Here is a 287,075-nt window from a genome sequence, read left to right as displayed (position 1 = left end):
GAACAAGGGAGAAGCCCTTTGGAAGCACACAATGGTGGAGAGCACTGAGAGGTGGATGATACCTTCTGTGCGTGTGGCCCCAGCCAGGCCCTCAGTGACATGGTTTAGTGGTGGTCATGGCAGTCCTATGGTTAATGGTTGGACTTAAATCTTAAATGATCTTAAAGGCCTTTTCCAACCTCGTTGATTCTATGATTCCATGGGGTGGCTGCCAGTTGCATGGGCACTATTGTAGATCAAGGGAAGCACCAGCCCCTCCACCACACTGAGGCCTTCCTATGGAGAGGGCTCTGCCATGGGAAACCCCATCTCACCCGACACAGGCACCAGCCCTCACAGCAGCAGGATCCAAGAGGTGCACAGCACTGCAGCCCAAGCCCTGACCCTCAGGGATCTCCAGGAACCCTCCCCAAACCAAGATGTGCTTGACCCGAGATGCTTACATTAACATAGAATTATAGAATGGTTTGGAAGGGACACTGAAGCTCATCCAGTCCCAACCCCTGCCATGGGTAGGGACACCTTCCACTAGAGCAGGTTGCTCCAAACCCTGTCCAACCTGGCCTTGAACACTGCCAGGGATGGGGCATCCTGAGGGGCATTTTCCTTGTGCATCACAAAATGCTCTAAGAAACAACTTGCTGAGGTTGTGTCTCTTTTCCCATAAGATGAATCTTTAATGAAGGGCTCCTTTCCCCCAAATGTTAAGCCTCGAAGTTCACTGTGACTTCTGAGAAGACAAAAGATGCCAGAATGTATTAGAAATATAAATTATTTGGGTTGTTTTCTCGACTTGAGTACCCTTCAGTTGTTTCACTCTTTTCTTGGTCATCACACTTCTTCCCAATAGGGACAAGTTCAACTTCAGATTCAGAAAAGCAGCCCCACCAAGCAGAACAATGAAGAACCTTCTGCTTACTCCTTTTACCAAATAACAAAGCAGAACACAAGAGGACTAGTTTTCAAGTTCAAGCCTGATTTTGTCACTTGCTTTTCTCTTACAGTTAAATCATACTTATCAGCTTGACTAAAGATGGTTTTCACCAGGATTCTTTTACAAATTTAATCAAGTTGTCAAGAGAAATACTCTTATACCCACCACATGAAATTAATGTATCAGGAACTTACCCTCTGTCTTTCATGTGTGTGTGACATTTATGTGATCAACTACTAAATATGTCTTGTGCTTGGTAAAATTTCACACAGAAAAGCCTTCAGAAGGCAATTTGTGGTTGTCTTTAAGTCCTTGCTGTGGCTGGCTCTGCCCAGGAGCTTAGCAGGAGCCTTGGTTGGATGGAATCAGCCAGGCAGACCTCAGAAATTCTGCTGGAATTCTTGTTGCTATTAGAAATATGCACCAGCAGTTGGTGATTCAGGTTCAGAACCGATTCAGAAAGGAAAAGCAATAAATCCTCATGCAAGCATCTAGCTCTCTCAAGCATATCCTGGAGCAGTAATTTTGGGAGAGGAGGAATACAGAATGGAATGCAGAGCGTCTAGCCAAAATTTGATTTGAAATAACTCTTTTCAATGAATCCAAAGACTTGTCCAAAACAAAAAGCCTGTGCTTTTTCCCAAAGGCATTGGTGTGGCTTGGCTTTCCACTTCCATGACCTTGCACAGGAGACAAGAAAACATGGGCAGCACACGGTGCAATCAGTACATAAACTCTTGGCTAACCCCTTGAAGCAAGCAGGAGTTTCATCACTAAGCAGTATTTTACCCTGCATTGCAAGTCACCATAACATTTCTTTGTGCTTTAAAAACTCTGCAGCCTCATGAAATCTAACAGAAACTGCCGACTTTGAGGAAAACTGCAAGTAATGTAGGAAGGCTGCAATGGTAAACACGTGCTTAAGTGTTTGCTGAAATGGGTTTTCATTTAGTATTACCCTGGAGTTAAAAGACGGTGTGAAACAGCATTACACTTCAAATTTAGAAGTGTGAAACCTCTGAACTATCAAACCCTCCAAGAAGCACTTGACAGCATGAACCTCTGACAGGAAGCTCTGGGGCAGACACAGACAGAGGTGCATAGTAATAACCTGCTGTCCACAATAAGCTCTGAAGATGACACCCTGGCTGCAGCAGAGACCAACAAGCCAGGATCTCAACCTCTGTGTTTCAGAACTCACAGGCCAGGTCACAGGCCGGTGTCAGCGATTGCAGTGGCATCGGCTGCAGCTGAGCAGCTCAGTGTGGATCAGAGCTGTTGGATCCTACACATCTATCCTGTCTTAGTCGCTCCAACTTGAGTTTAAGATACCATAGAATGCTAGAATAGTTTGGGTTGGAAGGGACCTCAAAGCTCATCCAGTTCCAACCCCTGCCACAGGCAGGGACACCTTCCACTAGAGCAGCTTGCTCCAAGACCCTGTGTCCAACCTGGCCTTGAACACTGCCAGGGATGGGGCAGCCACAGCTTCTCTGGGCACCCTGTGCCAGCGCCTCAGCACCCTCACAGGGAAGAGCTTCTGCCTAAGAGCTCATCTCAGTCTCCCCTCTGGCAGGTTAAAGCCATTCCCCTTGGCCTGTCCCTACAGGCCCTTGTCCAAAGCCCCTCTCCAGCTTTCCTGCAGCCCCTTTAGGCACTGGAGCTGCTCTAAGGTCTCCCCTTCAGGAGCTTTCTCTTCTCCAGGCTGACCCAGCCCAGCTCTCTCAGCCTGGCTCCAGAGCAGAGCTGCTGCAGCCCTCGCAGCATCTCCATGGCCTCCTCTGGCATCACTCCAACAGCTCCACGTCCCTCTTGTGCTGTTGCCCCAGGGCTGGATCAGAACTGCAGGGGAGGTCTCCCCAGAGTGAAGCAGAGTGACCTCATGCTGCTCATGCTCTGGGGTGCAGCCCAGCACACAGAGGGGTTCTGGGCTCAAGCACACTCATCAGTCAAAAATATCCAGTAATAATAAAATCCATAACCTAGAGTTTGATTTCATTCACTATAAAGCTGTAAAATGAACACATTTTCTGTGCTATTTCAGGTTCACAGGATCATTACGGAAGAACAGAAGTCTGATTTGCTGTAAGAAGGAAACCTTATTCAACATGTAGAAACTGAATTGTTTATAGCATTTATTACACACCCCTGATGTATTCATAAAAGCATAAACACAAATTGTTCCTAAACAAAATACCCCTTTCAGTTTTCATAAAACCTGATTTTCTCATCATAAGTCTATATGGATTTCCATGTTACTTTCACATTCTTCTCCATGAGATATGAATGTGAGTTACTATATCCTCAGGAAAAATATGCTTCTGCTGATAAACCATTGATTCTTGTCTTGTATTTGTGTTCTGCAGTAGTTTGGATGGGCAAGTCAAAACCCTGGCTGGTCCTCTGCGACCTTTGCATTCTCCTTTAAATTCCATGCATTTGCAAGAGATGATGGAAGAGCTGATAGTGTCTGCTGTTTATCAGCCACGATAATAAAAGTGGATACATTTTTGATTGTAAAAATTGGCTTGTAATGGATTTTTTTTACCAGCTGCTATTTTCAACACACTCAGCAGTGCTCCAAATCTGGAGATTTAAAAAGGTCTGTGTCCAGAAAACACTTTGCATGCTGAAAACTAGCTCAGTTTTAGCTGAGAAACCTTTCTGAGGTAGAAGAAAAACAGCTTCTCTCCTCTTTACACTGTCAACCCACAAAACATGAAATCTATTCTCCTCCCATTTCCTGTCAGCCCTGGAAAGGGGTCAGCCATCACCTCAGCAGCCCCTATGAATGCCCCTGTGCACACTGGCCACTGCAGCCATAGCCAGACTGGTGTTGCCCAACTGCAGTTCACGCTCTACTGAAGGCTCTGGTTCAAAACATAGGGGATGCAGAAAATGCCATTGCTAGAAATAGAACAGGGAAAATCATGTCATGATGCTGGAAAATCAAGCACTCAACAGTCAAGCAGAGACATAGTTAGGTTGCCTGTATAACTTTACTTGTACATTACTACTTACGTGATCACTACTTGGTTTCTCCATGCCACCCAAAGTCCAGCTTGTCCAGTGCCCATGTTACGAGATAGCTCATCAGGATTTTACTCCAGGTCTATCAACTGGTGGCATTAAAGGCTCTAGTTAAATAGGATTATTTGTTTCTTTGTGGTTTTCTAGGAGTTGCTCTGGGTTCACAGCCCCAGTTCCTCACTTAAACCTTGAGCACTGCAGTCACAGAGAGCTGGGAAGTTTCTCTGGATACCAAGAGCTGGGAACCAACAGTCTAGTTCGGCTTCACTGGGGACCTACAACTGCCTCCTCTGGTTTTACACCCATGAAGCAGGCTAACATCATGCTGTCTCTTCACCCAGCAATGATGTACTCTTGGAAACACCTTTATTTTTCCCTCTCAGCTCTTTCCAGTCGTCTGCATGTGAAGAGGTGGAGCATTAGTTCTTAGAGAGCTGACTGCCCCTGTGTGCTGCTCTGCATTTTTGATGGCTGAATCAAATTAAAAGACAGCTAAAAACAGCTGGCCCTCACCAGCAACATTTGCCCAAATAAACATTAGCTGCAGTTGTCTGAGGACTGTCATGTAACTCAAACACTGCTGAAGACAAAGGATCCAGACAGTCATTCATGCCTCCAGTGCAGTGCGTTAAAATTGTGGTCTACACCCTGGAGAAGTTTGATAACCTGTTATGGAAACACTGAACGTCTTTGGTTCTGGAGAAATAGCCCACTGGGCTCAGCACACATCAGAGGAAGGCGAGACCACCACTGCCTCCTGTGCAGTCAAACAGATTCCTGCCTCCTTGAAGGATCAGCTGCTTCCACACAAGAAAAGCAAAAGCACAGCTTCAAAGAAAGATTCCCCAAACCAAAGTCATATTTCACAGCTGGCTTTTCCTTCCCTAATCCTCCATCCCAGTGTATTTTTGGCCGTAAAAAGAGCTAGAATTGTCTCAATACATTTCTTACCGATACCCGCGTGCCAGCTCAAGCCCTCCTTCCCCCAAGGCCTGTGGGCTGCCATGCCCAATGCCCCTCACCTTCCCCACACCAGAAACACAGAGCAGGGGTTTCCTCTCCAGAGCCCCCAACCAGCACAGCCACCCCATGTGCACATAGAGGACAACCCATTGTGCACATCTCCTTTGGAAAAAGGGAAACACTGAGGAAAGTGCTTAACCTATGGGTGCGTCAAACATGGGCGCTAGAGCCTGTGAGCGGACTCCAAGCTGAAGCTGACTGGTGTTTGTGTTCCTCTGCTGAAACATAACTCACCCATGTTAGTCCCACCAGCTGCTTTCCATCTTCCAAACAGAAGGATCACTCTGTGCTATAAACTTCAGCTTTCTGAACACAAGCATCATCTGTTAAGCCAAAAGCTTTAGAGAGAATCCCTGAACACTAGGCTGGGAGTCCAAGCAGCACAGGCCATATCTTTCCCATGTCAGCAGGCACCTAATGTATTTTTAGTGCTGTCAGAAACAAACCACTCCTTGATATTCCAGAGAAGGAGAGGGAGAAAAAGTCATCTAGCAGTGGTGGTGAAGCTAGTATTTTACAAGATCCTTCCGAGAAGTCTCCAGCCTCCTGGGGGAGCTTGTCAACATCTCCCACATTAAATGAAAGTCACTTTAACATCCACAGGGGTTTTAAAGAAAGCTGGAACATATCAAAGCTGCTGGGATGGCGAGCTTCAGAACGTGCACAATACATCAACACTTACACACACTAAATCCTCACCAGCCTCCAGGGAGCTAACAGCCCCCCTCACCCTCCCCTCCCTGGAGTAAGCTCTTTCCTAACGTAGGTCTCAAATGAACTGCTAATCTTCTCTCCAAACTTGGCAGCTGTCCTGCGTGCACCCAAAACCCCCTGTGCTTAAATCCTTCTGTCGTTCTTGTAGATCATTTTTCCTTTAATATTAAGAAGTGTTTCCTCCAACCCTACACAAAGACGTCACTGTTAGCACACATAAGAGCAGCACCATGTTGCTTGGTTCACTGGATTTCAGAGGCTTCTTGGTGGGCAGTGATGTCCAGGGATACTGCACCCATGGCATGCCGGGAAGCGCTGCCCAGACAGGCTCTCCCCATGGCAGTCAGCAGCCAGACATGGTTTGGTGGCCCCAGTCATGCCCACACCATCCCTCAGAGCAGGGTGGCATGTATGCTGATGTCCACTACCATGATTTGTAACTCTCATGGTTTATAGTTTTCATATATATATATATATCTCATATATATATATATACATATATGTATACTCCCAGGAGAAATCTTATGCTCAACAAGCTCCTATAGCCAGCAGGAGCTTCCAAACCAGTCCCTCCCAGCACATCTGGTGGTTTCCTGTGCTCAGATCAGCTTAAATCTCTGACATGGGTTTTCGCTGCTCGGAAGGACTGCAGGAAACTTTCCCCTTCACCAGGCAGACTCTGGCCTGTAGTGTTGAAGTCACGGTGCCAACAGCTATTTGTCACTTTTGCTCCAGCCGATGGTTTTCCAGGGTTGCTGTTCAGCCTTGCCACAAGAATTCACATCAAACACCCGCAAGACAGCTGTGGTCTTACGCTGTCAAGGTCCTTACAATGGTTGCCAAAAAGGTAGTTTGGGATAGAGTCAGAAATAGTTCCAAACTCCAGCTGAGGACAAGGTAATAGTTTTCCATGCAGTTCTAAATGTTTTAAATGAAAAACATTTTCTAAGAGCACCAAAATGCCGATGCTTCATCCTTCCTAGGAGCAGTCACTTGTCCATTAGCTGTTCTTGACCATAGCTTTTGTTTACTGCTTGAAACTGGCGAAAGAGTTTCCCCAGGACACTAATTTGCTCCAGCATGAACAGCAGCATTCCCTACTCTTTCACCTGCACTGTGATGTGCCACCCAAGGAGCTGGTACAAGGATGATGGAAGTCTGATAACACCTGATAGCTCTGCAGAGACCCAGTGCCTGAGTTGAGCTGCTGAGTCTTTGCTCAACGCGAGGGGCCATTGACAACACTTTGGAAAGGGAAAGCAGGGAAGTAACTTTGGCAACATAACTTGTACGCTTGGATTGCTGATGCACATGAGTTCTGCCAGAGCTGTTGGTCAGAGGGTGCTGCTGCTGCAGTGCTGTGATGGGTACCCATCCTTCATGGTATTTGTCTATTGAGGCTGTTTTCATGCTGCTCTGTGTTCTTCATCACCCCCTGCATTAGCAGTGAGGGGAACAAGATCTTTTTCCTCTCTGCTACAGCATGAAGTGATTTTGAATTATTCATTCTCCAAGTCTTCCTCTTAAAATGTCTAGAGATGAAGATGAGTGACAACAACTGCCCCAGGATGCAATGCTGGAACACTCTGACTGATCACCCTGTGCAGTTTCACCCATCTGTTACCTCTGCCATTCCTTAAGCACAACTTGCAAGTGCCCATCACTCACGTAGATCATGCCACGCAGTTGTGTTCAGAGTGGCTGTGTCCCTGTGCCTCACTGCACAGGCACTGAAATGCTCCAGTGAAGAGAGGAAGGGCCTCTCATGTAACTGCATCCAGGAGAAGGGCTTTAGGCTGAGCCTGATGATGCACAACTAAACTGTCCCTGTGGTCACCTAGTGCAGAACCGTGTCCCACAGTGAGCGCAGCTCCAGAACAAGACTTCTTTTACTAAAAGGAGCCCCATTTTCCAACCTGAGCATTCATACTCTGCTTCCAGCCATCTGTACTCCCTGCAGCCATCCACATTGTTCCTTCATCCTTGGTACACCCACTTCCCAGCTGCTTCAGGAGGCTGGAGAAATGCATCAAGGCCTTGGAGTGCTATACACTGGTCCCTCAGGGGGTATTTCTGATATCTGAGCTTATGAAACCTGCCAATTTCCTGGCTTTCAGCAACCTGTTCTAGTGGAAGGTGTCCCTGCCTATGGCAGGGGATTGGAACTGGATGAGCTCTAAGGCCCCTTCCAACCCAAACCATTCGATGATTCTGTGATTTCAGCTGCAAACAAACCACGTTGTAAAGCTGCTTCACCTGCCTGTCAGACCTACAAATCAAGGCTGTGCACAGGGGAGACAGATTTACTACTGACAAACCTCCACCCACCCTGCTCAGCCCAGCAGCTCTTACCAGGGGCTGGAAATTAATAGGATTTTTAATTGCAGCTGCATTTTTAACTCCTCATGCCCAAATGGAAGAGCATGCACATGCTTCACAGAGGAGGATCTGCTTTCTTGGGGTGAGGCAGGCTGGATGGGAATTATCAGCGGCAGGAAAGGGGACTTATACCTTGCCCCTCATCCAGCAGTGTGGGCAGCAAGCTCTGGTCAGAGGGGTGAGTCCACCAAAACCTGAGCTCACTAGGCTCACCCAGTGGGTGCTGTGAGACACCAGTGCCCATCCTGCTGCTGGGGTCTCTCACACAGCACCCTCCATGGGCACCCACTGCCCAAAACCTTCTCCTGGCCCTTTTTGGGTTGAATCTACCACACCAGTTCCACACATCCAGGTGCATATACCTCATCCAAGACTGTGCTGGTTTTGACTGGGATGGAGTTATTTTCCTTCCCAGTAGCTGGTGCAGTGCTGTGTTTTGGCTTCAGTCTAAGCACAATGCTGGTAACACACTGATGGTTTAGTTGTTGCTCAGTAGCACTTACCCCAGTCAAGGATGTTCCAGTCTCATGCTCTGCCAGTGAGGAAGGACACAAGAAGCTGGGAAGCAGAGACAGGACACCTCACCCAAACTAGTCAAAGAGGTATTCCACACCACAGCACGTCATGCCCAGTATAGAAACTGGGGGCAATTGCTGCTTGGGTCAGGCTGGGTATCCGTCAGCAGGTGGTGAGCGGTTGTATTGCGCATCACTTGTGTTTGTTGTTTGTTTCCCTTTCCCCTTTTAGTTTTGTATTCTTTCCCCTTGTTATTTCCTTTATTATCATTAGTAGTAGTAGTTTTATGTTATATTTTAGTTATTAAATTGTTCTTATCTCAACGCATGGGGTTTACATTGTTTCGATTCTCCCCATCCTGCCTTAGGGGATACAAGGTGTGAGCAAGCAGCTTTGTGGTGCTTAGTTACAACAACAAAGATCCAGTCTAAAACTTCCCTTGGCTTTAGATAATACCGATCAAACCCACTTATTAGAGGAGCCCAGAGAAGAAACCACCTCTTCCTCACACACCTACCAGCACCTATGGGAAGGCATCTGCTGCCCTTAAGCTTACCCAGCACTAACAGCTTTCTAGTTTGGGTTTATCACCAAAGATAGACATAGAATCGCATAGAATCATAGAACGATTTGGGCTGGAAGGAACGCAGGAAAGTCTCCCCCATCTTTCTTATAGACCTCTTTTAAGAGCCGAAAGGCTGCAGGAAGGTCCCTAAAGAGTGTTCAGTGTTCTCCGGGCTGAAGCATGTTTCCTCCTTGCATCTCTCTGTCGAAGATGAAGACCCATCCCGGGGACAGTGCCTGCGCTCTGAGCCGCACCGCTCCTCCCCGGCGGGGCTGGGTAGAGCAGCGTCGGATCTGGCTCGCTCGGACCTCTCCTCTCCGGCAGCTGGGGCTCTGAGGTAGCTCTGAAGGGGCTGAAGCTGCCCTGAGGGAGCTCCTGTGGGGCTGAGGAGGGCTCTGAAGGCACCGGGAGCGGCTCCGAGGGGCTGAGGTAACGCTGAGGTAACGCTGAGGCGGCTCCGCGCGCCCGCCCCGTTCCCGCCCTCCATCCGGCCCCGCCCTCACGTGCCTCCACACCTGCGCCTCCACCGCGGCCCCCCCGCCACCACAACAAACCCCGCCCCTCCTCCTTCCAGCCAATGAGCGTGAGGAGCCGCTGACCAGCTGCCAATAGGAGCGCGGGGCCCACCCCGCCCTCTCCCCCCCCCCTCTCCCTCCAGCCACCACCCCCTATTTGAGGCGCGTTGCGCGGCCGCGCGCCCGCAGAGGCGGCGGAGGAGGGCGCGGAGCGGGGCCGGGCAGGGGGGGGTCAGCGCTCAGCCGCGGTGCCGGGGTACGGACGGGTTCCCCAGCGCAGCCCCGCAGGGCCCTCGGGGGAGCGGGAGCTCCCGTGCGGCCGTACCCACATGGAGGCTTTCCCCGGCGGCAAGCTGGAGCAGCACCGGCACCTCCCGGCCGTGGAGTGCCTGCCGGGCGCCCGCTACGGCGGCCGGAGCCACAGCGCCTGCGGGAACGTGTTCAACTCCTGGAACGATTACCTGGGGCTGGCCACGCTCATCACGAAAGCCGTGCGTCCCGGTAAGGGCTTCGGCGCCGAGCCGCCCTCGGTGGTGGTGGCGGCTGCTGTGCCGCCGGCGGAGGAGGAGGAAGAAGAAGAGGAAGAGGAGGAAGAAGCGGCGGGGCCGTACTTCGAGGGCGCGCTGGACTTGCACGACCTGGACCTGTGCGGGCATCATCACCACCACCACCACCATCATCACCACCACAGCGAGGGGCTGCTGGAGGAGCGCTTCGCCGACTTCAGCCCGTTCCCCGGTCGCGGCGGTCCCGCCGCTGTGGTGTTGGACTGCTCGGGGGAGCTGCCGGTCCGGGAGGGCTCCGGCCACGCGTGGGGCGGTGTAGTGGTAGCGGGGCGGCTGCCGGCGCACCCGCGGGCCGCCTCTCGCCTGCTCAAGCCCGAGCTGCAGGTCTGCGTCTTCTGCCGGAACAACAAGGAGGCCGTGGCTCTCTACACCACCCATATCCTCAAGGGACCCGACGGCCGCGTCCTGTGCCCGGTGCTGCGCCGCTACACCTGCCCCCTCTGCGGCGCCAGCGGCGACAATGCCCACACCATCAAGTACTGTCCCCTCTCCAAAATGCAGGCGGCCCGGCAGCTCAAACACGCCCGGACCGCGCTGGGCAAGAAGGGCCGTTAGGTGCCGGGACCCCGACGGCCGCCTCCCGCTCCTGCCCATTGGGGTTTTGGTCTTTGGAGTCTTCCCCCCCACACACACACACACCACCTCACACGTCGGTGTATTGAAGGCCGGGCCGGGGTCGGTGCGCGCTGGTCGGTGCGGAGCCCGGCGCGGGGCCGCGGGGATCGCGCAGCGTAGACGCACTGTGTTTGGTTATTGTAAGAAAAAAAATATATATATATGTGATTTTTACGGAAACGGAGTTACGGGGGGATCCAAGGGAGAAGGGAGCCCCCGTCCCGAACTGCTCTGTGCCGTCGGGGGTCCGTTCCGTGCCGCGCCGTTGGGACGGGAGGAGAGGGAAGGAGGGAGAGCTGTCGCGATGCCTGCTAATAGCCGGGTGTGTAGTGGGGTACAACACCCTTCGGGTCTGGAAGCGAGCAACCGAGCGGTTCCCTTTGCCGATCTTAAACACCGGGAAGCCAATCGTCATCAAACCTGCGCTCGCTAATGAAACACCCCGTTTCCTTCCCGAAATGGGCACAGACCCCCTGGCACGGTGGGAGAGCAGCGCCGAGCCCCGCAGCACCCCTTAAGCCGTCACACTCGTGAATCCCTGTGTCTGGTGTGCGGCTTGAGGGGAGGAAGCATCGAAGTGGTGTTTGGAAGTGTAATGACTGTGGGCTGAGGGGCAGTCTGAGTCCTCTCTGCCGAAGGAAGGGCATTAAGCATGGCAGGGACTGAGCTTTGACGCAGCTTGTTTGTGGAGGAGAGCAGGGAGGCGATGGGAAGCCTTTGGAGAGGAGACCCAGGTGAAGCAGAAGGCTGTGCCTGTAGGAGAGCTGGGGAAAGGGAGGTTGCATGTTTTCAGAGCTGAGAGAATGTGGCGTTAACTCATTGCAAGGTGCAAAGGATCTACCTGTGTGGTAAACAGATATCCTTACTGCTACATAGACTATACAAAACATGAGATGGAAGCTGGAGACCTGGACCCCGGGTGGTGGCAGCTCCTTGGTAACAAGTACCAGACAGGGCTGCATTGCTTCTGACCCTTGAGAGATCAGAAATTGCTTTTATTGTGAGCCAGAGGCAGGACAGGGAGCAGCAGCAGGCTTGTGGTTTGCTTAGGAGCCCTCCAAAGCTGGAAGGCTGGTGCCTGAGTGCCCAGCACAAAGTGGGTTATGCTGTAGTTGGCTTTAGCAGTGGGGCATGGAGGAGTGCTGGGGCTAGGGGGGCTGCCCTGCTGAAAACAGAGAGGTGAAGAGAGCATTGTGCAGGGTCTGCAGGGGCATAACCAAGAGGGTGAGAAGGGAGACAGGTCCTGGCAGAGGGAGCTGGGAGAATGAGGGGTGACGTGGACTCCTTTAGATAAGCTGCTCAGTGGGGTGGGAGATGGGGCAGGGGCCCACAGTTCATTATTCACCAGTGTTGTTGAATCACAGTGGATGAGAGGGAGAAACTAGTTTTGTGTGGAAATGTTCTCTTCATCAAATGGCTCCAAAGATGGTGTCAGGTCTAATTAACGAATGCAAGGCGGTTGCATTAAATGACACTTCCCAGCTGACCCTCCTCCTGTGAAATAGCTTTGTGTTGTCTCTTGCTCTATGGTCACACACCACTGGCTCTTCTGTTAGATGCATTTGTGTTTGTGCTGCTTGGTCCTCCTAGGTTTAATCTGTACCACCAGCTGTTAGAATCAAGCTCAAGAGTGATGCTATGGCAAGAGTTTTCCTGTGTAGTTTTGTTACCTTCTTGTGGGAAGTCTGAAGATCAGTATATACATTTTAATGCCATTAACTGTTACTGGACACAAAAGCAAGAAAGATGTGAGACAATCTGTGTCGGGTGTTTTCTGAGGGGTGATTCTGGCAGGGCTGGATCCGAGGTGCTCCTCGCGGTGTGTGTGATGTAGCCAGCCCTCCTCTGCTCTGTACTTTAACTGTGTAGTAACACCTGGAAGTTCATTGAGATACCAGAAGATCCCCTGCTTTGGACGGCTCTGACCTCTTGCAGCGCCTGTTTCCTCCCTCTGCCTGTATCAAACTGTTGTATTGATGGCCTTTGCTGATGCCTGTTCTCTCCTCCTACCTCTGTACTCACAGCCTTGCTGTGGGATGGCTGAGCTGCCCATCGCAGTGGCTGCATAGCATTGGGCATCTGATCAAAGGCTTAACAGGTAAGGTGGCAACTTGAAAAGACCAGTTGGGGTTCCAGGGAAAGCTCAAACTATTCTAGAAAGGAAATGACAACATGCAGATCTGGCAAAAGGCAGCCTGAGAACAGGGCTCTTGAGGTCCTTTATGTGATCATTCATCAGGGTATTTTGCCCTTTAAAGTTTCCTAAGTCATCTTGTAAAGACCAAGCCTTTAAGGGTGTTTTGGGTTGTTTTAAGAGTAAGCAGCTGTGATTTCCTGTGCACCAGCACACTCCTTGTGGCACCAAGTGAGCAGAAACATGCTTGTTCTTGGTCACTCTGCAAAGCTTATTACAATAGATGGTGCTTACCATGTTACTTTCATTTCTTTAATACTGGAAACCATTCACGTTAGTAATTTAAGTCCTAGGAGTAGCAAATAGATTAATGTGAAAGCAGCCTGGGTTGGAGCTGTTTATGCTCCACTAAAGAGGTCTAAGAAAACCAGATGTTGTTTTTATTTATTCTATGTGTATCTGCAAATCAAAGTATTATGGCCACTGGTTTACATCAAATACTTTATCTTCAGAGAATCCCTGTGTTAGAGGGAAATGCTACTAAGCATGTAAGGGATGGGGTTTTCCACAGTGATATTCTGATAAAAGGAGTGAACAGACTGTTGGACAGCCTATAGTCACCCTCAGCTGACCCTAGTCTTGGCAACAAGCAAGCTACTTCTAATGAAAAACTAATTTCAGCTGCATAAATAACTCTTATCAGCTGAAGTCAGGTAAGTCTGGAGCCATCTGGAGTGGAAATGCTGTTTGGACAGGGTTTGCTCATCATCTCCTGACCAGAGGCCCTGTGCTTGCTGCTTTGCCATGGGACTAAACCACAGTGGTTCTGAAGTGTCTTTTTTCTATGGATGCGCCAGTTTGACCCACCGAATATACAGGTTAATATTTACTTGAGGTAGTTTGAGACCCATCACATGGGGAGCAAGAGGATTCCTTCTGATGTGCCTGTTGCTGGAACAAAACAGAATTGATGCACTAAATACATAGAAAAAGCTGTTGGAAGGCAGTAGATCTTCCTCCTGCCCAAGAGTGAAACGACTAAGGAAGCTTAAATGGCAGGAGGGGTGATGTTGCTTAGCTCATGGAATCTCCATCCTACCATAATTAAATGCATTAACAATTCTTTTTAAGAGGAGGACAAGACAAAGCGCAGGACATTTCAGTTCTAGCTGGTCCTGCTGTGGTCAAATAGGAAGAATCAGGGGGTGTTGTTATGCCATTTGCGTGCCTGTTTCCTGCAGCCCTGTGGTGAAACACCCAGGTGGGCACCAGTCTCTGAATCACGGCTAAATTGGGAATTGTGTGTTTCACTGACCAAAACCCTTCACTTTGTAGCCTTACACCACTGAACAGCACCATTTAGTTATGGAAGGGAAACTTACTGTCATGTAGCAGCTCCTGTCAATGGCAGCAGCCCATGGATATTAAAACAACGATGAATCACTTCTACAACAAAGCAAGACTTAGAGAATTCCTGTTTGAGAAGGCCTCCTGCTGTCCCCTGCCCACCTGCACTGCAGCTGCACAGTGTGCTCCTGATCCCTCCAAGGTCTGGGTGATGGAGTCCCAAGATGCAGTTGTGGCTGTGCCCGGGCTGGAGCGGAACCACTTCATTTGTTGCCCTGCAGTTCTCAATATTGTGGGGGGTTTTAATTTATTTCTTTTAGAACAAAGGAATTCTGGAAATCACAGAATCCCAGACTGGTTTGTGTTGGAAGGGACCTTAAAGTTCATCCAGTTCCAACCCCTGCCACAGGCAGGGACACCTCCCACTAGAGCAGCTTGCTCCAAGCCCCTGTGTCCAACCTGGCCTTGAACACTGCCAGGGATGGGGCAGCCACAGCTTCTCTGGGCACCCTGTGCCAGCGCCTCAGCACCCTCACAGGGAAGAGCTTCTGCCCAAGAGCTCATCTCAGTCTCCCCTCTGGCAGGTTAAAGCCATTCCCCTTGGCCTGTCCCTACAGGCCCTTGTCCCAAGCCCCTCTCCAGGTTTCCTGCAGCCCCTTTAGGCACTGGAGCTGCTCTCAGGTCTCCCCTTCAGGAGCCTTCTCTTCTCCAGGCTGACCCAGCCCAGCTCTCTCAGCCTGGCTCCAGAGCAGAGCTGCTCCAGCCCTCGCAGCATCTCCATGGCCTCCTCTGGCCTCGGTACAGCTCCACATCCCTCTTGTGCTGTTGCCCCAGAGCTGAATCAGGATGCAGGGGGAGTCTCCCCAGAGCACAGCAGAGGGGTGCTGCCCAGTGTATGGTGGGGGGGGTCTGGGCTCAAGTGCACACTGAAGTGGGGTCATGGGGAGCTCTTCCTCTCCCAACATCCCCAAGTCCTTTTCCTTAGGGTTGTTCCATCCAGTCTCCCCCAGCCTGTGTTTTTCCTTGGGATTGCCTTAACCCAGATGCAGGACCCTGCACTTGGCCTTGCTGAACTCCAAAGGTTCACACAGGCCACTTCTGGGTGGCATTATTAAAATGCCTGTGTCACATAATCAAAGCTCCTACAGGATGCATCAAAATACCTGTGCCATACTTCGGATGAGTCCCCAGCCCAGCCCACCACCAGAGGCCCAGCCTCTAGGTAGCTCCTGGAGCAGGAAAGACACTGAACTGTTCATACCTGGTCACCTGCATTGCTCTGCTCTTGGAGACCTGTTTTAATGAAGCAGTATTTGCTTTCTTTTAGCCAGTAGCAGCCTGAAGTTCTGCCTTCTGCATAGAGCCTGCGGTGCTTGTATTCTTGTAAGGTTCACTGAACATGAATCAATCACAACAATCATTTGACTTCAACATTTTCAGGTAACCAAACTATGCTCATGTGTAATTGTAGCAGTAGATGGGGGTTTTAGCTGTTGGGTTTGATCCCTGTGGTTAGTGTTCTGTCTGAAATGATCAAGCAAAAGAATAAGCACACTGAGCATGTCTGTGAAGGTCACACCTGGCAGGTCTTTCCTCAAGCTGCCCATCTCTTGAGTGTTCTACATCATCCTGGCACCGTTATCACAAGTGACAGAAGTTAAGAACAGAGATTTGGGAACAGAACTTTAGCTGGTGCAATGATCACTAATGTTCATTCCCATGTCCAAATGGGTAAGATTAGATCTGTAACTGGAGGTATTATCACTCTTTACATCCCTATGGTGACTGGAGAAAGGGAAATGTGCCCATGCTCAAAAGTGGTCAAAAGGACATCTGAGAAGCTACAGGCCAGATGAGATTGTTTCAGTTCCCTGGGACAATCATGAAGGAAACTGTCAGAGCATGGTTTTGGAGAGGGCAACTGGGAACAGTCAGCATGGAGTTACAGAGGGCAAACCATGACTGATTCACCTGCCTTCAACAAAACAGCTCTGTGGACAAGGGAAGGAGCAGTGGACATTCATCACCTCAACTCTAGCAAGGCCTTCAACACTCACACAATATTCTTGCATCCAAGCTAAGCTGTTACAGCTTAGGCAGCAAGGTGGGCAGGACAAATGGTTGGGTGTTGAGGGTCAGGGTCAATGGCTGGACTGCTCCTGGAATGGGGTGTCCTGACACCTGAACCAGTATCTTCTCAAGGACGTGGAGGCAGCATCACAGGTTTGTGGATGACACCCAAAGCTGCAGGACCAGTCAGGACCCTTGGGGCAGAGAGGGGCAGGAACCTGATGAGATTCCACAAGGAGAAGGGGCAGAGTCCTGCACTGTCAAGGAAGTAGGTCTGGCTATGCTAGACTGGGGTAAGGGGCTGGAGCAGCTGCCTGGGAGGAAATGCTGAGGGAAGAGGTTTGGTCAGCTTGGGGAAGGGAAGGCCTGGGGGAGTCCCAACAGCAGCCAACCAGGAAGCTACCAGGAAAATTCAAGACTTCACACAGCAGTGCCTAGGCAGGAGGGTGAGATACCAGGTAAAAGCTGAAGGGAGGGTTAAGCTTTTTAAATAATGCAAAAATGATGAGGGATGGAACACATCTCCTGTGGAGCCAGGCAGAGAGAGCTGGGTTGGTTCAGCCTGGAGAAGAGAAGGCTCCTGAAGGGGAGACCTTAGAGCAGCTCCAGTGCCTAAAGGGGCTGCAGGAAACCTGGAGAGGGTCTTTGGACAAGGGCCTGTAGGAACAGGCCAAGGGGAATGGCTTTAACCTGCCAGAGGGGAGACTGAGATGAGCTCTTAGGCAGAAGCTCTTCCCTGTGAAGGTGCTGAGGCGCTGGCACAGGGTGCCCAGAGAAGCTGTGGCTGCCCCATCCCTGGCAGTGTTCAAGGCCAGGTTGGACACAGGGGCTTGGAGCAAGCTGCTCTAGTGGAAGGTGTCCCTGCCTGTGGCAGGGGTTGGAACTGGGTGAGCTTTAAGGTCCCTTCCAACTCAAACCATTCTGGGATTCTGTTTTTTCAGCCTAGGAGCAGCCACACACTGGAAAACATTGCCTGGACAGGCTGTGCCCTCTGCAGCCCTGAAGGTCTTCAAGACCACAGTAGAAAAAACAGTGTTCTGAGTAACAATCATATCACAGCCAGAGGGGATGTAAGCTTCTGGGTCCCCTTTAGCAGGCATGATTCTGTGATCCCTTACACAGAATATAAGGACAGCAAAAGGCTGCTGAACAGCAGCAGCACGAAGTGCTCCAAAGCCCATAGGTATTTTCTGTTACTGGATAGCTGCTGCTCTCTAGTTCCATCCCTTATAGGAACTCTGTGGTAAGCAAAACCCACAGGTTTTTTTTTTGCTTAGAAACCACCACTCTTCTGAAGGAATTCTGTGACTCAACAAGCAATGCTGTAACAGGCTCTAAAGGCACAAACATCTGAGCAAGTTCTCCCTGAGAAACCTACTGGTCCTGGCTAACTCGGAGGAGAGCAATGATAGGACACAAAAAGCATTACAACTTCTGTTCACACCCATTAGAATTAAAGCAGGTTTCTCAGGAATGAATAAACTATCTCAGGTATTCCAGTGTTCTCCATCTAGTGCAGAAATAGGTACATGGACAGGAAAGAGTTTTGCCGTAACGTACCTTGCAGGAAGTTGCTAAGAAGTCAAGACGCTGCAGCAGCTAATTCCTTAAGTTGTTTATTTATCACTGAAGAAACACACAGCAGCAAGGTCTGTGTTGGCCTCAGTATAACCAGATAATTACTCGTTGTTACTGCACCCAAAGTTGAAGTCAACACAGCCATTACTACAGATCACTTTTTTGTTTTGGAAAGGGAAAGAATTGACCCTGAAGACAAAGAATTGGGGGAAAATTCAACAATTTCTCCAAAAACCACACATTTTAAATAGGACAATATTTATAAATCCTTGAAAGGCAATGAATTATCCAGGAATGGAAAAAGCAGTTGTGATGTTGGCAACATAAAATACACAGCCATATGCTTACCGAAACACTGAGTTTGTAAAAGCTGGAAGTTGGGTGGTTGTCCTGTTGCAGCAGAACATAGTACTGGAACAGTAACTGCAGAGTGCCCTTGCAGGCTCGTGGATTCAAGTGAATCTACAGAAGACATCCCAGTGCAGCTGATGCTCATGTTTATCCTATTTAAGTCAAATTTGAACAACTTATTGAATTTACATAGCAATGAAACATGTTTCGAACCGCCTGCCCTCAAAGATACCCACGTAAAAGAGGGCTTTTATATTGTTTTTTCTATCTTTTGGCTAATTATGGAGCTTCATTTAGCTCTGCTTTTTCCACTGTGTGGACAGAGGTGATTTTAATGCATGTTCTGTGGTGCTAATACCCCGTTCCAAATTAAGAAGCACTAAAAACTGAAAAGGTCATCCTGTTTTGGTGTGAGATGGAAGCACTACTCAGGACAATTGGGCTTGCTTCTTTTTATTTTAGCAACCAGTGACCCATGAAAGAAGCATCGTTTGGAATTTCAAATCCTGGCATTCAATTCCCAACCTTCTGCTGTGAGTTTTGTGCACGACCAATCTATATGAGTAAGTAATTCAAGCTCATGCTTTCATGTTACCTCAAAACATTTGTTAAAGAATTCCAATTCAGAATGTTTATAAGCACAAATATAATCTGTGGATTCCATCAAATCAAAGCTAAAACATTGGTTAAACTCTGCTGATCTCCACTTAGCGTCGTACAGTGGTCCACCCTTCTTCATCTGTCTCATTTTTAGTACGGCGAACGGGCTCACGTTCCTTCTCTGTTTTCCAGGAACCTTTCTCCTTCTCCCCATCTCTTTCTCGATCCTTTGCTGCTGCTGGGGGAGCAGAAGCTGGAGAAGCAGCAGAAGCAGGGGCTGAGCGCCGAACCGTCTCACGCTCTTCTCCGCGTTCTTCTCTCCTATCGTCAGCGCGTCGCCAGGAGCTTGCTACAGAGAGAGACAATAAAACCACCTCTGTCATGCTCCACCAGCAGAGTTAAAACAAATATGCCCACCACCAACAGTCTGATTTACTGATTCTCACTCCTGCCAAGAGGTAATGTGATGACAACAGCCAAATGCAGTTTAATTTGATAGTGAAGTAATGGACAGGAATTACTCGAGCCTCTTTCCAGGTTTGGTATTGTTGTGGGGAAGCCAAGCATCATCTTTAAAACACATAAGAATGTTCTATTGATGTACATGGGTTTATGATGTAAAAATATATTCTTGTATTATTATTAGAATTAAAAGCACAAAGCATTGAGATGCAATTGAGAAGCAAAGAGATGAGGAGCTGATTGAAGTCCCCATAATCCAGGAGGAAATGGTTGGTGACCTCCTGCTCCCACTTAGACATACATAAGTCTACGAAGCCATGACTGAACCCCGAAATGGAAAAATCCTAACTTAAACACTCATGGAAAATGTTCACTGCCTCAAAACACAGCAAATTACTCTTCAGCCTCCTGAAACCAGAGGTTTACACAGCACTGAACTACACAACCCTGCTGGTAACAGCATTCCCCATCCTTTACTGTACGAGGAACTGTTAATGTCCACTAGAAGGGAGTTAAGAACTCTGCCCCAGCTAGGTGTGAACAAAGCTGTGTCCAACACCAACCAGGCAGTCAAACACAAAAACCTCTTGATACATTAAAAATATAGATAAAAGTAATGTTCACATTGAGAACCCTCAACCCTGGGGTCCTGTTCTACCCCCCAACAACACCCACACTTGAGGCACACAACAAATGAACATGAGAATGCCAGAACTGGGAGGTGTGGTATTTCAGGCTAAATGTATTGCTGTTCCTGTGCTTTTAGAACACAGCAAAGGATTAATAAACGTACATAATTAAAACAGGTTAATGGATGTAATTATAATAGGTTATTCAAACTCAGTAGCATTAATAGTGTGAAAGCCATAGGGCCTTGTCTGGAAGTGTTTCCCCTCACATTTGAATAGTTTTAAGGAATGCACCAGAAATTTCTGGGAGTTCTGTCCTGATAATTTCAGTACGAGAAATTCATTCACCCTGAACATGAAAAGTGCTATGAAAACAGCACACTTCAAAAGTTATCCTGCCCCTGCAGATGTGAAATGCTACTGGGCTAGAAAAGAGTGCAGCTAAAAAAGTTAAGATTCAAGGAAGAATTCTCAATGACACTAAAGCTTCTATCACTTCACTTATGCAAAGGGTGTTTAAGTGCCTGAAAATATAATTTATTCCCACTTTATCATACCCTTTCACTGTCAGAGTAACACTAAGGCGTTGTGATCATAGAAACACAGAATGGTTTGTGTTGGAAGGGGCCTTAAAGCTCATCCAGTCCCAACCCCCTGTCATGGGCAGGGATACCTTCCACTAGAGCAGCTTGCTCCAAGCCCGTGTCCAACCTGGCCTTCAACACTGCCAGGGATGAGGCAGCCACAGCTTCTCTGGGCACCCTGTGCCAGTGCCTCAGCACCCTCACAGGGAAGAGCTTCTGCCTAAGAGCTCATCTCGGTCTCCCCTCTGGCAGGTTAAAGCCATTCCCCTTGGCCTGTCACTGCAATAAACATACGTTCTTCACGGTCAGATCTGGGGGGTGGTCCTCTCCTGAGGGGTGTATCTCTGTCATCAGTACGTCGATCTCTGATGTCACGACCACCTCTGTCCCAGTCTTCACGACGACTTGAATCTCTCCAGCTAGAAGTTTCCTCAGCTGGTCCTCTTCTCCAGCCAGCATCATCCCTATTGCCATTCAAAACATGAAATAAGACTAAATGTTAAGATTTTACCTTTGCTATGGAAAGCAGCAATGCTAAATCACAGCACAGTTGTTTTCAGGCCCAGCGGGCCTCTTTTTAACGTAGTGACATACTTCCAAAACCTCTTCCGTTTTTCTGAGGCCTAACATGAAATTCTCTTGATAAGAGGTTAAAAATAAATTACAAGCAGTAAAGCATTGTGGAATCTTGTCTGTAAACTGCTAACATTGTCTTAAAAGTAACAAAAAAGGCTCTAAAATCATAGAATCATACTATCACAGACTGATTTGGGTTGGAAGGCACCTTAAAGTTCATCCAATTCCAATCCCCCGCCATGGGCAGGGGCACCTTCCACTAGAGCAGGTTGCTCTAAGCCCCGTCCAGCCTGGCCTCTATCCAGTTACTGCCTTCAAGTGCTTAATTTCATACAACCCAACACTGTTCCTTTCACTCAGTCAGGTCACATTATCAACAGGGCACTGCTGTTTAAACAGAAACACTGTGGGAGCATTAAGCAGGGACTCCAACCTGGGACGCCTGAAACGATCCTCTCGATCGAAATCCCTCTCTCTGTCGAACTCCCGGTCCTTCTCGTTTTCATCACGATCTTTGTCTCGATCCCATTCACGGTCTCCCGTAGGTCTGGAGTCCCGGGGAGGCCCCCAGCTATCCTCACGAGCCTTTTCCCGTTCTCTCCATCCCCCTGTAAATAAGAAACAGTGAAAGGAATCTGTGCCTGACCTCTGATCTTCCTGCAGACAAAGAACCCTTTAGTTCCCTCAGTGAAACTGGTTCTTCAGGTTTTCATCTCTGAGGATCCAACTCAAGATGCCTGTGCAAAGGTGCCACACGCAAAACACTGTAGAATAATAGAAGGATACTACTATGTACCTTATCCATCAGTTCTGCCTGAAACACTGCAGCAGAGCTGGTTACACCCTGCAGCTTTCAGGCAGAAAGCACAAACCTCTCAAGGGTCTTGGGCAAAACAAGTGCAGGAAGGGTTTTACTTCAGTATGAGAAGCAGTAAAGGGACTAGAGCTTAGACAGCAGATTCTTTGTGAAAACCTACAAGGGAGGAGATTTTAGACAAGAAGACTTTTTAAGACCTTATTGTTCTTTAAAGCACTACTTTAAAATAAGACTCTCATTTACCATCTGCTTACACAGTGCATCCTGCAGTATCATGCAGGTATTTATGACTGGGAGTTCCTTATTGTGCTTTTTCTTTGAAGAGCAGAAAGGAGAAAACTATTGGAGTGTGGATTTTGAGATTTATGGTAACTTTCCTACAGGTCTGGATTACAGAATTAGTGTCTATGAAGTTGATGTGGTGCCTGTGAATACATAAATCTGAATAAAAATAACCAGATAAAAATAATGTTTAATATTTAAACATCAACAGCTCTAAAAAGAATCAGAAACAGTTGTTCTACTCACTGTCAACATGATTTAAGACTAGAAATAAACTAGACAAGAATACGGTAATTCAGATTGGAGTGGACAACCTCCTGACATGTTCCTTACCAGCTCCTGCTCAAAGCAGGATCTTCAACAAAGGTAGACATCAAAGCAAAAAAGAACTACGGTAACACCAGTAATATCTTTGTACACATAAAAAAGGCCTCTCAAAACCAGACCCACTTCAATGATGTATCAAAATCCTCCTCAGGAGGAAGTTAATTTCAGACACAGAGGAGAAAGGGTAAGAGACTGAGGCGTGCTGAGAGTGTTTCTCTCCCAGCAAGAGCATTTAACTTGTGTACTTTGGTTTTGCACGCAGCATTACTCCGTGACCTTTAGGTATCTTCCAAGCAAGCAATAGACACTGCACTTCTTTTATCTTTAATTCAACCAAATCAAAAAGGCTGCATTATACTAAGTAACAGAGTGCCCACATTAGCCAAATTAATCCAAATGTTTTCAGAGCTGATTCTCCCACCTCTGGCACCAAGCACACTACATCCATTACCTACTGGGTTAAGACACTCTTTAGAGGGCAGATTATTCTATCATTGTATTTTACCTGGTTTCCCAAATGGCCTCCAAGGACCTGGCCTTGAATCATCACCACCACGCCATGGGCCCCTGTCATCATCTCGTCTGGAGAGCCTGTCGTCATCTGTGCTCCGCCAAGGCCCCCTGTCGTCATCACGCCTTGACATCCTGTCGTCATCCATCCCGCGCCTGGGGCCTCTGTCATCATCCATCCCACGCCTGGGACCTCTGTCATCATCCATCCCGCGCCTGGGACCCCTGTCATCATCTGCAGCACGCCAGCTGCCCCGGTCATCATCCAACCCTCGTCTGGGTGGTCTGTCATCATCTAAAGCACGTCTGGGCGGCCTGTCATCATCTAAAGCACGTCTGGGTGGCCTGTCGTCATCCATTCCACGCCTAGGTCCTCTGTCGTCATCTGCTGCACGCCAACTGCCTCTGTCATCGTCCAAGCCGCGCCGGGGTGGCCTGTCATCATCCAAAGCACGTCTGGGCGGCCTGTCATCATCCAAAGCACGTCTAGGTGGCCTGTCGTCATCCATTCCACGCCTGGGACCTCTGTCGTCATCTGCAGCCCGCCAACTGCCTCTATCATCATCCAAACCTCGCCTGGGCGGCCTGTCCTCATCCAATCCACGTCTGGGTGGCCTGTCCTCCTCCCCTTCACGCCTGGGGGGTCTGTCCTCCTCCCCTTCACGTCTAGGTGGCCTGTCCTCTGCTGAATCCACAGAAGGACGTTCCTTTTCTTCTGCAGCACCACGTCGGGGTAGATCGTCACCACGTCGGGGTAGATCGTCACCACGTCGGGGTAGATCGTCACCACGTCGGAAAGATCTTTCATCATCTCTTGCTTCCCCTCGACGCCAATCTCTACAAAACCATAGGGAATGAGCACAGAAGCCGACATCCAGGAAAGCTTTACATATTAGACAGTATCAAACCCCTCAAGGCCATTTCTGAATGCATCCACTTAGCGTGCAGTTGCAAACACGTATGCAGAGCATGCAGTGTTCAAATGCACTTTCTAACTGCCTTCATTGCTATGGGAAAACAGTAGGTCACCATCCCTACAGCCTCAGCAAAAGCTGAGCAGTTTACCATTTCCTTCAAAACTACAGTTTGAAGGGGGTAACTACAGTCCCTGTTGGTTACCTGCTGCAACACAAGAGAGAAGAGGTCTGGCTTCTATACTAAGCCTAATTTGACAAACTTGAGCTAAGTCGAACCAGTATTAAAAACCCCACACCAAGTAAATATCCCCCTTCCTCATTCACATGCCAACCCTTTAGTCCAATCCCTGTTTTCATATGTTTTGGCACAGTCCCAGCCCAACAGATTGGCAATACTTTCACTGACCAGCACCCACAACTAGACAGAGCTGCACAATGTAGTAAACTCATGACTCAACCCACTGCTACTGCTTGACAGCGAGCGGGGTGCACGAGGCCCTGGCAGTGCTTGCACAGAACCTCCTTACCAGGGATGTATGTGGGATGTGAAGAACTGGTAGCGTTCCCTAGGCTATTGAGTCATCAGTTCATCTTGGAAATACATTTGGATGTGCAACACTGGAAAGATCTGACACTGCTGAACACTTAGAGCCTTCCACTCTTCTCTTTGCTGGATGCACCATTTACTTCAATGTCCACAGGATTTTACACCCAGATTTAGACCATAAGCCTTGGCTTCGTCACCAGATTAATTTCTTTATTTCAGGAAATTACCCTATCTAAGCTAGTTCCTGAGCAATAAACAGGGACCAGTACATCACAGAGATGTACTGGTACCTGCTCCCTGGCAAGAGAAGCTGCACTGGGGCTGAATCTCATGGCTTCAAGAAGTAAAATCAAAACCAAAACAACCAACCACCACCCACTCCCCGGTTAAGAAATCCACTATGCCACTAAAATACAAACAAAAGCACAGCAAGGACTTGCTACAAAACAACAGATGTAGGACTGCAAGAGGTGAGAACAAAGAGGCAACAGTCTGTGACAACTCTGCAGCTCAAGAAAATCAAGGAATTGGGAGCAGTGTTATTTCCTAGCTTTGGATGAATACAATTACCATTGAGCTGTGAGATAAAAACAAGACATGGAGATTGTTAGCTTCAATTTAGACTCAAATTGGATCATCTTCTCCTTTCAAAAACCTGATTATTTTGACATAAAAGACATGTAGAGAAATGGTTATAAAGTTCATAAATTGAGCAAGCATTTCGTTCATTCATACTCTGGTATTGTTTCAGGGGTTGGGGATTTTTAAACCCATTTTTGAGCTTGCAAGTGAAATTATAGCTCTGTTGGTTTTATCTATTTTCTCATTTGACAACTTTAGTGTTCAGATTTCAGCTTTTGTCCTTCTTTCCCTCTTAGAAATCCCAACTCCCACTGTAAAAGTTTACTGACATTAAATCAAACAGCATCTGATAGATGAGTAAGAACAGAGGAAGCACGAATACTAAGAACATTACTGAACAGCAGTGACTGCTAGCAAAGCAATCCAGCTGCTACCTCCATTTTGCAATAACCTCTCAAAACCCTACACACAGACCTACAAGAGCTGAAAGCCTGCAGGTGGCTTTACCAAATAAAGCACAAACTTGGTGACCAAATCCACACTGTAGTGACAGGTTTGTAACTGTTTTGCTTGTCTTAACCCAGGCACAAACAGCACAGTCATAAATTAGGGGTCAACTCCCCTTTTCTGTACATTCTGGCTTTTAGTATTTTTTGACCATAAGCACACACACATTTGTTGATCCCCTGGGATAACAGCCTGGGGTGGTAACAATTCTAATGAGCTGTGCTAAGTAGGAAAGCCTGCAGCACTGCCCTGCCTCTTCTAGTGAACACCAGGTCTGTATTAGTTGCCATTTCATGGTCTCCCTGAGCAAGCACCCAGTTCTTGGCAGTATTTTATGGATTTTCTGTGATCTAAAGAACAAGAGGTTACTTTTTCTTTTAAATAAACTGGCTTTTAATTAAACTCCTCCACAGCACTTCTACGTTAACCTGTTTCTCCAGGTTTTTTCTGTATCAGAATTGACTTTCTTCTATTCCTTATATTCCTTATGTCTGGGCCTCATCACTTTGTTATTTCCTAAGTTCAGTAAAAATAAAATAGTTAAGAAACACTGCTGGAGTTGAAATTCCATAGAGCTATTAATTTTGACGGCTATTGGCATTTCCTTCTAGTATTCCTCAGTATATTCCTTTTAGTAGAAGACGGAAAGTTTTGTTGAACATGCTACGTAACAGTGCAAAACATGCCTAATTTTAACCCTTTGGCAGTCACTCAGCTTAATTTCTATAAAAGCTGGATGAGAAATCATAGAATCCCAGACTGGTTTGGGTTGGAAGGGACCTTAAAGCTCATCCAGTTCCAACCCCTGCCACAGGCAGGGACACCTTCCACTAGAGCAGCTTGCTCCAAGCCCCTGTGTCCAACCTGGCCTTGAACACTGCCAGGGATGGGGCAGCCACAGCTTCTCTGGGCACCCTGTGCCAGTGCCTCAGCACCCTCACAGGGAAGAGCTTCTGCCTAAGAGCTCATCTCAATCTCCCTCTGGCAGGTTAAAGCCATCCCCGTTGTCCTGTTCCTTTAACACTTCAGGGATGGGGCAGTCATGGCTTCCAAAATGACTAAGACAACACTTATTCAGAAAAACTCTATGCTGCAGTGATTCAGAAATAATATGGGTCACATGTATCACTGTGCGTGTGGTGGGGGGGAAGATCACATTGAAGCATATAATTACATGCATTAAACACTTCTGCAATATGTTAATAGCTCAAGGCTTCACCCAGGAGTTTCATTTTTAATGCTGCAACTCACAAGAAAGTGGATCACTATTAAGAAAGGCAACACAGCTGTTAAGGAAAGACAAAAAAGCCTATTTTGCTTATCTAGAGATGGTACTCTTCCAATGTCAGAAGAAATTACTAGAGAAAGTAAATGAATTTGCTTCACTGGAGTCAGAGGAAGTGTAATGGATGTAAATTGCTGCTCTGGAAATCAGGGTTGGACATTTGTAAAAATCTGTCTACCTGGAAGGCTATTAAGCAACAAAACATATTGCCAACTGGACCAAACAGTGGTACCCCCATCAGTACAGGTGAACATACCCAGAACTCCTAAAATATGTACACGTGAACAAGCATCTTTTTGGGGGTTTTGTGTGGGTTTGTGTGAAGGGTTTTGCTGTGTTGTTGGTTTTTAAAAGGACAAAGTACCTTCGGAATATTCTTCCTTCAGAAATCCTTCCTCGTCTTTGCAATAGTCTTTCAGAACTTTGTTTTCACCTGTGGCACAAATTTTCTGCTCTGTGACTCACTCCAGGATTTGAACAGTTTTAAGACTCTGAATTTTGACTTTCCTGTTCTTACATATTCAGTTTTCTAAATGGAAAATCTCAAACTGCTTCATCATCCAGGATCTCTGCACCTGCTTGTCAACCTTCCCCATCTGACAACTGTACAACTGATAGTGGTGTTTCAGCAGGACAGAAATTAACCAGGAATGTTATCTGAATGAATTCCAAGATAAATCCTCCCTCTCATTTTGAGATCCTTACAAAGGATTTGTTTCAGTAAAGGCAACTTTCAGAGATGTAAGGCATGAGGTATTATTCAGTTAGTGCAGCTTTAGCAGTGACACCATCAAGGCAGCCTACGCATTCTGAGCCCACTACTGGGGCTCAGTAACTCAGGGATTACCTTTCCACTGGTGCTCGTCGCCATTCCGATTCTGCCTCACCACCTCTTCTCCAGGAGCTCTCAGACTCCCGATCACCCCAGCGAGATTCCTGCAAGTCAAAAGAAATCAGGAACATTCTCTCTCAATACTTCAAAATGAAGATTTTCAACATGTAATTTACTCCTTTCAGAGCACACTTTGGCTTTAAAAACTCACCTGTCACACTGTAGATAATACTGAACTATCAGGAGTTTGAGTAACTTATGTTACGTTACATACTTAAGTATGGTCTTAACTAACTTTAGTGTTTCTGGCATGGTTCAACAAACAGTATGCTTCCCTTTGTGCCACACTTTTACTAGTAGGGTACCATATGCGAATACACTAAAAAGTGTATGAACAAATGCATGAACAATAAATAACTACAGTGAGCCATAGCTACCACCTATGAACACAAAAAGAGGTTCTAACAGTTTCACTTTCCCTGCTGCTTAATGACGGTACAAATGAATGCAAAGCATTATTTGCTTTTGTGCTTTCTAATCAGATCAGAAAATGTAACTGAATAAACTGAAAGCTCTGTGTAGCTAGTTTGTTCAGAGCACCCCAATGCACAGAACTGCTAAGGGATTTGTGTTTTGTACAAGTTGTTTAGCTGAAGGGCAGAGCAATAATGAATATTGTCTTTTTTTTAATACAGGTGAACTCTCTCTATTTCTGGACAAAGACAAACCATTTAACTACTTCTAGCACATTCCCTAATTCCACCACAAGAAGCAAATTAGATAAACCATACAAAATACATGATTTCACATCACCACACAACCTCATTATAACAGGATATTCTGGTTTTAAAACTGCTCTTTGAAAGCGTTTTTGTCAGAGCTTCAATATGGGGAAATACAGAGGTTGCACAAGATCTTGCATATGCACTACTCCATGATTGCCTACTTAAATGCTTTTGAACTAACCCCAACAAACCAGAGTGAGCAAAGAAAGAATCCCAAAACTGCAAATGGCATTTTTCAAGTGGCACAGTTATCTCTCTCTCTCTCAGAAGCTGAGCCAGCTTCTCCCTATGATCCAGTGCCCATGGCTGGGAGTACCTCTGATGTGAAAAACACCAGTGGTGTTTGGAGCATGAAAACAATTTATACAGGCTCTGATCACTTATCTTCACAGGGTCACTCAATGGAGTATTCATTAAACAAAGATTATGGCTATGGTGGATGAAATGTAAAGCTAGTTCTCTTATTGAGAAGTTCTGAGGAAATGGGAGTGTAGGTTTGTGGTACTCAGTTACATTCTTTTAAATCATTAAGCATTTATTTTAGCTTTTGTTTCCTGTTGGATTAGGATAACCATTTCCCCCATGCTTATATTTGTGGGAATGTTGCACACACCTCTTGGTTTTAATTATTGAGTGTTTCTTATCAAACTATGCTTTTATGTTTAGTCTGGGATTTTCCTTCAGTATTTACTCTAATTCCTGACTTTGGCAAGAGTCACTACAGCTTTCCACAGAGTCAATATAGCTTTCATTCTTTCATGTTAATGAAATAGGTGGGTTTATTCAATATTCTTTTTAGTCTTTATTAATTTAAACAGCTTGGAGGTCTTAGCAGTTTCTTTATGTTATTACTCAACCTCAGATTCCAAATGCTGACAGTGAGCTGAAACTAAGTGACCATTGCCTGACTTATTAAGTTAACAACTTAGGCTACAACTTCAAAACCAGAATTAACCAACAAGTAAGTTTTCAATCCTACCATCTTCTTCCACGTCATCTACAAAAGAAGGAGCAGACAAGAAGATGAGCATCCTGCAGGTATCACTCACCTTTCTTGAGAATGGGTCATCCAGCCCTCTCCTCTCTTCTTCTCGACGACGCTCCCTCTCTTCTATTTCCATTTCTCTCTGACGTTTTTTCTTCTCCAGTTCTTCCAGTTTCTTAACCCGTTCCTGGTATTCCCGCTGCTCCTGCTCACGTTTCTCACGCTCGATGCGTTCCTTTTCCTCACGCTCTGCAGAGTTGGAAACATAAATACACTGTATTACCTTTTCTAAAGCCTTTCAACTGGCTACCAGACAAAGCAATTCATAAAGAAAGGTGGGAGTTGCTTACAGTGCTTAAGTTCTTGATCCAACACCAAAGTTCCCTTTCTGTTCTATTTCAGATGTGCACAAACAAGTAGCCAGAACTCAAACTAAATGACTAAATTCAAAGACTTAGCATCCCTTAACTTATGTCCTTCTTTATTCTCTGGAAGAACGGGAGGGCAGGAAGCATTTGTTAGCTTTCATTTTCTCTTCCTCCTATACAGCTTTATCTTCATCTCTATGTGCACAGGTAAGCATTCAGAGGGTGCATTAAGTAAAATAAGGTAAAGTATCTAATAGCAGTGAAGAGTTTTCACCACTGACTGAAAGTCAAAAGATTTCCTCCAATATCATGACACAGGGAAACCAGGAGTTACCTACATACACATCTGGAACGGGTGAAGGATGCAAAGGACAAATTGATCACGTTTTCAATGATACCTTTGAGCAGCTGTTCTTCCCGTAATCGTTGCTCTTCCTCCTCCTTCTCTCTGTAGTAAGTAATGCGCCTCTCCTCTTTGCGCTGCTTCTTGCGCTCCTCCAGGCGGTTACGCCTCTCTTCTGCTAATCGTTCCTGGAACTGCTTGAGCTTATCCTGAAACACACATGGAAACACCAGAACATTTAAGAGCTAGACACTTACACAGATTGCTAAATAAAGCTGAAAAGCAAACCAACTGCAGCATATTAACTTTGCTGTGCTGAAGAAAAACACCTGCTTGCCCTTGCAACCTGTTCTGCAGTTGATTTCATACAAGGGAATGTACTCCTATGTGGAAGACAATCACCATGCACAATTCTAGTCCTTCACCTGCTTTTTCAGGAAAGGAATTACCTGAATAATTTATCTACACCTAAAGCTATGTAGAAATTACTTATACTGTTGCAAAGAATCATATGCAGCTATCGAACTTAATACCTTGCTTGATGGGTCTTTTTTAAACAGTTCTTGCTGCAACATGGCCAAATAATCAAAGCTATAAAACCTAGTAGTATTTCTTGGCTTCAATATTATTGTGCATATTATCTTATCCAAGCATGTTCCCTCACTTTAGGGGAATATTTTATTACAATACCATAGCTCCTGTACCTCATAAACTGTTCGTCGTGATGCTTTGAGCCTGGCTTCAAATAAATCTCTATCCTCCAGCATCCTTGAGAGTCTGTTCTTGTGCTCAAGAGCTTTCTCACGCTCCAACTGCAAAGTGGTGATCTAAAAACAGAAAACACACAAAGTATTACACAGTAAAATCTTGCTATATATTTGTATTCCATCTACCTCAGCCACTAGGAATAATCTTTTCCTCTTTCAGATCTAAGGCAGAAGACATTGCTGCCCACTAGCACAATGAAACTGTGAAGCTAACACTTCACTCGTTACGTCAACTTCTTCCCTTGGATTGAGCTGCAGGAAGAAAGAAGTGCAAATCCCAGTACTTTTCATTCACCACTAATGGACTTTATCATCTAACAGAAACCATCTTACCCTTTCTTCTTCTTGTTGCTCCCACAGCTCCATATCATGCACTCTCTGCTCCTCGTATGCAGTCTTTATTAAAGGAATTTCTTCTAAGCGCTTGGCTCTTTCAAAGTAGTCAATCTGAATAAAGATAACACACCTTTAGCATGTCTCAATGCAAAGACCAGATCTTGGCAGACTCAATCTCCAGCACACCCCAAAGAAAAGCCCAATATCTGGAGACTTCTGCAATATGTACTGTTGTTACAGAATAACAACCATACTGTACCACGTCAAAGGTCTACCTAACCAAGAACCTGCCTCTCCTGCTGGCACCTAAATGCACTCCTAAGCAAGGATGCAAGAACAGAGGCAGGCACATATACAATATTCTCTCAGCATCATTTTCCAGCTCCCAGCATTGCCTGTGTTGAGGTTTTTTTGTATTTAGTAGTCATTGGTGGATTTCTCCTCTTGTTCTTTTGAACTCATAGAAGGTTTTCATATGCAACAATGTACTTTGGAAAGAACTCCTGTGTGTCCATGGCTCACAGCATGAAGAACCACTTTCTACCTACAAGTAATTCTGAATATGGCTCCTACTAGCTTCCTGGTTCACTATCCCTTGCAGTCAGTGTAAAAACAACTGCTCCTCATCATCAGCTGTTACAACAGGTACACTCTTAGAGACTGGTACCACATCCTCCCTCTAGAAATCTTTCAGACATAGGGGTAGTATTTTACACAGATATTTCTTGCACAGCAGCCAATCTGCATCACTGGTAATCCCTCCACTCAAACTCCCAGTTCAACTGCATCCTGTCTTGAGGTACAGACCAGAGATGCAGAAGAACCAAGTTCTCTTTCCTGAGTAAGAACGTTAAGCTTGGAACCTATTATTCAATACATAAAGCTAAAGATCTTGGCTAATTTTTTATGCTTTCCCTACATGAGATATTTTACATCTATTAAACAGAACATCATTCAAAGACTCTCTTTTATGCCACAGCTGCTTTGCTGAAATTTTCTTGGGTGAACAACTCTGTAAAAAGCTTTCTGGAGAATCCAACTTAGTTCCACCAATCAGATACCCTTACGCAGCTGCTTTGTTCACTTCAGAGAACTCCAAGAGGAACCCTGGCTTAGAATGCTTTTATGCTTTTATTGAAGCTGTGCTGACCTTTCTGGATATATCCTATTTACCCAGGTGACTAATTCTATTGTTTAACATATTTTCTGCTACTTTGCCCCGTGTGAGCATCAGATTTATAGCTTGCAGCAAAAAGATCCTCACTGGAACCTTTTTGACACTTTCTAGTTATCAAGCCAGTTTTAAGTGACCTGAATAACCAACTGTATCATGTAACCTCTGCTGCATTCTTGAATACAGCTGGAAGTCCTGGGCAAGTTTCACCTTCAACATGCTCCTCATGCTTTTATAGCCACCAAAGTTTCAGGCAGGTCTTCTTCTGCCATCTAGAAGAACTCTAGCAGTGGCATTTCCTCTGTTTTAGTGAGGAATACAACAAATCAATTCAGTTTCTCTGTAATGGCCTCAATTTCTTTCAGTATTTTCCAATTACAGGTCTCCCAACCAAGACTCAGTTCATAAAGACCTCGAGTGTCCTTTTTCAAATCAGCTCCATTCATTAGAACACACTCATGCACCGATACCAGAAACCCAATTGGTTTATAACATGTTAACTATTTTAGTGTGGAAAAGTAACATTTTCAACAACAATATTATATCTGTTTATCTGTATCTCCACACAGGAGTTCATAAACACTAACTAAAGCATTGCATAGCCATGGGTTTGTACCCTTCACACTTTGTACCTTTTTCTCCTGATTCTTCAGCCGTTCCTGAAGTTCCTTCTTTTCTTTCTCCAGCTGTTCAACTTGTTTAGCCATAATGAAGTCAGGATCCAGTTCTTCAAGATCCTACAACCAAGTAAAGTTATCAATACAAAATAAAGCAAACAGTTTTTGCTGTTACAAATGCAGTTGGCTGGTTTATTTATTTCAGCTTCTCTGCAGTTCTCCCCTTTTAAAGTAACTAGCTTCAGACACATTCTCAGTTTCCCTTCTGGAAGAGTATTTTATATTTTAAAAACTCTACAGCATTTGCATCTTTATTTCTAATTGAGACACAGTCCAGTTACTACAAAACTGGATCTGCAGGCCTAGTTTGTACTTCAGATACCATTCAACCAAACAAACATAAAAGCCCAAACATAGCTGGATTTAATTCCTCCAGGAGAAAAAAGGTCCTATCCAAACTCAGAATTAAGGTTTACTTAGAATCAACTAGGTTGGAAAAGAGTTTTAAGATCATCAAGTCCAACCATTAAGTGTCAAACTGTCTCATTTTTAAGAGACTGTTTCTAAGAGCAGTTACAGTTTAAAACTACATAAATGACATTCCAACAGCCTGGCAATATAACACCGAAAGCATAAAAACATAAAACATCAATAGTAAGCTTTCTACCTCAATGTCAATATCTTTAAATGCTTTGGCTCCCAGTTCTGTCTTCTTAATCTGCTCCAAGCGCTCCCGAACAGTCTTCTTTTTGATCTGCTCATGCTCCTGCAGGATACGCTCCTTCTCCCTCTCCTTCGCCTCCTGGCGCAGTCTTTCTTCTTCAGCCTTCCGGACTTTCTGTAACTCTGCCTCACGTTGTTCCAGCTCTTCCTTTTCACGCTGTATATTTAAGCTTTCCAGGCGCTCTTTTCTTTCCTCTATAGTCTGGCGACGTGCAAGTATACGCTGATGCTCTTTCCTTGAGTTCTTTAAGAAGGCAGTGACTGCCAGCTGATGCTGTTCCTCCTTCTCTTGCTGAATTGAAATTAAGAACAAGACAATGATGTATGGAGTATCTCTTTAAGATGCACAAAGCACAGCAAGTGCTTCTCAAAACACCCTCAGAGTTAGTTTTATTCTCCAAATGCGCCAACTGCATGGAAATAAAGCTGCAATGGCCAATCTAATCATAGAATCATAGAATGGTTTGGGTTGGAGAGGACTTTAAGATCATCTAGTTCCAACCCCTGCATGGGCAGGGACTCCTCACACTGAACCATGTCACCCAGGGCTCTGTCCAGCCTGGCCTTGAACACTGCCAGAGACGGAGCATTTACCACTTCTCTGGACACCCTGTGACAGCATCTCACCACCCTCACAGTAAAGAACTTCTTCCTTATATCTAACCTGAAAATAATCACTCATCCAAGTGGCACACAAGGTAGTATCAACTGACAAGAAAGTTGTCTGTAAATGACAATATTCTGTAACACATCTGAGCTACGAGTTTCACTCTTTCTTCTGTCCAAAAGTAGTAATATTTTTACTAATATTTAAGAGTCTAACTGAACAAGGGGTGGGAAGCTCAATCAATTTTGTCTTTGCATGTGTCAGCAAGTCAAGCTCCACATAAACTGTATTACACCAAAGCTCCCTTGTTTTTAAAGGTTTTTTTCTTTCCAAACATGCTAACATAAAGAGAAAAATATACTGACACAAAGCACTATCTGTGAGATGATAAACAGATGAGTCAACAATTTAGATATAAACCCATTCCAATTAAGTTATAAAAAGCACTACACTTCTAGACACGAGGCTGTTCTTTAAGCAGCCTTCTCACCACCTCCCCATTCTCCTCCAGAGAACCTATACAGAGAGAACCTATGTAGAGATTCAGGCTGGAGAGGTATAACTGTGCCAGCTCATGGAGCTGCCCATTTTAATCAGCCCAGCAAGCAGCAAAGCACTGCAGCCTGAGCAGCTCACTGAACTCCCTCAGTCATGCTGCTCCTGAAATGTGACCTACCGCTAGGGTATTTTTAGTACTCTGTCACTTCTAGGGCATTCAACAAAAACACTGATATATTTGTACTTCAGTGCAGATCTGAAAGCATTTAAAGATAAACAGAGGTGCCAGAAACTAAAGAATTAGAAGCTTTAGATGAATGCAATGGATTTGTGAATCATAACAGATCTGACAGATATTTTAAGTTTTTAAGCACCTGAAAAATGTGAGGTTTTGACCTGAGTAACAAGGAAAAAAGTTATCAACTTGCTCTGTAGCTTCTCTAACCACACAGACTGATGTTAACCTTGATAACTGTACTCTCGTTTTACAACTGTAATTCCCAGCACTTTAGTTTTATTCAGCTAATTGTACTCATATGAAGTATAAGACCATTTGTCATTTCTACCTATGAATGTACAGCTGAAGCACGTTTCTTCTTTCACACCAACAATCTCATAGCAATCACTAATAAAATCTTTTTAGGTGAAAACTTACATGGAAGTATTTTTATCTTAAACACTATAAAAGTTTTTATCAGGTGTATACAGGTGTCATGATATAGTCCTACTTGTGTGCTTGTATCTTAACAATATTAGTGTTTCAACCCCTATAAAGAATCTAACATGGACATCTTGCTATCAGCCTTTCTTCCAGATGGAAAAAGTGTACGTTTTCCATGAAATCTTTTATAAACATAAAGCAAAAGAAGGAATTACCACCGCTCTTTAAAGAGAAGTGAAGGTTGAACTTGCCACAACCAAAGCATGCTGGAAATCTGAGACTCATTTTACACCTACAGCGCTCTGGAGAACCTGAAATGTGAGCTCATCCCTGAGTCCGACCTTGAAGCCACCAGCCCCAGTGAGGAGGACAGGCAGTGACAAGGACACAGATCAGGTCTTGCGCTGTGGGATCTTTTGTTCATGTTTTTAGATTCCACCATGAAATTACATTCCAGGCTCTTCACAACAGCAGTTTCTCCAGGAAGAATAAAGCAAGCAGGCTCTTGGATTTTCAAAACTGCATTAAACAAATCCTACCTCTGTAGGGCCATCTATGGGTAAGTTATTATTTGGTATATCCTAAACCTGATACATTCAACACTGGCAATTTAAATTCAAGACTCTTGTGTACATTTTAAACGAACACTAACTAATTGGGTGCATTTAAGAATGACTTCTTCTTCACAAGCACAAATAGCTGAAAAAAAAAATGACATTAAAAGGTACACCTAATCTGAGATAACACATTCATTACAATATAAGCTTAGGTATAAAGTTAAGTTACTAGCTTACGTTTCTACTTTTATTTCCACAAGTATAGAAATGCAGCCCAACATTACTGTCCAATTAGATCAGAGATTGTTACCAGAATGCTCCAAAACACAGAGCAACACACTTCTGAAAATAATCCATCTACAAAATGTACAAGGATTTGAGTAAATACCAAAATGTACCTACTCAGAGCCTTGCAATGTCACGTTAAATTAATCATTAGATAGCTCACTGCTCCTCCTGTCAAGGAAAGGCAAACTAGTGACTCCTTCAATTATGATCTCACAACTTCAAAAGAAGCTTGTCTTGCTAAACCAGAAAATTTAGGTCTATTAGACCAGATGACTATATAACAGATGCAGAAGGATACTTGGTCATAAATACATTCATGTTACACTACATTTGTATACATTAACACCTCCAGGATCAATTGTTCTGAAGGGAGGGGACAGCCATATCAATACTGATCACCACTGCACTGAGAACAGATTACAGGAAGCAGCACTTGGTCAGACAAGCAAAAGGCTCCATAAGGGTAACAGACAAACATCACCCAACCCACATGGGGGAAATGTCAGAACCTGTCACCACTTCAAGAAGACTTAAAGTGACTTACCAGTAAGTGAGGAGGCTTAATGACTGCAAGAGCTTTAGCCAGAGCTGAGGACATAGCAGTCAACTGATTCCTGATCTGCTCAGAAGGCATGCTTTGTAGTTGAGGGCCTAGCGGAGCATCTTCTCTGGTGCTGTAATTCAGGTCTGAGCCAAAACTCAGTGTCCGGGTGGTATGATCAAGGCGAACCTTTGGGGGAAAAAATAGGAAGGACTGTATTAAACCATTTCTCTGTTGCTCTGCCTGTGACCAGTATGAGTTAACAGATGCTCAAAGCAGAAATAACTCTGAATAAAAGTTTGTTTGAGTTCCATGGTTTGTATAAAAAACCCATACAAACAAAAAACATCACTGGAAGAGGCTGAACTTTTAATGGTTCTATGAAATGAGAGCACTGCATGACAAATTCTTGCCTCTTACTCCATATTAGTAATACACCAAACAAGAATCCTGATTTCAACACAGACAACATCAACACATCTAAAATATAAGCCAAAATTGTGTGTTAACCAAAATGAATTAAATAAGCTTTATCTAAAAACCTAAATGGATAAATACTAAGAAACCTTAACTAAAAACTACTTGTATCTCATCACCAGCTTAAACATTTCCTTACAGGCTGTCACTCTTTCAATACACACAACTTTACCAACAAGGTAATCTTCAACAGCAGCTGAAACATCTCAGACATCAGTGCACACTTCAGACACTGGTGGTTTCCTTCAGTCACTTGGTTAGATAAAAAACCACATTAGCAACTGCTCAACTCTTCAGTCTTGCACAATTAATGCAGCATAGCCAGAAATTTGCATCCCTATTTGTTAGACTTGCTTCAGGATATGCTGTATTCAATGACTGGGGCTCACAGGGCAAGTTTCAGCAAATTTCATTTCAACTTTTTACTTCTACTGGACTTTACATTAATGGTTGTTGACCTAAATCAAAAACAGACATCAAAATGTAAATAATCATCAGTTCTTCATATACTGTCACATTTTACTCTAGTTTATCTCCAGCTATCAGAACCAATTGTCTTGGGTTCAATGTCAACCAGAGAGCTTTCATCCAGTGTAACACACATGAATCCATACATGATTCATATACATGAATCACGGAAGAACTTACTTGTAAGTCACAATGTCTGGCTGCATCAACAATATTGCGTTCCAGCTGGAAAGCATCAACAAAAGGAACCAGGGTTGCCAGGCGAGAAAATTCAATGCTTTGATAAATCTGGGCCACCTGAATGTGAACACAAGTATTAGGTGTTTTCCTTCAGTAAAAAACAGATCAGAAATAAGAGTTGTTGTATAAGCTATACAGCTTACTAAATTGCCAAGAAATTACTGTATACATAGTAATACAACTGCAAATATTCTTTCAGGGTTTTGTATCTGTGCTGTAGTCAAACTTAAGCTAAGATTCAAAGCCATTCTGAATGGCTTCTTTGTATGAAGGAGACTGGCAGCAGTAGCTACATACAGCTATGCTGCTAATTAGCCTTCAACTAGTTCTTTAGCACACCAGAAATAACACTGCTCATCACTTGTAATGAACGCAGGTCAATGAAATGTGCATTTATACAACATCTAGACACAAAAACCCTACTGAAATATCCCACCCAGAGCTGAAATATCCCACCCAGAGCTTACTCCAAAAAACAGTTTGAAAAAATTATGGATTACCTTAAAGAAGACCTCAGAGATCCATAATGAAGAAAATCTAGGCAAGAGATTCCAGCACTGTATGCAACCACTACTAAGTACAGCTACTACAGCTGTACCTGAATGATGTACAAACCCAAAGACACAGGTCATATACCCCAAAAAGGTATTTCAAAATCACAAAGGGTTTCTATTTGATGGAAAATTTTTACTTCAGCATGGAAGTTTCCAACTTGATGTTCTTCCAAGGCATTTTCTAACTTCTATGTACTTGAAAACATACATTTTCTTTACTCATACCTGCTGCAGAAGGCGGAGGATGGTATTGTTTTGCAGGTGAGGCACATAGAGCTGCAGTTCAGGTTCCTTCTCAGCTTGGTCCTTCACCCAGTTCAGAACCTACCAAAATTCTGAAAAGTTACTCTATCTGCATCAACCACAAACTTCACCATTAAGGTTTAAGAAGCATGGTTCTTAAATACTTCAGTTTTACAGCTCATGAAAAAATAGCACCTCTGTCCAGCTACTACACTGTTTTCTGAAGTGCATCTTTCAATCAGAACACTTTATAATGGATTCCTGACATATTTTGTATGAAGGTGACTGACAGTAGTGGCAACATTTACCACGCTGCTAATTTACCTTCAAGTTCTTTTTAGCACCTCAAGTCTCTTTGTTCCCACTATCAAAGAAAAAGAATGTGATGTGCTTCAGCAATTGCAGAATTTACATTAACCCCATCAACATCACATTATTCTACCTCCCAATAATCTACATTTTAAAGTAAGAACAGTCACTGGTGTATTTTTCCACTTCCCATCAACCCTCATCCACAAATCAGTATTAGTCAAGAGCAATTACTATATACACAGAGCTATAAAACTTACCTTGCTGACACGGCTGCATAACTTGAGTGGGTGGAAATCTACTTCAAGCCAGTTGTAAAGTTCTTTCACTTCTGGAACAACATACTGCACCACGTTGAACCTTACCTACAGACAACAACAACAAAAAAATCCAAAGATCTCAATAAATACAATTTTAACAAATACATTATACTTTAAGAATTTTAAATTTAAGAAGTTAAATAGACACCACATGTACCTTTTAATACAGAAGTCTACTTATTTTTTATTACAGCATTCTTAATGGCAGTGGCAATAACTCTATACTACACCACTTAACTATAGCTAAAAATGGAAAAGTAGACAAAAACCATATAAGCAAGACAGATATTTAGACCAGAGTACTACCCTCAACTTCGCTGTTTCTAAGACACAGCCCTACTACACAGATACAGACTCACATCCAAACCAAACCCACACAGTTCATGAGGAAACTTCTGAAGCTTTAAATTTTGGTTTTAAGGCAAACTGGAGAAACACAAGAAGAATTAATGTAAACTGTAAAATGAACCTTAAATCTAAGTTACAGGTGTGCATGCAAACGACTGCAAGAAATTCACCATCCTCTGAAGATACCTAATTGTGACTGAATGCCTGATTTGTTTATAAAGGTTGGAAGGAAGAGAAATACAGCTTCCCTTCACGTTAAACACAAGATTTCATAATCACTTAAGCCCTTACAGTTTGCTATTTAATATCTGACCTGTGCTTATCCAAGATACATTTAAAACTTGGTTCAGTTAATCACACACCTTAGATTAGGGAAAAACACCCAAAGTTCTAGCTCACAGCCCTTTCAGAACCCTCAGACTTTCAAGGCAACATTTGTTGCTTAGGTGACATAAGGGATGATACTGAATCCGACTCCTTAGTGTACACAAGCATTGTGTTATTGCTGCCATTTCCAAACAGTCCTTCTTGTGAATCTGAAATGCTAGCACTATGCCCTAAGTCATACAGTTAACCATAGAGCTGTTTTAACTCAAACTGCTGTCCCGTAACTAAGCAGTGTTCTAAAAGGAAAAGAGGAACCAATGGTTCAATGCTGCTCATCTCCACTACCTACCATATCATTTATGAGACTACCACGTGTAGGTGGGGCCTGAAGACCCAAGAGGGTTGCCAGACGTCGCTGTTTCTCCATGATGATCCCGTCCATATCCAGAAGACGGGCAATGTCCGTTCTCTCAGGAGTGATAGGAATGGACAGAGTGGCCAAAAGGACTCGAGTAGACATCCTGTCGACAAAGTACAACCACAAATGATGAGCTGCAAGAGAACACTAATTCCTTTTCACAGATGTGCCCATTCAAGAGAAGGAATGAGTAGAAGTCATGATGCACTGTGTAAAAATACCAGCAGTAACAGAGAAGACACTAGCTGTGTGATAAGAGTACAGAATACAATCTTCTTCAGCAACCAGGGGAAAGATTTTGATAACACCCTTTCATTACTTACATATGTGCATATATACACAGAAATTATAAAGAAACTTAAGCCACCATTGCAAATATACCAAAATACTACATAATTAAATCTTTAGAAAGCAGCAACTTTATAAAATTATTTCAGCTGCAAATCTGTACCAGTCATATTAATTGCATCAATTTTTACAATTTACTATGCAAGTCAGATGCACATTTTCATCTCAGAGTTGGAAGGGACCTTAAAGCTCATTCACTTCCAACCCCTTGCCACAGGCAGGGACACCTTCCACTAGAGCAGCTTGGTTCAAGCCCTGTCCAGCCTGGCCTTGAACACTGCTAGGGATGGGGCAGCCACAGATTCTCTGGGCACCCTGTGCCAGCGCCTCAGCACCCTCACAGCTCTGTTAAATGTCCTTCTTGCTTCAGGATTCTTTAAAGGCAATTAGTACTGGCCACCCAATATATGTCATCACCTTCTTCTGGGGTGCAATTTAGTTTATCTTTGAACTTATGTGGTTAAAAACAGAAAGTAAGATCACACGAACTCTCTTTCCCCACCTCTGCATCTCCTCTTGTGTGAGATTCTTTCGCATTTCCCTTGATAAGTGGTAAAGTCGGTGAAGTGTGGATGCATGGAAAAGAGCATTTCCTGATTTCCAGAAGACAGTTGAAACTTTGTGATAGTAATTTGCCATCAGTTGTGGTTTGGGTGGTTTCTTAGACAGTGCAAACAGCCCATGAATATCCTCCACTGCTTTGAAAGCTTCCTAAGTAAAAAAACAAACAACAAATACATACTTTAAGGAAGTTGTTTGCAACACCCAAAAATGGGGAAAATACACATTTTACTGGTTTTATGGTTTTTCATAAAAATCACTTTTGTGATAAAACATGGGTATAGTTTCCCTAAGAATACAGATATACTTGGAAATGCCTCATATGTAATTACTTGCATACCTCATCTGGAAACAAGACAAGAGAGAACATTCCTCAAATTCACAAACCCCCCCCCAAAAAAGGCAACCTTTGGCTTTTTAAGGAACTTCTCATTAGAAAGGTTGGTAAAGCAAAGCACCTTGGAATAATTTGCTTTGATAATGCTCTCCCTGGCTGGACAGTAACATAAGGCTGCAGCAATGCTGGGGCCCCAGCCCAGTAGCAGACACTAATGTGTACCAATCACCTCCCAGTGATGTAGGCTGTAAGAATGCAGAATGGCAAAAGGTGAAGGTGCCATCACCAACTTCTCACTTTCACAACTCAAAGTAACTTCAGCTACTTTACCATTTACTACTACCAGCAGAAGCTTGGTTTGAAATGCTGTGCAGGAACACAGAATCACGGAATGGTTTGGGTTGGAAAGGACCTTAAGATCACCTAGTTCCAACCTCCTGCCATGGCCATGGATGCCTCACACTAGATAGACTCTGTTGCCCAATGCTCTGTCCAGCCTGGCCTTGAACACTGCCAGGGATGGAGCATTTTTACCACCTTTCTCAGCAACCTGTTCCAGGGCCTCACCACCCTCACAATAAAGAACTTCTTCCTTATATCTAACCTGAACTTCCCCTGTTTCAGTTTGAACCCATCACCCCTTGTCCTGTCACTACAGTCCCTGATAAAGAGTTTCTATCCAGCATCCTTGTAGGCCTCTTTCAGACACTGGAAGGCTGCTATAAGGTACCCATGCAGCTTCTCTCCTCCAGCCCCAACCTTCTCAGACTGTCTTCACACAGGAGGTGCTCCAGCCCCCTGATTATCCTCATGGCCTCCTCTGGACTTGCTCCAACAGCTCCATGTCCTCCTTATGTTGAGACTCCAGAACTGCCCACAGTACTCCAAGTACATCAGACTATGTATTCAATATGCATGCAGTACCACATTCTAGATACTAAAACTTTAGTCTTTAGCTTTTATTCTGTCTTTACCTTGGAGTATATACCATGAAACATGATCTGCGTGGAACAGATTCTGGAAAGGGTGTAGTCTAGAGCATGATTACAGGAGCCCTGCTGCATACCTGCCACAGCTCCATGCTGATAGCACTGTCAAGCTGCACCAGCCTGGTCTCCAGGTGCATGGACTGGCTGTCAGGGTTGTTGAGGTTGATTGCTGTGCTTTGGTTGTGATGACGCTGGATCTGCCCCAGGTGCATCCGCAGGTTATCGCAGAGTTTACGGAACTCAGCTTTGCGTGTGTACTGCAGGCAGAACTTGAAAGCTGCAAAACGAACAAGATAAAGTAAGCATGCTCAGTAATCATAGAATGGTTAGGGTTAGAAAAGACCTTAAGTGGTAACTCTGTGGTAGTTGTGAATGGGATTCAAGTAGGTAAAGCAGCACATTTGAACAATCTTCATTTACAACTCAAAAACGTACAAAAGAAGATGCAATCTGTCACACATGAGTTAGTGACAATGCAGAGCACTTCCATTTTGACCTGAAAAAATTAAGATGCTTCCACATAATTAACCTGACAGAGTAAAGGGAATACTTTGAGTTTCTTTAAAATGTTCTGTTTTAAGCAGGGATCCCAGCTTTTGTTTTGAGCTAAGTGCAAATGAAATTCTGTAAATGGCATGAATTCAGTTTTGGGCTTTGTAAAATATAGGGAAAATAATTCTCAAATCATTTAAAGATGCTGAAGGTAAATGAAGCTTTCAAATGACTGGAAATGACACAGGAAAACCAAAACTGTCTTTGTTCCTGTAACTCCTCTCAAAAATCTGTTTTCACTTTGCCATTCTCCCTCTGAATATTCTAAGGTATCGCTACCAGAAACAGGCACAGAAAGAAGTCTTAACACTGCAGCACAAAGACTTCAATACATTAAATTACCCAGAACTCATCTCACAGTCATCCTTCCTAATGTACTTGCAAAATATGGATCCAGAGTTAAAAATCTAAGACTCTTCTTCAAAGATACAGAGCCGCAAGTTATACATACAAAAGAAAACATTTTTCTGCTCATCTCTCACTCTTAAGAAGAGACAAACATGTAAGTATCCATTCTTCTAAGGTCACTTTTTACAGAAAGCCAGATAAAAATCACACAAGGCTCTGTCCTATTACCTTCTGCATAGGATTTTCCTAAGTTACACCTGTGTCAAAATTAAAAGTGCATCATGATTTTACACAAAAGTACCCTTTTGTGTGCACTCCTTTTGGAAGGTACCTGCCACAGAACACATTAATGGAAGACACATCTGCCATTCTGGATAAAGTGAAAACATGACTAATTTTGATCAGTAAGTTAGAAAAAATAAAGACACAGCACCAGTAATTCCCATATTCTCAGTATGTCCTGGAAAAAAAAAACAACTTTCCTCACAATTTCTGTTACAAGAGCGTCCAGAAACCTGAATGATTTTAGGAACCTATCTAATTTTAAGAGTAATATGTGTGTACTTACACAGACCTGAGAGGTTAACCTATTTCCAATATCCAGATAGAAATAACCATTCATTTTCTACCTTTACAGAATGAAATACAGAAGTTCTTGACCTCATTATACTTTACGTTTCCATCTCGTGACTTACCTTGCTGCGCAATATCATGGTAAAGGCGTTCCACTCGAGAATTATTTCGGAGAAGATCCAAACATTGTCTGTATGATTCCCACAGAAATTTAACCCAGGGTGTCAAAAGCAGGCGGTCAGTACGATCCTGAGTGTCTTCTCCACTCACAGCACTCAAAAGAACACTACAGTTGGGGCAAGGAGATAAAGGGGGTGGAAAAACCCAAAGAAAAGTAAGTGGTTTATTCTCCACAATCCTCACCAATTTTTCTTATCAAGATCCAAGGTGAGACTGCACAAATGCGAACAGCTAGTTCTGCTGCACAGTCTATTTTCCAATTGGTCCCTCAGACTTCTCCCTTTTCCTTTAAAGCATGTAGATAATTTTTCTTGCTGATAAGTTTTAAACTTTGGCACCTGCATGTATGACTGCCATGTACAAGCTCCAGAGAGGTAAGAGACATCAGGAGCTTTTGCATCCCTCACTCTAAAGCTGAAGGAAACTAACTCCAGGATTTTCACTGCATGTCTGTTAGATTCAAGTATCACTTGAAGTGTTTGTCTACTCAGACGCCTTCCCACTTGCTGAAGCTTCCTTTCTGTCACCAGCAATGCTGCCAGAGAGAGTTCATTTCTTATTGACATATGACATAGAAACATTGTGTGCCTTACAACCTGCAGACATCAAAACGTAGAGTATCTACATTAAAGCATCAAATCCTTTAAAAATTCTGACATGAAAAAGATGCTTAAAGATGCCAGAAGATGTGATAACCTTGCATTTAGTGGCCACAGCTGTATTCCCTCATTCACAGAAATACAAGATTGGAAAGGATTCCTGAGACACTGAGACAAATTCCATGTCCCACATGATCCCTTTCTGCTAACCAGACCACCCAGCATGACAAGTTTAAAATGAATCATCTTCCGTTCATTCGTAAAATCCTTTTTGAACTATGCTTCTAATACAAACTCTCAACTCCTGTAACTCTCTTCTACCACACTGCTTCTAGTTCTAATTTACTTCCTTGAGCCCTAGCACTACATACAATATGAAAGATGATATTTCACCAGTGCCTTCTCCAACAGATCAAGCAGTGAATCCAGCAAAAAAGTACAAGTGTAGAACACAGGACCTAAAAACCACTACAGAAACTGTGGTTGTTCAGATAAAGAAGTGTAACTGGAAAGACACATTTTCTAGTCCTCAGTTATATAAAAGAGAGCAAGGAAAAGAGAGGTCAGTCAATCTTCAATGTCTATCGGTAGGATTCCTCTGTAACAAAGACTGCCCAGGCACTTGAAATAACATTACTGGCATTGCCATCCTGAAGCAACTGCTGAAGGCTGAAGAAAAGGTTGCAACATGTTCCTTTCTTTGCAGCCATTGAGTTCCCAACTCCTACCAGAGCCACATGAAAATCCACAGCCTTCTACTCCATGCCTTTCTGCATACTACTTGACTAATATAACTCTGTTCCTCATAGTCGCCTACACAAGACTAAATGTCCTCCACTTTGACAATTTCTTCCAATTTGCCATCATCACCAGATACAACTTTGGCTTTTTCAGTTTCTGTGCCAAGATTTTAATTGAAAGAATTCCCCCTAACTTCACTCTTGATTCCCATCTTCTGTCATCATTACATGTCACCAGTTTCATACTGGGCAATGTTTCAGTCCCCTTACAGTAAAACTGCAAACATCCCTTCTGGTATGGTACCAATAGATTTTTCCCAGGTTGGATTTCTGATCTCTGGCATTTCTTGACTCTAAAACATTAAATTACCAACTAAAATTCTAACACAATCAGATGTCACCTACCCTTTGGCAAGCCTGTGCTGAATGTGATCTGATTTTTAACTGCATGTACTACTTCCTTCCTTCCAAACTCATCCTAAAGACCTGAATGTTATCACAATCTAGATAAGAACACATCACCAACTGTTCAGACCACTACTCAGTTCTACATATGGATGATGAGAAAATAGGCTGTCTGCTCAGATGGGTGTCTGCAGAGCTTTAGTACCCAAAGTATCTGATGGTATTTTTAAAACTCCAGGATAGAAATGATGCTGTTACCCAACATGAGGAGAAAGCTGACTTTTTCACTCACCTCAGGTTTTTAGAGCATGGAAAGTACCCTACCTCTTTATTCCAGAATCAATAACCTTACAAAAATCAGTAGCAAAGTACTGCTTTCATCTTCAGAGCACACCTAGGTAGCTAATCTCAACCTTTCTCCTTAGAATTTTACCACGATTTTCCCTGGATTTCTCCAATTATGGCTGAAGATCCCTTTGCTATTTTTTCTGCAAGCTTTAATTTGGGTTGACTTAAGGAAATTTTAATTTATTCCCTACACTTTCTAATTTCTCTTAAAGGATATGGGCAGATGGCATCTTCCAAACACATTTGGAGTGCTTTAAAACATTTCTTCATCCCCACCTTGTTACCCGCTTCCACAGATGTAACCACATACACACCTCCACTACTGGAGTTAATGCGAGCATTTCCTAAATCAACGGATTCATCTGAAGACACAAACATGCAATTGGAACTAAACTCGCTTTGCCTGAAGCAGATTATGAAGTTCTCCCACACAACATTCTGACAATAGTCTAATGTCTTCTCGCAGAGCTGGAGACTAGTTTTATCCTATCGTGGCACCACATGCCAATGAAGGTCCATCCACAGCCTAAAGCAGATATATTCACTGATCCTTTTATCCTTACCTTCTATGTTCTCATTGTCCACCCAATTAATTAGAACCCTGAATTTACTTTTTATGCCCTTTCTTCCATTACCAGTTACCCAAACCAGTATAAAGAAACATTCCCTTTTGTTTGCACATACTCTAGGTGATCAGAAAGACCAGAGGTTACTACATAGAGGAATTAAATTGGTCTAATATAATTAATAGCATTTATACCTTAAATTGGTAATGAGCAGCTTTCAGTAACAAACTCTCCAATACCACTACAGACGGGAGACATGAGCAGACCTCAGAAAGCCATACCTGACTCCCAGAACTGCTCCTACTGTATTTACGTTTTCTGTTCTTTACTCCTTAATTTCTTTACTTTTCTTTATTCAGACGCAGGATTTTGTTCAATGCAAAATTCCTCGCTTTCCTACCTTTAGAACCTCTGGAACACCACTTGTATTGCATTTCAAATCCACCATCTTTTTATCTCTGAACTGCCAACACCTTTCATGAAAATAAGGATGCTTTCCTTTGAATTGCTACATTTTGAAGACAGGCCGCCTACCTTTCTGGAGTCTGAATGTTATCTAAGTCTTCTATGTCCAGTACCATCTGCTGGGATTCTTCCTTAGCTGCTTCTGTTTTTTCTTCAGCTAATTTTAAATAGGCTCGAACAACATCCTCCAAAGATTTGATGTTCACCTACGTCAAAGGCAGAAAATGGGAAGATGTTTTCACCCACAACAGGCAGCAAGTTTTAAAACGTAAATGCTGCAAACCCAGGAACATCTGTAAGGCAGATTAGCTCTAACTCAAAACCAGTCAGTTACTTTTAGTTCCTATCAGCTGACATATACCACACTTGCTATAAATACAATCATAAATAAATAGAAGCCATACCTGCTGGCAAATGTTCTTGTACTGGTAGAGACCTTCTTTTGCCAGGTGGCTCTTGCGGAGATCCACACAGAGCTCCAGGTATTTCAGCATAATCGGCTCGTGGATTTTCTGCCATGTTCGGTGTTTTTTGCTTTTCATAACATCATAGAGAACATCGAGGGCAGGTTGCTTTTTGCCAACCTCAAGGAATTCTGGAAGTAAAAACCAGTTAGTAAAAGATTTGCAAACCAAAAGATGCATGTTATGCTCAACAGTGTAAACTTCAAAGAATTTAATCAACTCTAATCAAAGTTCATTGATGGTTTATTTGCCCGTAACAAAACTGGTGGCAAAGGCAACTACAGTGGCTTTCAATGACATAAATGGCAAGTGAATGCCATTAACATGAAGATTTCAGGACAGCAGAGATGTCTCCATCCATCAAGGTGTGACTGGGCACTTCATACATATTACTAAAGTACACACATCCAGTTTTCAAGCTAGTTACATCAAGAAGGACAAGGAAGACACACCATGAGGCTTGTAGTACAGGACGTACCAATATCATTCAACAAGATGTAAACCATCCAGTGAATGGCTTAAAAAAAAGTCCTGCCCAGGAAGAAAAAAAGGAGGAAAAAGAAGGAAACAAACTTCACTCAGAAATCTTGTTCAATTTTTTTCCTGGTTTTAGAACCATCTCTAGACCGTCAGAGTGGTTTAGAGATTCAGTTTCTAGAGCAGTTTCACTAAAAGCTGTTACAGTCCAATTAAAGAGTCAGACATCTTTTAAAGCCCTGCTGCTGAAAGCAGCGCCCCATTTACTCATTCCCTAAGCAGCTGCTGTTACCACAGCATCTCTCAGCACCACAGCAACTCCCATCTCTGATAATACCACATGCTCTGCTCAGTACAATACAGTAAACCATTCACCAGCAAATACTAAAGCAGCACAGCCAGCTACCAGTATACACACAGGCACCGCACAGAACCTACTCTTAAGAAGTTAAACAAATCAAAGAACACCCAGAATAGGAAGCAAACAGCTTTCAAAGATAAAGAGAAGTTGAGTACAGGTAAAAGCAAATGCATATGCTCTTACAGGCTGAGGAGGGGAGTCAGAACTCCCTGTACTCTGGAAATCACTACATTCCTAAAGAAATTATGGCACCAGGGATTAAAGCAGGGGCCTGCTCAAGATGCTCAGACATCAGGCAGAGCTTCGGACCTTTGGAATCTCAGTACAGAAACCATGCTGCTGCTTTCAAAATACATCTTTTAGCCATCTTTAGCCATAGCTAAAGTTTTCATTTCAGGATCAGAGCAGTATGTATCTGGAGCTGAGTTTATGTAAATAATGAGTTTGCATATGATGAGGAAGTTCCTTTCCAGCAAAAACAAGCATTACATTCAGATCTAATTCAGTTTAAAGTATTCAGCAGCATTGTTTTTTTTACACATCAAGGTAATATTAATAAAGTTATGCTCCATCCCATAATTTACACTGTTATCTCAGTGCTGTTTTGGAGACAATTACTGATCAGCTTCACCATTTTTTACTTCCGAAAACAAACTTGAAAGGCAAGTTTCACCTTGCACCAATGCCAGTGCCAGGCCAGGCTGCTCCAACCACAGCTCTCCATGGGCAGTAACAACTGGACAAAGCAAAAAATGCATTCATATGCTCTGAAACTTCTCATTAACTCTGGGAAAGCAAGGTCTTACAAGTCAGTCACATAATTAAGGCTAATTTAACAGACACTGAAGTAGAAGCACATACAAAGTGAACCTGAAGACTCAAATACACCATGCCTCACAGTAGGAACTTTAAGTTATGGAAACTAAGATTGTAACAGACTAAATGCAAAGCCTTAGTCCTGAATGGTTGTTAGGATTACATTCTGTTATACCACTTAAAACGCTAAAAGGTATTCAAAATACCAACTGAAGCTCCAAGTGGTCAAGAACTAGCTAATACACGCTGACAACTCACCTACTGCTACCCCAAAATACCAAATTAAGCTAAATTTTCTATCTGAGAAAATTTACATTGTTACAGAAGGTGAAGATGTCATTATCCAATATCTCTGAAAGAGAGCAAGCTCAGTATCTGTAATAATACTCCCAAAAAAGTTGCATTACAACCTTGACTACAAAGCAATGCCAAATATTAACACTAAGAATCCCAGACTGGTTTGGGTCGGAAGAGGCCTTAAAGTTCATCCAGTTCCAACCCCCTGCCACAGGCAGGGACACCTTCCACTAGAGCAGGTTGCTCCAAGCCCTGTCCAACCTGGCCTTCAACACTGCCAGGGATGGGGCAGCCACAGCTTCTCTGGGCACCCTGTGCCAGGGCCTCAGCACCCTCACAGGGAAGAGCTTCTGCCCAAGAGCTCATCTCAGTCTCCCCTCTGGCAGGTTAAAGCCATTCCCCTTGGCCTGTCCCTACAGGCCCTTGTCCCAAGCCCCTCTCCAGCTTTCCTGCAGCCCCTTTAGGCACTGGAGCTGCTCTAAGGTCTCCCCTTCAGGAGCCTTCTCTTCTCCAGCCTGACCCAGCCCAGCTCTCTCAGCCTGTCTCCAAAGCAGGACTGCTCCAGCCCTCTAAGGGTTGGCTTTGACCTACATTTACCATTTATAATGAAAACCAGCCTTTCTAATGTACCTTTACTTATTTACAATCATTCAAGCTCTTCTTATTTCCAAACATCTGCTACATATGTTGAGGACACCGAGAACCTGAAGCAGAAATTGCTGCTAAATGCTCACCTAAACCTTACCTATAAAACACAAACACTGGAACTCTGGAAACTCGCCAAATGCTCCAGTTTGACACGTCGGTTTAACATTAAACTGCTTCCTGCAACATAAAATCTGCCTTAGGTACAACTTCTCACACCTTTATTATACCTGGCCATCGTGAGAGTGGGTTTGCAAGGCTTGACACTGCAAAGTGAGAACTGCTAAGGTTTGTCCAGAGAACACTCCTTTCAGTTCCGATCCTTCAGTTCTACTCTACTCCTTCAGTTTGTCAGAACAGAGATGTGAATTTAAAGCTAGTCTCCAATACCAGCAATGCAACAATAAAATGCCATGCTCCAGCAATGTGACTGGCTCACCAAGTACAGCTTACTCTATCCAAGAATTCAGAAGCTTAATAAAGCTCATATACTGTATGTGCATTGTTCCCAGTAAAAGGACTGCTAAAATACAACTCCATCTTTGGAAGCTGACTGAAGCTGATTTTATCTTTGATCTTTTTTGTGGAATGATTTTTACATAAGTTTTAAACTGGAAATCCTAAGAACGTGCAGTAATTCAGTTAAAATTTTCTAGCTAAAATACATAGTACTTCAATTATGTACAGTCCCCAGACTACACAGCCTCTTCAGCTGTCATTTCACGACCCATACACCATCTGTAATTTCTGGATGTGTTCAAGTGTCATCCTGCAACCAGCCCTGTGACAACTGAGGGTCTAAATGGTTTTGCTTTGTGCTTAAAAGAGGATACTATTAAAAAAAAAAAGTGTCAAAGCTTTATAATTATCTTGAGAGAGATGATAAATATATCCAGTCCAGCTTTGTATGTGGCAGTCTGTGAGAGATATCCACAGCGCTGTCCTCTTTGGATTCTATTCCTGGGAAAACTTACGCATCAGCCTGCGCAATGTTTAAGGAGTTTAATCATTTACATTCTCACCAGAGCCACGTGAAGGCTGGCACTCCTAAACACGAAGTCCACAGGATAAAGCAGATCCCGCCTGGGATCTGACCCGGTTTTGAAATGACCCCGGATCTGCCCGAGATGCGGGCCGGACACTTCATGCCAAGCCCCGGGCCAGCAGCGAGCCTCATCCCGGGTCGGAGAGCTCCCGTCGGGACGCAGGCTGAGGCGCCGCGGAGCCCGGGCCGTCCTGCCCTCGGCACACACACCCCGCCGCCGCGACCACCCCTTCACCCAGAGTCTGCCCCCGCGGGCGGCTCAGGGGCCCCGTCGGGGAGAGGGAGGCGGAGCCGGACCCGCTCCCCGAGGCCGCCGGGGCCTCGCCTCCGCCATGCGGTGCGGCCGACGCCGGCAGGCCTCGACCCTTTCCCCACGGCAGGGAAGCGCCGCGCCGCTCGCAGGCGGCCTCTCCCCAGCGCCAGGGAGGCGCCGGGCCTTGGGGCCGGCGGAGGGGCTTAGGGGGCGGGTACGACCCGACCCGACCCGGCCCGGCCGGCGGCAGAGAAGCGGCGCACGCTGCCCGCCGCGGCGTGGGGTGGAAGGGGGAAGCGAACCGGCGGGAGGGTGGTGGAGCGGGGGGTAGCCCGCACTGACCGTTCGCCCGCTTAAGGGCATTCTCGGGCCGCTGGAAGTACACCGGCATGATGGCGGCGGCCTCTCCTCACAGGGGCGGCGGCGGCGGCGGCTCGCTCCGTGCTCCAGCCAGGCAGCCTGCGAGGCCGGAAAGGGAGGGCAACCCCGCGCCCGCGCGCACTGACGCAGGCGGAAGCGGAAACCCCTCCCGGTGCGCGGGTGGGGCTGGGGAGCGCGGGTCGGGAGTGTCCGACACTGGGGGATGGACTCGGAGTGGGTCGGAGCACTGGGGCGCTCTGTGAGCCCTTAGCGCAGAGCCGTACTGCGGCTGGTGCCGCGGTGACATCCCGTGCTGTGGGGTAACTCTGTGTCGATGCAGAAGAAGGTTTTTTTCCTGGGCAGTGTGCGAAAGCGAACCGCGTCCTGGGCTGCAGCAAAAGAATCGTGACCAGCAGCTCACGATTAGAGCAGCTTCCAGTGCGTAAAGGGGCTCCAGGAAAGCTGGAGAGGGGCTTGGGACAAGGGCCTGTAGGGACAGGCCAAGGGGAATGGCTTTAACCTGCCAGAGGGGAGACTGAGATGAGCTCTTAGGCAGAAGCTCTTCCCTGTGAGGGTGCTGAGGCGCTGGCACAGGGTGCCCAGAGAAGCTGTGGCTGCCCCATCCCTGGCAGTGTTGAAGGCCAGGTTGGACACGGGCTTGGAGCAAGCTGCTCTAGTGGAAGGTGTCCCTGCTATAACCGGATGAGCTTTATGTCCCTGCCAACCCAAAGCATTCTAGGATTTTGGCAACTAGTCATCAAGTAGGCTGAGTCTTTGCTCTTCACAACTTGTTGAGCTGGTTCAGAAATTGTACTGTGAGGCAGTTAAGAACTTGCAGAAAGGCCCTTCTGTGTGCACATGGTCACTGTCAGCTGAAGGTTTCATTAGTCTGAAATATTTGGGAAGCTTTGAGAGGAACTCAGCCATTCCTCTTAAGAGCAATAGTAATAGCAATATTAATGAATGTACATGTGATAACTGCTAGTACCAGTGTGTTCAAAGCCACTGATGTGATTATTGGTGTAAGGAGAGAGAATGGAAGGTGTATAAGTGCATGTGAGTTACACACAAATTCCTGTGATGGTGGCAACAAACGCAGTACAACAGCAGCAAGTGACTGGGTGACTAATGGGCTATTTTGGATGAGTAAACACCCGCACAGCACGCCGCGTGAGGCAGGAATGTGCACCTCTGCAGCTGCATCATCGATGCCATGGTGACTGTAGCTGCGACCCTCTGCAGACCTGGCTGTCTGACGCTGGTTCCTTAAATATATCCAAGTATGAGTTTTCAAAAAGCACGAGGGTGGATGGAGAGGATGAATTCGTGATTACTTAACACTGCCTGCTCCTGTCTTTGGAGTTTCTGGTTTGGTACATTTCTTTCTTTATTCTCGTAACTTGGTTTCTTTTTGCGTCCAGTTCACATCAGCCATCTTGCTTGGCCACTAGAAAGCTTCATAACCATTATGCAACACATGTAAAACTTTAATGTTGGTTTGTAATCACAGGACCACGTAATTAAGGTCAGCCAAATGACTTGGGTAATCTGCAGCTAGAGCCACCCAAGCAACAACATATGTGATCGTTATTCCACAGAATCAGGTCAACCAAAAATCAGGTATCTACATCTGGGGTAATGGGCACAAGTTACTCCTGGCACACAACAGGAAAGTTTCTCACAATGGGAATAATCAGCTGTTGGAATAATCTCTCCAGGGAAGTGATGGATTCCCCAGAGTTGGACTCTTAAGATTCAGCTGGACAGGGTACATCCAGTCTAGGCCGTGCTTTGCCCAGAAAGGTTAGACCAGACAATCCTTGAGGACCCTTCCAACCTGGTATTCTATGATTCACAGTTTATTGCTAAAACCCAGATAGTTAAAGCTAAGAACAACAAAGACACGGTCACTGTATGGAAACTTTAGCACCATGAGGGTATCCATGTAACACTGATCCCTTTCCACTCTATTGCATGAGCATCCATTCTAGAGTAAAAAAGCATGGTGGTGAGGGAACCAACTTTGATTTTTCAGGCTCTCTTCACTTGGGAGTTTTTGCATGTCCTTGTGTCCTTTGGTACCTCTTTGGGGCCCAGTGACTGGTACTGCACACAGTGACCTCCATCAGGCTACATATTGATTTATACAATGGTATTTTGAGTACTGTCTGCACTCTGAATTGTCTCTGGCAGCCTGGTTGTTTCTGTTTCAAACCACAGCTGTACAGTCAGGAGAGTCTTCATTAAGCTATTTATAGTGCTAAACAAGTCCTTGTCTTTATAAAGTTAATTTAAAAGTCTGTCTGATGAGTACCAGACACCACCTCCCAGCATCCACTGTCTGCCCATGCCCGTGTCACCGGTGCCTGTCCCAATACCCTGCAGTCTTCTGTGGGGTCACCCAGGCTCTGGCAGGGAACCACAGGTTTGCTGCCCAGTATTTACTGCTGGTTTACAGCAGCATTTGCCATTTGGGTGCTCACTCCAGTTTTGAATCTCTCTGAAGTTCCTGAAGGCTTTCCAGGCTTCAATCAAGATGATTTTCTGTCAGAAGCAGCTTTTATGGTCTGACTGCTCATGTCTCTTTTTACAAGGCAGCTAAGTATATTGAATATGTGTGTTTTAACCTTACGAAAATTGTGTAACACCCTTGAGTGTGTTCCCCATCCAGGTGTGATCCTTGACAGGACTGGCCTATCTCCAGGACTTCACATTTTCTTTAGACACTTCTGATGTTCCTGTCATTATCCCAGGTAATTTGGAAGTTTATTCTTCCTCATCAGTGACTGCTCTGCCTATTAGCATGCTATGGCTTCTGCATGTGGTATTCAGGTTCATCCAAACTTGAAAATAAGATGGGCTAATTCGCAAATAAACTTGATGTGCGGTTACACAGAATAGCCATTGTGCACTGTGAATGTTCCTCACCTCCTTGGGCTGGCTTTCAGAAACAAACCAGCCTTTATGTGCATTACCCCTGTATTTGGGTGGAGACTGGATTGAGAGCAGCGCTGGGGAAAAGGTCTTGCAGGTTGATGAGAAGCGCAGCGTGACCTGGCATTGTGCTGGGCTGCATCAAAAGGAGCGTGAGCAGCAGTCGAGGGAGGGGATCCTGCCCCTCTGCTGCGCTCTGGGGAGACACACCACCACCCCCCCCCCCGCAGCCCTGATCCAGCTCTGGGGCAACAGCACAAGAGGGACGGGGAGCTGTTGGAGCGAGTGCAGAGGAGGCCACGGAGATACTGCGAGGGCTGGAGCAGCTCTGCTCTGGAGCCAGGCTGAGAGAGCTGGGCTGGGGCAGCCTGGAGAAGAGAAGGCTCCTGAAGGGGAGACCTGAGAGCAGCTCCAGTGCCTGAAGGGGCTGCAGGAAAGCTGGAGAGGGGCTTGGGACAAGGGCCTGTAGGGACAGGCCAAGGGGAATGGCTTTAACCTGCCAGAGGGGAGACTGAGATGAGCTCTTAGGCAGAAGCTCTTCCCTGTGAGGGTGCTGAGGCGCTGGCACAGGGTGCCCAGAGAAGCTGTGGCTGCCCCATCCCTGGCAGTGTTCAAGGCCAGGTTGGACACAGGGGCTTGGAGCAAGCTGCTCTAGTGGAAGGTATCCCTGCCCGTGGCAGGGGTTGGCATTGAATGAGCCTTAAGGTCCCTTCCAACCCAAACCCGTCTGGAATTCTGTGGTTCTGTGACTGCAGCCGTTCTTCATGGCTACGTTCACCTTCTGGCCGTGACATCGGGAAGCAACTGCCCTCAGACCCTCTCCTTTCGGATCCCATTCCCCATAGGCAGGGTCTGCACCCTCGCTTAGGGGAGGGCTCAGAAATGGCGGCGGGCGCTGAGGGGACGTGCGGCGGGCGGGGCGGGGCGGGGCCTGCGGAGGGCGGAAGGCGGCGGGGCCGGGGTGGGAAGATGGCAGAGCCGGAGCCGCAGCTGCTGCTGGCCGTGGGGCTGATCGGTGAGGGCCCGCCCGGGCCGGGGACGCGCTGGGGCGTGGGGGGCTGCCGGGAGGGCCGGCCCGGGGCCAGGGGTCGGCGGGGGGGTGCTGGTTAGTGGTGGCCCGCCGAGCAGGGCCTGTCCCGGCCGGGCGCTGTCAGCCTGAGGTTGTGCCAAGGGGTGGGGGCTCGGTCTGCCTGTTACAGAGCTAAACCGTGCACAACTCGGGCAAAGTGCCTTGAATTCACTGCTTCTGGGGTTTCTGTGTGAAATAGGAAATAGGAAAAGGGGGAGAGATCATAAATAAGCTGGTCTGGGTGCTTGCTTGTCAATACCTTGCTCATAGGAATGCCTGTTCACACTGCTGGCGCTTACTTGGCCTCATGAAGCAGGTCAAGAGGGGATGTTTATTAACACTTAAAACTCGTAGCACAAGTGCTGCTCTGCAGTTTAAACCGTAGTGGCAGAACTGGATATCTAGGGTCAGGATAAGGTGGAATTTTAATCGAATTCCAGGAAACAAACCTGATTAACCCATCGATTTACTTCCTTGCTGCTGTTTGGCATTCTCACAGTGAACATCTTTCCACCATAGAAAAAGACACCAATGGAGATGCTTTGTGGGTTTGGTGTTATCCGTCCATAACAGCTGAACTGAGGAGTCTGTTGCTGCGAAAGTGCTGCCTTACAGATGAAAACAAATTGCTTCATACCTTTGTATTTGGGCAGTATAAAAGGTCGTGGTTCTACATCACAACTGTGGAAGTTCAAGATTCTCCAGCCTTGAAAAAGGTAGGACTTGGCCAGCTGTTTTTTCAGTAGAGGGAAGGCTTCTGCAGAGCTTCCTCTGGCAGTTTAAACAGTGTTTCCTGTTGTATGCTATGAGGAAGCGAAGGTATTTGAGGTTTTGTGTGCTCACAAATGCAGCTTTTACCCAGCTAACTAATCCACTTGTTTCAGTTTTCACCCAGTCATATACTGGATGGAATTGCAGAAGGATTGAGATACTCATTACCCAGTATAGAGTCTTTGCATTAAAATGGTAATGCTATTCTATGCTATTGTTTCTAATTACTTCGAGTTTCAAGTTCAGCATTTGGTTTCTTTTTTTTTTTCAGAAAAAAAAAACCACCACCCCCAAAAATCTTCTACAAAAGGTCTTTTATACTGTCCAAAAACCTTGTTTGTACAAGACTTAATGGTTTTTTTATTTAAAAGGTTGAGTTGCATAGGTACTTTCTTTGCCACTGCATTGATAACTGGAAGACTACGGATATGCTTTTATCTTCTCTACTTCCCTGTTACGAAGATCATTAAATTCTGTTTATTCAAGGTTCATAGTTCATGCTGTATTGTTTAGTAGGAGGATAATGTGGTAATTTAGCATGCCCACAGCAGAATGTTGCTTGCCTTTCTTCCATGAACCTTAAAGATGTAAAAAAAATTAGTAACACAATGTGTCCGAGTGCTGTCTCAAACAGTGGGAGATGCTATTTGAGTTAGACACGTGAGGCTGGTCATTCCATGCACACTTTTAGCCTTACATTGTGCCTGCCCACAATCAGTGGATTAAGGAGGTTTAAGAGTATTTCTGTTTGTGGGCCTGCAATCCATGGTTTCTTTTTTCCAGTCTCTTTTTAAACGTATTGATGCTGTCTTCCTCCGTGGCCTCCTTTGGCAACAAATTCAGGAAGTTTCCTACTTGCTGTGGGGAAGAGAAATATCTCTCTTCAAAATAATCTTATGAGATTAAAGAAAAGCAACTTTTGGACAGCAGATTAAGCAAAAGATAGTATGTACTAGAGCTGACTCAGTGGAAATGAGTCACATCAGAAACCCCTTAACCAGGCCTTTTCTGCAGTTAATGACTTGGATCTGCTGCTACTGCTCACTTTTGGGTGTTAGTTGAAACACCCTGACAGAGTACTGTAGGAAGCTCAATAATGTGAAAAAGACTGTTGATATGGGGTCATTATATAAGCTCTGTTTTCCTTCGTGTGTGTTTTACCCAGGTGACTCACTTCTCCATTGTTCTGATGGCCAAAGACTTCAACCCAGAGAAATACGCAGCTTTCACTAGGATACTGTGTAGGTCTGTATAAAGCTGTTGTGAGATACTGCTGTGTGCATGTTGAGGTGTTGCTAAAGCGAAAGATTCAGTTGCATTGTGTTGGGTTTGCATTTGGTCTAACAATCTGCTGGTATCTCAGTCCTATAAACTGTGGATCCCATTCTATAGATCCTTGATCTGAGTTTAACTTGAGTTCATGCAGTAAGCATTGGGTTAAAGTCAGATGCCCAGTAGGCTTTAATGTCTTCTGCAGCCACACACCACCACCCACCTACTAGTTTTCTCTGAGAGCATACTTTTACAAAGTATAAACATTTGGGAAGAGGTCACTGTGTAGTCAGAGGTCACCATGTGTACAGTCAGCAGCTTACATCCATTCATAACATCTTCACTAAAGATATTTCTTGTAGCTCCTCTGACCTCCACTGCATCTGGGGATGCTTTTGCTTTTTCTGTAGGAAAATGAGAACCCTCTGCATCTTGAGGTCTGTGGCTTGTGTCTTCCTTCCTCTTCCTACCAGACTGCTGTCTTCCCTTGTCTCCTCACTTTCCTCCATGTCCCCATTCTCATGATCTTTTTCTCTGCATCTTTCTTTGCTTTTCCTTCAGTTCCCAAGCTAGTTGGGTCCTGGCTTTTGATACTGAGAATGTTCCCTGAGATATTGCAGTTAATTAAATGCAGTTGTAAGGTTATTGTATGTATTTGGTATGCTGTCAGGCTTACCAGTCCTGTTAGGGTAAGGAAGAACTGAGGTTGTTGGTTTTCACTGCTACATGAAATACTTACATTCATTGTGGATCACATTTATGCTAATCTATCAGCTAGTACTTCTTTCCAAATCCAGGATGGAATCCTCTAAACATAACTGAGTTTCAGATGTGACACAGCTTTGTGTTAAAGCTTATAAGGGAAATACATAGTTCAGAGCTTCAGTGCTGCTTCTGAAGTACCTTAACATGTAAAGTAGGTTATGTTGTCTCTCTGCTGTCTGTGAGATAGCTAAAAGCACATGGGGCGTATTGGTGTGTGGTTGTTTTGTGTTGGTTTTATTTTATTTTAAATTGGTATCAAGGACATGTTTATATTTTTCTTTGGTCATTTAACAAAGAGTACAGAAGAATGTCTAATGTTAAAAATGGGTCAAGAGTATAAAACTTACCTGGTGACATGGGCTGCATGTACTAATAGGGGTTACTGTAGTAGTTGCTTTTTCATAAAGGAGGTACCTTGCAAGTCTGCAAAGAATCCTGGACACATGCTTACTCCTTTGTCCTGTTTCTATGTTGGTAAATTGTTGGTCCTTTCATCAAATAGAAGCTTAAATGAAAATACAGGAAAGTTTTTTACCCTAAAACACAGACGTGGTTTTGGGTGCCTGTTGTAAGACTTCTAGCTTAGTATTTAAAATCTCAACAGGTGTGCAGAATAAGAATTCTTGGCAATAACATTGCTATTTGTGATACTGTGGTTTGATTTTTATATTCATATATTTGCTGGTACTGATTGCAATCAGAACACTAGACTCTCTTCTTTTCACACAGAATCTACCTGAAGCACGGAAGTCCAGTTAAGATGATGGAGAGTTACATTGCAGTCCTTACAAAGGGCATCTGCCAAAGTGAAGAAAACGGATCTTTCCTCAGCAAGGATTTTGATGCTCGGAAGGCTTATCTCGCTGGTTCCATCAAAGGTTATTTAATACCCAAAGTCTCTCTTCTGATTTCTTTTGTACTATATAAAATACACTCCAGTTTTCATGTGCATTTCAAGTAAATAGTGTCAACAGTATTATCCATGCTGTTGTCATTAAGCTTCTTCAAAAAAACAAATGATAACATCAGCATGTGTGTCTTCTATAAAATATTTTTCCTTCTTTCCTAGATATAGTATCTCAGTTTGGAATGGAAACAGTTATCTTGTATACAGCACTGATGTTAAAGAAGAGAATTGTAGTGTACCATCCTAGAATAGAAGCTATTCAGGAGTTTACCAGGTACTTTATCAATCCCTACCCACCCTCAAAAGTCCAACATATTTGAACCTTCTTTGAGAGAAATGCCCATATTTTAAGGAGAAAAGCTTTCTTAAACCTGTTTATTGGAATAGTGATACATTCCTCTTAAGCATTTAGTCATGTTTTTGTCAGCTCAGAGAAGTTTAACTGTAGAATGCACCATAAGCTCTGCTTGCACTGATAGTAGAAATCTCTTTAATTCATGTATCTACATGCCAAACGAGACCTAACCAGACTAGTTCTTCCTTATGCATTTAATATTATGAAACTATAATGCATACAAATGTGTCAAGTGTCAACCTAATTTCCCCAGGACTTTGCCCGCTTTAGTGTGGCATCGGCAAGACTGGTCAATTCTTCATTCATATGTACATCTAAATGAGGAGGAAGTGGAAGCCTTAAAAGCCTGCACAGGTAGGAAGAATTTATTCATCAAAAAATAAAACTTAATTCAGTTTCTATTTCTGCAAGTTCTTGCACCAGTGCTCTTTGGGTGGGGAAATACAGTTATTTTGCTGCTAATGCTACTGTTCCAAGTTAAACAGCATCATTTTCTTTAGAAAAGGCAAATGGACTAACCCGGTGTGTTAGAAGATGAGTAGTTAATCTGGTGTTTTGTGTTGGATCTGCATCAGTCTACTCCTCATCACAGGTGCAAAGCAGCTTTGAGACTTTTCTGATGTTGAGATCAGAGGGATTGAATGTCTCACTGCTGAACAGAAGCAGCTCACTTTAGATAAGGTACTTTAGTACCCAACTTCTATGTAGAGCCAGTAACTCAATTTTAGGTTTTTTCCTCTTTTTTTCTTTTTTTTTTTTTTTTCCCAGTTTCTAACTCTTTAAGTTCTATATTTTTATTCTGACTGCTGCCAGTGAATTGTCTGGCTCCTGCTCACAGGTAGACTTGACCATCTCTGTAGGAGTTTGATCTGTGTGACACAATGCTGTGTGTGCATAGTACTTAATTTATAATCCAGGAAGAGGCCTTTGGTGTATGCAAAGATTAGCATGACACATAATGTGACAAGTAAGAGGCTTCTCTACACAGAGTAATGAGCAAGAAGACTACTCTTCTTCAGTATTTCATCTGCATTACCAACAGTGCTTGTTTCAGTTCTCAGAACATCTTCCACAGAGAAAAGCTGCTCTAAGTTTGCTCCCCTGGCATGCTATAAATAAGAAGATCTGCTGTGTTCATTCCTCTGTTCCAGTCTAATACTGACTTAGTGACAAGGAGCTCCAGAATTCAGATTCTTTTAAAGAGGAGCTTCAGTGACATTTTCATTTGCAAATGAATAATTTTAATAGCAGGGTAGGGAGAGAATTTAAAATGTCAAATCAATAACCTTTTTATACTGCAATTAGTGTTAGTTCAAGGCAATTTTAGAGGCTGATTTTTAAGCTTCTGCTGGACATGCTTGTTAAATGATTGATAATGTGAAGAGAGCAACCTCCTGGGTCCAATATGTATCATGTCAGATATTCTCAGAACAGACATTAGGACTGTGGTTTTCTGCCATGTTTTGGTTTTGTTTGTGAAGATCCTAATCTTGCCAAAATTCTGCTCCCTAGGTTACATTGCTGGATTCACAGATTCTGAAGTGAACAGTAGACCAGACCTCTACGATGTGTATGTGAATTTGGCAGATAGTGAGATCACCATTTCCCCCCTAGTCAAAGGTTGGTTGCATTTTATAGTTTGGATTTAGAGACCTTTAATTCCAGAGTTGATAGTAATTGCTCAGCCTCACTGCAGGTCAAGGATTCTTGATCCTTCTTCCATCCAGGTTCTGAAAAGTCAACATGTAAGCTTCTGTCTTTCAATTTTATTGACACCCTGGAAGACTGGTGAAAGACTTGGGTTTAAACTTAAACCGGGGAAGTTCAGGTTAGATACAAGGAAGTTCTTTACTGTGAGGGTGGTGAGGCACTGGAATGGGTTGCTCAGAGAAGTGGTAAATGCTCCATCCCTGGTGGTGTTCAAGGACAGGTTGGAAGGAGTCTTGGGTGACATGGTCTAGGGTGAGGCATCCCTGCTCATGGCAGGGGGTTGGACCTAGATGGCCTTAAGGCTCTTTCCAACCCAGAGCATTCTGTGATTCTATGAAATGTACAGTTGAGATTTCAAAACATCCATGTCAGACAGTTACATGGAGGAGACTTTCAGCTGAATGCAGAGACATCACCTGAGTCTTTAGAATTGCGGTGTATTAAATACTTGGAGATTGGGGATGATGTGAAAGCAAAGCTTGTATGTTGCTTGTCACCTTGCTGGTCCTCATCACTTGCTTAGTGCCACTTTAGGTGTAGACAGGTTGCCTATGCTGGCATGGCTGTTGGTACAACAGATTACTGCCTTTACTGCTAGATTTCAAACATCAATCATGAAGAAGACTCCTTACTTTGGCTTGTTATTCATACACATTTCTAGATCCCACAGGAATGGTGATTTTGTGTGAATGTGTGCTTTGTTATTTTCCTTACCCAGAGGCAATGACAATGGGAAAACTTCACAAAGAAATCGGACAACTAATTGTTCAGTCTGCAGAAGACCCAGAGAAGTCAGACAGCCAAGTCATTAAGGTTAATATTGGAATTTTAAATTAAGTTAAATTCCTGTTATTGCTAAATCTTCGTGGAAGGGGGGGAGAGGAGACAGATTGTCCCTGAGAATTAATATCTCCTGCCCTCTGCCTTTGTACAAATGAGCATTTTTATTCTTCATACAAGTTTTTAAGGATGACTTGTTTTATATTACCTCTTTGGTAACCACATTGCTGAATACACTTCAGATATTGTATTGATTCTAAAAGACGTCAATAAAATTAGTTTCCCAGGTTTATTCTACAAAGCATGTCTTTTGCTCAGTACCTTGTCAATAGCATTGTCAATACCTTTGAAAAAAGTCCTACTGAGATACAGCTTCTCAGCTTTAAAGCCTGATTTTTGTGATGTATCCAATATCTAATAGATCATTAGACATTCACAACTGAGCAGCTTAATCAAAAGAGCTCAGTTAGGCCAGTGAGAGGAGCCTGTGGAGAGGCTGAGCCTGTGGGGAGGCTGTGCTCCTTTTATTCAGCATCACACACAGAGCTGTTGCAAGTTTGCCTTAAAATAAATGGGATCTTTATTTAAAATTCACTCTTTATCAGTATTTTATTTTTAATCTGTATGATTTTTTGGGGTTTTGAGGTTTTTTAATACGTGTATGTTAAAACATTAGAATTCCTAACACCATTGCTTGGTTTTCTATTTTTCAAGGAGATTTCTCTGAAGACAAAAGAAATCCTGGCTACTTTAGCCTCGCTTACTGAAGCTTCTGATGGCAATGAAAAACCAACCCTGAACTCTGAGGCTCTGAAACAAAAGCGATTTCCACCAGCTACAGAAAACTTCCTGTTTCATTTAGCAGCTGCTGAACAAATGCTCAAAATCTGATTTTTGATGCACTTCAGTCTTATGGACCAATTCCAAAATACCGTCTTTGCCATACAGCTAGGTATCCCTGATATTTTATATGGAAAAATTAAAGGTGTAAGAGTGAAGTCATATTTACCATGATAATGCAGAATATTGGAGCTTGACTGGGAACATATGGAGGCATATTTGGGAACATTCCTGATGTCATTGTCTTTCCCAAGTATAACTTTATATATATGGCTCCTGTATTTCATATCAGGACATGAGTGTATATACAAGTGACACGGGCCTCTGTGTGTCCAGGCTGTGCCAGACATGATTATAATGGCTGTTTGTCCTGCAGGTTTCAGATGTCAGACAGCTCTGACTGGTCTTCCTGGGGCCTGGAACACAGGCTGCGGGTGTAAATCTAGTGCAGTTTGGATGTGCTGGTCTCTGCCCAGGGGTACACTGAACGTGCAGTTGGGCTGAGTGTTCATTCTGGGCTTCCAGGTATGTGAGCCTATCAGATTCTGCCTTTGCTCTGGACTGCTGCATACCTGGAAATCCCAAATAAATGGATGAGTTCTCTTCTTTCTACTTGAAAGTGTCAAGATGTAAAAAAAGATGCCTGGGAAAATCTGATCTGATCGCCTTAGTATATAAAGGAAGAGGTATTTTAAAGCTCAGGTGGGAGTTGGGCACCTCTTTTGAACTCTTGCCTTAGAGTTTTCTCCCCTTTCACTCCTTCCCATGCCTCTAATGGAGGGAGAAGAGAACAGGATGTAACATGGGGCTTCCTTAGGGGAGGGGATCACAGACAAGCACAGCTTTACAGCTGAAGTCATGTAAGAAATTGGTGTTCTCAGCTGAGAAGATACCTGGCCACTCATCTCTGATCCTTTTGACAGAAAACCAGATGAGTTAAAGCCTAATGGACTAGTGATGTTCAAATGGTTGGGTACCACAAGTAGAACCTCAGCCTCTTAAACTGCTTGAGCTGTAACACAGGTACTATCTGATGGTGCTCTGTGTAGACTAAATCTAGATGGAAACTTTTGAAGTAATAGTGAAAACTGGAAGATAGTTTAGAAGGAATTAAAATTTGCCTACTTGTTTGGTTGTGTAGCCATAACTCAAGAGGTTTTTATTGTTCTTTCATTGAGCAGCCTGAAACTAACTGTTCTGTAATCTTCTGAGAAGAACTTAGAGTCTTTGTAGGGAAATACTGAGCCAAACAATCCGTATTCCTTCAGAAATGGCCACAACAAATGAGTCGATTCTGCAGTAGCACTTTGGTTTAACAATCCTTTTCCTGGCCTTTGTACAGATAGCATGTGGTTTTACATAGAGATTTTTATACTTAGGATTAAAACTTTAGTAATCAATATTTATATTGTTAAATAGCTGGATGTTTGCTATTCTGAAACTGGTAGAACTCCTCACTAACCATGTGCAGCTGGTTTGAAAACAGGGGTGTCTTTTGCTATGTGTGATACGTGAAGAAAATCTGTTTTGGAATGTGATTAAGGAACGTGGCATCCATATAGAAAATGGTGTTATTGCAGTCAGTAAATGAAGTGCTTCAGAATAACCCCCTATTTTCAGGGGTCTAAAATCCTACGTTAAACACTCCCTCTGCAGTTAAAATCCTGAACACAGAAGCACGTGCCTTTTTCCTTCTGAGAAGAATTCTGTAGTCCTTTGGTTACCTGTATGTGCTCTGCAGCTTTTCTTTCTCCAGTTGCTCATTAATGCTTTTTCTTAATGGTTTCTCTAATATTGCTGCTTCTGGTTTGAGACTTTTACAAGAGTTGGAAGAGCAGAACTGCAAAATGATGCTGAAAATTCCAGTCAGGGCTTATTTGGAAGTCTTTAGCCAAGAAAAAGCAGAGTACACTTTCAGTCTTACCACCACCTTGTAACTGTGGAGAAATTCAGTTTCTTAACGGAAAGCCTTCAGGTGTATCATTAAGGTGGTTTGGCTGTTAAGAGACAACCACAAAAAGCAGAGAAGCTCAGTTACAGACTAAACGTTGAATGCCTGGTTTGCTTTCTGGTTTGGAAACGTTCCAGTTGAAAATCTCTGGTTTATGGTAGATCTGTTGTGTGTGAAACCAATGAAATATGATTTTGCACTTAAGGAACTGGACTCAGAGCATGCTCATGCCTATTAAAAGAACCCTGAATAATCTATCCTTTAATTTATGTAAATTTATTCTTGGATAGCTGTGAGCACTGAGTCACAGGCCTCAGCTCTTAGTTTGGCAATACTGGGGTCAAGCTACAGCTTGATGTTAAGGAGGTTGGAAATGGACTACTACATGTTCAACCAGTTTTGTCATCTGTGTTTTTTTGTTCTGTGTTTTCTTAATGACTTTTGACACTGTTTCCTCTCAGAAAGTTTTAGAATAGGAAAATCTGAAGGGTCAGGAGAGGGAAGGATTTCTACTTATTTCTCACTTCCCTTTCCCCAGGATGTGTCCAACGAGACTGTGTGCAGTTGCTGGTTTTGCAGTCAGATGACACAGATGACATCCTTTCTTCTTCCTCCTTGAAGCAGAGACTGTGTAAAATGAAGTTTTCATTCATACCTTCATGTTCTACTGCCTTTCTGTTCCCGATAAATACAAAATAGTGAATAATGGTTCCTGTCGACCTGCTGTGAGACACGCCTCCAAAAGGGGTGTATAATAGTTGAAAGCCTTGAATTCAAGTGAAAATTGTGGCACTGCTCCTTCCTCAGCTGAGGCAAAAGGTGCTCCCTGAGCACTGCCTCACTCTCTGCCCACATGAACCAGCTCTTGTGCTAGCTGGAGTATAACTTCACTATGCTTGCAGACATTGGAAGGTAGATGGTGAACAAGGCAAAGGCTTGCCATGGGGAGCAGCATAAACAGTCATAGAACTACTGAAAGCTGCTTCTGCTTTCAGCCTCTGCCTGCTGCCAAGAGAGCTAATGAGGATTTGTCACTAGTGTGTTGTGAGGTGATATTTGAAGCAGCTTCATTGCTAGATAAAAATCAAAGCTCTGTGTGGGAACTCCACAGCTGCCTCACATTGCCTTACACCTCTCCCTTGGCAGCAGCTGGACTTAGAGGGATCTTTGGTCAGGTGAGGTCATTCCTTGTAGCTGCCAAATGATGTGAGACTCCAAAGCCTGGGCAACAGCTGCTTCCTGAGCCGTGCTGTGCAGCCTGTAGCATGTTGTTCCCTATCTGATGGGGAAGGAGCTGCAGTGCAGGACTCCCTGCCTGCCTCCCTCCCTCCTTCCTTCCTTCCTCCACCCCTATGGCTCACAGGGAAGAACAGCATGGCTGTGTTAGAGGCTTGGGGCTAACACAGCTCCAGCTGGGGAAATGCTTTGATCTGGTTATTTCCTAACATGGGAGTAGCTGATCTTATTATATTAAAGCTCCATTAAAGAGACATGGAAGCCTCATGTCATATTCCTCAATTTCAAGATGACAAGCTGAGCAGGTAGGGAAGTGTTAGCACACTGTGCTGTTCTGAGGCATGTTTTCCTAGAGGCTGAAATCATCTACTGTAGTTTACCACACCTTAAACTGGTTCCACCACCAGTGCACTGTCACTTAACACAGCTGTGGTGCTAAAAGCAGGAGACAGCCCTGCCTCGGGCATGCATGCTGTTAACCTGTTCCATGTTACAAAGGGAAGGTTTTCCTGTAGGTGCTGACTCTCAAGTCCTTCAAACAGGATGCTCTGCTACTTGTCCCAGTCTTGTTCTCCTCACTGCATTACCAGTAAATCTGGACAAGTCTCTTCCTAGTCTCACAATGGCTCTATTTCAGGACTGAGTGTGTCAGGGCCTTTTTAGCAATGTATTTTCCCTGCCCTGATTTGGGAAGCAGCTGAATCACCCAGGCTGCCAATTTAAGTGGCAGGTGCCTGCCCTCCTCTTCTGGAAAATTCTGGTTAGGGCAATAGAGAGAAGGGGAAAGCAAAGAGAGATTTAATAACCCGGAGGGAGCTGTGTTTAATGTGGCAAGTTTCAACTGGGGTGTTCAGTAAGAAGCCAGCAGTTTGCTAATGGGCAGCTGTAATAACAGCCACTGTTACCAGCCCTGCTCCATCAGCCTTACTCACAGAGCTGTAATGACATCAGTTTGCTTAAAACATCCAAGTCTGGTGCCAGAGAATTTATGGCTTGTCTGGTTGCCAGGACAACTCAACGTTATGGATGTGTTATCTCTCATTTGTTGGCTTTGCTCTAATGTCGAGGTTTGGGTTGTTTTGTTGTTTTCTTTGTTGTTTGTTCCCACGGTGGCTCATGGAACTGGTATTTACTTTAGCTGCTCTTAAATCACGATTAAAAAGGAGTGGGAGAGGTGCAGGTCTTCATTGCACTGCCATTTAATGTCTGCTGAGAGTGGAATGAGACCCCAGCTGAGGTTCTTCTGGTAGGTTATTGGAATAGGACTTATAGACAAATGGGGGTTTGGAGCATTTAACTGTAGGATGTTAATGGTGCCACTGTTACTAAAGATTTGGAAGGAGACAAACACTTCATTGAGAGCAGCAGGTTGAGACTGTAACCCTGTTCCAGCTGACCCTAAGCTATCCAAAGAAAAAGCAGGACAAGCCTCCTCCTTCCTAGTGACCTCCCAGCTCAGGAGAGCAGAGGCTGATGTGATCTTCCCTGCTTGTGTCTCCTTTGGCTGCTGTTGCAGATGTGTGTATCCACGCTGTCCTCCTGGAACAGCTTCACAGCATGCTCCCCTCAGGTTCCAGGTCCTTAGGATGTGCTGCTACTTCCTTGTCCCCTCCCCTCATCTGGCAGTATGTTGTTAGAGGAAGGCTCAGAAAAGGCAGAACTCAAACAAGAAGCTAAACTCAACCCCTACTTCCTGCTTTTGTTCAGTGCCAAAAGCACAGCAGGAACTGTTTTCCTGCAAAAGACCTGCTGTTTTGCCTTACTTTGCTGCAGGCTGTTGTCTTCCTGTAGGGATGGAGTAGATCAGGAAACACTGGTTCTCTCATATTGTAAAAAGAAATGTTAATGCTCCAGCAACAGGAGAGCACTGACCTGTGTGTTGTGCTAAAGGAAGTTAAATTACGGCAGACTTTTTGTAAGTGTAAAATTACTGCTGTGAAAGTGATTATTACGTTACTTGGTGCGTATTTATCCTTGTCACACACAGCTGCAGCAGCACCTCACATCTTAACATCAGTTATCACAGAGCCATGTCTCCTGTGACCTCTGCCTACACTTATCACAACCACAGGCTCTCCTACCACACTTGTCCACGTTATTGCCCCAGGAGGTGGTTTGATCTCGAGTCTGTGGCAGGTCAGCAAAACCACATGAAAGCAGCTGTACTGGGCCAGACAAAGATCTGTTTGGCCAAATATCATATCCCGATGGCCATCAAAACAAGACACAAGAAGAAAGTGACAACACACAAATAAATTATTTGCCCCACTCACCAGCAGTGTGGAACTTAACAACCTTCTTTTGCTGGTCTAGTGTCCATGGATTTAGTATTCCTCAATGGATTCCCTTTGATGGAAATGCCCATTCTCTTACATTCATGTCAGCTTTTAGTATCTGTAATGCCCTTTGATAAGAACTTCGAAGTTCAACTACATGTTGAGCTTTCTGCACTACCCCTAATCCACTGAATCACAGACTGGTTTAACCGACCTTAAAGCTCATCCAGCTCCAACCCCCTGCCACGGGCAGGGACACCTTCCACTAGGGCAGCTTGCTCCGAGCCTCTGTGTCCAACCTGGCCTTGAACACTGCCAGGGATGGGGCAGCCACAGCTTCTCTGGGCACCCTGTGCCAGTGCCTCAGCACCCTCATAGGTATTAGGAAGAAGTTTTTTACTAATCTAAATCTTCCACTCCCAGTGGCTTGCAGCCCCATGTGAAGCTGGATTATCCCCTTTACCAAGCTCATTACTTTTCACTTACCCATTTGGTGTTTCACCTGTTTTTACTCTGGTATAAAAACCTTCTGCAGCTCTTCACAGACAGCCCTGGTTGCCTGGCTAATTCTGATGATCACTGCACTGATCACTAGGATAATCCTTATGCCACATCTCAAAAGGCAGCTTTTCTCTTTAGATAAGCACCATCAACTTGCAAAGGTGGGATCCCTCATTGTCCACAACAAGGTCAGGAGGCCACAGGATTTCCCAGTGGCTTCAGTGTAAAAACAAGTTCTAAATGTCAAGAGGTTCAGGCCTCAAAACTCCTTCAAAGATGTTGAGAAAGACAAGAATCCCTTTGTAACCAAGTTTGACACCTATTTCCTGAAGAGTTCTTATTGAACAAATATTGTACTGCCATCAGGGTTGCTTTCTCTAGTACCACTTTAATGGCTACCTCACTCATGCCTCATCCTTGCAATGAGTGTTCCTAAATACAATGGAACCCACAGAGTAAGTATTCCAAGAACCAGCTCAACTTCACCCAAAGGACTACTGCTGCAACCACCTTTACCAGCTGTGTAAAGCAGCATGTCAATAGCTGCAGCCACATCAGCAGCCACACAACCTTTTGTATTCAATAATCCTTTAATTAAGAAATCAATCACAGGAGGAAGCATCCAGATGCCGTTTGTGACAAATACCGTGTAATGCTGCTTCCTGGTACCAGTTGTGTGTGTATCTCCCTGTGGGCTGGGCCTTGCAGTATCCTTTTGCAACGTCTGCCTCTTCATAGACCACAGCCCTGTACACCAAGTCTTGTATGTATGCCACCATAAATTCATGACACAGGCGCACAGGCCGGATGAATTTGTTCATACATTCAGAATTCACTTCCACCAGAGCACACTTTCCTATATTAAGCCAACCTCTAAATTCCCCTGTTGTAGAAGAACTCTGTTTCTTCTGTAGATGAGAGAATTTCTGGCTCAAGGTCTGCTCGCTTTATCTGCAAGGTACAGAGAAAGGGAATCAACACCATTCCTGGTAAGTATATGATAAACCCTTCATACTGCATTGAACTTTGCACAGATTGTAATAGTGTGTTCAGGAGCAAGACTGGATGGGATTTGGGGTTCCAAGAGGTTTTTGGTTTGGGGCTTTTTTTTCCTTCTAAGGAAGAAATATGCTTCATTTAAAATCAGCGGTACTCCTGAGATCTAAACACAGCATTACTGACATTATCTCCAGTCACTATAGAACCATTTAGGTTGGAAAAGACCTCAAAGATCATCAAGTCCAATTGTAAATATATTTGGGTGATGCGCCCAGGAGAATGAGTGCTGTGTGTTGGGCAACTGGGAAGTTCAAAGGGAACCAACCTCCAAAACTCGGTATATAGCTTCTAAAAAGCCCCCTCATTTCTTTTCAGTTTATCCTTGTCATAAGAGATTAAGAAATCTAAAACAAGATATTACAATGCCAGAAAGTTCAGGCAAATAAAAGAAACCACTGGAAACTGCAAGAGCCAGTCAGTGATTTTCTGAGCATACTCACACAGTGCTGGTAAGGGAGAGGAAATAAATGCAGAAAGGAATCCCAGGCTCCACTCCCACTTGGCCTTCTTCAAAGCACAAGGTTCAAGGGCTACATAGAATCCCAGACTGGTTTGTGTTGGAAGGGACCTTAAAGCTCATCCAGTTCCAACCCCTGCCACAGGCAGGGACACCTTCCACTAGAGCAGCTTGCTCCAAGCCCCTGTGTCCAACCTGGCCTTGAACACTGCCAGGGATGGGGCAGCCACAGCTTCTCTGGGCACCCTGTGCCAGCGCCTCAGCACCCTCACAGGGAAGAGCTTCTGCCTAAGAGCTCATCTCAGTCTCCCCTCGGGCAGGTTAAAGCCATTCCCCTTGGCCTGTCCCTACAGGCCCTTGTCCAAAGCCCCTCTTCAGGTTTCCTGTAGCCCCTTCAGGCACTGGAGCTGCTCTCAGGTCTCCCCTTCAGGAGCCTTCTCTTCTCCAGGCTGAACCAACCCAGCTCTCTCAGCCTGTCCATTTAATGCCTGCCAGGAAAGCTGCCCTTCCCCGAGAACAATTACACTTCACAGTTCAATAAGGCAGGTGAAGAGATGTCTGTCACATGTGAGGTGGTTTACCTCTGACAAGCTCATGCTGACTTTGCATCTACATCCTCCCTTTCTCCAGAAGGACTGAAAACAGTGCTGGAAGAGCCTTGGTTTCAATCTTTAAGACAGCTCTCCTGACCTTGCTTGCTTCAAAGTGCTGTGAAAACCTGATTTATGTTTACACTTTCAATGCAGATTTGTAGCACACAACACAATTTAGACCTAGAAAGCCTTGCAATCCTCTGCCTAGTGCATAGGCCTTCACAAGCAGCCTCTACTGCCCCTTTTTAAATGCACAACCACATTAACCTTATTGTTTGTTTTCTACATGGCCTCAAGACTGCTGGGTATAGTTCTGGAATGCCTGTTTAATGTAACAGTAATCCTAAATCAGTTCCTGTGACAGGACTTACCTCTCCACACGGCGGAAACATACTGAGCGAGACGGGCAGCATCCCTGTTAGTACTGATGTAATCACAAACATTCTCATTAAAGCCAAAGTACGTGGAGTCTTCACCATTTTCGCTCTGCCCAAGACATTGAGAAAGTAAATATGTCAGTTTAGGCTTGAAAAGTAACCTGACAGTGAGACAAAAAGCACTAGCTCTTATTTTAGTGGTTGAAATAGCACTGAAATGAGCAATAACCAAGGCTTAGAAACCCTAAGAATACTTCCTTACTTGATGTCCTGTGCTCTTATTCCTAACTCCTGTTCTTCCCCTTTGTTCTGTATTTAGCTGCAGCATTTGCCAAGTCTAGATTGTCAATACATGATTAAGAAAATAAGCAGCAGGATCAAAGTGACAAAAGAAGAGCTGCATTAGCACTTTAAAGCCTCTCAGTTCTGTGCCTAAGATTTTTCTTGCATTACTCTCTTTCCCCTTAGATTTAGCTCCTCTTGTTAAGTCCTACTTTGCCTTGTGCAAAAATTTATTACTCCACATCTATTCAAAGTTTTATCTTACATCAGTATTTATGTCTTCTGGTAACAGGAGTCCCTTGAGCTAAAGAAGGGGATAAGGAATTGATTTAGGCAATACCAAATGACACAACATTGATGATCCCTACTTGTGTTATGTACAGGATATAGATGATCCCTACCAAAAGCTCAGGGCAGGCTAAGAATTCTCTCACAAAGCATACAATGAATTCTTATAATACACAGTTTCTAAAGGTTGCAAGAGCAGGTTTTACAATACATGAATAAGTGTTTCCAAGCTGGGATCCAGTTTCTGTTGCAAGTTCAAGAGCCATATTTTCTCTGTAGCACTAACAGATCTAAGCTAAGTGCTGTGACCACCCTGTACACCAGACACTAGGATCCAAATCAAGTTAGGGAAGCTAGGTGCTGGAAAACAGCCTGCCAGGAGAGCACAGGCTTGTTTCCTGTAAGGGAGGAGAGAGGAAATCCTTATAGCTTTACACAGCCTCCTGCAAACCCTCACCACATGGATGTGGGCATAACCAGACTCACTTATCTAAATGAATCACAGTAGCTGAACAGAAACATCCCAGATCATCACTTGTACCAAGGCAATACTGCAAAGCCAAGAAAGAGTTGGCAAGTGGTAGCAGCCAGACTGAACACCAGCAGACACCCCAACCAGGCACCCCCAGCCCTTTGGCAGCCCCTCCTACCTTTCCACAAGGTACGTAACCATGGGTGGCAGGAAAAACGTTGTCCCAAACAAGACTGCTCGTGATATCGCTGTTTCTTTAACAGCCTTGAGGGAGAGAGGAGAAGAAATGATGTTAAAGCAGTGTGTGCAGCTTCAAATACTGCATGTTTATCTGAGCACTTCTTTGTCTAATGCGAAGTTTCAAGCAACAGGATAATGGGGAATTAGAACACTTCTTAGAGGAATTCTTTCTTACATGGAAACTAAACTCCTACAAGTGGCAAATAGTCCACTTGTGACTAAGAAATACCTTAAAGGGTAAGTGAAACTACTGATGTCGTATCAAGTTTTCCTATCATGATAGTAATTTTGCTGAGGGTTGCTCTTTTTAAGCTGTGCTGAACTTCTTCCAAATGGCTGTACCTTCTGGGCATCCTAACTAGTTCTCCCTCCAGCTCTCCATAAATCTTTATGCTCAAAGAGCTGCTTCCTCCCCTCTGGACAGCAGCATAGAAAAGGAGGGTCATTGACAGCACATAAAATGTGACTTCTAGTTCCTATGCCAGGCTCTACAGTGGACGCTGATGAGCAGAGCAAGGAGCAGATCCAGGGTAAGCAGCTGGAGCCCAAGGCTAAAATGCACCAGCACACTGTACATCAGGGCACTACCCTGTGGGAGGCACAGCCTTTAAATAACATTCCCACTGGAGAGGTGCATGCAATACATACAATACAGGGCTTTTCTCTGAGGTGTCCCATCAGAAGGTCCAGAAGTCTTGTCTCCTTCCAAGATGACAAGGGAAAGCAGCAATGCCTGTGCTAGGGTCTCTGGGGCTCAACTCTGACAATCAGTATATTGCTCAGGGGAGGCTGCTAGCCCTTGAAGACACAAGGGTTGTAGAACCTTGGTCCAGAAACCTAGCCCAAAGCCTACCCAAAGGCTCAGCACCTGACCTGGGGTTCTTCATGTCAATATATCCAACTCTGTCAGCCCTCAGCACCACATTCAGCTCTCAGCAGGAACCAAAAGGCACATCAGGAGAGGCCTCCACCCTGTCACCTACCTTCTCACCAGCCTTCTGCGACACTCCTACAACCTTGCCATTTCTGTCCATCACTTTAATTCCATTGTCAAATTCTGGGCTTCTCGTCACCACCACAGTAAATGCAGTCATCAAGCCTGCAGAGTTAGAGAGGATTTGGCTTTGAAAGATCCAGAACTACCTCAGTAGCAACATTCATAAGTACATGCATTTCACACTTCCAGTTCAGCAGTTCACAACTGAATAACCTGGCAGCTTAAGAGGCTGCCCCACAAAAAGCTGCTTGGGATCTTAATCTTTGTTTCAGGAGCTTGAGTTAGATTTTAAGGCCCCAATCCTAAAAGGTGCTTTATCATTACAGACTCGGAGCTTTCAATCACTGTCATCCAGTTCAAACCGTGAGTACTTTGTGGATGGATCTGTGTTGTCGAAAGGTTTTGTACTGGTCAGCACAGAAGAAAAGACCCAGAAGAGAACAGACTTTACTTAAAGGCTGCACGCCCGATTTGAAAGGGAGGGTGTCAGGGGAACACTGGCTCTAATATGTTCCATTATGGACTTGTGACAGACACCTGGGCAGAGAAGTGGCAATGCTTCAGCTGGATCTGAGATGAAAATGTTCCAGTCTCCTCCGGACCGAGCTTTACAAGGTGCCTGAAAAAACCCATCCCACCGTCAGTCACCGAAAACACAAACCTTGGCACTTACAAAGGTCGTATCTAATGGGAGTTAGTAATCTAGCTGGTTTCCTCCTTTCTCTTTTCTAGGCCTTGGTCAGCCTGGCAAACTGACCACGCTTGAAACAATAGATTTCTCTTTTTATTACTTTTGGGCAGCGCTGTTCAATAAACGCGTCAGTGTAACAGATGGCACTTTTCAAATGCTGCACTAATATTAGACAATTACCCTCAGGTTTCTCTCTGCATTTAAGGAAGTGGAAGCACACTTTAACACCTACTCCAAGGGAAACAAGTCAGAAAGCTCTAATGCAGATCCTCAGAACGATCTGGGGAGCCATCTCACTTAACTTGGAACAGAGGAGATGACGTGTTTTAATTTTACCAGCTTCCCCCTAGGAAAAGCCAAAAGTGTCTTCAATGACACTAGAAAACCAGTCGATGACATCAAACAGTGAAACTCGTCCTGGTGCAATTTCACCATGTCAGTAGAGAGTTTCAGTGCTACTACCTTGCAAGGTTAGTGATATTCTGTTGTAACAACTCTCTATGCTGTCAGCAGTTTCATAGCCAGCAGCATCTGAGTAAGGAACTATGGAGTGCACACCCAGAGCTATGTTGCACTCTGGTGTCACACATGTGCCACACAATGTCATATCTATCACAGTCCTGGCAGTCCTGATGGTTTCAAGTATGATGTGCAAACCAAAGAAAAATGCATCCCTGGAGAAACAGTTGCATGTCATGCATACACAAAGGCCAGGAGAGTGCTCTGCAGCTTTACAATTGAAAACCAGCAAGAATCAAGAAGTCAGTTCCACTGATCAGTGAGCATCAACTCTCACACAGAAAGGATGGTACCCAGCAAAGGCATTCACAGAAGGAGGCTAGGAAACAGTAAGACCACGCCTCTGCAAGATATCTCTACAGTGAGATGGGGTCAGGAAATGGCCCTCAGACCAGCTGCACGAGGCACAGTTCCTCTTTACTCACCAAGCAGAGGAGCAGGTAGGACTTTTTTGATGATTAGATGTGTTAATGGACTCTTCAGCGTGTAACGATTCATGAAGACGAGAGGAAGAGCCTAATGCATGGGGAGAAAACAGGGACCTTCTATTAAAGGAAATGTGCAGCATTTCAGTGTGTGCAGCAGGTTAGGAAAATAGATCTGTGACTTAGCACGTAGTTATCATCTATAAAAATAAATGCCTTGGTTTAACATCCCAGCAAAATGCAGATGTGCTCTGAAGGTGTTTGTAATCGCTCTTTTAGATAAGAATACAAAATATCATGATGAAAAAAAGCATTAAACATTATTATGTAGAGGACAGCAGCAGTGTGAATAATAAAGACGGAACACAATTACCTCTGACTAATATTCCCTGGGCACCCATCCAGCTGCCTTGCATCCCATACCACTCTCTCCCCCAAACAGGAAACCTGGTTTACTTGTGTATTTGTTACTGATTCCCTGTGGTTTCAGCCCGATTCTATATTCCCATAATACAGGAAAGTTTCCTTTAGGAATAAATAGCCAGTACACCAGCTAGTGCTCACAGTCTCCCTTGGAAAACAAAGGGGAAGAACTCCCACATTCACCCATGGGCATAGCTGCCTCCCCAGACCTCTGTAAGTCCTGAGCACTGCTGGCCAAACTGTTTTACCTGGTGGAAAGTGGCTGCAAGTCCCTCTAACAAAAGCAGGAATACTCATATTCTTCTGCCAGCAGGCTTATAAAAATCACTGTTTAGTGTGGAGAGTGAGAAAATGCATTGTAAGGGCAGATACACTTGCAATGAGTGTCATATGAGGACACCAGAGCTCATTCTGACATAGCAAACTCCAGAAACCAAATACCTATTCCAGCATAGCACAGGGCTAGCTCTGTAGCCCTCAGGAAGGCTAATTTACTTGCATTCCATTCAATGCAGTATTTTCATGCTTATGCTGTCTCTGATATATGAGCTCACTCTATCCAGTACAGATGCCTGCAGATTTAATCACTCGTTTAGGGACAGACAGATCACTTCCACCGTACCGCATAAAAACATCAACTCCAACCCAGTGGGTTACTCTGTGTTTGTAAACCTTGCCTATTTCCTCTCACTACCATTTCCTAAGCTTGCAGAATGAAAAGGACAGAAAAAGAAACATCAGAGGAAGACAAGCAAGGTATTGGCTGGCAGATGATCAGGAAAATTGTTATCCTGAACAGTTCTGGGGCAAGACACCAGAGTAGAGCATCAGAGCACAATGCTGAAGGATGATTTGGCAGTGTGATTATCTCAGTGCCTACTCCTTCTCTGGAGAGCTTATTAGGAAGGCAACCATCAAGCAAATACATACACCAATACACGCTGCATAGGAAACAGCTCCCAGGCTGAGGAAGATCTGCTTTTCTTGAATCGAGTACTCCTAAGGAGGACAGAAGAAACACATTCTGTAAGTCCATTTGTAAACCCCTTGTAAATCACATTCAAAATGGTCTTGTACAACTAAGATGATAGCAGAAATAAAGATCAATATATACTTCAGCCTTTGGGGTTCTATTTCCATTGAAGAGGGTGAATCCCGTGGTGTACATGTGAAACAAGAACTGCAGAAACAACAGATTACAAGAAAAAATGAATTTGGGATTGAGACAGGAAGAAAAGGATAAATGTAGACAGAAAGAGGCAATTACCTGATAAAAAAAGTTGTGCCTTGCTTGGTGCTGAAGAGATGAAGCAATAACCTAAGAGGGAAACCCCACAAGGAAAGTAGGTTTGGTGAGTCTAGGAGGTTTTGGTGAGCAGTAGTTGGCTAGAGCATGAAGACAATGGCTATGTTACTATCTGAGGCAGTGTCAAAGGCTTCAGTCAGTACCAAAAACCATTTGCCTTAACTCCAGGGTAACACACTTTTTTGCTACAGATATGAAATATTCACTTTTTCTATCCAATATAAACCACAGAAACACAGTGATTAAAACACTACATGCAAGAATATTTGAGCAAGATGCTTTCTTACCCCAAATAACAAATACATTTGTACCTGCGAAGCTTAAATAGATGCAAATATAATAACTAAGGTAATAAAAATGTAATTAAGGAAGTGAATGAGAAAGGGTCAGATTGTTTTGACTAGTGGGGATATAAATACTAAATCTTACTGATCTAAGATCAAAGATTTTAGGAGTTACTTCCCAATTCCTTCTCAAATTCAGACTGTGAATAAGAACTTCAGCTTTAATAAAGCCTTTCTTGAAGCCTGACCGACCATGCTCAAAGTGTGGAGCACTCTCAAAGGGCAGAGTCAATCAAGATAAGGCAAATACTGAATAAGAGGAGGGCAGGGAATGTCCAAAGCCTTGAAGAGGACAGCAATTCATTTAATATTAGTGAATGTATTACCTTTATTATTAATACCAACACTGAATCTAACCACATCTATGAAAGAGCATTAAGCTGTAAATACCAAAAAGAAGTACTTCTGTTAATCTTGCTACTGTTCTTAAGGAATTTAACAGCCATTGAGAGTTTCATAATACTTTCTAGCAGTGCCATGTAAATCCATGCTGTAATCTGTGTATGGAATGACATCCCAGTATGTATACTCATAGGCCAAACCCAAACATATCTGAACAACTAAACATGCATATAATTACAGCTACAACTACTCTATGATGATGAAACAAAATGGTGCAAGTTTTGAGCACTGCAATAGGAGTTTATTCCTACATCTGTAACTTCTTGACAACACCATTTCTTCCTTGCAAACGCACAATTTACATAAGAAAAATATCCATATTTTGGGTATGAAACACAAAACACAAGGCTCCGACTCCTTCCTACTGCAGTTCAGTAGGAGGTTAAACAGACCAACATCAGGCCGTGCTCTCAATGCTGAGTGAATTTCAGCTTGCATCAGAAGCAACCTTCATTCAAGAACAACCTCTTTGCATGCTGCTGAAAGAAAGTATCTAACAGGTTTGGACTTCCAATGAGATTCCTTAAGGGCTTGATTTCTAGGTTACTCAGCACTTCCCATAAAACAGATGTTTTAAAAAGCTTGTGCTGAACATACAAGAAGCCTTCTATTCCCTCCCTATAAACCTTGGCTTTGGAAAAATATAAGCCATGCGGTACCACTAGCATCTTTCATGATTACTCACCAATGGAAGAGATACAGGCAGGAAGGCTAAAAAGAAAGAAACCTTTATTTCAGTAAAAATAACTGCTGTGTGTGTCTTGAGTTGAAAATTCCCCTAACTTCCCCCTTCTACTTTCAGCTCTAAGTAAAACACTGCCCACAAAAAAAACACACCATCACCACAGATGTCAATTCTAACCCTTGTCTCTCATTCCACATCCCAGAAATCAGAATACCTGGTCACAGCTTGTAGCCAAAAGGAGCCCTTGTGAGCTCCACTCAACAGTATAACTGAGTGTTGAACAGAAATCAACTCTCTGTTCAAAAAGAGATAGGTGGCAACAAAAGCTGCCACAGCTATGAGTGGTTATACAAGATAATGAGTAAATAGCCTCACTATGGTTATATCTGATTAGGAACCTGTGCTGTCTTGGCCTCACCCAAGCAGACTTTGTCTGTCACCACAGCAAGTAAATTCATACAATAGCCACATCCACCAAAGGAAAACTTAGCTTATGGTAGACTGCTTTATATGGGGAGGGATTTGGGAACTCATTATGCAGTGAGATCAGAGACTGGTCAGACTAATTCCATCTAGATGAGCAGATAAACTACAGGGAAAAAATTCCTCAAGGGGATTGTAGGAATAATAAATCTTCAACAACTATGACAATGCAACTAACAGAAGAGTCTACTTGCTTTTGTATATGGAGAATACCATTGCAGTATCACAGCATCTATTCACTATGAGCTAGTCCCCTGTGATGATTCACTCACATACACAAAGCTTCTCTTAAGGGAACTTACCTGGAGGTCTAAACAAAACAGGAATTATATCATCTGTATCAGGATGCACACTGGACTTAAATAAGAAAAGGAATATTAGACCACTGTTGCCATATGTGAATGAGAAAGAAAAAAAACCCAGTGTAAGTATTTTGTGAACTTACCAGGCTTAGCAGGAAGGCTTGTTTTGTCTAAACAATTTGAAAATGAGGTTAGTAACCAAGCTTTGGAAGAGACTGGGTAAAATCTTCTGTGCACATTTATTATACTCTCCTTTTTTTCCCCAATAACTCACTTTAATATAGTGCTATATATGTATACACCCCTGTAATTACTTTTGTCCCTAACAACATACTCTTCAACACACTCCTTGTTGAATATAACTTACATCCTATGTGCTGTGTGACAGCACCAAAGCACACACTATGGCAGAACAGAAAGTTAGTTTTAAACCAGAAAACAACAGTTTACTTATGGCTAAAAGCCCAAACACTTATGTTAAGACTTTAGCTTTTCTGGAATCACAGAAGTTTCTATTTCTCCTTTCAGGCTTTGACACACAAGGTACAAATGCCACACTGAGTCAAAAGAAAAACTCCTCCTAATGAAGCAAGGGTTCAGCACTACTTCCCAGTAACTGAATAGATTTCCCACCCAAGTACTGCTACTGCTCATTTTGTGAGATGTGCCACTAAACCAACCTGCCCTCTGTATGGTGTTACAACATCTAAGATTTAAATGAGCTTATTAAGCTCTTTGCATATTTATCATCTACCTGTATCACCCCAAGTGAGGACAGACAAGCTTAGAGCAATGATTCCTACAGGGATCCGAGAGCATCTCTTAGCTATATGATATACAACCTAGCATTCTTCAGGATGATAATACTGCGATTTGGCATTAAAGTCAGTAGTAATCCAAAGGAATTCCTGCTAGATTGATAGATTTGAAAAACATCTGTATCAGTGAGTTTTTCTTGTGCTACCACTTGTATCAGAATCTCAGTATTCTGTCTGTTACATTTTATATTAGTATCAACTGCTTCAGCCATGAAGAAAAGATACCTCTATTTCCTATGCACTGCACTCCAAAATACCTGAGCATTCTGTATGGGTTCATTTAGGGTCTTCCCAGTGCTTTGTATGGATAACCTGGTTCTTCTTATTTCGTCCTGTATTTGAGAAAAAACAAAACAAACAGATAAAATAACCTAGATTTCAATATTCTGGAGTGCAACAGATCCGTTACAAGACATTCTAACTACGAACCTAGCGTGTCAAGCTAATAAAGCACCTGTCCCTCACCAGAGTAGTACAAGCAAGAACACACCTAGGCACACAACCAGCTCACAATCAGAGAAACCTTTAGGTTATTCAGACTCCCTTGGTTCCTTTCTGTATCAATCCCTCAACCTGCTACACAAATGCACTGGAAATGGAAGTATATGAAAAACCTCACTGAAATCAAGAGTTAATCATCTTGTACTCAAAGTTACCCATGTGTGCTGGCAAACATAAAGATTTGCTGCCAAAGCAACCATCCAATATCACCACAGGCACTGATGGCTGTTTTAAAACTGAATTCCAAACCAGACTTTTAAAAGCGACCGGAAACAAGTCGCAACATCACAAGATGCTCCTGCATGTTCACAAACGTGTGATCAAGTTTTGGACCATACACTCTTCCTTTAAACTTGGCTTAAGCTTTTGATTATGGAAAACAGGTACACTTCAACTGTAAACTCATGTAGTTATCCACAGTCTACATAAAACTCTGCTCCTCTTGGGAGAATTGATGAGATGGTTTGCCTTTTTCTCAACAGGCACATCTCTATTTGCAAGAGTGTATTTTAATTCCAGGAGGTGGGAACTAATCCCAGATCTCCAAATCCTGAATGTACTATGAAATTTTATTGTTGACATTTACATATATATACATATAATGTACATTTACTAAATTATGTGATTTGTACATGTAAATATATATAGGGCTATGCATTCATACCATATATAACTATAGAGATAGATGAATAGATAGACACAATACACTTAACTCTGCAAGTGACAAGGAAATACCCCATGTGCACACATTTTGACAGTGTTCTACGGCTTTAATTGAGTTTTCCCTTAAATAAGAATAATAAAAAAATCAATCTACATTAAAAGGACATGGAGCTGTTGGAGCAAGTCCAGAGGAGGCCACGAGGATGATCAGGGACTGGAGCACCTCCCGTATGAAGACAGGCTGAGAAAGTTGGGGCTGTTCAGCCTGGAGAAGAGAAGGCTGCGTGGAGACCTCAGAGCAGCCTTCCAGTATCTGAAGGGGGCCTATAGGGATGCTGGGGATGGACTCTTCATTAGGGACTGTAGTGATAGGACAAGGGGTAACGGGTTAAAACTTAAACAGGGGAAGTTTAGATTGGATATAAGGAAGAAGTTCTTTAAGGGTGGTGAGGCACTGGAATGGGTTGCCCAGGGAAGTTGTGAATGCTCCATCCATGGTGGTGTTCAAGGCCAGGTTCAACAGAGCCTTGGGTGAGATGGTTTAGTGTGAAGTGTCCCTGCCCATGGCAGGGGGGTTGGAACTGGATGATCTTAAGGTCCTTTCCAACCCAAACTATTCTATGATTCTATGATTCTATACTGACTAACCAGCCAACTCTCATACAATGTGCTTTTTCCTCTGTCACCCCTGACAAAACTATACAGAAGTGGATGGATAGAAACACACATCTTCCCCACAATTCTCTTGTCAGAACAGTTCCTGAAATTTGGAAGCTACACATTATGGCCACCAATGTATCACACTTTCAAAACTTAGTGTTGAAATTGCAATAATCATTCTCTGGTATAAAAAGGGCCTAGTCAGCACTTGTGCTCCCTCTCAGGGAAGGATTCATTTCAGTACAGCCACTTGGAAGAGAATCAAAGATCTTCATGAGCTTCAGACTAAGCCACACCACGAGGATGGCTGTGTGGATTAGGCAGCAGAGATTTGGGGTGTCTGGGGTGCAGCTCAGCAAACCTGTCCTCTCCAAACCTGTGACAGCTCCACATCACACTCCTCCTGCAAGTGTCTGTATTCAGAAAGAGCATGTCCAGCTGCTTGTTCCACAGCTCTTGTCTTTGGGGGTGTCCTGGTTCTTAATTGGTTCTTAAATCTAATTCAAGTGCTGGCACAGCAGCCATGGTCTAAGCAGGGCTGCTGAAGCGGTGTGTCTAGAAATGCCCTTTGTTTTATTTAATTATACAGAGAAATGCACACAGCTGTAATTCTATTTATTAACATAAAGACACTGACTGGTTTGTGTTGGAAGGGACCTTAAAGTTCATCCAGTTCCAACCCCTGCCACGGGCAGGGACACCTTCCACTAGAGCAGCTTGCTCCAAGCCCCTGTGTCCAACCTGGCCTTGAACACTGCCAGGGATGGGGCAGCCACAGCTTCTCTGGGCACCCTGTGCCAGCGCCTCAGCACCCTCACAGGGAAGAGCTTCTGCCTAAGAGCTCATCTCAGTCTCCCCTCTGGCAGGTTAAAGCCATTCCCCTTGGCCTGTCCCTACATCCCTTGTCCCAAGCCCCTCTCCAGCTTTCCTGCAGCCCCTTTAGGCACTGGAGCTGCTCTCAGGTCTCCCCTTCAGGAGCCTTCTCTTCTCCAGGCACAGGTACAAGTACCACTAACACAGCTTTTACTTTTGCCTTCACAAGCGGAAACCCACATGCATGGATCTGACTTGGGCTACATGCTCACCCAGCTAAATCTACTCATGGAACCTGCAGGACCTGGCACAGACTTGGGTACCGTAAGTTAAAACACAGATTACATCTATTATATCTATATCTATGCATTTCCTATTTCCTCAGAGGCCTTGCAACTACTCACGGAGGACTTGAACAGCAGCAGGGGATCCAACACGTCCGTCCATAGCAGAAGCCTCTGTAAAAAAGACTGTGGGACACACGTTGCGGTCAGACCGGGGCTTGTCCCCGGGCCGGGCCGCCCCGGCTGCCCCCGCCGCCGCCGACCTGCCCCTCCGCCCGCCAGAACCGCAGGTTGGCGTCCATGGAGCCGCGGCACCGGAACGGCGCTGCCGGGGAGCGGTCCGCCTGCCGCACGCTCCGCCCGGGCACGGAGCCGCAGCGCTGCGGTCCTCCCGCCGCGGGTAGACCTGGTGTCCGGGCCGCCTTCCCGCCCTGAGGTGTGAGGCGGATCCCGGCTGGGGCCGTGGCCTTGCAGCCCCGGGGAGCGGGATCGCGGTTGGGAAAGGTCCGATCGGCTTTTCCCCTTCCAGCAGTGTCCGCCTGCGCCAGCCGGGAGGGCAGAGAAACCCCCGCCGCGTTCGCAGTGACCGCGGTAAGAGACAGGCACAGCCAGGTACAAGCGCAGTGTGGCATTGACCTGCGGTTGTAGCTTGTTTCACAGGCGCTAACAGCTGCCCCAACACCGCTAGGATGTAGTTTTGCATTGGTGAGCTGTGCAGGGGTTAACTTCATGTATTCTAGGTCCAGTTCAGGTTTACTGGGAGAAGGGCACAGCTAGCAGTGGGTTTGAACAAAACGGAGCTAAAATACCAGGACTGAAAAGATTGCAAGTACTGAAACACACAGCGTCACTGGGCACCATGTCAGGCGTTTTTATATCCTTGAACTTACATTGCAGTGTTGGTACCTGTTACAAAGCTTACTTTATAACACAAGCTTATGCTTCTGTTTTACCTAAGTCCTTTCCTCTGATCATAAGGGCAAATGGAAAACACAAACCCATTCAGTGTTGTGTTGATTTCATAGAATCCCAGACTGTTTCAGGTTGGAAGTGACCTTAAAGCCCATCCAATTCCAACCCCTGCCACGGGCAGGGACACCTTCCACTAGAGCAGCTTGCTCCAAGCCCCTGTGTCCAACCTGGCCTTGAACACTGCCAGGGATGGGGCAGCCACAGCTTCTCTGGGCACCCTGTGCCAGCGCCTCAGCACCCTCACAGGGAAGAGCTTCTGCATAAGAACTCATCTCAGTCTCCCCTCTGGCAGGTTAAAGCCATTCCCCTTGGCCTGTCCCTACAGGCCCTTGTCCCAAGCCTCTCTCCAGCTTTCCTGCAGCCCCTTTAGGCACTGGAGCTGCTCTCAGGTCTCCCCTTCAGGAGCCTTCTCTTCTCCAAGCTGCCCCAGCCCAGCTCTCTCAGCCTGGCTCCAGAGCAGAGCTGCTCCAGCCCTCGCAGCATCTCCATGGCCTCCTCTGGCCTCACTCCAAAAGCTCCACGTCCCTCTTGTGCTGTTGCCCCAGAGCTGGATCAGGACAGCAGGGGGTTACCCCCTAGAGCACAGCAGAGGGGCAGGATCCCCTCCCTCAACTGCTGCTCATGCTCCTTTTGATGCATCCCTCCAGCAGGACACCTGCTACTCCCTAAGGGTACACACACAAAGGCAGCTGCAGTTGTTTACCACTTGCTGCAAAGGTGCAGAAGATCCAAGCTCTTCAAAACACAAATAGGAATCTAGGAAAAAAGTGAAAGAAAAGCAAAGCAACACACCTGCTGTTTGTCAACAGTAAGATTTATTATTATTTCTAGAGATCTACTGCTTTCAATTTTATTGCTTACAACAGACTCAAGCAAGCAATGCTTTAAATGACAGACTTGTTGTTAAGCTCCAGTAAGTACACTATTGGGGTTCAAGTTTTTACCATCTCCCACGCAGAATCAGAGTTCTTCATGCTTGTTAATCCTCCTCTGTAGCTGCCCTGCATCTTTGACTACATGCAGGAGTAAAATGGCATTTATTTACATTCATTTCAAGTTATAGTGCATTTACACAGTTTTGTTACATTCATCTCTTCCCCTGCAAAATTCATTAAACACATACCACGTACCAGTATTTTATTTTCTGTATTGTCCCCATTGTTTTAAACTCTTGTTACAGAATTTAGCTTTTCCTGTTGTAAAGGAAAACATGGGACACTTACTGGTCCAAAACCAGGTAAAGAAAGAGGGAAAACCCAGTGAAAGACAACTGTACGTTGTGTACTTGTATTCAGGACAAAGACCATGTCACAGAAACCCATGAAACTGAAGCTGCAAAAAGGGAAAAGGGGGAAAGCCTCAGTTTTGACCCTTCTTTTTAAAGCAAGACAAGGAAGCCAGTAACTATTTCAGCATTTAATTTCTTCTTCAACATGAGAAAATGACAACTTTGATTTTATTATTATCAATGATAATCACAGCTGCTTTCCTAATGTCTTCTGTTTATGGTAACCAAGAGTTTTGTCCACATATCTGGGTATTTATTTATGCACTTTCTCAAAATATTCTTTGGAAGCTTCTGGGGTTGGTTTGATCTGTCAAGAAAAGAAAGTTTAGTTATTACACACTATAAATAAGGGAATTTACCAGATTTGACATTTTATCCAAGAAAGTCCATGCAGAGTTAGTAAAGATGTTATTTCCATTTCTGCATTTGAAAGATGGAAGTCCAAATGATGTACAAGCTCCTACTTGCAAGTTTTAAGTATGTAACACATTTTTCTGCCAAATATGAAGCAGGGCATTAAATAAGTAAAAAACCTGAACACAACTGGTGGTAACTCCAAGTCAAATTTAGAGTTTTAAATATAATTTGTGTCTTGTAAAAGAAGAATCGGTGACTTTCTTCACAGAAGTCACACATTTTGTATCATACAAATAGACTGAACTGGGACAACTGATAACAGCCTCAGATTTAGACAACAGGCACAGCCTGAGTCCAGCACCTCACGTTACAGTGGTTCTCAGCCCTTCAGACATGCCAAAATAAACCAGTGGCTATATTTAGACAAGTGGTATTTAGCAGACACTTACTGTAGGGGAGTCTGGAGTCCAGTTTGCTGGGCAAACCTCTCCATGTGTTTCCACAAACTGGAATGCTTTCACCAAGCGGAGAGTCTCTTCCACACTACGGCCAACAGGGAGATCGTTGATACTCAGATGCTTGACAATCCCATTTGGATCAATGATGAAAAGACCTCTGTAATTGAGCAAGGAGTTACGGAATGTGAATCACATTCCAAGACCAAACAAGAAATCAGACTATTTCAGCAGGGTAATCATTCTTATGTGCACATATCAGAGGTAGGAGTAGCAATACCAAGTCTGACTTAGTGTTTGTTAGTGATCAAAAGGCAAGAACCAATCAACTGGGATGGTATGGTGAGATTACATATGAGAAAGTATGCATAAAGACTATTAAATCCAGACAGATGCATAACAGAGGTGGAACTTTTCATTCCACCTATATGTCAAAGTTGATAGCTGACATCCTGACATCCTTCCCATGTCTTTTTGGTATGAGAATCTGAAGGTACTGAGTGAAGAGCTGCTTACACATGAAGTGACTACATTAAATCCTACTGCATATAAACGTTTGTGAAAACCAAAACCCAGTCTTACCATACTAATTAATTTGTCCACAAACAAGTATCAGAAGTTCCTCATCCACAGAGATCAGGAACTGAAGGTCTCCAGAACACTCCCACCCAATTCATTGTTTCTCAGGGACCACTATTTGCTTTTAATAGTACAGCCATGGTGGAATTAAAATAAAATTGGCATTTTCTCCTCTACATAATCATGGGATTGACTGTAGGGGCCTCTGGGACACCTGCTTTAGAACTTACACAGAAGTTAAGGCAATTTCTTCTCCCTTCAGAAGAAACCAAGAACAAGGAAGAAGGGAAAGACCTAAACTGTGAAAACATGTATTAAAATCATAAATGCTCTTCTGTGCTACTCGTGTTTTCCTCAGTGACATGGAGTTCTCCCCCTTGCTCACAGCAGAGCAGCTGCTTTCCCCTACAAGCATTCTGAGAGGCCTGGAACCATCCTCAACTCAATGGCCATAATAGCCATGTGCCCTTTGCCTGGGGTGGGATCCAGCAGAAGTTCTGCTGGAAAAGTAACATTCCTCAGTCCTTGTGGTGGACTGCTTGATCCTCGTGCAGTTTCCCTGCAGGAGGAGACACCATGGCTGATGGTCGTTGAGGCTGGGTAGAGTTATAAGCAGTCACACCTTACCTCAGTGCTATGCCAGGTGCTTCCAGCAGCACACCATAATCCCGGGAGATTTGTTTTGAGAGGTCTGACAGAACTGGAATATTCATTTTGCCCAAACCACCACTCTAGAGAACAGAAGAAGATTTCATTTGGTTGTAAAACACTTCTTAGGATTATCCTTCACCAGTTGCTAGATTCAGTGCTCTTGAGGATATACAACAAAATCCATCCATGACATTAGCTCCATGGAAGGAAACACAAGACGGGGTGGGGTTGTTGGCTGGTTGGTTTTGACTTGTTTTGTTGTTTTTAAGTAGACAGGAATATTTGGTTTCTTTGGAACATGAAAACTTCTTTTGCACTGAGCATTTTGGAACTGCTCATTTCAGTGACTTCCTATGTCAAGTGCACTTTCCAGAAGGATTTCCCTTGTGCCCTACTTAGGAGCTTTGAATACAAACATGTCTACTGCATATTGAAGTGCTCAAAGCTAGACAAGATGAGCATGGCGGTGAGAAGGGAAAACAAATCTGCATCCTATGAACAGAGAAAGCTCAAAGCTTCCAACAGCCACATTAGGGATGTCAGAGTTCTGCTGCTCTCTATTCAGCGCACATACTATTTTTACCCGCCCCAAATCAATTTAAGTACTCTTTGGAGAGTCTACCAAGACTATTTTCAGTTTTGCAACTGGAACTGCAAGAGAGATAAGCTCTGTATCCTTGAAACAAGCCAGGAATTTGTTTGCTTTTCTACTCCTGACATCATCAGTGATTCATTGTGTAACCGCAGTCACTCAGACCCTCATCCTGCAAAGCCTTGTCTGCAACAGAGTTCTCATATACAGAGCTTTGCACACAGGTATCTGCTGAAGAAACCAAGGCCTTGGCTTCTCCGGGTGTCAGTTTCCTGCCTGTGCCATCATGGAATTCTTCTGCTCTTTGCAGGGTGTTTTGCATGGAGCACTGCCTGACTGAACGGCTTTTGCATGAGACAGTGAAGTCAGCCCATGGTCACATTTTAGAGCTTTGAACAAAGCATGCAGCAAATCGAATGCTCTTGCTACCAGATTAAATACAGCAAACTCTCCTCACTCCCCTGGTGAGGCAACAGCAGAGGTGTGCACCTGAAGGCAGCCCAGTCTGCAAGCAGTACGACAGACCACTGTCCACACAGGCAACACCACAGGCACTTCTGCACCTTCCCGTGATACTGATTTTCCACAGCTGACCAAATTTCTGAGATGCTCTGTGTGACCAAAGCCACACATTTTTATGTAAGTCTGAAATAGGCTCCTCTCCAGTAAAAGGCCATCCCTTGTCACCTTCCTTCCCCAAAGAAAGCTGAGGGCCTCAGTACTACAAAGTGGAACCACTTCAGCAAGTGAGAGTTAATAATATAAGGCTAAGAGAGCTGGGCTGGTTCAGCCTGAAGAAGAGAGGACTTCTTAGGGGGAGACCTCACACCAGCTTCCAGCGCGTAAAGGGGCTACAAGAAACCTGGAGAGGGGCTTTGGACAAGGGCCTGTAGGGACAGGCCAAGGGGAATGGCTTTAACCTGTCAGAAGGGAGACTGAGGTGAGCTCTTAGGCAGAAGCTCTTCCCTGTGAGGGTGCTGAGGCGCTGGCACAGGGTGCTCAGAGAAGCTGTGGCTGCCCCATCCCTGGCAGTGTTCAAGGACATGTTGGATGGGGCTTGGAGCAAGCTGCTCTAGTGGAAGGTGTCCCTGCCCATGGCAGGGGGGTTAGAACCAGATAATCTTTAAGATCCATTCCAACCCAAACCACACTAGGATTCCATGACAAGTGCTCCAATAAACTGGTTGTTCTGCTTCCAGTCTGAAGCCACCATTGTTAAGCATTGGTTAATAATGACTAACAGCTCTTTTACTACATTGTACTACATTTACTGCAGACTAACACTGCAGAAAGTTCACTTCCTGCAATGGCACATACAGACCATCAGCTGGAACAAGCAGCTTGGGACAGTGCCATGTATATTATTTTGTCTTCCGAAATAAACATAGAAGGATATGGTGCAACCTACAAAACTATCAAGAGAGCAAACCAGATACCTTCCCTCCCCAAACTATTACGGAAAAGAGCAAGAAAACAAACGTTGAGGATAGAATTATCAAATGTAGAAGTTAACCACATATCACTTTAAGCAGTGTACTGAAATCGGTGTTAGCACAGTATTTTAGTCCACTCTTCTTCTCAGGAGCTCTTGTGAAAAGACAACAAAGCAACAGAGAAAGACCCAAGCGGCTGCTCATTTCATACCTTTCGTGGTGTATTTATCCAGGCCAGATGACAAAAATGGGAATCCACAGACACTGCCACTACTTCGCAGTTCACATCACGAAACTCCTTTGCTTTGTCGCTGAAAGCCACAATTTCTGTGGGGCAGACAAAGGTGCTGGGTGGGAAGAGAGAACAAGCTGTAATGATTCTGCAGTCTTCAGTGTTTTAGTAAAGGACTCTCAGGTCTGTTTCTAGTAGGCACTAATGCAGCAGAGCATTTCCTTCAGCATGGTAATTTTAACCGTGTTTCCTCTTCAGGATTCGTTTCAGTCTCAAAGCCGCAGCCACAGTGCTCCCACACCATTTGTCAGCTCTCGGTTCTAGACAGGCTTTTTGCAGAGATAGAGGAACTGTTTTTTACTAGATACCCTCTAGACAGAGAGGTTTTGGGAACTATAGCAGAAAGCACTGCAGGTTAAATCCTCCTCCATGTGCCCATATACATTAGGATACAACTCAAGTCTTGTGGACATGCTCAACCCCATCTGTTCACCTTTTGCTCTGGAGCTGTCTAGCTGCAGTTCTGCTGGCCCCACTGCTTAAAAATCGTATCAGAGAATCCCAGTGTGGTTTGTGTTGGAAGGGGCCTTAAAGCTCACCCAGTCCCAATCCCCTGCCACGGGCAGGGACACCTTCCACTACAGCACATTGCTCCCAGCCCCTGTGTCCAACCTGGCCTTGAACACTGCCAGGGATGGGGCAGCCACATTATTATGTATTTCTTATTAGGAAATAAACCATTTATTTGGTACATTTCAATGAAGGCAACCCTGGGATGCAGGGCAATGCCCTCACTAAGAGAAGCCACACTTGTAAGGCCATATCTACCTTCCAAAGCAGTCTTGGCAGCGGTAGGATGCTCTACACCCACCCCATCCATTGCTTTAACACACAGTGGCTGTGTGCCCCCACATCTTATCACTCACACTGTAGAAACACGCGTATCTGCCCTGCAAGATTCACCCAACCACCACCAAACCAGCCACTTCACAGCATCGCTACACAGCGCTTCTCATGACCTTCAGCAGGGCAGCAGGCCCGTGTGGAAGGAATAAAACCCGCACTCACAAGTCCAGCGGGTAGAAGAAGAGAACCAGGTATTTCCCTTTGAAATCATCCAGGCTCAGCTCCTTGAACTCTCCGTTAACAACCGCCGTTCCCTTGAAGAACGGGGCGTGCTGTGTAACCGCTGGAGCTAACCGAGACGAGCCTGCGGGCGAGAAAACACCGATGCGGGCCAGGGAAAGGGACCAGGGCCAAGGCCGAGCCGGGGCTCCCCCTCCGGCCGCCGCCGCGGCCCAAGGCGAGCCCCGCGGCGTCCCCGCCGCCCTCCCCGCACTTACCGAGGCTGAAGTGGCGGCGGGCGCAGGGCAGGGGCCGCGCCGTCAGCGTCCTCCCGGCGGCGGGGACCTGCGGGGGGGACAGGGAGGGTCAGAGCCGGCGGGGCTGGGGCGGCCGCGGAGGGGCGGCCGGGCACTCACCGCGGTCCGCAGCAGCCTCCCCAGCGCGGCGGCCATGTTGAGCGAGGCGGCGGCGGGAGGAGCGCGGCCTGAGGGCGCGGGAAGCGGCGGGGCGGGGCGGAGAGGAGAGGAGAGGCCGCGGGGTACGAGAGGAGCCTGCCCGGGGTGAGCCTGTCGGCCGTAGGGACGGTGGGAGCCTGTCCTAGCGCCCAATGCGGGTGAGGTGGGAGCTGCCGTTGGTGGGTGTTGGTACAGACCGGAACGGGGCGAGCAGCGTGGTGCGGACTGTTCAAACGGCGTTGGTAAAGTGATCCCAGACTGGTTTGTGTTGGAAGGGACCTTAAGGCTCATTCAGTGCCAACCCCTGCCACGGGCAGGGACACCTTCCACTAGAGCAGCTTGCTCCAAGCCCCTGTGTCCAACCTGGCCTTGAACACTGCCAGGGATGGGGCAGCCACAGCTTCTCTGGGCACCCTCCCCCTCCCAGGGAAGAGCTTCTGCCTAAGAGCTCATCTCAGTCTCCCCTCTGGCAGGTTAAAGCCATTCCCCTTGGCCTGTCCCTACAGGCCCTTGTCCAAAGCCCCTCTCCAGGTTTCCTGCAGCCCCTTCAGGCACTGGAGCTGCTCTCAGGTCTCCCCTTCAGGAGCCTTCTCTTCTCCAGGCTGCCCCAGCCCAGCTCTCTCAGCCTGGCTCCAGAGCAGAGCTGCTCCAGCCCTCGCAGCATCCCTCTGGACTCCCTCCAACAACTCCCCGTCCCTCTTGTGCTGTTGCTCCAGAGCTGGATCAGGACTGCAGGGGGTTACTCCCCAGAGAGCAGCAGATTGAGGGAATCCCCTCCCTTGACCCAGTACTCACTCTGTAGGGGTGCAGCTGGCTCTGACTTTATTGAACTCGGAGTTTAGGTGTTTAATAGTAATTAAGCAATTGCATTGGGATAGCTGTGTGACTGCTCTGCTCCTCAGCTGTGAGCTGATGCAAACCAAAGTCATTGCCTAATTCCCCACGCAGGTACTCACTGCTGCTAGTCAGCAGTGCTGTGTTAAGCTGAATGCTTATCCGGCTTCCGTCTGCTCCGCAGGTTTGTCCCAGGATTCCTGGCTGAGCGAACCATCCCAACTCAAGCTGAAGGAGATGCTTGAACAGTCAGCCGGGCAGTACGAGGTTTTCTAAAGCTGTTTTTATAGAACACCTGATGGTGGCAGCAACAGAGATCGCTAAGAAGTGCCGGCTGCCTGCCTTGTTGTAGCCACATGCTTTGGAGCAGCACAAGTGCCGTGCACAATCCAGAGTACTGAGAATCACTTTCTGAACATCCATTTTTATTTCCTTAGTTTCTTTCTGTGTGTTTTTTTTTTTCTTTTAAATAGTCAAATAGTGTTGAACCCAATTTCACTTCTGGGTCTGGTATTTTCTGGTGTAATATTCACATTTATGAACGTCCACAGCCTTTTACAAAGGGGAAATCCCACCTTGTGAGCTAGAGAGAAGTCTGGCTCCACTGGCAGGATAAACTCAGCTCCTGGGGCCAAAGCCAAAGGCAGCCAGAATGATGTCAGCTACATCCCAGGCCCTTGGGATGAGCCCAGTGGATGCTGAATCTATATTTTGGAATAAATGTGCTAATATCTTCCTGGCACTGATGCTGCTGGTGTGGTCTGGTCGCCTCTGAGCCTTCAAAAGAGGGAGGTTGTGCACAACCTGCTTGTTAGGTTTGGTCAGTAGCCAGTATTAACCCTCTCCCGTGGCCAGGAGCTGTTTGTGGCAGTGTTGTCCAAAAGCACGCTGAGACTTTTCTAAACATATAACATCATCACCAGTTTCAGTCACTGGTACCTTTCTGTGGCACTCAATTTATTAATCCAGATGTAGCCAATGACAGCTGGAAATGTGGCTCTGATGATCTCAAAACCTGTAGTTCCCAATAGAGCAGCCAGAACGACGTTATCTACTCATACATGCACAAAGATACTGCGTGGCTGGCTGGGCGTGTGATGAAGATGGAGGTGCCCAAAAGGAGATGATGAAAATGGAGTTGTTCTGCATAAGGGTGCAGAGATGAACTGTTCCTATAGCCATAGTGACATGAGGGGGAAGAAAATGTGGACGCTAAAGTATATGGATACTGCAGTATGAAGTCCATCCACATAGTAGTCTAGCTGCTTCCTGCATCCACTAATGCATAGAAACACAGAATAGTTAGGGTTGGAAAGGACGTTAAGATCACCCAGTTCCAACCAATAAAGGGAACAAATTCCCCACCCTGCCATGGGCAGAGTCACCTCACACTAGACCATGTTGCCCAAGGCTCTGTCCAGCCTGGCCTTGAACACTGCCAGGGATGAGGCATTTACGACTTCAGTCATGCCAATTCTGCATTGCTGTTCAGGCAATCCACCCAGGTAATGGTTGCTGTTTCTTTGCTGCTCTCCACAGACACTCTGCAGGTGTCCGTGGCTCAGCTTTGCTGCTCACTGCTCTACTGGCAGCCCTCAGCAATGGCACAAAACCATCCCAAAGCCTCTACTGTGGACATGTCTTTCAACAACCGCTCCTTCTCTGTCCATCTCCAGGGCTGCAGGCCACAGAACAGTTCATCCACACTGTATCTGACATGTTTTCTAACAGAGAAATAGTTTAGTCAGTTCCACTTTCAGGCTTTGAGGGTTTTTTAAGCAAGAATGCCCCTAACTTTTAGGCAACAGACATGCAAATAAGCTGAGTGGCTCAGTCATCCCCTGGCTCAGCAGTGACCTTCCCAGCAGAGTCCCCATCCAGCTGGCACTTCCAAGCAGCCCTGCTTCATAGCACGAGTCTAAACTGAACTTGTCTCTCACACACCTTCAGGTTTCTCTTAACAAAGGGCTAATGAGGAGCAAGGGGTTCATAAGGTTCCTTAACTCAGAACTTGCTGGTTCACTGACCCAGCACTATGATTCTATGACTGTGGTCACATCTGCCTGACTGGCACATCTCCCCATGGAGAGACGTGCTCCCTGGGCAGCAAACAGTGTGTGAGGGTTCCTTTCCCTCAGCTGTGGGAGCTGTATTGTGGCAGCAAGAAAAGGGCTACTGCTCGGATTTCCTGAGGATGGTTGTCTCACCCACAAATGGTTATTCACAACTTGTAAGCTGATGTATTCTGAGCCAATGTCCTTCCCCCCTCCCCGGAAAGTTGTATTTCTTTAAAACTCTTTTGTTTAAACACTTGGCTTGCAGGTGGGGAACTATTGCTCATGCTTTGTTATGAAGGCAGCGTAATTCAACTTCTCAGGCTTCTGGGCAAGAGTATGAAATACTGCCATTTAACGGGGGTGATTTCCCGTTTTCCTATATACTGGGCATCCCTACAATTTGAAGATGGACTTTGTCACTGCCAAAGCTCACCTGGCAAAAGAGTTGTTCCTTTGAAACAGCTCTGGCACAGGCTCGAGCAGCTGCTAAACCCTGTTCTTGCCATCTGAAGTTCAAAATAGATCTATCGAGCAATACCATATGTGCATCCTGTTCCAGATCTTGTTGGTTGTCTGCTTTGCTCTATTCCCACAGGCTTTTGCCTGGCTGGACAGGCCCCAGTTTCATATCTCATCTTGCAGTGAGGGAGCATTGGTTCATACTGGTGCAGCATGAGCTCAGGACTGCATGGACGTGTTTGCATGTGAGGGATTAGAGTATTTAAGCCTGATTCAAAGTGAGACATCTGAAGTTGGTGAAAGGCTCTCCAGGGATTTCAGCAGGCTTCAGGGAGAAGTTTGTATTGTTACACGGTGCAAAGCAGCAGATGAGGCACTTGAATGGATAGCAGGAGATGTAAAATTTATGTTTGGTTAGGATACTTATCTGCCTGCTCTCCCTTTGTGCCTCTTTTCCCTATCTGGGAATAATTATGTATGTCTTTCTGGTGAAAAACTTTGAGATCTGATGATAAAAAGTGCAACATAATCCTCATGTGTTGTTACATGAGAGTTGATTTTAAAGAGCTCTTTCGATCACATCATTAACCCCACCAAATGTTAATGAAAGAGTAGCCTCTTCTCTCTAAACTTGATGGAGGGGGTGAGCAAATCCCAAATCAGATCTGCTCCAGTGGGTCATTGAATGGCAGATTCGGTGCAGAGTATGGGCTGTGTACACCTGTTTGTTTGAAAACTCGAATCTCCTTCTCTTCTAGAAGGTTATTTTATTCCATGTGCTCAAGTGCTGTAACAATCCTTTGTCCTCTGCCTTGAGGAAATGGATAACTGAAAAAAGGTTTGGAAATGGGAAGAAGCAAAGGACATTAACTTTTTTACCTAAACCAAAGCAAATCAACCTGTCCCTGCCCATGGCAGGGGTTGGAAGTAGGCGTCCTTACGGTCTGTTCCAACCCAAAACCATTCTATGATTCTACTTGAGACAACGTGATGCATCTCCCCATGGCTGTTGGTAGATGGCAGCCTCTGTCCTTACACAGAGGCGCTCTGTTAAAGGTTACAGTGTCTGCAAACGCTTTCTCGTCGACCTGCGCACTCCCACCTGCTGATGCCGCATCTCAGAAGGAGCCAAAAGAATTTCCCTGTTTGTAGAATTAAGTTTCAGAAGCAATTCCAAACACAACCCATCTTAGAGCTAATCATGAACAGGCTTCACTGCATTAATGGTGTACTATTTAGGAGATAGCTGGTGTTTAGGGTATGTTTGCCATCGATAAGTGTAGGCAAAAGCCTTTTTGACCTGTGGCTCGCTGGGGGTCTGTGTTATCCTGCCGTTCCCAGCAGGCTGCCCAGGCAGTTCCTCCCTGGTGCAGGATAACGCTGCTGTGCTGCTGCCGTGCTTCTGGCTGAGCTGCAGAGCCCACCCTGCCATGACTCATCCTCCAGCCGCTCACACCGTCACACTGCCGTGCTGCCTCCTCTTCTCATTACACCGATGCGTTTGGGTCTCACACCGTGCTGCTGTCTCATCTACAAACCTCTCTTCTCCCATGAAGGAAAGATGGCTGCCAGCCCTGCTCTGTCCTCATCTTCAGCACCCAAAAAGGGCTTTTTTTCCTAGGCCTTCCCCAATGACTTCAGATGAAGATGTGCTATTTAAAACCAGAGCAACAAAACACATTAAGCACCTTAGAAAGCACCTATTTAACAGAGTTTAACTGGGGTTTGGTAGCCTCTTCTTTTTTTCTCTCCTTCCAAAATGAAAGATTCAGACTTAATTTTCCCTTTTCTCCCAGCAAACATTGAATCAGGATCCAGCAAAACCGACATGTATTCATTCCCTGCCACCCTGTCCATGCTTGAGTATTCCAGCACCAGCCTTTACAACAGCAGAATAAGGTAAGAGTAGAATAAGATAAGCAGTGGAACAGACTCATAGGTCTCTTGTTTCTTTCTCCCTCACTCACAGAGAACCTGAGTACTCCATTAAATCAAGTGTGGACATACTTTAAAGCACAAAGGCTGCGTTGTCACAAGAGAAAAATGGATACAAATAAAGTAATTCTTCCTCATATTTTCTACTTTTGTTGTTTTTGTGAGCCAGGTGTTCCATTTGGCACAGAGATGAAGATACTGACATGAGGTAACATTCCAAATGCTGCCATGGGTTTCATAGAGAGCAGTTGATAGACTTCAAGGCAAGTAGGTCTGTGCAGTGGCACTTGCTCTGGCTACCTGTGGGGCCATGAAAGGGGTCATCCATCTGCATGAAGCAGACCCTGGTCTATATTTAGGCTTAAAAAACTATAGTAGAAGAGAGAGATGTGTTGAGGACTGATTGCCTGATTCTGGTTTTCAGAGCAGGGTGTTGTGCTAATGAACCACATTGACTCAGATTTATTGGAAAGAAGTTTTATTTTGTTAAAGAATCATTAAGAAAACCCACTCCGTTGTTCTCACCAATAAATGTGAGGTCAGAATTGATGCTCTCCATGTAGATGTGTAACTAAAACAAACGCCTTATTGCAGAATCTCAGCAGTCCAGTGGCAGAGCTGAGCTTTCCACCCACTGCGTGCAGCCACATTTAAGTTATGCAACTGATCCTACTCCGCTGTGATGCAAAGTCATCCAGCTTAGTTGAAATAACTGCTCTGGCAGCAACACAACACTGTTCAGTTGCTGCCCCTGTGCAACTGGGTCTTTGGTTGCCAGGACTGTGAAGCGCTTCAGAGCTGCGCTGTTCATGAACATTAGGTAGAACCAAGGGACTTAGAAACGCCACATGGCTCTGTTGTAACTCTTTTGGTAAATCTATTTACCCTTTCAGGAGTTAAATAAATGTTCAGAAAGTGTACAGGACAACACAGTGGGTGGTTGTGTACGTAGAGACACATATTGATATGAGATAAAAGAGGCGCAGTGCAGTTGCTGGGTGCACATGCTGATTTCCAAGTGCTCTGAATCTCCCCAGAGGGGAGAATCCCCTCCCTTGATTGCTGCTCATGCTCTGGCGATGCAGCCCAGCACATGGGGGGGTTCTGGGCTCCCTGAAGCTGGGTCATGGGGAGCTTCTCATTACCCAACACCCTCAAGTCCTACTCCTCCCTTCCAGCCTGAGCAGAATTTGCTCTGTTTACAAGCAAGCATCAGTCCTGGCACGGAAGTGGTCAGACAGCAAGCAGGGCAGACACTCCTTGGGCACCTCATCTCTATGCAAAGGCTCTGGTTTCCAGGAAGCAATTTTTCCCTGAAGAATTAATCAGAGAAACATCTTCCTGTACTTACAGGCACAACTGCTGCTGTTGGGCTTGGTGCTTACAAAGAAAGCAACCACAACATGGCACTGCTCTGAAAGTCCTCTGGAGCGATAGGAGGGAGGATATAGAAGACTGTACATAGCCATGCCACCTACTCTGCACAGTAACATGCTAAGTTCTATCCTCTGACACTGAATGGGTACAAAAGGCATTTGTTACAGCCATTGTGTCCTAATGCCCAAAGTATTATTCACTAAATGCATCTCTCTTTTATTTCCTGAGCTCAGAAAATGTGTTCTGGGCAGCCTGTGAGTTCTGCTGTTCGTTTCTGCCTGGCTGCAGGAAGAAATATGATCAGTACAATAAAAAGAAGAAGAAAAAAAAGGAAAAGCAGTGTCTGTGCCCCACTTACAAGAAGGTGCATGTTTTAATTTGGTTTGCTTCATGTGGTTTTAATCAATGCACGTACAGATGGGGGAAGAGTGTTAGTGAGAGTAATGGGTTGGTTTTATTCCTCTTCCTCTGCTTGACCTGCTGAATCGATCTACCCTGTTGCCAGGAAAGTCAGGATCATGCTGACACCAGCATCTGTCTTATATAGATGGAGAAGAATTTATGTTGTAATTTAGTGCTTAAAATTCACAAACTTTCCACAAGTGGCTGATGTCTCACGCAACTGCTCACCGGGATTAAAGAATACAGTGTGGCAGAAATGATGGGAATCCCTCGGGTATCCTCGGGCATCCTACAGGCACTTTTAAGACCTTCAGGAAAAGGGCATGGGATGAAGCATGTTCATGATGAAGAAGAGGTCGCGGGCTCCTTCTCTCGTGTACGAGCCCCGCAGAGGCGGTGTTGAGCGCGGAGGGGAAGCGAGGGGAGCCCCGGGGGTGCCAGGGCGGCTGCCGCGGGGTGGCGCCCGGTACCAGGACTGCGCGGCGCAGCCAGGTACCGCGCATCCCTGCGCGCATCGCCCCGCGGGCTCTCTCCGTTCTTCCCCACCGCACCGAACGGAGCGGAACTGAACCGGACCGAACGGAACCGAACCGCCCCCCCACCCCCGCCCCAGCTCCTTCCGTCCGTCCGTCCACCCGCGCCCATCCCCTCGCCCTCCCCTAGGGCGGGCGCTCGCCGCCCCTCCGCGGTGCCGTTGCGCGGCCGCGGTGCCTGCTCCAGGTGCGGAGGGTCCGCCCCAAGGACTACAGGTCCCGGCGTGCCCGGCCCCGCGGAGCCGGCGGAGAGGCTGGCGCCTGCGCGGGGCTGCGGGGCCGCTCCGCGGTGCCACACCCCCGGGGGAGGGCAGCAGGAGCGCCCGAGCCCTCAAACCGGCGGGGAGCCGGCGGGGCGGGGGATGGAGTAGCGGGACCGGGTGCTGCGGGAGCACACAGCGCGGGGAGCGGAGCGGCAGGGGCCATGCACCGGGGCATAGCGGGCTAAGGGCTGGCGGCGGGTGGTCGCCCGGAGACTCCGCACCTCGGGAGTGACGTCCTGCTGCAGTGCCGCCGCCTGCCTACGCTGCCCGAGCTCGTCAATGGAGCTGGAAAACATCGTTGCCAACACCGTCTTGTTGAAAGCCAGGGAAGGTGAGAGAGCGGCCGGGGGGGAGTGGGGACCGGAGCATCCCTGTCGTAGTCACCCCTCCGCGGAGCGATGCCCGTGGGAAGAGGGGAGGGGGGGGCGGTAGCGGTGGGGCTGCTGGCTTTCGGGGTGCCATGTGGCTGAGCCGGCGTTTGAACCGGTTCTTTCGTGCTGGAACCCCGGTGGAAAGGAAAATACCGCTTTCTCCAACAGTGTGCGGGGGTTTGGGAAAGGAAGTGAATGAGATTGCAGTGATTATAATATTCACCCATCTCTTCCTTCCCCCCCCCCCAAATCTGGTCCCACAGATTGTGCTATTTCAGCGCCTATTGTTAAAGGTCAGCTGCAGATGCATTCATTCAAAAGGGCTTAGCAAATCTGCAAATAGCTTTCCGCGCCGTGGGGTGAGACCGGCAGGATCGCATCGCTCCAACCTACAGTCATTGCCTTATTCGGCGTTATTAGGTGATATCATGTTGCTGCAAACATGCCTGTTGTGGACGGGGGGGGATGTTTGTTCGCGGTCGGAGGGGATGGGGCTCGTTCCGTGCCCCGGAGAGCCCCGGGGCTCGCTGCATGGGGGCTGCATCCCGACCCGGACCGGCGGCGGGATGCTTCGGGCGATGCCGGTGCCGCTGTGTTCAGAATACAGTGGGGATCTCTTGTCCATCGCCCTTCCCGCCCCCCCGAACCCCCAAATCCGAGCTGCGGTAACCGCCAGCACACAGGGCTCGCCGGACAGTGTGCTTTCTTCTCCGCGCAGTGCGGAGGGAGGCGATGCTCCGGGCGCTGCCGGCGGAGGGGGTCCGAGGCTCTGGGCTCTACCCGTGGAGCTCCCGGGAACATCCCCCGGCGGGAGGAGCAGCGCCGCGCACCAGCAACACGTCCTACGGCTGCGGCATCGCTGCCGAGGTGCGATCCGAGACGGACGGTCCGACAGGCTGAGAGCTGGGCTGGTTCAGCCTGGGAAAGAGAAGGCTCCTTAAGGGGGGACCTTAGAGCAGCTCCAGTGACTGAAGGGGCTGCAGGAAAGCTGGAGAGGGGCTGTAGGGACAGGCAAAGGGGAATGGCTTTAACCTGCCAGGGGGGAGACTGAGATGAGCTCTTAGGCAGAAGCTCTTCCCTGTGAGGGTGCTGAGGCGCTGGCACAGGGTGCCCAGAGAAGCTGTGGCTGCCCCATCCCTGGCAGTGTTCAAGGCCAGGTTGGACACAGGGGCTTGGAGCAAGCTGCTCTAGTGGAAGGTGTCCCTGCCTGTGACAGGGGTTGGAACTGGGTGAGCCTTAAGGTCCCTTCCAACACAAACCAGTCAGTGATTCTGTGATCTGTTGGCTGCAACCTGTTTAAATCTATGCGTCTATTGCCTTGTTCACTGCTTAAAATAAGCTGTTTCCTCAATCTTTATTTAGGCTTCTCTTCCCTGAAAAGAGTTGCTATGCTTTCAAGCGTGGTATAACCTGCAGCCCTTGTTCCCCTGCCCCCTGAAGTGCTGGGCACTGCCTGCCAGTGAGGCTGGGGATCGCTCAGTGGACTTCAGCCTGGGTCCCTCTGAAGCTGTGGAATTACAAGTAAAGCAATGTTAGTTTAGTAAAAGGGATCATTCCAATAGCCCTCCCCTGGCGTGATCCTTTTGCTGGGAAAATAGTTCCAATTGTAAAATACTGTTTATATAACTCCTGGGCTGTTGAACTTGTGAGGCTTGAAAGAGTAAAGTCCTGAGATCCTCCTCAGAAAAGCTCTATAAATAATGAGGGCAAAGGTGTGTGATTCCGTTTGGCAGATTGATGAATTATAACCCCATTCTGATGGAGAACTTGTATTTAAAATGATAGCAGAAAACACAACTTAGGATGGAGTTGTTGCTCCCAGCAATGCAGTACTCACTTGGATTTCAGTAGGCTTTAGGACTACTTTAAAGGACTGGTATTAATTACAGTCATTGTGTGGTGTGTTCCAAGAGCCAATATTTTGCAAGGAATTCTGAATGTGCCACTCAGTTTTATGGTCTTTTCTACCCTCCCCAGCAAGATGGTAACAGTAATGGTGGTTTATTGTGTTAAAGTCTTATTGAAGAAGCTGTTAGCTGTAACCCAAATGGCAGAACTTTATCAGGTTTACTCCAAACTATATTCCAACTTTTAATCATATATGAAGCTCCAGCAACTTGTATTTTTGAGGCTTGGTGCTTATTTATTTCTAAAACTCTTTTGGATGGGGTGCTGAATCTTTTGTAATGAAGGATAAAGGCCAGGCTATGGACCTGACATGGGAGCCATGATTATTCTGCCTGTATCGCTTGTGTTTCCATGTTTTTTAGCTATTGCAAGCTGTTGTGAGTAAAGTGTTCTTAAGATTTGTGGAGAGTAATGTAGGTGGATGTCATTTCATTGCGATTGGAGAAGACAGACAGCATATGGAAGACCAAGACTGAAAGCAAATTAATATATTGAGGCTTATGATATCTAAAAATAAGTTTGTTCCCGGTCCTGCTGACTCCATCAATACGTTTAGCTGGGTGATTGTGTAGCCAAAGCCAAGTACATGCGTGTGTGTTTCCACTTGTGAAGGCAAAAGTAAGAGCTTTATTACTGGTACTTGTACATGTGCCTGAACAAGGCTCCAGGGAGACCTTAGAGCAGCTTCCAGTGCCTAAAGGGGCTACAAGAAACCTGGAGAGGGAATTTGGACAGAGGGTGCCCAGAGAAGCTGTGGATGCCTCATCCCTGGCAGTGTCCAAGGCCAGGTTGGACACAGGGGCTTGGAGCAAGCTGCTCTACTGGAAGGTGTCCCTGCCTGTGGCAGGAGTTGGAACTGGATGAGCTTTAAGGTCCCTTCCAACACAAACCAGTCTGGGATACTTAATGTCAGAAGAAGGAAAATGATGATATGCACTCTGCACGCAATAGTAAAAGCGGGTTTTTTTCCTTGTCCCAATGGCAAGGAGAACACAAACCCTATGTCAGCAGCAAAAGAGAAGTTTCAGGTTGGTTTCAAAGGCAGGTGCAGGTAGGCCTGCAATGCTCAGTCCAGGTCTTCTGTCAGGGGCTCAGAATTAGGGTTGAGTGACCACCACAAACATTTTCTAGCAAATATTGGTTTAAATTTTGCAACCATTTGCTTTGGCCTCGGTAGCATTTTTCCTATGGTCCTTTGTGTGAGTTCATTTGTGAGCGAATTGTACTGAAGCAACCCCTGATGCAAAGTGAGCTTTTTCAGCTGAAGCACCAAGAAGCAAGTTTTATAACTGTTTTATACAAATACTTGCACTTGCATCCTGATGATTGCAACGAGAAGCACACCCAGAATTAACTGATGCCATGTGATACATGAGTAATCTTATTAGAGCAACCAAATGCCGTTCACATACAAAAATGTATTTCACTGAATAGTGTTGAGCAGGGAATAAATTTCAGGCAGTCTTCAACTTTTTGCAGAATGTAACGTTTTTAACACAAAATTACACGTAAGTTACTTGTTATACTCAGGGGTCTGCCAGTCTGAACATGTAGAAATTGGAGTTTTATTGCATTTGAAAGTTCATTCATGATTTATGAGGAATAAGTTTGTGCTGTGTCCTCAGTTATCGTTTCTCATTTCTTGGATGCGAAATCCCATTTCACAACTCGCTAGTCCCTTTTAGGAGTGAATAGAAAATACATCTGGTGTAATTATAGGAACCAAATAGGTATTTGGGACTATCTTGCGTTGCCTGGGGAAAGCAGAGAAGGGAAGACAAGAAAGATAATCATAAGAAAAGCAAAATAATAACAGTATCCGTCATTTTGGGTTTAGTAAGAACCTCAAATTATAAGGTGGTGAAACATTTATCTGGATCTTTTCATTAGCTGCCTTGTTTCTGAGCCTCAGCCATCACGTCTGAACCACAGAATCGGGTAGCCATTAGTGATGGAGATACACCATTCTGTTGGCGGTGAATCCAGGTTGCTGAATGAGTCCCAGTTTGTTTTATGGCTGTTGGACAGAGGACATCATGAGAATCGAGGGGATCAGGAGAGACTGAGGGCTGAGTCTCCCACTGTTTCAAAGGAACTTTAACAGCCCTAAACCAAGGAAGCTTTAAAACACATCCACAGACTCGTGAATCTGCCCCTGCCTGTCAAAAGCAGTAAGATAAAAGAAGTCTTTCAAAGAGGCTGATGATTAAGCCATGATGTTTGTATGAAAACCAGACAATGTGGTCAGATAAGCAATAGTGATTACCTGGATACTCTTCTGCATGATCCCTTCCTTTCCAGCTGTAAGATCAGTCTTCCCTTGTGTTACCTGTGGCTTCTATGTGCAGGAGCTTTCTTAGACAACCTCAAACACATTTCAAAACCCAAAGACAAATTCACTCTGAAACTGCAAAGTCCTTTGTACAAACAGACTGACAATTCCCACCGCTTTAAACCTGTAGTGATAAATAAGTTAGTCATCACAGTTATTAGCTTTAGAACAGCCAGTTTGGAAGAGAAACTATTGTTTTTCTCAGACCCGGGGTTTCTAAAGTACAAAGTTACCATTTAAACCCGGTAAAAAGGAAGAAAAATCATCCTTCAACCACTAAACCACAGCACAAATGCATTTTCCTCCCCTTTTTAGGTAGACTGGAATTCTCAAATAAGCTCATTTATGGCACCTAAGCAGAGCCTTTGATCGGCCCAGCCAAAAGGAGTGCCCTTCTTTTATCTGTCTCAGTGCTTTTTGATGAGCGCACGCTGCTGCCATATAGCATGTGAGAAGTGCCCGTTCATAAGTTGCTGTATTTTTAGCTTGCTTTTGCGGGATGATCACAGGAGAGATTTGTGTGTGTGTGTCTGTCCTTGTTGGCAGAAGACTCGCAATAAATCCTCACCAAGAAGCGTGATTGCTTTCCAAGAACTTGGCTGCAGAGTGATTGGAAAAAAGGCAGTAGAACAATGAAAAGCATATTTTGAAGGAAAGAAGGTGACTACAGTGACAGCCAAAACCCATGGGGAACATGGTTATTGCAACTTGACTTTAGCAACTTCATTAACCAGTGTGTTGAATGCAGGATCTAAGGGCCTGTCCTCTATCCTTGCATATACCCAAGTACTTTGTAGTGAAGACACCTCTCTAAGCAGAGTAAACGTGCATGTAGTGACTCAGTTTAGTTTTCCTTCTGCAGGTCAAGTAAAGCTCTCACTGCTGCAATAGCTTAAAAAACGTTTTAAGAATGGGATCAGCCATTACTCCATACGCAACAGGGTGCTTTTAAGCAGTAGTTTAAAAAAGAGATTCCTTTTCAAGCCTGTAGCCATTTCTTTCTGGGGGAAAAAAAATCCAGAAGATTTGGAATATTTAATTATATTTTAATCAAGGAAATTCAGAAAACAGGATTCTTCAGGCCTTTGTGGAAGGGATGTGTGAGTCTGAATGACTTTGACATCTCCCTTTACAGAAGGAACTTATTTCTGTAGCCATTGCTGGCTTAAAGCAAATGTGTGTGTCTACGTACATGTAGAACTGACTTGAAATCCCCTTCCATGCTATTTTTTTTTGATAGGAGGATTGGTGCAGACTAAGTTAGAGCTGCTGCTGCTATAGCTGTGCCCTTGATGGGCACTCTGTAGTTTGGGGTTCTCCCTGTGGTCAACTGCAACCGTTTGCAGTCATGGGATGGGGCGATGCTGGAGAACCCAAGAGTTCTTCCACTCAAACCTCATTACTGAAGACAGGACCGTGTCTTTTCATGGGTGTTGTTACTGTGGAGCTTGGATGGGGCTTGGAGCAACCTGCTCTAGTGAAAGGTGTCCCTGCCCATGGCAAGGGTTGGAACTGGATGAGCTTTAAGCTCCCTTCCAACCCATACCAGTCTGTGACTCTATGTTCCTATGAACTATGATGTTATGGCCTCATTACTATCTAGTTTATTGAATTTGTAGGCATGTAAAAAAAACATACTTAGTACTGAGCTGTGGCAGTCTCTCAGGTTATTAACATAGAAACCATTACTTAGTAAAACTTCTAGAACAAATATTAACCATACTGGTTTGAATGGAGCTGCTTACATCTGCTCCATTAATCTCATGTGATTGCTTTCCTCAAATGCAAAATGGTAAATCTAGGAAGAGACTCCTGTCTTTGTTATCACTATGAGAGAGGTTTGAATTGGTTGCTGAAATTGTCCTTTCCGAGAAGGTATTTCAGTATTTAAGGCATAGACATCACTTTTAGACGTAATTGACTCTGTAGCTTTTTGTATCAATTAAAAATATTCTAAGGTAATATAGGCAAAAAATTGCCTGAAAGAGGTGGTTTTAGGGATGCTCTACTGAGCATTGCCAGGCCAGCAGCACTTGGACCAAACTAACACGTGTCTTTATATAGCTCCAGAATGAAAGCCTCCATCACAGACTAGCCCTGACATCGACCCTGCCACAAGTGTCCATCCATGCCTTTGTCACCAGGGGGCTGGTGGATGTGTGCGTGTGTGTTGCCCCATTCTGAAAGCAATGAAGAAACAACTGAAGATGAATGCAACAGCCCTGACATTGGTGTTTTGAGGCTCTGGACCTATGTTAGAGCTGTTTGGTGGCTGACCTTGCTTCCATTTTCCTTTATACCTGTGGGCAGTACAATGGGTTATTACTGAACCTGAACACAAAAAGCAACCCTCCACCCCTGTACCATTTTAGTCTTCTTGGAGGGTGAGCTCCCATTTGAGGTATGCTTTGCTAGCTCAGATCTGCTAATGATTTCTCTTTCTCTAACTCAGAAGATGAACATCTGCTTGCTGAGAACTCTGATGCAGTGGAGGGTCTGAAGCACCAGTTGTGTATTCAGACTTACTAATGCAGATGTGCTCTGGTCCTCATAAATCCCAAAGCTGACTGCTAGGATGTAGGCAGGGTCCTTCTGCGTGTGTAGAGCCAGAAGTTGTAGTTTTTATTGCTTGGCTGACCTTACGTATTTAGGCATGTAGCTGATTCTTCTCCTATCCTCTTTTTACGTCAGCATTACTCTGCGAATGACTTCTGGCTTGTATTGATCCAAAGAAAGCTTCTGAACCTCTAATTTATGTGCAAGTATTGATGCTAAAGTCAATGGCATTATTTCCATGGCTAAACCATCCACAAAATCACATCAGGATCCACATCAGTGCATTGGAAAAGTGTAAAAGCAAATTATTTTATCGAAGCAGCTACTGCCTTCATCAAATGGTAGTCAAATCCGATAAATAAAGGTTCTGGATAGGAACTACAACCCTTCCATCCTTTTTTTTTCCTGTTAATGAAGATGGGGGCTAAAGATCTACCTCCTGCTCATCTATGAGATCTTCCCCTGGACCTCTATTCCCTAAATATTCTCTATGCTCCAAGTTTTCTGTGTGGCACTTGGCAAGAAGAGAATCGATTGCTCCTTGTTTTTACAGGCGCGTAATCTAAACAACAACAAGATGATATAATCCTAATATTTCTTTAAGACCACAGGATGTGAAATTAAATGGAAAGGCCAGGAAAATAAAGAACCCTGCAGTTTGATTACACTCAGCTGGATTATCTTTGTAATTATTTTGCTTGGAAGGTTTAAAACTGCATACTGCTCTGGGAGAAAGATCAGGCAGGGAAACCGAAATTCAACTTTCTAAAGGAAATATTGCTAAGATGATGGGTATTTCAATTTTAATGGATATTTTCCTTAATTTTGAGGGGGGGGGGGAATGGATCCATAGAGTTGCCTGTTAAAGGATGGAACAAAGCAGAGGGGAGAGGGAAGATGGGTCAGACTGTGAAGTCTGTACAAGTGGCTCAGCTGCTTCTAGTTCATATAGTGTCTCTTCAGATATAGTTGTCACAAGCATTTAATGGGGGAGGAAGGGCAGGCTAAAAGGGCTAGAAATGCACACAAGTACTTGAGTCTCAGTTCAGACCTGAGAGTGAATAATGCAAATAATATTAATGAAGGAAGGGTGGCTGTGCTCTGGGATGGAAATATTCACTACAATTTGTCTATCCATCATTTCCAGCACCTAAAGGTGTGTTTACTCTGCATGAATAGTCCCTTGGACTTCATGGAGGGGCTTCTTGGAGTTGGGAATGTGGCTGGTTTGTGCTCAGGGATCAGTCAGTCCTCACTGCTGCAGTGCTGTTCCAGTCAGTAAAACTGCACTGATATAACTGAAGTAAACAACTGGCAGCTATGGGGAAAGGCTTACTATGTCATTTTGTCCCTTGCCCTCCATGCACTTCTTAAGGTTTGAAACAGGTTTGGTATAAAAATGACTCTATCTCTTGAAGGGTTTTTGCAGTCCAAGAATTCCTGATTTTTCTGGTTAAGTTTTCCTTGCTCTTCTCTCCTTACTCATCTAATCCCTTTTGTACAGCTTTCAGTCTCCAGGTACTTTTTCTCATCCTCTCTTTAACAGGACAATTCTAGCCCCAGCAGTGGGCTCCTAGGAGGTGTGCCTAGGGATGGAGTTGGCCATGCGGGTGGTCTGAATCTGGTCCTCATTCAGCCCCAACTCAAAAGCAGCTGATATAACTGGTCAAACAGGGAGGAGCCCTGGGGAAGAGGGTACATGAGGGTATTTGAGTAGTTTACATCAGTGTGGTTGCTTATGGAGTTCCCTGTTGTCCTGAGGGTGATGAGGAGGCGGTTAATAAGCCGTAGCAGCAATTTTGTGTGTTGGTGAGTATTCTCTTGGGTCCCATTGGGTGCATGACTTCACCATGAGCTTGGCTTTTCCTGGTAGGCTGAGGTTATGTTACAAGTCCTAGAAGTTACCCTAATCTGGGGACAATACTTCCTTTGCTTAACTGCTCAAAGCACCATTCTCTATCTTGTGTGGGCATGTAGCACGCTGGCTTCTGGGATGCTGTTTACTAGCTCCCAAGGCTGCTGAGCCATTGCCCTTTTCCTAGCGTCAGTCTCGGAGTGAATACATTTGGATGGTTTTGTTTCCTCTCCGTTGCAATGGTCTAAGTTTTTCTAGAGTGAATTTTCCATATTTTATTCTTCCTGCTTTCTAATCTTTCTAGTTTATTTTCCCTGTCATAGAATCATAGAATAGTTTGGGTTGGAAGGGACCCTGTCCCTGTTTCTGACACCACCTCTGAATTTGAGAAGCCTTTGATGTACTGTTTAAAATATATATAATTACACTGGATTAAATGTCAGTTTACTGGCCACATCTAAGGCTTTGTGTGTTTTCTCTCTTGTACTATCCTTGGTTGTTCTTTGGTCAGTGTTTAGTCTGTGTGACAGGGCTCCTATCTAAAATAATTGAAATTGTTCTCCCCCCGTGCATGTGTTATGGGAGACCTTCATGACTCCATAGGGAGGGTTTAATACAATGAAACTCTAGACTCTGCCTGGCTCAGAGTGCTCCTTCAGTTCTATCTGTCCATCCTGTGTGTCCCAGGAAAGGGGTTACCTACCAGGAGAACAGGGAAGCTCTGTGAGTTACAGTTGTGTTTGCTTGGCAGCATCTGCAGAAGGCACTGATAGAGAATCTCTTCCTTTGGAAGAAGTAAAGAAAGAGAAATGCAGCTGGAAGAGGAGATTTAGAAACAAAGGGTTTCAATGATGCCAAACGAAAACAACACCAATGGGTCCTCAGTGGTGCTTCCATCAAAATACTCTCATAGGCAGTGCAAGGGAAATTAAACCTTTAGCAAGCAGATGAGTTGGAAAGAATGGGTGCTAGACTACATCATAGCTTAGCCAAGGCTTCCAAAATATCCGAGAGATATATATATGTGTTTCATACTGGTGCTGTTCAATGCTTGTCATTCAGTTTTGTCTTGGGTTTTTGTTGATTTCATCTTCCCATTGCTTTCCTTCTGCTCCCTCGTAGGTTTGGTTTTATTTCTTACTGGGGACAAAGTTTAGATTAGGAATTCCTTTCAGCCAATGTGCTTTCTTCAGTCTTCTTTAGCTTTGGTTGTTACAGATTCTTCTTTATTCATCTTCCAGTGCGCTGGGTCTCTATGAAGTTGGCTGCCTTTGGTCCAGCAGCAGAGATTCTAGTCATAAGCACAGTAGAAATCAGTAGGGGTGAACTTGCTACTTCCATGGCAAACCTTTCTCTATCAGAAATCCAATGGAACAACCACCTTCTCTGTTGTGAAGCATGGTACAAAAATGCAGTTGCTCACCCTGCAAGTTTTGCAGAGGAAATTTTACTTGGCTAAGATGTATGGAAAATTAAGAGATTCTGAAGACTCAGCCTTAATCTTACTTACTCTTAGGGGAAGAACAGTTGTCCAGTGCAACATTTGGAAGTGGAAATACAGGCGTTTGGATTAATCTATTAATAAACCCTTTTCTGTTTCCCTCCATAGCAATTCCACATCTACATTTGATCTTTGAATCATGATTTTGTGTTTTCTGAGGATGCCAAGTTATAAATCATGTGTTGACTGAGCGTTCCTCATGAAGCACACATCTGGGAAAGTTTGTGCTTTGTTTATTTCACCAGCAGCCAAGTTTTGGGAAGAGCTATCCAGATGACTTGTGTATGATGTAAGCTTCTCGCAAGGTTACAGTACACCTTTCCTGTATGTAGGTGCATTTAGTGTGCATCTCCTCAATGTGAGACGTAGGAGTGGTTTAGGACTCAAAAAAACCCCAAACCACAAACTTTAGCTCTCTGGTTTGGAAAGCTGGCAATAGAACAGGAAAGCATTTGGAATAAAACTCCTCCTTGCCACGTGTCATTGACAGGTGCCCGTAGGAAGCCATAGACGGAACAATCCTTCCCCAAGCCTGTCTTTTCAGCCTCCCACTCTAAGGACTTCCCGAAGAGAAGGTGGCTTTTCCCTATGGTATTTAATAGTGGGATCTATCCTTTATGTGTTTGTTTCATCCATTTTTTTTTGACCACATTTGTAATTTTGGCCTGAGCAGCTTCCTGTGGCCATGAGTTCCATCGTGTAACAAAAGCATGCAAGCTTCCCCACATGTGTACTTCATGAGGGACTCTCAGTTGATGTGTGACTTATGTTTTGGCAACCTCAGAAAGCACTCATTGTGAAGATGTGGAAGTGTCTTGGACAGGAAAAAAAGGAATTGTCCACAGATCAAGCACTTTCTTTTTTCACATGTTGATTCCATTGCTTCTGCCCCAATCTTTATTAGATCATTCCTGATTTTGTAACCTGTTATCACATCCCCTTAGTAGGCTTTTTCCAGGCAGAAAGATCCATGTCTATCACCTCTCTCGCTTTGCATCTTCTAATTCTGTATCCTTTTGAAATGGGTGACCAAAACTACACTGCACATGCCCTGTGTGTGCAATGGGCAGTGGCACGGTGATGCTGACCGCTTTGTACTTTCTTCTTGTCACAATCTTAACTTGATGCTTGCTTTCCCCCCCCAGCATCACAAGTACTCATTACTAAGCCTACTGGCAGCAACCTCAGCAAACTGTCTCCTGAGCTGCAGTGTTTAATTTAGAGCCTGTTGTTTGGTGTATATAGGAAGAGTTCTTTTCCTTCATGTGCAATATCGTGCTGTCTACACAGAATTTAATATCTTTTCCTTTGTCCCTTAACTCTAAAGTGATTCAATATTGCAATATTCAATACTCCTGCAACTCTTCACAGGCTTCTTAGTTACAACTGTCCTGCATGGTGGCAAATGTCATCCTGGTATTTGTCTCTTTTCTGGACCATTAATAGTGTGAAATTTGAATAGTCCTATTGCAGATCTCTGTGCACCCCACTTTTATCCTCGCTCCACTGTCAGTCTTATCCATGATTCCCCATCTTGCCATCTGCTGCGGACTCGCAGCAGGGTCTCCTCTCCCAAAAGGGTTTAGTTCCTTAAGAACTGTTGGAGGTCCTTGCCAAAAAATCACTGCTCAGAAGCGACAAAGCCGCTTGCCCAAGCAGCTGTGACTGCAGCCAACTTGTTCCAGAGGTGGAGAAGGAAAGCAGAAACCTGTGAATGAGAAATGTTGGAATTTGCCAGCTGATGGCAGTATTCGAAGGAGCCATCCCTGTGTCATCTGAGGATTGGGAAAACAACATCAGGGTTGCACCAGGGGTTGAAAGACAAATCCCAGGTGAACACTTGAAATGGGCACAGTTTGAATTTGCTCATCAAATCTCTGACCATGTGAAGCTGTTGTAAGGTCAGCAATCACTTCTAATGTAATAGAGCAGCGTGATGCATGCCAGTAGGCCACTGGCTGCGATATGCATATAAAAATAAACCCAACCCAAACCTTCCACCCTGCTCCCAAACCCTGCCAATCCCGGGGTTAAAAAGAGGAGCTAAAAGTAAGTGGTTTCAGGTAATCATTCTTCAGGACCTGTGCACTAAATACTCGCCTCTGTCCACGCATACATGCACAGGATCAACCTCTCCCCTCAGCCAGCTTAAAGTGAAACCTTTAGCAGGTCCTGGGACGTTTGTTATTCTGGCTCGTGCATCCCTCCAGCTGCAAAATGTTTATTTGGCTGTGAAAAGTCGATGAAGTAACAAACTTTGATGGATTCATCATATTGTTTTCTCTTCCTTTTTTGGGATGCTGTTTGCCTCCCGCTCTCATGGGGAACACATCTCTATCTCTATGTACAATAAATACTGGATGCTGCGAAGGACTGCCAGTGTGTGCAGCGCAGGTATGAGCCGTGCTCTGCTTGGAACCCTTCTGTGGCCTTGCAGATTGCCATGATTTCAAGTTGCCAATAGTTTCTCCTTGCTTATTAGCAGTTTACAGGTAATGCTACCATGACACTGGGATTATTCATGGAGTCAAGTGACGGAAGTAAACTCTGGCTTTGCAAACATAGCTGGGAAAGGAGATGGAGATGGATATATTATTTCTTGAGTGACCTCCCTAAGACCTCCTGATGGTGGTTGGTATAAACAAACTGGTAATTGGAAAGTTAGGATAAACAGAAGGCAGCTTTTTAAACCTTATGGATGTGCTGTGTAAATGACCTAAAGTCATGCTCAAGTCTATATGTTACAAATCCTTTGCGAAGGGATTGTTTGAATGTAGCTTTAAGCAGATGCTTACCAGCTGTGAGAAGGCATGAGGCTTGTTTAGGAGCCCAGGAATGTTTCACAAGGTGAGGACAGAGCATGTTTGTGTTCTGAGTCTCTGGCCTAAGTTCGGAAATACTTAGTGATTTCAGTTTCAGTTGTTAGATACAGTGAGTTGAGAAGGAATTAAAATTGGGACTGAAATACTGGATATTATACTCTGTTAAAAGGCATATTCTGAGCAGGGAAGAACCAAATGTGAGAGGTCTGGCATGTTTCTAGGGCTGGATACTGCATAGGACAGGCAGTGAAGCTTTGATCCCTCCCCTTTGTTAAGCTCTGGGCTCGAGGTTATCACTCAAATGCTGCATCGCATCTGTGAAGAGGGAATGTAGAAGGCTGCAGTGCTGCCCATGTGAATCTGCTAGTGCAGGTGCCAGCTGAAGATGCCATCCTATAAATACTAAAGCAGGTAAATAAATTTCAGATGTGAATAGTCCCATAAGGTGAACCGTTTGTTGACAGAGGCAATTTGAGCAATTGCTCATCAGTGGATGTAAATGCTTCACATCCCTTGTGTAAAGGAAGTCACACTTTATACAAGTAGTTAGAGGGCCTGACACCTAATTCCAGCTGATAATTGTGGGAAGACTCTCTTTAAGGAGGTTTTGCTTGTTTAAAAACATGAGATGTGCAGACACTTCTCTTGGCTAACACAGATCTGCGCTATGACCACGGGATCTTTTGATCCCGGTTGATTGCCAGTCACAATGAATGTATGCTTAAAAAGCCACAAGCAGTGATGTGTTAAATTCTCCAGTATCTCATGGCAGATGAAGCTTCATTTGATCTCAGTAGATGAAGTTCAGCTGGAGGATAAAGCTAATTTCTGGGATTGCATAATCCTGCACGGGAGTGAATTTTGCTTTTTGTTTTCCTCTGGGAAGGGAGAAGAGGGAGAGGAAGAGCTTGACAGGAATCAGTTGTTTTTATTGAAGAGAATGTGAGGAAATGGCATCTTCCGATAAATACAGATTTTATTGGAGCTGAATACTATGACAAATAGTTTAGACTTGGAACTTCAGATTTGGTATGTGAGCAGAGCAACTCTGCTGAGATTTGTGTGCATTGCTAAGATTAATGAAATACACTTTGTAAAGAAGGGCAATGATTCACTGAGTAAAAATAGGCAGCATCTTCAAGAGCTTGTAAACACAGCTATTAATTTTAGGACTAGAATCTTATACTCTTTGTCTTAGTTGGAGAATGATGCCACTGCACTTCATGACACTATTTAGTGGGTACAAATTCAGCTCTTAAATAGGTATTTTAGAAGTGGCCACAGTTGCATCTTTGCATGCTTTGTTCGTGCTTTGCAATATCTTCATGATACTTTTACTGTATAAAATATTAATCTCTTCCATTTGAGCCATCCTCTACACCACAAATCCTGCTTGGCACGTTTGCTGCAGTCAGTAATGGCAATAGCAAAGGAGCCAGAGGTGATGTGCCCCTCCTTGTCTACCTACTTACCTTGGGGTTTTGCTGTCTAGAAAGTGCTCCTTGGTGTGAGTCACCAGAAAGATCTTGTGATTATTTTTGCCTCTTTATTTTTTCATCCCAGTTTTGATTGTGCTTAAGGTTCACCTGGTGCTGCCCTGCACTGAAGGAAAGGGAATGACTTTCCTCTTCTCTGCCGTAACCTCATCTCTTGTAGCTTTTATCCTTTTCAGTATCAGAGAGAAGCTTTCTTTGGCTCGACGCAGCTCTGTGGTGATCTTCCCAACAGCTCCTGTCTTATTCCACTGTCTTGATCTTCTGCATGAAGCATGTATTTGTTTTCTTTCAGATGAAGGAAGCCTCAAAGTTTGGGCAGGAGCCAAAGGCTCAATTCAAGCTCAATTCCATTAACTTTTATTTAATGGAACGCAGCAAAATCACAATTTTATTTCATTTTTTGTTAAGCTGAAAGCACAAAACCCATATTTGGGTGCCATCTCCTTTTGCTTTTGATGAATAAGCCAAAGGCCCAGCTTACTCCTCATGCATGAATATTAGTAATCACTTTGTGTCAATGGGGTGAGCGCAGAGATCCCAAATACAGTTTGCTGTGGTCTGTCTGCATTGGTGACCTTTCCAAAGCTGGAGCAAGCAGGCAGTGTGGCAGAGGCGGTGTAGAGGCTCTCCTGAAAGGATTTCATGGTAATCTAGGAGTTGTGAACAGCATGGAGATGGTCCCAAGTTTTCCATCCTGGGCTGCAGCTGATGATGAGCACTTCGCACAGATGTGAGTTTTGACCCCTCTCAGCTCTGGGCTCGCTATGAAGCCCTGTCTTATTTGCCTTGTATACCTGATGCTCTTTAAAACATTAAATGTACCTTTATGTGTTCCTTAGGGAAGTAGGCAGATACAACCAGAGCTGTAGAACTGTGTGAAGTCTGTAGCTGGTTTTGAGTTTTCTCCTCAACTTCTCAATTTCCTGGGTTTTACCATTCTTGCAGGGTCCTGAACCTCTATTTTTAGACTGAAGACAAGAATCCATAACTCATCCCTGACCTACCAATAGGAAGGATCAGTCTGGTTGACCAGACTTGGTATCTGAATATTTACAGTGTAATCAAATGCCTAAATTTCCATGACAAAATCTGTAACAACTGGCTCAGACCTGATGGTAATTTGTGCTCTGACTCTACCTTGCTTTAAAAGATGAAGCAGTACTTTTTGATGAGCAGCATCCTTTCTGGCTAAAGGTGTTCCACATACCAACCATTACGGTGTAGTGAGAAGTGATGGATGTGAGCTGTGATTGTGAACATGCTGTCATTTATAAATGTTCCTGTCTGTAGCTATCTAAATCTGCCTTATTCTACATCTTTTTCATGAAGATCTATAATACTGTGTATCTTCCAGTATTGCAGAGGCTTATTCCTTTGACAAGCTGTGGTCTAGAAAGTGTTTGGAAATGGTGTTTTCTCTAGTGACTATTTAATCAGAATTGGAACATTAATCGCACTTGCCATGCAGGGGCTATAAGGTGTCCCTGGGTGCTGTGGACTCCTCACTCCTATAGCTCCTTGCATAGAAGCAAGGCAAATACATATAACTTGCTACCCTTCCTCCAGAAGGCAGAGAAAAAGCAGTCTTAGGGGACCCCTTTCTCACTGTTAGGGGTTAGCAAGGACCAGGCTGTGATGTGGAGCTTGTCCTCCTCTGCAGCAGCTGTACAGCCCCTGCCCCTTCCTTCAGCTAGTAACAAAGCTGTAACCCCGTCTTTGGTGGATCTAACTCCTGTTTCTACATCCTGGCTTTGCTTGGAAGGCAGACTGAGCTGCATGGATTGTCCAGTGCCTTGAGTTGCTTGCATGGTTGCAGTCTGCTGTAGCTTTGAGTAAAGCTCCTCGAAAGGATGCTGTAAGTGGGCTTTGGGCAGACTGAAAGATGGGAACTGCTTTCCCTCTGCAGCATCACTGCTATCGTGTGTAAGCTGGGCACAATTCCCTGGCAGCCAAGGAACTGCAGGCTGGGAAGGGGCAAGGTGAGAGGGCTCAGTGCCCTCCTGGGTCCTTTGTGCCGCCCCTGCAGAAACTTTCAAGCCTGGGAGATACAGCGGAGGATCTGCGGCTGTATAAGGGGGACTGGGATCAGTTAGAAGGTGAGCAGTTTTCTAACCATGAGTAAATCCTGCACCTGGAAAGAGGAAAGGACTCAGGAGGCTGAAACCATAGAATCATGAAATGGTTTGGGTTGGAGAGGACCTTAAGTTCATCCAGTTCCAACCCCCTGCCATGGGCAGGGATGCCTCACACTAGACCATGTCACCCAAGACTCTTCAGGGTCAACTGTTTAATCTTTCATGGCCAAAATCTCTTCTGCAGCAGACCTATATTCTGTAAAGCAGCTGAATTTCAGGGTCTAATAAAAGGGGCATTAATGCAGGTGTTCCTGTAACATGGAAAACGTAGAGTATGCAATGATGTCCTCTTCTGCTGTAGAGCTGCATGTGTCTTTTATTTTCTGTGCATAAATCGGCATGTTTTATTTGCTTTGTAGTCATTTGCAGTACACAGATCAGTGTATTACAGCACAGTCTGCAGGAACGTACCCTACTTAGGCAGGAATCATCCCCTATTTAATTGTTCTGACTAATTTGTCAGCCGGGTTCCTCAATTAGCTGTGCTGTGTAAGGAAGTAAAATAATCTGTGTCATCATTAATTATCTTATGGAGGAGTCGTGATTAATGTCCGAGCAGCTCAAGGAACGTTCCTATAACTGACACCCAGGCAAACTTCCCTTTGAAGTCGCTGTAGGCTCTGGCTGATGGAACACTTCAGCACCATGTCCTGATCGTTCTTTCTTCTCAGAATTAGGTAATCTGGGTGATGGTTCTTCTGCTTCTTCCTGACAATGCGATGAACGCTTTCTTTGCTGTAGCATATCATGTTCTATCCGAGACACTGAAAGCAAGCGCACCTCACGTTTTCTTAACTATCCTGATTTGATCACCAAAATTAGTATTTATTTCTTTGTAGGAATGGTTTAATTCAATTCTTGAATGTTTTCAGAAAGCTTTTCAAAGTCCTGGTTTGCCTTCTAAGTTTTGTGCTGCTCTGTGCTTATGTGTGAAGGGAAATATGTGAGCACCTTCAAGTCGACGGTACCATCCTGCAGCTTATAACCTTGTAGTGAACTCGTATACTTTGCATTCAGCAATAGTTAACAGCACGTAGGTATGAAAACCTTATGCAGGCACTCAAGCTTCTCTTGCAAAGTTAGCTGCTAGCGGCTGTGTTGACAGCTCCGCTATTTCACGGGAGTAGCCATTAGTGTTTCCTGTCCTCTTTGTGAACTTCAGAAACGTTCATTGTTTACTCCTGGTGATAGTAGTAGTGTGGATGCAGAACCCTTCAGTGCTGCTCAGTATTGGCAAGCACAGTGAGAGATGATGCAGTCTTTTCTCTGAGCAACATAAAGCTTAACTAAAATCCACGGACCCACGTAGGCAGAGTGCCGGGGGAAGGAGCAGAACATTGCCTGTGATCACACAACGGGTCTGGGACAGAGACAGCAGCAGATCGCAGGTCCCTTGAGACCTGCTGGGTATTGCGTTTGTTAATCTCACTATTTTGCAGCCCATTAAGTTAATTCGTGTTAAGGCTGAGAGAGCTGGGCTGGGTCAGCCTGGGGAAGAGAAGGCTCCTGAAGGGAAGACCTTAGAGCAGCTCCAGTGCCTAAAGGGGCTGCAGGAAACCTGGAGAGGGGCTTTGGACAAGGGCCTGTAGGGACAGGCCAAGGGGAATGGCTTTAACCTGCCAGAGGGGAGACTGAGATGAGCTCTTAGGCAGAAGCTCTTCCCTATGAGGGGTTTGGAACTTGGTGAGCTTTAAGGTCCCTTCCAACCCAAATTGTTTATGACTCTGTCATTTTACCTCACCTCTTGACAATAACCTGCAGAGAAAGTTGTCCTCTCATGCAGTAAACCTCTGCTTGTTCAAATTCTTGCAAATACTTCTGCAACTCTGAAAGCATTTTGCCCTAGTTGCCATGATGGTGTAGGAAAAAAGTGTGCGTTGGTTGTAGAGAGCTGCTCGTTTCCTCCAGGCAATTTACCCAAACAGGTTAACATCTGAGACTTTCCAAAATACAAGTATAAAATACTGTGGAACACAAGAGTTCCTGGCACTGTAGCTACCTATTGAGCTCAGCGGAATTGAGGTGGAACACACTGACCACTCCATGTGAAAGCAATGGGATTCAAATGCTTGGGTTTTGTCATCACTCATTTACATTAAAGAACAAAAGAACTTCTCTTGAAAGCATTGAAGAAGTAGCTGTTGCGTGGGAACCCACAGCTCTTCATGACCCTATTATTATTTATTTCCCTCATCCATACCTGGTGTATATCATTCATCAGTAATAATATGCTCCAAAAGCTACTTCTTCCCATTGAAATAAGATTAAGTATTTGGCTCTGTAGGTAACATAGAGGTAAAATGTTGCCTTAACTGTATGAAGAGTAGCAGAAATGAGTACTGAGACATTGGATCTCAACTGTGTTGCAATACTGTTGCAAGCTGAAATACCACAACAGCCAAAAAAAGTCAGTGTGCACCTTGTTTAAAATAAATGCTTTCAAAGCTAAACTTTGATGTGAATGTGTTCCAGCAACCCAAGCCTCACACTGCAGTAGTAATGTAGGCTTTTGCTGTCAGCTGGTTTAGAATTTCAGCATCCTAAGTTAAGTTCATGCTGCATAAATTGGCTTTTCAGATGCATTTTGAAATTGCAATAGAAATACTTGGAGGCAGAATTAATAAGCTGAAGACTAATAATGCAGAAGTGAATCGGAGTGGTGCCATGGTTTTCCACTTGTGCTGATGTTTCTTCTGGTTGCAGCACATGACCCATTGCTCAAACTGCTTGCACTTGAGTTCAGTGGTGACCCCTCATGTCAGATATGGGGAGTAAAGAAGGAAATGAAGAACAGGTTGGCTTCGTTAACAGCTTGTTCTCTCACAAAGGGTTGTGGGGGGCTATAGACAAAGTCAGGACTCTTCAAGTCCTGAGGAAGAGGTTTTGAACAAGCAACATCACCTCTACCATAGCTGACCAGAGCTGTCATAATGAGTTCTTCACTTCCATCAGGCATTATGGTGTTTTCCAGGGTCCACAGAGCATTAACCACATGGTGCTGGTCGTACTCCTATATGGGCAATATGTTCCTGGCACAGTGTGATACCAACTAAACGTGACAATTGTGGCCAGGCTCTCTCCTGATCCTAGATCTAGGATGATGCTAGATTTTTGCCTCCCCTTGCAGTAGGATGTATGGGACAAAGCAGCTGCAATAAGCTTCCACCTTCCTCTCTCTCCCATGTTATGTCCCAGTCTGTGAGCCTGGACTGTGCTGGCATTTACTGCAGAGAGCTGTGGCTTTTCCTCTGCTCCCTAGCAAAGTGCTGAAGCAAAGCAGAGCAATGGGATCAGTGATGGCCTTTGTGGCATGCAGGAGAGCAGCGGGTGAAGGAAAGTTCAGTGGCGAGTAGGATGCCGCATCCCAGGGGGTTTGAGGAAGGTTCCAGGGTTTCATGTGCTGCAGCGTCTGTTGTGCAGTAAAGTCCCTTTAGGGACAGGTTAGAGCTCTCCAGGGAGGTCAGATTGGCCAGGTTGGGGAAAGAAGTAGAAAGAAGGAAGAGAGAAAGCTTTGGGACCTCTGTTCTCAAATTAGAAAACCCAACACTCTATTTATTCCTGCTGTGGGAAGTTTAATAGTGTCACTGTATTTGGGATTGTGCCTGTGCTCAGAGCAGTGAGGGGGTTTCCCTCTAGCTAAGTACAGCTACAACTTATTACTAGTTATAGCTCATTATCCCATTGGTTTCTGTGTGGCTGTATCAAATAGGAGCATGTATTGGAAAGAGAAGTGGTGATAGTAAGTTTTATTTGCAAGCTGCTCTTTTAAATGGACTGCATGTTTTCAGACAGTTCGGTAATGTCTTTAAAGCTTTAAATCCACACAGGTGCCTCCCTGCAATCTGAACAGATCATGAATGTATGGCTCCCAGCAATAATTACTGCTGGTGAAATATGGAACTAATAAAGGTCTCTACTTAAAGGCAAATTAAAGAACACATCTTAAATAGTAAGAATGTTGTTTGAACCCCCATAAGGGTAACAACATGTATCTGTAGGCTTTGTTAACAAACAATTACGGTGTAAAATTAAACATAGGCTCATAGAAACATATGGAAAATATTTCTTTTTCTGTTTTCTGATTTATGACTTTTTAATCACTTGGGGCCAATGTTCTTTACTGCAAAGGGAAACAACTTGTGTATAGAGAAGGTATTAAAGATACTTGATGTTCATCTATGACTACGATTTGGCTTTCCCCCAACTGTTATGCATGGGGAAACGTTTACGTATGAATGGTTCATCTAGCTTCAAGGTAGAAGATATGTGACTTCAGAGTCTACCTCTGAAAGGTGACTTGCAAGCAAAATTGGCAAGAGTTTCAAGAATTCACCTTAAATTGGCGTTCCGTGAGGCAATCATCCACAAGACAGTCTGCTCTAAGGGCTGGTCTGGGACCTGTTTCCAAAGTACATGAACACCAGCAGGTTTTGCCAGTTGGCAGCCTGGGACCTGGAATATCTGTTACTTCTTAGTGCAAGTACACCATGCTATGATCTGTGCTTTATAAGTGTAGTGTTTGCAAGGCATTTATGAAAACTTCCTTTTGTTTCATCTTGTAAGACTCTGTAATTCAGCTGCTGCCCAGAGTGTTGTTAAGCTTGAGGGTATGAAGTGCTGCAATGGTTTTGTTTGAAAATCACAGTTGTAATGTGTTTTCAGGTGTTCTGAACTCCAAAAGCATTCTCAGGGTACAGAACACTTCTCATTACCAAAGCTGATGCTGAAATAAACTGTGTTTTTGTTTATTTTCTAAAGTAAGCCAGCTCACACTATGGTTTTCTATAAAGTCTTTCAAGTTATGGGCATGTAACACGATTCTAGACTTAGGACAAAATGTTTTGATGCCGAAGAGGCAGCTCTTAAATACTTTACCATCTGTTTAACTGGCATTCTGGCATCCCAACTTCTATTGCTCCATGTCAAGTCAGGGTATTATTTTACTTGGTTTAGGATATGTGTTTGTGCAGGTCATTGCACCTCCTGTTTATGAATGATGCCATAGACGGGGTTTCTCAGCCTAAGTGTGGCTAAGACAAATACCAGTGGAGTCTGATGGAAAATGTACAGCCTTAATAGATGTGCTGTTATGCCCTGTTGAATTTTGTTGTTGTATTTATTTTGCTCCGAAAGAGAAAACAAGTAATTAGCCAAGAAAGCTCACAGCTGCATAGCATACTCCCCTCTCTCCTATATACACAGTCTATTGGTATATACAAAACTGGCACTAATGAAACATAAATAGATCCTTTTCTCCTGTGTGGAAAAGACTTTTAGCATTGAATGGGAATGAATGTCTTTGGAAATCCTAGTGATTTGGGTTCCCACTTTGGATTTTGGGCTCTAAAGCCGTTTGTGGTCCCATACATGGGTGATGTCTCCATGATGGGCTTCTTGGTTTCCTTTTGTGCTTTATATGTTTCTTTAAACCTGTTGGGAGATGGGATCCCATTTCCATAGCCATGTTATTCGCTGCAAAAAGCTGAGCTTGTGCTGAAGATCCTGTTTTTAGGCAGCTGTGATCACAAAACCCTAACCTGAGCCTTCTCAAATCTCAGTCAGAGGCATCTGATCCAGTATTTTGCTTGATGTTATTCTGGAAATCCTGAAGTCATTGTTCTAAGGTGAACTGGTTGCTTCTGGGACATTTCAGGAGATACTTCATTCTTGTGCCTGCAAATGGTGGTTAAAAGGGCCTGCAGTGATAATGCTGGCTGCTTGTGAGGCTGGACCACCGCTAGGCTGAGTGTAGAGGTGCCCAACCCTGTGATGGGAGCATCCAACCAGCCCTTGTGGTAAAAACAGCTGAGTTTTTCTGTTTTCAGCCCAGCGTGGGCTGAAGAAGTGCCGTGGGTCAACTGGCTGCCAAATATGAAGTGAATTTTAACTTCTTTTTAAAAGTTCTCTGTGCTGGGAGCAAAATGACTTTTTTCTGCCCCAAAAACTCCAGGAGGAGCCTTTCTTTGCACAGATGCTCCAACAGACAGCTCCATGTGTCAAACCTCTTTCTCTTCCCATGTATTTCAGGTTACGTCTCTGGTGTGCTCTGCTTCCAGCAAACACCCCTTGTTCTGGAATCAAAGCTTCTTTTCCTCCTGCCGTGGAGCCTCCATCCGTGAATTGTGACTTTCCACACCTAGAACAAAGCCAGGTCCCAGCTTCTTTTGCTGTTACCTCCTCCCCGTTTTAACTTCTCGCCTCGGTTCCTAAAAACAGCATTGCACAAGAGGCTTGGCAGGCTCGGAGCAGTGCCTTTCAGCACCGTGCTATCGCCTGTGCTCTCCTCCACAGCACCTGCGCCCCTTTCCCAAACCAAAATAGCCACCCACTTCCAGACCTGGCTGTACACCAGGTCTCAGCCATTGGCAGCCGCGTCTATTCTGTTCTCTCCTGCTTGTCTGAGAAATGCCATCACGCCCTCAGCCCTGTCTTCACCTATGGTTACTCTCAAGTTTATTGTGTTGAGAAACCAGCAAGCAATGCAATGAAGTCATGGCATTTATCTCTGTGCTTCCATAGCGTTTCTGTTCAGAGATGTTTCGCGTTCCAGGCATAGCGGGATCTGCACCATGGAGCCCTGTACTCTTCAAGACCTCAAGTAAAATTCAAATAGAGTTTCTGTGTTTTGTTTTAAAAGGGGGGAGAGGCCATTTGGCTTCAGATAAGACAGGATGGATTGGCTTACACAGACTGCATGCAATGTGGCAGAACTCTACCCTTCAATACCCTCCCAGTAGGAACAAGCTAATGAATTCCCCATTATTGTTCTTGTAGAGCAGCTCAGAAGAAAACAGTTTTCTCAATTAGAGAAACAAGTTTCCTTCCCAATTCTTCTGTGCTTTATTAACAATTACCTTTCTGTTCAGGCAGTCCCTTGGCATCAGTGGGGAAACCTCCTATTTGAACACCTTGGGGAAGTTCACACAAGTGGTTAGGGCAGTGCTAGCTCAGGCTCAGCCACCTTTTTCCCGTTATCTAGCAGAGCCCCCTCCTTCAGACTTTCTGCACATTGCATGGAATTTCCTCTTCTGTCTGGCTGGATTTTTGGAGAGCCTCAAACACTGGCAGTGGCTCTGCAAAATATTTCTGGGGAGCTTGGTAGAAATTGAGCTGAAATGGTGAATTATAATGAGAGTAAAGAGCATAACCTTGAGTTGTTCCCTGTGAGACTCAGTAGCTGCTGATGTGCTGCCAGCATTGTGGCTCTTGATCAGTACCTGGGGCTGCTGGACCCCCCTAGCTCTATAGAGCTGCTCTCAGTCCCTAAAGGGTTGGGATCTTGAAGCTTAAACAAAACACCCTTGTCTTGGAAAGCCTTCCTTTTGCAGGATGTGCACTAGTGGGCTGAGGCAGGGAGGTGGAGGGCAGCGTATGGGCAATGATATCTTCTCAAGAGGGCTCTTCTTCCTCTAGGCAGGGGTGTCACATACAGGACTCATTAAACTGGCCCCTGAACTGTTTGCGTGTAATGGTGAGTGTTAGATAAACTCTGAAATGCCTAATAGTTCTGTTTTCCAAGCTCACCCTCGCAGTAATGTCCAGTGCTTTAATAACGGTTTCCTTAGAGAATCCAAAATGTTTTATGTGTCACAATGCCAGAAAAATTAACGTGTAGGGAAACAAAACAAACGTAATTCTTACTGGGAAATGTCACTTTTTCTGTCCTTTCCTCCTACCTGCTCCAACCACTTCTTGAACTGTGTGTGTTTGACCATCTGAAATCATCCCCCCTTAAGCTTTTGTGTCTACATCTCCTTTTTGGTGTGGAGAATTTCAGTCCCTTATCATGGCCTTTGGTTCCTTTGCATGCGTGGAAACAACTGCAGCCACGTACTTATCATGAAGTCATGAGCAGCAAGGAAAGCCTCACTGGCCACTGCAGATAGTAGGACCCTATGGGCGATCATGGGTTCGTTAGGCCCCTCATGACTCGGGGAGCCTTATCTTGCTGGGAGCTGGGCCAAGCTGCAGCCAGCTCTTGCTGTATTTCCTCTCTTCCCTGGGCTTGTGTCCCCACTAAAGTTTGGACCTCAAGTGCAGCAGGCAGTCACGTAAGAAAAGACCCATCAGGGAAGCGCTGGGTCAGGGATAAGAGACTGGTGTTGAGATCTTAATAGTGCGTGCTTGGCAAGCTGATAAGGTGCCTGGAGCCTAATCAGGGGCTGGCCAGTCGGCTGTTCTACGGGACAATCGATGTCCCCGGGACACAATGGGAGGGGAATTACGTACTCGCCCGCACACAGAGGGAGGAAGCCTCCACTTGACAAAGTGGATGTTTTTGCATGTAGCTATTTTCTTCTGCCTGTTGGCAAAGAGGCTGCAGTTCTCTTCAACAGTAGTCAGAGGAAGTGGAGTTAAAGAGAAGAATCAAGATGACTAATCACTGAGTAACTGTATTTCCATATTGTCTGACACATGTGCATTGCATACAGAGAAATACACAGTCACCTATGTAACAGTTGCATAGAATTAGTCCAGCACTAATGGCTTGAAGCCACTTGGAATTCCCGGGGCAGACACCAAGAGCTACGATTCATAGCAGTGATTCCTCTCCCTTTGCTGCAGCCGTACTTGTGGCTCTATCCTGGCCTTACTGCAGTAAAGTGTTTTTCACTATTTTATCTCAAGGTCCCCAAGCTCTTTTCCCAGTGCCATCACCTCTTGTTTGCCTTACAGTACAGTCTGACATGGATGTAACCTTCTTCTTTGCTTTGTGCCTTTTGTGACACTTGATTCCTTGTGCAGAGCCCCTCATCTCTTCAAGGCATGTGATCTTTTATTTTCTGCCACTTGATGCATTCACAATTAAAAAAGTGAGGTTTTGCAGGATGCTGCAAAAGGCCCCAAAGCTTTAGGAGCTCTTATAAATGCTTTATAGTAAATACAGCTCAGGAATCTGTTGAGCACACCTGTACTACATCTGGCTCTCCAGTGAAGGCTTAGCTTGTTTGCCTGAACTGGTTTACACTTTAATCTGTTTTTTTTAATGTATATATAAATATATATGCATATATATACACATACATATATATAAAATATATGTAAATATATATATACACACACTTTGGACTGTGTATTATATTAGGCGCATAAGAATTGGAGGCAGTTGCGCCTCAGAAGAAGTTGTCTTGGACCGTACAAGTGATCTCTCTGATCTGGATGTTGTTTCTGTGACAATACCTAGAGCCAGCTGAGTGAGGAAGGTGAAATGCTTTGGCTGCCCCATAATGAAGTATTTGGGAAGGTTTTTATTGTCACATTAGCCAGGGTTCACCGGACAGCTGAAGTCTGATACTCGGCACTGATTCTTGATGGGTTTGACCCAGGCACCCACACATCCTTCCACATGCTTCCGAGTCGTTTGCTAGAGATACAGCCCAGTCCGGTGAGAAGCTGAACTTGAGTGATCTTCTGCAGGCACCTGGACAAAGCAGCTCGAGAAGCAGCTAATCCTGTTCCTAGCTCAGTGTGTTAAGTTATCTGTGAGAGGACAGCCTGCCAGGAATGCCTGGTGATACGTTTGCCCAAAGGAGGGAGGTTCTTGCCAAGATGCTGTGAGTGCTGCTGGAGTTGAGTTTAGAAGGAGAAAAATCCATGAAATGTGAATTCAGAAACGCAAATCCTGATGATTTGTTACAGAAATCAGGAGCTGCTCCCAGATATATCCAAGATACAGAGACTTCTAAAAAATCATTTTTTTTAAGTATCAGGAAATTAAACAGTAAATGCTGCGGTGTCAGCCAAAGTTAACTCTACCTAATACTTTTGGCTTGGCCACCAGAGGTGGTAGCAAGCTGGACTGCAGTTAAATGCTGGTTTTATTTCATTTCACTTTAAACTTAAAGCCCTTTATGCAGGTTAAACATTCTGGGGCTTGTGCTTGACTGTCACCCAGCAGCTTTGGCTGCGTGTGCATAACCCGGTGGTGGGTACGTGTTACAGCTCTCCCTCTGTGCCTGGTCTGGAGCAGTTAGAAGTGTATGAACAGCTTCAGGAGGAGAGCCTGGCTTCACAGCTTGCCCAGGGCTCGAGGGTCGCCCTGCAGTGCCTTTGCTGGCCCAGGGTGGCAGTTGTTTACAGATGTTCATCTAAGTTAAAACCAGGCAGTTTAAGAGCGACCACAATACCTGGCAAGCAGCTGCTGTCTGTTACAGCCTGAAATCAGGGCTGCTTTGCTGCAGGGCATTCATGCAGTCTGCTGTAGGCTCTGCCAGTGACCTCCTTTGAAGCATCCAGTTGCAGGCACCCACCCTGCATCACTGGGGATTCCTGCACCAGGAACTTCCCAACTGGGAATACAGCTCATTCCCTCATGTGTTTCCAATGACTCCGTAGTCAGATGCTTAAATTGGGTGGTGTGAAGCCTCCCTTGAGCTGCTTCAGCCCATTTCTGCCCACCTTCCTTTGGCTTTGGCTGGGTGTGGAGGAGCTCTGCTGTTGGGGCAGGGAGACCTGGCTCCTCTGCTCCCCCCTGTCCCTGGGGAGATAACTCTCCGGTGATAACTCCACAGCATAGATGGGAAGCTTTTCCTTTCTCTCCTGTATTTTTCATCAGTGGATGCCAGCCAGGATTTAGGCTAAGCCTGTAGTGATCACGATGCCCCTGGTGGGCATGGGAGAGGATTTGGCTCTGGGAGTCACTCAGTAGTGGTACTATCTGGGCTGGGGCTGATGCCAGCAGGATCCATCACTGTGGAACTCCTCATGGAGGATCTCAGTCCTGTAGTGCTCGAACTTGACATCTTCAGGTGCTCCTGCTGCAGGCTGGTTGCTATTCTGGTGCTGAGGGTAGCACAGCATTTCAGGATGTGGTTCCATCTGAAAGTCCATCAGTGTGGAGACAAGAGGTGGCTGTGGCTTCTGCATTGTTTACTCTGACTATAAGCAAAGGTGGAAGCTGATCCCTGTGGATGGGATTCGGCTGTGCTCTTCTGTGCCCTGAAGAATGAATGCAGAGGATTATTGCTTTGGATTCCTAAAGCCACGGCTTTCATGTGTGGATATAACATAAAAAAGTCATTTTAGTTCAACAGAAAAATATTTGGACCCAGTAGGCAAGGAGTTGTTTTTTATTATCGGTGCCTTGGGTAACAAATCCGCTCTGATAAATGTGGACAATGTCAAGTCCATTGTTGTTGGCACCCAAAAATACTGGATAAGTTGTCTTGGGCAGTTCTAGTGGATGATGTCCAAAGATGACAGGCTTTTTGCTGCTGATAAGTTCAAAGTAAATGTAGTTTTTTAGGTATATAGGAGAATTGTTGTTTCTTCTGGGTACTGAGTGTTCCTAGTCCAGTTACGCAAGAACAAACAGTGACGAGGTTGGCTTGAAGCCTTCTTCAAGGTTTATTTGGATCACAAAGAGAGTTCCCTACTCTGTAAAAAGAGAAAACTGGGTTGATTTCACACTTAAAGCCATTCACTATGAAGGTCTGTAGCAACACCTGGCAGGGGTCCCACTATCGCAGAATGAAGGCACCAAACTGTGTATCAAAAATACAAGAAGAGCGAAGCAACCGGGACATCTCTGTCAAGGAAATTGATGCCCCATTCATTCAGCCCTACAGTGTGTTTTCCTGAGACATCCTGTGCCTCCTTCAGGGTTTTAAATTGAACCATAACAACTTGTTCCTGTTAAAAAGCTCAGAGCTCATTTGTACTCACCAGGTCAAGCTCTTCATTCTCATGCAGGCAGAGACCCTCCGGTGAATCCGCTTATTGCAGGGGGAGCTTCACAAGTTAAAGCAAGACTTAAAAACTGCACTTCTGCTAATGCATGAAAATGAAATTAAAAGGCAAGTGATGAGGCTTTAAGAAGTCCTTTGGGCTGATTGAAGAGAAGCTTTCAGGCAACTGATATTTTTGTCTATTATAGCTAGGTCTCATCTAGGGAAGTGTTAGTATTACGTATTGAAGGGCACTGGGGAGAGATCCAGTCCTGTTTCATGCCCAAATTCCACCAGTGCCCTGCTGAGCCTGTAGCAAGGCATTTTGTCACCTTTACTTCTGTTTTCCTGTCAATAAAATGACAATGAACCCAGTTTCCCATCCCTGGCAGTGTTCAAGGCCAGGTTGGACACAGGGGCTTGGAGCAAGCTGCTCTAGTGGAAGGTGTCCCTGCCCATGGCAGGGGGTTGGAGCTGGGTGAGCTTTAAGGTCCCTTCCAACCCAAACCATGCTGTGATTCTAGGATCATAAGACATTTTTGAAGTGCTTTAAGGCCTTCATAGGAAAGCTTATGCTTCTACAGAAGAATGAAAGGTTATTTACTTTTCTAAGTCATTGTTGCTGTGATACGTTCTTCAGCTTTGTGTACATCTTTTAGGAGAGCAGTTTCTGCTCATAGCTATTTCTCCTGTTCATGTCCTTGCAGAAAACAGGGCTCTTCTGTGTTTGACAGTCATTCCCTTCACCCTAGCATTGAGTTAGAATTGAACTGCATATAAACATGTGCATGGACTTAGCTCCCTTCCACTCAGTATTGGTTAAGTGGTAGGCAATGAATGGAAGGTGTCTTTGTATAGACATGAGTGGAAACTTCTCAAAGCAAGGGTCCAAAGGTGATGGGATCAGGAGTAGGTTTGAATACAACAATAGCTTGAAGGTTCCGTTTGGCACCTCAATAACAAGATATTAGACATTTTTGCTTCAGCCTTTGAATTTGCTTAACCTAGGGTACAGATACTGCTTCACTGATGTGCTGTGTAAGTGCTGCAGTAGTTGTGGCCAGTGCCGGTATCCACAGCATCATCCTTCATTCCATCGTTGTGAACATTTTCTGTGATTAGCTGGCAGAGGGAGCCCTGGCCAGTCTGAGAGCTTTCTCTTGCTGTTTACTATCCTTATAATAAGATACTTGACCCATACAATAACAGCATTGGTTTGGACCCAATGCTAAAATCTTTGGATTTAAAATGCCCTGAACTTTGGGAAATGGTCAGGCCCAAATTTTGTGGCTTGACTCAAGCTCTGAAGGAAACGAAACCAAACGTGCCGAGGATTAAAACTCCTTTTGAATCAGAAGCTTTGCTTTCTTCTGAATTTCACTTTTTTAATCCCCATTGTTTGCAATGCTTCTTAGGACTTCACAAATGCAAGTCAGCTTTCTCTACAGGTTTTTTTGCCCCCAGATCCTTTTTATATATGTGGATTAGTTTCATAGTCTTCTAATACAGAGGAAGCTGTTTTCCCCTTTGATTTTTGGTTAAGTTTTCACCTGTGTAGTGAGAGGTAGCATCAAGTTGTAGACTTGATGTTTATAGACTTCAAGGGTTTTTTGTGCTGTGCAGATAGATGGATTCTTTTACGTGCTATTCCTGGAGGAAAACACTGATATGGTTTTAATTTTAAATTGATCTGACATCAGAAGCTACACATCTTGGTGTCCATCTAATACTTTCCCTGTGTCCATCTATGATGCTTTCTTGTCAGAGGCTTGTGGGCTACTGAGTCTTTGATGCACAAGGTCCGCTGCATGCCATGTTATAAAGAAACCCCTGGTGTGTGTGTGGTGTTCAGAGTAAGTATTAAATGCTACCAGATATCTGGAGAAGGACGTGAGGGCCCTGGGCTGAACTTTGTGTTGATACTAGTCTGGTACTTGACAGATTACGGCCTAATTTTCCTGATTGTCTGTTTTTGGGATGAGCGGGAGCATTTTTAGCCCCTCTCTGCAGCCACCAACTTCTGCCTTTCTGAGAAGTCAGATCTCAGGCGTTTCTCTTCAGGTTTTTGTTTACCCCTTTTATAAACACAGAGTAAGGGCACCTCCCCAGGAAGTTGATGTTTAAGTCCTTTTGAGGACCGCAGCGACCAGATCTGCACAGGGGGATGCAAGGGATGCGTGAGGCTGGCACAGGCAAAGAAACATGGAGCTGATTTTCCTTTCTCCTGCCTGGGTCTGCTCCTGACTTCCCCTTCTCCCTGCTTGAGAGCATCCCCATCAGCCTGTCTGTCCTCAGCTCAGCGCATGGAGTACCTTGAGTTTGTGTTCCCCCTTTGCCGCCCCTCCTCAGAGCCGCAGCTCCCCGGCTGCCTCTCCGCCGATCCCGCTGGGATGGCAGGAAGCTCTGCAGAGAGTCCTGTGAATGCTCCGTGGTCGGGAGAGACCACAGAGCTGCAGCTGGCGGCTTGTGGGATGGAGCTGACCCACAGCGGGGCCTGGCTCCCTGCCTTTTCCTTGGGGAGGATGGGGAACGGGAGCTTGGGCACAGCAACCCCACTGCTGCTTATTTGCAGCAGCTGAAGATCTGGCCCGGGTAACTGGAGGGAAGACAAAACATTCCTAAGTCTGGAGGGGATCCACAGCTCAGTTCTGGGCTTAGGATCCTCTCTATAGTCTGTACTTCAGTGTCTGTGAGGTTCATATTTGGGTTAACTGTGGAGTTACTGGGAGGCAGCTGGATCAGATCGGAGAGATCGTGGTTAGTGCATCTTGCAACGCTGAACCCAAGTGCTGCAGTTCCTTGACACTATCCCCACTGGAAAAAGCAAAGGTGAAAATAAGGATAAAACAGAGCCTGGTACAGTGCGCTGCTAACATGAGGGTGGTAGACACCCATAGACACACGTTCTAGACATACCTTTACATGGCGTGCCTGGGGAAGAAATGATTTCAGAAGGGTGCTTCCTAATGCATCATCCTGAACAAAACAGCAAAGGCTCAGGCAACCAATCTTCTCCTAAAGATAATACCATGGTATTTTGTGTCATTTTGGGGTGAGTTGGTTTTTGTTCACAAACTCTGTATGTATTGCTGAAGATTAAAAGGCTAAGGTACATGATTTTCCTCTAGAAGTGCCAGCTGCAATAAATCCTTCCTTCTTGCCATTCTTGTAATGGAGGGCTTGGCATTTTAAAGCCCTGAGCTGTTGACTCACCTTGCTTGTAGGAGAGTCCCCTTACTGCCTGCTCAGCTTTTCGGGGACCGGTGCCTCTGCTGCACCCCATTAATGGTCCAGGGATGCTTTACCAGGGATACTTCCTAACCCTTCATATGAAGCTGTGCTCCCATCCGCACAGTCTCCAGCTGATCTCCACTAGCATCGAAGGGAATATCTTGACACTTAAAGCTATTCAGGGACCCTAACTAGCATCTGCCACATGAAACTCTTCTCTCTGATTATCTGCAGCCTTGAAAACCTCCTTTCAGCTGCATGGCCCATATTTTAGGTACAGGCTGTGTCGAACCCTGTGCGTGCACGGTGTGTATGTGTACTCTGTGGTATGTGCTGATTGAGCTCGGTACAGCTGCTCTCTGATACTGCTTTATAGCATTAGGAATGTTTAGTTGTGCGTGATGTCAAGTCCTCGTCATCATGTTTATCCTGTGGCCGCCGTTGCCGGTGGGGTTCAGGCTGTACCTACAGGAGTGCTTTTATGCAGTTCTGTGCTTTAAAAACTGAGTGCACCCCGCTGCTTGTCCCTGTCCTAGGTCAGGGCTCCCTTACCCCAAGCTGCCTCACAGTCCAGGCTCATATCCATTCTCCAGATTGAAACTGTTTGCCCAGATCCTTTTTGTGAGCTACTCGCCTTAGCTTCCATTGCTAGAGAGGGTGAGGGCTTGGTAGCGCTTCCTGAGCTCTGCTCTCATGAGACCCTACCTGCTGTACTGCGTACAGTTCTGGTGTCCTCAACATAAGAAGGAGATGGAGCTGTTGGAGCAACTCCAGAGGAGGGCCATGAGGATGATCAGGGGACTGGAGCACCTCCCGTATGAAGACAGGCTAAGGAAGTTGGGGCTGTTCAGCCTGGAGAAGAGAAGGCTGCATGGAGACCTCATAGCAGCCTTCCAGTATCTGAAGGGGGCTCCAAGGATGCTGGGGAGGGACCCTTCATTAGGGACTGTAGTGACAGGCCAAGGGGAATGGCTTTAACCTGCCAGAGGGGAGACTGAGATGAGCTCTTAGGCAGAAGTTCTTCCCTGTGAGGGTGCTGAGGCGCTGGCACAGGGTGCCCAGAGAAGCTGTGGCTGCCCCATCCCTGGCAGTGTTCAAGGGCAGGCTGGACACAGGGGCTTGGAGCAAGCTGCTCTAGTGGAAGGTGTCCCTGCTCGTGGCAGGGGTTGGAACTGGATGAGCTTTAAGGTCCCTTCCAACCCAAATCATGCTGTGATGCTCACCCTTCCAGCTCTGGAAAATAAGAAGAGTGGGAGGAAGACATTCAAGTTCTGCAGAGTGAGGCTGAACTGACAGCATTAAACACTTATTTGTGCTTTCTTCTGTGTTACCACTGGAAAACAAGAACGCGAGGGTGGAGGAGAGAAAAGCGTTGTTTAGCTCGATGCCTTTGTGCAAGCAACGTGCGTGGCTGCGAGGGACCGGATGCAGTGTGGTTCCCCCTGTGGTTTTAAGCTGTTAGGCACAAACGGCTTGGCCACCACCAGCCCCGCAGTACATAAAGGTCATCTGGCCCAGGGTTCATTCTATTGCTACCAGGCTTCGGTTGAGAGTAAATATGTGAAACGTTATATACCCTGCGGGGGAGAGGGAGGATGAAAACTCTGGTGCCTGCAGATGGAGAGGTGGGGGTTGTGTGTGTTGAGTAATTTAGAACATCTGTAGACTTTTATTACTGTTTTTTTCTGGTTTAGTGTTTTCCATTTCCCTGCCTTGTGGTAGAGCCTGTTTTAAAAGACCTGAAGGCAGTGCTGTATTCGGCAATAGGTTAATTTAACGGCTTGGATGCCTTTCGGTTAGGTCAGCGCTGAGATCCAGCATTCGAAATCAGAATCCAGATTTTGCTTGGGCAATTCCAGTTTACCAAGTCTTTTTGCCTCTTCCCAGCACCCCTGCTCCCCACCGCCCCAAACCAGAGTGGGTATATGCCAGGAGAGACCTGCCATTTCCCGTGGCAGCATTAGTTGGCTAATGTAGTGTTCTCTGTTGCTCTGTGGAGGAGCCACAGGGCAGACACACCTTCTACAGGCTGGTGTATCAGTTCTGCCTTTGAGTTTGGGCAGCCAGAGACCTGCATTTTCACTCTTCGCTGACACTTTCCCCCTCCATCCCCACAAGCAGAGCAGCACTTACAGTGTCCTTTCCATCCAGGAGCATTTTAGGATTTTGGGAAAGCTGTAAATAACATAATCCTCTGCTTGCAGAACTAGATCTTCAGGCTATTTGGGAGCATAGCAGATCCCACTGCTTGGGACAGGGCCAACTGGACCACTTTAATATTCAGCTTTCAATGTATTATTTGGAAGAACTACTGCATATCAGATATTTGAGTGTTTCATTCCTTTGTTGTCATGTTTCAAGAGAGGAGACATTGCTTCTTCCACATCCTCAGTTTAATCAGAAGGCTGAAAATAGGTATTTGGGGATTCCGGTGTTATTTGTCTTTTCCCGATTAGGAAATGAGTCTCGAGTAAGTGACAACAGCATCTCCAATCAGAGGGAGTCAGAGCTTGTGGATGCCAAGGACTCGTCTGCTAATTGTGACTTCTAACTGCACAGTCATGCAGCCATTCCCTGAACCCTACCCTGTTCCACGGGTTGCTTCTGCCTTTTATTATGTCTCTTCCCAGCCAGCTGAAAAGGGCATTTCACTCCCTGTTGTTGAGGACCCATCCTGAGAGGTCCTGAGTGCTTTTTCATCCCAGTAAATTGAGGGAGCATCACTGATGGTCAGCACTGCTCAGCGTTCCCTCCATCAAATACATCGTAGAAGCATCTGTTGGCAGAAGCACTCAGGAGATTGCCCATCATTATCTGTGAGTTCAGCTGCCACAGACTCAGTGCACTGACAGAAAGTCACGTGCGTGGGCCAGGCTGGGATGGCTTTACTGGAAAGGCAGCTGAAAAGTCATTTCCCTGGGAGGCAGGGAATGCTCTGGTTATTCTGCTTCATGCCAGTACCACTTAGAGCCAGACCTTTCAGTCCTGTTAACATACCTCTCACGATGCGTGGCGAGTGCTGCCTTAAGATGCTCAATGTTAAAACTGAAAGTAACAAAACCAACTCAATCAATTATTTGTTGCTCAGAACCTATGCCTCAGCACTGACATAACTTTCCTGTTATGTTATTGCTGAGATGAAATTATTTGTTCTCCCTTCAGTGCTGAAAATCATTGTTTTTAAGAGCAGAATGAACTTTATGGTAAGAAATTCTGCACTAAGGACTGTAACTGACTCTAATTCTAGGGGAAAGTTAGGTTGGCTTCCAGGGAAGAGAGAAGCAATTACGAGTAACTGTGTGCAAAGCCAGATGAGATTGGCTGGATCTTGAGGGAAGTGTATCTTAATCCCTTGATCTGGCCGTCGCCTGGCAGTCACAGCAGGAAAAGAAAGTCACTGGGGGCTTTTTCCGTCTCTGTGCGGTGGGAAATGCACATCCCACTTCAGAGATGGAAAATGGACAAATAGGTCGACTGGGCAACGTGACAATGGCACACACATTCTTCTCCTGAGGACCTGCACAGAGCCAGGATATTCTTGGTTTCCTGTGATAGGAGTACCACAGGCTTTGCCCGGGTCCCCTCTGGATCTCAGACCTGCGTTTACACAAGTGCTGTGTTACTGGGTTATGGAGGGGTTTATTTTGTGTGGTGTTCATCATAGCTGTCACTGTGAGAGACCTAAACAGAGCCCTGCTGTCCTGCTGCTCTGGGAAAACGTGGGGATAAACGGTTTGTGACCAAATATTTTGCAGTCTGAGGCAATAAAAGAAGTACCAGGTAGAGGAGAGGGATAGGATCTGTTCAGGCATCCATATGTCTCTGCATTATGTGTGCATGTGCACGCTTTGTTTGCGTAGCAGAAGAAACAGATGCATGATAAGTATTCTTTTCCCTTTTCACTTATTTATTTCCTAATGTTCTCATCATCCAATGGGATTGTCCCCTCCTCTGTTCAAATCCCAAAGCATTCCTTACCATGTTTGGTTTAGACCCCCTATCCCTCCCTAAACCCTCTGCACTGGGAGGTAGGGAGGGAATTGCATCCCCTCGGTACAGGCTACAGTCATTTCCAGATCATGAAGGGGTTCCACAATATCAAAGCCATGTGTGTCTTGGGGCTACAGAGCTAATTGCCACCTGCTGAAGCTTTGCTTCCTCTTGTAAAGGGTAAGGTTGTGGTAAGGCTGTAAAATAGCAGCTTGAGCAAATGTGTTTGAAGCTTCTGATGTGCACAGTAGTTGCATATAGAAATATTCCTGAGGAAGAGACAGGTTTCCAGAAATGGGAGTAATTTATCTAGGGTCCTTTCCTATATGTATCAGCCTCACAACAGCCTAACCCAGTGGCTCTTTGAGAAAGCTGTGGGTTTATGTAGGGTGTTGGTGTCATCTTCTAGTGGCACTGATGCTTTTACTAATGCATTCATTGGAAGCGATGGGGTGACGTGGCCTTGGGGAGAAGGAATGCTAGAGGAAATGCTAAAAACTCTGTAAATGCAGATGTGTCATGGAGCTACAGACCAGTGAATCATAGAATCCTAAAATGGTTGGTGTTGGAAGGGACCTTAAAGCTCATCCAGTTCCAACCCCCTGCCATGGGCAGGGATGCCTTCCACTAGAGCAGCTTGCTCCAAGTCCTGTCCAGCCTAAGATGAAGAAATGAAATGAGAAGAAGAGTAAAGGCGTAAAAGCATGTTAGCAAACATATGAAGATAACCCCAGGTGGATCCTAGCATGAGGAAGAAAGCATCAACATGAACATTATACTGCTGCTGGGGGAGGACTCTAGGTGATGGGGATTCATTGAAACAGCCCAAAATGTCAGAATGAAACTCCTGGCCTTGGGACCCAGAGAGATTGGGAAAGGGAGAGGATAGCACCAGGAAACAGGGTAGAAACTAACTGTGTGTGTAACAGTTCTCACCATGCTAATATTAGTTCTTTTTCTGGAATAAAAAGTAGATCTGGACTCATGCTGGTTAGGGTCTTGAGATTTCAGTTATTCTAACATGAAAAACTTGGCCTTTTGTATATATGTGAATATGTATATACGTTTATATATATGGTGTGCTTCCTCTTTACTGATAAAACAAGATTTTGAGTGTGGGACCATTCTAGGGCTCTCTGTGCGAAGGCAAACTAATTCTTCCAAAGCTCCTTTTCCCTAAGCAAGATCCAGGTGATATGTCAAAGTTTCCCTGCTTATACTGGTCAGAATAAAACCCAGTGTAGTCATCTGGTAGGTGAGAGCTAGGCAATCTGTTCGTGCTGGCATTCCAGATGGATTAAATATTCCCCACGTAGCAAAGCCCAGCTGAAGGACTAGTTGTCAAAAGGGCAGGCAGCAAATGGGAGGTGAGGGAGCTCTGGCAATGCTGTGGAAGCATGCACAGCCATGGAAAATAGGTGTGTTGTGGAACTGAGATCAGATCCATGCTTGCCGTCTGCGGTGTTGCCCTAAGTCAGACTCTGCCCAACCAAGTCTCCCGCAGCTAAAAAGAGAGCGGCTCAGGCTGGGGGTAAGAAGTGGTTCTCCTTCAGGAGCGCCAGATTTCCACACTGAGGGCGGTGGGGATCTGCTCAGTACCTGGTTAGGTGAAGATGTGTGATTGCAAAGCAAGCTCTCTTTGGACACACATGGATTGGTTGTGTTCTTCTCATCCTTCTCTAAAGGGTCTTGTGTCAACAGCGGGCAAGACTACAGTCGTGGGTGAGAGGGGAGATGTTCTCTCATGCATTTGATCTTGGGGAGGCTATCTTCACCCCCTTAGGTAACAGAATAGGACATACATCACTTGACCATGGTGGTGGGACTCTGGGCAAGCAGGTCAGATAGGAACCAGTCTCCTGTTAAAGCAATTAAAGGGTTCCCATTGACTTCAGTACACAGTCATCTCACACCTTCAAAGCACACCTCCTTGCTACTGAGAGCAGCCTGGTGCTCATCTTCCAGACCATCTGAAGCACCTTAGCAAGGTGTTTGAGCAGACCTGTAACCCTGGGTATTCCCTGTCTTCCATTTCTCCCACTCTTTCAGTTGAGCAGAAAGGCGAAGCTCCTGCTGTAGTCTGTGGGGCAACATCAGTGCAGCTCCTTAAAACTCCCTGGGGTCTTTACTTGCCCAAATTTTGTTCTAGATGGCCATAAAATCTTGATGTTTGATTTTCCGCTTGGTTTATGACTTTTGCTGCATCATGGACTGATGTGGAGGCCTGCGGTGACTTGTCTTCACTTCCTGTGGTGAATGTTAAAAGGAAATAAAAACTCTTGTACTTCAGACTTCAAAATGCCCTTTAATGCAGAAGAAGAACCTCAGGTTCATTTAATGCATTTCATCTCCAAGCAGTGCTTTTAAATGATGACTGCAATAAAAAATACCTCCTAAAAATAAGGTGGAGAGCATTGGATATTTATCAACAACTGAAACCGCAAATGGAAGAGGCAGCTTGTTCGAGGTTCACCTCTGAAAATTACTGAAGCATTTACAGAAAGGTTTTGTCAGGTATCTTGCATATTCATGAGCTGTGATTTCTCCAGTTGCTGTATTTAATTGATAATGCCTCTTTTAATACTGTAATTAAAAACTTTCAGTCTAGGTTATACTTAAACTGTTTGCTCAGGTGCACCGAAACAATTGGTGGTTTGTTTGCCTGTGATTTTAAATACAGCTATTACATGTTAAAACATCAGTCATAAGACAGATTTCCATACCTGACAAAGTTCTTGAAGGACCTCCTAGGAAGTTAGGCTCCTGACAGTACCCTAAGAGAATGCTTAGCTTTCGTTTGCCAGACCAGTGCATGCACTCACAAGACACGATGAAGAATTTGGAGGCACTAAAGGTTAATGGAGCAGGAGGTAGGTGCCTATAAATCCCTTTGAAATGGCAATTCTTTAAAGTTCTTCAAAGCTGTAAGAAACTGTAAATACCTTCTGGAGGGTCAGAGAGCATCCTCTGAAGATGTAGTGAATTTGCAACTTGGACATAGAAAGGTGAAATTAGAACTGAAAGCTGATGCAAGAAGAGTGCAGTTAAATGCATGGTACTCATTGAGCCCGAGGCACAGTGAGCCAAGCCCATAGCTGCACAGCACTGCCCACTCTTCACCTTCTTCACCTTGTGTGGGTTAAGATGGACACAGCACAAGCACAAACCCTGTTGCAAGACCCACAGCATGCTTCTTAACTGGAAAAGAGCAAAACCATTGAGCACAGACTGTGGCTTCTAAGATAAGAAAGGGAAGGATGGAGGAGGAGATGGATGAGGAAGCAAAAGAAGGATGAAAGCAGCAAGGCACCAGTCAAACTGGTTGTAGCAAAGCCCAGAACTGATAGAATCCATTCATTCTTCTTTGGCCTCGAAGCAGTGAAGATTTGTGTCTATGTGCGAGGACAGCAAGAGGGAAGTTTCTTCAGCAATCCATTCTGCAAATGTCCTTGTCTAGTAATCCATGCTCAGAACTGCAGGCTACTGTGATCTTGCTGCGACATGGAAATCCTATTCCATGAGCAGTGTTGAAGCAAATGAGATTCTGATTAGAGGAAATACTGAGAGCTATGAAATCTCCCATGGACACAAATTGTGCAATTTCCTTTCAGAAAAGGTTTCTCCTTTCTCACATTTTACCATTGGTCAGGCTTTCAGCGAAATATTTTTATGAGGCTGAGATATTTAGCTTTCCACCTATGTCAGCTGGTGTTCAGTTATATGGCTTTATAATAACACAGAAATCTAGATGATGAAGCTAAGATGATACATTTTGACCTTATCAAATTGCAGTATTTCCAACCAGTCAAGTTTGAATTGTTTTGATCATTTTTAGTGAAAATGTTGACAAATTGTGTACCTTCTCATGGAGCACTTGGGTTTAATGGAAGCTTCATTTCCCAGTGGGGAAATGTGCCATCGAACAAAATGTCGAGAGCTGCTGGGCTGGAGAGCATGCTAGTGGGCAATGGGAGGGAAGGAAAAAAGAGACACATGTCATTGACACACACGTACACAGTTGATGAAATCAACGTCCATTTATTCGAGTTGTTCTAGCATGTCTTTCAATTGCATATGCCAAGGAGAAAGCTGCGGCATCCAGCTGTGGCGATCAACCAGACAATCGCGCAGCAGTCGTGAGAAGAACATGAGAAGAGGCAGAGAAATTACGTGCATTTGCTTGTCTTGACAGCTGATGTTTTCCTGATAAATGGCTGCCCTCTGTTGTTCTGGTTGCTTTAAAGAATCAACCCACTTCAGGGGGTGGTAGCTTTGCCTGCATTCCTGGCTTTCCATCAGCTGGCACAGCTTGGGGATGGAAACAGGAGGAGGAGGTAGAAGACCATGTAGTAGAGGTAAAGTTGGTTTGGTAATTAAAAGTGTGCTGTAGACAAGGTGCTGGTCTGACAATGGTGTCATCTAGAGCCGTCAGTGCTTAGGGTGACAGTTTGTCATTCAGAATCAGTAGATTCGGGGGCAGAGTGATGGTAGGAAAGAGGCTTTCATGGCTTGATGTTTTGACCATCAAAACAAATAGGCCTGTGAGGCTGCAGGCTGCTAAGACAGACAGAGGAACTATAGAGTTAGATTTCTTCTTTGGAGAGTGGGTTTGTGCCAGTGAGAGAGCAGGACAAGAGAGACTGTGCAGGCAGTTCCAGTTTAAATTCTAAACCATGGGATTTCTTTCATTAGTTGAGCCTAGGAAGGAGGACATAGGGGGAAACATTGGCAGCAGGATATGCAAAAGGTGCCCGTATCAAATATGCAAAATTGCTCCCCCAGGATTTCCCTTTGGTGGGGTCATATTGTTGTTAAATGGCTTGTTAAATAGGATTTAAATGGCTTAGTAAATGGGGTCCCCAGCTGGGTGGCTCTTAGTGGGCAGCCTGTTCCAATTATCCTGGATTTGCCCTTTTCCTGCAGCAGCCCTGACGTGCCTAATGCCAATATTCCAGCAAAATTCACTTTCACAAGAATGTTGTTCTAGCCCAGGATCTGGTCAGGCCTTTATTTCTGTTAATTACAGAGCAGTCATTCTTCTTTCCTAAATGTTGAAGAAAATGTGTTTTATGTGCAAGAAGGGCTGATAAGTGATACACCCACAGGAACATCACATTTTTCCAACATCCACCTCTGTGTTCTTTCTCTGATTTGCCTGCCTCTGTCTTTGTAGAGGATCTGTCTCTTTCCCTTTGTGCTGTTCCCTGCCTTTCAGATGTTTTCCTTCTCTTCAGCCAACCCTACCACTGGCACATCACAACTTATTGTTTCTTAGTGCTTTATCAGTTGGCGAGTGTGAGTTTTCTGTTTATTTCAGTCATTCTGTGTAAATCATCACTAGATGTTTAATGGTAAAACTTTCCTTCCTGTTCTGTTGCGTGAGTGGGCTCATGAAGGGTAGTGATGGTGCTGGCAAGACCAGAGCAGGGCCAAGAGTGGCACGCCAGCAGCACTGCAAGTACTATCTAGCCTGCTTCAATAAGTGATCCTAGTCTTAGAGAATCACAGAACCAGCTAGGCTGGAAAAGACCTTTATGATCATCAAGTCCAGCCTCTACCCTAGGACTGCCAAGGCCACCACTTAACCACGTCCCTAAGAGCCTCATCTATATGGTTTTCGGATGCTTGCAGGGATGGCAACTCCACCACTTCCTTGGGCAGCCTGTTCCAATGCCGGAGCATCCTCTTGGTGCCTTTGGTTCAGGAATGCAACACTGAAATCTCAGCAGGTGTTGAAGGCAGTACCATAGGGAAAATGTTCCCTTTGGGACCTATTCCTGATGCTGTACAGCTAAATGAGGGACCAGCAGCCAAATGATCTCCTTGAAGTACTGAATCTGTCAGCAGAGGTTGAGCTGGTTCAACACAAAGCACCCATTTTCCCTTCAGGCCCAGGGATGCCAAGAGACCTGGGGCATTAGATGCAGTTTGTCACGCTTGAACTTTTCATGTGGCAGTGCTGCTTTGTTCCTTAGGCTTACCAGATCTGCAGAAGTGGTGTTCCTTTTGCAAGAAGACTGTTGAGGAACAGACCAACAGCCACTACTCATGTCTGGTATTCTTTGTATGCCAACAATATCCCTTCAATATCACCTGTAACCTCTGGGGCGGTACCCTCATTGTCCTGCCTAAAGACACAAATCCCTGGGCAGTTTTAGCAGGTTAAGCTGGTCCTTCTTTATTCCATGTGCTCCACTTCTTCGCAATCAGCCTGAAACATCCCACCTGCCGTTTCAGAATGGAAACATTATTGGGCTTTTGAATCCCATATTTAAAACCCACCTATTGACAAATCCATCCCAGCCTGGGAGGTCTGAAGACACATCTTTGCATGGGATGACATGCACTTGACATTTGGTGGCTGTGTGTGCAGGAAGGGCCGTTGCCATGCTGTGCCATATCTGAGATGAGCAGTCCCATCCAACTTGGCACGCCTGGCCAAGGACAGGCCTGGAGCCAGCTCCTGACCAGCACCTTGCTGTTCTCACCCGTGGAGCTCAGCACAGGCTGCCAGAAAAACACTGAGAAGCCTGAAATCCCTTTTTCTGAGGAAGGAAAACAGAGCTCTCCTTCCCAGTCTGTTGTGGCTGTGGCCCATCACATGTCTGTTTGAACTTGCTGCTGTGCAAGTCACTGCTTCTCCATCCTGGTTTATCTGGGCTGAAAAGGGGAACTGTCATAAGTTATTCATTAGATTCTTTGTGTCCCTGCCCATGGCAGGGGGGGTGGAACTGGATGATCGTAAGGTCCTTTCCATCCCTAACTATTCTGTGATTGTATTCTATGATTCTTTGAGCTTGCTGTGGGAAGTCTCCTTTGCATCTGGCTGTAGTAAGCTGCTCTGGCCTGGGTGAGTAGGGTGTGAAGGGAATGTGGAAAACTCCTGAGAGCTTCTGGAAGGGATTGGACACTGCTGCTTAACATAAAGTGTGAACAGAGCCCCAGAGAGCTTTCAGCTTCTCTATTGTCTATGTGTGGTACCGGTGTCTCAGATGGCAACAGGCTGGGGATAAATCCACCCTGACCAGCTGAGGTGGGAACAGTATCAGATGAATAAGATGCATAGTGTCATCCTCACAATCAATAACAAGTAAGACCACAGAAGTTCTTGAAATAGCCCTCCCTTGCATCAGGGCATGATGAAATGCCCCCTTTTGCATCAGGGCATGCAGGTGAGTCTCAACCAGGGATAGATTGTGGCAGCTTGGAAGCTTCCTCGCTACACTGACTAACATCCTGCATATAGGATGCAAAGAGCTCCCTATGGGACACAAGATGCTAATAAGTGATAGACAGAAAATTAACAGGAGTGCAATTGTGCTGCCCTGCAGGGTTTCACATAAACATGCTATGAGAAGTGTACTTGTGTGACTAGGGAAATCTGTCACAGCTGAGGGGCTTTGAATGTACACCTCTGCACTTGTCCTTTAGGCATTGCCCCCCTGAAGCAAGCCCAAAGGATGTGGAAGGGGCACTGCCATCTGGAGTGCAAGCTGTTGGACTGGGAGCAACTGCTAGACCCATCTTTTGCTTTGAGCTCTGCTTTCCAGCAAAGTCACCACCTCAAATATATTACCTCCCTTTGCCTTTTTGACTGTCACACTCACAGATGTGCTGAAGAGGGGTGCTTTGGAGGCCATCCCAGTGGCTGTGTCCTGTCTTCCTGGCAGTGTTTGAAGGGTCATGCTTCTCAAGGTGTCCTGGTCAAGGTTGGTTAAGAGAATGTTTGGAAGTGCCCAATATGTGCATATTTGACTCTTTAGATGGGTGCATCTTGAAATGCTGTAGCTGCACTATGGTTCACTTTACACTTTGATTTATGGCAACAGAAGAAAAGGAGTCTGAATTTAAGCATCTGGGGTTTGAAGGCCTGTGAATTTCATTGATTCACAGAGAGGATTTTCATGATCAGTACCTGCTAGCTCCTGACCAGGCTGGGGTGCCCAGCTCTGCCCTTTGAAACTCTATGTTCCTTGCAGCAGTTGTTCAAACGTGGCCTTCACTCTCCATCTTACGGCAGTGACCAATGTGTCAGGAGAGACGCCGCAGAAGCCCTGTGAAGAACATCCAAGAGTTGCAGTACTTGCCATACAGGGATGAGAGAACTGGAATACAAGAAGTGTAACCTGGTGAATCAAGTCACTTATGGGACTTTTTTAAATCAACAAGAAACCAATTTGACACTGTTCCTCCAGCTATCGCTGTCTGTGTGTTGTGTCCTTGGGAAGCAGGATCTCACCTCTGGCTGAGGCGTTCTTAAAGCCAAAGGAAAATGTGGAGATGGATACATCTGCACAGTGCTGGTCCCATCCTATGGAACAAATTGGAGAAGCCTGAGGGCTGCTCTGCCGAGGTGGAGCACAGGTCTCTGATGTTGAGGTACAAGAAGCGCAAGTGTCAAAGAGCTGATGCTGTGCTGCTCTGAAGGCTCTGTGTAACCCTCCCAAGATCTCCATACATGAGGTAGATTTTTCCACTATGAAGCAAGCCAGCTTTTGGGAAGCTTCTACTTCAGGGTCTGGCCCTGGATTTTTAAATGTTAAAAGCATTCATCTTCTATTTCTATTGCCATTCAATATTATGGGAAAGGATGCTATCGCAGTTAATCCGTGCGGTGTGTGTGGAATTCTTTGGCCTGTGAGGGTTTATGCTGCATTCATGTATTCCATGAATTGGGCACAGGTTTTGCGTCCAACAGCAGGAGCTTTTTTCAAGGGCATCCCAATAAGATGAAAGTGTGGTCGCTGGCAGAAACCACAGTGTCAGGCTCTGGTCCTAAGGATGTTTTGGATGGCTCTGTGTTTTAGTTCTTGATTTCCCCTGGCATCTAGACAGCCAGCAACTTATGTGAAATCCTATGGGGAAGGGCAAAAAAAGGAGAACTGAAGGAAATGCCTGAATTTAATTGATCAGAATATTTGGACATTCATATGTGCCCTTCTTTCAAGAGAAGTAGTAACTAGAGAATAGACAAAATACTATGTAAAGTCATGGTGAAGCTTTAGCATCGCATTTTTCCTTGTTGTTTCAGCCTTCTAAACATATTCCAATATGCTGAAAAGTACAAAGCAGTACTTAATGGTTCAAAAAAATCAGTATGTAAGAGCATTGAACCAAGAGGACTCACTGCTGCAGGGTTTTGATAGGGAATCATGCTTTTGTAGGAAGACTTTGAACAACCTTGGCTCTACCGTGCTTTCTAAAGTTTGTGGGTTTGTGTAGGAAGAGTCAGAAAATGAAGACCTTGTCCTTCAGGATAGGATCTATCACTTGTCTCTTCCCCAGCTTCGTATTGAATGCTTCAGTAGGCATTTTCAAATGCCTTTTTGAAGTATCACAAAGAAACAATGAACAGACGTTGTGATCAAGGGTGAGAAACCTTAACCGGTAACATGCAGCTGGGTATGTGAATCATCTGAAAACCCCATCAGCATTGTCTTATGTGTATCAAAGCTGATCGTTTGCTATATTGTTCCAACATACCTGCCCCGGTCTGTCTGGGCTGGAGGAAAACAGGAAAGGAGGAGGCTCTTGGCTGTAAATGAGTCTCTTGTTCCTTCCTTTGCAACGCCGAAACAGTTATGAATGAGCTTTGACCTTGAAGTAGGCTGAGCTGGTTAAGGGCTTTTATACATTTCTGTCCATTCATATTTGCTTCACAATGCTTACCTTTTGTCTAGGCAGGCTTTTGTTTTGGTTTGGCTTTTGCTTTGTGGAATATGATTCATCCGTAAGCGCATAAACCAGCTCTAACCCCCCCTCCCGTGCTTACAATGACAGCACATGTGAGGTTAGCTCTGCTGGTATGTACCATCAGAAAGTGTGAGAACTCAGAATGAAGCTTCACTTTTTGTCTGTGCCTCCTCACTCAAATTGTAGATGTGCAGTCACCCCTGTTTCTTCAGCTCTGTAGTCTTATAGATACACCCTCCACACAGTCCAGCATCGCTTTGTTCAGGGGTCCTACCTAGACCTTGCGTACAGAAGTTTCTAGTGCAATGTTCCACCAGGTATGAAAAGCACTGCTTGTGCTTGCTGGCATCCTCCGCAGCATTCCCTTCCTTCCACATTTTGCTACAGAAAGCTGGCATTTTACTGCTACACGTGCCTCTTTTCAAACCTGTGTTGTTGCTTGCTTGCATCCAAAACTCACTAGTGATATGCAGCCATTAATACTTTACAGCTACAGCTTATGAAAGTGGCACACGATAAAGTGAAGATCATAGAATCACAGAACAGTTTGTGTTGGAAGAGACCTTAAAACTCATCCAGTTCCAACCCCTGCCACGGGCAGGGGCACCTTCCACTAGAGCAGCTTGCTCCAAGCCCCTGTGTCCAACCTGGCCTTGAACACTGCCAGGGATGGGGCACCCACAGGTTCTCTGAGCACCCTGTGCCAGCACCTCAGCACCCTCAAAAGATAAAACACCCAACCAGTACACTGCAAAGCAGCACAGAAATGTGAAGCAGCACTCTGTGAAAGTACAGGAAAGGTTACACACAGGCTTAAGTTTAGGTAATCCTGGTTAAATGTGCACCATAGGATAATCAGATCTGATCAGTGGTCTGTTGTTGCTGTAATGGTATCTGTAATAAGCAGCTTTTCTCAAGAGGCTGGTGTTCCTGCAGAGTGCTGTATTCTGTGGGTGCATTTCTGTGGGTGCTGGGGTGTGTCTGAACTACACAACTCAAGGTTGCCTCACAATTCTTGCGTCCCAGAGGAACCAGGAGCAGATAACAGTGAGGCTGAGAAACTCCTCTGCAGTGGGAGACACACTGGCAGGTGAAGCTGTTGTCCCTTTGCTGACCCTGGGCACGTCCGCACGTGGAGCGGAGCATGGTGCAGAGATCTCTGAACCTGCAGGTTTACTGCACACGTATAAACAGCAGTGCCACATCAATGTGGCATCGTGCCCAGCTAATTAGTGGGGGCTCTTAACTAATGCAGCTCGGCTCCTGGGCAGCCCTCGCATTGTGCCTGCTCTGCCCGTGCTACACTATGTGTCTAGGTTACTGCCTTGCAAAGAGCTCATCTGCAGCACAGCACTGAGCCCCATAGATAGTCAAGGTTTTTCTCTCTGAAAAGGAATGGATAAAACTGGGTATAACCCCCCCGATTTAACCCACAGGTCTATACTGCTTAAAATCTGCAGCACAAGCAGGATGTAGCTTGTGGAAGAGCTCTTCACAGCTCATAGGTGTGACATGCCATATAGAGAGCTGTCAGCGGCTCCCCTCTGACACAACCCTGTCTGCATCTGCCCAGCTTTTCTCACATAATGGTGGGTTTTGTCTTGCCCAAACAGTCGTGATGGGTTAACAGCAGAGAGCCCTGCATGAGGCAGCTTTCCGATAACCAGGGCTCAGCAGCTGAATTTGTGTAATAATCCCAGCGGCTTTAATCAAGAGAGGAGACTGCGAGAGGCTTGTAAATTCCTACAGCAGAATTCTTCATTCTCATTCACAGAGCAGATCTTGCCTCCAATATGCTTATCTCCCTCCCTCTGTGTGCAGAGCCCTTGACGTCAATGGAAGATACGTGCTTTCGGGGAGTGCAGTAGACTGAGGTCACATTCCAAGCAGGAGAATTATATCCCTGGTGCTGAGGCGAGAAGGCTCTGCAACAAAATGCTTTTGCAACAAAAGCAAAAAGGACTTGAGGCAGTGGCATGCATAGGAAAAGAAGGTAGATTGCTTGCAGGAGAGAAATTTGGAGCTGTATCAGCAGGCTGCAGAAGGATGCAGCTCTCGGTTGCATTTAAAAACATGCTGTTTGGCAGCCATGAATGGAGTGGAGGCTTTTCATTCATTCCTCCTTAGATCTGGAAAGGGACATCTGTCAGCACGGAACCCGAACAGCAGTCAGTGGCTGCAGCCTGCTGTGCTCATAACTCAGGGCATTTAAATCAGAAAGCAAGAGGTCAAATTCAGCCATCGGTGGCCTCAGTGACATTTGTAGGTTGCATTGCGTTTACTGCAGCTTTTATGAGTCAAATGGTTAAATTATCAGAGGTTAAGTGTGACCGATTGTATTTAGCCTGATGGTGGATGTTGCTGTTTTGATTTGGGTTTTTTTGCCACATATTTGAGAGGATAGAGTATATAGGTATAAGACTCCCTGAATAAAATAGTGGATTTATTGTTATCATCAAATTCCATTTATAAAGCTGCTTTTGTTGAGGGAGTGCTTTGCAGAAATTAACATTTTGCCTGTCATAAACTTTGGAATAGCAAATGAAATACTGCTGTTTCCCCTCAAAGAGCTGTTTCTTCCTTCTTCTCCATAAGGGAAGTGAGTACCTAACTCTGCGGGAAACTTATCGCTCTGCAAATGAGGTTCGTAGCTGTACAGAAATATAGCATAGTTCGCTGAGGCCAAAAGCCAAATGAGGTGAGCGAAGCCAAAAGAGGTGTCCCTGGGCGGTCCCCGCGGCGCTATGAGGGAGGATGTTCTTCTGCAGGATGGTTTCCTCCTGGGGCTGGAAGTCAGTCGGCGTGTGGCTCACGCCATGAAGCCTAGAGCGTAAATGGGTAGTTTGTATTGCTTTCATCCTGTCTCGCGTTGCTACCGAGGCTGTTATTATTCACCATTTACCTTCTCAAAATATTGAGCCAATTAGAAAAGCAAATCTCTCTTTTGGTGAATGCCCAAGGGTGAAGCTATAACGATGTGTGTTCTCCGCAAGCCCTAATCGCGGGTCTTGCAGTTGCGCTTGGCGCTGCTGGGCTAAGCAAAACCAAATTCCTTTCTGATATATTTGACAGCTCAGCCAAGCCACACTGAGTGGCTGCTTTTGTCCAGCTTCACAAACCGGGCAGCCGAGGCTGGTCAGCATTGGGATGGGAAAAGCAGAAACAGGGAAGGAAGGGGTGGTGCTTGGAGAACATCACTGCGAGCAGATAGCAAATGAAGGTCTTGGCTTTTGGATAAAGCTCTGTTGCTTGCAAACTGCATTGATTGAAATGGTGGCTGTAATTCCAAGGGTGTGATACAGACAGATGTTTCTGGGGTTGTTTTCCTTGTTAATTGTCAGACAGGTGAGTCAAGGGATTATTAAGAATAACTGAGACAGGACCACGGTGCCATGAGTTAGATTAAATATTAATCTAAGGTCCTTTGGTTGAAATCCTACGTTTATATTGTTGTGTCTTCCATGGTGAATTAAGTGGCATACTCAATAGTTTGCATGAATGAGGGAACATATATTGGAGAAGAGATTTGAAGTACATTTAGATTTGAGTATCAAAAGTCCAAGATGCTGCTGTACTTTGATTTTCCTGCCAGCATTTTTGACCTCCTGCATAATGACAGCACATTGCTAACTTTAGTGGAGCCCTTTATTAAACTCATCTGATGGCTCAGACTGCCTGCAATTAGTATTGTTTCATACATGATAAGTGGTCCTGCTAAGCCTTCTAAAATGAGTATAACAACCTGACTGGTGCCCAATGGGATATCTATCTTGTGTCTGACTAGAAGGAATAAATTATGCTCTTAGACTGATAATTGCTGGTGCCTGGATTTCAGGATTACAGTCCTGTGATGCTGATGATTAGAACTGGTCTCTGTCTCTGAGCACAGCTGCTCCCTGTGATCCACTTCAGTGTCTGCCTCAGCTTTCCCAAATGGATTGCTCTTTGCCAAGGAAGGTAGATGCAGTATCCATTGCAGGCAGCTAGGATCTGATTTAAATTCTATACAAGGGGGTTCTGGAGAACATATCTTTGTCTTGCAGGTGGTTTAAAGATGTATTCTTGGGTGGTTTTGGTGGTTCTGAATATTGGGTGTGTCTCAGAAAAAGCGTATTCAGAAAGAAATAGAATCATAGAATCACAGAATAGTTAGGGTTGGAAAGGACCTTAAGATCATCCAGGTCCAACCCCCCTGCCATGGGCAGGGACACCTCACACTAAACCATGTCACCCAAGGCTCTGTCCAACCTGGCCTTGAACACTGCCAGGGATGGAGCATTCACAACTTCCTTGAGAAAACCATTCCAGTGCCTCACCACGCTTGCAGTAAAGAATTTCTTCCTTATATCCAATCTAAACTTCCCCTGTTTAAGTTCTAACCCATTACCCCTTGTCCTATCACTACAGTCCCTAGTGAAGAGCCCCTCTCCAGCATCCTTATAGGCCCCCTCCAGATGCTAAAAGGCTGCTATGAGGTCTCCATGGAGCCTTCTCTTCTCCAGGCTGAACAGCCCCAATTGAATAGATTCAGAATAATCAGAAGTATAAAGAAAACTGTGAAAATTCATCTAAAATGGAGAAAAAAAAAAAGTATTCTGAACTGAAGAAAGAGTTAACTGGGTATTTTTTTTTCTCCCTTTAAAATAATTTCCCTGTGCTCCTTAACAAGAGTGGTGACAAAGCAACGTAAGAAGTTATGCTCTCCGCTTTGCTGCCTATTTTCTCACCCTCGGTTTAAAAATACCAGCTCTGTAGCACCTTCTGTTTTCTCATGACGTCTATGCACACTTTATGAATAATCCGTAGGGGGACCGCTGCGCTTGCTCTCCCATTGGGATTTTCCCATCGTACCCAGTGTTGACTTAACCCTGCTTCCACAAAAGTCAAGAGTAGAACGCCCATTGATTTCAGCGTGAGCAGATTTTGACTTTTCAGAAATGCTCAGCCATATGTGTTCTCATTTTGGAAGTATCATGTGGTTGCATTTGGCCCATGTCGTGTTTTAGTCACTCAGAAAGAACATGAGGAGTTCCAGCCTGTCCTCACCTGCCCTCGATTGCGAGAGCTGAGGGCCTTAGGGAGGTTTTGGTGGCCAAAAGTTTTGCTGTTGTCCTGTTTTGGGGTTTGGGTTGTTTGTTTTAATTCCCAAATTTCAAGAAAGCGTATTTCTATTCTAGGACAAAGGGAATGCAAACAGTTTGAATTTGATGTGAAAAATAGATCTGAGGGGAAAACGTTTGAACTCAGCCTGTGTGTTTGGTTTGGTAATAAATGATACCAAAATTTGTTTATATCCAGTATTTAATGCAGCGTTTTACAAGGGGCAGAAGTCATTTGCAGTCAAAAGTGAAAGCACTTTAACCTCATTCAAAGCCTTTTTAATTTTCTTTTCAAAATGAAATGTTATCAAGATTGACACGTTTACTTAAGGGAGGTTGGTATTTTCTGAGGGAAAATGTTCCACTGACAATTTTCATCTGATTTTAGGGTTTCTTAGTCTTTAATGTATGTACACCCATCAATATCAAAGGGAGGCTTAGGAATTACTCTCTATTCATGTTATGCGCTAGGAGATGATTGAGGTCAAGATGAAGGGCTCTGACTTGAGATCAGTCAAGAGATTGAGACCTTTAGGTAGGTTGTGTACCTGCAGTCACACTTCATAGCCTGGTGTGATACTGTGAGTTTCAGCAGCTGTGAATTAGGAGCACAGCCCATTAAATATTATGCTCCCAAGAGTAATGGCCCCTGGCAGAGGGGCTGGGCGATCAGACACGTATCTGCTTCAGCCATCTGACCTGAGTCTATCTGTGATCATGAGCCAGAGCCCCTAGTTTCAGAAGGTATTTACAGAGCCTAAGTCTTTGCCTAAAATCATATGAGAAATCTGTGCTAGAAGAAGGACTTAAAACTAATCTTCCCTGGGTCTGAGGTCAATGTCCTTTCTTCTGGATTATCTTTCTTAGGAGCATCCCTATCATCCCATCTGTTTAGTCATCTGCAAGGTAAGCTGAGCATGCTAGGAAAAGCTCTAGCGAGGGGTACAACCAAATTAAGGAGACAAATGCAGTTAATCTGTGCTTTCTCCCACATTCCTTGTGCCGTGTCCTCCTGTCACTGTGTTCTCCGCTACAGTCAATGAGGGATTTGTATCGGACGTGCTGCAGCCTTTAAGCATGTTTCCTGATGTAGATCTGCAGTTAAAGAATGTAATGTAACTGCACATGCCATGAAGGTTTTCCATGATTTTGTGAAAAAAAAGAGTTGCTGTCTTCATGTCACATGCTTGTCCTGGTTTAAACACACTGGTTTGAGCAATGTGAGTTGGAAGGGGAGTCAGCTTGTGACTTTGAAAATGTGCAAATCGACGGAAAGAAACTTGTCGCAGATGTTTTTATGGTATTTTAGCTGAAGTTCCACGAAAAGCGCAAAAAATAACACTCCTTTTGCCTAAAAACAAAGTCCCAAACCAAACAAACCCATAATACAGAAATGCTTGCCAAGAGTCATAAAAGTCTTAAACTGTGATTTAATATCCTGTCTCCCTTTTGTCTTAGTGGAAAAGGTCATATAGATGAAAGACATCTGCTGTTGTATCTCTTGGATTTCAGGGCAAGACTAAAGTTCTATTCCTGGCCTTTTTGGTGTGAGCAAATTGCCATGAATTCCTACTATTCAGTTGTCTTGATGTGTCAGCTCTTGAAGAGGATGAACCAGCCTGTGGCCAGTGATTCCAAATGCCAGGCTGCATCCCTTGTATTTTATTCTTCAGAGGTGGATGCATGCCTGTGTCAGCACTGGGTGAAAGACATCCAAATATGACTGGGTTCACCAGAGTGAGATGGAGGTTCTGGACAAAGCCAAGCCCTGGTGGCAGCTTGTGGTGAAATTTGACCTTGATCAAGTCAACCAATGAAGAAGTTATGCTGTATACCATAAAGAAGGACATCATTCTAGTGAACCAAGTATAGACATGGCAGGAGGGTTGAGTACTGGCACAGTTGTCCACACTGTTTATTGTTAGGATGTTTTTTGGCACAGTTTTGGCTTACACTAGGTTCATATAGAGCTTAAGCACAACTTGGTGCAGGGATTGTTTGATACAAGCCAGGTACTGTGTCCAGAACCTCCATATTTGTGTATCACGGTCAGATAGATGTAGAGGGGTAGCAGTTCAGCTTGCAACAGGTCAGAGACAAAAGGTGGCATCATAGGCTTGTGGATGTTGATAGTCAATAAGGGTTTTGAGGTGAAAAGCTGGAAAACAGAAATAAGCAGTTAATGCTTGATGTGATAGAGATGGTCAGAACTGGGGAAGACAAAGGCAAGAGATAACAGGGTGAAAGTGAAGGAAAACATCCAGTCTGACTTGCCCTAACTCTTCAATGTTCTGTCTTCATGTTTTTATTGACTCTATTTGAAATGCAGTTAGCTCTGGACAACAGTGCATTTATAGGCTTTGAATTTTCCTGGCAACATTGATGGTTTTTCAGTAGCACCAACCCATTTTGAAACGTGGGTCTTCCTCGCAAAGCGGTTGTGTTGATGAGTGGGAAAACTGTGACCCTCTGGAACCACGGGGGATGAAATCCTAGCCCTTGCTGGAAGCAAAGGCAGCATTCCCAGGGTTCAGGATGTCACTGGGAGTGCTTTTGGCTGCTGTACTGTGAGCTGGAAACTCTTTGGGGATGGGATCTGTATTCGTGCATTGCCTTGTACAAAGAACTCTTGAATTTGTTGGCCTCCAGGCGCTGCAGAAAAGCAAATGTTAAACGAGTTGTCCTGTGAGCAGTGGAAGTGATGGAACACTGGTGCCATTGGGTTCCCCAGTGTCTGGTAAAGGGTGAGCATCAGCCTTTTTCTCAGCAGGTCTTTTTGCTCTCTCCAGCTGCTTGCTCTCCTCCCAGCAGTAGGAAGGTGGCGTGTAACCCCCTTGATAAGTGACCAACAGTCTGGAGTTGGTGAAGGGCATCCACACCATACATGCATGTGCATGGCACACAGCAGCACCCCAAGCCTTCACTCTACTAAGCTGAGCTGCTTAAAACCAGCAGTAAATAGGAAACCAAGAATGATTTTCCCTCTAGCGTCTAGCAGTCCTAGTTATCGTGGGTCCTCTGACAATATCAACTGGAAACTTTGCAAGAAGAACAGGTCTGGTTTTATTTTGGGGTTTTCTTCTAATTAAAGCTGTGCATTTCTACTGTCTGTGGTGGTTTCGTTTCCCAGTTGTACGTGTGGAGTGTCTCAACAGGGCTGTCCAAGGCATGCTAATTTCTAAATTCATCTTTTAGCTGGAAAAGCTTTTGCTACATTAGTTTCCTTTGGGTCCGTAAGTAGAGGGCACTGATGAAAAGCCAAGGGATGTGTTGGGTTTATTGTTTTTATTCATATACTTTCAAAGCAACTCAGAGATACTTTACTTGATACCTGAAGCCAAGCAGCAAAGTACAAACTAGTCTGTCATTTACTAACATGGGAAATGTGGAACAAAGAAGATGCGCCTTCTACTGTTCTCCCCTGTCTTGCTTCTCTTCTTCTGGGAGATAAATATTTCTTATATATATGTATATAATCGGGAACATTGCCTTTTAATGCATAAAATACAAATAATTTCTGTTTACTTTTGCTACCACTGTAAGCACTCTTCCACATCTCCTACATTATTCTTTCATGACAAACTTCCATACCCAGAAGCCTTAGAAACCAGTGCTTAGTGCAGAAACAATCTGCACTTAGTTTTGTGCAGAGGGAACTCCTCAGTTAGGATCTTTATCTCTCCCTGTCTCAAGGAGCTCGTTTAAGGGCTTGCTGGTGTGTTTGGCATCCTGATGAACTCAGGTGGAGTTGTAGGTGCTTGACATAGCTGGACCGGAGGCTCTTGTGGGTTAAGAGCTAGTTCTGCTCTTGAGACACTAGTCTGGCTGTAGGGCAGTCATTGCCAGCATTTCAAGACGATTAAATATAGAAAAGCATGGAAAATAACTGAATGCCTACTATGATAAGGGAGAAAGTGTAGCCTTTAGTTTGAATAAAAATTCTGTGCCTTCATGCATGTGAGCTGCTATGTTTACTGGAGACAGAGGGAGGCTGCAGGATGCTGCGAGGGCTGGAGCAGCTCTGCTCTGGAGCCAGGCTGAGAGAGCTGGGCTGGGTCAGCCTGGAGAAGAGAAGGCTCCTGAAGGGGAGACCTTAGAGCAGCTCCAGTGCCTAAAGGGGCTGCAGGAAAGCTGGAGAGGGGCTTTGGACAAGGGCCTGTAGGGACAGGCCAAGGGGAATGGCTTTAACCTGCCAGAGGGGAGACTGAGATGAGCTCTTAGGCAGAAGCTCTTCCCTGTGAGGGTGCTGAGGCGCTGGCACAGGGTGCCCAGAGAAGCTGTGGCTGCCCCATCCCTGGCAGTGTTGAAGGCCAGGTTGGACACAGGGGCTTGGAGCAAGCTGCTCTAGTGGAAGGTGTCCCTGCCTGTGACAGGGGTTGGAACTGGGTGAGCTTTAAGGTCCCTTCCAACACAAACCAGTCTAGGACTTTATGTAAATCTGGTCAGAAGGCAGAAAACACAACCAGGACAATCCTGCTTCCACGTTCTACCCTGACACCCCTGTTCTGGTGGAGAGGCCAAGCGTGGATCCAAGCTGTGCAAGGTGCAGTGCATGTCTGCAGGCAGGAGGAGAGCCCGAGCCGCAGGAGCAAAGGGCAGCCTGAACTTGAGGCTTCCTGCCTCGTGTTGTTTCTCCCTATCTTTCCCATAAGCAGTGTTTTCAGCCGGGGTCCTGTTTTTGTTGTCATTTTAAATGTAATTTGGAATGTTAACTCCAGCCAGCTGAAATTATTTCCTTTTTGCCCCTTATTGAGAAGGTTTATAAATATCGAGTTACACAGGAAGTAAATTCTCTCGTTATCAGATTGTTCTGTAGTCACTTTTCTTTTCCTCAAAAGCATAATGGCAAACTTTATCAGTGCTCAGTCATTTGTTTCCTATTAAACTCGGGTGATTAAGATACTGTTTGGCTCACTGGGAAGAGTCACTGACCTGTTTTGTCTGTAAACATAGCTTTAAATTAGGAGACACCTGAAACTGGTAGGAAGTGAGTATTAATTGGGTTCAAGTTCCATAAGCACAGTTTGCAGTTTCCCAGTGGGATGTGGTAAATAGCTGTCACCAAGACAATATTAATTACATTATCTCCCAGAGAGGTCCCAGGAGGTGCTGGAATAGCATATGTGCCACTTGGGCTTAGATGCTTAGACACAAAGATCAGTGTTTGCTGCTGTGCTGCTTTGCGTGGTGCAGAGCTTCTGCGTCACTGGGGGAGTTGAATGAGATAAGGAGGCTTGGGTTTTCTGAGTAATTGCTTGGGGTTTTGCTCCTGTGACTTTAAAAATGAGAATGCCATCTAAAAAGTAGCTGAATTTCTTTTTTCTGCCCTCAAGCCCTGGAAGCAACAATAATAACACCACAAAATAGGGATTTTTTTTGAAACACCTGGACAGAAAATGTTTCTTGCAGCAGAGCTTGTCTTCCCCTGTAGGTTTGTCCAGCTCCACAGTGACCCTCAGTGCCACACAAGCGGTGTATTGCTTGTGAGTGTATACCTCATATATCAGAATCACGCCCCGTACCACTGACTTCACACGCGGTCGTGTGCCCAGCATCGCTGTGGTGCATTGCCCTGTACTACCAGCCCTGTCACAGGCAGTATGGGCTGTACCCTGACCACTACCCTTTCCCAAGCTGCAGCTTATGGGCTCTTGCTGCAAAAGCCTCTCTATTAATTTTGGTAGGGCATGGGCATCCCTGTAGGGATGGCTGTCTGTCCAGTTGAAGCACTTGCCGACGTGCAGGTCAGACCACTCTCATAGAATCATAGCATCATAGGGTAGTTTTGGTTGGAAGGGACCCTCAAAGCTCATCTAGTGCAGCTCCCCTGCAATGAGCAGGGACACCTTCCACTAGACCAGGTTGCTCAGAACTACATCTAGCTTGGCCTTGAATGTCTCCAGGGATGGCACATCCACCACCTCTGGGCAAGCTGTGCCAATGTTTTACTATCCTCATTATATTTCTTCGTCACATCCAGCCCATATCTCCCTCTCTTAGTCTAAAACCATCACCCCTTGTCCTATTGCAACAGGCCCTGTTAAAAAGTCTCTCCCCATCTGCTCTGCTGCATGTCGGGCAAACTGGAACTGCTGAGCCAAACACCTCTCTTAGTCCTTTAGGACCATGTTAAGTCTTCAGGGGAGGCTGTTTAGCCCTATAGACCCATCAGCCTTCTTCCTTTGGATATTGATGAGTGCAGAAGCAAGCAGCAAGCAAACATACAGCTCAATGACTGCTCGTCACTAACTTCTCTATTGTTAATTGAAGCTCAGCAAGCTGGGTTCTCATGGGGTGTAAGTGTACACGGCCTCAGAGCAGGAATTGACTCTGAGCTGATAATCAGACTTTTCCATCTGGGCAAGAAAAACATGAACCTGGTGGTTTGTTAAGGACATGCTGGCAGACACTTAAAGACAGCAATGCTAAAGGCACCATTATAATTAGCTCAGTCAGAGACTTGAGCACATAGATTTACTTGAAAACCAGTTCCCTGGTCAACACAACCTCTGTGGAAATACACTGCTGAAAGAATGTGTAGACTTTAGTCACTTCATTCAATGCTACTTATCCTTACCGGCAGTGTTACACATTACCACTGTTAACTGAAGGCGTCAGAGTGTTCTATAATGAGGGGAATGACTTAAGATGTAAGAAGTCACTTTATGGATCTCAAAAACTGACTGGTAGGTTGATCTTTTGAAACTCAAAGTGCTTGTCCCTTGTTTACATAGCTTAAATTAAACACCAGAGGGGCTCACGTCTATTCAGATGAATGGGAAAGATGTGCCCTTCAGTCTGTTTCACAACAGCTCAAAGTGAACATAACCACCTTAAAACAAAGGGGAGCTTTCATCCTTGTTCCTACAACTCCACACAAAGAATCTGAATTGAGATGAGATTGAGCAACAAGAAGAAAGTGAGCAGACCTCATTCTGAACTGCGGAAGAAGTCATTTCAATAGAAAAGCGTTAGCCAGCTTCACAAAATGTCACTAACAGGATAAAAGTGGTCCCTTAGTATTTCCCGGTTTCATTACTCCTCCCACAATGACACTTTCCACTCAAATGTGCGTTGCTGAACAGGGTTATACAGGACAATGAGAGAGGAAAAAGCAGAGGGGAAAATGTGGAGAAAAAATTGCTATTTAGAATACATTTTGTATTACTGTTATCTTTTGCTCTCAGTCTTTCTTCAAAGCAGGAAGAAACAAGCTCAGGCTGATTTTTGTGGTGCAATTCGCACTCCTCCAATTTAACTTATTTATTTTGCACTTGCTATATTCAAAGGTCTGATCTATTGAAAATATACTGCTTTCTTCCCAAAACAACCAGGATAACCCATGGCTGTTCGACTGGACCCAGAAGGTTCAGTCCTGGAGTCAGCAGCAGTATGCTACAATGACCCATGCTCCTCCGACTGGCCAGGGCTGGCAACAATCTCAGCTTCAGCCATCAAAACATTCCTTTGTGGCCAGGAGCCCTTCTGCTTTCTCTGAAGTATCTGGTGTCAGTTTTAACAAGAGGGGAAACAGACGTTCGTCACCATTAATCCGTTGGACAATTAAGCTGGTGATCTCTGACCTCCCACCATTATTGGCTTTCAGAGCCAGGGTAAAGACCCTACAGATATCTGTTCTCTGTCATTCCCCGTGAGCTGCCCTAGTATTTTATTTACTCAAAGGCTTAGCTTTTGCCCACCACCAGCCAAATGTATATGCTCTGCAATAAAAATGGTTAATAAGCCGTCCCAGGCAGCAACATTAATCTCGGAGTGAGGATAACAGCAAGCAAATGGAACAGCTGGCTGTCAGGAAAGCATGTGAGGGGGAATTATACATTTAGTTAGATTTATGTACATATTAGAAGTGTCCGTCCCTGGCTGCAGCTGCTTTTGGTGTGTTGGGCTGGCTTGGGCACCCAGCACTGCTCTGAAGCAGAGTCAGGGGCTTCACACTGCGTGGTGTGGGATTGATGCATGGTGATGTCTTCTCGTTAATTGAAGTTGGATGAGGCTTTGAGCAACCTGTTCTAGTGGAAGGTGTCCCTGCCCATGGCAGGGGGTTGGAGCTGGATGAGCTTTAAGGTCCCTTTCGTCCCAAACCATTCTAGGGTCCTATGATTCTTCTGTCGTTTTCCAGGGCACCACAGTACCTAGGTTTTGCTCTCTCCTGGAGTCCAAGTCAATACCTGGTTTTAATTCTGCCCCCAGGGCTGCAGGAAAAGCAAGTGGAAGCGCAGGACTTGGGGAGCAATGAGGAAACAGTTAATCCAGCCCTGGGACTAAGCTGCTGCTTTGTGTTTATTAGGATGGTGCTCACCACTGCCAGCTCTCAGGGTGGGTGGGAGAGGCGAGACAAGAGCGGGCCAGCTGCCTGCATCATCTGACACTTACGCCATGCAACCTTCAAGCCCCGTTTTTCAGTCGTGGCTTTTGAAGCACTTCATTAGCTGATCAGAGGAACCCTCTGCCTTCGCTTTATGACAAGTTTCCTCTTTTTTGTATTCTATCTCCTAATTTTCTCTATTTCTGCTTTTCTTGTTGAGTCCTTCAACTGGTAGCTATAGTAACACCCGTGAATGAGTGACTGTAGTACACTGCTACGACCCACTCCCCCCAGTAAAGCTCTGCTGGGCTTTCAGACACCTGCAATGGCTTGGCACCCTCTCTTATAGGGGTTTTTCCAAACAACAGGATCAGTCTTAGCTTGGGAGCTGGCTCCATCCTGCTAGCTATTTACAGCTGAAACCCACAATATATTGTGGCAGAAGGAATGAGTCACTGGCAGAGCAATCTGTTACATCAGATAATCACAGATTACCTCCATTAACCTGAATCCCTTCTGTAACCTTTTACAATAATGATCCTAAAAGCTGACGCATACACTTGTGTTGCCATCGTGTCTTGGGCTGTCAGTGATTTCTGAGGACAATGTTTTCTGTGATTTCAGGGGTGATGTAGCAGGGTGTAAGAGTGAGATCCGCAGAAAGGAGATGTTGGTACCTTATTGCTGCTGGAGCAAAAGCCAGGCATTGTAGCTAAGCAAGGGTGAAATCTCCCCTAAAACTCACCATGATCATTTGCATCAGCCCTGTTCACCCCTTTCCAGCCTTGCCCTGCCATCCATGTAGTACCTCTGTGCTCCGAAGACAAAGTGTGTGCCAGCACCTTTTCCCCTCTGTCAGATAATCACTGCAGCTGGAAAATGCTCACTGTAGCCAGGCATTTCAGGGTGGTTTTATCCCCTTCTCCACATTTCCTTCATGGAGCTCGTGAAGGCTTGTCATATATCTAGGATTTAATTTATGCTTTATGCATCTATCTGTAGCTGAGAATCTGATGTGTTGCGTGCCCAGGGAGAGCTGTGAAGATGGCAGTATAGCCCATGGAAGTGTTCTCATGAGGTTCCCAGCCTGATTTTCACATTTTTTAGCTTGTTTACATCAACTGGCTGAGAAGCGTTGAGCGAGAAGGGTGAATCCAGCAAGGCGTCATTGGAGGACATTCCTTATAGCTATTGGGCTGTCTCCCTCCACTGTGAGACTAATGGTCTACTAGACCACACAAAAATACAGAAGCAGCACAGGATAAAAACATATTGGGCACCTGATAACACTTCCTCAGTGCCCTCCTACTTGACTGGCCACATCAGCACCTTTGCTGGGCTAGTGTCTCAGGTGGGATTAAACGTAGGAGGTGATCCTCTGGTAATGCAATGATTCAATAGAGTATTTGCATGCCCAGGCAGGACAAAGGGGCTGCAGAGTCATTTTGCATCAGGCTCTGTCTAGCTCAGACCTGTGTGTTTCATCTCTAAACATCTGGGGTCTGCCATTCTGCTTGCTGGAGACTAGGAAAGAGTACTCAGGTGGACTATTTATATGCTTGAGGGACTTCGTCTCCTGCTTCCTTCATGGAGACTCTGCACTGTTCCTTTCTTGCTTTTCTGGTGGCTGTTTTCCTGACCCAGACATAAAACCATCTAAACGGAAAAGCGTGCTGTTGTTTATGTACGGAAAGCAAAACACATCTGGATTTCTGGGTTCTTATCGGAGCATCTCAAAGCTTTACCAAGTCTACCGGTTAGGTGGAATATAATAAATCAGTCAGGCCTGTTAAAACAAACTGTCTCAAATCATTAAGTTTTTCATGGCATTCACTAAAATTCCTTTCCTTAGCCCTGCTGGTAAGTTTATTTAGGTGAGAGCAGAAAAAAACCCAGGAAAGAACATAAGTCTCAGAGCTTGGCTACAGACTGTTGATAAGAACACACTTGAATTCTCACCTCCCATCCAGCTGGATCTGCTCCCCACAGTTCAGAAATACTCCTTACAAAACTCAGATGTCAGGAACACAGAGGCTAAGTTCTTTTTTTAGAGACTGCAGAACTATTTGCAGTAGAAAAAGCCCACACAGCTCTTTGACAGGGACAGACAGAACCCACATCGTTCCCTGCTCCAGCCTGGGTTTTTTGCATGTTCTCCTGCTAGAACTGGCACCAGAGTATTCAGAAGAGCTGAGCCTCATGCAGTTGCTTGTACCAGGGCTGGGTTTCCTTCTGTGTTCCTTCTGCCTGTGTCATGCTTCCCATTGTACTGCTGTGTTGCAAAACATCAGAATTGAACAATGTGGAGCAGCAACTCAACAGAGCCTCCTTAGACTCCTAGTCGTTTTTCTCAGTGTCTAACTAGGACTCACAAGTCCCTTCAAGACAGTTTGACTTTAGGGGCCAGCCCTAAAAACATTTGGGTTGCCTGAGGAGCACCATTGAATCGTCACAGAACCATAGAATACCAGTGGATCATCTCGCGGATGATCTGGTCCAACCTTTCTAGGCAAGGCATGACCTAGACTAGACACCTGTCCTGGGTTCAGCTGTAGCAGTTATTTTTCTCCTTCTTAGTAGTTGGTGCAGTGTTTAAACCATAACCATGTCCCAACACCCTGTTCATCTTAATCTTACAAGTGTCCAACACTTGGGAATCCACCACTTCCCTGTGGAGGTTATTCCAATGACTGATCTCATTGTGAGAAATTCTCCTCTTGTGTCCAGTCAGCATCTTCCAGGAGTAACTTATGCCCATTGTCCCTCATCTTTTCCATATGAGTCCTTGTAAGAAGAGAGTCTCCATCTTCTTTGTAGCCACCCTTTAAATACTGGAACATGGTGATGAGGTCTCCCCTGAGCCTTCCTTTCTCAAGGCTGAACAAGTCCAGCTCTCTCAGCTTTTCTTCATATGAATCCATGAGTGCTACAGATGCTCCTGGGCAATCTACATGGGCAATGGGCAAGACATTGACTGTAGGGGGGGTGATGAGTTGTATTTGCAGGTGTGGAGGCATCGGTTTAGCAGCTTGCATGCATGTTACTAAACCCAGGGTAATAAATATATTGAGCAGGTCGTAAGTTTAACAAGCCGTTGCTTAAAGAGGAGTTCCTTCCTGGAAAGATGTTATCAATCCCTATTCAAGCAGGATTTCTGGAGCAGGGATTTGCATTTTTCTTTGGGAGAATGGGAAGCAAGTCTCCTACAGTCTATGTAAATCTCAGCTGTGCAAATTAACGTAAGGGAAGGGGTAAGGAATGTGGGAATTTAGATTCAGTTGAACGTTTAGATATGGGCAGGCCGTGTTCCTTGTTTAATTCCTATGTGCTTCAAAACATGTGAAGGTTGAGAACATTTCTGACAAAAGAATCTTCCTTTCTGAGAATGAAGTTCTGTCAAAGATGAAAGGGTTTTGCAGGCAAGTGTCTACTTGAAAGAAGGATTTGCTTTTTCTAGCTTCTTTTTGACAATATAGAAACATCATTTTAACAAAGCAAAGAATGTCAATTTACCATACCCATTTTGTTCGAATGATATAATGTATCTTAATACTCCATTTGATATGTTCTATGATAATGTTTTGACGTTAGAGAACTGAGATGACTCAAATGTTATCAAAATGAAGCGGTTTAATGTCTTTTAAATCAGAATTTTCTGGAACTTTGAAATACTGACTCTCGGCTCTGGTTTGAAGGAAAACTCTACTGAGAGATTTAGCATTTGTAGCAGGGCAATGACCTTGATTCTCAACAGCTCTGTTCAAAAGGTTCATCTCCCATAACAATCATTGATAATGAAGCGTTACAGACAACTGTTTTCTGGTACCTACACCACTGATGGATAAAATCTCTTAATGCTCCCCAGGTTCAGACATCATAGCCTCTGCATGCTCCTGCAAGAGACCTTACAGGTCTGGAAGCAGCTTCCAAAGGAGCTTGTTTCATTGTCTCTTCTGCTCTTGTTGCCAGCTCCAATGTCGAATACTATCCAGGCACCTTCCAGTTTGAAGCCATCAACTCAGTTCATCTCAACAGCCTGTTGAGCCACCCAATACGTGCTAATGCGTTCCAAACACAACTAAACTGCCTGGATTTGTGCCAGTAGCCTAGGTTACTTTGAGGTCAAGAATAAGAAGTTAAAATTTTGGAGTCTGCTTAAATTTACTACTTTAGATGATGTGTTTTTATTTTTATAAGATTTACTGTTTGTGGTTTTATAAGATTGTAAATCTTCAGTATATGTTCTGTCTTCTGCATTATTTTTGTGGCATAAAAGCTGACGATCTCCTTTTCCTCATTCGTCAGCTGCAGATAAGCACAATACAGCTAAAATACAAGGCATAAAAGAGAAAGATGCCATAATACACAGACTAAAGGTGCTTACACAGGGGAAAACTAAACTGCATCCAGGGAAATTAGGTCACCAAACAGCTCCCTGTTACCACGTGTATGTGGTAACAGCAAAACTTAGGCCCATCATATGTGAACTGGCCCAGAAAACTCAAAGACAACTTGTTGAAATAGTCTCAAATTTCCCTTAAAATACCCAATGGAAGATGTAGGCAGATGTGTATGGAGAGTGCCACAATCTGGGATGCCCAATGAAGGCCAACACTAAAAATCAAAGGTTTTTCAATATAGTTAAGGTCCTTTCAAGTGTGGCATAAAGGTAACTTATGTAAAGACTTCTTTATATAACTCGAGTAGTACCAAGATGGCCTTGACATAGGATAGTCAAGCCCTGAGGATCAGTTTTCAAAGACTAATGCCTTGCCTTCCTGTCCCTTCAGGGCAATGGATGTCATTAAAGTGTATTATTAACATCACATTATTATTACCATATAAAATGTGTTACTAAAGTCATGTTTCAGCCACCCATCAGAATCTACAGTACTACTTGACTTCTTATTTAAATAATAGGTAGATATTCCTGCAATAGATATTTGTCTGTGAACGCTAACTTCTGTAAACCAGAAGGACTTTCGATGCCAGTTGTGTACAAAATGCCCTCTGGTCCTCTAGTAACCAGATTGCAAACCAGCCTGCCTCTGTTGGGAAGAAGCTTGCATTTTTGCTTCCCATCTCTGTGGTTCTGAAGGCTTAAACATGAAATATATGTGCTGTTCATTTCCAAAAAGCAATGGGATGTTTTACACAGCGGTTGTCAGGCTTATGTATTTGTAGAGGCATGCAGATGAGTTATGTGCAAACATGCTGTGACAGCAGGGAAGATGGGCACAAAACCATTATCGCAGTCTGTGACTGTTCAGAGAGTTATGTTCATCAAAAAAGGCTGCAAGAGATAAAGGCAGATTAACACCGGTAAGAGGAGATACATAACATGGCTCTCTTTTGAGGGCATATTTGGGCATTTTGTTGTACCTTATGAAAAAAAGAGCCTCTAAAAACTTATTTGCAGAGGCATTGTGTCCCAGTGGATGGTGGACACCTGCCAGCCTTTGAAAACCCATCCCTGATACTCCTTCTTTCCCTTGGGGTGACGCAGAAGGGGATTCATAAAGAGGTTCCTAAAGGTCTTGTGATTGTTTTAAGTTAGTCTGGAGTATCACCTAGGATCTTGTAAGGATAAAACAGGGTTCCTGTGGTTTTTTTTGTGCTTTCCCAGATGAGAAGGGCAGGATGAAGGGCAGAGAGCAAGCAGTATCTTTCACTCTTTGCAAACAGACCATCTTTATTTGCTAGTACAGCTGGACTGATACGAAAGAAAAATGGTGAACCTAGGTGAACTCTTACGTGAAGCAGGTCTAAGAAGGCTGCAGCTGTTTGCTGTAGAGGCTAAATGCGTTAGATATGAAAAATCCTTAAGGAAAAGTGGTGGGCTGATAAATTGCATTCATGCAGTCTCGTTAGGAAAATAAGCAGTTTAAATTTGGTATTCTTTTCCTTCACAAATACATGGTTAATCTCTGGGGCTCACACCCACATGAGGCAAAAGGGCATTCAACAGTCCAGGGCATTTACTAGGAGCATAAGAACAGCCTGAACTTAAGTAGCATAGCTTCTGAAAAAGAAGAAATTTTGGAAGCAATGTACTTTCATGTTTAGTTACCCATATCTAATGGACAGGATATGGAAGAAAGTTCCTGCTTTCCAAATACTATAGAAACAGCTTTCTAAGATCTTCCTCTGAAGCTGCCTGAGGCCTGTCCTGTGCTAGACAGGCCATTTGTTTAATATGGCAATGTTATATATATCATATAGCTAAATGTGCTTTGATGGGAGAGAGTGAGCAAAGGAAGGCTGGCAAGAGAAAGAGAAGAAATGTAAACTTCTTTTGAGCAGAATAATGTTGATTTTTGGACTAGTAATATTTCTTTCAATGCTTTCAATGTAATCAAGGCCTTGCAATCAGAATGTACGCAGCTTTGTACTGTTGGGAAGGACTTGGATAAGAGCCTGGCTGCTGTTGTGAAATGGAAGATACAAACTGTAGTCATCCTTCAGTGATCTGTAGACAGTTTACCTAAATTGTGGATTAACAAGATTGCAGATAATACAGTTGAAGGCAATGAAATGTTTGCCCATCTTGGCTTAGCCAAGCCTGACTGCATGGGGTCTGATGCAGGGTTATCAGCTTGGTCAAGAAGAGAGCAAAAATATGAAGCCAGCTGAGCTGTGCTTAAAAGCCATCTTGGATGTGGTAGCATGAGGCACAAATGGAACATGCTACAGGCATGATGCTGGAATGAATTCATCCATCATTATGTTTACCTCTGGCTATGGAATACCTTTGATCAACTGAGCTGGTGCATGGCTTGATCCTGTTGTTAGCAGGATTAGTGGCTGAAGGCCTTGGCTTCAGCTCCTTGTTCTGTTTCTGAGTTCTCATGTCATTTTGGAGAAGACACTTAATATCTCACTGTCTTATTGATGTGAAGGTATTCTTCTACCTCCTCTTGGTATTAACAGAGTAAACATATCTTGCATAGCAGAAGCACAAAAAGTAGGCACTTAGGCTAAGGGTAGGTTCTGCTTGCAGATGTTTTACATGTGTGCCTCTGGTAATGTCTCTGTCCTTGCCAGCAGAGATCAGAGCTAGATTTGCCATCCAACATCACAAGATGCCGTGATAAACGCCATGTATTTTTCAGTAGGTAGGATGTCAAGCAAACGCTTTTTGTTTCCTGTAGGACTGGTTGACATGTCAGAGAATTAGCTTCAATCCTGTGTGTGAATGCTGAGTTAAGTGCATGAAAGGGAGTGGAGCTGAGATTTCATGCTGTTGCTGGGAGCTCACTTTGTGCTGTCATCAGCAAACCAAGACTTTAAAGCGGTCAGATCCCCCAACACCACACTGATGGAACCCACATCTAAATATGGCACATCTGTCCAGACTTGCCCTGAGAAGCTGCCTTGAAGATTGCAAATCCTCTTGTCCAGAATAGACAGCGCAATCAAGGCAATGTGTTAAAGCTTCCCTTTGCAACCTGCACAATTACTGACCTATTCAGAGAAACCTTCCCCTTTAGCTTTTAGCTCTCCTAGGCAATTTATCCTGTCTCAGCTGTCTTGCTGCATTATGTCCTTCAAACCCCCTAGAATTAACGTTTGGAGCCAGCAAACACTGCTGGCTCCAAGAGAGAAGCCGAGAGCGGAAAGGTCAGGTCGATTAAAGCACTTGATCAGAATCTTTAACATAAAGACGTCACAGGCAAAACAGTAACGCTACTTCACGCTCAGCTAAGAGCAAATGATTCATCAGGCAAGGCTGCTTATTTTTGGAGGATGGCCACAAAAGAGGAGAGAACACGCTGGCTGTATCGATCATGGTTGTAACAGGGCACGGCAGAGCCCTCCTCCAGTTTTGATGGAAATTTAAAGTCGGAAATACATCATCCGATGTAAATATGTCAGGAAGTGTTTTACATCAGCCGGGTTTTACAAACTGAGCAGAATCATTTTGTCGCTGCACAAATCTCAGAGCAGCCATTTAGAGCAAAGGGCTATTTTGCAGTGCTCTCTGCAGCCTGGTGCTGCTGAAGATGCAACTGTTTTGTGAGGGCTTCTGTACAGGTGGCTGGAGAAGCGGTTGTGCTCTGAAATCTCTGGTGCTTCGTCCCAGAGGGAAGACCTTCACTGCGTGAAGATGGACCAGTGTTGAGCAGATGAGCCCTGAAGGACGCTTTTATCTGGCTTACACTGCTTCCTGTGTCCAGAAATGATTGGAAGCACTGTTCTAGCAAGAAGCACTGCCCAGGCAGCTTCATGTGCTGCCTCCATGCCTGCTCATACCTTAAACAGAGAGCTCCTGCCTGCTCCCTTACAGCATCGTAGTCTGTTTGCTCTTTGGTAAGAGCAGAGTGGGTCTCTGCAGTGGGAGAGGGAAGTGTTTGTATATGGGAGTGGGATGAGCTGCACTGGGAGCTGGCAGCCTGAGGAAGGGATCCAGAAATCTGCCTTCAAACCCTGAGGCTGTCAAAGAGGGATAATCCTGCTCTGACCAGGAGCCTGCCCAGCAGCTTCCTTCCCTCCTTGTCCTCTTCTTCCTTCCCATCCCTCTCCCAGTGCTAACAAATACATGCTTAATTCAGTTAATTCCCATGGCGGTTTGACATCAAGACATAGAACTCCTCAAAGTTTACAAGACAAATCAGTGTGAGGGAAAACATGAAGCAGTAGTTCAGGGAAGAAAATGCAGCCAAAGAGAATGACTGGCGAAGAGAGGAAGTGAGAATTCCAGGAGGAAGGATCATTCCCCAGAGGAGTTTGTGAAGGGAGGGTGCAGAGAAGTGTCGGTATGGTGTGATGAGGCATGAGGGCTGGAGCACAAAGGAAGGTGCCACTGGAAGGAGAAGAGAGGCAAGTGGAGGTGGCAGACAGGAGCAGTTGTGCAGGATTGATGGAGCACGCTTTCAGGGAGATGAAAGCCAATGAGGACCCTTTGGGTTGCTGAATCCTTTGGGAGTTGGTGAACAGATGAGCACAGTGCTCACCCAGCCCAGAAAATGCACCTTGTGGTATACCTAAGACCGTCAGCATGCAAGACTAGGCATCGTATGCTGGATGAGACCAAGATACAGGGGCTAGAGGGATGGGAGAGGAAATTACTTTAGCTGCAGTGGTTGGGATGCACTGAAGAGGGGAGATTGAAGCAGAATATCTATATATAGAGACCTAAAGGGTCCATCTGTGTTGCATGATACTGCCTAGTGTGGAGACAGTCACAGCTTCACATCTCTCCATGCTTTGCTGCAGACCAGTTCCAGGAAAGGGCAGTGTAACTGTGCACCTGGTAGTCTAAACAAGCTAGTTCCCTTATGGCTACTGCAAATATCTCTGCTCCACATTGCATAATGTAGGCATGCGGTAAGATCTTGTCAGTAAGGGCTTTAATTCAAGGCAAGCTCTGCAATGGCCAAACCATTGGCTACTAAAAGCAAAGGAATAAAAGGTGAGATGCAGAAGGAGCACTCCTGCACCAGAGGTTACGCTGTGTGAGCAGCAACACCCCACAGAGAGAAATACTTCACATTCTTTATCCAGGCTCATATTTTCTCTGTAATGGTCTGCTACCTTTTGAGTCAGTGCTCTCCTAATTTAGCCTGCAATATCAAGTAGTACCCAGCACACCCTCAATCTGCAGTTGTGACTCTACCAGCCCCTCTACAGAATTAACTCAGCTCTGAATTAGTCACTCAACGTGCCAGTGCATGTAAAACAGACTCCAGTGAATCACATTTTGTGTGCAGGGACTGAACTGCAGTAAATACAGCGAGTCAGAGAATCTCAGTCTGCATCTGGGCTTCCATGTCCACAGGGATGCTCCCTCTCTGGTGGCTGCACAGCCTCTCCAAGCAGGACAGGCACAAAACTGAGATGTGAATGGAACCCCTAGCATCACACCACACCTCCTGCCCTCTGTGGTAATGCTGTTGGGGCAGCGTAAAGAATGTGAGGGCATGAAAGAGAAACCCGGGTGAGACTGGAGTAAAAAATGCCTGATGACAGTAAAACAAAAAAAAGACAATAAAAGCCTAAAAATGTCCTCTTGGGCTGAGCTGCTTCAGGTCTGAGTGCCCATCTAGCAGATAAGGGGGAAGAGCACACACAGCATGTCAGCCTGCATTAGGCTTGCTTGGGCTGAGGAAGCTTAACCCCACACGCAGTGTGTCACCTAGTGATCCCAGCAAGGAGTGAAATATGCTGGAAATGCCAACTCAGAGCCCATGCAGCAGGCATCCTACTTGCAAGCTCAGATGTAAGCACCCAGAGATGCCAGTGGTGCAGGCAGCAAGGTGCTTATGAGGGGGTATGGTTGAGGGGAATTCATCAGCATGGAAAGGTTGAGGGTCTCGGACCTTCTTCAGCTAGAGCTGGAGGAAGCTGGCTAGGTCTTTCCCCTTGAGGACAGTCCAGCTCCAGCGAGGACAAGGGGAGAAAAGAACCAAAGAGAGATCTTCTCCCGATGAGGACTATATTGATTTTATCCCACTGTTGTTCTCCTGTGGAAGCAGCAGTGACCAGTGTGCAGCACCAGCAGTAATGCCATGTTGGTAGTACATATAATGTGAGGGGAGGTTGGTGAGAGTTGAATTTTGGTCTTCAGTTTCCAGCACTTCCTTGGGATGGGACAGGGACTCATCCCAAAACCAGAGGGGAGAGATCCAGGTTGAAAAGATGCGAGCTGTAATTTTACAAGATGATTTGACTCATGTGAAATGGCTGTCAGTTGGGGCAGAGGTGATGCTCATGCTGCTTAGTTCAGCATTGTCATCTGAACTGGACCTGGAGGGCCACAAGCCTGAACTCCCAACTTTTAGCAATCTGATCTGCCACATACTGTCTCCTCAGTCTCTTGTAGGCAAGGCAAGCTCAGATGTGATCCATGTACCTACCCACAGTGTTTCAGCTTTAATTATTAATGATATCCATAAGAACCGTGACTGGGCTGGTAAACTCTGGATGGGGCTGTGCACCCAAAGCAACCTAATCTGCTATTTCTTTCTCTGCAGGGGGTGGAGGGAAACGCAAAGGCAAAAGCAAAAAGTGGAAGGAAATCTTGAAATTCCCTCACATTAGCCAGTGTGAAGATCTCCGAAGAACAATAGGTAAGAGCTTTTCCCTTCTTTGGAAGTATTGCATAAATAAAACATGCTATCAACAGAACGTCATTTAGGGTGCTCATCACTAAATGGAATCAGTTGAGAAATGGGCATGTAATGCATGTACATCCCACGATGCTGCCATGCAAGCTCAGTATTTCTGGTTCCTAACAAGTCACTGTGCATCAGGCAGGAGAGGTGGGTAAAATCCACTTGTGAGGCTTGGAGGCCCTTTGCATGCACAGGATCTACCAGCCAAAGAGACTTTACATTTAGGTGGTACCTGCCTATGGGGCAGGTGCTTTGACTCAGTACCTACCAGGACTAATGTAGCTGTAAAGGGACGTTAAGAAACAAATCCCCCCATCACATCCTGCATTCTCTTGTAGTAAATAACTCTTTATCAGGGAGGAATTGAGACTTGGTGAAAGCAGAGAGATTGATGATGTAGTTGAAAGTTATTACTAATTTCAGTCTGGATATGTTAGAAGCAGCATCCGCTGCTCTCTGCCAGGCAGGTTTGCTCAGCAGTGCTATCCTCTATTCCAACCACAGCCACAACACAACTTTATGTAGTGTTTTATGCGACATACAAGAAAATTTATTAACTTATTTCATCAATGTGAGCCAAACACTGCAGATTTGGAAGGAAGCTTGCAGTGGCCATTTCCATAACACAGCATTTCTCCTGCTCATACCTGCCAAATTGTTGACTGCTGCCTTGGCAAGCAAGGCTAGCAGCTATCTCCTTGAGCATCCTCCACTGGATAACCCAGTGTTACCAGAGGTTGACTTCAGCAACTGAAGCTCCAGCCACTGGCAATGAACGAATGAATGAAAGGCAAGAAACTGTAACAACTGAGATAACAGGCAGCATAATTTGTCTAACTTGAGTGAGCTCCTGGGGCTTGAGTGACAGTGCCCTGGCACAATTTACATTTGAAATTCATGGTGTGTTTATGCAGGGAAAATATGTGGAACGTTTTGAAGCTCTTTTCATGGTCTCCTTCAGTAAATTTTGCTTCCCTTGTCTACTGCTGTAGAGCTAAAAGGTAAAGAAATGAGGCAGGAGCAGAGGTTTTTCCAGTTTATAGCCGTCCAACAACACACAAACCCTGGCATGATTTCTGAAGGTACAGAAACTGCTGGAAGCAGATTGGACTTAATATATTGTAATTTGCTTAGGGAATTCTCTCTGTTGTTCCATGAACCTTGGTTCTTACAGGGGACAACAGGACCAGATAAAACACTTGGCTCTTTGCAAGGGTATAATATCCTAAATGAGTAGTCTTTGAAAAATTAAGTCTGGCAGTGATTTCTGATTCTGAAATGCTGTTTCTGGGTTTGTTTTAGTGTCAGCTTTGTCCTCGATGTAATTTGTTTTGCATTTCTTTTTGTGAGCAAAACGGTGAAGTGACAGAGCCCTTCTGATGCTCTTGGTGGATTTGGCTTCCTTGCAAGGATTACCTGTTGGCTGGGAATTTTAGCAACTGACTTGCTCACGCTGGGAAATCAGGTCCAAATCCTTGTTGTGTGACTGAGGAGTTTTCCTGCTGAGCTGGATGTGATTCCTCATGGAGTGAGGCAGTGCTCAGCCTGAGGAAGCTCATCTGGCCTTTCTGCCTCTGCCATTTTTCAGTTAATCTAGCTAAGGCTGAAACATCCCAGACAAAGAGTTGCAGTTTATAAACAACTCTTTGCTCACCTGACCCATCTTGGAAGAACCAGATGCACTGGGTCTATGGCATTAGGTTGTTTGCACGTGTGTGGTTGACCCAAGGTGCTCAGGGTGGATCTTTTGTACATGCAGATCCATTGCACTGGACTCCGTGTGGCTCGTGCCTCATTGCCATCCAGGAACAAGTACTGGTCATTGCATTCTGGCCTGAAACCACTTCTTTTACTGTCTCTGTCAAGGAAGAACAACTCCCTTGGCTTTAACCCATCTTCATTTGTTATCTTCTGCCAGTCCTTTAGAAGGATCTCAGGACTACAGGTGATTTTGTGAGGCAATGTTCTGAAACGTCTTTCTTGAACCATGAGTTGAACTGCTTTCTGGCTTGCAGGGGTTCCAACTGCTTGGTGTGTCCGCCCATCAGTCCCTACCCTAAACACTTCTTAAGCCCCTGGTCAGTGCCAGTTGAATCTAATAATGAAATAGAGACCCCAGAGAGGGTTTTTTCCTCCAGTCTTTAGGGAAATAGGCAACCAGCAGAGAACCATAGAATCCCAGACTGGTTTGTGTTGGAAGGGACCTTAAAGCTCACCCAGTTCCAACCCCTGCCACAGGCAGGGACACCTTCCACTAGAGCAGCTTGCTCCAAGCCCCTGTGTCCAACCTGGCCTTGAACACTGCCAGGGATGGGGCAGCCACAGCTTCTCTGGGCAAAGAACAACTCTATCCAGTGAAAAAGCTACAGACTCCATTCAGTGTGTTTAGAGATCAAGACAAATACCAGTAGGTTCTGCTCATCACAGACCTCTTTGCCATGTGTCCTCCTCCCAGCACTTTTGGTCAGACACAGTCTTGCCACTTTGGTTAAGTAAGAAATCACACCAAGTCTTAGAGGGTTGCATGGACTGGAGGATGAGGCTGTTGAGGTTTTGTTGCACTCCCCTTTTCTGGATGCTTCCCAAGAGCCTCTGTGGAAAAAAATGGAGGCAGGGATGGGATGGGATGGGATGGGATGGGATGGGATGGGATGGGATGGGATGGGATGGGATGGGATGGGATGGACCTTTTGATTTGACTGCTGCGAAGAAAGGCACGGCTTAGTTTAATGCAGCCATAAGCCATGGCTGGAAAATGCTGCTGTTGTAATTGTGGCAGTACAGTCTACATGTGTGTGTAGATGCCCACATTTTGGTGTAAAAATGTGTGTGCTTTTACACCCCACTAAGGTGTACTGAAAAGAGTCTGTGTCTTGAAAAAATAAGTGTAGTGTGAAAAGAAATCTGTGAAAAACAGGAAGGCTGAAATAAACCAAGGGTCTGCGACCTGTGTTGACACAATTATGAGTCAGTTCATACCTTTTGGTTCCCTCTGTGTTTACAGGAGACTCTGTGTTTGACTATCCATCATCTGGTGTCTTACTGAAAGCCTTGCTTAGTAAAGCCCTTTTTTCCCTTCCTTCTTGTGCAGAGAAATGAAAAAAGAAAAATCAAAACACCCGAGAGAAACACTGGTTTTTGATAAATAAACAAACTCTGGAAACATCTTTATTAAAAGCACCATTTAGCCAAGGAGCTGTTTTGTTGGATTGCACTTGAAAGCAACTTCTTTTCTCCTTTCTTTTTTGTCCAAGGTACGCAACGCCGTGTGCAGGGGAGTTCAGTGGCTGTCATTGTGTGCTAATTATAATTAAATAGGCAAGTGGAACAGGGATGCTGCACTAATACCTTTACAGGGCTCTGAGGGAAGCTTCTCTATGTATACTTGTATATTATGAATGCCTAATAGACATTTCTATTTGTAGCCCTCTTCCCAGCTGTATTTCATTGAATCATAGAATGGTTGGGGTTGGAAAGGACCTTAAGATCATCTAGCTCCAACCCTTCTGGCTGCATTTAATTGTATTAAACCAGCTAGCCCTTTCCAGGATAATACTGGCATTAGTGACCATCTCAATTGGTGAAGATCGGTGTTTGAGACATGAGTGACAGTAACTCATGTGATGAATGCTGCTAGTAGACGGTGTTCTGCTATCATTAAAATTCACAGGTTATGCCTTAGCAAGAGAGATGCTTCAAGGGAAGGGAAAAAATAGCAAGGCCCAGCTTTAAAAATTCCTACATTTGACAAACACTGCATGAAGGGATGCCACAGGTTAGGGATACCCACTAGTTTAAAGGCCATCAGTAAACACGAATCTAAGAAGAAGTTGTAATTTTAAAGGGCAGAGTGTCTTTTTGATGATAAAAGATTCTGGATGTCTGTAAATATTTCTGAATGACGCAAAAGGTTCTGTTGGTTAAAAGCGTGGAATTTTTATTTATTTTGCTCAGACCCATTCTGTGCTTTTTTCTTCCATAAAAAACCTGCTCGGGTGAAAGAGTCGATTATTCTGATCTTTGGCAAATTTTCTTTCGCAACTGTCCAAATGCTATATAATAAATCAAGACTCCCCCCCCCCCCGAGATTGAAGGCTGTGGGGAAACTGCCACAGAATGTGGCTGCTGTTTGTTGGCTAGAGTGGTTTGTTGCATTATTGCAGGAAACTTTAACTCCTTCAGTAAAGCAGTTGCTGGTTGTGCATTGTGCTCATGCAGAAGGGAGAACTCCCATGACGTCTCTTGTTAAACATTTATATTATAGAATCATAGAATAGTTAGGGTTGGAAAGGACCTTAAGATCATCTAGTTCCAACCCCCCTGCCATGGGCAGGGACACCTCACACTAAACCATATAAACCATATTCACTGAGATGTCACAGTCAGAAAGATCAGCCCCATTAATACAGATTTATTTGGCCACGCTTGGATCAAAAAGAGAAAATCAAAACCCCTCCCTGTGCTTTTTAACCTCTTAGGTGACATTTGCGTCCCATTTATCAAGGGCAGAAGGAGCTTGAACTTCCAAATGCTTTTCAGCAATGTTAAAAATACACTTCTGCTTGAGAAACTCTTTGTAGAGGTGGTGAACAGAGTAAGTGGGGCAGAATTGAAGCCACAGAGTTCAAATGCTCCCTTTTTACAAAAGCTGGCCCCTTTTCCTCCTTTTTGTGTAGTACTTCTTCAGACATGATCAAGACCTTCACCTATATGATTTTATTTCACTCACTTTGCACTTCATCTACCTGGAAGCATATTGATAGTGCAGGCTCTGCAATGGGATTCAGACCCAGCTAAATGAGGTTTTTGAGCCACCAGCATGGGCGCTGGTAACAATCAAGAAGCAGCAATATGGACATGAGTGACAGAAAGATGCTCAAGTATTCATCCAGCTTCCTAGGAATGCTTTGCAGCCTGCACTGAGCTCCATCCTGTGGCAGAAAGACTGCTACTATCCCCCAGTTATCTCATTTAGAGGGCACCCCTGCTCTGCTCCATGGTGCTGGGGCATCTGTCATGAATTCCCACCAGCAGCTCTTGGGTTCCTTGGCTTCAGAGGTTTGCCAGCACTGCAAAGATATAAACACATGGGTGAGGGGTCTTGGGAAAGGGAAGTGTGAGTTTCCAGGCTTGCTCGCAAGGGAAGCTGCCTCTGTGAGAGCAAGTGGCAAGATGGCATAGTGATGTTCATTGCGGGATGCGTAGCTGCTCAGGGAATGTAGGTGTAGCAAAGAAACACAATGCGTGTGCAGACCCCAGAACCTGAGTCTACGAGGTGGTATCACTTATAAAGCTTATATCACCTGTAAAGCTTAGGCACTGAAACCAGGAAAGAGAAGGCATCAAAAGCCCAAGCTGATAAAAACCACAAAGAAGCAGCCAATTTTCTCTCCACCAAATTCTTCAGCTCTGATGTTTACAGTGATTAAAAAGCAAGGTTTAGAAGTGTAATCCTGAAGCCAACAAATAGATCAAAGGAAAGAGCTGCTAGCTTGCCTTCCGCTGTGAATAACGGAACACAACTAGTTATAACTTCTGTGATTGTCTCACAGTATCAGTCTGAATACTGCACCTTTGTATCATGGGTTTGGCTAAAAATTGAATTTGAGGTTTTGAGGGTTTTTTCTTTTTTTTTTGTAGTAAGCATCAGCTTTCCTTGGGGAAAAAAAAGATTTCCATTTTTATTGGAAATAAGTTTTTCAACAAATAGTCATTATTCTGTGACATGAAGCAGCAACAGGAATTGTCTCCTTAGTTCTTTCCAAATAAGTAGGCGCATGGGTAGCCGTGTCAGAAAGATGCTGGTGGTGTGAGTGCATGCAGCCAGAGCCAGGTACCCGGCACAGAGCTGTACAGCACCTCTGGGAAGCACTAGGTGTTCTGCAAGCCTGGGGAGCTGCATCAGTGGAGTAGAAAACACTACCCAGTAGAAAAAAAGACACCATAATGTGTCATTGTTCTACTGTTCATTGAAATATATTTCCAGAGAAATTAAAGCTGGAGCTGATAAACACATAGACTCACAAGTAACTTTTTATTCACACCAGATGGGGTGGGTTTTCTTCCTCAATTAGAGTCATGCTTTGTATGATCCAAGTGCCCTTAGATAACTGCAGCTTAAGATATATTTCAGGCACTAGCAGCAATAGCAAAGTGCTATATTGCTGGTGTTCTTGCATTACCCAAGTGCCAGCTCCTAACCTCGATGGGTGCTGGGTGCTGGGTGCTGGCAGGGCTCTGTGTTGTCCCTTGGGATCATGTTTATTGCACCAGCACTGAAGGGCTGGTTGTGGTGCTGCAGCATGGGTAGTCCCTTTGATGCTGGAGTGGTACCTAAGAGAAAACCTCCCCAAATGAGTTGACCTCTGTAGTGGCTGTCCAGGGAGTGAGGTACAGAAAGAGCACAGAGAGGAACCTAAGAAGGACTGAAAGCAAAGCTAGAAGAACAGCTGAGAGCTGTGGATAGGATTTATTGCTCTGGAAAAAGTTGGGCAGATATTTTTGGATAACATTAATGCAGAAAAAAACCTCAAACTGATTTATTTCTAACAAAGAAACAAAGTCCTTCCCCTTGAGAGTCCCCGCTCTGCAAACTTCCCTTCCTCCTCACTTTCTTTGTTTCTTTCTTCTACAGTAGACACAACTTTCCCCTCTCTTCTTTGAGCTAAAAGGTCCCTGTTGCTCCTTCAAAGTACAGTTTATGCAGTTTTTCCAGCATAGACCTTGCCTTCAGCAGTGCCCTTGTAGTTTCTTGTGTTCATGATATGGGACAGCACATCAAATCCATCTAAATTAAATTATATACTCTTCAGGGGCAGGAACTGACAGCTTGATGGAAACTGTTCCAGCACATTAAATGATATGGCTGATGTCAAAACCATGTTGTTTGTTTACAAACCCACAGTTGGTTCAGCTCCTTTCTTTAAAATCCTTCAGATTCAGCTATAATTCTATCATAAACATAGGTTTCTAGTGCTCTAATGATGGACAAATAGAGCAATGTTTGGTGCCCTTGTAAGATTAGCTGTATCCAGTTTATAGCGATGGGGGGAATTGAGAAGGGTTGGGGATTTTTAATGCCATCACTGAAAGTATGTGAAAAACAAGCTGGTTTATGCATCTAGTGAGACTCAAGACTAACACAGGGAGAGCAGGCACCTTGCAGGCTGCTTGTACTTGACAGCTTCCAAGACGGGAAAGGGACGCAGGGGAAATGAGTTGAAATGATCTCAGCCCACGTTCTATTTACAGAATTTATTTCACAAGAATTAATCCATTAAGCATTACCTTGGCACTGGCAATCCAGAAAGAACCCAAGAAAGACGTTGCTATTCTCCATAAAGAACGGGCAGCAAATCCACATCTTCTTACCAAACAGTGAGTCCACACCAGTCCTTGTGCAATAGAAAGCCTCCAAAGGGGCAAATATTATCCCTAAACCTCTGTATTTGAATTCTGTGGCAAGGGCTATATTTGGGGCAATAAATTCTTCACAAATTAAGAAGGAAAAAAAAAGCCATGACACCCTTTCAATTATTTCCAGAAGTTATTACAGGGATATGCAGAAACGGAATTAGAAGATAATATAGTCTTTTAAAAGATCCATTTCATCTCTCACTGAAAATAGAATAGATACTGTGAGCTGCAGGGTTTTTCATTATCTTATTAGGTAATACAAGTCGTTAAGGCTAATTAATACTTCTGCAGTGATTTGGAATTGTGACATGCTGTACAAGCGCTCATGGGTCCTGTTAAATAGTAACTTGGTTGTTCAGGGAATTCATTTTAAACCCAGTTTAGCGCTTGCAGGTTGTGGGGCCTGAGAGGTAGGGCTGCATTTGTGATAAAAACTTACTCTTCTCCTGCAGAACTCACTTGTATCTTTGCTACTGGTAGTAGTGAGGAGGTGGCAGGGGAAAGCAAAGGCTCTGGTTTGGTTGATTGTTCAGCTCTGCTGGAGTCAGTGGGAAAGATTCCCTTAAATTATACAGGAGGCCTCTTATAACAGAAGGAGGGAACTGTAGGGAGTGAATAGGGGAAAAGATCTACCAGACCTACGTCATTATGGTTGCTGGGAGGTGCGCTCATGGGATGAGCAGCCTGAAATCCTCATGTCTGGGGGTGCATTCAGGCTTTCAGGAAGGCATGGGATTAACCTAAGTTAATGCTTCTTAAGGAAAATAACTCTTTTGGAGTAGCTGGTAGAGGAAGCATTATTTTGACTTGGCTTCTGCTGGTTGTTGCAGAGGCCTCTAGGGTTGTGGCTGGGTTTCGTTTTAGGAAGAGCTGCTCCTTTGCTAGGAACAGTCATGCTAGAAGTATGGCACGCCAAAATGCTGCAGGTCAGTGAGGAGGAACATAAGAGTCTGAGCCCTTGGCTGAAACATTCTGTAACAAAACCAAGCTTTTTGAATGAACTGTGTGCACTAGAAATTGCAGTTATTATTCTGGTTAAAACTTGAAATCAAGCATTCTTCTGTTTCTTCCATCCATGTCCTTCTTTGGTGGAAGAGGGGCAGGAGGAAAAGAAACATCCTATTCTTTACTTAAAACCAGAAATTTAGTGGTAGCCTTATTTTATGTTAAAGTTACCCAAAGCCCATAAAATATTTTGAGTGAAGCAAAATTCACACTTTATATGTGTGTGTGTATACGTATGTATATACATGTATATATATATACACACACATATATATATACACATATATAGAGAGAAGCTGGTTTGAATATCTGCAAAATACAAAAGCAATCTTGTCCTTCCTTGTTTCAATTTGAACAGTAAAATGAATATAAATACAGTATTTCTATTTTAAATATAATAAAATGTACTGCAAATTGTTTTACGGGTTAACAGGGTTGGGATTCATACTCCTTTTAATCCACGTCTGAGGTGAGACCCCACATAAAGTGCAAATCTGGCTGATTATTATCCTAGTGCTCCTAATTTTTGGCTTTCAAGGAAAAGAGAGGCTGAGAAGTTGTTTGAGATAATCTCACACATAGCTTTTAATAACTATAGCAATAGACAAGGGGTAATGGGTTTAAACTTCAGCAGTTGAAGTTCAGATTGGATATAAGGAAGAAGTTCTTTACTGTGAGATTGGTGAGGCGCTGGCACAGGTTGCCCAAAGAGGTGGTAAATGCTCCATCCCTGGCAATGTTCAAGGCCAGGTTGGGCAACATGGTCTAGTATGAGGTGTCCCTGCCAGTGGCAGCAAATTGGAGCTAGATGACCTTAAGGTCCTTTCCAACCCAAACCATTCTATGATTTTAAGACACGGGATAGGTGAATTCATGTGGGGAATATTAAAAGCCGGATTTTTTGCTGGTTTGGCTGAATCTCTGAAGTCATTGAGAGATTCCATTTATTTTTCAGGTGAGGACTGTGTGCTGCTTTGAGAACACTTTGGAGGTGATAACTGAAAATACTTCCCTGTGCAGTTTCTTCTGTGTAGATCAGAAACTGGGGCATGGCCATGAATTCTGCTGAATATTGATATTAAAATAGAACCCCCTCTTGGCAGGGTCAAAGCCGGAGTTAGGAGACCATTTCTGAATAGAGCTCCTGGTTATGCCAGTGTTTTTTATTTACTTATTAATCACATTTTTACTATGCTAAACCAGTGCCAGGGACTTTTAAGACAAGTCAAATAAATTCTCTACCCTCAGCTGCTGTCTTTTACATGAAGTAATGGAAAGGATGAGTGAAAGCCCAACGTAGGGAAAGGAAACAAAACTGTAGAGCACGATAGGATAATGCAAACTCCTGAGCGTAGGGAGGAAGGCAGACTGGTGTTTGATTTTGTTGGAGAACTCCCTGTAGTCCTGGAATTTGTAAAGCTCAGTCCAAAAATGGCTCAACAAAGAGTCTGAACTGTTATAATCCTTAAAAAATATGTTATGGAGCAGAGCAAGACATTTAGGTCACAAATTTAGTAAATTAAGAAAAATGTGATGGTTTTTACCTTTCCAGAAGAACGATTGATTCATTACAAAAGATGGGAAGTCTTTATGGTATTAAATGACCCACAGAAATATAATCTCTGCAAATAGTCACTGATTTCTTTGTACCTGCCAGATCCACCACCCTCCTGCCCTGCAGCAGCACCAGCATTGTATTTGCACCTTGAGGGTCTCTGTACGTCGCAGTGATTTTCTGAGCTCTTGCTTGATCAAGTTAGGACAAGGCAGTGTTGACAGATTGGTGAAGGCTGTTCTCGTGAGCAACAGGACCTGGCTCAATTACATATAAGTACTTGCAGTGTTGAAACAGCCCCCTGTAAGTGCTTTCGGGCTTTCATAACTCCCGGTTCAAAATACTCTTGGCATTTGTAAACATGGCTTATGGAGAAAAATGGGTTTGAGCACAGGAAGAATTTGGTGTAAGTCACTTCAGAAATACTATGGCAAACAATATTCAGCACTAGAGTATCACGTTCATCGTATTTGACCTTTCGGCATAGGTATAGGTTGCCTCATGAGCAGTGGCTTCAACAAACTAGACCCTGAGTGAGTAAGAAATAAGTAAGAACACCCTCCAAAGGTACAGCACGGACTCTGAAATGCAAAAGAGAGAAACCCATGGTGGGTGACTTACTGAATAGCATGGAATATTTGATTTCATGTGGCAAAGTATGACATATTATAGCTGATCAGCTCTGCAACAGCCAAAGCCAACCGGCAGCCGTGCAAGATCAAGCCATCAAGCAAGATCCTTTTCAGAACTCTTTGGCTGAGCAAGCTAAACCTGCTCAAGCTAAGCATGAGTAACTAGGTGGGGTATCCTTGGGAAAGACCTCTGTGCTGGTGACAGGTTGGGCATCTCACACAGGAGGGAGCTAATGCGTCCCTGGAGCAGGAATGTGCCAGCACTGTTGGCTCCTGGAGGCCTGCGTGTACTTAAAGAGGATGGAGAAAGGAAGACAGGAGGGCATGTGGGCTTGGGGGATAACTGTAGGTAAGGGTACATCCCCTTTGCATTGTCAGTGGGGGTATTCCTGAGGCTTGTGCTGTTTGGGAGAGGGGAAAAAAGCCAACATGAAAAGAGCAGCTATTCAGCCACCCTCACACTGGGAGCGGACCTCATGACTGTCCTTAGCTCCATGAAGGCTTTTTTCCTCCAAGGTAGAAACTCCTTCCTTCTGAGACTGCTTTCATCCCTGCCCACGAGACTGTGGGTGTCCATACGCACCGTAACCTCATTATCTTCAATGGAAAAATAAAACCCCAAAACCCATTAAAAATACTGCCTATGCCAGTATTGTCAATGCCAATGTGACTATGAATCAGTGGTCAGAGCTGCGAGTGAGAATTACAGCCTGTTCTCTGTGTTCTTTGCCATGGACAACCCTTAGTCCTATGACTAAGACTAATGTCTTTTTTAAACCTATTCAAAGTCTCCTTGGGGGCCAGAGCCTTTCTTATGAGCTAAAAATCAACGTATTTAAGTAAGGTCTTACGGAGTGGAAGGCGGCAATGCGAAGTTTCAAACTCTGCAGAGGAGCTGCCAATGCAAAGGTCACACAAGGTTGTGGTTACTCCCACTGCGTGCTGCAATGGGCTTCATGTGTTAGTACCGACTGGGATTACAGCAGGGCCAGCACAGAGAGAGGGAAGACACGGATCCACCCTGTAGCCCTGTGGTTTTCGCAAGTTTTCTGGCACTGGCCTCTGTTCCAAATCCTAAAGGAGCTCTGGTGGAGAGTTGCCATCCTGGTCCAAAAAGAGAGGTAGGATTTTATTCTCAATAGCACTGTTGAACTGCATGGAAAGTAGTCATCGCCCACAATCAATTACTAGGAAGCACCTATAGATTGCTTGAAATCTATAAAGAGCTCTATACACTATAGCTGATAGCGTAGGTAGGCTTTGTTTTCTCTTTTCTCATATGATATGAGACCAGTTGATAACCTGTCCTTCTCCATTCCCAAGAAGAGATTATGTTTTTCTTCCTAAGCCCCAGTGATTTTAGCTTTCTGTCTCACCAGTTGCTGGGGACTGATGAGGCTAAACCCTGTCTCCCAAAAAGCCTTTATCCTTTGTGTAAATTAGTTGATAGATTCATTCTACTGATACAAGTCAAAACAATGTTTTAGCTGGCAGAATTGTGTGGAATTCTGCCTCTTCCATTTTTTTTCCCCTCCCATTAGCAAACTAGTGTTTCCCTAACAAGTCCCCAGATCTGGCAGTTTTCCAGGGTTTCCCTTTTTGGTAGGCAGCCCTAAGGAAGGGAATCTCATCTTGCTGCCAGCTCACCCACTTACAACATGTGTTGGGGAGGGATTAGAAACTCTTTCCTTCAACAGCACTGGAGCAGAGGAGGCACTGGGAGTTCATCTGGAGGCTCTGCCTGTGAGATATGGATTATCAAACCTTAAATTAGAGAGCAAATACCACCCTTTGGTTTTCATCCTCCTTCTTTTTCCCCTTCATTTAAGTGAATTTAGGTCCTGGTTACAGGTAATGTGGAGATAGCCCTTGAAAGGGAGATGTTGTGTTTAACTCCCAGGCAGGTGCAGTCTCTGCTCTGGTCCCTTCCAGGCTGGAGCTACAATGGCAAGAGAGAGAATACTTCAGCACCCATCATTGCTCTTGGCTGGCTCTGCCAGCCTGGATGCCAGCTGTGGTGGTGGGTTTTGCATAGCTGTGGGTTTGATACCAGTTTAGCTTGCCAACTGCCGGCATAAGCTGTGTAACTTGCAGCTCCACAAATGCCATGCCAGCATCTGTTTCTCATCCTACAGCATTTTAAATGATGCACATTTCCAGCTGTCTTCCCTTTCCTTCCCCATTTCAAAGCACATATTGCTCTGAGATGCATTTCCAGGCTACGCAGGCCATATGCAAGGCAAAGGAGGGCTGCAGAGGTTTGACATGAACTGTTCATGCCCTTGTCCTCCAGCATGGTCGTGCATTGAAGCAGAAGAAACCCTCAGCTGTGAAGGAATCCTACAGCTTGTGGAATGTGTTAATTAAACAAGCATCTCTGGAAGAGGTAAAATGGTAGAGGACCTCTGCAGATAACTTGGCAGCACCCTAATACAGCATTCACAGCTTCAAGTCTCTTAGGAAAAAAGCTGAACAGCCTTTATAGAGGGCTTTTAAAGCCCCACTTTCCAGTAGGAATGTAGCAGAAGAATGCTGTGAAGGCCCTGAAAGTCTGCTGCTCACAAGCAGAGGAAAGATTAAATTCCAGGGCTTGCTTTGGGGTAAATTGCTGACCTCTGTCTTCAGCTTTAAGCCCTCTGAAGAAAACCATTCCTAGCATACAGCAAGATGAGTTGCTTTTGCTGGATTCTTTCCTGCATGCAGTGTAGTGGTTTAATATGGGTATAGCAGGAAACAAGGAAAATTGAAAGCATAATTAATTTTGAATGGCATGATCTAAGAGGTGATTTCTTTTAAGGAGCTAGAAGGCAAAGGGATCAGTGTTAAATATTTTAAGTGAGCTCTTGGAACAAACCCTTAATGGAATTTTTTCTCATCCTCCCCTTTTACGACTGTAAAATCTATGTTTTCTGCTGCTTCTCTTTTGTTATTTATAGACTTTAAAACCTTAATCAGAACGATTTTACTTATTGGGTTATAAAATTCCTTTATCTTCTGTCCCACAAAGTCAATAAGCATTTCTTCAGCACAGTAACAGATCCCCATTCTGCTTTCTGGGCAGATTTCCTTGCTATCAGTGCAATTTCTGCTCACTGAGTCAATGTCTCAAGGCGCAACCTCTTCCTGCTGTGCTACGACGAAGCATTTCCTATAGTAGCCTTATGATTTCCCAAAGTCCTTCTCCCTCTTCAGAGCCTGGGAAAGCAGATGGACCCTATGGGATGACCTGGAGGTCATGAAATCCAGGCTGTTAGCGCTGAAGTGGGGAAGCGCATTCCAGAGGAGACAACCCTTCCACCAGGAGTGTTTGCAGCTCCCTTTGCTCTCCAGCCCACACAGTGCTAAGCTGATACTGAGCTCTTCAAGTGATTGCAAATGGCATGGCCTGGGGCACGGAGACAGCAGATGCTTGGTATTAGGTTGTTGTGGCTCTGTTTTCCACTCGAGCTGGAGCTCAACTACTAGTTAATAACAGTTGCAGGGACCCTGTGCAGTGCATGTCTTGAGCAGGGCACCTAGGAAGAAAAAGTCCATTGAAAAGCATTGTGCTGCTCTCAGTTGTTCAAAAGGGGAAGACAGCGTGTGAGGCACAAATCACTGCAGAGAGGTCCGTATTCAAATGTCAAGCCCACAATTTTCTCAGCAGTCATAAGGAGAAAACCACTTGGAATATCCAACCCAGCCCTGAACCCAAGTGACAAAACACCCCCCTTCAATTTGGCTTCTTACAAATGCTGGCTTTTTCATTACATGTAAGTAAATCAGTTGTGTTTCTCACCCCAGGCTTGTAAGCTCTAATTATGTCCCTGAGTCATATTGGATTGGCCTGGCACTCGGCTGCCCTAGAGCATGACCAGATGTGGTGAACCTTCCATCCTGTCAAAACTCTAAATGTGAAATAGAGCTAGGAATGACGTGGGTCTCTTGTGGAAGTCCCTGGGGTCAGAGAATGGGTGCTTGGCATTGCTCTACAGCTTCTGTTGCTGAAGAAGGAGAAGGACATGTGGTCACTGTGCTGTAATAAATATAGCTGACCTATCTCAAAGAATTGCTGTGGATAAATAGTAAACTGTGGCCTGGAGGAGGTTATCAGTCGACACCAGGAATGTGGCCTCTGCGTCATAGTCAGACCTAGAACCAAACAGATCAGGGTTAAAGAGTCTGAGAACAACAGAGTAAAAGATCATGGTCTGGTTCAAGGCAGTGGAAAGTGCATACAAAAACCATAATCCAGGCAGGACGAGGCTGAGATAAGTGGTGAAACATTAATGCCGCTATGAAAACACATCATCAAAAGGCAAAACCAAATCAGGAAGAATGAAACCAGCACCGCGACAGGCACTCTGGTTTTGTACCTGCGGAAGCTCTCACGATCTCTTCATTGGGTAAACAGAAGCTACCTGTCCAGGGCCCTTTCCAAGCAGTACAGGAATTACAGGTGTAATTGCAGGTGGTTTAATGCAGCATTCATGTGAACAGCCTAAAGAGTGGCAGCGTGGGCTCAATAAGAAGTAGCAGGAGCAACTAATGTTTCTAAACAGCATCACTGAAACGGAAGATGGACATGCCATGGCGTTTCATGCTGTTGCCCATTGCACCTTAACAGGCTTTTTCTGTCCCAAAGTGTACTTGCACTGTCATTTCATGGTGTTGATCTGTTTTACTTAGAGTGCTTGCAAAGTAAGATCTTACTTGGACCTCCTGGTCTCTAATTTGCAGCAAGTGGAACTTATGCCCCATGTAATTTTGGAGAACAGCTATTTTAATGCTTCATGTCAGAAATTTCTTCTTATTAATGACCTACTGTAGCTCTTTAAAAATGCTACTCTTACCCAGAACTCAGCTGCCAGCTACTCAGAGAATCAAGGGATCCAAAAATGAAGTTAATACCTTCAGTATAGCAGGGCTGATGTAGAGCTGTGCAGCTATGATGTGATACCAGACACAAGAAATAGAAAGTGGTCTCTGTCTTAACTGTGGCAGTAACAAACTCAGAGGTTGTTAATCAGTGATTTCTTACCTTTCCTTGCTTTGGGGAACTCCAGCTAAAACGTGGATACCTCCATGGGAAATGTAAAGCTTAGTAAGCGAGGCCCTGGCCTGAGCTTTTCGAGGTCTGAGCATGGACTCAAAGACATGGCTGATCAGGTGATTTCAGTTATTTAATCAGAAAATTATGGGAAGGCTGGAGGGAAGAACACAGGAAAACCTGATAAGAAGCTGCGAAAGTTAAAATGCCACGAGGATGCTGAATTGTGAACAAAAGAGAAGCAAGCCATTTAAACTCAATGCATTGTCTCATCTGGAGAGCTCCGCGGTATCACAGTTCCCAGTGAAATCACTGGACTTTATATGAATTCTTGGAGTATCTTCTAATATTTGTAAGTCTTTTCACAGTGATGTATGCAGTGGGGAATTTTCTGAGTAGAGCAATGTGAGTATTACCATGAGGCTGTGCCAAGGGTAGGACCAGGCAACCGAGTGGATGAAATCAGAGTGTGTCAACACAGGCACCTAAGGCAAAGTGAATGTTGTTTTGGGTCTGTTCAGTGCAAATACCATTTGTGAGGGATGCGGGCAGATTATTCCGTACTAGAGCCAGGTCTTACCACCCTTACTGATGTAATCTGTCCTGACTGGTGAGGGTAACCAAAACCAGCTTTCTTATTTGTGCTAGAACTTCTGTTTCCCTTCTGTCATATCTTTGCTGACTTGCTGCCTCTATTTGCACAAGCTGTTTTCATTGAACACTGTAGATTGATTCTGGGGAAAAGAAGGCAAGTCAGCTGTGCTCACCATGTCGATGATGTGATTCAAAAGCGGTTTGGCCACACCTAAACAAAAAGAGGGAAGAAAATCCTCTTGGTCTTTGGCAGAGGATGAGGTGACAGCCTTCCAAACACCCTCATTTCCTCTCATTCAAAGTCTGGCATCCGAGAAATGGGGCGGCTGTCATCACGTTATGAGTGAGTTCGTTTGAGAGCATGATGGTACACACGTGGGAAGTTGGCCAACAGGACAGAGAGCAAGAGAAGCCTTTTGCAGACAGGGTTTTTTTTCCCCATGGGACATAACCTGGGACCCTCCAAGGCAAACCACGCTTGCTTTTCTCCACAGATTTTCTCCAAGTGCTGTGCCACATGTGGCAGTTGCAGACAGCATTGACTCAATACTTGATGTTGCACAGGACTGTGAATTCTGGTCTATGTAGTTTGTTGTGTGTGGGAATATCAGATAAGATCCTTTAATTTGGCTTGTGTATGCTCTGCTTGGACGTTGCAGCCTATATGGCATTTCTTATCAAGGCTAGGATGTTAAATGTAGTGTCCTGGCCAAATTCCAGCCTGGATGTTTATATTCTGCTCACTTAAATGCTGCCATTGGATCATTATATGAGAGCCAACTGTGGTGCTTGTCCTTTGCTAGTAACAAATATGCCCCTACGATCTGCTTTATGGGGAGGCACATCAGCTCTCCTCTAAGGACCGTGAAGCCATGATTCATGTTAATAATGATAACATGCACCAGACCAGACCTTGTGGATTTTTTGTTGCCTTTTTTCTCTGTAACCTCAAGGTTTATTTGCTTACTTTTGCAGTACCTTTGATTTTCTTACAGCGTTTGTGTCCCTGAGTTATCACATGATGTATCTCCTGCATGCTGCTGTACCACAAGCCCATGTAATGGGTGAAGGATAAAAACCAGATCTTTCAAATGAGGGTAGTTTCTCAAGTGCGTATTTCTTCAAGAGGCTTGTTTAGTCTGTTTCTGTTTTGCCAGAACATTGTGTTTTTAAGGAGTCTCCTCCTTTACCTGAATAAATCATGATTCCCTTTTCCTACATCAGTAGTAGAGGTTGAATCTGAGGGGGCTTGGAAGGTGTCTCCAAGAGGCACCCAAAAGCAATGAATATTTATTCATATTCTCTAAACCTTTCCACTCACCATGGCAGGACTGCCTTGTTTTTCTGTGTTTATTCAGCGCCTAACACCATGCTCCTCTCCGTATGATCTTTGTCCTGTGCCATGATTAGGAATTAGCACAGTAAAATGGTCTTTTTTAGCAATAATGTTACAAAATAATAACAGGAAGAGTGAATGAGGAGGCAGGACTTCACTTTCCCTGCTTTGCTCCTCAGGGAGATGTGTCAGGCAGATCTCTATTCCAGCAAGGCAATTCTGTAAGGATGGAGCAGAGATCTACTTTAAGTCTTGTTATCAGTGTTGTAGCCACTGATTTCCCCTTGTAAAGAGGCTGAGTGGAGTACGCAGGGTGCTGCACCCACTGCTCACATACTTTCAATGTTAAAATGCATACGTGGGAGTGTTTGAATACTCCCATGGAGTTTCCCACTTAAGGCTGTCAGATAACCCAGAGTATATCTTGGTGAATTATAGAGTTCTCCCACAGTCTTCTTTGCTAACACTTTCCCCTTTTTGCAGGCCAAAACGAGGTATTTATTTAATTTTTATAACTCTTATTTTCTAAGTGTAAAGAATGGTAGAAATTAGTGAGCTGTAGAACAGCTTCAATCAGACATACAGACCTCTTGAAAGGTAGCGAGATTCCAGGTTTCACATAAGAGATGGGTGCCATGGGGTGGAGAAGCAGTTACAGATCTCATTCAGGCCAAGTACATGGGCGTCCCGTTTCATATTTCACGTTTCTTTTCACCTGGAACATAATTAATTCAAGAAGCGAGTTCCATAAGTTATATTTTTAGACAGTCCTGGTCCCAGCTGAGCAAAGGAAAACTCGTCATTTCCTCATAGCTGGGTTGCGGCAAACAGAACAAGAACAATAGCTGCTAAAGGGGCAGCTGAAGACTCGAGGTTTCTTACGTAATGTGGAGGCTGGGGTTCCCACGTGAGAACGTGTCTTTATGCGTATTCTGAAAACAGCACAACAGAAGTATTGTGTTGCGACTTGCATAATGTGTAACTCTGTTCCCAACACTTCAGTGCACACTGTTGCTAAAAGAACGCAACGTCAGAGCTTTAATAGCAAATTCATTGTGTAAACGAAACACACCAAACCCACCTCAAGTTGCCTTTGGATTCCTTGACTAATGAACAGTATCATAGAATCATAGTTGGAAGGGACCTTAAAGCTCACCCAGTTCCAACCCCTGCCACGGGCAGAAACACCTTCCACTAGAGCAGCTTGCTCCAAGCCCCTGTGTCCAACCTGGCCTTGAACACTGCCAGGGATGGGGCAGCCACAGCTTCTCTGGGCACCCTGTGCCAGCGCCTCAGCACCCTCACAGGGAAGAGCTTCTGCCTAAGAGCTCATCTCAGTCTCCCCTCTGGCAGGGTAAAGCCATTTCGCTGGCTCTGTTACTACTTGCTCTTATAAAAAGTCCCTCTCCAGTGTTCTTGCAGGCACCTTTAGGTACTGGAAGGCTGCTGGGAAGTCCCCCCATGAGCTGAACGTTTGTTTTTTCACAAGGGTTGGCCCCATTGACAGGGTCAAAGCTATGTTAAGGCTGATATTGGTCATGCAACTGGCCATAGAATGATCTAGCACTGCAAACGCTACTTCCTACGTTTTCTTCTTACTTCATCTCCACAGATGAGATCAGTGGAAAGGAAGATGGGGAGGGAATAGCATGGAGATTGCAAAACATGCTGGGAGAAATGTACTTTTCCATGCATGTCTTGCTTGCTGGACTGCACATTCTTCTTTCCCTGATGACAGTATTATGTGCTGGGGTTTGCTGGTAGCTAGGCAGCTACCCAAAGCAACAAATCCAGGTGCCAATGAAACTTTCCATTGACTGAAGTGGGTTCAAGGGAGCAGTAACAACTCACAATTCAGTCTCTTCTGAGGCCACAATACAAGGTCCTATACAATATTTTTAACTGCAAATTATTCCAAAATCACTCTCAAAGCGTAATCTGTACTTCATGCTGCTTCTCTGTACCAAGGATTTAGAAGGAAAATGGGTTATTAGTACCTAATTTACATTTTATGTTTTATCCTTCCTGGCAAGTTAAAGCTGTGGTCAATGGTTCGGCCCCAAATGGCCTTTCATTGCTCAGGCTGTCCAGACATTCATAACCTTATGAGTCCTTACCAAAGAGGCTCCTATTTGTGCCAGAAATATTGAGAGAATGCTCATGTGGAATATGCATAATGTAAGAACAAAATGGAATTCAAGGAAAGTAAGGCAATATTAATCCCTGATAAGCAGATAGAGGTGCTTAATTATTACAGATCAAAAAATCATACAAAACACTGAATGAATCTTATTCAGTCTCTCTTCTTATCCCTCTTATTCTGCTGTGTTATGTTTCTATATTTAGGCTGAAAAACCCCAAAACCCTCTGGACAAGAAGCTGCTTGTGTTTTGATTCCCATATAGCTCTCAAAGATAGCATCTTCTTTGAATTTTCCAGTTAAGCCTTCTGAATTTGGTGGTACTACTCACACATCAAGGTCCTAACACATCAGCAGGCACAGCAGAACTGGCCCTGCAGTACATAATAAATAACAAAGAAGCTCCTCCCAAAGCCAAACCTTCTGAGTAAGGGTTGCTGTTATCAGTGGGCCTGGGGAGCACCATCCATTATTAAGGTTGCCTAATACTGCACATTAGAAGATTAAGATTTTCCCACAGTTGTATAGACTTAAATTTTCCATGCTGGATATTTTCTGTGTTATAACCTTCCCCTCCCCAACTTTATCTATCTATCTATCTATCTATCTATCTATCTATCTATCTATCTATCTATCTATCTATCTATCTATCTACCTATCAATCTATCTATCAATCTATCTATCAATCTATCTATCAATCTATCTACCTATCTTCAGCAGCAGGCTGAAAATGGGAGCCAGGATTGAGCAGAAAGACAGAGAAGCTGCATCAGTCCACTGCAGGAATGAGCACTGGTGAATGAACACCACTATAGTTATTACAGCTTTAATGTTCAGCTAAGCGTGAGGTAGTTTATTCTGCTTTCAGATGAGGTTAGTTACATTACATGTTGCTGGGGGAGTTCATAGAGCTTTAATTCTATTTTGCAGCAACTTATCTACCCATACATCTTCATAAAGGAAAGAGGCCATCAAGGTTACATTTCAGGGAAGGATCCCGTCTTGAGGATCTCTGAATGCTTTTTCCTCCACTGAAAGAAACTAGCCACTTCAGACTGAGATGCAAAGTCTAAGCAGATGTTTCCCAAAGGATGTCCTTTTGGAGAGCTGTTGCAGAGCTGCTGGAATGCTGTAAATTTATATCCCACTTGTACTGCTGCATACTGTCTTACCAGTGTAGAACAAGTCCCAGGATCAGATGGATGGGGGATTTGGGACCCATTATCTAGAAAGATTGAGATTTAATGTAGAAGTGGAGGGAACTTGCTCGTCTTAGGGGACCTAGAATGGAGAATCAGTGCTGCTGGGAAAGATGGCAAGAAGTTAGGGATGGAATGTGAAAGAAAACAGAAATGGAAAATCATGGTCAAGCAAGACCCTGGAACTGAGAATGATCAGCTAACAGTTTACAGTTCCCTTTCCCAGCTCCCAGCAGCACAAGTGGATACAGTGATACCTCTGTTTCAGCTCTGCTGATATGGGTGTCAACATGACGGAGCTCTGTTTCAAAGAAAATTTAGGAAAGAGCTCAGGAAAAGCTGTAATAAAAGGATAAAGCTGCCAAGTTGAAAGTTCCCAGCTTTTGTGTGAGCTCTTCCTAATGAGTAAGAGCTTCTCTCTTGGTCCACAGCAGTTTTCTTTCTCCAGTTTAACAGTTCCTTAAAAGCTTAGGAAATTAACCATGAAAAATATGTGTTAAAGCAATGAGCACCTAAGATGGATTTTGAATTAAGGCTGCCTATGCAGCTTCAATCCGTATCTCTCTATATATCACAGGCTTAGTTCCCTTCCCCAGGAGCCCTAAAGCAGTCAATACAAAAGACTGAGTTAGTCTGGGGGTGAAACTGGGTTGTCTAATAAAGGAGGTTAGAACGACTGACTCATTTATTGCATGAGGTAAAAAAGTGTGTGATAAATTTAAATATGGATTTGCAGTATCAAAGGAAATGGTCTCATGGCCAAAGCAATTGAATAGCACACGAGGGATCTGGGCAGGGATAGGTCTTACATGATTGCAGGCAAGTCACTTGAAATGAGTTTTTCACAGTTGGCCTCTTATTGTTCGTTTTTCATTTTCTGAGTAGCTGCCTTGAGATTTTTGGGTCTCCGAACTAACATCTGCAGCTGAAGCAAAGGGAAGATTGGCTTTGAACAGAGTGAATAGTGTACAAAGTTAAATACAGAGAAAATCAAGTTGCACCAATCAATGGATACTTTTTACCTTAATCTTCATATGTGTGAGTTCTCCATCTGTAAAATTGGATTCTTTGTCTCCCAGAGGTGGTGTGAAAATGGATCCATGAATACATGTGAAGTATTCAAAGGGTACAGTGAAGAATGCCGCAGAAAGGTCTATGGGGAAATGAATCATTCTGTCTTCAGAGCAGGCCTGACTGATGTGCAGTAAAAAAAAGTCTAGGGCCACACATTGAACCAGAGGAGAAAACGAAACACTGAATAGCCGCTCATTAAGTAAGCACTGTCTGTTCTGTGCATTGAATGAGGTGAAGGTCCTGTGGGAAAAGTAGTTTGCAGTGATGCAATTAAAGACTGTACCAGAACGTACACAGGGTGAGCAATGGCTTTCAGGCAACACGAGCAACTTTCATTTAGGTTTTGCCCTAGGTTTTGAGGCTTAACTTTGCAACCTCAATCACGTTCCTTTAATAATTTGGGGTGTGTCAATGTAAGACTACAGCTGAATTCTTCCTTGTGGAATATTATGTCTTATAGGAAAATACTCTCTAATCAAAAGCGAATGTGTTGCATTACTGCTTGTTTTCTTCCCATGCTGCTACGGTTAATTGCTTCTTTCCTGCGGTTGGCATGAAGACTGTTGAAGCCCAACTGCCTCAACCATGGGCTGCTTATTCAATGTGGCATGTAAGCAGCAGGGATTTCCTTGTCCCTGGCTAGAGACCTGCATACTTTACCTCTTCCATGCAAGTAGGATAAAATTAATCAGTGTTGGTTTTCTCAGCAAGCAATGAAATTTCAACCGCTGCAATGTCGGAGGAGGAAGACTCCTCAAAGGGGACCAGGAGAAAATGCATGAATGAGAAGTCTCTGCCAAGACATGAACACTACACTTGAGTGTGTCTGAAATCTTGGGCGCAGAGAGTAAATAAGCCCCATGACAGGTCTAGCCTAAATACCCAGCACTTCCATGGCAAGTAGCCCATACTTTCACCAACCTTGGCATCATGACGAGGATAATATTTTTGCAAGGATGAACTGCACTTGAACAATGCCTCTAATGTTTCAGTGTTGTTGCAAACATGCTTTCCTTTCAGATCAGCCATATGGCTCTTCTTTGCCATCCCCCTTTTCCCTTTTCCTTTCATAGAAGTACATTTTATGTGTCTGCTGAAGAGGAAATCCCTGTCTTCTGTGCAATGCCTGGGCTCACCTGAGAACTCAGAAGACAGTGCACCTCAGTCCTGGGAATGTTGGTGTTAACACTTAGCTGATGGTTCAGTGCCAGGCTAGCTCACTGTATTTAGTGTTCCTGTATCTCAGTGTCGTAGGAGAATCTGTGTATCTCTAAGGGTATAATTTCACACTTGAATTCCATATTTTGTAGACTCCTCCCCAAACCCATTGTACTCACTAATGAAGCAGCAGAAGCAGTCTAGCTGTGCAGATGGGCCGCAGAATATTGCTGGTGAAATGACAGCTGGCTCTAAACATCCAAGCATCAAAAACCCATATACAGCATCTACCCTACCCATGCTGGAGGTCAACAAGCACAAGAGGCTACTCTTTTTGGTGGTAGAATTGAAGGGGCAACCAGAATCTAAGTGGCTGCCCTATAAGTGATCCTTTTCCCCAGGAAAAGGGTCCTAAGAGCATTTTATCTCTGAGCATCACTTCACATTGATAGACAGAGAGCTGGTGCTTCACACAGAGAGAGTTAGTGTCACTCCGCTGATAAAAGATGCTGTGAGCTGTTGCAGAGTTCCCACTGGTGGAAATAAGCCCATGCTTATCTCTAGCCTGATCCACCCCACCTCCCTATATGTTCTTGACCAGAATAACTTCGTCACGAGTTTCTCAAAGAACTAATGACAGCTAGTTGTGATGCTGCTCTTACCACACCAGCGCTATTCCTTGCCATGTATAGGTCTGGTGTAAAAGTTTATGAGATAATCGGGTTAGATTTCAGTGAGGTTTTTTTAAATACTCTGCTTATTTTACCAAGCAGCGTGTACAGACCTCTCGTAGATACCCTTGAGTGAAGCAATGTCTGAGTGGGTCAGCACTTAGCTGGAAGGGTGCTGGAGGACACTTCAGTCGTACATTAGGATCTCAGTTATCGATGTATTTCTTCAGATCTGTCATGTAGTGCAAAGGGATGACATATCATTCTTTCAAGTGAGAAGTAAAATGTAGATATGTTTTCAGCAAGGAGATGATAGTCTGGGCCTCTTCTTTTGCAGATCTGAACACCATTGTTATGTGTTGCTGAACGTTTGTGGTTGTGTGTTGAAACGTAGGAAACAAAATGTTTCAGAGAAAAAGCACTCTAAGGGTAAGACATTATTCACAATACAGTGTGAAACTAAACCAAGAAATGACAGAAAAAAAATGAAAAGAGAGAAACTGAAAAAATACCAGTATTGCAATAATCTTTAAGATTATAAAAGTTCTCACTTAGTTTCCCTATGAAAACCCAGTTTTCGTAAGAACAAAGAGAAAGTTCTCTCTCAAATTGCATTCCTTTTTTGTAGACCTGAGTAAGCCTGTTCGTGGTTCTTGTGTCTGGACACCAGCTGCCACGCTGTCTACATCCATCGCAGTAATTTGGTATGAATTGATCCTTGGTACTGCAGACTTCTGTCGAGAAGGAGAAAAAAATACTTTCCATTGGCAATCCCCTTCATGCACGAGTTCCTTTAAGTGTATTTGGGGTTTCTAAATGACTTTAAAATCTCTTTTCCACTATTCATATCAATTTTACTCAGCTCCTTCGCACCCACTCAGAGGGGGCTGTCACTCAGCAACCAGCCAAATCAACCTGTGAACATAAATCAAGTCGAAGTCAGTGTCTGTGTTATTACAAGTAGACTGCTTGTACTTGGGCAAAAGATCCAGTGAAGTGGTAATTTAGAAGTGTTGTCAAAGGCCAGTGATACCCCTTAAAATTGTTGAGAATTGAGCATTTTTTTCGGTGTATTATTGTCTCTTTGATTATTTAGGTTGATGGTTGAGCTTATTTTGTAACTTTCTTTAAAGGCTGGGATTGAAAAACGCTTAGAACGGTAAATTACCAGTGTAAGATTGCCGAGTTTTGTTGTACTTCAAGTTTAGGGTTTCAGATCATCAAGAGAAAAACTGAAAGGGAAAAAAGGAGTAAATTTAGCAATGAAGTAACAACTAATAGCATCTAGTATTTTGTTAGAGGAATCACCAGTAAAATAGCTGAGGTGTTTAGAACTTGCAGTGACTACCGGATGGCATGCAGAGTTAGTGATCCCCTTGAATGGTTTTATTATGTGCCTCTAAGCAACATATACTGATTAAATTTGCATTTGCAGAGTGTCTGTGCTGGTGGCCGTATGTATTCTGCCATTTTATTGACCTGGTAAAACTTTAGTCTCGATGGCTGCTTTGGTTTCTATTCAGGCTGGTTTAGAAGTCAAAGAGTAGTTCTGCAGAAGCCTTTTCGTCTTAAGAAAGCGATTCACAAGCTGTCTCCTTTAGTTTCCTGGAATCGAGATGTTTATTTTGTGCTATGTACAACAGCAACAGTCCTGTAGATTTCATAACCTTAAACATTCAAATTACAACTTTGACTGAAATCTTCTTTCAGCACGTATTACTCAGAACATCACCAGGCAGGGCTCTAAATAACAGCACGAGGCAGAAAGTAAGTTCGATATTTCAGTTTAAATCTTTAAGCCTGGACATAAAAGTCCCAAATAAAAAAGTCTCAGTAGCTACCTTCTTTGAGGGCACATCATCCAGTTCTGTCATCCCGCTCCGAAGCAGAACAAAACGAGAACAACCAAGTGTTTGTTCCCTGAATTTCCCAGGGTGCTTCTGAGATGAGCTTTCATATCTCTTTTGAGGGTTTTTTTCCCTTCCTCTGACCTTGCTGCAGAGACATTGGTGCAAGTCATTTAAGAAGATAAAGATGAACTGCTTTTGTAGTCGGGGTCATGGTCATGGTCATGGTCATGGTGTGCCACACTGCAGAACAAGTGCTACTTTCAAGTGCTGGGAAATTTTGGTGACGGTGTGTCTTCTGTTATCAATGTGAAGTAGTTTGGAAGTCCACCATGTCCCGACTAGCTTTGTAACCACCCAGGAGACAACAGTTTAAACATGGTGCTCAGGAAACCTCATCAAAGTTATTGATCCAGGGACACGTGCTTTTCAAGTGGAATTTATGGGAATGGTAACCAGCTTATTACTAGTCATTTCACTTTTTAAACTAGAAGTGTAACATATCTGTCCATCTGCCGGTCTATCAATCAGTCTGTCTCCCTGCTCTTTCTGGGGGCTTTTTTGTTCCCTTTCTGCCCACCGTTATTGTAACTGGTAGCCAAATGCAAAAGAAAGGATGTGTTAAAGAGCATGGTACCTAATAATTTCAGTTAAAAGAAGCTGAAAGACAGGCTATTTTGTTCACATGAATTGTGCTTGACAGAGGCAGAGAAAATGGGCTTGATCAGAGACCCACTGGAATTAATGGAAACCTTTCCGTCCATTTCAGCAGGCTTAAAGATCACCTTTCTTATTTGAAACAATTACTTGTCACCTTTCCTTCCACCACATGCTACTTCACACAACAATATATATTTTTGCTTCTATGGTCTTAGAGACTCAAACATTAATGGCAAGCTCCATTTTCTCAAGCTGAACCTACTCTTGACCCTGCAGTATCTGCAGTCTGCTTTTGAACTCAGGGCCTGATCATTGGCCCACATGGAAAGGATGCAGTTGCCTGAAGGAGTAACTTTTAGAAGATACCAGAAGTGTTGGAGGAGGGCTGGGATAGCTCAGCAGAGTAACTCAGATTTTGTCAGGATGTGAATTTGACTTCCACTGGCGAATAGCCTAGTGTCAGGGCAGAGCATTTGCTCTTTGCCATTTGACTGTGCTCCTGGCACAAGGCTGGGTAACCCAATGCCTCCCCTGAGAGAGCTGAGGGTCCCTCCCCAGGCTCTGGATCCCACTGATGTTTTTCTGTGCGATGACTATATTGAGCTCACAGGATCTTGTTTGATCCCTCCTGCTGCTGCTTCAGAAAAGAGTGGGTGGGTTGTTATCCCTGTTGCCAAAATCTTTGTCCAAAATCAACAAAGCCACATACGCGTTCTGGTTGAAGGACTTGTGCAAACATATTTATGCAACTGTTTGTGGGATTTGACTTTCAAATAAAATTCCATGAGCAAAGCTTCAATACAGCTGCTTCAGAAAACAAATGAGAAGATCCATATATATCACCCAAGTGCATTTAACTGCAAATGTGTTACAACAGTCTCCGAACAACCTTTCACTATTGGTCCAGCTCGAAGGTTTGGACCGTTTCCATCTTCAGTATAATGCTGTTGTGATGTGTGGAGTTTATCCCTGTAGCCTAATACCATGGAAAGAGTGGAAATAAGGGAAGTTATAAAAAACAAACACTGTCTCCATCTGAATAATTACATTAGAGGTTTGATTATCAGGAGGTCAGGAGACAAACTGGGAAGATTAAGTTGGCAAGACTTAAAACCATTTCCATTGTCTCAAGTAAGCTCGATTGCACTTGTATTTTTGATTAATTAAACTTGGATAGCCAGAGCTTTGGCTCTGCCTATCCAAGCATAGGTGAAGGTCTGACAGCATAGATGAAGGTCTCCAAGGTTCTTTTGTAGAAAATCCTAAATTAAAGGGCTGAAAATCAACCAAGGCCAAAACCTATGTCCCTCAACGGGGCTTCATATGTAAGGTCTAGACCTTTCTACAGCGATGAAATGCTGGTTTTAACTGCAGCCCAGGACAAGCTGCTGTTCAAAATACAGAATCTAGCAAGCCATAAGGGGTAACAATTTCTGTATTTCATTAAAAATAAAGGAAAAACGTGAAATATTTATTGTTAGAGGGAGTGTGCTTTTGCCACCAGCAAGAGAACTTCATCACGGCCCTTGGCTTCAGGGTTTCTGTCCTGCACCTGCACAGCTTTGGCCCTGCCAAGATAAACACCCTCCAAGACAGGGGCTACGTCGTCATTTCTCATGTGGGTGAAGTGCCAGGTGAAGTTATGGAGCAGTATACAGCGGTTAATGTATAAAAAGACTCTGCTGTGCTCTCTTGGACTAAATTTCCGCTCTGGGAGTTTGCATTGCAAGTAAATAGCAAGGAGCCACAGGGCTATCCAGTAGCACTCTGGGCTCCCACACTTTAATATACTTACTCTGGCCATGCTGCTTTGAGGTAGGGCAGTGCTATTAGCCCCATTTTATAAATACAGCATGCCACTGAGGTCTGCAGGACGCAGGATATTAGTTGTACTGGTAACTGAATTCCCACAGGAGCCTCGCTGCTTGTATTAGGCTTTTATAACGTGACTTACTGCCACGGTTCCTGGGAATTTTTGAATGAGCTGAAATGAGGCATTTTTATTCCTGTCTTGTGTTCTCTGGCCATCTGGCTTGCCTTGCTTTTCAAATGCATTGCTGGGGACGGGGCAAGTGGGGAGTCCTCAGCATCTCAACAACAGGTTTCCATACTAATACAGCCCCCCCCAACCATCCGAAAACCACACCAAATAAACCCCAAACCGCAGGAAAAATGTATCATTAAAAGGACAAGAAATTTCCCTTGTGTTGCTTCCTCCCATTCCTGTGACATTCCCAAGGAGTCTTCATGAAAAGGAGATCCCTTGCTACCTCATCAAGTACAGGTACTTGGCCGGGTTCTACAGTTAAACACCAATATCCATGTTTCTTCATCAGAAATGGGCCCATGTTTTCAATACCTTAAAGAAAGAAACTTGTTTTTCACTGCAAGTACATGGTTTCCCAGCAAATTTTATGACTTCATTATAACATCTCCATTCATTATAACATCTCCAGGCCATTGAAAAATCAGAAAGTAATAAGTGGGTCTGCAGAAGTGTTAACGTAGCCAATCTCAGGCTCTTGCTTTTGAACACAAGGATTATCTTTTGTATTGAAGCATATTAGAGATGGAAAAGCATCTTTTTTGTAGAATGCAAGAGCTAATGTTCCAGCTTTCCAGATGAATCTGAAATACAAGAGCAACACAGACACTGTTAATAATGCAATCAAAGCAATTTAAATCCTTTTAAAGCATCCACAAAGGATCCTTTGATAAGAAGGAACTTTCATCAGCCTCAGAGGCCAGGCAGTTTAGTGTGTACTGTTTATTAAGTTTATGCATAGACAGTGGTAATTCCACTTTTGGCTGGAGAAGAGCAGCAGCAAATTATAAGACATATTTATAAGCACTAGTGTTACACTTGCTGGCTTTAAATGAAGAAATGTATTTATATTAATATAGCTCTAAATGGGGCTATTCAGTGTTTAAAGATGCAGTTTGTTTTCCATTAGTACCCTGCCTGGACACAGAACAATTCTGTAAACTTTAAAAGCTTTGGTCTTCTTTTTTTGACAAAAAGAAGGAAATTGCTACAAGTGCACACTGGGAGATGGGCTGTGAGAGTCTGTTTAGCTCAGTCATGCTGCATACTTTTTAATCTTGCTTTTAGTTCCTGCTTTTGTCCTCCTTTTCTTTGTGTGCCCCTCTAAGAGAGCTCACATGTAGAAAGCAAAGATGGGCAAAAAAAAACCAGAAGTGGCTTTAGATTTGGGCCAGGGTGCTTAGAATCTCCTTTAGCAGCATCCCCCCCCAAGTTTGAATGAGGAGGGAGGTGTGTGATTTTTGGGACACCTCTAGATGAAGTTTTCATCCATCCCAGGGCTGGTGGGAACTGCTTTGAGAAGCCTTATCCCCTTGGAAGAAAGAAAGGTTTACTTTAGGTGTGCCAACAGTCTTATGAACAGACTGCTAGTCTCTTCTGGCTCTACTGCTGCTCCCTATTGTCCAGCTTGAGAGTAGTAGGGACTGAGAGTTCCCTCATATTCAAATGCTTTCTTCCATGAGTTTAGTGTGCTTTTTGTTGCTCTGGACTAAATCAGGATAAAGGAAGACAAATAATAGACTTGGAACAATGTCTGTTTGAAAGATTTTGATTCACCTTGAAGAAAAAAAAGGGGAAGATGAGTTCTCATCATGGGTCGTTGAGCACAAGCAGGAAAAGAACAATTAAATCTTCCTGCATCCACTTTGGGGTTTCCAGGTGTTAAGGAAGGGGTTTTTTTGGTTGTTGTTGTCGTCTTGGTTGGGTTTTTGTTTGTAGGCAGCAGAATTACATTGCATTTGGATCTTACTCAGTTTTAATCCAGGCTGATTTAATGCCAAGGAGAGCAGAGAGCCAGAAGCCAAGTCCAAATTTTCCTGTGCAGCAGCATGGTGCATGTCTTCCTGGCACTTCTCCATGCATTTCTATGAAATATCTTATCTTGGGATTCCGGTATGTTGGAAAACAAAATGCTGTTTAATAGTCAGTACCTAAGTGCAGTCATTGGCCGCACCAGTAGTGACCAAAAAGGCGAAAAGATGTTCCTGGCTCTTGTAGACTTGAAAAGTGAGATTTAAACTGAGCTCGTTCCTCCCCATAGACAGCTAGAGGAAGAAGCCTCACCAGCTGTGTGCAGGTGTTGGATTAGCAGCCCTTCAGAACAAGAGCTTCTACCCAGAAACAGGAATACAGCTTTCCATAGCAGTCTCACTCATACACCTGCAGTTTACACTGAATGAAACACATCAGAAAAGACTGGGTTTCAGCCAGGAGTCGTCACCCTGTTGTGTAGCTCACCAGTAACCCACCAGAACCCATAGGGATGTTTCAGATGTGAAACAGGAGGAGGGTCCTGGTCTCTCTGCAGACCGCTGTTTATCTCCAAAAATTGATAAGGTGATATTTTGAGCCAGAAGAAAAACCTTCTATGTCTTTAAAGGGGAAATGGAGACAAAAAGATCTTTATAAGGCCCAAGGAGGTTTTTTAGATATTCAGTTTTTTCCCTTTTGCATGAAAGTCAAGGATTTTATTGTCAGCAGCTTTATTACCCTGTTTAGTGTTTTTCACTTCATCAGTGACATGTTTTGGTCCGTATGAAAGTTATTAATAGAACTGGTTTTCCTGGGTGTGTGCTTAGATCTTTTTCAGAACCTTACCAGAGTATCTGCCAGGGAACAAATTTGGCCATAGACTTTGGTGATAGCATTGCCTGTATGCAGGTGTAACTGTTTTGGTATGTTCTGCTTGCTGGGTCTCTATAAAGTAGTCTTCAATACATAAGCTATGAAGTAAAGGGAGAAATGAGTCAGTAGAGTTTAGGATGAGCGTTGTTTATCTTATGAATACATTATCCCTGGGGGCATTCAAGGCCAGGCTGGATGTGGTTCTGAGCAACCTGATCTAGTTGAACATGTCCCTGCTCATTGCAGGGGGGTGGGCTAGGTGAGCTTTGAAGGTCCTTTCCAACCCAAACCATTCCATAGTTCTGTGTTTGTGATGACATTTTATATAGTATCTTTTCTATAACGATCTGTGTCTATACTCTGTTAGGAAGACAAAGACCTCACATGTGCACATTATTTGCCAGTGGTACTTTTTAAATGATGAGTTTGGCAGCAGTGAGAAGTGACTGCTTTCCTAGGGCTTTGACCCACGCAGCTTTTCACCCCTGGTTTGGGTGACTTTGCAGGTGTTAAACAGGATCACGCTGCAGCAGGAGGGTCTGACTACCAAAGATACAGCTCTCAGAGCTGTTTTAGTTACACTTCATCATCACGAGCATATGGTTTCACTTCCAAGTGTTTAACATTTCCATTTCCTCAGGAAATCTTTCTTTCTATTTTTCAAGCTCTCGAAACTGGATGGATATATTTGTACTGGCAGGCGGGCCGAGAGCGACACGACCATCAGCCCCAGCCCTAGGGAGCCCCTGGCTGCGGTACCCTCTTGACTCTTCATCCCCTCCCCGCATGCAGCACCTTGTGAGCATAGCTTGGGGTGCTTTATCCAGGTCTCCGGGGTGCAGCACACTGTTAAAACACTTCTGCTTTTCCCTTACTGTAACAAACTATGGCTTCTTTTCCCTGCTTTAGCTGAGAGAGGTGTTTTTCTTTCTTAGTCGACTCCAGGACCCATGCATCCCAAGAATGAATTGGGAGCAGACTCCTTTAGCTGACTTAGTGAGGCCAACAGCAAGATCAGAGCCTAAGAAAATACTTTGTGTCACCTCGAAGGAATGAAAGCAGTTGCATCATGTATTTATTGTCTGTATTGGTAGATCCAGCACTTAAATGAGCACGACTGAGGAGTGGATGGCTCCAGGGAACTGCTCTGGCTCTTGTGTTTTCAGAGATTATTTCTGGCATTTCCTTTTTCCTCATTACAAACAGGTCACCCTTCTCGTATGTTGGCCAAGTTATGCACCATAGGAGGAAGTCTGTGCTCATGTCTTCTTTATGTTCCATTTAGCCACATATGTAATAGCGTTTAGCTGCTTGTTTTCTTTTCCTGCTACACTATGAACTGCAGTGATTGCGTGTGCAATTTGCATGCCTATTTAGCTGATATCACTAGCCCTCTAGCATCCTCTACTACAGCGAGTGTCACCCTATCATAGCAACTTCGATAAACTAACTGCATTTTGAGCAGCAAGCCTTGCTACTGTGCATCCAATAGCACTGTAATAGAGAAAATATAGGGCAAACTAGCTGATTAATGTATTTGTTCCTTTGTGGTTTATCCTGTCACAAATTCAGCCTATTGCATACTTTGCACTGCTTGCTTAACATGAGGAAGCTCGCTGTGGCTTTGGGCTTCTGGAAGGATTGAGTCTTGCCATCAAGCAAGCTGTGTGCTGCCGATATTCAGTGTATATATTTTATTCATAGCCTCAGAAGAGTGAGTTAGTCAAGGTAGCAGAAAACAGCATCAGACAGATGTAGTTCAACCTCCAGACCTCCCAGGAGAGCTCACCTGAGCTGCTCAGCCTCTGGCTTTGTGCTGCCCTGTGGGACATTGTGAGCTGCTGTTTTGATTCACTCAGGCTCTTTCCTCCATTGCTTACCTTAGCGTTATGTGTGTCTGCCCATCCCTGCAGCAATTACCTCCTCACTATAAAAGCTATTTGGTCAGGCAGCACAAGCTTGTACCATCCACAAGGACACCTCCAAGGCTGCTCAGTATCCAGGCGAGCCTGCTGCCTTTCTCCTGTACATGTCTGTGTCATGGTGTTCCACACTGGAGGCTCCAGCTCAAACAAACCAGTGCCATGGGCTTACTGTTGATAGATAGATTGGAGGTCAAGTTAGGATTTACACAGTGATTTAGATCCAGTTTTATTTGCTGGAGGGTACCAAAACACTGCAATCTTCTGGATAGAATGAGTGATATCCTGATCCAAAATGAACTGGTGATGCCAGCCACAAAGTGGTGTTGATATGTTGTTCCAGACTGTTTCAGAAGAATAGAGCAGAGTAGGACCATACTGAATTAAAAGCACAGCCCAGCTAGTCCCAGCCCATGTCTTGAATAGCCACCCTGTAGGTGCTTCAAGGGGCCAGTTCCTGAAGTACAGCCATACTGCACACAGCACAGCATCAAGCAAGCACCTTCTTTCCCCTTGCAAGAGGCAGCCTTGGGGGCTCCTGGCATCTGCCACCCAGCTACAGGTCAGCAAGTCCAACATGCCATGCAGCATTTTCCATTCAGGACTGATGTCCTGGTTTCACAGAACATGGTCCCCAGGTTCTGACCCGTGATGAGCAAGCCCTTTGGCCGGGTGCTTCCATGGCAAAGGTGGGCTCCATCACAGCACAGTTCTCCTTGGTGCAGATGGACCTGAACTGTGCAGGGGGACAAAGCAAAGGGGGAATAAAAGGCATTGCAGGAGCCACTGTAGGCCTGAGAGAGAAGTAGCCAAGGCACTGACAACTTGTGTGGGTTTTGCATGTCTGTTTGCAGTGCTATGTTATGTGTTTAGGAGCTGGTTGTTTCCATAATAACAGCAAGCGCCATATGGCAGCGAGGAGGGTGGTGAGAGGAACGCTCAAGGAAACACAGTATGTTGTTTGACATGTGTGTGCTTCTAGAGGAATAACGTGTCTCAAGCAAGTACTGCTGCTCCAAACAGGCTGGGGATTTGCTGCTCTCACCAGAAAAGTATTATAGCATCACAGAGTGCTATAATTGGGTTGGAAAGGGCCTTGGCGTTTGTACTGGTGCGATGCCAGTTAATGGTGCCTGCCCTTCCCTCAAGTTTTCCTGCAGATAGTCCCTGAGATGGGTAAAGGACCTTTTGCTTTACTGGGAGTGATGTTTCTGGATGGCATTTAAATACAGGGTTTAAGGGGAAATGCAGTTCTGTAAAGGAGTGCTGTGTGAACTGGAACCAGCTAGATGCCATATGCTCCATCCATTCGTTAATGCTCAGTGAGTAAATAGCACAGATTTTCAAACCTTTGAAAACACATAGTTTGCAATAATAGTTCAGTAGAGAGTGGGTTGAGCATTTCCAGAGATTAGGGGCGCTTTACTGCGTATCTAGGAGGCATCCAGGAAGGTCTCCACAAATTCCAACTTTCCCTGCCCTTTAATGTATGACTCACATTTCAGGGACTTGTAATTTGCTCCCCACATTCCCACAAACACCACCAGGCCGAGCGGTACCTTTGCAGAGTGCATATATTTCCACCACAGAAAAATGTGGAATTATTCTTTCATAATAGCTGAATGGCTTTTTGTGGGACTTGTACCAACATCAGCTCTACAAAGTTGAGCCTCTCTTGTCTGAGTCTTCAAGCCATTAATCGTGTTTGTATTTGGATACCTGAAACGTGGTGTGGCGGGGAGAAGGCAGCAGTTTTGATTTGGGGACATAGTTTCGCACTCGCTTGCAATGCTTTAAACTGCTAACCAAGCCAAAAGGCAAAGCTCCTCTCATTTTCATGCTTCTCTTCTTCTCTTTATTGCCTCTAGAGAGAGATTACTGCAGCATATGTGAAAAGCAGCCGATCGGAAGGCTTCTCTTCAGGCAGTTCTGTGAAACTCGACCCGAGCTCGAGTGCTGCATTAGGTTCCTTGACTCAGTGGTAAGTCAATTCCTGTGATATTTTGGGGTGCTTCGCAATGCTCTCCAACAGAGGAGACTCCCCTGACCCCAAGAAATGGCTGTGTCATGGGACTTTGTGTCTAACACCTTAGTAAGCAGTGGACCACGGCAGCATCCCACCATCATTGGTGGTAGAGGGGCAGCACTGCTTGAGAGGTTGGTACCAGCACTCATGAAGCATCTCACTGGTACCAGCCTTGTGGCTCATGGGGAGCACGAGCCACGAGGCAGGAGAAGGATGTCCCAGCATGGCCTCCCTTCGTGTCAACACCCAAGCAGCTGAGATGCTCTAAGTAATGTCTTTTGATGTGGGTGAACCCTGCAGTGCTGGGAGGCACTGGAAAGAAAGGGCAGATTATGAATGGACTGACAAGAGAGGATGAGAAGTATGATAATATAATATCCATCTCTTACCAAGCCTTTTCATCAGTAGGCTGCAGGGTGATTTAGAGAGGACATCTTTACTGTTACCCTGTTTTTTCAAATAGGAAAAGAGAGGCACAAGGTGTAGAAGTGACCTGGTTGAGTGAAAGTGTAACCAAGAGTCTTGGTCTTGAGCGACCAAGAAACCATTTTCCACCCCAGAGAGCTATCAGTTAACCTGGCCACTGAACAACACCCTCAGCCCCAGGGGTATCCGATGTTCTTTCCCACTCTGGCAGCACTTGGCCGTGTGTTATGCCAGCAGGAGAAGCTATTCACAGTGAAGAAGTCTCTCAGTGGCTTTCTTGCTGGGAGTCTGCAGAAAGGGAGGGTGCTCATGAGCCAAAAGGCTAAATTGTACCAGGAAGATGAACTTGTCAGTGCTGAGTGTGAGTGCCCGAGGGGGGCTTTGCTCTCTGGCTGACACTGACAGTCAAAAGCAAAACAATGCATACCAACAGGAATAAAATCATGGAATAGTATAATCACAGAATGGTTTGGAAGGGACCTTAAAGCTCATCCAGCTCCAACCGCTGCCATGGGTAGGGACACCTTCCACTAGAGCAGCTTGCTCCAAGCCCCTGTGTCCAACCTGGCCTTGAACACTGCCAGGGATGGGGCAGCCACAGCTTCTCTGGGCACCCTGTGCCAGCGCCTCAGCACCCTCACAGGGAAGAGCTTCTGCCTAAGAGCTCATCTCAGTCTCCCCTCTGGCAGGTTAAAGCCATTCCCCTTGTCTCCACAGGCCCTTGTAAAAAGCCTCTCTCCATGGTGAAGCTGTTCTGAACTACATGGGGACGTGAGGGTTGCGCTGAAATTGTAGGTCTGGGAGAGGACACGTGGTCACTTAAAGCTTTAAAGTTTGTTAGTGCTGCAGTACGTGCAGCAAATCTGCAGCATCACAGAAAGTTTTAGATAAAGCCCTGTTCAAATCAGTTTTAGCTGGTCACAATTTCTACCTGACATTCCTAGCACCGGTTGTGATTTTCCCTAATGGAAGTTTTAGCCATCAAGACGCATGGAACTACTGCTCCTGACGAATACTCTGGGCAGATGTGCTTAAGGCTAGCAGGCAGGAGGACATTTCACGTACCCTGGATGTGTTGGTCCTGTACTGAGCCAGCATCCTCTCATGAGTTATCTGCCACTGATGGAACACACCACACCCATCTGAGGGGAGGCATCTCCACAGAAATGCCACATAGGGTGTGATGCCTGCAGCCCTGAGGAACTGAGTGCTGGTTCTCTCTCCAGGAAGCCACAGAAACCCTTTGGGAGACAGCCGCAAAAGGCTGCTTCCAAGTGGGTTTAGTTTCACACAGAAGAGACAGAGCTGTCCTCGGTTTGGAGAGCATCAGCAAGGCTCTGCTCTTCTTTCATGCCTCCTTGCACCAGCAGCAGGCATCATATTTTGGTTCCATCAGCGCCCAGCAGCTGCAGAGAACAAGCCCACATTGTGTGAGCCTTGCACACACCTGGCAGTGGTAATAACATCTGGGCTAAGGGAAACATTACTGACCCCCGTATCGCTCCTGTGTGTGTCCCCCAGTGCCACCCCGTGATAACCTTTGCCTCGAGCCTCTCCCAGCAGTGACGACTTCAGGAGTTGAGGGCTCTGTGTCATTTCAGTCTCCTAAAGCTCCGTGGAGCAGTGCCAAGCAACTCCGGGTCCTCTTCCCAGCATCCATGCAGCACAGGGAGAAGTGGAGCTGCTAAAGCTGGTGGTGAGACTGGATTTGTGTTAAAGCTCCTTCTACGAGCAATCCTAGACTCATATCCCTAAATCTTTTTGCGAGGGTGTGTTTTGCATCCATTCCAGCATTGCTTTTGCAGGCTGGAGCTGTCCTGCAGACGTTTACCAGGCCAGTGGTCACTTCCCAGTTAGGCTCAGACTGGCACTACAAGGGTTTCATTAACAAAACGCCTGGCTCTGTGGAGGTCTGAATATTTATGCTTTCTCTCTTCTTTTTAACACTAATTAACAGCAGCCTCCTTTGTTTATTGATTTCAAATTCTATATAAGCTTGCCCCAAGCCCATGAAAATCCCTGTATTAAGCAATATTAAGGTCAAGCAGCACAGCCCATAGCCATTAAATTGGATGATTGCTACTGAAACTTGCCCAGCAGGGTCACACTGTGTTGAGTGAGTGGTGGAATTCAGGCCAAGCTCTACATTAGGCAAAAAATTAGGCAAAAACGTCCTATAATGAGACCAGAAGTTCGACTTTACAGCCCTGTTCTGGGACCACCAGGAATGTGAAACCTTTTAGAGACCACCTGCTGTAACAAGCCCGAAGCAGAAGAAGCCAAGAGCCTCCATTTACTTTTGACTTAGTTATGTTTCTCCTGTGAGATGCAAAACTTAAGCTTTTGTGTAATAACTAATCAAAAGAAAAAAGAATAGAGGAAACTATTTAGCTGCTCATGGGAGGCTCACAGAGCTTTTTCTGCATTCAGAAGTAGGACCATGTCTCTTTCACGGAGCACAGCTAAGTGACTTCACCAGGTCAAGCATGGCAGAAGCCATGCCTCCCAGTTTTTAATACAGCATTTAAGCAGTGTGGGGCTGCTTTCTGAAGAAAAAGGTTTTGTATCATTAAATTGTACATGCATGTAGGTGGGTTTCTGTCAGTTCCCTCTGAAACCTGTGAATAACTTGGCCAGCTTCAGCCCATAACTGAGATTGAAGTGCTCAGAGGCATGAAGTTTCTACGTGTTTTCTGAGAACACTGTCTGGGTAATGAGCCACAATCTATCAACCATAAAACACACTTCAAAGATATGTGGTTTGTAAGCAGTAGGCCCCAGCTTTGAATGATAAAAGTGGTAAGAACAAAGAGATTCAGAGCTTTGCAGTTCAGCACTGGTGGAGCTATGATGTTTGGTTCCCACCACTGCTATGGGACCATCATAGTGGCCATCAGTCTGGCTGATTGGCCAGGAAATGGGGCAACAGCAGCCTTTTCTCCTAGCTGATATGGCTATCTCTTATTATGGATATTGTGCAAACAACTTCATGACAGAGGTCCTGACTTGACTGAATAAAATACCTAGTAGGAAGTACCAATGGCTGCAGCTTGTGCCTCTGAATGCATTGTGTGCTTACCTGTGTATATGTGAACACAAAGATCTTCCATGAATAATTTACCAAACCCTTAGGTAGCCTTTCAGATGAAGAAACTGCATGAACATAAGCTATTAGCATTAAATGGAGATGGTTTATGATTAAAACAGTTCCCGTGCAGCTGTTAACAAAGAATCCCCATCGCTGGTAGTGTTCAAGGCCAGGTTGGATGGGGCTTGGAGCAACCTGATCTAGTGAAAGGTGTCCCTTTCCTAGTTGGAACTGGATGATCTTTAAGGTCCCTTCCAACCCAAACCATTCTGTGATTCTATGAGTCCACGCACAGCCCTAAAGCACGCTCTGCTGTACTTACAAATATTTTGGCGACATCATGCAGCTTTGGAGCTGTTGAAAGACAGCCCTTAAAATAAAGTGTTAGGGGATATGTTTCCTGTGCTGAAAGGCAGATCAGTGAGCAGGGAATCTGCTAGCGAGACGCATTTCCTTCCCCGCAGCCCATGCCTCCAGCACAAGAAGGCGGCAATTCAGCACCTTCTCACCCCTGTCCCCTTCTCAACAGCACATTCCTGGGGTGCCAGCTCCTGACATTTGCACCTTCTCTCCTGTGATTTTTGTGTGCCGTTATAATGAAGACTTTAGCTTCTGGACTCCCTTTCCTGCTTCATCTACTCACACTCATAATTTTGTGTTATTATTTTTTTCCAGTCAAGGGCTTTTAACATTTTAATATGGACCAGATTTAGAGGGACTGAAGGAGAATGTGGCTATTTCTCGTCAAGGTTTTGTCTCTAACCTGTATGATGTTTTTTCTTTGCACTAAAGTCACACAGAAATACATCCTCTGGGGGAAATTAGCCCCTCTCCAGGTTGTTTCTGCTTGTGCCATCCACGCATAGGGCTGGGGGGTGAGAGGCACAATCTCAGGTGGACTTTTCAGCTGAACGCATCACTAGACATTGCACTTATCGGGGGTAGAAGGATGAAGAAGCATCCATTTAATGCCATTTGTAAAAACCCTGTCTTGCTGTTAGGGAGATTTTGTTTGGTTAAGTCCTTTACATGGTATATAAACCATCTGTGTATGTGTGTCTTGAAGCTGTTCAAGGCTTTTTCCATCAGAAATGCCAGTTTGTTGATATCAACAAACTCATTAACTCAAAACATGTTTTTAAACAGTCAAAAGGGCTCTTTCTGCCCTGCGTTTAAATATGAAAAATGTGGTTTCAAGTTCACTTTTCGTTTAGAAATGTGAGTTATTATGAATACCAGCTGTTTGCATTTTGCTTTCCAATCTTCAGTCTCAGATTTTAAGTCTCCAGCAGAAGCAAGTGCAAGGGCAATGGCTGGAGCACAGAGCAGCAAGAGGGCAGAACCTGGAGTCCCAAGGAAGGAGTAGGCAGGAGCTGAAGCAGAGAGAGATGCTGTGAATAACAGAGCTGAGAAAGTGGAGGTGTAAAATTGGGGACAAAACACCAGAAGCCTCCTGGAGATGCTCAGAACCTGACTCCACTGCACTGATTTATGCCAAGAAGCCCAAAATGTATTGGTGGGAGTGTCTGTTCCCATCTCCACCTCCTGGTAGGTAGAAGGGACCGACTCCTGTTGGCATGCCATGCTCCCACAGGCAACCAGCACCTGCCTGCTGTGCGAAAGAGTCCTCCCGGATCTGCAGAGAGATCCCTCTGGCTCTGTTTTTCAGTTTTCACATGTTTTTAGGCCACAGTTTCAGGAGCTCAAAGAGTATTAAGAGGAAAATCAAGCACTAGATAAAACGATGTGTCAGAGCGAAGGTTGCTGGTACAAGCCACCGCTGTGTCCCCGTGCCATTTCCCTAGTGATGCTCTCCATTGGTCACAGGCAACCTCCAACATCCAGACCTCTTCCTGAGCCATCCCTGAGCCTGCAACCAACCACAAGACTAGATCTTGCTCCTTTTCCCAGTGGAAGTGTGTTTTCCATCCAGTCTCACTCAGCCCATCCCAAGGGTGGCTACTCCAAAGCGAAGGATGCTTCGCACCCCTGTGCCCCCATTCATCCAGGGTTGCTTCTAGGGAGCAGTGGCAGGAGCCACTGAAGTAACTACTACCTCTGAAACAGCAGCCAAAAGGAAAGTTAGCAACAAACAGCAGCCAGCCCACATCCTCTTGCCATTTGGACTGAAGGATCCGTGCCTGCCCACAGAAGGAGCCTTCCCTGCAGCTCGTCCCATGCAGTCAGGGTGATCGTAAATCCTCCCCTCATTTATGAGCTATGAATAGGGCCCTGTCTGACCTAACTAGGGCATGGAGAAGCTATTAGACTTCAGAGCAGGAGCTTTGAAACACATGCCTGGATTCATCAAAGGAATAATGGAAAATATTTTGTTCCACATGGATTTTAAGTAACGATGTTATTTCTAGCAATTAGGGATTTGCAAACTGTAGCCATGCTTTTGGGTATTGTGGAAGAAGGGGATGTATCTTGTGATTTAAGCACAAGACTGAGATTTGAGGACCTTGGTATGCTTCCCAGGCATGTGTGAGAGTGAGCATGGGGAAGTCACTCTGCCTGTCGACATGGGCAATTCTTCCTGTAATAACAGCCCATGGCTGAAGAAGTACCAGAATCTATTGCTGAATAGCTCAAACGTGGCACTGAAGGGAGAAATAATAATGAACTCGGAGACAAAATGAAATTGGCTTCTAGTACTTGAGCTACAGTAAAACCCGCACTGTTCACAGTTGGAGCTTATGGTTCTTTCTCACATCCCCGCTTGTCTGTCACTTCCTACCTTCACCACCACAGTGTTGCATTTTCTGAGAATGTCAGATGCAAGTATAAATCAGCTTTTCTTTTCTTCTTTCCCAGCTATCTTGAGACAGAGTTAGGTACTCTGTATACGTGTGCGTGTGTGTGTGCATTTAGGTCTGCATAAGTTTGGATCCCATCAGGAATTGCATTTCAAAACACTGATCCAATTCCTGCTAAGCTTCTGTCTTGTGGTCTCTCCAATTTGCTTCCTGATGTGAGATTGGGATGGGATGTATATATAATAGGGTGTCTGTGGCGAAAAAGACATGCCGTTTTTTGACATCCCCCTGGCGCACTTCAAGTGGCAGATGATGACTTTGAATCAAGTTTTAGTTACAAGGGAGCCAATATGTTGCTAGGATCCAGAATCTAAAAGCAAATGAAGGAGAGAAAAATGGTCATTAATGACTAAACTGTAAGTAGCATTGAATGGAGGACTCGGATCTCCTAGATGCTTCCATGATGAGGCAGTGCCAAGAAGTTCTCCTTTCTTTGCAGGCTTCTGCACAGACAGTTACATTTAAGTACATTCCTTTTCTTTTATTGAAATATATTATCTCTGGTTTATTTTCTATGAAAAACACCTAGTTTTCCTGTGAGCCCAACCCTAAACTGTAAGGTCCGAATAAGATGCAGCTTTCACCTTTAATGAAATTGGTCCCTCTGTTACTATTGCCATTGCTTTATTCACCTAGCAAGGAATCATGGAGAAAAATGCTGTTAAGATGCTGTAAATATTTGAGAGTGTCTGTGCTTTAGGAGCTGAAATGGCCCATACTCAGATACCATCTAAAAGGACAGAAAATTGGATGAAAGATTTTTTTAATCCCTTGTATTAGGTTTTATGAGAATGAAATCAGTTCACCCCCAAAATGGGCACTAAAAGAGAAGTACCGCACTTGTAGATTTTAGCTTTTGGGCGTATTTTTCAGCAGCAGCACAGGTTTCTCTGTTATTTGCAGTCACTGTCATTTCCCAAACCAAATCAGATCTTACTTCTAGATTGTTCAAGCAACCTGCTCTGTATGTGTGTAATACATAGCTTCAGACTTAAGCTGCAATAGCTCCGTGAGTACTGGCCAGATAGATGGGTAATAGCCTTATTACCACATTGTGGTTTTCATGGCATTCTTGGGTCTGTTTAGCTAAGGTATCCATTACAGCCTGCCTTTGGATTTATTGCATCAAGCTTGGAGCAGGACATACATCTTCCAGTAGGCAATAGTTCTGATATTTGTTCTTCCTAGTGTTTGCCAGTTCAGTCTGATTTACCTTCTTTTTATTTTAACTTCCTCCTCATTTATCATCACAGACAACTTGTATTGGGCCAGGTTACTTAATTGGTTTGGCAGGGGGTTCTGGGAGCTTTCTTTTAATGCAGTCATGAAAGCTGATAGGCAGTCCTCATCTGGGGGTTTTTTATTGGTTCCTAAGGCTTCATATCCTGAGCAGTGCCAAGTGGGAACGTCTCTAAGAACTTGTCGCTGTCATTTAGCCACTGGGGTCCCATGCGGCATGTGTGTTTCCTTTGAATGCCTGCCATGGATCCAGAACTTCAACTGAAGTGATTAATGCCCTCATGGTGCACGAGTAATGCTTCTTTTGTTTCTTATGTAAACGTTGTCCTGAAGCTCATTAAAAGTCAGTTATGCTACAGTACATAGAATAGTCAGAATTTGAAATGTAGGTAAAGTTTGTGTAGGGGAATGTGATGCTCTCTTTTGTAGTGCACCAGGGAAGTAAAAGAGAATTTTGCCTATAATGTCTGTTCTTCTAAATGGAGCCTCTTGTTCTACCTTGGTCTCAAGAAATCGGCCTTCTGGAGGGACTGAGTCAAGGATCATTAAAAGTGATGGGCAAGTCTCTCTGCTTTGCACAAGTATTGTTAGATGAAGGGGAAGACTTAAATAGCAAGAACACACTCAACTAGGAAGACAATCTACTGAAGGGGTTCACCTGGTGCTTCAAATGCTACATCTGTGGCAAGAATTAACAATCACTTGCTTTCTCTTCTACTCAGAGAAATAATTTTACCTTCTGTGTTCGCCTTCCCTGTGAGCAAACCCAAGTAAAGTTGCCATCTCTTGTCACGGACTGCTTTCTGAAAGCTGGCTTGGCAAGTCTATAAGATATAAATGAATTAAATTACATTGGTGATATCGTCTCAGAAAATGCATCACTAGGGTTTGGTCAAAATATAGTGGAAAGTTTTAATAGGGTGGTGTGGACGGGTTTTACTTCCATCAGAAAATGGTATTTATCCTTCTGATTTTTCAGACGGAGCATTCCGTTAAGGCCACATCCAAAATGAAGTTATAATGGTGAAATACGAGAGCAAATATTGACTTTCTTTTTTGTTATATCTGTTCCAGGCAGAGTATGAAATTGCTCCAGATGAAAAGCTGGGAGAGAAAGGAAAGGAAATCATGATGAAATACCTCACCCCAGAGGTAAGGGGCAGCCAAAGTGGCATTACTGAAGGAATGCTGCAAGGCACACCTTTGCTAAACAAGGTTGTTATAGGCTTTGTAAGCCAGACTTCTAAAATTTATGGTGGCAATCTCCAGTGAATAAACCTACAAGTCTTATACAAACAGTCAGAGAAAAAAAACACTGTAATCCGATCCAGAAATTGACTTCTAAGGATGAACTTGAGTTTACCAGGGGTGTAAGTCATCTCTGGATGAACAGGGGCTTCTCTGGTCTCTTCTGGGTGAGCAAAGCTCTACATCTATGGTGTAATCATAGAGCCATGGAATGGTTTGTGTTGGAAGGGACCTCAAAGCTCATCCAGTTCCAACCCCTGCCACGGGCAGGGACACCTTCCACTAGAGCAGCTTGCTCCAAGCCCCTGTGTCCAACCTGGCCTTGAACACTGCCAGGGATGGGGCAGCCACAGCTTCTCTGGGCACCCTGTGCCAGCGCCTCAGCACCCTCACAGGGAAGAGCTTCTGCCTAAGAGCTCATCTCAGTCTCCCCTCTGGCAGGTTAAAGCCATGTCCTCAGCTGCTATCACAGATGCCACAATTATTTCCTATCCAGCTCCAAGGAGGTGGTGACATCTCTTACACTGCTGTGTAGAAAACATCTGCAAAAAAACACTCTTTGGTAGCAGACACTGTATATTGGTACAAAAATTACCACTCCTCCTCCATCACCGTTTGCCCCAGGGTAGCCAGGGACATGCAAGGCTGACAGCATGGTTAGGAGCTGAGAGGTGCTATCACCCATTCTTGTTTCCACTGGGCTGTGGGACAGAGAGGAGCCTATGGCAGCAGTTGTGTCCACGTGGCGGCACTCCAAAAGGAACTACAAATCTGCTGTGGGAATTTTAGGCAGGCTGCACTGGGACTAACCCTTTTTGTGGGGGGTTATGATCATTTGCTGACTGTGTTTAACCTTTGCAACAAAAGCCGTTGCCAGTAAGCAATAAGCGTCCCAACTTCAAATGACAAGAACAATCCTAGGATTCTTCTCTAAGTTGCTTTCATAAGAGTAATCAAGAAGTGCAATTGCTGTTTCAACTGTTTTACAAGAGAAATACATTTGACCTTCAGGAGAATTAGCTGCATTTTTGGCAGATGTCTTTCTCGCGGGTTTAAATGGTACAATATGTTTTGGAGGTGCAGACCACTGTTTTTCCAGTCAGTCATTTTCCTACAATAAATTTCAATGCATACTTTCACTTATCTCAGGCTGCATTTGGGGATCTGGTTTTGTTTACTGAGCCTGGCTAGTTTCATGTGCAGCCATCAAGCGCTGCCAGTGTGAGTTCCTGCTGCCCATTCATTAGGGGCATGAAGTTCCACTGCTTTTTAAATCCACTGAAATGACCATTTGTCATTTCTGTCAACAGAGGAATGAGGGGCAAATACTGAGGGAAAACATTTCCCACTGCTCCAGTTCCCATCTGTAAAAGGAGAAAGCGTTTTGCTGATATCAGAGCTAGTGAAGTAAGAGAAGATCAGTACTGCTTCTTTTCAGCTGGTCTTGGTGCAGGGTTCCATATACCATATCCCTTCACTGCTGTCCCATGGTCCTCCTGCCATCTGTAGTGCAGCAGAAGTACATGGAATAGAATGTGCAGTGAAGAACAATTTTTCTTCATCAAGAAATAATGGTGGCGTTACAGAAAGGGAAACCACTAGGACTCCAGAGCTGGAGTTTCCATCTGCTGCCATGCTCTGGATTTCATATTTGATCAGTGTACCTGGTTTTACTGTGTGCAGCTCTGGGGCTCCCAACATGAAAGGGACATAGACCTGCTTGAGAAAATCCAGTGGAGGGCCATGGAGATGCTGCGAGGGCTGGAGCAGCTCTGCTCTGGAGCCAGGCTGAGAGAGCTGGGTTGGGTCAGCCTGGAGAAGAGAAGGCTCCTGAAGGCTAGACCTGAGAGCAGCTCCAGTGCCTGAAGGGGCTGCAGGAAACCTGGAGAGGGGCTTGGGACAAGGGCCTGTAGGGACAGGCCAAGGGGAATGGCTTTAACCTGCCAGAGGGGAGACTGAGATGAGCTCTTAGGCAGAAGCTCTTCCCTGTGAGGGTGCTGAGGCGCTGGCACAGGGTGCCCAGAGAAGCTGTGGCTGCCCCATCCCTGGCAGTGTTCAAGGCCAGGTTGGACACAGCAAGCTGCTCTAGTGGAAGATGTCCCTGCTTGTTGCAAGGGCTGGAACTGGATGAGCTTTAGAGTTCTTTCCAACACAAACCAGTCTAGGACTCTACATTTTCTAAGTATGTAAAAAGGGACAGGATATTTACATTCTGTTCAGAAACTTTTCTAGTATTTGCAAGTTATTGACATCTTTGGGCAGAAGGGAACACAAAGATAGGCTTCTCCCCTTCCTGCACATTTTTTTCTTAATGGAAAACTTCTGCTTCTTCCCAGAGGGACATTTAAGCCCTTTGTAGCAGAAAATACAAAGAAAACTAGAGGTGAAGTTGACTGCGCCACAAGGAATGGGTTGAATACTGGATTTTCTAACAGGTCTCCCACACAACAAATACTTAAAAAACTAGAGCAAGGCCTGGATTAATTTAATTTCCTTTTACATACCTACCTAAGGTACTGGGGTTAGGAGTTCAGGTGGCCTCCTGTCCTTTCTTGACAAGGAAGAGAAACAAGAATTTCCAAAGGGCACATTTTAAGCCATTAGAATTCAGTGATTCAAAGCCAAGTTAGATGCTTGCAGTCAAAAGGGGTGAATCTGGATCCAAGTGTCCTAATGGACAGCAAAGAAACCTTTTCATTAGGAGATGCATTTCCCCATTTAGTTATCAGTCTCTTGATGAATTACTCCTGATTCCAAAGTCTTCTCCTTTCAGAGGAATGCGCCTTCTAAGTAGGTGTGTCTGTGCTTCAAAGAACCTGATTGTCTTCATATAAAAATAGTGTGACATGCAGTTTGACTGATAGAATAAAATTATAGGTTTAGTTCTTGGACAGATAATTCAGTCTCAGAATGTGAGGAGTATTTTTCACAGAGTGCAGGATCAGAAGCAAAATGAAAGCAAAAAGTAGACTTTGTGCTCTTTAATATTTATACATAATTTTTCGTTCTTGCTTAGAGTTTTAAATGTCATGCATATTTAACATAGAATGTGTCACTATATCATCCTTCTAACGTGCTTTCATTTGCATAGGGAACATGCACTTTATTGAATAAAACATATACTACTTGCATAGCAGAAAGGAGAACACTTTCCCAGATGAATAGACATCACGCCAGTACTTAGAGTCTGGTGTGACTCAGGCAGCCACTGTCTGCAAGGTGGTGCTCCACTGTTCCTTAAGTAGACATACCTGTGGGAGCAGTGAAGTGCCACGTGGAGAGCTCTGCATGAGAAGAGTCAGCATCAGTCCTGCAGCCACTACACAAGCACTTAGTTGAGGGGATTGCACTTGTCCAAGTAATCTCAATTCAGGCTCTTCACAGCTTTAACACCCTGAGCAGCCCCTACATGCTCGCTGGGGAAGTTGAGAAGCGGTCTGGCAGACTTTTGTTGTGGTTGACAGCAGAGGTGGCATGAGTGGGTCAGGCTTCCACCATCTCCCTGGCCTACAGGCAACAGCAATGACAGATCTGGAATGTGTCCCAGCACATAGAAAGGAAACAGATGGGTTAAGCCTCTTGAAGAAGTGGCATGTAGGAACAACCTCCCTAGGGATGCGGTAGAGTCCTCATCACTGGAGGTTTTAAAGATGTTATTGGATGAGGTGCCGGATAATATCATCTAGGCTCCCTTTCCCATGAAAGGTTGGACCAGATGATCTTTAAAGGTCCCTCCCAGCTGTCCTATGGGTCTATGTACTCAGGTCCTCACCTAGGAAGACACTATTATTCCCTCTCTCTTGCCCAAAGTTTGTTGAAGCATTCATACCCAACAGGCCATTCTAAATTATTTTATAGAAGGAAAATGTAAGGAATACATGTAATTTTCACACTGAGGATACAAAATACAAGCATTTTCATGGTTTCCTTAGCAGCTTCACTTTGGATGATGAGCAAAAGAGTGAAAACCCTTGGAAGAGGTGTCCTGTAGCTGAAGACCCCCCCCATCTTTGAAACACACTCTGAGTAATTATTATCCTACTTCTCTGAGGAGTTCCAACTGTGAGCTGACTGCACCTCAGGGGCTGTGTAGGGATAAGCACTGGTGAGAGGGCCTTCTCCATTAGGAGGAAGAGACCCAATGAGGCAATGAGTACTGTGATCTGAAGGAAACTCCACCTGCCAGCTGCTTTTGCTTAACAGGAGCATCACAATAGTTGCCACACTGACAAGGTCAATATTTCTTGACTCAAGTCTTGCTTCTTCAAGAGAGGCTTTAACAGTTTCCATGAAAAAGGCACTTAAAGCCGCCTTCTTGACTTAATAAGCCTGTCAGGGCAAAAGTCCAACCCACAGGAAGTCTAAAATTTCTGAGGTTGTGAAATATGATGGTAAAACTGCTAAAATGAATTGGTCACAAATATTTCTTTCCTGGCTTTTCCTAATCTCAACAGTTGAGTGGGAACGTTTCAGGTTTAGGTTCCAGTTCTGTCTGTAAAGGGAAAAGCTCTCAGTGCTTCATTGACCAGTTGAGTTAAACTGAACCCAGCCTGGCTTCATTGCATGGCTGCTTCATGTACCTGGAAGAGCAGAGATATATGTTTGCCTTTGTACTGCTTTTAAATCAGAGTTTTGCATTTCCATGCAGCATTTTTGCCTTACTGCCTGACAGCTGCCGTGCATTATTCTAGTAAATCACTAGCCCACTATTTTCTTTTTCAGTGTAAATCACCTTGAGACACTTCAAGAGACACTACATAAAACTAAATTGATTTGAAATGGCTCTTAAGACAGTCTCCATATGCCATTATAGTTTATATTTCGACTCAGTAGGGTACTAAAAATACTACTGAATAGGATGTCTAATGTGTATTGTTATCCCCATTAATATACTTCACAGAATATGAAGCACAGCAACAGCATTAGTTTTCTTATCTGAGTTCCTGTTCAGTCTCCTTTCCTCTAGGAAATGCACAGAATAAAGGCCACGTTTGCAATTTCTTTCTGTGCTGCAAGAGGTTAGCTGGACACAGCAATAACGTCCTCACTCCAGTCCAAGGCTAGCAATGGGTATTTTGCTAAGTGAAAACATGTCTTTGTTTTTATGAACAATTATAGGATAAGGAAGGGAGGGGATAGTCCTGTGAAAGGGACACTGGCTGATCAGCAGGGTCTGGCCTCCACTTGTCTGTGGCTGAAATGTGCTCTTCTCTCATATCAGTTCTTTTTGGAGAAGAAAACATCTATGTAATACGGGTGAGATGAAATGAAAATGATATATGAGCCCTTGTGATGGACAAAGCCAGGCAGCTGAGCGGAGGCTCCTGTTCACGAACACCCTCTCAGCTCTGTGCATTCTTAAAGAGCAGTTTTCTTTTTGCACACCCCTGCTTTAATCTTGACGCCGAGGATCTTTGCCTTTGGTTGCTCTCTCTTTGAGATTTCTTTCCCCCTTCCTATTTTCACCACCAAAATAGATGCAAACTTCAGCACTCATGTCGCTAAGTGAGTCATCTTTGCTGATCACTAAAACCTTCCATATTCCATAAGGAAAGTTTCATGTATCACTTCTTAATGATTCTGGCTGAATCCTGCATTCAAGTGCTGAGACCTCTTCCTCTAACTGTTTACTAAATGCCTTCTAGGGAACATGTTATAATTAGGTTTTGGAACGGCCAAAATAAAAGCTGAATGTCACTGTAAGGGAAGCTCTGAAAGAGAAACATTAAGCTTCTGTAAAGCAATCTGCGGAGTTTAATACAAGACAGAGGCTTTGTGTTTTGGAAGGTGAGCCTGCAGGGACTGTTTTCTGCATTGCTACTTTCTCCTACAAATTCAGCTTCTGTCACTTATATCCAGCGAGTCATCTCCATCCCCTTTTAGCTTATTATCTTACTGATAAAAGGCCAACACAATATCACTTTTCACTGGCTATAGGGGATGGTCCCTCAAGGCTTGGTCCAAGACTTATCTCCACAGCTAGTTTTCAGATTTTTCTAAACACTATGCATTTAATTAATGACCCAGTTGAAGTAAGCAATGAATGAGGTGCCTGTGTGAATACAGTGTGTTACATGGATGCAGGATGGGCTAGAATTATTTACTTGCTCAGAGTGTTATTCACTGTGTCCTTTGGGTTGCTATTAGGAGGCTTTTCAGGATGCTAAATACTTAAATAGAAATCCTGGCTTTACTTTAGCTGAGGAGAGTTTTGCCATTTAATTAACTGCCCTGGGACTTTACCCTTTGGCTCAATGGATTTCTCATCTCCTCTTTCTATTGACTTCACTACTCTACAGGCACCATTTTAGCCAGAGATGATAGCATTACTTAGGCCTCTGCTTTGCAGCTAGCATAATTGATACATAATCCAGTCTCCAGAGAAATCAATACATAATTCTTGTTGTTCCAGAGACACCACGATCAATATCTCTGCTGATCACTATGTCTTAGTCCAGGAAAGTACCTTCTCAGCATACTTGCTGCATAAGCTCATCTTTCCGAAGTTCAATTCTGGGAACATAACAAAGCAGCAGAATGGCAACCCTGTTACTCAAATTGATGCTTTCTAATCAGAATTTATTTTAACAAACATTCTTCCATCACTGGGACCAGGCTGTAATATAGTGTGGCAGAGGAATCCGAAATATCACAGCGTTGCCTTGATTAGGAGTCCCTTTGCTGTGGTCTCGAGCTAAACGGCATTTTCTCACGGTTTGCTCCAGTCCTGTTTCCTCATCCTTTCCCCAGTGTTTACAATACAAATGTTAGTTAACTAAACACTTACTGAGGATTCCTGTCTCTTGCAATGGTGCCAAACTACATGGGAGCCTATGGAAACAACGCGGAGTCTGCTCTGTCCTGGTGATGCTGTCCTAGCATAGGTCCTTGGGCAATCCCGTGTCCTGGCCTTTAGACTTAAGGAGGGCTGCGTTTGCAGTGCATTTGCTCAGACTGGTCGAAGGTTTGGGCTGGTGTCATTAACAACACTGGTTTAATGCTAAGCAGTGCTATTAGTTGAAGCTCTGTTTTGGAGAGGTTACACTCCCAAGTTCACATGCTTCTTAACTGTTTGTCATTTGTGGTTGGGAAAATCACTGGGATGCCTTGGTCAGCGGGCAAAAGCCGTCTAACTTTCCTGTGTTTGCTGGAATTACTCTCACTTGACCCTTTGGAAGCTTGCTGCAGCTAATTGATGTCAACCACACATGTAAACCTGGCTCACATCTGCCTTCTGAGGCAGGGCAGGCCCCCCAGGCTGCTCTGACTCTTCTCTGAGCCTAGCCTGGCACCCAAAAGGGCTGAGGACACTGTGCAAATAAAGAGCCGTCTGCTCAGGATTATCTGAGTACAGGAAGGATGTACTTGTCTGCCCTCAGCTAATGAATATGCTCGTTATAGTTTCCTTCTCTTGTTTTCAGGGGTCATCTTTTGCCTATCTCCTCTGCATACCCCTCATTACTTATACTCAGTTCATATGGATTATGCAATGGCCAGGAAAGTTAATTCTAAACCTTTAAGGTTCATTCAGCTTCCCCAGAAACAGTCTTTTCTGCCTGGAAAAGTTTGCCCGCATGGGAAAAAAAGGAATTGGCCTTTTCCAGATGTGTGAAACACTGGCTTGCAGAACATCCAGAAATCTGCAGGAGATGCCTTTTGTGCATTTGAACAGAATGACATTAAAACAGACATCTGGTGAGTCCAGCCTTTTGCACTCCCAACACATGTATTGCAGCCTTGGTCGTCTAAACACAAGGAGGTATCTGGATAGGAGACGTGAGGTGCCTCTTTCTGCCCACTGACTACAGGGAGCTTAGGGAGACTTTGAGTGTCTTGCGTTTTAGATGATTAAAATGCAACAAGATTAATTTCACACGAGGTATAATGTAGAATACATTAAATTACATTGCATGGCACATCCACACAGGTTTCTGTGTAGTGGTATGGGAGCCCTTTGAACAGACCTCCACAGCCTTTCTTTCCACCCACTGGGACTTGCAGCCACTTCCCTGCTTGGTTCAGCTTGGGAATTGTGAAGCTAAAAGTGTAATGAGTCAACAAATGTCTCTGTGAGCTCAGGATTCATTGTGTTAAACTCAGACGCAGTAACAGGCAACTGTGTGCTTGAGCCCAACAAAGAAGAGAATGAAAAGGCACATGATGAAAATGGAAGTTAAATTTAACTTCTTTCTCATCTATTTCCCTCATAATAGGAAATTAGGATTGTGGAAAAACATCTATAGACTTCAGCAGCTGCTTCAGCAGCCTCATGAGAATGGGCCAAGCAAACTCAGATGAGATTCCTGAGGCTGACACCTTTGGCTGAGGTGCTGCAACTAGCAGAATCACTACGTTAGTAACGTTAGAGTGCGTTATTTTAACTTGGAACCAGGAATCGCAGCATTACCATAAGGAATGTTTTAAATTTCACTGAAGACAAATATGTTTCAGTTCACTAAAATATCATTATCACTAGATCAGTGTAAAAACAAGAAAATAAAATTGGGGGGTTTTAACTCTTTTAATGACAAATGGGTTTAAAAATAATCTGCATATTTAAGTTGTGGATATGCAGAACTTCAAACTATCCGTGTTTAATATTTTTTCTCCCAGTAATGCAACTACACTTAACAAAACTCTCTTAACCTGCATGCCAAGCCTCAACCTGTGTGTTAATTTATTGCTTCTTTAATCAAGCCAGACTCTGACCTGAGTCAAAAATCCCGCATAGAGCAAGTTTATTATCCTGGCACAGATGCTGTTTGTCCAGCAAGCAAACCTGGGGAAGAGCTGAATATGCCACTGCAAACAGTGTGTCATCTCCTACAATAAATGTCTTCCCTCTCAGTTCTTTGCAGATGGCTGGTACCATACGATCGTTAATGGATCATGGGACAAGGTGATTAGGGAATGCCCTGTTTCCAGCAGTGCTAGGTAGTGATTTTGTTTGCTTTTGAGGGTGTTTCCAGTCTTTCTGAGTGGGCCACTGGTTCCTGCCCGATGTTTGTTTAATTCACTTCCTAATCCTTTTTCAGGCCTTCCCGAACTCTCTCTTGGATTTTTGTTTCTTCATTCAAGTGTTTTGACCTGGTAATGGAAAAAGACAAAAGCAAATTCTGCAGAATCTCCTCTACAACTGATAGCACCACAGCCATTGAGTTGGCTTTCATGCATGAGCTACCTTCATGCAAAGCAAATAGCTCATGGGCTTCAGTGCGAGAATCGCTCGCGAGGGAAGGGTTACTCATGCTTACGGGCTAATGTCTCAGAGGAGCGAATTCAATGAGGGATCTGTTTGTTGTCCTACAGGAAAGCCATTCAATAACGTTGAGGTTGTAAATGAGTGTTTATAGATTTAGGGATTTTTTTAATGGAACAAATGACATTTGGTTTACCAGAGGAAGCCAAGCTATGAGTATTGCAACATAAGGTTGCTTGCTAATGTTTAGGCTATCCATCAGTGCAGGAGGACATTAAAAGGTAGAAAGGTTCTGATAAAAGGCTTGCACACTGGATGTTATCCAAACCTATTAAGCACATGTGACGAGAGAAAAAAAATCTGAGAACAGAAGCTTTCAACATTGTCCTGTCATCTTTGTTACTACTAATGGTGAGAATACTGTTCTTTTCCCAAAACACTTTATCAAACATCTGTAGTAATGCACTGTAGCAATGCCTCAGCTAGGTTGCTAAGAAAAGAGGTTACATGACATTTCCAAGGACTGTGTGAGTAGACTAACTTTTGGATAGCTAGAAAATCCTGGTTAGTATTTGCCTTTTGTTCTGTTTCTTAAACTACCCTCCTCATCCTGCTGACAGCTATGGTGTAGGTTATTTCGTCTGTGTTTTTATCTTTTAATCTGTGTGCAAAATGCTTTTAAAGCAGAAAAAAGGCAACAACAAGTAAAATACGCTTTCCCTTCCTCTACTTTAAAGTAAGTTCATACAAAAGAATTTCAGCTGGCCAGTTTATGAGCACCCCTACACTTATAAACCATGTGTCTACAGAGAGGAGGAAAAACTTGTTTCTTTGCTAAAGAAACCTCTATAAACTGATTTCCAAATAATTACTTCAAAAGTATGGGTGGGGAAGGACTAGGGTTTAAAGATACTGAAAGATATCTTGCCATGCACTTCTTGTGAGGCCCATTTTCTTGCTAATTGAAGTCAAAAGCATATCTTCCATGGTGACCAGTTCAGGTGCTTAAAATAAGCTGTACCAAAAACCCCATAGCTGGTTGGAATTGTGGTGAGCATTTCCCTTTAATTAAAGAGTATAAAGCCTGCAGCTGGTTCACTGGACTTGCAAAGGAAGCTGATGAAACAACTAGATATTATCTCAAGGGACAATTTGTTATTTCACAATTACTTTCTATGGGGCTTGAATTGTTTGAGATTTCTTCGGGACACCTATAGGAGCCAGGAAGAAATTTCTCCTTCTTGATGCAGGCAATATTTTCTCTTCCTTTGTTGCTCTGAAACTCTTCTTGTGGTTACAACCTAAAATTTCTCTGAATCAAATAATTTAACATTCCAAAGAAATTACACTTTGGATTGGAGCTTTATGTAGGAAACCTTTAGACTCACACCATTTGCATGGCAGTTGCTTGTTTGCCATTGTCAGGAGTAGAAATACGGTTTCTAGGAAGGAGCAGCTACAAAAAGAGAACAGGAAAACCAAGGTACAGCTTGATAGCAGGCCCTGTTGCTGGTTAACAGGAGAGTCAAGAAAAATGCTTCATATACTTCCCATGCACTTGTCAGAAAGGAAACCTCAGTGATTGCCATGTTTCTCCAAGGAAGGGCATAGTTCAAGACTACAACTTGTACCCCAAAGAGGAAGAATGCTGGGAACCTAGAGAAGAACTTGTCCTTTTCCTACCAGTGGGCTTGCTGAGGCCCAAAAGACAGCCCAGTATGTCCAAAGCAAGCAAGTCAGCCTGAAGCTACATCAGCTCTACTGCAGTCAATGAGTTAATGAACTGAGATGACTAGCGTTGCCTTTTGTGATGGATTAATACAACCCCTCCAGGCACAAGAACATGTTCAGCTGTTAGCTGAGGGCTCTGTTGTCTTCAGTCAATGTATTTTTCTGTGTGTCAACACATGTTTTGATAGTTCAGTAGAAATATGAAGGAAAACAGATTCATCATGACTCCAGATCAGCTTGCAGCTACAAAACAAACCCCACAGTTGGTCGGCACTGCTGATTTGCTTCATTTAGCTACCAGCAAGTGATCCTGCCCTCAAAACTGAAAACACCATTTGATCAGCCAACAGGATTGGGTTCAATTGTTTTCTCTGTCATTGACCCACTCTAATCCTGGGTGAGGTATTTCATGTCTTTGGCCACTGTTCCCATTCCCAGTGAGACTGGTTTGCTTTGGAAGCTTTAGCTTGCATGACCTGTGTGTGTAGTGCCCTGCATTACGGGCCCCCAATCTCAGGTATAATGTCTACACACTGTAGTAATAGATAAATTACTATTTATAACACAGCTGTTTTCCATGCTCCCTGTCCACCTCACTGCCAATTCCTACATCTGTCATCTCAAAGCAAATATCCTGGAATTCTGAAGCCTTCTGCTTTGCTGGTTTGCCTCATATAGACCCAGATGACTTTGTGGTAGGAAAAAAAATAAGAAGAAAATGCAGAAGTTGATTGCTTAAAGTGTTGCAGCTGCTCCTGGCATAGAATTGGCTGTTTACTACGTATACAGCTAGAACTGGACAGATAAGATCAGACACAGGGCAAGAAAAAAGAATGTTCCAGTATTTTTGTGCATGACAACAAAAAGTGTCAGGAGAATGCACGTGACAGTGCTGGGAACCTTTCCCTCACCAGGTTGAAACACATGCCTAACCCAGGCTTCACAAAATCAAAGTGCCACCGAGACACTCTATCTCTTCCTCCATTGCTTTCCTCTGTGCTTTTCGGTTGGACTCAATGATCTTAAAGGTCTTTTCCAACCTGAATGATTCTATGATTCTCACCATCAGCCCCTTTCAGTTCCCTTCCATCAGTCACCAGCTGCATGGTCAGTACTTCCCAGGCTGCAGCTCAGAGTGAATCTCAGCTTCCATTGGTCTGCCCCTGCCCAATGCTAGGAGGTGGGGAAATATCAGAGTCACCCAAAGTGGCTCCTGACAGATCCCTGTGGTGGGGCAAGAAGAGCCCAGGCTGTGCCTTGCACTGGCATGTTCCTGCTCTGAGGGCAGCAAGCAGACCCCAGTGGAGATACCACAGGCCAGTTCTTGGGATTAATCTCTAGCCACAAATAGCAGATCAGCCTTGGAGGCACAAAGAGGCATAATTTCATGGCCTCTATTTTGCCTTCCATTACCTTTCCCCATTGAAAACAGGCATCACCTGAGCACATAAATTAGCCTTTGCCTAAGTTTGCACCTACTAGCATGACTTGCCTACATCTACCTAGTCTCCTCTAGTAACTGCTCTCATTACAGTCCTCCTTTTACCTCCTTGTGAGTGTTTGCCTCAAAGAATACTGAGGACAGTCACCCCTGATGATCGTATCATTGCTACCTATCCCGGTAACTACTCTCCCTGCTAGCTGAACCTTCCACAAACATCTGGAGAATGATGTGACCCTGCAAAAGCAACAGCAGAAATGGCATTGCATGTGGCAGACATCCCATCCTTGACACAAACCATTGCTCTCCGTTGCTGGTCTTGGGTCACGGCCGGGTGAGTGCAAATCAAATGCAGCAACACAACAGATGGATGAAGCCAGTATTTCCAGGTTTGTGTGTATGAACTCTTCCCATCCCACCATGCATCATCCCACACCAACAGGCTCGCTTTAGCCTGTTTCTTTCATAGTTTTGAGGTCTCTACTGGTAGCAGATCTGTGTGGAGGTTTGTAAGTAGATTATATCTGGAAAATTGCTGTCAACATCCGCAAGCACACATATCATCAAGACAGAAGTGCTTGGAATCAGAGGCAGCTCAGGAAAAGTTATGGCTTGAACTTTTGTGCATTGACTGAAACACTTCTAATTGTTTTAAGCTAGTTTGTTGTGGAATGTTTTCATAACCTGAGACATAACATATGCTGCACATTATTTGTTTCATGCAAGTAACTTTTAAAATAGCTCATTGTGTTTGAATCTCTCCGAAGCTCGCCAGGAAAGCAGTTGTGTTTACAACAAAAAGTCTGCATGAAGTCTATTCCATCTAAAGAGTGTGGTATCTTTCTGGTTCATGTAATATTTCTAGTGATGAAGAGTTGTGCTTTAAGATGCTGTGATGACTTACATCCACTGACAAGTGCTGGCATAAAATGAAAGCCTGCATTCTTAGGTTTCCATTCCTTATTCGCTAATTGCGAGTTATAAATAGACTGATTTGAGGAATCTGAGCACCTCTAGCTTCCATTTATCTCAGTGAGACTTCTTTATTTCAGTAACAGATGATGATCAACTCTTCTGCAAAATGCAACTCTTAATCTCCCTGTTCACTGTTCTATAAAATACTATGAGATTGCCACCTAGCTCATGAAGACTTAATCATGCAATGAAGCCTTAATATTTTGAGGTTCTTAGATGAAAGGCACAGTGTAAGGGTAAAGAATTACCTCCGGACTATGGGCTCACTCTGTTTCTTGCAGAGTCAGTCTGACTGAAGTCAATGCTGTCCTTTCTCTGATCTCAAGATCAGGGTTCTGCAAGCTATTTCTTTTCTTGTAGGAAACAGCGATGTTTGCGACAAGCGTCTTTGACGCGGGACTGTTCATTTGCAAGGATGATACTCATTCCTTTGCCCAGAGCTCCAGGTTTCCTTTGGTGAGCGCTCAGTATACCAGCTCCCTTCCTCCTCTGTTCTCAGAGCCATGCCTTGTGCCTTTGTTTTACAGGGTCCAGTGTTTTGCGAAATCAGTGGTACAAAGGACTGGGAGAGGGCTCAAAAGCCTCTTGCACTGAACAGAGATCAAATACACTGCGATCACCAACAGATGTCTGTCTGACCTCAGAGGCCTTTCAGACCTCTGAGAAGAGATTCCACAATATTCATATGCCTGTTCTTGTGCTTCATGTGTGAAAAGTTAGGGAAAAAAAAGCTTTCCTATCCAATTAAGTGGATTCTTTCATATCATTCCCCCAGTGCAGAGCAGAACATGCAGGATAATTGATCCCTGCCCTCTTTGTTAAGAACATTCCTATATTAAAGGAGCTTTACAGTGTTTCACTCCTACTTTTCCAGACTAAACAAATCTAGTACCTCAACATTCCCCTTTGGCATTTCTTTTCCCCCAAGCATGTTTCTCAACCCTTCAGTTCCTTGGTGCTCTCATGAGCTCTGTGCAGCTTTCTCAAACAGTGGTGACCCCAAGTTGACATGTGTATCTGTCTGGAGTCTCAGCACATCCCGCTCAGTTCCCTTTGTAATCTGGGCACTTTTCCCACAGAAAAAGCAGTGTTGTGCACAATAATCCAACTCTGCTCGTGCAGGTCGGTGTTGTGTGCGCATCTCCTCTGGGTTCTCTAAGGCTATCAGAAGTGGTTGGAGTTGGTTACACAGAAACATCTTCTACTCACCCCACCCCAGTTTCAGAATGGATGGCCCCAGCTCTTGGGTTGTCAGGAAAATGCTTTTGCTCACTGAAGTTGCAATTCTCTGCTAGCTGGCTGCCAGCTTGCATTTCCATAGGCTCAGACGCAGCACCTGTAGCACACTACATCTCAACCACAGTTGTGCATTTTAAACACTACTAGATAAATATAAGTACCATGGCAAATGTATAGAGACAATTTTATGAGAAGGCTTATTTGCTTGCTGTCCTGTCCAGTGAAGGCCAACAAATACTGTGTCCTGAAGGGCTGAGTGAAGTAGTCTGTAGCAAAATTTACAGCGCTCTCAACAAAGGGGAGTTTCCACTTTAAAGTATAGTGATGCAACACGACATTGAGAATAACAGATAATGGGGAGTTACACGCCATGGGAGCTTTCACCTGAGTCAGATTTTGCTTCTTTTGAGTACTCCAGTGAGGTGCTGAGTACGGGGACGTGGGCAGTACCAGATGTGGCATGGACACAGCTGGCAGGGGTCTCCTGGCACTCAGGCTGCCAGGAAGAGCTGTGGAAAGACCAACTTGCATTTGGCTTACGATGTACTCAGCTTCCACTAAGAACCTGGTATTTATGGGTAGTATTGCATCCCACTTCAAACCTAGCCACCGTGCTGTTTGTCAGTGGTTGCATCCTAGTGAGCAGGAGAAGAAGGGGGAGAAGCTGCAATCAACCTCTCAGCAAAATGTGGAAAGTATCTTGCAGGCTCGGAGGCTTAATGTGGAAGGAACCATGATCTCCAAATTTCTGTGGACACAACATAACTAACCTTGATCAAGTGTGTGACATCTCAGCTGTTTTCATGCCATTTACTGAAATGGGAGAGGAGCTGGGAGGATCTCTTGTCTTTTAAATTAGAAAAACCCCAAATTAACAATTGGAAACGTTTTCTTCAGACTGTGTCAGTGGCACTCAGAAGTAACTGAATATCCATTTCTTGTTGCTTAGATGATCACTAATCCAAGTCCTAGTTGCATTCTTTTCGTAAATGTTAAGCAAGAGGGCATCATAAAACTGAGATCTTGCTTTGCCAGCAGAATATTTATATGAAGGTTTTCAGTTTCTGGCCATAAATAAGATATAGGAAACAGGAGATTTTGATTAAAACCTCGTGAAAGTAATTTAGACTTTTGGACTGTCTGATTGAAAAGGATAATGTGAGGAGATAAATTTTTGTGTTGGATCAATTTAAGCACTTCTTTCACTGCCAGAATCTTGGGACACGAATCTGGTTTCGGTTCCATCAGCTTTACCTTAGTGTTATCCTGTTGACTTGCCTGGCATCGTTTCCGGTTTACATTATTGTAAGTGAGCTCAAGAATCACTTTCTTTGTCTTCAGGAAACAGAATAGCCATTAAGGGAAACAGAGGACTGTACTTATTTAAGTATACAAGAAACATAACAGGCTTCTGCAGGTGTTTCTGAAGAGTTAGCAGAATATTCTTTGTCACGCGCTCAGATGTAATGGTCTTAATCATGGCGTATGGCTCTCCTGCTGCCACAGGACATTTAATATGTTGGAAAAGGTGTCTCTGTTCCCCTGTAAAAGCTGAATTTGCTTTTACAGCCATTACCCATCATGCAGCAGGAGAACAGTTTTAATAACCATTGCTTCAGGGCTGCAGAAATCTTTTGCATCTCTCCAGGAAAGAGGCAACTTTCTCTTCTGTAACTGGCCAAAGCGTTACCTTTGGAAGCTTTCCCTCTTGGGATCCAAATGCTCTCTTTCACTCATAACTTGTGCTACCTAATTGTTCTCCAGGGGAGCAAAAGTAGGTTGGCGAGGTTGGGTTTTGGCTTCTAATTGTTCCTGGCTTTGTTTGAAGGCTACAGGTATGCACAGGAGTGAGGCAGGGAAAATGGCAGTCATGGTTATTTACTGGGAGCAGTGGGAACTATGAAGTCTCAAGGAAAATCTCAGGAAGGATCATACAAATGCTTCCTAGTACTGTACACAGAGCTGGAAAGTGTTGGACATGCTCTTCCATTACATGTGGTGCAACTGCTCTGCCCTGAACACCATAAAGGGCTTCGTAAAGGCACCAAACGTTTTGCAGGGCCTACAAAACCTTTGGAAATGATGAGCCTGTGGAAAAAAAGTGGGGTTTTGTTATAGAAAATGAAGTGCTCTAATAAAGCGTTTGCACTTTATTCCATGTAAGGGACTAAAGGCCCTAGTCCATGTAGAGGAGCTCAGTGTATTTATGTTTTTACCTACCTTGATATTGTTAGCTTGCTCTCGGTTTGTTCAAAGGAAGCAGAGATTCAAAGGTCAGCTATGAGTGGTTTGGAAAAACCAAGTGGTGACTGTATCTCCCATGAACTGGGAGAAAGGAATCACAGTTCGTGCCATTTTTAAATACTTCCCATATCGTTTTACCATTTCTTTTACTCATTCTTCTCCCTTTTCCCTTAAAGAATTTGTTTTCTTCTTTAGGAAAAAAGTTAGCTTATGCTTATAAGTTTTTTTTTTTAAATGTACTTTGATCTCAGACAACATTTGATGGAATTATTACTGATAATGCAGCCTGAGCATGATCTTCAACACATAAAGCAACTTATCTCCCATCGGGAAATGAATTCCCAGTGAGAAATGAAGTTGCCTGGCATGACTAAGAATCAGGTCACTTGGTCTAAATGACTAATTATGGGGTTTAGAACTTAGCTTTTGGATCCAAATTCTGGCCTATAAATGTAGAACAAGTTCTAGATTTAATTAGTCATAACATCAATTAGAGTATTAATTCTACTCATGCAACTCTATTCACATCAGAAGACACTCCTGATTCACAGCAGTACAAAGACTCTGGAGTTCAGTGGTGTTTCTGTACCCTGTGTCAGATGTTGAAGATGACAAGGGCTCCGAGCAGTGGACTCACACAGCCACATTCAAGCTTTGGGCTGCCAATGAGCTTGTCCACACAACCCACTAGAAAGTATAGGTATTAATTCAGATGGTTCCCAGCCTAAATCAATTGACATATTGCTAATCATTAGGCTTTAGTTCCAATCCGAATAGTCCTTTAAAAGCCTTTTTTTTATCTGTTTCTTCTTTTTTCCCCAGTTGTTCCCATGCAGCAGCTATAGCACTGTAAACAGGATTTTTTTCCCTAGTTATTTCACTGCTTCGCTCTTGCCTCTACTTACTGTCTGGAACTAAAACTGAGACTTAGTAATGGGCATCTGCAGTTAGGAATTTCTGTAAGTTGTCTAAATTACTGGGACAGTTCCTGTCCACCCCAGTGGCCAAACAAGCTCAGACTCTTCATCTTCTAGAGGAGGGCGCACAGGGATAGGACAAGGGGAATGACTTTAACCTTCCAGAGGGGAGATTTAGATTAGGTGCAAGAAAGAAGTTCTTCCCTGTGAGGTGCTGATGCACTAACACAGATTGCCAAAGAAGCTGTGGCTGCCCCATCCTTGGCAGTGTTCAAGGCCAGGTTGGATGGGGCATGGAGCAATCTGCTCTAGTAGAACATGTCCCTGCCCGTGGCAGGGGATTTGAACTGGATGGTCTTTCAGGCGCCTTCCAACACAAACCATGATGATTCTGTGATTCTATGATAATGTCTGAGCTTATCTACCTCTAAAGAAACTGAAACTTCTTACTTATTAGCAATATATTCTGTCTGCAATTAAAAGTGGATGGCTTGCTGTCTTTTGCTGAGGAAATAGAGGAATATATGGAGGAAACGACAATATATTTCAGCAAGGCCAAAGGTACCCAGCATGTTCTGCAAATCGTCTGTGGAGGTTGAACAGTGAGGCTGCATTACACAGCATGCACAGAGAGTTCTGTAAACCATGGAACAAACTTACTTTTCCATGTCACAATCAGGATCACATTCACATTTCAAGGAAACAATAGAAGACTTAATTCAGCTTTCACTATGCTGGAGATTTTCTCTGGCTCTGCCTCTGCCCCTTTCTCTCTCCTCATTCCCAGTGTTCTTGAACACTGCCTGCAGTGCATTTTAATGTTTGCCAAGATATCCCTAGCTAAGGGTGAGTTAATAAGAACATCTGGCCAGGATGATGCTCTGTCACCCACCCCCTCAGCACATCTGGTGGTCATGGCCATGGATGGAGAACCTTACTGAGCATAAGGCTTCTGCAAGGAAAGAGGATTTTGTCAGCTAAGGCTGGATTTATTAAAATACCCCAAACCAATTGGTTATATAAAGGGGCTTTCATGTCAATAGGAGAAATGCCTATAAATAAGTACACACACACATATACACTTTTTTATATAAGCAGAGTATACTGTCAATGAATAAGAATGTGGACTGCCTAAAAACTGTCTTGATAGGTAATTAGTCCCAAAGGCCCTAAACAAGTTAACCATCAAGGCGTGCTGCAAAAGAACTCTCTTTGGTAAGGGCTTTTTGAGGAGGCTGAATGTCCATTCTCTCTAAAGGGAAGAGAGGATGAAAAGGGTTTATGTGCCTGGTTGGCAGAGTTCCTTTTTGAAATGATTACTTTAAAACTTCTGGATCATTTTTTGTCCTTCTAATAATGAATTAAGGTGTCCAGACACTTTTGTGGGCATCTTCCTGTATTATTTATATAGCAATCCATCAGTACCAATGCCCTGCTCTTGTTTTCCTTTGCTGGTTAAAAAAAAAAGATGGATTTTTCAGACAGCACAATGAATCATCAGTGAAGAGAAAACACTGGGCAAAATCTCTTGTTTAAGAATGGCCTGTGCAAAGCTCAGGCCAGCACATTTTTCATGGGATGCAAGGGAGCAGTTCAAAGAATTGGCAAGGAGTGTGCCCTGCATATTCATGAGGCTGGGCAAGGAGGTGAAGGTACAGGAGAAGGCAGAAAAGCGATGTGAGGATAGAGTGGAATGTGGAGCGAGTTACCACGGTATCCGATTTTACTGCTGTTTGACGTAAAGCTCCTTTGCTTTTACACAACCGCTGGAATTGAATGGAAGCAGTTCAGGGCATAAATAATGAATGTGTCTTTTACATGTTAAGAGAGGAGAATCTGCACCTCATCACAGAGATAACGCACCCCTCTCTTCTCCCCCCCCTAGTCTCCAGCCTGCGTTCCTGAAGTCAGTCAAGATCTTATCCAACAGACAGAGGAGAAACTCGAAAACAGCCCCTGCAAAGAGCTATTCTCTCACTGTACAAAGTAAGTATAACTCGATACCCAGAGATCTCAGAGCCACAGCCAGCAGTGTGTAAGGAATGTGTCAGGTAAAAGAGAGACATTTCCACTTGAACCTGAAGCAAGTATCTTCATCTTATGTTCATAATCCTAGAGGCAGAGCTGACAAGCGGTGAAGTCATTTCATCTGAGCAAAATGCTATAAATATTTCCATGCCATTATATACACTACACACAGGCACTTAGTGTTTCAGGTATTTGACGGAGTGTTCTAGCCAAGTAAACCAGCCGTGGATTTCATGCTGTGTGAAAAGAGCTACAATGATAATGCATCCAAAGAAAACATCTCTGTTTCAAAGTGAATAAAAATTAAGTGGCTATACAGCCCATTTAGACAGAGGAATGTGCAAACTTGCTCCGCATGGCTTTTCCAGCAAATCTTCACCAGGAGAATGGGGCTTTTTTGAATGCTTTCTGTCTGCCTGTGGCGTTCAAAACGAGCGTGCATTATTTCATCCTTTGTCTGGGAAAAGGCTTATCAGGTTTTGTAGCGGCGAGGCGATTTGCGCTGTTATGCGCTAAAGCTCCAGGTATGCACTTTGCATTTGCGAACATTGACCCGAGGCTGTTCACGCCAGTAGATCATAAACGAGTGAAAATATGAAAAGGAGGGATCATCGCACGCTGGCCCGTGTGGTTTCTGGCTGAGCACCGTTTGTTTTCCCTGGATGATGTAATGGGGATTTGTAAAATTCGCTCCACTGTCATTCATTGTTTTGACTCATTTCATTGACCTTTTCGGGTTCCAGTTATGCTTTGCGTTGGTAGATGTGGGTTATTTCTGGCCTTCTCTTCTAACACAGCCAGTTTCCTTGCCTTGGCCTGGTGTCGTGTAGAGATGCTCCTGTAACTCGCACCAGTTGTGTGTGCCAGTCCCAGTGACAAAGGCAGAGCTGTGCTCAACACAAACCCCCCTGATGCCTGTTTCCAGTTCTCAAATCGGTTTGAAAGCTGACAGTTCCCTCTAAAATGCACTTTGTTGTTGCCAAAGAGGGGAACTAAAAAGCAAACAACTGCTGAAAGGCAGCTATTGTTCTGTGAAATGCGCACAGCTTTTAATTAACTGAATGGAATAGGCTAGCATTGGACACCACTTAATTCAGGCTCGTATTCACCAACAGCCATTCCTTCCTCTCAGCTCAAGCAGATAAATGAGCCAGGTTTGAGACCTTGTTAATAAATATGCTGGGCATTTCACATGGACTGAAACGGGGTCAAAAGGAAGCTTTAAAAACTTGCTGTTGGTATTTACTAAATGCACTGAATAATGTTAATTTTGGAAGAGTTCACAGACCAAGAAAGGGAGGCATACATACAAATATGAAGCTTGCTATCCTGTAGGAGCAGGAATGGGGAAGAGTTTCAGACACATCTTCATAGATAAGATCAGTCTGCTGGAGGTATGCATGTATAAGCTCTAATTTCTGCTTTGACCTTTAATATTTTGGCTGCCTGCTCCTGCCCCTCTCCAATTTCCCATGTTCATCTTATTCATGGCAAATTGTTTGAGGAGGTCTAGAACTACCCCAGGGTAAGACATAGATCATCCATTCCCAAACCAGACTGGTCCTTCAGAGAGGATTTCAAACCTCCTCCAGTAAAATCTGGAGCAGTGTCTGTATAGCCTTAGATACAGAGAGAAAAGTGTCTGTATACCCAAAGACAGACATACACCCAGACCCAAGTTTAGTCCCCACCAATGCTGCCAGCAGAGGTGGAAGCAGTAGCCCCAGTAAGCAAGGCAAGAACCCAAACCAGCAGGTGAACAACCCCTTCTTAATCGATGTGACCACCTTCATCTCAGGCAGCTCTCTCAGCTCAACCCATCTTTTCTTAGCTCTGAACCCTTGGCCTTTCTTATGGGATGTCTGTTGATCTCTGGCTGCTTGTTGACTGTCACAAGCAACATACTTCTTTCTCGCATTTGCAGGCTGATCTTTCTATTCCTTCCTTCTTTTGATTATGCAAAAGACTTTGCATCCACTACATGAGCCCAAGAATTCTTTTCTTGATCCAGAAGCAAATCCACATCCCTGTTCAGACTTTCCTCTGTTTTACTCTACAAAGCACACAGCTGTTAGGCAAAGCCCCTTGATTTTAATGACAGTTACTACTTCTTCTGTATAGAAGGAATTGGCATTGATTATTTTTTGCTCAAAATAATACCTCTATGGTCATTCTTTGACAGAAATGGGCTTTAGACAGAAATCTTCGATCCAGGTACGAACATCCCCTAAAGTTTAGGAGCTCAGTTCCTGAGGGTGTTGTGTTCAGTTACTAACAAAAGCAAATAAATTTGTTGTCTAGTGAGTAACAGTCTTTGTGAACGTCCGTTGAAGCCAGTGGGAGATGCCCTGTTAATTTTCAGCAAGCATAACCAGTACATATTACTATTCAGCTTGTATAAGACCTTCTGTTCTGAAATACGTCTAACATATCACTTTGTTCCTAGATTGAAGCCATGGGTAAAATAAAGTACAAAATAAAAGAGAATGATCACACCATACAAGAAGTCTGGATTTTCTCCTCTTGTTTTGTTTCTCTTTTGCTCCAAGTTCAGGATTATAAAATGCTTATATATCCTTTTCATCTGAGATAGATCTGTCCTTGACCACCTCAGTGGGGAACCATTCCAAGAGTACCTGAACAGCATGTACTTCGACAGGTTTCTCCAGTGGAAGTGGTTGGAAAGGTAGGTGTCACAAGTTGTTTGGTTTTTTTTTTGTCCTATAAAAAATGAATACAAAAGGTTTGTTTTCACTTTCCATGCAAAGCACATAGAAAATCTGACAGCTGAGATAGTATGTTTGCTCCCTTTGCCTTCAAGGTAAAGACAGTTTGGCCTTTCTTCAGCGTTGCCAATGCCTCATCCTAATGTTTGCCATTTATGGCCCTCTTTTGAAGCAATTCTCTCCCTCTTTTCACTGTTCTCTGTCAGGATGGTCTGTCAAGACTCATTCACCATTTCCCTGAGCTATACTCCAGGGAAGCTTTCCCAGAGAGTTCCAGGAAGGCTTTCCTAATTTTAGCATTTGGTTTTAAGTGTTCATTGTTAGAAGGTTCAAGAAGAGATAATGGCTTTAGCCACAGGAAGATGTCATATAAGAAAGTCATGGTTATGTTGGTGTTAGACTCAATTTAACCATGAGCTGAGTCTCCAGCTGTGACCATCCAATGAGCATGATCGGTGCCAGGGATATGAGTGTGCCTAGACCCAGAAATGCTCTTCAGCCTCTCCCTTCTCTCTTTAAGGAAGCCTGTGATCTGAGAAATGGCTGTGGCCAATTTCTCTGTAGGTCCTGTCACCATGAGCTACTTATGGCGCAGATTGAAGGACACATTACACGTTTTTTATAACCTATCCCTTGTGCATCTGTAATGCTAAACTTAAGATACACATCCAGTCTCTGGCTTTTGCATTTGCAAACACTGTGCCCAGGCAAGACTAAAACAGATGCTGCTCACTAGGGAAGCAAAGAACAAGCCAGAAACCTACCCCAAAACTCAAGGGGGGCAGTTTTGGCTTCTAAAGCTCAAGTGTTTACCCATTTTAATGCTATCAGCTACATTAGGCACAGCAAGATTAAAGTACATTCAGCAACTTCAGTTGGCTTTCTGTTTAGCTGTGCTCTGAATATGGTGACTTATTTGCTTGGACTACTTATCATTATTATTAAATCACTGTAAACAGACAAAAATGCATCATATAGGTCCTCACACCGTATTTATTGGCTAGACATTTCTGAGCACATTTAATAACCAGGCAGCCTTAGTGGGTGTTAATTTGCAAGGAAAGGGGCCTTTGCCTGCTCCTTGTTGGGAGGGCTGTAGCAGACATGCACTGCTGGGTAGCAGTGACCTTGGGTTGAGAGAAGCCCCAGGTTCCACAAATGGAATTAATTATGGCAGATGAGTTAGGGCCAGATCCGTGAGTGGTGTGTATCAGCGTGGTGCCTCGGAGATCAAAGGAGCTGTGCCAGTTCCTCTCCCTGGAAAGCTGCAAAGCTGCTGCACAAGAGGGAAAGGGAAGCGGTGGGCAGAGGGGAGAGCCGTTTCATGCCAAGACGTGCTCCACATGCCATCTTTACTGAATCCAGCATTCACTCTCCCATTTCAATTACAAAAACATCAGATGATTCATCCCTAGCCAGGCTATTTCCTATCTACTTTCACATTTGGGATAAGGAATTTTCTGAAATGCTTTGAGGATTATTACTTTTTCCATTCCCCCAACAAGTGTGACAAGCTATCGGATATGCCTGGCTTAAGAAGCTGGGAGAACTGTTTCTAGGATTAGCAAAGAGCTGTTAGTAGCTCCTTCTGACAGCCTGCTGGCTCCAATGGAGGAGTCATACAGTCCATTTATTCCAGAGACATTGCTGAGCATGTAGTTATCACTGCTAATTGTTGCTTTTAACCCCAACAGCATTTGCAGGATCCTCACAGAAGCCTGAAAATAGCATCTCTCTCTCTTCTAGTTTTGGCCTTCTGCGTGTTTTTCTCCCCCTACTTTTAAAAACAATAATGAGCATAAATGAAACGATTCACTTTAGCATTTATTCCTTATTGTCATCAAACTCATCACCGCTGTTATGGGAACAGCCACATTATTGTGCTCCCTCTGCCGGCTGGCTGCCCGCCAGAGGGAACCAGCGCTGGTAGGGATATCCGTATCAACCACTAACGTAATTGTAAGGCTTCAGTGGTGGAATGGTGGGGTTCTTCTTCTGTCACATTATAAAGCTTTTATGGTAACAAAGCGTAAGTTAGATGTAGGGCTGGAGCCATTTTGGTAAGGCAGGATTTTGTGGGAACCTTGTTAGGTTGTATAGTTCACATCCAATGAATGTTAGGGAGCCCTCTGCCCTCAGAAGAAAAGACTTATTTAACCCTTATTTTGTCCCTTTAAAGGAAAGAGATGCTTTTCCTCCCTTCTCACCCATGGTGCTCTACCAGGAGGCAGGTATCCCAGGCAGGGAAGGACTGGCTTGGAGCTTGGCTTCCTGCTCTCCCCTCCTGCGAATGGCACCTAAGCCCACCTCTCTGGTCCCTGGGATTGTTGCTTTCCTTGTTTCACATAATTTTCCTGTTTTCTTTAAGGTCAAGACATCAGAAATCTTTTCTGGTGGATTGAATTCTGGATCTCTTTTTCTCCATCCCTAGAAGTGTTCAAGGCCAGGTCAGATGGGGCTTGGAGCAACCTGCTCTAGTAGAAGGTGCCCCTGGCCATGGCAGGGGGTTGGAACTGGATGAGCTTTAAGGTCCCTTCAAACCCAAACCATTCTAAGGTTCTATGACCTTGAAGACCAAGCGAAGTCATAAAGTGTTAGCCCGTCCTATGCCTCATGAGAATTAATATGTTATTGGAAGCTCCCAGGTCTCCTCTTTGCTTAACAAAGGCCAAACCTATATCATGGAGATACAGAACCCTCCTTAGTCCTAAGATGCTTGCAGAAATTATACTGATGACTCACTAATGTGTTGTATTTTATTACAGCTTAATATGTTCGAATTGAAAAGTTCAAGCCATACATAGCATTGAACTAATGGAATTACATAATTATATATTATATTCTATAATAGGATTACCCTGAAACAATATGATTATCTAATATTTGTGTCTTTTGCTTTTTCAAAGTATGCTCTGAAATAAATCACGGAGAGTGCATTAAATGTGTTGTCTTCTTTTTTTTCTGTATTTCCTTTTCTTCCAGGCAACCAGTAACAAAAAACACATTCCGGCAGTACAGGGTACTGGGGAAAGGTGGCTTTGGGGAGGTGAGTAGGTCTGAAAGCTTCTCCTAAAGAGCGTTTCTTACTTCTCAGGCACTGCAGGCCACAGCAGCCTGATGCGACAGAGGCTGATTTTCATTGAGTGCCGACAGCTTTGCTTAACCTCTCATGACAAGAGGCAGTGGGTTCAGACTGAAACAGGGGAAGTTTAGATTGGATATAAGGAAGAAGTTCTTTACTGTGAGGGTGGTGAGGCACTGGAACAGGTTGCCCAAAGAACCGGTAAATGCCCCATCCCTGGTAATGTTCAAGGCCAGGTTGGACAGAGCCTTGGGTGACATGGTTTAGTGTGAGGTGTCCCTGCCCATGGCAGGGGTTGGAACTGGGTGATCTTAAGGTCCTTTCCAGCCCAAACCATTCCATGATTCTATGACACTGTCATCCCAAAAGAACGCTTTTGAGAATTATTCCCTATTCGACTAACAGTGGAATGAGGGGCACACCCTTATTTGTGTTCTAACTGATGGCTGGGCAGCAAGAGTCAGAGGAGGGGTGGACAGGCTTTAGCTGAGCAGATTACAGTCTGCGCAGACAAAAGGAGGTGGGATAGGAAGCAGGCGGAGGAAAGTGGAATAATGAAACCAATATTACACAGCAGGTTTGGAAACAGTAGTCGGTTCCCCAGCTGCCCCCGCCTGTGCCTTATTTGCTGTGCCGCTGTCTCTAACCTTAAAAGGACTCGCTGGGATCAGCTCATGAGGAGTAAAGTGCAACCCAGATGCAGCGTTTGCTTCGAATTACCCAGCAATTGTTCTCTTTAATTCGCAGGTCTGCGCTTGCCAAGTGCGAGCGACAGGGAAGATGTACGCCTGCAAGAGGTTAGAGAAGAAGAGAATAAAGAAGAGGAAAGGCGAATCCATGGCACTAAATGAAAAGCAGATTTTGGAAAAAGTCAATAGTCAGTTTGTAGTGAGTATTGAACTCCCCGGTGCTCAGCTCCCTGCTCACCTGCTGAGCGCTGCTCTTGTTGAACCCAAGGCCTCCTCCAACTCCTCCAACAGGAAGCTGATTCCCTTTGCTTTGCACCTTCGTCCTCCTCCATGCACCTTTGCCAAGTCTCATTTTAGTCTCTGGTCCGTACGAAACGCACCAACCAAGGTGCCTGTTCCTGCCATGGGAATGATGCATTTCATAGCCTTGACTTGCATCAGGGCTGCATCAGCTGAGCTATTTTTATCCAGTGTGATTACCTGAATTCCCAGCGTCTGCGAGAGAGGAGCTTGGAGGAGACTGAAGGATATGCAAACCAAATAGATGAGAAGAGATTGGCTAGTAACCAGTGACGTGGAGCTGGTCTGTCTGATGTAGGGCTTTCCTGACTCATGCCAGCTCTTGTGTCTCTTTAAAAACTTGCCTTAGATTAAAAAGAGAGGTGTTGTTCTCTCAGCATCTGTCGTGTTCTTTATGCTTATTTTAGGAAACACTGTGAAAACAACAGATGTGAGATGTTTATTTACCTCTGGCAGAAGCAAAGATGATGGCACGTACTTAACCATGATGGGTAGCTTTTGGCTTGTCTGGTCGTTCCTGGGGCACCTACCAGAGCAGGAGTGCCTCAGTGATGGTCCATTTGACCACCACAGGACCAGGCTATCAGGGCCTTCCTGGGAACCTACTGAGATGATAGTTTTTGGACAGCTACCCAGCGAAACAGTGCAGCAGGAGGTGTAGATTCCCTTGGTTTTTAATATCTCTCTTACATGGAAAAGTATGCCTGGAATTAGTATGTTTGTCCAGCTTGTGAAGCTATCTGAGCATTAGCCATGGGGGTTTCTGATGATGAATAGGCTGGATTCAATGAATTAATCTATAAAATCCCAACATCTGATTTTTCTGTCCTTCCAAAATGTATGTTTGCTATTGCTGTAAGCCCCAGTTCAAATTCAGTTTCTTTTTTTTCCCCTTTCCTGGAGGATATCTTTAATGAGAAGTTAGTGCTTTCTTCTCAGCAGCTAAATGAACTGTCACAACTATGATACGAATGTTTTTCTAGGTCAATTTAGCCTATGCCTATGAAACAAAGGATGCATTGTGTTTAGTTCTGACCATAATGAATGGAGGTGACCTGAAGTTTCATATCTACAACATGGGAAACCCAGGCTTTGAGGAGGAAAGAGCTTTGTTTTATGCAGCAGAGATTCTTTGTGGCTTAGAAGACCTACACAGAGAAAATACTGTGTACAGGTAAGCACTCTTTAAAGTCTTATGGAATATCTTTTATGGGTAAAAAAAGAACTGCTTGCATCTTCCCTACTCATTGTGGTGCTATAAAGCTTAGACGCCTCAGTGCTGGGGCGAAATTTCACAGGGTACAAATTCAGTATGATTCAGTAATCATGGAAGGAAGCAGTTGCTTCAGTAATGCATCCTGTCTAAATTGCAGAGCTAACACAAAGCTCCCCAAACCCTACCTCGGTGTGCACTGAATGACATTAAGAAAATCATGAGCGTTCCTATAAAGGGATTTCATTGAGGTTTCTAGTTTGTAGTTGACATGAAATGGAGATCGTGCTATTGAAGCCTCTATTTTAATTAGCTGGATTTTATTGCACATCAGATGTGGAAAAGCCATGTCCTACCCCAGAGGGAGCACAATTAGCACAAGAGGGGGTTTGAGACACAGGGCAGGGATTCACGCTCTAGGACATGAACAAGCTTGATTAGCTGGATCATGATGGTGACCATGGCATGCCAGCTGTGGAAGGAGGCACACTTACAGCCATTCAATGGAGATGTCCTGCTGGCAGCATCCCACCCGCTGCGGGAGCAGCCAGCGGGCAGAGCACTGCCCGGAGCGGTGACAGCTTCGAGAAGGACAAATGTCAACTTCTCAGCTTCCAGTCTGGCTTCCAGCTCTATACAAGCCTTTTTCCAGGGCATCACATGGTTTACTTGCTGGAAAAGCAGGGTGGTTGCAGACAGAGTTCTTGTGACTCCATGAGGATTTATTTTTTCCTAATCAAAGACCAGTGGAGTTGTAAACAACACTGAATGTTTGCCTTCATCATCCCAGCTTGTGAAATCATTACTGCTGGCATTCACAGCAGAAGAGGTCCTGTAGATTGATGAAAGAACTTCCAAGGACAATGATTAACAATGAGATGTTATTTTCAAGAACCAAGCCGCACTTTAAATCATTCGATATGCCCATGTGTAATAAGCATTATGCATATGCTTGTATACATAGGAATTACAATATTGTTGTTCCTTGGAGGAGATCTGTAGCAAACTGGTACTTGGTTGCCTCAGTGTGACTCAGATCTTGCTAGCTGGCATAAGGAGAGCAGACAGATAACATGCTGATTGTGTTGGTGCTGGCCCAAGAAGGACATATTTTTTTTCCCGAGGAACAAAATGGAATTAAGTGTTTAATGTCAATTGAAAACTCAAATAACGAATGATGTGTCTGGCTTCCCTTTTCTTTAGAAACCATCCTACCACATTCAGAAAAGTTTTAGGAGGCATTATAGTGTTTCTTTAAGAAGTTCTGCATCACAAGCTTGCTTTACTGTTGAAAATGACTGGTACATTCATAACCTGGCTGGTGAAATGCCATACTAACTCTGCTTTCTAATCAAGCAAATCAGATCTGGCCACCTAAAATAGAAGGTGACTCTGAGGGAGTGTCATCCTACTTCCTTAAGCAATTGTTTTCATGTTACTCTTGAAAGAGTTGCTAGTTTACACCTCAGATGCCACATTTGTTTTGGTGATGAATGGTGTTATATCCTTGTAGGTGACATTTTCCAGCAGTATTCTGAGACCCCTAATTCATAATACCGCAGCATGTTTTGGGACCAGTGAGAAGTGCTATATAGGTTAATAAAATATAGCAGCTAAATGTTACCACTTTCTCAAGGTGAATAATTCATTGCAAAACACTTATTCCTCCAACTTAATTTCATTTTCTGTGAACAAAATGCTACTGACTAAATCACAGCATCGGAAAACACATCCCCATCTCACGGGCCGGTGACGCACGCTGCGGATGTGACCCGAGAGAGCAACCAGGCTCAGAGTTAGATTTATCTGATGCAGAGCCCCCTTTGCCAAATGAGGTGCGTTGGTGACATTTCTCAACTGCATCACATTGGTAAAGGTCAATGGGTCGATTGTTCATGGAATGCAAACATAGAAAGCTGATGGTTCTTTTAAAATTATCATTATATATAATTATATATATTATATACAATGATATATGATATATTTTATATCATTGGATGAATATATACATGTATTTTATATCATTATATTAATCTTGTTATGTTATACACAATGTTTATATATAACATGATATATATATTTACATATAAATTATATATGCACATATGTACTATAGCTGTGCCTGGAAGCTTGAGTCAGCATCAAGACCACATTGTCCTGGGCATTACACGAATATACAGTAAAGCCTTGTCCACCTTGATTAATTGAGTTGTTCATGCTGTCCTGTACAGCCAAATAATGTACTATCAGCTTTCTAGCATGGGCACAGTGCTGGCAGTTTGTGTTTCAGTGTATTTAGGCTAGACTAGTTTACATATGGGAAGCTATTTAGGGGGCCTATAGGGATGCTAGGGGGCCTATAGGGATGCTGGGGAGGGACTCTTCATTAGGGACTGTAGTGACAGGACAAAGGGTAATGGGTTAAAACTTAAACAGGGGAAGTTTAGATTGGATATAAGGAAGAAGTTCTTTATTGTCAGGGTGGTGAGGCACTGGAATGGGTTGCCCAGGGAGGTTGTGAATGCTCCATCCCCGGCAGTGTTCAAGACCAGGTTGGATGAGGCCTCGGGTGAGATGATTTAGTGTAAGGTGTGCCTGCCCATGGCAGGGGAGTTGGAACTGGATGATCTTAAGGTCCTTTCCAACCCTAAATATTCTATGATTCTAAGCTGTATCATTGGGAAGTAGCCTTACATGTAACTGTGTCTACCAGGGAATTTTATTTCTCTTGCACATTTCATACAAGAATCACATTCCTCCTTGGCATTTGGAAGTGTTGGCCATGCGAAGGAAGCCAGCCTTGATGCTGAGGAACCAAAAGTCTGAAGACAGAAATGACAACTGATGTCTGGGGGGGAAGGCAAGCCTGCTTTAATTGGCCACAGTTACAGCTTGAAGTGGGACTAATAACTGCTGGAGCAGAAGATGGAGTAACTAATGAAGTCTGAGTTCTTCAAGGAAAGAGTTCTTGAGGGATTTGGAATAAATTCTTACAAATAAATAGGAAATGCCCTCCACTGTGTTGCTCCAGCATTGGAAACCTTCTGATAGGCAGGGAAAGCCACAGCAGTTATGCTAAACTAAATCACAGCATTCGGCTGCCCTTCACATGTTTCAGTATTGTTTATTTGAAAAGTAGGCTTGGTACCAGTGGGCATTCGGTGAAGTTTATCTTGAGAGGTCAAGAGGGTCTGGAGCGAGCAAGAAGAGAAGATTGTTCCCATTCTTTATGTTCTTGCTTGAAATAATAAATAAAAGCGAGGCAAGTTTTGAAATGTCAATCTCAGCATTGTGAAAACTGTAAAACATCCCTCTCCATTCGTGGGGAAATTCCTGACACCGGAGTGGAACAGCTTGAACCTCAAGGCGGGCTCTGTGCAGTGCACGGATCTCCTGGTGCGAGGGTTTCTCTCGTAGAGGCCCCTCTCTTTGCTCTTTGAAAAGAAATGTGTCTTGCTGGGACGCTAACAGAATCAAGCTGGTTCACAAATGCAAGGAGGCCTTAGAAAAAGACGAGGCCAAGCACTTCTTGGATTTGCACCAGGCTAAACGCTGTTTCGGTAGGAGTCGACCAGATAAAAGTCAGGGCATGATGTTGTGAATTGCAGCAATACATTTTTGCCTGCCTCACTCAGCAGTGCTGGTGCCTTTTTCGGGCTCCTGAGCCAGCACAGCTTGCTCCCATCACACGTCCCTTCTTGGATGCTCCATACCCAGCACATCCCTGTCTTCCCTCCAGCACCTCCAGCTCCCATCTCCCAGGCTGGCTTCATTCCTGCTCTGTGTTAAAAGAAGGCTGTGCCTTGTCCCTACTTAGCAGCATGGGGAAGGCGGGCTGCATCTTCCCAGCAGCCAGCAGCATCCAGGAATGGTAGTGCCGGCTCACCTCCATAGGCACAGAAACATACCTTGGTCAAGTGAGGGGACTTGAGCATGGCTGGTCCAGGCAGCATCTAGAAGGAGCAACTGGTGAAGTGGGTTTGGTGCAGACAAACCTTTCAGAAGAATGAAGGTTCTGCCAAGACTCTGCTAAATACATGAAAACTGAGATTTACATTTTTCAGACGTTTATAACTTGGCCAGATTTGGGAATTCATTTTTTCACAGAAGCGATACAAGGCACATCTTTGACATCAGAGTGACCGCCTTGCCAATTTTCATGGTGCTGTTCCAAAGCACGTAGGCCCTGGAGTTTCACTGGAGTTTGTAAGAAGAACCTTAATGTGGGCACAGCGTTCTCTTCTTTGCCTTTCATTTTCCAAACTCGATAAAATTATTACATGTGTGCACAAGTGCATGTACACACATTCACTGATTTGGTTTGAGTCAGATGCCAGGCATAGAAAATTTGAGCCCAAGATATCGCTCTTTCCATTTTCATATGCAAATACAAGATTTTAATATGTTTTTAACAAAAGATTTTATAACAGAAAATGTGACAGAGATTTAACAACACACAGGACTGCATGAGTTGGTTTACAGGGCTTACAGGAATGGATGCATGAGTCCATTATAGAGTGGATTAGGAACTAAAAGTTTGGCTCAGTGAAAAAATGTAACTGGTTTAGAAAAAAACATATGGTTTCAGTCTATCTGTGAAGTGAGTTGTAGAAAGTTGTATTGGTTTCATGAGTTCCTTGCTGTTTGAGTTGACAGTCAATTGGTTTATTACCAGTAATAAATGCACTCACACGCTGTCAGATGGTTACGTTATCAAAACCAGCCTCATACCAGTAAGTGCTCTCTTTCATTTTCAGAGATTTGAAGCCAGAAAATATCCTGCTAGATGATTATGGTAAGTCTCAGAGGTTTACAGAGATGCTTTCATATTAAAGTAGATTAGGTTGGGTTTAGGATATATACTGTACAAAGACAAATAATGCTCTGAAGTGACTAAGAGGCTCAGCACATGCTAATACTGCTGTCTTGGGTGGGTGGAGTGCTGGAGCTCACTGCATGGATGGAAGGAAGCAGGGTTTGTTCTCAGAGCACAGCTTTGCTGGAGGTGTCTGCCTTCTTTCATTGTTGTTCCATCCTTACTGTTGCAAGGCTGACACCACACAAAGGAAGTTGTAATTTCTGTATCTGTGCTTCCCACTCCGTTTACAGAAGTACTTTCATCCTCTGCTGAGCCAACTCTCGGTTTATGCAGACCCAGGTACCCGTTTGCTCTGAAGGGAGCGATAATTGAATCTCATGATGACTTACAGACCAGATGTAGCCCCTTCAGCCATCAAAGAGCTACCGAATTATGTCAGCCCATCCATCCCCTGTGATCAGTTCAAGATACTTCCCTCCAGCCTGCTTCCCATTGCCTTTTTTCTGTTGTTGGTTTTAAAATACCTAACACAATCCACTCTAGTCTGTAGCCTCACTGTTAAAATACATTTCACTGCATTGTAATTCCCTTAATCATTCCTCCTGTCCTTATCAATGAAACTGCTCTAATTCAGCAATCGAAAACACTCTTTACTTAAAATGTCTGAAAAGTTCATTGCAAGGGTATTATAGCAATAATAACAGTTGTAGTTTTGGCCTAATCTGGGTCATATGTCTACTTTATGTTATTTGGTTTCTTTTTTCCTTCTAGGCCATATTAGAATATCTGATTTGGGTCTAGCTGTTAAAATCCCTGAGGGTGAATCAATCCGTGGAAGAGTAGGAACAGTAGGGTATATGGGTAAGTCTTTAGTAGCTCATCTTTTTGATAATTTGCTGAGATTACTTGAGTTTTGGAGATCTTTCTGCCATGTAAAAGATTCACATTCAGCTGTGTCTGGGTTGCTAGACAGCAACCCACCAAGAGTCATACGAGTGGAAATCAGAAGTGGGCAAAAGGATGGACCACAGCAGCTCATAATGAGATGGGTTTATAATCTTAAATCAGCAAAGAAAGTAAAAGGGGAAATAGCAACTGAGATTATAGGGGTTGTGCTGTAGTTTTATTTTAGGAGGACTGTGTGCTAAAATGGAGGTTTATTTGTAGTTGCTGTTTTGTATAATAGTTTAAATGTACATTTATTATAATACGGGTAAGTCTGCACCTATGGTCATCTTGACCAAGGTCATCTTGAGTCTTCCCCTACATGCAGGAGAGGCTGTGAGAAGGAAGATTAGAGGTGTGTACATTGGTAAAAATCACACTCAACTAGATCAGGTTTCTGATATTCAATGTAATTATTTGCATTCATTCTGTGGGTGGGCATATTTCTTGGAATAAAAATTGTTTATGCTTATTTGACTAAATGGAAACTAGCTGATACGAGCCACTGTTGCAGCATATGGAGACTTGAATGAAAGCAGGCAAATCAGTTGTCATCTCCAACTTTTGTTATCTCAGTTTAAGTTTGTGTACACACTAAGACTCTGTGCTTGTGAGCACATGGGTATTTGTGCGTACAGAAGTGAGGATGCCTGCAACACAGTGCCTGTAGAGCCAAAGCACGCTGGATGGTTGCAACACAAAATAAATGGATTTGGTTTTTGAATGGGGAAAAAATAAGTTGTAAATTAACCAAAAAGACAGAACTTGCTTTTGAAGAAATGTCACTGGTGTTTACAGGATGCGTGTTTGCATGTCATTCCTTCCCTAAATGGAGAAATCTGGAAGGGTTCTTAAGATTAGGCTTCTACTTAATACTTTGCTTCAACTTCTTTCTTGTTGTTTTAATTGGTCTGACTTAGTGGACAAGTCAGAAGACAGCATGCACATGGCATGGAGCATGTAGAGAGAAAACCATGGCATGTAGCATGCTGCATTTTCTGTAATGCCATCAACAGCAACCACTCTCTGTGCATGTGTGTTCAGTCACCAGAAGAGAACTTATAGAAATGTAAGGGTTTTTTGCTTATGTGAATATCAAGCATTTCCACAGGAGACATCTTTCTTCTCCACAGCTCCTGAAGTGTTGAACAACCAGAGATACACACTCAGCCCTGACTACTGGGGGCTAGGCTGTCTCATTTATGAAATGATTGCTGGGCAATCACCATTCCGTGGAAGAAAAGAGAAGGTGAAGAGGGAAGAAGTGGACAGGAGAGTGCTGGAGACAGAAGAGGTGTACTCCCATAAGTTTTCTGAGGAGGCCAAGTCCATCTGTAAAATGGTAAGGGGCTTGAAGGCCCAGTGTGGCAGCTTCATTAGCAAGCTGTATCTGATGGTCTGAGCGGTAACACAGTACCATAGATGGGCTGCAGAGACAAGGACTAACGAAGTTCATCTGTTGATGAGATGATTGCATTCTCTATTCATTCAAATTGTGTTTATTTGGGCTTGCTTCTCCATGAGATTCATCACGGTCATCTTGAGTCCTCTCCAAAAGTTTATGGTCAAGGGAGCGGAATCTATTCTCGTGAGACTTTGAATGTTAGTTTGCAGTCAAGAATGCTTTTCTGTCTTTTATAATCTTGGAGAAAAAAATAAAAAGGACTTGATGATGCAAGACTCTGATTGTCTCCTGCAAGGAACTGAAAACCCCACGCTTCCATTGTCTTTGGTGGGAGCTGGGGGTAAGCAGGACAAAGATTATGCAATGAAATTACTGTGACACTCAAATGTTGTCCCACCCCATCTCACTAACTTTCTAGCAGCTTTTCCCCCGGGGTGCCAGGGTATCCAGCTTTTTTAATACTGTTGAGCTGTCCTTTAAAATGTTTTCTCACTCTTTCAGCTGGGAGTCATTTTCGTAGCACAATAGCCATGTCTGACAATGGAAATCCTCAAACCCTCTGAGAACTCTCAAAGCTGTGTCTGAATTCATCAGTGTCTTGTCAACAACCATCTTCAGAAGGCTGCACTGTAATTTGGAAAGGGATGTGGCCTTTTTCTTAATGTTGTTTGCTAAAGAGTGAAGTCTCCTTTGGAGACAATGACATATCTGTGTATGCTGTGAGGGAGAGAATGAAGGGAAAGAAAGGTCAACAAATAGGTAGTGAGAGTTTCACCAGTATCTTGTGCAACAGGCAAGCAAACTGCGGATCAACAACATCGCTGGTTGGCTGGCTTCACAAAAAAGACACTGAAGTCTCCTTGCAAAATAATAATGGTAGCATTGCCAAGTATCATGCCTGGAAGTCATTAACTCACAGTGCACCAACTTAGTGCTGAATCCCCAGGGTAGTAATTAACTGACATCACTCTTGATAGATACTCTAGGCCATTCACTGCCCTTAATCGGCGATGCAGAGCCCCCACTGAAATCAGTGTGGGAGGATCTAGGACAGCCACAGGCTCTTACAAACCATTGCATGTACTCAAACAGCTTGCTATCGCTGTGCTAGTAGCATCTCAACTCCCACCAGGTGAGGAACAGCATCTGATGGAGCAGCAGAGTTTGTGCGTGTCCTGTTGTTAGCGTGAAATGAAAATGTTGTGAGGCAAAAGTTACACTCCTGTTGCTTGTTCTGTAGTTAATTGCAGGCATGAGGCATTATAGAATGAAAATATACTTCGAAATTAACCAACTTAAAGCTCAGGAGAATTAAATGTAGCATTGATGGGATAGTGCTGGAGATGACCCAGCACTCTGAAGGGAGTAGACATTGAAAGTCATTATGCTACAGTGGTCATTTTCATCTTCAAGCCATAAAGCCCTGGTTTCTGGGAGTCAGGGACCTCAGGAAGTTGTCTAGTTCAGTCCCTTGCCTCAGGGAAGCATGAACTCTATGTAAATCATTCCTGACAACTTGATCATTACTGCTTCACTGTCCAATCATGTGGCATATTTATTTATTGTGGTTTTCCATCCAGAAGTCATTTATCAAATGATAGCTTTAAAAATCCATGATTCAAATAAATTTTCCCAAGTTCTCTTTGCTCTTTATATTGAAAAAAAAAAAACAGAACTTTGTTCCTTTGTACCAGCATCTTAACAAGGAATCAAAAAAGTAATCATTAAGTACCCATTATATTTGCGAAATGAAGCATAAAGTTGCAGTACATAAATCTAACTTGAGCCTTCACAAAGATCCAACACAAAAGGCTTTCCCCATAGTGAACTCTTCAGGGCAGGAGTAAGGAACATCATGTTTTCCACCATGTTGCCTAACCACCTCTTCAAAGCTTTCTCTATAAGCTAATAGCATCGCCACCAGGAAATGTATTGTCTTTATTCCTTTAGTCATATGAAAACCCTTTTAGTGTCACCCCATGTCAACCTTCCTGGCCTGGATGGTTATGCCCTTTGCATTTTTGCAGGCGCATATCGTAGCTCCCATTAATCATCATCCATCCCGTATTTCTATGTTTCATTCTGTAAGTAATTTCCCATAAATCAGACCTCATTTTGGACTGAAACAGAGATGAATAATAAATAATTAGGAACAGGGGCAGCTGGCTTTCTGGGAAGCTCCCCAACCCATAGTTCCCATATAACATAACTGCCTCATGGTGTGTTTTTTCTGTGAAAAATCCAATCTTTCTAGGAAATGCTCCCTGTTTATTGTTGTGTCTTCTACTTCACTGATGTATGTGTGTGTTTTCCCTGACAAGTGCAGTCTTGCATCCAGAGATGTGACTTGAAGTGCATTCAAGTCAACAGTATTGGATGGGCCCATGCTGCTGTGTTCTTCTGTCACTCTTTCAGCGTCCTGTTTGTCTGTTTCCTGCATACTGTCTTCTCTGATGCCTTTTATTCCTACATCTCCTATTTTACTCCACAAAAGTGATCTCTGATAGGAGGGTGCAAAGGAGACACAGCCAAACTTTTGGTCTGGTGTCCAGTGACAGGACAGGAGGCTATGGGCACCAACTGAAACATGTGAGGGTCCCTCTGAACATCAGGAAACACTTTTCCACGGTGAGGGTAGTCAATTACTGGAACAAGTTGGAACTAGATGGACTAGAAGGACTAAGGTCCTTTCCAACCCTATTCTATGTTGTCCAGAGAGGCTGTGGAGTCTCCACACTTGGAGGTATCCAAACCCCAACTGGACACGGCCTTGAGCAACATGCTCTTGATGACTCTGCTTTGAACAGAGAGATTTGACTAGGCATCTCCAGAGGCACCTTCCAGCCTCAGCTGTTCTGTGATTCTGATCTCCATTCCCTCCCCAAAGTGCCTCCTCAGCCAGCCTAAAGCTGATGGATTCTTTTTTCCCTAAAGGCAATGTTTTCTCTTCCTCACCGCCAGCAACTCTTTCATCATGCTGCCACTCCTCCTGCTTTCATCCCTGGAAACCAACTTGTTCACACATTAGAACACCTTCAAGTTTATCAGCACTGCCTGAGAATAACTGTCCTTTCATCTGTCTTGAGAGGTACCTCGCACACATCGAGGTGGTCTTCAAATGATTATCATTGCTATTGTTGCTGCTAATGATAATAATAACCCTGAGTAGTAAGCCTTTGCAATAAGATTGTCACCCATGCCTGAGAGTTTTGACTTTTCAGTTGGCCAGATTGGGCTGTGATTTCATAAGCATAAGCAGTGCAATATACAGCCATTCTGGCATCTTCAGTTCCCACACCACTGTCTTGTCTCATCTGGTAATTGAGAGATGACCATGGAACTTTTCTGTTCTCTAAAATATGTTAAAAATAGTATGTTTACTTCTTTTTGAAGGTTGACATTTAACTGGTGATCCCGTAGACTATTTGATCATTTGGGTCAATGGAAGTGGTTTTACCATTCCCCTTCTCTCCTTTCATGAGCAGAACTTTGCACCCTTACCCTAGAAAACATTTCCCTTATATCTATAATATTAAGACTAACATCTTTGGACTTGGAGTTGTTACATGGTATGATCTAAATATGAACTGACTGATCACATGAAGATAAATAAAGCAGCACTTTGGGGACTGTTGGCTGTTTTTAGCCATCCTCACAACAGTTGTTTGTGTTTGTAAAGGAAGAAAAAGAAGTCGTGGAAAAAAAGTCTCAGACATTGCAGAGTTCGAATCCCCAGAGGGGAACAAATGAGTGACATGAAATCATCAGAGAGTTCTTCGTACCAGGAGAGAAGATTTTAATGTAACTTCACTGCTGCTACTCAAGACTTTTCTTTGAAAGTCCCATTCTAGTCATGCTTTGCCCATAACTCTGTAGACTGAATCCTGCCCTCATTTACACATCTCCAGTGTCATCTGGAGCCTTTGTTACCAGAACGTAAAGCTCTGCTGCTTGGTATCAACTTCATGCATGGTTGGATGCCATGGGCCATCTTCAGATCTGAAGCTCTGTGAATTCCCATAGGCTTTGGCGGGGTCTTACATTTGTTTGGGTCATTCGCACTGCAGTCCCAAGAGGGCTTGTCATCAGCCTGATGTAGTTGCTTTTGTTCTGCTCTTTATTCATATTAAATACATCCTTTTAAATGGAATTAAACAAAACTGTAGAGATGACTCAAGACATACTGATGTTATCTCAGTTTTCCTTTCCTGAGCAGATTCCCAAATGGGATGCATATTTCAGGCTATTACGCAGGTTTACTATTGCAGAAAGCTGCTGGGGCTGCAGGAAATGGTTCAAGACTCATTATTCCTTGAAGACAGGAAGAACTATTTCTTCTGGATTCTAGTCCTTGCTATCTCTTGATATCCATAACAGAAGCCAGAAGTGTCTGGTTTCACCCGTTGCCATCTCTAGGGCTGTCTGCAGCTATAGCTGAACAAATTCCATTAACTTCTTACTTTCTTCTCCACTGGGACTCTCCTCAAGAGGCAGGCACCGCTCCACAGCAGCAGGGCTTTGCAGGAGAACCATCTCCTTTCTGTGATCTTTCAGTCCCAGCCTATTCCCAGCGGCCTGCTTCCTTTTGTGTCTTTCAGCCACCCGTGACCAACTGCATTCCTGCTCCAGACACTTCCATCTTGCAGCTGAGGTTACTGAATATTCCCTTGTTTATCATGGAGGAGCCCAAGAATCCCCAGACTGCCTTTTTCTATCCTCAACTACCCTATCGCCTGACCACAAACTCCAGCCAACTTCGAACATTCACAGCCTGGCAAGGGTAAATTCCCAGATTACCCTGGTCTTCCCAGTTAATCCAGAGGCAGGGGAATTGCTGGCTGCACAGATGGATGGTAAAGTCACCCCCCTTCTTCCCTTCACAGCTGACTTGTAGAGCAGAAACTCAGAGGTCTCCTTTATCATGTACAGGCAAATCCAGATCTACCCCTTTCTACTACAACCTGCTCCTCAACATCACTGTTCCCAAAAGCTTCAGGGTATCAGTTCCAAAAGTGATGCCTTTTACTATCCAAGTCAGAGACATGGGTAGTAAAAGTGGTTCTTCCGCCTTCAGATTCTTCTTTTCACCTGTCAGGAAAGTCTTCTCAACATGAGAACAGAAGATCAAAAGAACTTTTGTCTTCTCTGCCCATTCACAACAGAGCAAACCAGATCTTGACTGGGAATTCCAAAGCAATCTTCTTCACATAGGCTAAATCCATATGCCTGTTGGGATTAAAAAGAAACAAAACAAACCCAAACCCTCTAAAATCCCACAACAAGAAACCTTGCATCAACACCACGAGAGCTTGAAGTCTCATGCAAGGATTTGAAAGCAAAACATCCCCCTTTTCTGGGAAAGTAAGCTTGAGAGAAGTGCCCAAGAAAGGTCTTTTCCTATCAGCTGGATAAGTATGGTGCTGTATCACATGAACCTATGTGCTCAGAGGATAGAAAGGCATAGAAATGTTTCTTCAAGTCTCAGTCTCAGCCAGTCATGGTGACCAGTCAGAGCAGATGTCACCACCTAGACCGCAGCAGAAGAAACTGCGAGGAAGAAAGGGATGTTGCTATCTGGAAAGTGGAAGTTGCTGTTATAGCCAGAACCACTCGCTTTTGCCCCATCCCTCGATCCATACAGTCTCCTCTGGCTATTGCTGCTGCTACTGCTGAGGCAGAAAGAGCTGAGCAGAAAACTCTTATGTCCCACAAATCCCTTCATCACCTCTTCTGGCCGCTTGGCCTCTGCCACTGCAGTTTACTCAGGACTGGCTGGAGAGTGATCAATGCACACATGGGGCACACTGATTGCCAAAGCCGTTTGCTGTCTCAGGCTGGAAATGAGGCCCCTAGCAACAAAAATGCAGAACTGAGAAGGCTGTGGAAGCCCGATAAGAAACCCACTGATGCCCAGGGGGTGGCAGAGCATTCAGAGAAGCCTAAAGAGCTGTGACCCTGTAAACCCGTGATAAGGACAAGAAAGCTTCGGCTTTAGCCAGACACCAGAGGACAAATCACCAACCTCACATTAACAGCAAGCAGTTGTTGCAAGGTTTCTCCTCATTGAGATGATGTGGCTGAGAAAGCAGCAAAACCAGAGGGTACTGAGGCATATCCTGAGCTGGAAAGCCTGAAAACAATCCTTGGCAGGGAAGGTGCCTGGCTCCCCGCTCCCAGCCTCCTGCAGCGCTGCACCTGATTGTTGATCTCCTGCAACACTTCTTTTCCTCTCCCACCCTCCCAAAGCTATTTGCCTCCTGCTTTCCTAATTGAGCCCCAGCCAGGTGCTGCATGGTACAGCTCCATGTGCTCACTGCCCTGGCTGTCAGGGACCCTGGTAAGATCCCTAGGGATTCATCCAGGGGGGCTCCCATGGGCTCAGAGGAACAAGACGAGGAAACAGCCTCAAGCTGCACCAGGGGAGGTTTAGACTGGATATTAGGAACAATTTCATCACCAAAAGGGTTGTTAAGCATTGGAACAGGCTGCCCAGGGCAGTGGTGGAATCACTGTCCCTGGGAAGTGTTCAAAACCATGTAGATGAGGCCCCCAGTGACATGGGTTAGTGGTGGCCTTGAAAGCGCTGGGGTAGCGGTTGGATTTGATGATCTTAAAGGTCTTTTCCAACCGAGTTGATTCCATGATTCTATAAAGCAAACCACCCCATGTCCTCCATGGACGTGGAAGGCATTCCCAGCGAGTTTTGCTAATCCTTTCAGTGCCATTGGTCTGCACAGCCCACCTGGGGAGGCAGTGAAGGGAGATCGCTGCTTTTGAGCTCCGGTTCGGAGCAACAAAGCTGCAGACGGAAGAGGAGGTGTGGCGTGAACCTTTCCGCCCGCTGGGCACCGGTCCCCTCCTGCCCCAGGGAAGAGCCCGCACACAGCTCCCACCGCTCTCCATCCCCAGGGGAAGCCAACGCCTCGCTGCCTCCGGCCGTGCCCGACCACCGCCCCGCCCCGCCCGGCCACCGCCCCGGCCCCGCCGCGCTGCCCGGTGGCTCTGCCCTTTCCTCTGCTGCCCCCCGGCGGCCCCCGCGCTGCTCTGCAGCCGCGCTCCCTCCGCCGGGCTGCGCCGGGCACCCTCGCCCGCCCCACTGCCTGAAGCGTGCCCGGCTCCAGGGGGGATACCCTGCCTATGGAAAAGGGCTGCTGTTGTTTCCTCCGTGATGTGCAGTGTAAGCGTCTCTCTCCACAAGTGCAGACTCCAGCAAAGCCATCCTTGACTGGTTTCAATGCATGTTCAGTTTTCTGTTGTACCAAGGCAGATGTCATCCATCTCTTTAACCAGCAGTTGAAATCTCTGTGCACATCATGGTGAGTTCACAGTTGTATTTTCCGTCCTTTAAGAGAGCATCTTGCAGGGTTCCTCAAAGAGCATAGAACAGTTTGGGTTGGAAGGGACCTTCAGCAGTCATCTGATCAGTGCTGAGTGGATGGGGAAAAAAAGAAACAGATTTATGAATCTTTACTTTTCAGCATTGCCTGAAGTCAGGGATAGACTTAGAAATGTCCCTGTCCAGGTGACGGTGGGCTTGTACCAGTTATTTGCAGTTCTGCCTCTCTTCAATGATTCAATAAACCATTTCACTTGGGCCATTAAGTAACAGCAGTTACAATTCCCCTCTGTACTTCCCTCTGGGCACATTCAAAACCAACTGGAGATAAAAATATCCTTGTGGAGTTCTTGCTTTTCTAACATCCCCTCCATTCCTCTTGGCTTGTTTCAGCTCCTCACCAAGGATGTGAAGCAGCGGCTAGGATGTCAAGGGGAAGGCGCGGCAGAAGTGAAGAGGCACCCCTTTTTCAAGAGCATGAATTTCAAGCGGTTAGAAGCAGGAATGCTGGATCCTCCCTTTGTCCCTGATGTGAGTACAATAGGAAGAACCCCCAATGGCCTCTTTCAAGAGACTTGTTTCTAAAGTATCTTCTGTCTCTGAGAGCTGTCATCACTCTCTGCATCGATAGCTGCCCTGGGAAGTTGGAGTGGGGAGCCTGGGAGGAAGAGGAGAGCTGATCTGTAGACTTGTGTATGCAGGGTGGGTGGCCTTACATATGGGGTGGTAATCTGGGAGTTGATTCTTTCCCACTCACTTTACACGGTCTTCCTGTGTGACACTGGAGACACCACTTGATCTCTTTGTGCCTCAGTTCCCAAACTTTAAACTGGGAACTTTTGTATCCCCATATCCACGGTAGTATTGTAAGGACCCCGTGGTGCTTGGAACAATCGTCAACGAAAGCCACATGTCTGCATACAGATAGATGGATATATATGCTGAGGTGAAGCTAGAATGACGAAGTCCAAAGGTCTATGGAACTGAGAAATGGACTGGATCATCATAAAAACAGGCATTAGTTACAGAGTCTGAACCAGGTTCAGGTATCAAGTGTCACCTCAAGCAGAGGAGTTAGCTTGGACTTGAGACAGCATTTTGAACTTGCTAGTGTTCATGGGGCACGGAACCCAACATTGAGTCCTTAACTCAGGTTTTCACACCCATCTTGCACATACTAAAGTCTTTGTTGCATTGGCAATGACAAAACCTTTTCCACTGTTTTGTGGTGTCGGTCTCTACCCCAGGGCAGAGTTATCTGATCATTTTCCTCCTGCGGGGCTCTCTTTCTGGCTGGATCTTCTATCCTTAAAGTTCCCATATGGTTCTAAGTAAACACTGCCATTTTAACGTATTAAGGAAAGCATCGTCTTGGCAGCTCTCATTCACGTTGCTGCAAACTCCACCAAACCAAAGTGGTTTGAACACTACAAAAGTTTACTTTAGCTGCTCTGGTTTTGCTTTACATTTTACTATGCGGCCTAGTTATTCCTGCCAATTAGCCCGTGGTGTTACGACCTGCTTTAGTGGGAAGAAATAGGAGACAAGCTACTATTTCTTTCTGATGTAGAAAATGAGAAAATTCTGGGCTCGAATTTGGGATCCGCCAGAGTGTATTAAAAGCTTAACTGTGGCATGTAAGGCCCAGGAGGCACCTCTGATGATAGACATATTTGCTAAAGCAGAGGCACATAAATTTTTATGGCTATTTATTGGGAACTCAAGAGCTGCTCCTAATTTAATTTGTTTGGCACTTCATCCGTAGATTTCCAAGTCTTTACTGAAGTCAGCCGAATCACCCAAAGCTATATAGCCAATGGCAGGGGTTGTAATCCAACCCACGTCTCTCCATCCTCTTCTAGGCTACTTTGTCTCCACAAAAATGTTGTGGATTGCAGCCGTCAGGAATGCAGAAGGAGGCAGCCTCCAGCAAACAGGACTTCTATCAGGAATCAGCTTGATTTGTTTGGTCACACTGCTCAGATCTAGATAAAACACCGCATGGTTGGACCCCTGGGCTGTGCAGTCATGGTGCCGTGTACAGACAGTAGGATCCAATACGTGTTTGAGTTCAGCAGGTCAAGCTAGTCCCACAAGCCACCCCTCAATGACTCCTGTGCATCAAAGGATAACTGTGTGGTTGATGGGAGCTCTCTAGGCACGCAGATGACCACACTATGACAGGTGATGACTATTTCTGCTTCCTGCGGCTGACTGCTGGGACAGGAGCTAAAAGCAGCGTCACTGCAAAGAGTCCACTCTCTGTCATCACATGTAATTAAGTAGTTCAAAAAGGCAAAGCCATCTGAGTATTTGTTTGAAGCAATGCAGCCCAGTTGAAGGAGTTGATAGAGGTGACGCTGGACAGCTTCCAGCAGCTGAGCTATTAATGAAAACAATGGAAAAAGGCCAAACCTCTTCTGTTTTCTTTAGCAATTAGTATACATTCCTCTAAACTTTTAAGCTGGAAACTCCACAGCTATCTGAGCAGAAGGAGCACTTCTGTTTGAGTTCCCTTTTCAGAGCTGTCTCCAGTGTGCCACTCACGAGCATGCTGCTTTCTTGTAGGAGCCACTCTTCAATAGAGAGGGAGCTGACTACTAGAAGAGACTACTACTGGTACTACTACTAGAAAAGACTACTGAAGGATCTGATTTTTGTTTTCTTGCTCTTTCTGTCCTTTTCCCTCACCTCTTAACCATATGCTACATGGATGACTAAAACCCGCTTTGGCTTTGCTGATGCTTTTAAGGACTTCATATGGGAAGCTTAACATGCTTAAAGCGAAGCCAGCCTTTGATGGAAACCATGCGGGCAGAGCGGGTCTAGAGAAGCAGGACACAGATGATAGTCACTTCTTGTTAGGCATTCTCACTTGACTGAATCTGTGAATGAAAGCACATGGTCAGACTCAGAAATATGTTTTCTCTTGCTGTCTCTCTGTGTTTTCTCTTTGTGCTGAGATAGCCCAGAGCAGTATACTGCAAGGATGTGTTAGACATCGAGCAATTCTCCACAGTGAAAGGAGTTAACCTGGACCAAACAGATGATGATTTCTATTCCAAGTTTTCCACAGGATCAGTGTCTATTCCATGGCAAAATGAGGTAAGGATGTATCATAGTAAAATTACTCCAGTAAAACCCCTAACACAGATGGTTTAAGAGGAGCTGTGTATTTCTATTAATACATTGCTACTGGATAACTTGCCAGACTTCAATGCTTTCATAAGTTACAAATGGCCTCTTTCAAGATCTGTAACTTACCACAGATGTCAGGTTCAGGTGACTGCATCTGTTGGCTCTGCATTGTGTAAGTTGGCAAGGATCCTACTGTACGTACTTCTCCTGGGTTTCTACTGAGGTGTTTCAACAACAGCTCTCAGGAACTTCTGTGGGCTGGCTGGAAGACCTAATGTCTCCTCCATTGGTGATCCTGATCTCACCCTCTGTCTTGTACCTGCAGCACATCCCAGCTGCTGCAGTTGTCTCTGGACCTTCAACTGCTGCAGGGTTTCCAGATCTGGGGCTTTGTTTCTGTTTGATATCAAAACATAGCCAACAGTTGATTTCATAATCCAGCTCTAGATCAAACAGCAGACCCACTTAGGCAGAGGGGTGCTAATAGCTGGGGGTTTGTGAGTATTCCTGTCTTTACCCAATGTTCTTCACAGGCCTGAAGAAAAGAACAGAAAGCTTTATGGGGCAGCTTCTAATAAGGCTGATGTGCAAACATGCAGAGCGGACTCAGCCTCTCCTTTTCATGCATCCTATTTGCCTTTTATAGCCAAGAGTAGGAATTCAGCTGTTAAGTCTCCTAACATATCGCTCAAGCTGCTGTTCCTGATCCTGACTTTGAACAACCTGGCCCTAATGCAATATATTCAATGCAGATGTATAATTTCTTTATTTCTTATTGTTTCCCACTAGATGATAGAAACAGAGTGTTTCAAAGAACTGAATGTATTTGGACCAAATGGTACTATTTCACCAGACCTAAACAAAAGCTACCCCCCAGAGCCACCCAAGAAAGGATTGCTACAGAGAATATTTAAACGACAGGTAAGATCTCCCATGACTAAGACATGGAAAATCCCATAGATGCCCAGTTCACAAGTGGTACTTTATACTGTATATCCCACATTTCCCATCTACCTCTTGATATTTTTTTTCCCAGCAGAAGTTCCAGTGTTGTTCCCAAGCTTTGTTTCCAGGAGTTGAAAACTTCTTACTCAATCTATTTTTCAGTATTATACTGAAATGCCTTTTGAAATGGTTATGTGGTTTTAATAAGTTCTTTGTGAAAGTCCTAGATTTATGTTTTTAAAGAAGAGAAAAGGCGTATTTTGAGTGCACTGGTCATGGCAGGAAACCAAGACACTAGAGAAGAGAGCAGACCAGATACTATGTGATGTACAGCTTTCATGAGGCACCACTTGCAAATCTAAGTAACATTGCCAGACCAATCTGTTTCTGTAGGGTTAAAACCATAGCTGAGCACTGGCAGGTGTCCTCTGTATTAGTCAGATTTAGTAGGTCCTGACGTTTTGCAGTGAATTGATTTGACTCCTGGAGCTCTAGTGAGTCTTTTTTGCTGGACTCCTCAAGAACTGACATGGTCCTCCAGACCTAGAGGGAATATGGGTAAGAAGGTGAAGGATATTTTACATCCAAAGGTCTTCAAACAAAAATCTTGCAGTCCAGTCAATCATGTTATCACCCTAAAAAGAACAGTGTTAGACTGAAAGAAAGAATGGCATATTTGGGAAGTCTAATTGTCATTGTCTTCCTCTTTCTACAGCATCAGAACAATTCAAAGAGTTCTTCAAATTCAAAGGCCAGCTTAAATCACCACATAAATTCAAATCACGTAAGTTCAAACTCCACCGGAAGCAGCTAGTTCCAATTCAGTTTTATGAAACAACATGTTGCATCCTTCCACTATAATCTATGGCGCTTCTATGGATGAGAGGGCCTCCACCATCGAGTGAAAAAGAAAAAGGATCTCCCAAAAAGGAGATTTTCTATCCATTCCTTCCAGTGGAGCCTCGCATTTTAAGAAGAATTTTCCACTCAGGTCTGTTTTTGGAGGTGGCACTCAAGACTGTGTGAATCAAGTTTGTCTCTTTAGAACATTGCAATAGAAATTCAATGAACATGACTACTTGCACGTATTTAACTAGCATCATACTAGAACTGAATTTTGTCTTTATTATTTTTAAAGGAAAGTTTTGTAAATTTCTCTATTGTCTCAGTTTACATTTTGTACATTTGTATTTAAATGAAAGTCAGACTTTGGAGGTGTATATTTTCCAAGCAGCAGCTGTAAAGCCATGTGTTTTAAGACATTTTTTTAAGAGAAAAAAACAAAACACAACAATGTGACTCAAGACTTCCAGAGCCTCAAACGAGAAATCATTCTTTTTAGTAATTCTAGAGAAGTATTCATAAATCACTTTATCAGACTGGGGTTTATTGACACGCATTTGTATGGAACAGTTTATGCTTAATTATTTTACATCTGTATATTTGGTTTACAGCAACACTGCATCATACATTTCTCCTCTTCATTAGTTTGTAACATCTCGCATTAAATGCTAAAAGACAAGATTTTGATGCATTCAAGAATGCTGCTTGCTACGCCTAAGGTTTGGGATGTCATGGGACCAGCACAGCTGAGATTTGCACTTCCTTATGTTGTTAGCTCATCAAAAACTGTTTCGTTAGAAGGGGAAGCCTGTTTTAAGCCCTTCTGCTTCACTAGTTTTTGTGCTGTTTCTAACAACAGCATGAAGAAAACCGAGTGAGAGGTGACCAGGAAAGCAAATGACCGGTTGTTTCTCAAGGACTCAGAACCTGCCCCTGCTGAAATGGGAGCAAAACAGAAGCGTTCTCCATGCTGCAGTCAAAAGTCCAAGGCCTTTCCGCAGCTGCTCATATCAAACAGGTAGCAAGAGAGAAATTCAATAGAGAAATTCAATGACCAAGAGCTTCATGACAGCTTTCTAGAGCTGTGGAAGTTCAGAGTGGGATCTGGTCTGCTTTTGAGCAGTAGCAGAACCTAGAGGTTGCATCTGCACTTAGAGTACTTCCATGTGTCATGCCAAACACACTTCTATTAGGTCCTCAGCTCAGTTGAGAAATATGTCAGTCATGAAACAGTAGCTCCCACTGTTGGTTCCATCATTCTTTGTCCATCATTCTTTTTAACCATTGATGAAAACATTGTTCCCACTAATATAAACAGGGTCAGGCAGGATCAGCAGCAGTACCTCAGGCATCAGAATCATGCTCGTCTCTAGTGTGTCACTATCTATAATTATTAAGAACACCAGATCAAAAATATGGCTACTTCCCTTCAATAGGAATTGGAAAACCTTTGTGCAGGCAGGATCTCTATAGCCCAACATGTTCTGTAAAACACATTGGCTCTCTATGCTCTTTACAATGTTGTCTAGAGTATACTGATGATTCTACACCTTTGGGTCATCAGGAACATCTGAGGGTCAGCCTGGTGTGTCTAAAACCCTTTTAGTTAGTAGGGCAGCTATCCCGGGGTACAAGGAAGCACTGTTCCAGTGGAAGTTTTAATAGCCAAAAGTCATTAGACTATCGTGTATATGTTCTATCTATCTGGCCAATGCAGGGGCAAAAAAGATGCAGGTTAGTAGGGGCAAATGTCAGAGTGAGAAAGACACAGGAATCACATACTAAACCAGCTTGAGTTCATGAGGGATAGACACAGAACAGAGGCAGGATTTATATTACACAACTGTCAGAGAAAAGTCAGGAAAAGGAGATGAGGCTTTGGTGCCTTTATCAGGAATAACGTACATGAAGGTGCAAGTCCACGTCATTTCAAAAGCCTCCAGTTTTCCTGGTTATTAGTAAACACGTAGTGAAGCTGTGTAAGTGTGCCATGGTATCACCAAGAAGTTGTTCTTTTTCCTGCAGATCAGTGTGGTCCAGAAATTCCTTTCCCCTGCATTGGTGGTGCTCAGGGAGCGCTTCAGCCACTCTCCCATGTCAGATGATGGCATTGCAGAGCTTATGGAAGATGCAAGATTTTAGAGAAACAGTAATAGATGAGAATTTGGTACAATTTTATCTGTCTGTATCAGCTATAAACCAAATCTAGAATGGTTTCAGCTTCCTGACAGGAGGGGAATGAAATATTGTAGAGGTGAAAGCCACTATACACAGATAGGGCTAACACCTCCGGTTCTGTTCTCATGGCCTGACATAAAGCTACGTAGGTCAACAGGAATCTGATCAGTCACTTGAGCACACTCTGGTTGAAGACACACTTGCTCTGGGAGGTTTTCACAGGTCTTCCTTAATGACATGTGGGATTTCACCTTATTTCAAGAAATGTAGGTTAGAAGTGGAGGAACAGATCTTAGCCAGACAACTGATGTGTATCAGCGTTCCTGGGGCAAGACACACATCTTAGTTCTTCTTAGGGAGCTGCAAATGTTGTGCAACTCCGATCTGTTTCACTCTAAGACATCACCTTCTGATAACAGTATGGTATACAACATGATCGCTTACCCTCAGCTGGTTTCATCCTCTACACTGATGTCAAAGGATGAGGGTGGTAGATGGCGCGTATAGTGAAAGAGTAAGCTCTGTTTTCCACTTCTGCTTTGCAGCAACAGACGAGTATATTCCCCATCAGAAAAATGTGGCTGATAATATCTACCACCATGAGGAAGGAAAGATGGTTGGGGGAAGGCTTAGCCCATTAATATTTCATTGGATAAATCTGATAGAATTGCAGCTATTGGCCCAATCTCCTCTGTTGCCAATTTAGCATAGGAAGACTAAATTTTCTCTACCATCTCCCACCTGGGAAATAAAATCCTAATAACAATAAACCCTTTACTGAAAGCTGGTGAACTAATTGCAAACATTGATTGTAGATGGCCTCATAACTCTTAGATGCTGTCAGCTTTAACTAGCAGTGGATGACTGTTTTATGACAACAGTGAATGGTAGCATATGTGCCTTCTGCTCTCCTTTCAGCTGGGACAGTTGCTGACTCAGCACCTCTAGGACTCTAGCACTGCGATGCAAAGGTGATGAGAGCTGCATTCATTGAGTCCTGACATTTGGAGGACGTTATGCGAGGGCTAGATATCCTAAATCCTCGAGATGGTATGGAAGAAGGATGCTTATGTGCACCTGAAGTGTCAAGCCTGGGATGAAGTCCCTCTGGATCCCATCCCCTTGGGAGCAGTGAGACAGAAAACAAGACCAGTTGAGGGAGATTTTGTGCTGCATCCATAACGTGTTGCTATCCTGTCTGAAAAACAGGATTATGATGCTGAGGCAGCAGAACCGTTGTGCTCTTTCTGTCTCCAAGCCCTGAAAGATTCAATCAATATCATACATCACTAGTGATAATGAACAGGATTTGCCTACAACAACAAAACCTGTAGAATATTCTCTTTTATTGCTTCTTTCTCCTATTTTTTGCATTATTATTCAGCTTTGCCCTCAAGACTGGCGTAGGACCACAGTCCTCTCCCTTCCACTGTGTGACCAGGTGCAATCTGAGCCCAGAACTCAGGGCTGAAGCCCTGCCAAGGCAGCACCCTGCACAGCCAGGCTTCCACAGACACTTGGCATTTGCCTCTGTGGAGCCAAATGTAGAAAACCCTGGGAGCCATGGGTGTTCAGGGGCTTTGGGAGAAAACACCTTACGGTTTCATCCTACAACCTTGGAGAGCCTTTGGGGTTGCTAGTATTCTGCTTCCAAGTGACTAGGTTCTGATGTGGGTTTGCACATAACAAAGGAGCAGAAAGGAGCAGTGCTTTAATAGCTTATTAATAGACTGATTCATTTTCTGTATCTCCTTTCCAATGACAATGCAAATTCTTCCCCCAAAATGCACACATTCCAATCTGGTTGCTTGTTTTAAATAAATAGATGGGCAAACTTTGCTCTTTCTAAGAATCAGAAATCTTCTGCTATCTGATCCTGCACTGTGCAAGCATGGGTTTTGTGTTTAAATTGTTACTGAGTGGTCTGATGGACCCTAACTAGTGAACAGGCTTTGATGACTCAGATGTTTGCTGTTCATCTGCCACAGTGTCTCAAGGTTCTCTTTAGTCTTGGAGCATATTTTCCCTCTCTCTGGATGGATGAGAGACTTTTTTAAACAAAGGGATAATGAAGGGAAAAATACCAAACTCTTAGTGCACACTTTTGACCTGGATTACCTAAAAAGAGGTTTCTTTTACAAGAATGGCCATGACTCAGTCTTGTTTCTGATCAAAACCCTCCTTGTGAAGCTTGGAAAGGTGTGAAGACAATCAAACCAAACAGGTACTGAAGAGCAAACTGAGCGTTAGGGAGCTGCAGAATTCAATATCACAGCGTTCATCTGGCCCTGCTGATTAGAGTTGCCCAGTAACTGCAGTTCAGGGACAATACCAGCTATCTGTGAGAACAGTGTGATACCATCTCAATTTGCAGTCATCCCCTGCCCCAGAAACTACAGCTAAGAGTGCCACCAGCAGCTGGGAATCAAACTTGGCTGACCCAATAAAGCACCTGATTTGAAGACACCGATTCTTAGTGCTGTTCAACCAGGCCTCAAGATCCAGCTTGAATTCTTTGCTTCAGCTGTCAAAGCCTCACGTTTCAAATCCACTTCCTGTTGATCTTTTTTGGTAGGGATGCCTCAGCTAAAAAAGACAACCAGGAAACCAGTCTGTAATAGTAACAAAACCATGGGCAGGACAAGGAAGACAGACAAGCTGTGAGCTCTGGAGGACAGTGTGAAACTACCATAATGTATCGTCTTCAGCACATGTCCAATGGTGGTTGTTATCACACATTGCTGCACATTTATCCTTGTCCATCGTATGTTGTTCACAGGCTCTTTTGAGTAACCTGGAAATTGCACACACAAGTTCATGTTGAGCATAGGGTCTGGCGCACAGCTCAAGGACAGCACTGTCTCTATGAGGGTCAGATGGAACAGCTTGACAAAGCAAGTGGGTATCCACTCAGCCTGCATGAGCTGCCATCACCCAGGTCTCTGTTCCCATCTATCTGAGCCTCAGTCAGAATTCCCTGTGTAGGCTTTTCTGGAAGAGCAATAAATGCACACGCTTCTAGCACAGCTGCTTCTTCTTTCAGACATCCATGGAACAGGTTCCTGCAGGACCTGACTTCATTGTGGACGAGGTATGGGTGTTTTAACCTCTGCTCCACAGCTAGCTGTGATGTTTTTTCCTATTTGTATTTGTAATACTCACTTGTAAAGTCTCTCAGTGAAGAGGAGATCATTCATCAGGCGTTTCTAGGCATTCCCCTACAATCCTTGGAAAAAGAACATCCTTGGGCTGGTCTCCCCTTTGGGATGTAGACTCCCTTCATTTGTGTAGCATGAAGCATAAAGTGGCCTGCAGGAGCTCTAGAAGTCCAAACTTGAAGGCTAAGGTCCTGCCTAAGGGTGGTCCTAGTCTGTCTCAGGCTACAGGAAATTACATTTGGCAGTGAAGTTTGGGAGAATGGGTATGTTCAGTGGCTCCATGGAAAACAGAAGGTTATGGAGTTGCCTATCTCAAGCCCCTCACAAGTATGACCTGCGAGTTAAAATACTACTAATTATTGAGAGTAAGGATAATAATGACCAACCCCCTCATGCTAAAGCTGAGAGAAAGTCTGCATGAGTTTAGAACAATGCTTCTCTTTTGTGTGCTGGGCAGGACACCATCTCTTTTATACTAAAGAGTATTGCAGTGCTGGCTGGTCATAGCTTTCTGTCCTTAACTGCAAAAAGACAAATTAACTGGCTCAGAGAATTTGGCAAGTTATTTTCTTTAGGGAAACCACCAAAGAAGGCAAAAGCCAACAGCGTGCTACAGTATTACATGCTCACCTCCCCCAAATGTCTCTGAAAATACAAATACAAGCTGCTGCAGTTGGATCAGCTAAGCCAGTGTACTGTCAAATGGGCTTTATGAAAGAAACAGTTTGAAACAGATTGCTGTCTATTCACTAAAATGAGTATTACTGCTGGCACATATGTATTCTCCTTGGTTTATGTACTGGAGCCAGAAGTGGTGGTTTGTATTCCTATTCCGCCCATGTTTTTCTTCATTGCTTTGGGCAAACCTCTGTGCAATGTAGTTCTCCCATTCTTAAACACAAAGGGATGCTCTCTGTCCATCAATGGAAAGCACTTTGGTGTCTGTGCATAAAACAAATCAATATCAACTCTTTCTATTATTATTTGAGTGAAATAGGCTTAATATAGCTGCTCTTATTTACATGAGTAGGGCGATGACTTGTAAAGTCAGGCTCTTCGTTTATTATTGGCTTGTATTAACTCCTTAGAGATACTGAAACAGAATGCGCTGCCTTCTGTATGACATCTCCAACAGAAGATGAGGCGACAGTGCAAATGTTAAAGTATTCATTTCTAACTTAAGAGCTAGCTAGCAATCGTGGCATTCACACAAGCACCTCCTCTTTTTGTTACGTTGGAAATCAATAGTTAGGAGGAAGGAAACAAAATAACACTGTTTTGGCCAGGCCTGCAAACACATCCCTAGGTAGTCACTAAGTGAAACGCTGTGCGAAGGCACATCCGTGGCAAACCTTGGGTCAACTCACTGCCCAGCTCTGGAAACAAAAGAGGCAACCACATGCCTGGAATCAACGGGCTCCGAAGGGAAGCTCCAGGCTTTCTGGAGAATTAGTGGTCCTGCAGAGAAGATTCACTCCCAGAGAAGAAACATTTCAGGTAGTGGCTGGATGACAAATGTGTTTTCCTTTCTCATCACCCCGCACGCGGCTGTTAGATCTGTTTAACAGCAAGCTCAAATGAGTTATGTTTCATGTGTATCGAACGCGGTCTCCCTCAATTGCATTTCTTTTAAACACTGGACACTCTTCTAAAAGACTGAACATTTTAGCCTTTTGAAGGTGAAAGCTGTAAAAACTTTATTTTGTGTTTCTGAGCAAATGTAGATAGACCTAAAGATTTCATGAACTATCATGTGGTTGCCCATATCTGACTAATAATTGAATTGTAAACCCGCGGTTTCATGTTAGGGTTAGTCTTTTCACCTGCTTTAAAAAGGAAAAATCATATTTGGTATATAGACACACATGGAATATCCTTCTGATTGAATTTCAAGAGCATATCCAGGATTCAATGTTTTTAAGCACTTCTAATACTGTAGTCTATAAGAGGAGCAGACACTTCAGAAGCAATGTTTAAAAGTCGTCTTTCATAACTGAGTCAACAGATCATTTTTGTAATAAATCAAAGCAAGTGTTCTCAATTAGAAGAGCTAGTGGCTGTTGGTATTGTACAAAAAACAAATCATCCTAGTATCCAAGGGGGTTGGGGTGGGGAGGGTCTGTTTGGTTTTGTTTCTCTTTCCAGAGAGATCTTTAACATTGTTTGATGAAGCTAGTTTCATTTTGAGATTGTTACTGAAGATAAAGGCTTCTGTGTTCTATGGCTGCTTGGATTCTTCGTACATAATGTCCTAGTAATGTCACAGTGCTGCTGTATCTAGATCAAACCACTGTTTTGATTGTTTTTGGGGCTTTTTTTTTTTTTTAATAAATTCCTTAATTTAAATACATGAAAACTATACATTTTGCTTTAATGATGCATGTAACCAAACAGAGCTTCCTCAAGTCCTTGCGATCCTGGAGATGATCACAGTGAGGTGGGATGCTGCCCGTATCTTGCTAGATGCCTTTTAGTATAATAGCCTTTTGTATGCTCTGTCCCATCACATCCTCAGAGACTGAGGGAACTGAAAACCAGGCTGAGGTTGTATCTCACTTTGTGGAGGTTCAGATGCTCGTCTGAAAGCAGGTTGTGTTTCCCTCTGAGATGCCTCCCATCCTCACATCCCCAGCCTTGCTCTGCACTGCAAACTGTCAGCCAACACAACATTTATGACCTGAAAAGTAAGTCTGAGGAAAGGATGATGAAATCACTAGCAGGGACGCAGGCTTCAGAAGACATGAACTGTTTGTTAAGTCTGATTTATGAGGCCCTAGAGAGTACTTGGCCTAAGCTCCAATTAGGCAGAGGGAAAGTGTTTAGAGAAGGAAACAACAACAGCGACCGAGCGTGCTCGAGTATTCCATACAGAAAGAGCTAAAACAAAGAGTAGCTGCAAAACCACCAGGGGGGACGTGGTGCAGTGCTTCTTCTTTAAGAGGAGAAGGAATACTTTTTCAAAGAGGCATAAAGCGTATTTTTATGAGCTTGCTAATGGCAAACAGTGTTTGCATCGAGTTTCATGAAAGAACACTGTGAAAACAGATCATCAGCATGAAAGCAGCAGCTACGTCCAACAGTTGAGCTCAGTAAAACCTAAGGTAACAGGCTACAGAAGTGCAGGTCAATGGGCATCATCACTTTCCAAATAAAGCCAAGCCCTTTTTCATGGTATTTTAACAATCTGAGAGGACGTGAGATGAGATTTTACTCCTTCTCTAACAGCTCTTGGTGGTTTTGTACCTCGATGTCCTTTCTGTGCTGCGACATCTAGATACGGTCCCTCTTGGGAGATGTAATCTTCCTTCGACTTTTCCACTATCTCTGGCACGAGATGTGCAGCTTCTCCCAGGAGAATCATTGCACTGTTTTGAAGGAACTCCAATTAATAACAACGCACTTCAACTTTTTTAATCCCTGAGGGTGCTTTGCAGATGAAAAACGCCATAAATGGGCCTGGCTTTGCAATTGCAGGTCTATGGGATGCTTCTGGGGGAGGAGACAATGCAAGTTCCTGCCAAGTAAGAGCCTAATCTGTTGTGTTTCGTGGTTCTGTTTCGTGTTTGGTGTACAGGAAAAGGAAAAGGTAAAATAGGGACTATAAAAATCATTGCTCCAACTTGTCTGGGGTGGAGAAGAGTAACTCTGCCGTAGAGGCTGAGTAGCTTGCATTGCCCATTTGACCATTTAGCCCATTGGGTAAATTTTACCTGATTTTCTGGGTTTTTTTTACTTACAACTTCTCAATATTAAATTTTTTCTTAATCCGAGGGAAGTTTGCTCCTCTGCTGTAATCAAACCTCACTAGCACCATAAGAGAGCAAGGCTCCATGTACCTCTGTTAGCTTATACGGCAGGGGTCTGCAGAGAGGCTTAGGATGCTCCACACCTGCTAATGCGGGGTCATTGCAGTGTGATAATGATTAAAACGTCAAGAGCAAAAAGACAGGCATTTGCCTTTTGTACAGAGCCTGTAGGTGGGAAGGCACTTGCAAAGCTAAACTTCAAAAGCACACATTGGAGGGCACAAAACCATATGGGCAAGAAAAGAAAGAATGAAGATTGCCTGTGTTCCATTAATATTGTTCCCTTGCACTGTTATTATTATGCCCTCACATAATACTGTTATGCATTCACTCCTAGAGGAGAAAGTAACCTCTGGCAGATTTACAATGAAATCCAGATGGATCCCCTTCTGTGGCATCTGCTAATACATGGTGTGTTTCAGACTTCCAGTTAACTCTAAAAACATATTTCCCTTCGGGGAAAATCTCACCCAATTGGCTGCTCCCTCCATTGGCAGTTGTGAGTTCTGGAAAAGTCACTTAGCCTCGGCACACAATGCTTTCTCCCATAGACAAAGGACTCAGCTCTCAGTATCCCATCTCGGTTCCATTAGATCCTATTGATCCCAGGATTGGGGAAGGGATGTGGAATGAATCTTGCCTGTTTTCCTCCCCTTTTTGGGAGGAAACACTTGTTTGTTTCCTCAGGGGACTGGTAGGAGGGATGTGAGAGGTTCCTCAATCCGCCCTCTCCTCTCTGCATATATTCACTCACGCACTCTGAAAGCGAGAACTACGAGGCCCAGGAGCACTAGAGGAAACATTTCTGCAAACGGGTAAGTATTGGGAAGAGGTAAAGCACGAGCTGCAGAGGGGACAAGACACACCTTGGGCAAGTTTCACCCGGGCTCAGGAAATGGGAAGAACGAGGAGCTAAAAGTGATGGAGAGAAGTCAGCACTGGAAGGGATGAGGTCTAGCCAGGAGGATGGCTTACTTGTGAACTCCCATTAAAACACGTCTGAAAGCACAGAGAGAACATCAATTCAAGCCAACACTAATGAAGAATTTATTGCTGATGATACCACAGGCAGTAGTAGCTCTTTCTGGAAGCTTAAAATTGCCCTGCTTTGGGTCTAAGAGTCAGTGTACTGTGGAATTAAACATTGACATTTCACATAATAAAAAGATTCAGCTGCAGCTGACACTGTATACTTAGATAACCATGATAAACACTGATTGAGTTAGATTACATGAGGCATTTGCTATGTTGTTCTCATATTTACACTAGGAAAGAGGGAAGGAGCCTTCTTCCCTCTGTAATTCCATCATTCTCACTTAAATATGGCATGTTTAACTCTTGCCCTCATAGTGGTGTTTAAGTCAAAGGTTTCTGAACCTGCAAATGAAACCAGAATGGCTATTCATATTGAAAAATAAAACTTAATGTCTGTGTTTGCTTCTTCATGCATCAGATACTTCAAATGATCCACCTGGTGACTACACGTGGCAATGATTGAAAATCAATCACTTCTTATCAATGATTTACATCTGTGCAAGTCATCACCAGAAATGAGCTGGTCCAAAGTGACATGATAAAACCAAGAAGCTTAAACCAAGCATGGTAACGGGGCAGAGCACAAGAGTCTTTCTTCAGATGAACTGATACAAAGTGCAAAGTAAGAGCTCAAGCTGCTCCTCTGATGTTGATCACCTTTTTCTTAAGGCAACTTAAGAATTCTTCAACATTTAAGTGCTCAAGGCCAGGTTGGATGGGTCTTGGAGCAAGCTGCTCTAGTGGAAGGTGTCCCTGCCCATGGCAGGGGTTGGAACTGGATGAGCTTTAAGGTCCTTCCAACCCAAATCAGTCTGGGATTCTATGGATTCAACTAATATGTGCATGTATTTAGAACACTGCTCTCTATATAGTAAGTCCCAACTATGTCTCAATTATACTGATTCTTTGCAGAAAATAACTGGAAACAAATCCATGTAATGCCAACCAGGAACACAAGGTGAGAGAACATTTTCACCCTCAAACAAGCACATTTCTGTGCCAGAGTGGGCTGACACACGTGAACTACTTCAGTCAGAGTGGTGCTGAGCAGGAACAGTTCTTCCTGGCTTTCAGCACTGCACAATAAGCTGTAACCAGCTCCAGTATCACTGCTTTTGCACAAATGCTTCTAGGGGAGCAGTGATGTGCATTGTCAGAGTGTCCAGGAAGTCACCCTTGTAGAGGTCCGGGCATCCTGGCTTTCCTCTTGGTCTTTACCCTCAATCACAGTTTGGTTGCCTTGATCTGCTCCTCCCTCTGCTTCCCATGCCCCAGCATTACCACAGCACTGCAACTGCTTCTGCGTCGGCATCCTCTGTGCATGAGGAAGGGGCTCTGGTTCTCACCAGCAAATGCTTTTGCCTTCCTGCTCGACCTCTTGCTTTCGTAGTTCCTGAGCTCCATCAGCCTCTCACTGAAGTACTCTTGCAGTGGTTTGTCGTGGAAGCCACTGCTGGTTGGCAGGTGGCCTTTCAAGCCGGCTCTTGAAGAGCTCCCCACACAATGGACTAAGAGAGCTCTGTTTGGAATATTATGGAGCTGGGATGAGGAGCTCTTTCCTCTTTTCAAGTCCTGGAAAAGCCGGTTGAAGGCTGGAGTTTCGGAGTAATGTCTTGGTAACTGTTTAAAATAGGTGGGGAGGGAGAAGCAGGGTTAGAGGCAGAACAGAGAAGGGAATCTAAATTACAGTGTGCTGTCATAAGTAGCAAAAGGATCTTACATTCATGATCCCATACAGCAAAAGGCTGTTAGGGAAGGTTTTGGGGTTTTAATCCAAATTCCATGAGGATCCAGCAGCTTGGTACCAATCCCTTTCCAGAACAGAAGTCTCCTGGGCTGAGCTTAAACAATGCTGAGCGTTTTCACCTCCCACTGGCTCTGATGGGCTGTAACAGTTTTGTGTGGCCTCTCTGTAAACCTGCTTTTCTGAAAGAATCTCTCACCTGCCTGTATGAACAGAGCTTCAGGTTTATCCTTTTCAAATCTCATTACCCTGGAGCTCTATTATGATAAGAACCTCAATGTTCACATAAAATATATTTCTACATCTTCAAACTATGACATTTATCATTATTATCCCCAGAGAATCACAGAACCCCAGACTGGTTTGGCTTGGAAGGGACCTTAAAGCTCATCCAGTTCCAACCCCTGCCACAGGCAGGGACACCTTCTACTAGAGCAGCTTGCTCCAAGCCCCTGTGTCCAACCTGCCCTTGAACACTGCCAGGGATGGGGCAGCCACAGCTTCTCTGGGCACCCTGTGCCAGCGCCTCAGCACCCTCACAGGGAAGAGCTTCTTCCTTATAACCCACAGCATAGCATAGTGTGCATAGAGTTTTCTCCTCCTTTCCCACTGTATGGTGCCTATCTCCTTTCTAGCTCACCAAATTAATGCTTGAGCTGCTTTAACAGTCAAAAAAAGACCTGATCCAGCCCCCGCTGACACCAAGGTGGGGGTCTTTGGGTTGATTTCAGGGGAACATCCATGCTTTGGGTCCTTTTATTGACTGCAGAGAAAACACGGCTAGAGATGCACTGTGTAAAAGGCTGCCTTTCTATGTTCACAGTTAAATCTCCCCTGGGCTTTCAAAGTTCCTGCTTGACCATTTCCTCCTTCTCCCAGGTATTGCACTGGTTTCTGTACACCAACTTACACTGCACCATGGCTTGTTCTCTGAGAAACCTTGGCAGTTCAGCCTGAAGAACTGTTTTATATTACTTGCTGTTTCGAATCAATAAAGACTCCACTGTATGTAGATGACAGCCACAGCGGGACCACAGAAGACTTTGCAATCATTTATTATGCCTGTCAATGCCTTTGGTATAATAAAGAGCCATCATTCATGCAGTTTTTGACAATTACTAATGAAGCCTAGATACTTGCAAAGGGTCCAGCCACAAATCTGGTTTGAGAGCCCAGCAATGTCTCAGTAGGGCACTCCATCATCAGCATTTGGCATGGTGCCTCCTAGTAATGAATGAAAAACATTGAGCCCAAAGGAGAAACAGGGGGGTTGGACATGCCATGTAAACTGAAAAGTAATCAAGTTTTGATCTCCCACTATTCCATCACACTTCATTCTGGAAGGGACCCAGCAAATCTAATATCCCTGCCTAGAGTGGTTGGAATAAGGTGGGCAATTGAAGAACACTAAAACTTGGCTGCTAGGTAGTCTCTCTTTCCTACCTCAAATGTTTTTAACTGGCTTAAAAATCAACAGTCTTGTATATATAACTTAAAATATATGTTAAAATATATATTCACACATATAAAAATAACTGAAAAATTAGCAATCATCTTAATGTAGCAGAATAAAAGTCCATCACGTCAAGATTTTATATCCCAAAACACAGCCCAAAACTTCTTATCATATCAAACATCAACTTACCAGGAGTTGGGGAATTATCACTCTAGTAGAAGAATAGGTAGTAGCTATCATATACTGCAAAGGGAGATTTTGCATACAAACCTTAATGTCCTGGAAGCCTGGATATTCGGGGATGATGGGCAAAATGCACATGCTAATACTGTTTGATCTCCTTTGTTTCACCATCCTGCAAGAGCAGCTCCTGGAGAGATGGGACTGTCGCAGCTCAGGTGGGTTTTCAATGAATCGGAGTGGTTTATAGCCTTTTACACAGCAAGTTCGCAGGCACATCTTGGAGGCAGGTCCCTCCATTCCAGCACGATCCAGAAGAGTTGGGAAGCGATGTCTATTCCAGGAGAATTCTCTCTTCTCATTCTCCTCTAGTGCATAATCTCATACCAGAGAGCCCCTTGGCAACTGTGGTACCGACTGGCAGCAGACACAGCAGTCTAACAGCGGTACAGCTCTTGCTTCTTAGACATCACAGGCAAGCGGTGCCTTCCCCAAGGTCTGGAGCCCACACAGCACTAATGCTGCTTTTATCCTCTGAAAGCTCTTTAGAGAGTCGGTAAACCCAAACCATGAACACAAAGGGCTCAGGTGAGGGGGGAATTTGCAGGTTTCTTGTGGTCACCTCAGCTTAATGTGATTGCTGATGCAGTGGCAATTAGAGGAGACCAACACTCGGCTCACGTCGGAGCAGCAGATCTGATTAGAGATCCCTGACAGCAGAGCATTAAGGGCTGCTGCTCAGCGGGGCAAAGGGAAACACCGTTAACCAATAGGTCAAGAAACACAGTGCAATAAGCTGTAATAAAACAGCCTTCCAAGAAATCCTATAGCAAAAGGCTTCTTCAGTGCGGTTGGAGATGGGCTACAGCCCTGGAGAGCTGAGAGATCCAAACTGCCTTCAGACAGCCTGGCACCAGGGCAGATTTGGCAAGAGGCCACGGTGAGAGCGAGAGCCCTGTTAGCCAAAGCTGTGAAAACGCTCACAGTAAGAAGCAATCGCTGCCCTGAGCAGCTTCAACCTACACATCATGGATGAAGGGCAGCCAGGGGAACAGCTCCATGGTTTTGATTTGGCGATACATTAGTGGTATCATCTGCTAGATGCAGAGAGATGTATGAAGTTGCAATAGCTGGTTCATCACAAACTTTGGCAGCACGGAGCTCCTTATAGTCCAAAGTGACAGCGGGCATCTCCTACCATTTGGAGGGAGGCACCTCCATCCACGGCCCCACTGTGGCCTGTTTGCAATGCAGAGCATTGGCACTGAGGGAAGAACTGCCTCTTTTCCATCATATGGATTACTCCATGGAGTAATTGCTATTCTCACTGGTGCCTGTGGAAGGTAGACAGAGGGGGTTTACAACCCCCTCAAGCTCCAGGGCTTATTCAAGGTATCCATAAGTATTTTCATGTTCCAAGTATGTGCTTGCAAATACTTCTGGCTGCTCTGATGAGCTAGAAATCCATATCCATCCAGAGTATCCATAAATATCTCCATGCACGCATTCAGAGCAATGACCACGAGCTTTAAAGAGCTTTGGATCTTATCCATGAGACCATCATCTGGATTCAGGTTAGTGTTTTGGACTGTGTGGCAGATGACAGCTTGGCAGGCTGAGGGCAGAAGCCTCAACAGCAACACTCACCTGGTCACGGGGTAAAAGCACGTCAGGCATAAGTAAGGATCTCACGTAAACAGTTAAATCCAGCCCTTCACTATCCAAAGGCAAAGGTGCAACACCACGTGTTCTACCAGCTCTGCCTCTGACACTGCTTTATTTGGGGGCAAATCAGTTCTCAGGCACACAGCAACACTCTCAGTGTGAGTGACCATTTCAGCTACACACACCCTGGTGTTATCACAGACCAGGGTCTGTGGCCACAGCTCTGAGCCACACACAGATTCGGATATGAGGCTGATCTGATGGTAACAGGTTACATGCAGGGATGTCACGATGCTGACAAATAGAACTGTGAGTCATCCCTCTCATGCAGCCCTGATTATTTGCATTGCTGTTGTATACATAGTGATACCTTAACATAAGCACAGTGTGGCCTTGCTGGGAGTACCTGAGAAAAATTAGCAAAGCGTTAACATGGTTTCTTGGCATCAAATTTTCCCCTGAAAGACTTTCCTGGCCCCATTTAGGAGAAATAGATGGATGGATGGATGGATGGATGGATGGATGGATGGATGGATGGATGGATAGACAGATAGAGATAGATAGATAGATAGATAGATAGATAGATAGATAGATAGATAGATAGATAGATGATAGATAGATAGATGATTGATAGGTAGGTAGATAGATGACAGATAGATAGATAGGTAAGTAGGTAGATAGATGACAGATAGGTAGGTAGATAGATGATAGATAGATAGATAGATAGATAGATAGATAGATAGATAGATAGATAGATAGATGATAGATAGATAGATAGATAGATAGATAGATAGATGATTGATAGATAGATGATTGATAGATGATTGATAGATAAATGATAGATAGATAGATAGATAGATAGATAGATGATTGATAGATAAACGATAGATGATAGATAGATAGATAGATAGATAGATAGATAGATAGATAGATAGATGATAGATGATAGATAGATAGATAGATAGATAGATAGATAGATAGATAGATAGATAGATAGATAGATTAGATAGATGATAGATAGATAGATAGATAGATAGATAGATAGATACTGTCTGAGCCACAGCTGTCCTGGGGATCTGGATGAGGCAAATCTAGACCAATAAGTCACTGTGGAGAGGCACGAGGTGGGTCTTGCCAGTGAATCTTCACTGCATCCAGGTCTAAATTGCTTCAGCCATGCAGAGACAAGGTGGCAGAATACCCCTTATCCTGCAAAGAAATCACAGCAACAGCAGGAGCCAAACTAATTCCACCGGCGACAGAGATTTACTAATGCAGGGCTGAAGGTATTCATGGTACTGCCCACAGCTGTCATCTAATTCAGAGAAATAAGAACGGTGCAAAACAGCTGCCATTGACACAGTTTCTTTAGGAGATGTGACACACTGTAAGTGGAGAGGCTTTGCAGGGGACCTGCAGATGGACCGTGATTGCCGACAGGGTAAAGAGCTCCCTCTTTCCATTTAAACTTGTAGCCTGGAAACCTCTCATTACCAACAGCCGTTCCCTTTCTCCCCTGAAAGCCCTTGCCTGGTTGAAGTGAGACACCAGCAGCTTTCAATCTGCAATTGCTCATTGTGCTTAATGAATGTGTGAGCGCTGCATTCAATGTGTGGCTTGCATGGGGCCTTAAGTAAAAATCCCTGCTCCTGTTTTAATGGGAGGTTCTGAGTCTACTCCCGCAGTCTAAAATCAGAGCTCATGGAGCTCCCATTTTCCTTCTTGTGCCATAGCATTACTGTGTACACTGGGGGCAAGGTAATTCTCCCTCCAGCAAAGCTCTCAATCCTGTTTAACATTAAACTTTGCATTATCCTTTAATACCCCAGTGAAAAGAAACATGACTTTCAGCAGCATGTAGGCTTCTTTAGTTACCTACTTTCTATCCTAACCATTAGTGTCACACTTTGAATGTAAATTGCTAAATGCCTTGCAGCAAAAGGGAAGGCTATGCTGGTTGAATGATCATTTTTATCAACGTGATGGGCATTTTCCCTAGTTAAAGATAGCTAATTTGTGTTAGAAAGGTATGGATTCATTCCCATACTTCTATATATGTACTTCATGAAGCTGTAACACTTAGAAGGCTACCTAGTTTTGTGCCACAAACCCCTACCCCAGGGTAACTTCTGTCACTGTAATCTGCTGAGCTCTTGGTGAAGTCAAAGTGTGTTACATCCTTCATCCATATAGCAAGTACTTTGGTCAGAGCAGGCACTCAGGCTGCTCAGATGAGGTTTTCCTTCTCTTAATGATGAGAGTCCTAAATCTGCTGCTCAATCTGGGTTCCTCTGGGTCTTAACTCCATCACCCCTTCTCCCTTGCTGTTAGAGGGATGTCACTGCTGCAGTACACTGCCCTGTACTGTAAACATGCCAGGCCTGCCTGAGGACCAGCAACAGTCCTGCGGTGACAGCCCACAGCAGCAGACCGCTCTGAGCTGCCACGTAAAACCATCAACCTTACACCAAGAGCGCTCCAGTGTTACTCCATTTAATACTCCAGTATTAAAGTAAAGCCTTTAAATTATAAACCATGGGAAGTGCAGGTTGGTAACACATCAGAACAGAGACCGGGAGGGTAGTCCCAAACCCTCAGTAAACCAGACCCGAGCGGGATTGCAGGGGAGCCAAGCAGTGCTGGAGCTTCGGAGCCTGAAGCAATGGCAGAGGTGGGAAGTGCAAGAGGTGAGCTCACCAAACCCATTACCTACTGACCAAGGAGATGAACAGGCTTTCCTAGTCACTGTGGGAGCAAAGTTGTCATGAAAAGAGAAGCAATGAGTTGTTCCTTGCCCAGTAATGAGTGGTTCAGGGTGGGAGCAGAAATAGAATTGCAAAAGGTTGAGTCAAAATCATTGGCTTCTGAGGTTACTTGGTTCCTTGTGTAGAAATGACTTTGGTCTAGCCCTAAGAAGAAGCTGGGCTGTATCACTGCCTCTGCATCCAGACTTCCCCAAATCTGGATGCGGTGGCTTTGTGTCTATGGCAAGTATCCCCCCTCCACTTGCAAACAGAAGCAGTGTGTGGGGGGTGAACCTATACACCCTTTTACTTGGTAATCAAACCCTTGATCTCACTCACAGTCTTGTGACCTGGCCAAACTCCATGCACCTCTTTTCCTTCCTTAGGTGTCTCGTACTCCTAAAGCAGCAGCAGACGGCACCCATTTGCAGATGTCAGCTGCTTGCCTTGCAATGTGTTTACTATCGGATTTTCACCGAGACTCCTGGCCCAGATAGTAAGATTCTTGTCATAATCACCAGCTTTAAGCCTGCAGCAAGCCTTCACCGACTGGGTTGAGCCATAATTACACCTGTATCTCTCGGTGCTTCTGATTCTCTTTTAAATTAACTGTAGATTGGAGCACAGGAAAGGGATTAGGGACGTTTAGAGTTCAGGAGGAAGAGAGTTAGAAGTGGATGTTAAATAAGAGATGGACAAATCATAGGATCATAGAATAGTTAGGGTTGGGAAAATCACAGAATCCCAGACTGGTTTGGGTTGGAAGGGACCTCAAAGCTCATCCAGTTCCAACCCCTGCCACGGGCAGGGACACCTTCCCCTAGAGCAGCTTGCTCCAAGCCTCATCCAACCTGGCCTTAAAAGGAACAATTAAAGCTTATGTCCATATGATTAAAATGTCTTTTCCCAGATGCTGTTAAAACCCAGCAGTGTTAGGGATGTCTTTACTACAAACTTCTGTCATATCTGTAGGACATTGTTTAAAAGTGGGAATTACGAGTGTCGTGTCATTATCATTGCATCATTCCCTTGCCCAGGGGAGCTGTGAATGCTCCATCCCTGGTGGTGTTCAAGGCCAGGTTGGACAGAGCCTTGGGTGAGATGGTTTAGTGTGAGGTGTCCCTGCCCACGGCAGGGGGGTTGGAACTGGATGATCTTGAGGTCCTTTCCAACCCTAACTATTCTATGATTAATGTAATCCTCAGACAGATAATGATCCTGATTTCTACAGCCTCATGCTAAAAGGAAGCCTTATGGAAGTTTTATTTGGAAGTCTCATCCATGTTGGTCCAGTGTGACTGTGGAGCTAGGCCCATGGGAGTAGAGGCTTCTGGAAGTGATGGGATAGAGGAAAACGGGAAGTCTTTTTAGACTAGAGAACATAAAACAAGGAATATGTGTGACATTCACTCAAAGAACAAATTGCCCAGCAGCTGGGTAACACCACAGAGCATCTGGAAAAGGCTTTGCCATGCTCTGCTCCCAGTGGAGCAGAAAAACATCACCTCCTCCTCCTCCTTCCCAGGCAAAGAAGGACTTAATAAACACAACTCCTGCACTCTGGGGAGGGGAAGTGCAACCTCAGAGCAGAGCTAGAGGAGGAGAAGACCCATTTCTCAGTGCATGAGAAGCTGACCTGGGAGCGATGCTGTGGGGGTGTGTGATGAATGCTCTGATTTACCCCCTGCTATCCTCCTGCACAGGCTTTCCCCTGCGAGCATCTCAAGTGGGGCAGGCAGGATAAAGCAGCTCTGGTCCTGCGACACAGACCCTTTGTGCCACAGGATAAAGCAGCCCCGAGGCTGGGAGCTTTGACACCATGCTCCTCTGACAAAGGCTCTCAGGGCTTTTCCTCCTTTGTTTCTTTTCCTGTGCTTGAACACAGGTTTCCGAGCTTCCTGGCTGGGCCACTGAATCACAGAACCACAGAATGGTTTGGGTTGGAACGGACTTTAAGCTCATCCAGTTCCAATCCTCTGCCACGGGCAGGGAAAGCACAGGGAGAGAGTGCTGATCCCTCGGGGACAGCAGTGCTGGGCACGGGATGTCCTTGTCTCTGCTCTGTGTTAAGGACAAATCCACCTGACCCTGTTGCCCCTCGTGGCAGTTTTGTAGCACCTTTACATTGCGCATCGTCACGAAAAGTGCTCTAAAAGGTATAAAAGCAGCAGGGGGTTATTCTGGAAGCTAAAGGCAGACACTTAACAGCGCTGACACTGCCGTGTGTTTCAGATGCATTAAGCTAATGTGCTTATTCCGCAAGCCCAAAGTGCTCCATCTTCTGCCCACCTTCATCCTATGGCAACTCCTAAAGCACAAGGAGGCGTTAGCAAACCTACAGCTGAGCAAAATGCAGGGTAGAGGAAAAACAGAGCTGAAGTCATATTAAAAGTCATAAACAAGGTGACTGCTTGTCACAGATGCAGGTCTGGTCTGATCTGCTCCACCAAATACATTGATTGTGTTGGTGTTCTATACCTGGAGACCAGCGTTGAGCTACAAACTGTGTGCAGACTACCTGAAGGTCCTTTCCAGCCCTAACCATGCTAGGGTGAGCCACGCTGAAGCACAGTGTCAGTAACTATGTCAGTGTCCCGCACCCATTTGGGCACCTCAACAGGCTCAGGATGGCTGCATTTCTGTCACTCTGCCCTCATCAGGTGCTGCAAAAGCATGAGGGCAATGAAGAGCTGACAGGTTTAGCAGCTGCACTGGTGTCAGCAATATACAACCAAAGGAGGGAGGAAGGTGAAGTGGTACCTCCTGGGATCCTGTGTCTTCAGCTCTGTTGGGGGAAGTACATAATAGCCCCCCAAACAGGGGTGATTTCTGTCTCACGGATGCTCTGATTCCCTCCCTCAGTGGCATTTACCTGGCTTGTCCTGCCCCTCGCATGCTGCCAAGTCTGCTAACAAGTCTGGATACGAACACATCACCTTCCTTCCTCCCACCTGCTCTCTTGCCATGGATTTCTCCATCCTCCCTCCAAACCCTGTCTCCTCTTTCCTTTCTCCTCACACAGAGACAAACGAGCTGCTCTTCTCCTCCCTCAGTCTCTGCTGCTCTCACAACCAGTGTCTAGTGCATCTTTGCCACAGTTGCCCAAAGCACCTGTAGAAATGGTGGCAAAGAAGAGGACAGTACATGAGCTCAGCTTTAACTCTCCACCCCAGCCATGGAAACAGCTTGTATGAAGAAGAAAGCAGAGAGATAAGTGTTGATGCTCAAGTCCCATCAGTGATAACAGTCAATAACCAGGGATGCCCTTTGCCCCATGCAGTGAGTGCCTGGTGCTCCGATCACCTGCGCTTTCGGGAAACAGCTCTATCTGCAGCCCATCTCTTTTCAGAGAGAGGCTCACACAGGGCGCTCTCCACTACTAGGACAGTATTTGCAAGTCAATGAAAAGCCCATCCACCATGTCAGCTTTCATCAGTGCTACCAAAGCTATCACAGGCAGAGGAAAGCCAGGAGCACCATTGAAAGCCCAGGCTGCTTTCCCAGGACTGCTCCCATGGTGGCCACAGCAAATGTCATTGCTGGGACAATGCTGCTGCAGCTGCTGGAGAACCATAGAACCAACTACGATGGAAAAGGCATTAGAGGAAGGTACAGGTTGTGTTTCTCTGGAGTGACAAGACCCTCAGGGCTGTTACCTCTCTTCATTTCCCAGGAGATCCTAAACGCTCCATAGAGTTTTCCATGGCAAGTGGAAGATCCCCTGTGCTAAATCATCCAGTAAAGAAGGAGCAATAAGAAGACAATTTGAAGCGAGCAAAGGAGTGTTAAAAATAAGGCAGCTCCTCAGATCCATGTGGCTCCTGTTCTGTTTGATGCCTGTGAGACTGATGGATAATACCTGCACACAGGCAATACCCAGTCTGGTTGTACTGCTTCCCTTCCTGCTGTCCCCTGCACTGCTGCATCGCCTTCCCTTGACTCTTGCAGCCTCAGCTGGCACTGTGGGGTCCTACCAGCTGCAAGCCTTGAAATGGGAACACAGGGAGGTGTTTCCTACTTCAAGCAGCATGAGGAGCTCCAGTGTGCCTGAGCTATAGCCCCTTCCCTGCACAAGCAGCCTCTGTGGACACTCCACACGTCCAGGTCAGTATGCAGTGAAGCTCTGCCTGCAACTCACAGGGCTAAAAGTACTTTCAGACATCATCTGCTGACAGCCAGCACTAAGCAAGGCATCCACCCCTGCCCCCGAGGCTGACCAGCAGTGCTGTGATGCAGAGGCAGGCAAGGATGCAGCGCCCCACTTGGTGTTCCCATGCTGGGGGGAATCGGTCTCCAGATGTGCATATGCACGTAAAAACATATGAATGGCTGGCTGTACAAGCAGCCACAGCATGGTTTGTGTTGGAAGGGACCTTAAAGCTCATCCAGCTCCAACCCCCTGCCACGGGCAGGGACACCTTCCACTAGAGCAGTTTGCTCCAAGCCCCGTCCAACCTAGCCTTGAAGCGAGTGACTCCCATCCACTCACTGTTCTCACTACCAGACACACAGGGTCCCCACCAGGGCTGACTGGGTCCGTGCACAGCCACCATAACACCACGTTATCTGAGGCCGTCCCTTTCCATCCCCTCACCCCTCCGTTTCCCCACACTTGCTCCTCCCCAAAGTGACCAGCATCCCCCCAAGTGGTCCCTCCCCACATCCCAAAGGGACTCCAAAGGATACGGACTAGGTCGCCCCCTGCCGGCAGCAACGAGGTGGGGAAGAGGCGCTGGATTCCGGGATTTCCCGGTTTTCCCCATTGATCACCAGCCAGTGTCACCTCCTCCGTGATCCCGGTGTTCTCTTGCTAGCTTTCCAAGATGATCCCACCTTCCATCCTGCAGCAGGGCCTAGAGAGCTTTTACCAGGATCCCTCCCTGGCTCCAGCGGCAATTCCAGGTATTGTTAAATCCTTTGGAAATCCCAGGATTAATGCGATGGTGGGGACTGCATCTCTGCCTTCCATCACTTACAACAGACACTTAAGACAGGGCCCCAGCACGCAAATTGATGAATGGTGTTAATATAACGAACCCTGCAGCAGAAGCTGTCACCTGATTAAATCACTTCAAATCAGTGCTGTTATCTATAGAAGTAAATGGGATCCCAGCCTTGCTGAGCCAGGCATTTGGGAAGCGCACCTAGCAAACTGAAGTGCCAACCTGCAGTGTGCCCAGGCTCCCAGCAATGGTTTGCTGGGAGGTACAGCCCAATGCACTTCTGCTGTTGCTCCATCTCTACCGGTACAGCTACAACAGGGACAGGCTGAAACTGCCGTTTCTAGTCTTGCTGGCAAAGAATAAACCAAAACTAAACAAAAATCACCCACAGGGAAAATCCCTTCTCTTTGAAAGCTCTCCTCTCTAGCAGCAGCCTCTTTGCCAGCCCCATGTGCCTGACCCATCCCATCGCTCACCAGCACAAGCAGCGATTCACACGCTTGCCGCGAAGCCTCCCGCGTTGTTGAGGCTCTGACCAGTATCTTCCGCTCGTGGGACAGTGTTCCTCTTGTGCTGGAGGTCAACCAGAGATCCAGTTACCAGTGCTGCTCTTGGAGAGGCTCTGATGGGGATTTCCATCTTCAACAGTGGCTTTTCTCAGCAATGACCGAGGTTCAGCACAGCCCAGTTTAAAGCAAGTGTCTTTGATGAGCTAAATGAGCCTGATGAGCAATGATCGTATGTGGGGCATCCTTTTAGATTTGAGGGTGTGATACATATATGCATGTAATAATATAGAAAAGGATGGCTGTACAGATCATAGAATCACAGACAGGTTTGTGTTAGAAGGGACCTTAAAGCTTATCCAGTTCCAACCCCCTGCCCAGTGGTTCACCTGCTTTGACCATGTTCTTATGGAACTCTGAAGGCCTGTTTTGTACAAACAACTTTTCTATATGGCTTCTATATATTGCAAAGCAGAAAAAATGGCCATACCCCGGTGAAGGGTACTGTAACTTCCCCCTGCATTGCCCTGTTCATGCTCCACGTTGCCATGTGCACGTTCTGGGGCTTGGAGCAAGCTGCTCCAGTGGAAGGTGTCCCTGCCTGTGGCAGGGGGTTGGAACTGGATGAGCTTTAATGTCCCTCCCAACCGAAACCAGTGATTCTGAGAGACTGGGATTGCTGGCAAAATCCCCACTGCTGGCTCCTACAGAAGTGCCTGAATGCACCAGAACTGTGGAATGCATCTAAGGGTTAGGGAAAAAATTGAATATGTTATGGAACAGGCTACGTGTTGTAACATGCTTTACAGTGAGCACAGTGATGCTCACACTGCTGTGAGCCATGACATACCTTGGGGTTTTCTTTGAAAGCTCGGTAACAATTACTTATTTTTCCCATCACTTTTTTTTCCTGTTGATGAAAACTGGTGGTGTTTGTAGGGTATATATAGAATTGTATCAGCTGGGTTGGAAAAGACCTTTTCATCATCAAGTCCAACACTTAACCCCAGCACTGCCAAGGCCACCACTGAACCATGTCACTGTGGGCCTCATCTACATGGTGTGTGAACACTTTCAGGGGCAGTGACTCCACCACTGCCTTGGCCGGCCTCTTCCAATGCCTGGTAGGAGGGTTTGTGATCCATCAGCCCTCCAGAGGTACAACAGCCACTACCCACTGTATTTATGAGCTTTGAAGGAGAATCCAATGAGGGGAAAAAAAGCAATAATCCTGGTGTGATTTATGCCTGTGTAAAATTGGAAAGGGGAAAGAGCAGGGCAAAGACCATGAAGAGTAAAAAGAGGGTGGATGTGAACACTGCACATCCTTTTGGAAGTGGGTGCTTTGTTCTGCTGTAGTGCAGACACACATTAATCTCCAACCTGGTGAAGCAAGGTGTGCCTTGAAGCAAAATGCTGCTTAATAGGAGATTGCTTCCACATAAGTAATATTGAAGCTGGCAGGCCAGAGCCACGTCATGCTTCTGGAGACCTTAGCTCCCAGCTGAACAAATCCATGGGCAAATGAAGAAATGATGGCGAGGTGAATAATGGTTTTCATAGTGTAGCTACAGCAACCCTGCTCTAACAGTCATTCCACATGGGACCAGAACTGAAACTGGACTGAATGCAGACTAAAACCCTTTATTCTTCATTTGTGTCACTTTGGTCACTGCTTGGGCTATCTCAGTTTTATTTAGCACAGTATAAAGACTTTTTTAAAGAAACTCTGGTGCACAGATCTCCCCCATTCCCTCCTTTCCTGCCCAGTTTGAGCGCTTTGCTTTGACACCAGTTATATACACAAGTTTAGCTAAACCTCAGGGTGTAACCTTGAGCATAAGCTCCCCTGGCAGCACTCAGCACTGCAGCTTTCCCTTTCCATCCACCCCGCTGGGTCTGCCTGGGGTCACCACCTCCTTGGGCATCCCCCTTTGAAGATGCTGAGCCCTCAAAAAGCCTCATCACTTCCAAGTTCTGTTTTCCTAACTCGTAGCCTCTCATCTGAAGTGTGTGCATGGCGGAAATGAAAGAAGAAGAAAAGCCTGATTCAGGTTTTGGCAGCTCTCCTCTTGCAGAACATTCCACACTTGCACATGAAAGGGGTTTTTTTAGCAAACCAGAGCAAAGAGTCCAAATCACAAACACAAACAATTACCAGAAATCGCCACGCTCTGTAGTTTTGCTGCTGCAAGTGGCTTAGGGAGAGGCTGGTCCATTGCCTAATCTTGAGCTCAGCAAAAGACAGTTCATCTTTAAGTTTGCAGTGTTTTTGGCCCAACTACAGAGGATAAGATTTCCCTTCAGCCTTTGCCCAAGGCCTAACGATGACTCCAAAAATAACAAGCTGCCTTGAGGTTGGAAATTTGGGTTCAGGGAGATTTTGTTCATGTTCCGTAACTGATACACAAATATTCATCCGAGTGGATGGAAAATGCTTTAAAGCTACAGAGTGCAGTGAATGAGATCAATCCTGAGATGGGAATAATTTACTTACTTAATACTTTGCAGCACTGCTGTCACTTCCAGCCATCTGTTAGCAGGGACACTGCTGGTAATCTATTGAGCAGCCTGGGAGATGAAACCTTCCGAAAGATCACAAAGAGTTCACTTATTCCTCTGCAGTAGCAAAGGAAGTGGGTGGGGAGAAGGGATAAAAGGATGAGAGATGCAGCTCGTCCTCCTCTGGCTTCAGGATGAAAGCTTTGCTCTAATAAGATGGTAATTTCA

The 287,075-nt window shown here is 44.6% G+C and overlaps 7 protein-coding genes and 1 non-coding gene across 9 annotated transcripts; 3 read left to right on the top strand and 5 right to left on the bottom strand.

Annotated features, from left to right (window-relative positions):
- The first annotated feature begins 9,873 nt into the window (after nt 1–9,873).
- Nucleotides 9,874–11,037, top strand: NANOS1 (nanos C2HC-type zinc finger 1). Its single transcript, XM_062635321.1, has 2 exons — nt 9,874–9,907; nt 9,957–11,037. Exon 2 carries the CDS (start codon nt 10,006–10,008, stop codon nt 10,795–10,797), a length of 792 nt encoding a protein of 263 aa, XP_062491305.1. The 5' UTR covers nt 9,874–9,907; nt 9,957–10,005; the 3' UTR covers nt 10,798–11,037.
- A 6,971-nt stretch (nt 11,038–18,008) lies between these two features.
- Nucleotides 18,009–52,622, bottom strand: EIF3A (eukaryotic translation initiation factor 3 subunit A). The gene is made up of 22 exons (XM_062635306.1): nt 52,460–52,622; nt 48,164–48,354; nt 47,829–47,965; nt 44,579–44,742; nt 43,061–43,260; nt 41,599–41,807; nt 40,680–40,851; nt 39,596–39,700; nt 39,009–39,107; nt 38,170–38,286; nt 37,048–37,233; nt 33,837–34,184; nt 33,185–33,289; nt 31,376–31,489; nt 30,980–31,102; nt 30,331–30,484; nt 29,629–29,813; nt 27,810–27,898; nt 23,120–23,961; nt 21,622–21,796; nt 20,907–21,076; nt 18,009–19,286 (listed from the first exon to the last, which is right to left on the bottom strand). The coding sequence occupies exons 1-22, from the start codon at nt 52,506–52,508 to the stop codon at nt 19,045–19,047; spliced, it is 4,176 nt and encodes a 1,391-aa protein (XP_062491290.1). The 5' UTR covers nt 52,509–52,622; the 3' UTR covers nt 18,009–19,044.
- LOC134172318 (small nucleolar RNA SNORA19) lies at nt 38,490–38,622 on the bottom strand. Its single transcript, XR_009967901.1, has one exon. It is a non-coding gene; the product is annotated as a small nucleolar RNA SNORA19 (small nucleolar RNA).
- Nucleotides 52,623–56,357: 3,735 nt separating the features above from the next.
- DENND10 (DENN domain containing 10) lies at nt 56,358–66,088 on the top strand. The gene is made up of 9 exons (XM_062635304.1): nt 56,358–56,426; nt 57,000–57,196; nt 58,417–58,496; nt 60,018–60,166; nt 60,358–60,469; nt 60,804–60,904; nt 62,063–62,170; nt 62,979–63,073; nt 63,755–66,088. The coding sequence occupies exons 1-9, from the start codon at nt 56,381–56,383 to the stop codon at nt 63,929–63,931; spliced, it is 1,065 nt and encodes a 354-aa protein (XP_062491288.1). The 5' UTR covers nt 56,358–56,380; the 3' UTR covers nt 63,932–66,088.
- Nucleotides 66,089–70,415: 4,327 nt separating this feature from the next.
- On the bottom strand, nt 70,416–84,332 carry SFXN4 (sideroflexin 4). The gene is made up of 14 exons (XM_062635305.1): nt 84,192–84,332; nt 84,049–84,114; nt 81,265–81,339; nt 80,333–80,359; nt 80,190–80,244; nt 79,405–79,430; nt 77,935–77,985; nt 77,782–77,847; nt 77,598–77,666; nt 76,245–76,335; nt 74,596–74,711; nt 73,551–73,636; nt 72,325–72,439; nt 70,416–70,795 (listed from the first exon to the last, which is right to left on the bottom strand). The coding sequence occupies exons 1-14, from the start codon at nt 84,228–84,230 to the stop codon at nt 70,718–70,720; spliced, it is 960 nt and encodes a 319-aa protein (XP_062491289.1). The 5' UTR covers nt 84,231–84,332; the 3' UTR covers nt 70,416–70,717.
- A 1,969-nt stretch (nt 84,333–86,301) lies between these two features.
- On the bottom strand, nt 86,302–92,067 carry PRDX3 (peroxiredoxin 3). Its single transcript, XM_062635303.1, has 7 exons — nt 91,969–92,067; nt 91,831–91,897; nt 91,556–91,697; nt 90,467–90,602; nt 88,207–88,310; nt 86,995–87,160; nt 86,302–86,495 (listed from the first exon to the last, which is right to left on the bottom strand). The coding sequence occupies exons 1-7, from the start codon at nt 92,002–92,004 to the stop codon at nt 86,442–86,444; spliced, it is 705 nt and encodes a 234-aa protein (XP_062491287.1). The 5' UTR covers nt 92,005–92,067; the 3' UTR covers nt 86,302–86,441.
- Nucleotides 92,068–99,877: 7,810 nt separating this feature from the next.
- Nucleotides 99,878–263,661, top strand: GRK5 (G protein-coupled receptor kinase 5). Of its 2 annotated transcripts, XM_062635313.1 has the most exons (16): nt 99,878–100,198; nt 169,822–169,917; nt 204,738–204,850; nt 213,542–213,619; nt 233,347–233,447; nt 236,083–236,175; nt 239,198–239,261; nt 240,045–240,185; nt 241,270–241,460; nt 246,257–246,294; nt 247,090–247,179; nt 248,397–248,605; nt 256,398–256,535; nt 258,972–259,109; nt 259,932–260,063; nt 260,803–263,661. In XM_062635313.1, exons 1-16 carry the CDS (start codon nt 100,147–100,149, stop codon nt 260,899–260,901), a joined length of 1,773 nt encoding a protein of 590 aa, XP_062491297.1. In that variant the 5' UTR covers nt 99,878–100,146; the 3' UTR covers nt 260,902–263,661. The 2 variants fall into 2 exon arrangements, with proteins under 2 accessions (XP_062491297.1, XP_062491298.1); XM_062635314.1 differs by lacking the exons at nt 99,878–100,198; nt 169,822–169,917; nt 204,738–204,850; nt 213,542–213,619 and having other exon boundaries at nt 233,351–233,447; nt 236,079–236,175.
- An 8,670-nt stretch (nt 263,662–272,331) lies between these two features.
- Nucleotides 272,332–274,885, bottom strand: LOC134172184 (uncharacterized). The gene is made up of 2 exons (XM_062635081.1): nt 274,578–274,885; nt 272,332–272,727 (listed from the first exon to the last, which is right to left on the bottom strand). The coding sequence occupies exons 1-2, from the start codon at nt 274,785–274,787 to the stop codon at nt 272,332–272,334; spliced, it is 606 nt and encodes a 201-aa protein (XP_062491065.1). The 5' UTR covers nt 274,788–274,885.
- Nucleotides 274,886–287,075: the final 12,190 nt, after the last annotated feature.

The sequence above is a fragment of the Pezoporus occidentalis genome, unplaced genomic scaffold, assembly GCF_034315485.1.
Source record: "Pezoporus occidentalis ecotype Australia unplaced genomic scaffold, CSIRO_AGI_Poc_V1 ctg45, whole genome shotgun sequence".
Taxonomy (NCBI): Eukaryota; Metazoa; Chordata; class Aves; order Psittaciformes; family Psittacidae; genus Pezoporus; species Pezoporus occidentalis.
This window is presented reverse-complemented; position numbering and strand designations above follow the sequence as displayed.

Excerpts from the sequence above, each read along its gene's own strand:
- NANOS1 (XM_062635321.1), top strand. The coding sequence starts at position 10,006 with ATGGAGGCTTTCCCCGGCGGCAAGCTGGAGCAGCACCGGCACCTCCCG.
- EIF3A (XM_062635306.1), bottom strand. The coding sequence starts at position 52,508 with ATGCCGGTGTACTTCCAGCGGCCCGAGAATGCCCTTAAGCGGGCGAAC. Across the intron at positions 33,290-33,836 it reads TTAAAGATATTGACATTGAG|GATCTTGAAGAACTGGATCC; the intron begins GTAGAAAGCTTA and ends ACTTGGTTGTAG. Across the intron at positions 19,287-20,906 it reads CAGATCTGACCGTGAAGAAC|CAAGCTCCTGGCGACGCGCT; the intron begins GTATGTTTATTG and ends CTCTCTCTGTAG.
- PRDX3 (XM_062635303.1), bottom strand. The coding sequence starts at position 92,004 with ATGGCCGCCGCGCTGGGGAGGCTGCTGCGGACCGCG. Across the intron at positions 91,898-91,968 it reads GGAGGCTGCTGCGGACCGCG|GTCCCCGCCGCCGGGAGGAC; the intron begins GTGAGTGCCCGG and ends TCCCCCCCGCAG. Across the intron at positions 88,311-90,466 it reads GGATAAATACACCACGAAAG|AGTGGTGGTTTGGGCAAAAT; the intron begins GTATGAAATGAG and ends TCTGTTCTCTAG.
- GRK5 (XM_062635313.1), top strand. The coding sequence starts at position 100,147 with ATGGAGCTGGAAAACATCGTTGCCAACACCGTCTTGTTGAAAGCCAGG. Across the intron at positions 169,918-204,737 it reads AGATCTCCGAAGAACAATAG|AGAGAGATTACTGCAGCATA; the intron begins GTAAGAGCTTTT and ends TATTGCCTCTAG. Across the intron at positions 240,186-241,269 it reads AAGTCAATAGTCAGTTTGTA|GTCAATTTAGCCTATGCCTA; the intron begins GTGAGTATTGAA and ends ATGTTTTTCTAG.
- DENND10 (XM_062635304.1), top strand. The coding sequence starts at position 56,381 with ATGGCAGAGCCGGAGCCGCAGCTGCTGCTGGCCGTGGGGCTGATCG. Across the intron at positions 60,167-60,357 it reads TCTCGCTGGTTCCATCAAAG|ATATAGTATCTCAGTTTGGA; the intron begins GTTATTTAATAC and ends CTTCTTTCCTAG. Across the intron at positions 60,905-62,062 it reads AGCCTTAAAAGCCTGCACAG|GTTACATTGCTGGATTCACA; the intron begins GTAGGAAGAATT and ends TCTGCTCCCTAG.
- SFXN4 (XM_062635305.1), bottom strand. The coding sequence starts at position 84,230 with ATGGACGCCAACCTGCGGTTCTGGCGGGCGGAGGGGCAG. Across the intron at positions 77,667-77,781 it reads ATAGAACCCCAAAGGCTGAA|GAGTACTCGATTCAAGAAAA; the intron begins GTATATATTGAT and ends TGTCCTCCTTAG. Across the intron at positions 72,440-73,550 it reads GTTACGTACCTTGTGGAAAG|AGCGAAAATGGTGAAGACTC; the intron begins GTAGGAGGGGCT and ends TGTCTTGGGCAG.
- LOC134172184 (XM_062635081.1), bottom strand. The coding sequence starts at position 274,787 with ATGGAGGGACCTGCCTCCAAGATGTGCCTGCGAACTTGCTGTGTAAAA. Across the intron at positions 272,728-274,577 it reads CAGGCTTCCAGGACATTAAG|TTACCAAGACATTACTCCGA; the intron begins GTTTGTATGCAA and ends TATTTTAAACAG.